The sequence below is a fragment of the Nilaparvata lugens genome, chromosome 5 (assembly GCF_014356525.2).
Source record: "Nilaparvata lugens isolate BPH chromosome 5, ASM1435652v1, whole genome shotgun sequence".
Taxonomy (NCBI): Eukaryota; Metazoa; Arthropoda; class Insecta; order Hemiptera; family Delphacidae; genus Nilaparvata; species Nilaparvata lugens.
In genome coordinates this window covers 51,553,982-51,823,930 of record NC_052508.1, presented here as the reverse complement: position 1 = coordinate 51,823,930, position 269,949 = coordinate 51,553,982, and the positions used below count along the sequence as shown (strand labels likewise).

Genomic DNA, 269,949 nt, shown 5'->3' with positions numbered 1-269,949 from the left:
AAATCACGTAATTACATTTTATTTATTTGGGGGAGAGGATTGTACAGAATGACTGTAAAAAGCTAACAGCATGTACATATTCTGACTCCATCTTGAAACTTGTTCTGTCACAAGTCAAGTTTTTGTATTGTCATCTATCCTGATATAATAATGATTTTTTGCTGAGTGAAAATTATTCTAGCCTGTGGTTTGTTTTTTCATCTGTATTCAAGGTTTTGAATTGGAAAATGCATTTGAATTGATCATGGTGAATAAATAGTTTGTAAATGTCTATCATCATGGTTTGCTATTTTTCATGGCACAATCATTTTTCCGAATCCAAAATCAAATACATCCCATAAAAAATCAAAGCTCAATACTCGACAATGGTATTGAGAAGAATAAATCAATTATTAATTTGAAAGTACTATAAATGTCGTTTAAAAAAGCTTATTACAATACTAGTGACTTGATATCTCTGAATATAGATATCTGGGAGTTATATTTGACAAGCGATTGGAATGGAGTGCTCATATCACATATACTAGAGGCAAATTAAGGAAACTTCTATATGTATTCAATTTCTTGAATAAATTCATGAGTAAAGATATGTTGAAGAGCGTATATTACGCATACGCCCAGTCCATTTTACAATATGGCATATTAGCGTGGGGTGGAGCTTTTAAAACTATTATTAAACCTTGGAAATCATGCAAAAATCCATCATAAAAACAGCATTGCAGAAAAACCGTAGATACCCTACTGAAACGCTTTTCGATGACTTTGAGGTATTCAATATCTCTCAGCTATATGCTAGATCGTTGGTCATGTATATCTACAGAAACAATCAGGATTTTTTTATTAATCATAAAATAATGAATTAATCATAATTACTCCACTAGAAACTCTGCCCATGTTGGTTTAGTCATTCCTAGAATATTAAAAGTCGACTAATCTAACAGATTCCTTGTATGAAGCAAACCTATTATACTCCAGATTGCCTTTTTATTTGAACAATTCGGGATCACATTCTCATGATGTATTCAAACAAATGTTAATAAATGGTTAATCGATGTGGGGAGGGTAGGTATTAATGATCTTTGAAATCGAACTATATTTTCTAAAATTAAATAAAGTTCCATATAAAATAAATAGATTCCATTATATGAAATGTCATGTAAGTGGGATTTATTATTATCGTACACTATTCAATGTATATATTGCACCATTTTTCTGAAAACAGCAAATAATTGTTAGTCTTAACTTGTATAAAGTAGCCTTCTATATTGCTCTTATGCTTGCATTTTCTCATTTTTTTTTAATCGTGTTCAACATTCTTCTGTTTAAACTATTTTTTTGTTCTTCACCTCTCCTTGGGTTGCACCGGTCCTCCGGTTGCTTCTTCTTTCTTTGCTTGACAGCTTTTCTCAATCCCTCCCATCCCCTCTTCTTCAACCTCTCTTCCATATTCTTCATCCTCACCATAATAAACACCTTACACTTCCTTTCATCTTTCTACTTCTTCATTCAATTCATTTTCCTCATTATCATTCTTGATTCGCTTTTAATTACATATTGAATCACAAGGATTATTTTCATTTCGAGTTTTATTTAAGAATCATGCATCTTTGAATAGCTACTTAAGTATCAAATATTATGTACCGTACTATATTGATTTATTTTTGTTCGCTACAGTCAAGTGATGTTGCAACTCATTCCTGCACACAGGCTTCGGCCCATGTATGGAATTATTATGTATTTTGTTTTGTTCATAAATTTACTGTAACTGTGAAATAAATAAATAATAATGGATGTCCCATATTGAAAGAAATAAATTCTTCAAAATAAAAATAGAATTGTGCTGATATTGTATTTTACTGAATTACTTCAGTGCTTGCTTCACTGAATTAGGAGCATTTGTTATGAAAACGACAGTTTATCAAGACAGTCTGCTCATCAATTACTATTACAGAGCTAAAATTAGCTATTAAAGTCTCCAATCTTTGAGAGAAGTATCTCCAAATGCAAGAGTGAGTTCAGTAATATGTGTGGCAATGTTTGCAAAGGAACTAACTGATCGACAATATTTCGATGTTCAATGTGTTGGTTATTTCTTCTGATTTGTGAGTAGGTGACTAACGGGGTTTACTAATGAATACAGCTTGGCAGTCTCTCAATGAAGGTGACGATTTTGTTGATAGAAGCTGAATAATGACGTTTAATGGATTATCTGCTTCATTGTTGAAGCAAGCTACTTTGTTAAAATCACTTAGCTTTTATCCTACTTGATTCAAATAAAAACAATATAAAAATTTTTAGTTCCCTTTTATTAAGAACTTTAAAATATTTTCGACCATAAAATGAACTTGAAAATGACCTATGGTCGAAACTAGTCGTTAAAATATTTTAAAGTTTTTAATAAAAGGGTTCTAAAAGTTTTAATATTGTTTTTATTTAAAGCTACTTTGTTATTTAAACTGCTCTACTTTAAAATGAACCTATTACATTTGTTCATTTATCTGATAATATACAAATGATGGAAGTTCTGATGAACTTGGTAAATGGTTGATAAAATAATAATAAATTTAATTGATAAAATAATAATAATTTAATAAAAAACAATTTATTTGGTTTATTCCATTTTTAATTAGACTAATTTGCATGGCATACATGTTATACAAACACTCAATGGTCTACTTGAGAATACTGCATTCTATTTTTCTTTTGAAAACTTTGAATTACATTAAGAACATTTCCAACTTCAGTCCCCTATTACTGCACCGGTTGTGGATTATATTCCTATTTCGGGCCTCTTTCATTTATATTTTTCACTCTGTCACCGATGCACTCACGAACATGACGTATCTGGCCATCATAAAAAACAATTCACAGTCTCCTCCGCTCAACAGCTCAAACAACGAATATTATCGAAACTAAAACTATGAGTAATTTAAAAGTTTTCTACCCGCATCATTCCTATGCGAGACTCAATATAGTACTTCATCATTGAGCTGTAGTATTACTGTTGATACAAGTGTTTAATGCTAGCTCAATATTGGCTTGTTTACTGTTGTTAAGAATTGGCATTATTAACTCTATTAGATGTGGTAAAGAGGTGAATGAGGTTAATAAAGAACTGTGACTATACATAGTTGATGTATTGGTTTATCTTCAAAAAATGAAATCATTTATTTGTTCATCTATAACATCGAGTATATAAAATTTTCGGAAAAGAACAACAGGTTTCATCCAGAAACTGTTATTTATTATTCAAATTTATACAACAATATTCACTACATAGGCTACAGTTGAGTTTTAAAGTAGTTTATCTAATACAATGAATCAGGAACAGTCAAACTATATTGTGTCCAAGTGAGCAGAACTGCTGCTTTAAAATTGATATAACCTAATTATTTTGATTACTCACTTCCCTGATGTAATAATTTTCGTGACGGAGCAAATGAACTTTTGTCCACAAACAATGTTATCAGTGCAGATTGTACAGCGCAGTTATTTGCTGACTTATTTGTTTGAAATATTGCTGGTCTGCATCATTGTTTATACTAAAAATTCATCGTTTTGAAGTGTTTGTTAGATTGACTCTATTATTTATTATTAAATAACGGTTGTAAATTTCCTTCATAATCTATATTTTTGTAGTATTATACCTCTTTGCATTCAAAAATGCAGGTAAGTTGCTTGATTTGAATGAGGATTCAAATATCTAAGTTGGTCACCTCTGTACATAAACATTTAACTTGAAGGATTTTGGAAATTAAATACTCTGTTCATGAATTATACCTCTTCATACATACATAAATAACTCTTCTCAGTTCATATTACCTTTCAATAAAAGTACTTCTTCGTCTACTCTGCATTTAATATTGATTGAATATTAATAAAAATAAGAATAGTATGCTGATTGAAATAATCAGTTTATGAATATTCAGCTTCTCTTTCTCTTGCCCCTAGCATCTTTGAGCACAGTATTAAATTATATGTTATGTTTGATGTAATTTTGCATGATTGTTTTTGTCTTGTTTCAGGGATAAACATTTTATTAATTTCAAAGATCTTTCATTTCAATTGAAAATTGTGAGTTACTATTGTTAAATTTTTTTTATAAGTCATAATTGAAAATTTTAAAAGAATATGGGATCAAAAATCAGTATAATTCCATACAAAACATAGTTATATTACTATATTATTATTATTTAAATGTGTTTGCCAAAAGAAATATTTTTTTCTCAAAATCGAGAAACTTACTTCTAAACTATGAAAATGATCAATGACTTTGATATTTGACAAAATTTCAGTTTTTAGCAAGCTCCAAAGTGTTCAGTGTTCTCATTCAACTTATAGATGCTCTCTGATAACAAGTTATGTTGAACTTCCCTCTCAGACTAAGCTCTTATTGGTTCAACTTGAGAAGGATTCAAACTATTAGCATGGCCAGCAATAACATCCAATTCAGTCCTATTAGACTCCTAATTCCATCAATTTTTCATTCGAAAGAGGCTCTATTGGACTCATATTCACAATGTGCGAACATTGAACGTATTCACTGAGTAAAAAATATAGTTAAATATTCTTATCCAGTAAACTAGGGGTTTCTCAGCATTTTTGAAAACCGATATGAATCTGCTTGTTCGAACGCTACACAAATTACTAACTAAAAACTCTCAAGTCTGATTACCAATTTAACGACAGTCTCAGACAACATTATACAGTTCTATAGTATCTCTTTGTTTATGTACTTTTCATGTGCCGTATTATGTAAATATACTCTATTGTGTGTTGTAAGCAGCTTGACATGCTTTACTACGTGCTGTAGCTTAAATAATTTATAGCTCTAGCTCTCTAGTCTAATTAATTTTTATCTTATCCCATACTGATTTTTTAAAATAAAAATTCAGTTTGAACTGTCAGCATTGGTTGAATGGTAAGCATTGATGTTATTTAAAAGGAATGCTGACAGTTGAAAATGAATCTCACTATACGTATAGTAGCTATATAGTAGCTTATTTGCTTTTCATCAGTGATTTACACCTGCTTGAAATTTACCCACCACTATTCATCCTTAACCTAGAATAAAAGAGCTTCATTCCATTCTTTAATCTTTAAATTAAATTCCAAGTTGTGTGGAACATCACGGGTGAGTTTCAACAAATTTTAGCTTCTTGCCCAATTTAAAGTTGTATTATAAATTCTATCCGCAATTCGAAGTAGCCTATTCAGATCTTATTTCATATGGGGAAAGTTCACAATATTCCTGTGTCTAGTAAAAATTTCATCAAAACTCTATTCGTTTACTCTATTTACTGAGAGCTTAGCGTTGTTTTGTTGACAATTATTATTAAGTGAAGTGTTGTAACAGCACACAGAATAATGTTATTCTTCCAATTCAAAAGATTTTGCTTGCTATTGGAACCCGGTGCATTGCTATTCATTTATTCAAGATTTTCGCTTTTGATTTGAAATTCATGAATTGCTCGATACGATTCTTAAACAATGACTCAATTTCTTCAATCTGACACAGCAACATTTATTCAAGTTAGGCCTGATGCAAATTAGGTTTTTTATTTCTGTTAATTTGTAATGTGTCAGAATTGAAGAACTGCTCTCTTAGTAGGACAAGCATAAATTTTCTGGGAGGCCTTATCTATTAATCTTATTTGAAAATGTTATACTTAAGCTACATGTTCAGCTTTCACTGTCGAAACTGCTCTATTCACAGCTTAATAGTTGGTGATTGCTGAAATATATACTGAAATTTGATTTCAATCCATAAAATTTGTGAACATTGATGTTATCTTATCTTGCATGTTATATTTATTTACACTTATAAACAATTCGAATAGGTATTTCTGGTTTAATTTAGGCATAACCAATCGAAGGCACTACACATTAGTTTTGATCACACAATCTCTAATTAATTACAGAGTCAGTTGATAGTTTTCAATAGTACACTGCTTAGTAGTTCTGTCTGTATAATATTTGTCGTTTTCAACGACAGGATTCAGTTTACGCAGCAAGAGTAAATCCTTGGATGTTTGTCGCTCCTTATATGCCGTTTGTTGGCCTACTTATAGTTCTTGAATTTCATGTTATTCAAAATATCAATCAATGCAGTAATTATTGAATTATCATAGATAGATTCAATGCTAAAATGTTAATGTTTCTCGTGGTCACTCTGTTTATATAATATATTTTAAATAGAAACTATTTCGACTGTCTACAGATGGAAATTTCTGAGATATTACAATTATTTAAATGCTAATGAATTGATAATTATTATTAAATGCTGTAATTCACCCCGAATTTCCATCTAGCTGTTTACCCTGTTGTCAATATTTGCAGTAGCAGAAGTCTTCGGGTTGAATTACAGCATTTAATTTGGATTTTTGTTTAATAATAATTATTTTGACTGTCATTTTTCTCCGAATTACGCTTCATCCAATAAATAAATTCTCAACTTCAATTCAATCTTATACAAACAAATTAAAGTACAGTTTTCAAGATTTTAAATAGGAATTCATCAGAAATGAGTTGATTTGTGTGTTTATTGATTTTATGGAATGGAATATAGATATGAATATTGACTTATCCCATACACTCAAGTGCTGTATTTTGTGAACAGGGCCAACCGCAGCAAGGCAGTGAAGAAGAAAGGCCACCCCGAGATGGACAACCAGAACACATCTCATAACAACTCTTCAGGTGACTTTGTTAAAAGCAACAAGCGACACACAAAGCAGATGGCTCTACACGAGAAACGCGAACGGGAGTCGCTCGTTGTGTGGCGGAAACCCTTCCAGACGTTGGACTACTTTGTGCGCGAATTGGGGATGAACGCTTACTCGGCGTATCGCAGTGTTCTTAGTCATAAGTTGACAGTTTTCGTGAGCTTACTGTGTGTGGTGTTATTTTACGGGTTATCGCACGTGGACGGACCGCATAGGATACTCATGGAGTACTCGCAACGCAAGATGTGGTTCTGTCTGTACTGGGTGGGGTTAGGGGTGTTGTCGTCCATCGGTCTGGGTACCGGACTGCATACGTTTGTGCTGTACCTGGGTCCGCATATCGCGCAAGTCACGTTGGCCGCATACGAGTGCGGTAACCTCAACTTCCCCGAGCCTCCCTACCCGGACGAGATCCTGTGTCCCACTGTCAACGACCCTCGCTGGGTCACCAGTTTGCTCAATATTATGCGTAAGGTGAGATTCCAACCACATTATCATACTACACACTTTGATCTTGGCCAACAGGCCGAGAAGTGATACTATTATCCAATATTATATTATTTAGGTAGAATTAATAATACTGTACATTAATACATTATGCCAGTTCTACATGTTATATATTCAATTCAATTCAAGTGTAATTATAAAGTTATAATTACATCCTGAACATCTTATGATCAGACAGAGGATGAGTCAAAAAGAGCAACCTTGGGAAGGTTACACTTATCACAGAAATACTGGTGTATTTCATCAAAATACAGTAGTTTCTCAGGGCATCATCTTCAATGGCATTTTTGAGTTACACTGTTTGATTCAAATAACTCGAAAATACCACTAAATGCCGGTTGCACAAAAGCCTGTTATATGTTAATCGTGATTAATTTCACAAGAACCAATCAGAGAAGCCTTTTTTCGAAGAATCCTCTGATTGATTGGATTTTGTGATATCAACCACGGTTAAAGTTTAACCGGCTTTTGTGCAACCGGGTCCAAAGATCATACCCTGAGCATTGAAACTAGTCCGATTGAAATTGGAACTCCTGAGTACCTCCTCAACCCCATCACACTCATAACCGTTGCCAATTTGTTAGGTGTATAATGAAAATATTAATTAATACCCATTTATGATCAGCTGTGTACAACGTTGATCAACTCTTATTTGGCAACGTTAAATTCATCTGTTCTCTGTACCAATTTTTATTGGACTATTTTTGTGCGGTTGACTATAGTTTGGATAAGATAACACGTGGAGCTGACAAAATCTTATTTTTTTCACCTTGATATGGAAACATTAAGTTAGGCTTAAGCCATGTCCACTCTGAACAAATGAGGGGGTTAAAGTCAAAATTCACATGTTCCAAAAAATCGAAAATTGAGTTGGCAGTGGTTTATTATACAGTAGTACCTAACAAGCGGAATAGTATAGAAAAAAAATATGACTGTCATAACTAACAAGTTCCCTTTAAAAATAATACATGAAAGTACAGGTTGGGATCAAAACCAATACCTACTATTACTTCAGGCCCCACAACTAATTAATGACGTCATAACATGTAGATTGATTCTTCCTAGATCATAGTAGTTTATACTAGCTTATCAATGTAACTTTTGTTACTGTATCGATGTTTTATTGGATGGAATACTATCTAAATTTCAGATTAAAGACATTTGTATTTTATTAAATATAAATTTTATTGAAATAAAAACACTTTATTCCACAAATGCAATAATTTATCCATACTTTCAGCCTGATAGACAAAGGCCTACTCGATTCAGTGATAGAGCTATTGATAAATTCATCTTAACCAAAAATACTTAATAATAGCCTGTATCAGAATCGAAGGAGAGGTAAATCAAAGATAAACCAAATTAGATGTAACTCTTTTTTAGGAAAGAGGTTCCCACAAACTTGATTACAATAAATCTGTGGTACAAAGAAACCCATCAGGAGAATGTTTTTCAGTTAGGTAAAACCTTTTAATATTAGGATGTTATGGACAGTTCCAACACGTTACATTTACTTTTTAATTTATTAGTTCAAAAGTTTTTTCACACACTTTTACACAGTTCTTCCACACTCTAATTACACTGTTATTTCACATTTTATTCACACTTTAATTTAATTTTTCACTCACACTTTATTTACACTGTTCTTATACACTTCATGTAAACCGTTGTTTTGTAAAATTGAAGTTCTTCCTTCTTCTCGCTCGTATCCATTTTCGTTTCAAAGTTACATCTTTCAAAAAAGAAAATACCGTACAAAAACTTTTGGAGTCTTGTTATAATTCCCGCGACAATTAGGTACACAACAGTATCCCATGATTTAAAACCCCAAATTCATTATTACTTATTTCATTATTCATTATTACAAACGAATATTAAGAGAATGATTAACAAACCATATTCATTGAAATGAGAGACCGTGAAAATTGAATTTGTTGACCGAACGAAGTGAGGTCTAAGATTCAAGTCGACGGTTTGGCATTTCTCTTAATGTTTAAATGTTTTTATGTTGCGCATCTACGGCGAAACGCGGTAATAGATTTTCATGAAATTTGACAGGTATGTTCCTTTTTTAATTGCGCATCGACTTATATACAAGGTTTTTGGAAATTTTGCATTTCGAGGATAATATAAAAGGAGAAAGGAGCCTCCTTCATACGCCAATATTAGAGTAAAAATCTGGTGTGGCGCACTCACACAACTTTCTTTGCCGTTATGAAAATTTATCACCTGACGCTAGTGTTCTCGCGCATCTCAAATCTACTATTCAAAGAAATGAGACAGCTGGTGATAGCTAGGACAATAACGCTGGAGACACACGCGGTCTGCTATCTCTTCGTAGTGAATGATTTAATAGAATCAACAGTTGCTAACAGTTTGGAATTTAATAATGACATTTTCTCGAATTTCAAGCTTATTTTCAATTTTAGGTGAAAATGTTACTGGACATTAATTGCAGAGATTTTCATGCTCAATCTTTTCCACTTGAATTTTTTTGTTTAAATTGTATATGAAGGCTGCTAATTGAGAATCTAAAATCAAACTTTGCATAGATGGGGCGGAGCTCCTGAAATTTTTACAGATATGGGACTTGTTGCAGTTGATAGAGCTTATCAATGACTATTTCAGGTATGAATTTGATCAAAATCGTTGGAGCCGTTTTCGAGAATATCGCGAAAAACCCTGTTTTTGACAACATTTTCGCCATTTTAGCCGCCATCTTGGATTGCATTTGATCGAAATTGTTCGTGTCGGATCCTTATAGTGTAAGGACCATACGTTCCAAATTTCAAGTCATTCCGTTAACTGGGAGATGAGATATCGTGTACACAGACGCACATACACTCACACACACACACACACACACACACACACACACACACACCACACACACACACACACACACACACACACATACAAACCAATACCCAAAAATCACTTTTTCGGACTCAGGGGACCTTGAAACGTATAGAAATTTAGAAATTGGGGTACCTTAATTTTTTTCGGAAAGCTTTTTACCTATGGGGCAAGGAAAGTAAAAATCAGACCATAGAATTATTCATCATTAATCAGCTAACAAGTGATTACACAGTTGTGTGGAGAAGCCAGTCTATTGCTGTATTTTCATAAGGTCTATAGTTTCAACCAGGTACTTGTGGATGAGAATTTTGCGTGAGGTCTACTGTTCACAGAACTACTAGTAATTCCAATTTTGTTGATTACCATATCAGATGTGATAACAAGCATCAGCGCTCTTATTTCGCTTGTTTACCGCTAGTAGATATCTTCGATCTACATGTGATGACGTCATAGTTTATTAGAGATCAGCTGTGAAGCCTCAAGTAATAGTAGGTATTGTCAAAACTCACTTGTTCCAGTGGAACATTTGATTTCTGCTACCAACTGATTTCGAGCTGGTCATGTGATCTGCATCAACCAATGAAAAATCAGTACTGCCTCTGTCTGATCCCAAAGCAGCTTGTTGAGGTTATGTTGATGAAGTGTGATGAAGTTTTCTACAAAATGTTTTTCGAACATTATTGTTCAGTGTGGACATGACTTGACACAACATTCCTGTGTCTCGTGTGAATCCTATTATATTAATATCTTTCTTTCATTCTATCCTATAGTGAATAAGATTCAAAAGTGACTAGGATTCACTTCAACTGTTCACATTGGTTGAATGGAAAGCATTGATTTATATGAAATTCCAACTGTTCAAAGTCAACAAAGTGAATGCCACCGCATAGCTTTGTAAATGTCTTGTTCCATTACTCTCTCTCAACACTCTATTGTATAATACAAAACTGAGACAAGACAAGAATTGGCATATTTGATAATGTTATGTGATTGTTTGTTTTCATGTTTCAAAGCTACCATTCTCTTTTTTAGGATGGCAATTTATTGAAGGATACGTATTTTATTACTCTTGACCATCCATACATTAGATTCATGATTTATCCATATTAGTTATAGATATCATTCATATTCAGTTTGTACGTAATCTTGGTGTCGTATTTATTATTATTACTACTCGTATTTTCAAGAACTAACTCAAGCCGAGAACGATTGGTTGCCTAGAAACCAAACACTGGAATCTGAGTTGTTGTAATAAATTAGACAGTTCTGATTCGTGGTCAGGCGGATTGCCCAACAGATTAGTCAATTTAAGGCTAAAAATAAACTTTCTACTGGTGATATTTTTCGAAGTTTTTGGATTTGTATATCATCAAGCTATCAAAATGGAAAAGTTTTCTCAGGAAAACATTTTTTTTCTGATCATTACTTTTTGAGATATGAGCGCTTAAATTTTAAATTTTTGGGACAGAACATTTCAAATTCGGAAGAGATAAATCTATGACATTTAGAGGATAGATTCTTCATGGTATTAAGATAGTTAAGATGGTATTAAGATTCTTTTTAAGATAGTTATTCAATTTACTAAAAATAACCAAAAATAACTTTTAGTTGAGTTATCTTTGGTAAATTAAATACATTTTTCAAAAATTGATATTTTTAGAAAATTTTTGTTTTACTAGATGAACAATACCATGAAGAATCCATCCTCTAAATCTCATGGATTTATTATCTTACCGAATTTGAAATGTTCTGTCCCAAAAATTCAAACTTCAGGCGCTCATATCTCAAAAAGTAATGATTGGAAAAAAATGTTATCCTGAGAAAACTTTTCCATTTTGATAGCTTGATGATATACAAATCCAAAAACTTCGAAAAATATCACCAGTAGAAAGTTTATTCATAGCCTTTGCACAGCCTTAAAAACAAAATAGAACTAAACAATTTTGTCAATGAAATTGGTTTGAAACCCAATCGTTTATTGGTTGCTATTTAACCAATCCCTACTTGGCTCAAATTAGTTATTATTAATCGTTCGTAAATTCGGCCAATCAGAATTTTATTTTTATAGCAATGACGTCATCTTTGCCAAACTTTGAAGAATTTTCCACCTTTTGATGGAACGCTTCAAGTCACGTTGGACTGTTGGAAATGAGATCTACGTGACTGAAAGCGCTCCAATCAGAAAGAAGAAAACTCTCACTAACAGTTGGAAAAGTGAAAACATGTCGGTACTCAAGCGAAAGTCACAGATACACGGGAAGTATCAGGTGCAATGACAATTATCTACGGACTCTACATTATTTTGACAATGCAGCCTTCACATTGTATGAATAACAACTGGTATTATGTTGACGGCTGAGTGTCCAACGAATAAATCCATTTCACTGGAGAGCAAAAATATAACTGACGGAAAGTGTGATGGAGATTTATGTAACATTTATCACACACAAACAATTACTTGAAATGGAAGAATACAATCTCATACCTTGAAGCTGAGTTCAAATTTCAATTAACGTTTAATGTTCGCCTAGTTTTAAAGGATTTAAAATAGAATGTTTTCAATGTATTCTGAATTTAATTCCTGCCACAATTTAAGTTAATTCCTCAACTATAATGTGCTGTAAGTTGTAGTAGAAGAAGAACATTTCCCACATGAATGGCAACTTGCATTCGGACAGGAAGTTCATAATTATTTTCTTGCTAATTTCCCAACTTCCTGTTTTAAAACATGCTTTGTCTCATGTAATAAGCTATTATTCTCATTTAATAATAATTATTCTATTTTTAACGCTCTCCATAAATGAGTGCAAATGTTACTATTCAGTACGTAGTTCATTGATTATCAAATATAGATAGTTGAGTCACAAGGCTGCCCTTAGGCTACAACATTTTTCTTCTGACTGAACCAACTACTATCTTATCAGAGATGTATCATGTCTTAATCAACTCACTTTTTGTTGAATTATTATGCTACAAATTGGGTATTCTATCATGAATAAACTGTGAGTTGTCGATTATAAATCCCTTTATTCATTTAATAATAATTATTCTATTTTTAACGCTCTCCATAAATGAGTGCAAATGTTACTATTCAGTACGTAGTTCATTGATTATCAAATATAGATAGTTGAGTCACAAGGCTGCCCTTAGGCTACAACATTTTTCTTCTGACTGAACCAACTACTATCTTATCAGAGATGTATCATGTCTTAATCAACTCACTTTTTGTTGAATTATTATGCTACAAATTGGGTATTCTATCATGAATAAACTGTGAGTTGTCGATTATAAATCCCTTTATTCATTTAATAATAATACCAATCATAAACATGAATTGAATAAACAAATTATGCATATATGTTATTTATTATTATTATTCATCCAATTTTACATAATTCATCATCATGGTTATTTAAATTAACTCGCAATTCACATCCTACTCCACACAATACACACGAGAAGATTTAATCCAATAACACTAGTAGTTCTGTGAACAGTAGACCTCGCGCAGATATAAACCGCAGCCTCCTCTTATACTGTCCATCAGAGTAAATCCTGTCTGTATGTCGTGTCGGCGAGATATCGGTGTGAAAACGGCTAATGGCTGTTGTGGTTGGTGTATCAAAAATGCTAACATCAAAAGCTAATCTCCTTCAAGACATACTGGCAACAGGACAGCCCGAGTTCAAAGCAGAGAAAGTTCGAGAGACAATACTATGCTATTTTAGTTATTAATTGCATGCGTTATTGCACGCAATCAATAGTTCATTTAATAGTGCATAAAAATTGCATTCAATGAGGAATGCAATTAATAGTCTACACAGCAGCTGATTTTTTACCAAGTTACATTTAGATATTGAATTACATGCGTCATGGCATGTAATTTATAATCCACTCGACAGCTGATTCATGATGAATAATTCTATAGTCTGATTTTTACTCTAATATTGGTGTATGAAGGAGGCTCCTATTCCTTTTATATTATCCTTGAAATGCAAAATTTCCAAAAACCTTGTATATACGTCGACGAGCAATTTAAAAAGGAAAATACCTGTCAAATTCCATGAAAATCTATCTACGCGTTTCGCCGTAAATGCGCAACATATAAATATTTAAACATAAAGAGAAATGCCAAACCGTCGACTTGAATCTTAGACCTCACTTCGCTCGGTCAATTTAATATTTTCAGTTTCATCATTTACGTTCAACATACTCTCAGAGATGATCTCAATTGAATTCAAAACACAAACCTTGAGACAACTATATTTTCTATTCTATAATACTTCAATATCTCTTGTATTCGAAAACTCTCTTGAATATTTGATAAGCAGTGAATAAAAATGTGCAACTATAATCTGTGTTGTTTTATTATTTTTAGGTGCAATTAGAAGCGGTGATGTGGGGAGCAGGGACAGCACTGGGCGAACTGCCTCCCTACTTCATGGCTCGAGCCGCCCGCCTCTCGGGCAAAGAGGATGAGGATGACGAGGAATTGGAAGAACTCAAGAGGATAAAGAAGACGAAAAAAGGTGCGCTCACACTTTCCGACCGTGCCAAACTCGCCGTGCAACAGCTGGTCGAGAGGGTCGGCTTTTTCGGAATCTTGGCCTGCGCGTCAGTTCCTAACCCACTTTTCGATCTAGCGGGCATCACGTGTGGACATTTCCTCGTGCCCTTCTGGACGTTTTTCGGGGCGGTGCTCATCGGAAAAGCCGTCATCAAAATGACTCTGCAAGTATTCTTTGTCATCGTCACGTTCAACGACACGCTCATCAAGAAAATCATGGTTTTCCTCGAAAGTGTACCGTCCGTCGGTATAGTTTTCCAACGACTGCTCCGCGAGGTCCTCGACAAACAGAAAGAACGGTTCAACAAGAAAGACCAGGTTGAAAAGTCGGTCAACTACATCGGGAAAGCGTTCGAGGTTTTCGTACTGTCGATGATTCTCTACTTTGTTATATCGATTGTTAACTCACTAGCTCAAAGCTACCACAAACGACTGTGTAAGCGCAAAGAAAACGACAAAAGTGCCTAAGTGAGCACATTTTCAACCAACTTTGTTACAGTGCGTGCTCGTAAACAAACATATTAAGCTTCGTTTAGATTTGGGAGGATTTGTATGAGATACACGATGAAATTATGATCAGGCAAGACATGTCTGTAATTGAGAAGATTTGTGAGGTACTTTTATATATTACATAGAAAATGAGTATGGTCAGACCAATCATGTATTCGCATACATGTCCTCATTAGAGCAAATTTGTGATCAGACCAAACATTTGCATAAAAATGTCTTCATTTTAGTAGATTTCCAAGGTTTTTATGAGAAAGACTTTATTGTGATCAAATAAAACATGTATATTCTCACACGTTGTCATGAATGTAGAATACACCAAAAATGTATTAGCTAAATGATAGCTCATACACATAATTCCATGGGGAAATTGTACGATTTGTCAATGGACAAGAGTATCTCATACAAGTCATCATACAAGTCTAGATGTAAATTTAGCCTGTAGATGACATTACTTGTTCTTGATCTACTTTGTAAAACAATGTATTATTGAACACAGTTAGCGGATGGGGAGGGGAGTGGTAGGTGATGATTTTCTAGATAATATATTATATGATAAATTGTGTTCATTCAATATTGATGAGTAATATTGGACAAGGCATCAGAAGAGGTTGATTTTCTTATTGAAATCAAGATGCCGATCAATTGTTCCAAAAAGTTTCAATAAATGGCTAAAATGGGTTTTACTCAGTTTATTGATTTGTAGTTGAGGGAAACCAAACGTACGTGGTTGAAACTACTAGGAAAACTGTAGAACTAAACAAACGTTTTTGGCAAACGTTAATTTTTGTAGGCAAACGTCACCTCATTTAGGTTTATATAGTGTAGAAAATTGTACTTCACTTGATTTGCCAACTGGGTAATTAATATAAATTATTTTTTCAAAATTATTATCAATTTAAGATCTTTGAAGCCCTATCTGAATTCTGTTGTTTAAATTATACTTAATAAATTTCTATTTGGAAGGTTGTATGGTTGCAAATTTCTCCAATTAACTACTTTATTGATGGAAATAAATTATTGGTTGTAATTTTTAGCTGTTGAACGCAGCTCCTATTCAATGGGTTTCAGGTCTATATCATTTTTTGATTATTCAAAGTCTCCAGTTTGAGAAAGTTTTTTGTTTCAGGTTTGAGAAGAATTTGTTTTAAATTATGTTTTTAAGTTATAAGTTTTTCAAAGTTTGGTTTAACGTCTTACAGTAAGGTAGTTGTTATTATAAAACTATCTGTATAAACGGTAGAAAATAATTTCGGAAGGTGTTTATGTTCTATTTCTGACAGTAAAATATTAACCAACTTTAACTTTTATCTTGAGAGGCCTTTGGACTTGTATACAGCCTTAAGTCAATTGTCAAATTGAAATTTCAAAAATTGGGTTAATGGAAAAACAACATTTAAAAAATTATTAATGAAAACTTGAAAGTTACCTATTCCATTGGAAAATTATTAGATACGAACCTCCTTCGAGTTTTTTTCAAATAGGAATTGATACATTCATGTGGCTTTCAGTTTATAAAAACTAAAAAAAAATCATTATTAGCCAAACTTCAAATCTAAAACAACGTGAGAGATGGTGCTGATTTGTAATAATTTTATAAATAATGAGAAAGCTAGATCCTAAACATTTGTAAATCATTTGTCAGTTCTCAAAAGGAAAGTAATGATGACCAAACCAAATTGATATTATAAGACCTGCTTTTGAAATTATTAAATAGGCTTCTAATTCGTTACACATAATAATATAAATGTTTTATCTGAATAAATTCACATTAATTATTCTATAGTAGCCTAGATAAAAGGAAAATGATGGGTGAACAAACCCAATTCATATTTTCAATCTAATTCTCAGTTTTCAATCATGGGATGGTTCTATTCGATATGTCGTCTTTAAATAAAAAGTTAAAAAATATATTAAAAATGTGAATATGAATCAGTTAATATTCAAGTTTTCTAGATTCTCTGAGGTATAAAAATGAAAAAAATGAAAACTGAGGTTTTCAATTGTGGCAAGACTTACATTTCATGTAAAAGTAGAGATTAAATTGTCTTCAAGTACTGTACTACAAAGCATCTCTTGTCTACGATATGATCTGTGTAAGATAAATCACTCCTCGTATTGAAACTCATTGAGAAATGTTTCTAGAAGTCTACTTCCTAGTAACTTTTAGTTTCTAGGAAGATTCTTCTTTCAATTTAAGTATTTATTGTTATTGTTATTTGCTACTGTACTGGTTACTTTAATAAGCGTACAAACCACATACTATTATCCATTAGAATTAGAGTTAAGGTTTCAGTAGTTGTATTTGGGACAAAATCAAAATTTTCCTTCCAAAAGTTTTTTATTAAATGCATTGTTATGGTATTGTATTTTACTTCAAGATAATATTACCATATTCTAGCATATTTTAATTATGTAAGCAGATGATTTATTATCAGTATTCATCTTATGATACTTATCTAGGTGGTCAACGTTGTGTAATACATTTGAAATATTGAAGATCTATCACATAATATTAGGTGCATTGAATATGAAAATTAAATTATCAAACAAATTCTATTTTTGATTATAATTTTGGATTCTGTTGGAAGTTTATCATGACTTGTCTCACCAAACCATATTCCATATAATGAACATCTCACATTATTTTCAATAATTTTTCATGTTAATAGCGATGAATAATTTTTATGATTCTATACAACTAATGTAAAAAGTAATAATTGTGAAGATCATAGTTATGAAACTTGGTGCACCTTCTAAAAAATTAGTCACAATACAGGTTATTCCTATTATTTTATTTGACATTAGTTTAGTTAACTAACTGCGTAGTAGGTAGGCTACTGATATTAAGAAATGCTTTAAAACGATAATTATGAATGTGTAATAAGCAGTACAACTTTTGCCAATTACAGTGTCCAATAATGTGCTATGAGGACAAACTTCCAGATTGAAAACAATTATTAATTTCTAATACAATATTTTAATAACATTCAATAGTAGATTCTAGATCACTTTCATTGAACTATTAGAATTTTTCATGAAAGCTATTAATTATTTAGGCTATCAAACTATCTTATCAAAAGGGTTGAAAAAAATAATTTTCCTATTGTTTCTAAGAAATTTATTTTAAAACGACCTTAAAGTTGGATATAGATTTAAAAATTTCTATTCAAGTACATGATGATTTTCGAAAAATATTTACCATATTCTGGATGAGGATTTTTTGAGCTTTACAATTTATTCTAATCAATAATGATAGTCCAATTGTCACTGATTGGCTTTGTTTATCCAGTTTTTGCTTTCAAGTCAAAGTCAAGTGATCTTCTTAAAATGTGGCAAGAAATTACGTCACAGTTTTCATGTTCCTCAACTTTTTTTGGAAGTGGTGACTCTTCCTTTTCCTTTTTAAAAGCTTTCATCTCACACGTTTCAACGAAATAATTGAAATTCGGATAGATTGGATTGGATGAATCAGATGGACGATAAGTAATTGGAGTATAAATAGATTGATGTAATATTTACCATTGTCTTGATAATGTGTATGTATTTGTCATTATCATAGTTAAAAGTGACAAAATTTTAGTAATAAGCAGCATGTAGGCTCATTCGCAAAAGTGCTTGAGTGATAACTTATTGGCCTTTGTATTTGTATCATCCAGTTGTCATTCATAAGATAAGTAAGTGATTAGTTTAATAATGCTTTTTGCCAACTTTTGATGTTTGTTGACTTTTTAGTGTTTGAAAAATATGTTTGAACACATTGGGCTTCTTGATTGTTGTTATTTAAACTGTTGACTATTTTCTTTGCCGGTTTGTAGTAAGAATAGTTGCTTTTTCCCAATAGTTAGAAGGTGGATTCATCGAAAGACATTCCCATTTTATATTGAAGTAAATCATGCGTTTTTGTTGATTATTGTGTTGTTGTTAAATATTTTATAGCTTTTTCAATAAAGCATATTTTTTAAAAAAAGATTGCAATTTTTCTCATATTTTTCCAATGTAATGGTATTTCTGGTAACAAGCCCTGTGGAGAATTTTATAAAAACGAGCTATGTATCGATATTTTCTGGTTCAGCTTACAAGTACATGTACATGTCATGTACCATTAATTATTGACCTATATGTTGATAAATAATCTTGTATTTTTTCCATTGTGACAATCGAAGTTTCTTTTGCACTAATATAATACAAAAATAGTTTCCGTACAGTATTTTCCAGCTTTTTAACAAGTAAGACGCTAACATATAAATAGACTTGAAGAACTTAACTTTTTCAATTGAATCCAATTAGTGCTTCAGCAGTAGGTACTGGTATATATTATGTGCTGATAAGATTCATACGGACTTGGAAAAGGACACAAATTTTTTCGATAATATTCTGAAGAAAGGAGCATTTTTTGTAGCTTATAACAGTAGGCTAGTAACGGCCAAAGTGACCGGGATATTGGATCAATTTTTGCGCCAAAAGAAACATGATATTGTTTCATAGAAACTTCAGTCTTTCATATCGCAGGAATGTCTGATTTCACTTCCTATGGTGAGTTTGAAAGAATTAGTAAATTTTAATTGTGATATTTGGCTGCATTATAAAATTGTACATTATTTTATGTTTGGATAAAGATGACCGACCCATAGTTATACTTGCTTTGTTCCTACATTATCTATGGTACTTTATATTATAGAATATGACTCATCGGTGATGGGATTGGAGTGTCTTGTTTCGGATGCAACAAGGTTTCTGGGGATGAAACTGAAGGGAAAAGTGGGATAAGCACATAGTAAAACTTCACGAAATACTGTACAATGCTCTCTTTACTCTGACTGTTGAATCAAATTCAAATCTCAAAACAGCCTTGAGGGTTTATCATGGATATTTTCTATCACTTATAGCCTATAAGATTTAGCATTTTGTTCTAGGGGTAAGGTAAAAATTACCTATACACAAGTTTTAAAATGTAAAAGAAAGCTGTCTGAGCTTTACTGCTGTAAGCTGAGGATCTCACTCCCTCTTGTAAGTCAATATTATTTTATTTAGAAGACTGCAATACTCCAGATTTGCAGCATGACAACGGAAAATAGTTAGTAGTTATATTGAGCACCAGTGCAGGAAAATCAAAATTAAGTTGGTTATTTATCTTACGGTTCCAGTCATTTACTTCCTCTTGAAGTAGGCCTAGCTACATTTGTTCATAGGAATAGACTAGTGTTTTTTAAACGCAAACAGCATCCGTCACTCGTATAAAACTCAAGTTAAATTTTCTTTTACATTTTAAGGATTCAGCTCTGTTCCATTTGCCGATTCACTGGCTGACACTTGCAGAGAAATAATCGAATTATATGCTGGAATTGATCGTTTTAATTGCATTCCAGAGGGAACCAATTTTCAAAGGAAAGAGGAAAAAGAAATCAAAGAAAAGGCTATGTGGAAGCTTTATAGAATGTTTTTATCAAAATTGACAAATATACTGGTTGAAATATGTCCAACTGTCCATATACAATTGGTTCTGAGCTTATTAGTTTTTTATATTTATTACAGTAGTTCTGAACTTGACATTTTTGCTGCATGAGGAGAAAGTACTGTATTTATTGAGAGGGCACTTCGGGAGAGGCTTGTGAGTCTGGCTCTCTACTCCCTGGATGAAGAGGCAATACAATTTTGAGAACTATGAATGATAATTTTTGACGCATTCTATCTAGCAAATGCTAGTCATGGATGGAGATTATTGAATTACTGAACAAGTGGGTCGATCAGTGCACCTCACTCGTCGTGTTCTTACTCCATACAGAGAACCCCAGAAACTATTAAATTGTATAGGAGATTATAGTAACTATTCCAGTTGACCGAAATTTTAGTAAAATAAAAAAAGAACCTGAGTAAATGAGGCTCGGCGTAAATCTTATTCAAGTCTAAATGTAACAGAGCCAACATATTTTTTTGAGAATATAAAAGCCATGGCCCCTCCTTAGCGCTCAAATTTTTTTAAAGCAGAATTCAATCCAACATAGGCCTATTTGTGTTAAAAATGTATTCATGATCAAATAACAGGAAAGCCATAGAATATTTTGCAAAGTGAGGCAAAAACTAAACTTGTTTCTCAAAACTAATTAATTAATCTACTCAGTTGATTCTCTGAACCCCCATGCTGATTTTGTTGACTTTAAATTAATAGAGTATGAAATGTTATAAATATTTTATCACTCTTGGATTGCTAGTACAAATTATATACTTTTAGTATTTAACAAAATATTGTAGCTAACAGGTAAATGCGGGGCATAAATAATTTGATTTTGCCCGCTTTTCAGTCACGCCAAGTGGCTATTGATGGAACTACCATTTAATACAGAGCGCATGCGCCAACGTCTTGTTTACTATTATTCTTCTTATGAAAATTCATTTCGCAAGTTTTCGCAAGTTTGCAAGTCGCAGTGAGTGAAAATAAAAATTGGATTTACATTACACGCCAATAGTTAGAATTCTAAATTCTTTACAAAATGATTCTTCTTAAACCTATTGCATAAAATCTTTGTTAGGTATTTAACGAGGGGTTGTTTGAATAATTGCACAACAATTCGTAAGTTGACTAACTAGTCTAATATTAGACAAGCTAACCTAAAAACCAGGTCTAAACATGATGAATAAATTTTTTGTTATAATTTCTTATGTATATCTAACCAATTAATTGCCTTTAATTTAAGCTGATGAGGTTGTGGTCACATTGAATTTGTATTATGTTTAAGTGCACGTTTAATCAGGTTTGAGCCAAAAAACAAATTTTTGGAAAATGCCATTGAAACACGTTGTGACGTGCATGTAGCCTAGCTGCTCACACTGAAGACTGATCAGTGATCTGAACGCAACGAACAAGTGCAAGCTTTTAGTATGAGTGTTCTTATTGCTCTTTCCAAATTAATTTTTGTTTCTTATCAGCATTCTAACTTGATCATGCATAACCAATCGTGTAATTTCTTATATACGCATCCAATGTGATCACACCCTAAGGCTACATCTACATTTCTACCAGTCTCAAGTTGAAATTTTTTTTTTTCAATTTCGGTGGGAGAATTATTTTATTATTTATAGTAATTTTTCTTTTAGATAATCTTATCATAACATAATGATCATGGCCCGGTTGCACAAAAGCTGGTTAAATTTTAACCGTGATTAATTTTACGAGAACCAACCAGAGAAGCCTTTTTTGAAAAGACTGCTTCTCTGATTGGTTCTCGTGGAATTAATCACGATTAAAATTTAACCGGCACTATAACTTGAGTCTAATTGGTCTACTGGAAAAAAAATAATTCAAGAAAACAATTGATGAGCTTAGCAGTTGAAAATTTACTCTTACTTTTTTCCTATTCAGTATGTTTTGAAAAAAAACATTGATGAACTTGGTAGTATTAACCACAATATAGGCTACAAGTGAAAAATAATAAAAATTCTAAAAAAGAATAAATATATCAAGATTTAGAATACGGTAAATTAATTATTAGAAATTTCATCTTATGTAAAGTAAAATCATAAATAGTAGATCTATTGTTAGATCTCATCTACTATTAGACAGTCATAATTCTTACTTAGAAAGCTGAGTTTCCATAGTCTAAGGGACTCAGCTCTTTTAATCTTGAGTTCATACCTTTCTGGAATGACTCAACTTATCTCCCTCGGTGATGCAAACTCCCAGACTCTTCCAGTGATTTTTGGTGTTCCTCAGGGATCAGTGCTGGGGCTTACACTGTTCCTAGTCATGATGAATGACCTTCACGACCACGGTTCCTCTCTGATGTTCGAAGATGATACATCTCTACTGTCGTCGGGTGCTGAGCTGGAGCGGAGGCATCTGCAGAGCATATTCGAACTGTCACTTTGTGGTTCCTTGCTAATCTATTCCAGCTGAATGAGGACAAGACCCAGAGATCATCTGCAGTTTGTCACAAGAACTGCGTGACCCTGAGAATCCAGTGAAGGTGTTGGGTTTCGACTTGGACTGCAATCTCAGCTGGAACAGTCACAGGTCATATAGGCTACAGCAGGTAACCAGGCGACTCTCCCGCATTTGCTTCCTAAAGATGCTTGAGATGAGGGGCCTGGTGACTGAAAAGTATCTTGTAATAATGTATCACGCTCTCTTCCATTGCCACATCATCTAAAAATTGCTTCTTTGGGATCACTTGGAAGGGGCTGCAAAAGAGGGCTGTTAGAATCATAACAGGCAGCGAGCATCCTTGCTCGTCTTGGTGTGCTGACGGTCATCAGCCATTACATCCTTCTGTGTCTGGTGTATGTCAAGAAGATACTGCATACTCTGGCTTCCTGCAGTAACCATCACTACTACAACACCAGGAGATGTCCCCAGGAGACGACTCCACCGATCACAGGCCAGTTATAGAATTTCTGCCCTGAAATTCTTTAACAAGCTGCCTTTTGGTGTGCAGCAGTTGGATGAGGCCGCCTTCAAGAGTACTGTCAGGAAGCTGCTTAGTGACAAGGCATATCATAATGTAAATTAATTTGTGAATGATGATTTGAACTTTCATTTAAACTGTTTCATCTGCCATCTGAATAGTTGTCTGTGTAATTACGTGTATTGAAATTGAATTTTATGGCACCAAAGATCACACAAGTGATGGTAATGGATGAAACAGAAGGTATTAAAGCTATATCTATCTAAAACATTTGGTAAATTTATTTCAGATTGGTAAAAACCATTTTTGGGGAAATGGCGTCCGCTTTCCCCGAAAGTGAATTGGAAGAGCTTTCTAGTGGATTGGGTTCCTGTCGCATTGATGACAATGACAAATCTAAAATCGAGCACCGTTTAGCATTTCTGGATATTCCGTTCAATTGGAATCCACAGCAATCGAGACCAGAAGGCGACAATCCAAAACTTGTTGTAGCCGATTTCAAGAGAAAGTTGAAAGAGTTGCGTGATACGGAAACTCAGCTTGAATTCAAAAGGTTAGTGTTGAAAATCTTTTTCCAGCTTTTTGATTGCGATTTCTTAATTGGCGTTTACATTAGTCAAGTTTCCTTGAATTTAAGCTTTCTAAAATGATTAATTTTTGCAAACTTGAAGACAAATTTACAAGAACAGAAACTTGAATCCACTTTACCAATGTAGGCATTTCATATTGTTTTTGTTTAACTGTCACAATTTTTTATTATTTTCTCATTTCGGTGAAATAAAATTGAATTGAAATAAGTACGTTGAAAATCTGACCTATCAAATTTCACTGTTCGAAGTGTTGAAGATGGGAGCAAAAGTTATAATGAGTGACTCAAACTTGGATCAAAACAATTTGAAAGTAAACATCTTCCTTGATTTGATAGTGTTTTCAAATTAGAATATCTTCAAAACAGTTTGGGATATTGATGTGCGGGTCTTGTCATCATTTAAGTAAAAATTTCCTAGAAAATTATGTCTTACATTACTTGACCATTTCCCCTTTTCAAAACATGAATTTAAATTTAAAATGACAGATCCAAGAATTTGTCAAAGGGTGTATTTTAGAAACATGCTTCAACTCCCAAAATAAAAAAAATCACTTCAACTTTCATCTTTTTCCACTTAACAGCTGCAATTTGGTTTAATCTTCAAATGTTTATAAAATTTCTTGTATGAAGCTTTGAACGAGTTTTTCTGTATTTTATTAGATTTCTTCTTTATTTGATTGATACGAAGCTAAAGTCTCAAATTATCTTATTGTGAATGAAGAAATAGTTCTATTATCAATTTTAACCCAGGAGTTTTATTATTTATGATGGATATTCTGTTAATTGGCACTATTTTTATTCTACTTTGTTTTATTTTTCCCACAGTTTCTGTTGTTATTTGACACTGGCTCAAGAACTTATCAAATATGATACTGAGAGTGCATTGAAGAATGTTCTAGAGTGTGAGACATGGATGGACAGTCTCAAAACTGGCACATGTAAAGAAAAAGACTTTTTATCCATCAGTGAAGCAATCAACTACATTTATTTGGGCTCCAAAGCTTTTGCTCTATTCAAATGTGGATTTGTAGCTAAAGCTAAAGAGGTAGTTACTGTTTGATTTATCTATCTATTGAGAATTCATTGCCTCCTTTTATAATGTTTTGTTTAAATCGCTACTTTTATAGAAGTTTTTTTTCAAAAACAAGACTACAGTACCGTACCTACCTTTTTCTTTTTGCTTCTTGCAACGCAGAAAGTGGCTAGCTTGCAACGGACTTGTTTGAAAAACTGGCAAGTTGATGTCTACTCTATAATTATTCAAATTAAAATAAAACTTGCGTTTTTATGATTACTATTCACACCACATTTTCAGAATTGAATTCTGATTAAATTGATTATACACAATTCTACGGAGTTTTAGTCCACGCAAAAAAGAGAGTTTGTCGATCAAAAAGGTTTGCGCTTCAAGCCGGATTCAATGCTTCCCATTAATCCAATGCGACATTTTAAAGTGATATGACAAAAAATGAATTTATTGATTATGTCCATGGAAATGTTTTAACATTATTTGTTTATGGAATCAGCAAGAGAGGCTTGACAGATTTGGAACGCTCTGTTATTACACAATTTTTGAGTTTGAAGAGGTCTTCAATTCAAGTATTAATAAATGAATGAATGAATGAATGGATTGATGAAGTTTACAATGATTATTCTTGTGATGGCTCACAGGACTGTTAAATAAATTTACTAATAATAAATTTCAGCTGCTTTCTGAAATTCCTGAGCTGGTTGCAATGGAAGACAAGCAAAGATCGGGAATTTATGGAGTCAAAGCTTGGACCTTTATGGAGTATGGAGTGGCGGGATTTTTCAAAGCTTTGGAATGCATCAGCGTTGCCAGAACTAAGCATCCAGCAATGGCCGAGTGGCACTTCTTAACTGGCAAAATCATGTGTGGGTTCAAATTAAAATATTTATTTGGTAATTTATTTCTGGACAAATATTCATCCAACATGGAACATGCCAACGCAATTCTCAGAGAATTTAAACTGATTAATTAATTTCTTTAAAAGAGCAAAGTGTGGTCTACTACATCTTGAAGCTGATTAAACCTACTCAACATGGCGCTTTTTGGAGACTCTATTCTTGCCATGTGACGATTGAATGAAATGATGTTATCTCTCATTATTAATTTACTTTATAATAGGCCTACACAAATTTTACAAAAAATTGATAGGAATAGAACAATAGGGACAGTTCAAACCGAATTTTGTTAAATAGTTGAAAATCATGTGTGAGTTCAAATTAAAATATTTATTTGGTAATTTATTTCTGGACAAATATTCTTCCAACATGGAACATGCCAACGCAATTCTCAGAGAATTTAAACTGATTAATTGATTTCTTTAAAAGAGCAAAGTGTGGTCTACTACATCTTGAAGCTGATTAAACCTACTCAACATGGCGCTTTTTGGAGACTTTATTCTTGCCATGTGACGATTGAATGAAATGATGTTATCTCTCATTATTAATTCACTTTATAATAGGCCTACACAAATTTTACAAAAAATTGGATAGGAATAGAACAATAGGGACAGTTCAAACCGAATTTTGTTGAATATTATATTTCATAAAGTAGATTACGTTTAAATTGATCAATCCTGTATGAATTAAATAAAAAATTGATGAAGCATTTTTTTAAATTTGGATGAATCTTAAACCAAATGAATTTATTTTATTTTCAGAGTTGTGAGCTCTGAAACCTGTCTTAGAGATTAGTGGAAATGAACAGATGCCGCTTCTTGAATTGTATTGCATGTTATTGCAATTTATATTTATCTAATTTTTCATGAATTCTCATTAATTTTCAGCGAGGATTCGCCACGTGAAATTTCCTTTCATGGTTGTCTCAGACGAAGAGGAAAATTTCTACCGCACCGCCTACAAGTTGAATCCAGAAAACGCGGGCTATACATTGTACATAGCGCAAATCACTCGCGAAAAATCATTTGGGCTGTTCCAGGAGTGTCGTTATGACAGAGAACAGCATAGAGAAGCCCTGGAGCGAGTAGATAAAATGAATGCCGAAGCACTATCATTGTACATGTAAGCAATTTTCTTGCTTCACTTTTAGCATGAGCAATGTTGTTTGGTGAGTGAGGTCGTATTATTAGAAAATCAGTCAATAGTCAATACTTGGTGCTGTGCGATCTCTAAATTTGACAACTCACAATTTCAAAGTATCTATTTAATACTTGAATAGCAATGACTTTACTCTGAAGAAAACAAGTTGAGACTTTGATAAAATCTCCCCGATACTGAATTGTCAAAACTTGCGACATTCTCCTTCATGTCAGAGTGATTCATAATTATGGTAAAATAATTTTATACGTGATAGTAGAGGTAGAAATAAGAAAAAAGTTCTTATAAACATATAAGCCTATCCATAAACGCTTCATTAGCGAGCTATACTGGGTGAAAGATTTCGCCCGGAATTCAGTTCCTCTGGTGAAATACACCAATGATGAATTGTTTGGGGACTAGTTTTTGAAAAACTCATTCTGGATTCATATGGAAAAATATCTGAAAAATTGAATAAAACTAGTCTGGGAGCTGTAGTGTGAGTAGTTTTTGAAAAAAAAGTCGAAATATGCAAAAACTCCAACTAGAAAAACACATACTTCTACGTTTGATGCCCAATAACTTTCTTTAATGACGAGTAAACAAATAATTTTTTGCAATAAAAATTGTAGAGAATTTAATTCTGAAGATAATTATGTAAGCTGTGTAAACTAAATTTAAATAAAAGGTATTCTTATGTAGTTCATTACACCACAAAAAATTGCTGTTTTATGAGGAGAGAACTAATAACTCATAGGTTGTAGCTGATTGCAAATAAAACATGGATTTTAATAACAGCTGAATTATTTTGTTTTAAATAAGAAATTATTTAAAATAAATTAAAAGCTGAAAATTACTTTCAGAAATATTTTGCTCACTGTTGAACAAAACAACAAACTGTAAGTTAGGCCTACTGTAACCGCGCTGTGTTTTTTGTTTAATTTATTAACCAGTAATTTGTAACCATTTCACTTTGCTTTTGTGTTAAGTGTTAACTTTTAAAATAATGGCAGGTAATTTTAGACATTATTCATACTCCGAATTAGCTGACATGCATTTAATGTATGGAATGAGAAACTATACAGTAATAGTACTGAAGCAAGACGTTTGTATCAAGATTACTTTCCTAACCGAGTATGTCCAAGTTCAAGGTTTTTTGCCACTATTCATCAACGTCTGTCTGAAACAGGTTCTTTGCTATCCAAAGAGAACATTTATGCAGGCAGACCCCGATCTACTATGACTGTTGAGTTAGAAGAACAAGTTCTTAATGAAATTTATGAACATCCAGAGAAGAGCACGAGAGAATTGTCAGAGCAGTTTAATGTCAATCAATCTATTATTTGGAGGATACTAAAAGAGCAACAATTACATCCATACCACCTCCAGAAAGTTCATACTCTATTGCCACGAGACTGTATTCCCCGTGCTGGTTAACCCAAACTTTTTAACAACCGTTTTATTTACCGACGAGGCTCACTTTACAAGAACAGCTATCGTTAACGTCCACAACCAACATATTTGGGCAGATGAGAATCCTCATCCCATCAATCCTAATCGTCCACAACATCAGTTTCCAGTAAACATTTGGGCAGGAATCATAGGAGATCATCTACTTCGGTTTGAGCTTCCTCCCAGGCTTGTTGGCATAATCTACTTAAACTTTTTGAGAGAGGAGCTATTTATCTTACTTGAACATGTACCTCTTCAGTTGCGCCAAAACATTTGGTCTATGCATGATGGAGCTCCAGCACACTTCATGTTGCTGTTCGTGAACACCTGAATCACAGCTTTCCAAATCAATGGATAGGCCGAGGTGGGCCAGTTCCATGGCCAGCTAGGTCACCAGACTTAAATCCTTCAGATTTTTATCTTTGGGGACACTTGAAAACCTTAGTATACAAAACTCCGATTGATACCATTGAAGAACTCCAATTAAGGATTTTGAACGGAATAGAAATTATAAAGCAGACTCCTGGAATATTTGAACGGGTCCGACAATCGATGAGAAGACGTCTGAACATATGCTTTCAGAACAACGGAGATCACTTCGAACATCATCTTTAGTCTGGTATAAGTTTAATGTCATTTAGATATGTTACTTTCATATAAAAATAAAAGTTTTCATAAAAAACCGAATATTTTATTTGCAATCAGCTACAACTTATGAGTTATTAGTTCTCTCCTCATAAAACAGCAAATTTTTGTGGTGTAATGTACTACATAGGAATATATTTTATTTAAATTTAGTTCACACAGCTTACATAATTCTTTCCAGAATTGAAGTCTCTAAAATTTTTATTGCGTAAAATTGTTTACTCGTCATTAAAGAAAGTTATTGGGCATCAAACGTAGAAGTCTGTGTTTTTCTAGTTAGATTTTTTGCAACTTTTTTCTCAAAAACTACTCACACTACAGCTTTCAGACTAGTTTTATTCAATTTTTCAGATATTTTTCCATATGAATCCATCATAAGTTTTTCAAAAACTAGTCCCCAAACAATTCAGCATCGGTGTATTTCACCAGAGGAACTGAATTCCGGGCGAAATCTTTCTATAGCTCGCTAATGTTTATTAGAACGTTTTTTCTTATTTTTTCCTCTACTATCACGTATTAAACTATTTTACCATAGTTAAGAATCACCCTGTATATTATAATTGACTACACAATCGATGCCAGATTGTATCATTGAATGTATTCAGTCATATTGGCTTTTATAAAAAGGTTTCAATTTGACAATGTGGATATTTTTTTAAGTCGCAACTTGTTTAGAGTATACATTTGAAGCTCAGCCGCATCGAATTTCATGCCCAACAAGCTAGTTGTCCGAGTAAAGTGAGCTCTACTTTTTAACTCAATGGGATTTGCTTTTGTCTGTATATGTATTTCATGCATTTTATGCCAAACTCAGATATATTTTCATGAAATTTGACAAGAATGTTCTTTTTAGAATTGCGTGTCGATGTATGTGAGAGGTTTTTTTAACTTTGCATTTAAAGGATAATAATATGAGTGGAAAAGCAATTTCTTCATACTCTACTAGTACTAAACACATTACACATTACTAAACATTATCTATTTATTAACATAAGAAAAATCAGATTATATAATTATCCATTATGAAACTGTTGTTACTTTTTGTGTAGTTGAGAATTTGATATTGTGGTAATTATTCATATTGAATGAAAAAGACTAAGAAATTGTCAAAACCAAAGATTTATTGATACTTAGAAAGACTGGTTTCAGTTATTACACCATTGTCAATCTCTGATTAACTAAAACTAAAAACAAGAGCAGCAGAATTTATACTAGTAGGCGAGTACTGCTATTGGTCAAGGGCATGAACGCCTGCCATTGGCCCAGCTAGACAGTCTCCTCCCACTCAACGGTGTGACAAAATGGCGGCTTAAGCAACAGAATCGCCATGATAACAAAATTTACTTTCAGTACAAAATAAGAACCAAGAAAACAAGTGTGAAAGATAATAAAACAAATATGTAAATGGAAAAACTATTGACTAATGTATGCTTACAATTTTATGGTAAAACTAAATTCGTAGTTTTGTATTGGTTGATATGAATCTGGTCATTTAAACTATACTGGGAATTTTCCTTAATTACTCTTGTTATTTCTAAAGCCTCTAGAATATTCAAAGATCTGCCTTTGTTATTAACATGCAGAAACTCAACATTCTCCTTAACTGTGATCTTGTGATTATTTGTTATCAAATGTTCTGCAAAGTTAGATTTCCCATTTTGTTTATTCTAATCTCTGATGTGTTCTTTAATTCAACTTTTGATACTTCTACCAGTTTGTCCCACATAACAAGCATTACAATCACCACATTCAAGTTTGTACACCCCACTTTTAACCCAAATATCAATTTTGTCTTTACTCCAGCTAAATAGACTATTTAAAATCGGTTTGGTCTTGAAATCAACATGAAATCCATTCCTCTTCAATTCCCTACCTATCTTATCAGATACAAGGCCTAAATATGGAATTGTTATCCAAGTCTTCCCCTCACAGTTTGAGCCTACAAAGCTAGAATTGTTTGAAATTTGTCTATTAATTTTACTCAATAATCTGTCCACCATACTTTCTTCATACCCATTTGTGACAGCTATCTGTTTAATTTTAGTGATCTCAATATCAAAATCATGATGGCTCTTAGGTATTGTTAGTGCTCTATAGACCATGCTATTGAAAGCAGCAAGTTTATGAGAAATATGATGACAAGAATGAAGAGGAATGATAACATCAGTATGGGTTGATTTTCTGAAAAAAAACTTGTGAAAACCAGTGCTATGATCTATTCTTAAATCTAGAAAATTCAATACACAATTCGATTTTATTGATTGTTAGAAAGACCGGTTTCGTCTGTTACGCCATTGTCAATCTCTGATAACATTGTTTATCAGAGATCGACAATGGTGTAACAACCGAAACCGGTCTTTCTAACTATCAATAAAATCTGTGGTTTTTGACAATTTCTTAGTCTTTTTATCTAATATGAATAATTACCACAATATCAACTTCTCAACTACACAGAAAACATTGGTTTATATGAGAACTGATTTTTAAATACTTATTGATATTTACACATTTACACTTACAGTGACATTGAGCCTCTAAAACTGATATATTAATTTGTTCTATTTGTTTGCTGAATTATTACATTAAAATGTTGATAAGTAAATAATTACAATAATTTTTTTATCGATTAGCTCTTCAATTCGTTTTTGAATCTTGCCGCTAGCAATTTTTTTGCACTTGGGTTTTTGGGATTCTTTTAGCTGAGACACTTAAATTTATATTTTTTGAACATTTTAATGGTTTTTATTCCTGCAGATGTAATAGCACTATTAAAGAGTAATCAAAAGTCTATGTTTATTAGTGTTTTCGTAGAGTCTGGATTATTTTAAGCTTTCATTATAGTTATTTTATCATTGCAATACTGAATTGAATGGAAACATTTCTTGAAAATACTCCAATTTTGATTTATGAATGAACTAAATTTTGCTACAGATCATAAATCAACATTATAGTCCATATATCATTAATAACTTCAATAATTAGCATTAATAAATTTAATAATACTGTTCAGTATTCCATTTTTTTAAATCAAATTTTATATGTCTAACCTATTGGAAATGCTTTTCCAGGAGGTTGTTAGGGACTCATAAGAATGATTCACATATTTTGGGTCGCACAGCATTTGGCATGGTGAAACTTCCTGAGCCCTACAAAAGAATCGATCTGGCGGTGCAAGCGATTGAGGAGGCACTGCACTTAACTTCTGATAATCCCCTGATCAACCATTATGCTGGTCTCATTTACTATCGTTATGTGCAGGTCAGTCACATTTATACAATAATATTGATATTTTATTCACCATCGAGATTTCAATATATGACTCAAATCTAATGGCTGACTTTATATTTCAGAGGTTCAAACACCAGCCAGTATATATTTTTCGCAGGTTACTTCCGTGTTTCATATCGCCACGTTGAAACGTGGTTTCCGGCTGCCTAAAAACAGTCGTTAGGTCTTGTCGAATGCCTTAACATTGATCAGTACAACCTTAAAACTCTGACACTAGACATCAGCCAGTCAGGTCACATGATATTTGCAACTCTGAATTTGTGACTGTAGGGATTTGAAATAATTTGGATAACTTTTTCGTTTTTGTATTCCTGTTAGCTTATTAAGGAAATAATTGGGATTCATAAGTTGTAATAATTTTTGTTTTGAGGATTTGGAATAATTATTATTTGTTATTTTTTGGCATAATACAGTTATCCCTATGCTGTTATTATTGTTTTTGTCGCTCTCTGACTCGACTAGCTGTATGTTTGGGATCTCATATAAGTGGTATTTTGCGCATCTCGGCTGTGCTGATTATACCCCTCACCCCTTGCCATCTGATTAGTTCTTCTAGCCGACTCGTGGAAGAGCAATGTTTTGGCAGCTCTAGTGGCCAGAACATCTGCGATACTTTCACTCCGCAACGCTTCCCTATCGGCAGCGGCGAGCGCTATCCTGCCCCACCCGGGAGGGCACTCTACCCCACTCTATCTGGGAGGGCACTCTACCCCACTCTATCTGGGAGGGCACTCTACCCCACTCTATCTGGGAGGGCACTCTACCCCACTCTATCTGGGAGGGCACTCTACCCCACTCTATCTGGGAGGGCACTCTACCCCACTCTATCTGGGAGGGCACTCTACTCTATCGGCACAGTAGAGCTGACTCCCACCTACCCTGTGTACTCTATACGCTACGGCAACAGCTTCCTTGTCTACTTCGCGACGATTTTGTATACGATTATAGTCCGTGCAAATCTTCTTCAGACTTGGAGGAATTTGCGGCGCAGAGAAATGGAGGGAGATCAGTCAATTGTAGTGATGGATTGAGTCATAGGAAGCGTAGCTTTCAATTTGTCGAATAGAGTCAGTCGAGTCTATGATTGCAGAGAGGAAACTTCCTAAGTTTAACATGGGCGCTTGAATACTCACTGGAAATTAGAGAACGCTGGCCGGTACTCAACGGCAACCTAGCCGCCATTGTATCCCTGCCGCTGTATGCCTTCTCTGCTGCGCATGTCCATCCCAAGTCTGGAGTTAATTTGAACGGAGTATAGAATTCTTGAGCCGCCTCAAGACTCTATCCCTATCCCTTTGATATGTCCCTTTGATATGTTGGACATTGATATGTGCTATTGTATATAAGTGTATAAGCCAGTATATATTGTAATCTACATAAATAAAGTAAAATAAAGTACTCAATCAATCAATCCCTTTGCGACGACTTGGAACGTGGTAAGAGTTTGTTAGTCCTCTTAGGACTCTGTCCCATTTTCTACCCAACCTGTCCTACCTCCCTATTATTCCTGATCGTGTTCTGGGATTCCTATCACTGTACATTTCCTCATCAGCAGTTCCAGATTGCTGTATTATACCCTACGCACTTTCAGACTTCGTACTGCCTTGAAAATAGCATACTGTTCCAGACAGCTAACTTCCCTATCTCTGTTCCAGACTAGCGATATCCTATCCTCTTTATTATACCTCAATCTTGGGCTTGCTGCATGTCCAGATTGCCCGTCGACTTCACGCACTTTCATACTGCGTAATACCTAAATAAATATATTGTTGCAAACAACATGGTAGGCCATAGTGGAGTAGGTCAATTTCCACACAGAAAACACTAAACATGTAGAAGACACATTATAAGAAATTATCTGAAACTAACTATTGTATGTAATTGTAAACTATCTAATATTTTCTGTAATTGATGTAGTATTTTTAGTTTTTTGGGGGGAAAGAAACATTTATCTATATAACTAGCACCTGACCTACAATCCCTTACTAATTTCTCCTCGCTTTACTCACCCTACTCATCCTGTATCCTAGAGCCCGTGGCTCTCGTCTACCGGTAGCCGCGCGTTGGTCCGTAGACCCCCGTGACTAACGCGGCGCCTTCACTTGCAAGACACTAGGAGGACAGTATGACCCCCATCCCCACCGGCAACCTCAGACCCTACCGCGACTGTGTTTAGTCTCCCAAGAGCGACTCTTGGGGAATTGCTTGGAGGGTGAGCCAAGTCTATCTGACACTTTATTAATTTCAAACTGTTAGCTTTACTCATAAATAATATCAATGCTGATATTAAACTCTGCTGAAAGCTTGAACTGAATACCGAGATACCTCCGTAAACAAAGCCGTAGTTCATTCGTAGTGGATAGATTCGCGTTTTGCAATTATCATAGAGTAATCACATGTAGCCCCAACATCGACTGTTAAAAACAGGGTTTTATTTATGGTCACGGCAATTCTCTTAACATGTGATTCTCTTGATTCTCATATAAAAAATGCTCTTCCACATGTGATTCCATGTGAAATATTAAAAAAAAATAAATAAATGTAGTATTAGTCTGTGGCTTAACCCAGCAGCATAAGCTATTTATAATTTCGGTATAAATGATAACTGGCTTAATTTTTTCATTTAAAAATATACTTGAACAGTCTAAGTTAGTTGAGTATTCGTATCTTTTCAGAATTTATTGAAAAGGTTTATGATACTTACCTGAAGATATTAGCCCACATCACTTACTTCAATTTAAGGTTAAAATACTACTCTCCAATCAAGAATGAAAATATAGAAAAAAATTGTTTTAATCTTGGAAAAACATTTTTTTCAGGATAATATTAAAGGGCTAATCTACCTTGAACGAGCTGCCAGGCAAAGAAATATTCCTGCACTGATGGACTGGATTAAATTGAAGTGCACAGTCGATCCTCATTACGATCCAATACCCGACTGGACCAAGGCGTTACAACATGAGGACTACAATTCAAGTATTCTAACTGAAATGGCGTCCTGGTACTTTTTTAAAAAAGACAATGTTTTTCGCGCCTGGGATCATTTAAAGAAAGTCACTGAGGATCATTTCGCTAAAGTAAGTTTGCTATGACAGTCAGTTTTACTATTCAATCATATGAAATCATCATCCACGCATGTATAATGAGATTAAATTTAAACTGTCAGCACTTATAATGAATAACATCAATACTTCCCATTCAACAAATGCTGACAGTTTGTGTCAGCATTCAAGTGAATATGAATATACTGACACTGAAATTGCCAATTTTGTAAATTCTTCTTCATAAGTATAAATGTGGATATTTATAAGCTAATTCAAATTTCATTGCACAAAAATCTCCTTTCTAAGATACACAAACTTTTATATGCAATTATTTATGTAAACAGTGTTTCAAAAGTTACTTTATAACTTTGAAAATTCATATTAATTGAATGAAACAAGTTACAGAGCTGGTTTTGATGTTTTTTCTAAGGAAAACACTTTAGGTTTCTTTACTTTGCAGCTTGAGCTAAAGAAGTTCTATGTTGCTTTACTTGGTTATTCTGCAGACATCACATAGGTAGTCGATTTCTTGCCCGAAACTCTCAGGTATAACTTGCCTAGCGGCAGCGCAAACTCTTGCTTTAAGGCTGTGCAAGCGGCCAATAGAGAACTTTTTACTGGTGATACTTTTCCAAGTTTTATAATTTGTATACTATCAAGTTATCAAAAAAGTAAGTTATTTTTTACTCCACTTGTTACGTTTTGATATATGAGCGCCTAGTGTTTATAAAACAGGCTAAACAGGATTTTTTGAAATCAATCAATCAATCAATAATCCTTTATTGTCATAAAACACAAAGTGTTGTAACAAACGTCAATATACAATAAAATTAAAAACAGTCAAAATATTTTTAAAATAATAATAATATAGTCAGAGTAGTATTTTTGTAAAAAAAAATTACAACTAAATTGGCAAATAGTAATAAACAACAGCAATTGATAAATAGCAGGTATTAAAACGGGATCCAACACAAGTCACAACAAAGCTGTTACAGTTAAACAGATGAACACTGAAGCTATTCAAAAAATTCTCCAACAGAATAAAGGCACCTTTCTGTAAGTAAGCCTTTTATGTGTGACTTGAATAGTGAGGTACTCAACAGTCTTACTTCAGGGGCAAGCTCATTGAATAACTTAATGGACATGTTTCTCCAATTCCTATGGGTACTCGCATATTGGTGAGAATCAATTCTGAGATTTAACCTTCCTCTGGTATGATAATTATGTATTTCACCATTTCGACTATATTCATTAAGGTTTTTTTTCATGTACATCAGACAAGTAAAAACATATAAAGATGGGAGAGTCAATCGCCTAGTTTACGAAAAAGCGGCCTACATGTTGCTAGGGGTGGTGCCTGACAAATTATTCGAATGGCCTTCTTCTGGAGTCTGAAAAGTTTAATAGATGCCGAACAATTTCCCCAGAGCTGAATCCCATACAATCTATGGATGAGAGGCTATGGATGAGAGCATAAAAGACACTCATTAAAACTTCATGATTAACTATGTGAGTTAATCTACGTAGGACAAACAAACCCTTACTTAGTTTACCAGCTGTATAATCAATGTGCTTTTTCCAATTTAAATTCGAGTCAAGCATGATACCCAGGAATTTGAGGGAATCTGTGCCAGTAAACCTAGGTTTAAAGCTAAACTGTAGGTCACAGGTTTTTAGGAGGTTAAGACACAAATTGTTTGAAGCACACCAATCCATTATATTTGAGGTGCTTAATTCAACAACTGTGTCAACATTATGTTTTCCCGTCCCATTCACCAATAAGCCCAGGTCATCGGCAAAAAGAAGAGGTTGGGTTTGATCACAGCAGTTCCTTATCACACCTGAAAAATCATTTATGTAAATGATAAACAACAGTGGACCAAGTATTGAACCCTGGGGGACACCATATCTAACCAGCTTACCACTTGAGAATTCGCCGTTTCTATAGACAAATTGCATTCTGCGACCCAAGAATGAACCAATTAGATCCACAGCTAACTTGTCAAGGCCATAAAAAGAAAGCTTTTCAGATAGAATATTATGCTTCACTGACTCAAAAGCTTTAGAAAAGTCAAATGCTCTGAGGTTCACAAGTCTCTTGTGCTCTAAGCTACTGATGACTCCCTCAATAAGATTCAAGACATTATCAGAAGTACTGAGATTTTTCCGAAAACCGTACTGATCTCGAGAAAGTAGACTGTTGTTTTCAAAGTAATTGACAAGCTGTTTATGAAGGAGCATTTCAAACAATTATGATATTATTTCTATGATACAGATGGGTCTGTAGTTTTCAATGTTGGCCTTATTACCCTTCTTGAACACGGGTATCATTTTGACTCTCTTTAGTTTATCAGGGAAAATACCTGAAGCTAGGCACATATTGAACAAATGGGTTAGGACTTCTGAGATATATGGAGCTGCTATTTTTAATATTGAGGTGTTGAGTCCATTCATACCTAAGCAATTGCTGGGGTTCATTTTATGAATTGTGAAAATGAAACAGTATGAAGCTGGCCTCTTTGTTGATTGCCAAACGCCACCCAGAATGTGCCCCGATTGATCAATGCTCACCAACAGCTTGCTCTCAGCCAATCGTAGAGCATTGTGGGTGGCGTGTTGCCTAGTTGAATCAAGCTCGTGAGTGGCTAGCTTTATGAATGAAATTTTACCATGCGTTAATAAGCATGTTTTACTTTTTCAGAGTCACAAATGCGGCAGCTTGAGAATGAAACATCCGTGCAACTTGTTCGAGGTCATTTTCGACGAAGTGAAGCTTTTGCTAGCAAAGCAAAATTTCAGAAACCAACAAGAAAAAGAAGAGTTGATGTCGATCAGTAACGAATTACAGAAGATTTGTCCGGATTCTCATCCTACCGATTACAGCAATTACAAGGCAATTATTTTGGATGAATCTGAACGAACCATGAGGTATGAACAGGGAAGACTTTATCGGAGAGGTGGAGGGAGGGGTGGTGCTAGAAATGGAGGAGGGAGTTCACATGCTAGAGGCAGTACGAGGAATTTCGAAGATGACAGAGGGGACTCTACTTATATGCGGGGCCACTCTTCTTATCCCAGAGGTAGATCGAACAACAGAGGAAGTTCTACCAATGTTAGAAGAGGTTCCAATGATAGAGGAGGTTTTTCCAACAGCAGAAGTGGGTGCTCTAGAGGCAATATCGATGCCAACCCTGATAAAAGTGCCAGTCAAACCGGTTTGAACATCGTTCTAGGTGAGGAGCCCCAGAATCTAGGAAGAGACACACGTTCCAGAGACCGAGAAAAATCTAATAGGGGTAAAGGAGGATCTAATAGAAGCCGCGATGCATGTACCCATAAAAATATTCAAAGTGAAGGGAATAACACTGATAAAAGTGCCAGTCAAACCGGTTTGAACATTGTTTTAGACGACGAAACACAGAATGCAAGAAGAGATACTCGTTCAAGAGACCGAGGAAAATCGAAGAGGGACAGAGGAGCACCAAATAGAAGCCGAGCTGAGAGTTGCCAGAAGAATATTCCTGCAGAGAGTGAAGAAGGCGCTCACCGAAACAATCCAGTTGTAGAAAGTGTTGTTAGTGAGAAAGTTGATAATTCACGCATCCCAGATCTGGATCGCATTGCAGGGGGTATTTCTTTGAAGGATGTTTTAAAAGAGAAGCTACTTGGATTGAACTCTGATTTCAAAAATAATTTGAACGTCAAGAACAATCTAGGATCGGGAGGTGAAAAATTGGAAACATCTGGAGGTGAAAACTTGCCTGAAGCTGTTTCATCGCGTAAAAATGTCACAAATCGAAACAAACCGAAACACCGCTACCAATCTAAACGTTCAAATGAAAACGATTCCAGAAAATATAATAACCTGGGAAATATTGATAACTTTGTTTCAAACGTTTGTGAGAAGTCTGTTGCTGAGAGCAATAATAATTATTTGGAAACTTCATCCACAGATAAGACTTCTACAAAAAATTTTTTCGTAAAGAAACAGCCCCGGCAGCTTTGTAGTAACAGTGGAGAAACTTCATCCACAGATAAGACTTCTACAAAAAATTTTTTCGTAAAGAAACAGCCCCGGCAGCTTTGTAGTAACAGTGGAGAGGCACGCGCTGGACCCAGCAATGTATTTGGTGGAGTAAAGCACGATAATTTCAGCGAGAAGCCGTCGAATCTGGACAAGGGAACCAATGACTTGAACGCAACCAATGTTTCGGAAAATGTTCGGAATCTTCGTCCGAGAAAAGATACACGACCTGTATATTACCCAAAGAAAGGAACACAAGCTTCCAATTTCACTACTAATAAATTCTAGTAATATTCTTGATACTATAAGACTGATGCCCGGTTGCTCTTCACCGTCGTAAAATGACATCATAGCGTTGTTCATTGATTCTCCTGGCATTGCCTTCGTTTGACTTCATGTAACGACGGTTAAATTTAATAAACGTACATGTAACCGGGAATTTCAACCCAACCATGTAATGTGTTATTGACAGATACTGAAATCTTGTTTTTGTTTTCGATATTGAAATCTTGTTTTTGGCAACATTAATTTATTTTTTGAATGAGATGAAATTATGTTTGAAGTAATCTAGTTACCTTGGTTAGTATTTGAAGGGTTGACTGTACATTCATAGTTATAATTCGTAACACTGGTTCGGTATTTTTCTACGATAACGCGGCCTCTCAAGTACCCGATAACGGGACAGTACATGCCAATAGAGACTTCATAAAGTACAAAACATATGTAGCATTTGATAGTGGATAGTTTTACATCTTGCCAGTCTAAAAAATAGATGCACAAGTACAGGAACGTGATGATAACAAAACATAACAGAGCGAACTCGCATGTTAATAATAACAAACCGTTTTCAGCCGGAAACGGTTGGTTGTGAACAAGTTGTAGAATCTGGATCCCAACATGTAAGCCATCATGAATATTGCAAAGACCAAACCCAAAGGCGGTTTCAGACTTGAGAGAACTGGTGTTCATGAAAATATACATGACAGATTCAAAAGCGGACTGGATGAGCCCAAGAAGCAAAAGCATTCTATGCTCACAGAACGTGTATTTCAAGGAGGAGAGAACAAAGAATTGGTCATCATCTTCACTATCAGCATGAGTGTGCTCTGTCTATATTGAAAAGATGCAGTAGGATGAAATAAGTAGGAAGGGAATGGCGGCAATAAAGGGAGCAACTGAGCTGAGATTCAGCAATTTGACGAGAGAATCGGTCACGAAGCCGGCTACTATAGCCAGCAGTCCTCAAACGATATTCGCTTTGCTGTATGTCAGGTTCAGCCACTCGTCGGGCAAATTGAACAAGTTGACGTGTTCGTTCACATACCAAGCTTCGAATGCAGTGAACAAGATGGAGGTCGATATTCCGCCGAAGACCCTCCCGATCAGCACTTAGAAGTTTGCTGACAGCTTGGTTAGACAGCATATCGAGTAGAGAATGCCGTACGCTATGCACAGTGGTTTTCGGCCGAATTTGTCAGCAAGATAGCCAACAAGTGTTCCAAACAGAGAGCTCGAAGCAAAACCAGTTACGTAGAGGACGGCAATCATGTCCTCATCGTGTTATAGTTCGTAAATATATGGCCAACAAAAATATGGTTAGCAGTCTTCTGTAATCAGTATTATCCTTCTCGGCAGAGTTGGCAGATTCCATTTTTAACATAAGGGCTGCGGCTATGAGCAGTAATACTGCCATTGTTCCCAAGTACAACATGACGATTGGCTTATTACAGCCACGGATTGAAAAATATCACAAATTCCCTTATCAAAAAATCGATACAATTACCTAGGTGCTAATATTGTTCAGTTTTTCACAGGAATGATGAAGCTAACTGGGTCATCGTGTTTTGCGGTTGCTTCTGCGATGTACAGCTAGACCATGTCAAATTAATAAAAATAACAGAAGATTGAGCGTGAACGCACGCTGACGCTGCACGCACACCCATCTCTTCGACTGATCTATGCAAAATATTAATGACTGATAATATGTGTTAATTCCAATCTAGTGAGATTGCATTTACATTTGCATTTAACATTCAATCAGCCATTTTTGTATATTTCCCGTTGAATCATTAATGAAATATAGTACATTTCAAAATGATTTGTGGTCGAAATCAAAGATCCTGCGACCCTTTTGAAGCAATATACTTTACCACTACAATAATTATTATACTAAAGTTACAAGGTAGTGTGCCATAAATTGAATTGAATTGCAGCAAACTGAATGTGTAGGATAGTCAGTTTGTGAAATTTATAATAATGGATAAATATTGAACAAAGTTTTGACTGTAATAACCAATTTCAAGTCAAATAATAGATTCTTAGTATAATACCAATTTATGCATATATTTGTTTTCAGTTACCGGTACTAGTAAGTTACAACTTATTGAAGATTTTTTTTGTTTGATTTGTTACTATTCTATTATGATATATATTTTATTATTTTCTTAATATATGGATTAATGTTTTTTTATTCAAGTTATTGTATAATATGGAGTTTTGTTTTTATTTTAATGGCTATTTCATTTATCAATGCATTGGTTGGAGTTAGAAGACGCTATATTATCGTTTTCAGAAAAGTCATGATTGTGAGTGTTGAAAGAGAAGTAATATTCAATGGAATAAATTATGTTGAAGAAATTATGTTATATCAAGTTATTGTATAATATGGATTTTTGTTTTTATTTTAATTGAAAAACCTCGAGAAGTGGTTATTTCATCTATCAATGCATTGGTTGTAGTTAGAAGACGCTATGTCGTTTTCAGAAAAGTCTTGATTGTGAGTGTTGGAAGAGAAGTAATATTCAATGGAATAAATTATGTTGAAGGAATTATGTTATATCAAGTTATTGTATAATATGGATTTTTGTTTTTATTTTAATTGAAAAACCTCGAGAAGTGGTTATTTCATCTATCAATGCTTTGTTTGTTGTTAGAAGACGCTATATTATCGTTTTCAGAAAAGTCTTGATTGTGAGTGTTGGAAGAGAAGTAATATTCAATGGAATAAATTATGTAGAAGGATTAATAAAAGATATCATATAAAACTTTATTGAATGATTATTTTTGTGAAAGAAGTAATATTTTTCTAAGTATCAATAAATCTGTGGTTTTTGACAATTTCTTAGTCTTTTCCATTCAATATGAATAATTACCACAATATCAACTTCTCAACTACATACACAAAAAGTGAAAGAAGTAAATCAAAGTACCTAGTGATGGAAATAAAGCATTGCTAATTACTCTTTTGGTCGTTGACTTATATTAAGGCTGTTCTGTAGGTCTACACCTTTTTATTTTTATTTAAATTGGATAATCTTTCTCAATATAATTGTTAAGATCATTATAAGAGTGAGAAAAAGTGGCAACTGAAATTTTTATGTGGTCTAATAAGCGAGTTATGGGTTGTTGATATGCTAAACTCCGTTTTCTTTCCAGATCATGGACGGTTTTGTATTTTCCATTGGAGTTTTTTTTAATACATTCAGTATATCATTGGCTTTGTTCTAATATGCGGTTTTTCGCGATTAATGCCAAAATAAACAAGCTATCGAATTTACAAAAAATGTTACTTTTTTATTATTTATGAACGATATGGGGAACGAAATGTTTTAGTTTGGAAAGATATATTTTTTTAATTTTTAAGAGAAGTTCTAATAATATTGTCGATTGACAGCATAGATTATATATGTGTATATATTGTATTTTGTTCTTTTCCAAACAAAATGACGATGCCTATTGTACAGTGTTGTATTTAATGGCAAATAAATATTCTTATTCGAAACCGTGTATGATCTCGAAAGAAAACGGAATCTGGAAGGCTAGCACTTCAACAACCCATAATTCGCTTATTAGACCACTTGAAAACACTTAAAAATTTCAGTTGCCACTTTTTGTGACTCTTATAATGATCTTAACAATTATATTGAAAAAGAGTATCCAATTTAAATAATAAAAAAGTGTGCCGAACAGCCATAATCCATAATCGATGTTTTGTGAGTAGCCTAAAATATGTCCTTGACTTGGGGGAGATACTTGATCACAGGACTTCCTGTATACTACCGGATCTGTACCTAGAAAAAATCCACTAAACCGCTGTTTGGGGGGTTTTCGGTTTGATGAAATCTCATTTCGTCTATAGTCCTATAGTGAGGTCCACGTTATAATGGCAGTGGAGAAAGATAGGAGAACAACGTTGCCGATCCTCCGTCTTGTATAGACGGTAGCTGATACAGTTTTATTGATTTAATATTAACTGTTCATTATCGTTTGAAATAATCAATTGTTGACCGAGCGAAGTGAGGTCTAAGATTCAAGTCGACGTTTTGGCATTTCTCTTAAGTTTATGTGTTGCGCTTTTACGGCGAAACGCGGTAATAGATTTTCATGAAATTTGACATGAATTTTAATTGCGCGTCGACGTATATACAAGGTTTTTTGGAAATTTTGCATTTCAAGGATAATATAAAAGGAAAAAGGAGCCTCCTTCATACGTCAATATTAGAGTGAAAATCAGACTATAGAATTATTCATCATAAATCAGCTGTCGAGGTGACTATAAATTGCATGCAATTCAATATCTCAATGTAACTTGGTAAAAATTAGCAGCTGTGTAGGACTATAAATAATATTGCATGCCTCATTGAATGCAATTTTTATGCACTATTAAATAGGATGCAAAGAACTTATAACAGCTCGTCTGGGCGCCTAGATGTCTTCTGGTTTTCTCGCGCTAAATTCCGGAAAGCGTTATGATAATTAAATCTTGTGTAAGCATGATCTGATCAAATAAATAGTTAGTGTATCAGTGTGGATGTGCTTATGGTTTGGGACGTCGTTATAACTGCGCGAGGTCTACGGTTCACAGAACTACTAGTAATTCATAAATCAGCTGACAAGTGAATACACAGATGTGTGGAGAAGCCAGTCTATTGCTGTATTTCCATTAGGTCTATAGTTTCAATCAGGTACTTGTGATGAGAATACTGCGTGAGGTCTACTGTTCACAGAACTACTAGTTAAGATTTAATTGACCGAGCGAAGGTCTAAGATTCAAATCGACGGTTTGGCATTTCTCTTTATGTTTAAATGTTTATATACATTTGTTTATATCATTTACGGCGAAACGCGGTAATAGATTTTCATAAAATTTTTTGACAGGTATGTCCCTTTTTAAATTGTGCGTCGACGTATATACAAGGCTTTTGGAAAGTTTGCATTTCAAGGATAATATAAAAGGAAAAAGGAGCCTCCTTCATACGCCAATATTACCGTAAAAATCTGGTGTGGCGCACTCATACAACTTTCCTTGCCGTTATGAAAATTGATCACCTGACGCTAGTGTAAACGCGCATCCCAAGTCAAAGATCTGAGCCAGCTGGTGACAGGTCAATAACGCTAGATACACACGAGATCTGCTATCTCTTCATAGTGAATGATTTAATAGAATCAACAGTTTGCAATTGAATAATTACATTTTCTCAAATTTCAAGCTTATTTTCAATTTTAGGTGAAAATGTTACTGGACATTAATTGAAGAGATGTCCATGCTCTATCGTTTCCACTAGAAATTTTTTGTTTAAATTGTATCTGAAGCCTGATAATTGAGAATCTAAAATCAAACTTTGCATAGATGGGGCGGAGCTCCTGAAATTTCTACAGATATGGGACATGTGGCAGTTGATATAGCTTATCGATGACTATTGCAGGTATAACTTTAATCGAAATCGTTGGAGCCGTTTTCGAGAAAATCGCGAAAAACCCTGTTTTTGACAACATTTTCGCCATTTTAGCCGCCATCTTGAATCGCATTTGATCGAAATTGTTCGTGTCGGATCCTTATATTGTAAGGGCCTTACGTTCCAAATTTCAAGTCATTCCGTTAATTGGGAGATGAGATCGTGTACACAGACGCACATACACTCATATACACCACACACACACACACACACACACACACACACATACACACACACATACAGACCAATACCCAAAAACCACTTTTTTGGACTCAGGGGACCTTGAAACGTATAGAAATTTAGAAATTGGGGTACCTTAATTTTTTTCGGAAAGCAATAGGCCTACTTCCCTTACCAATGGTAATAGGGCAAGGATAGTGAAAATTAGACTATACAATTATTCATCATAAATCAGCTGTCTATTGGGCTATAATACTACCCGTTCAAAAACATCGAACATCTTGAAAATGTATCTTTTCATCAACGTTAGTAAACAGGGTTGTCTACAACTTTGTCTTTCCATAAGCTGAGGCCATTGATTCTAGTTAGAGTATGGAGTTATTGATAGAATTTTTTTTTCATTTATCTTTTTTAATCTGATGATCAAAATTGCAACAAATATTATTGAAAAGAAATTGATTTCTAAAATCATGAAAAGTGAGAAATGAAGTTTGTAGGAAATCAACATCACAGTATGGTAGTTTATTTTGTTAATTTCAACACACCGATTTTTTGCCAACACAACACAGAATGTTCTCTGATGGGTTGATTGGATTGGCGTATCGACGGTAGCCAGACCTGATAACAGCGCTCACACTCACATTCCGGGATGACACGTCACGGTACGATAAGACAGAAAGCTCTATGTTTATTTAGGATTTTTCTAGACATTTTAAATTCATAAATTATTTATTAATTTTTGAGAAAACATAACAGGTCAATGTAACTTACTGAGCGCGAGGTCTACTGTTCACAGAACTACTAGTATTTTGTTAATTATTAATTCTACATTGTTAAAAGACGATCTGGCAACAGAGCAAAGCGAGAAAGAGATGGCGCCATCCGCTTTGTTGAATGATAGACAAGGATAGCAATACCATTGCTAATCAAGCACTGCCATTATAACGTGGACTTCACTATAGAGATAATTACTTTTTACACGGTTCTCTCTCGAAGACAGAGAGATCCGATGCTCTATTTTCTTCACTTATCACTCCCACTACCTAACAGCATTCTCCCTACTTTTGTGTCAGCATCCATCTGTGCGCAGCATGCTTACTCCTCTCCACTACTTTGTACACGCTTCAAACTGTGAAAGGAGAAATCACTTTCCCCTCTTCGTGATAAAAGTAATATCTCTCGGACTATAGTTCCCGTTTAGAGTATTAAATATTCTATGCCAAAAAGTTATATTCTATAAATTTTATGCCAACGGCCATTTTTTTATTTTTATGAGGTGCTGGTCCGGTAGCCAGAGGTCTGATCCCCAGTAAGACCCCAAGGTAGGTACTTGTTGAATATGGTTCAAGATGAACTTCAATGTACGATGAACTTCTTGTTCAATGGCTTTGATTTTTAGCAATTGCGATTTTTTCTCCTCTAGATGTTATGTTACAAAAACTGACATTTTAGGGTGTCTCCAAACGACCGATATCAGTATTGTAGATGTATATTTTATACCTAGGCTCAACTCACACTACCTCGACTCAAATCTTACGACTCCAGTCTCTCGACCTTATGACTGTCTTGCTCGTTCATTGTCTCTACTTTAGTCTTTAGTTCCATGCTACTCCATTCTAACCTCTTTTTATTAAAAATATAAGTTTCAGTTTGCCACTAAAAAATACATGACACTAGGCATCTCAAGTCGCTTCTCGACCAACATGTCGAGTCGCCGCTCGACTCAGTCTCACGGTTGTGAGGTTGCAGATACTAGAATGGACTGGTCTGAGAGTCATCATTTGAGAACTCATGCTGCGTCGCGAAGCGACTGGAGTAGCAGTCTCTTCTCGACTTATGTCACATAAGTGTGGGTTGAGCCTGAGTAGGTTTGTAGACCTACACGTGGTAATATTTAAGTTTTCAAAAGTCATAATTTTTGGATAAGGGTCACTTCCACCAAAAATGTTCAACTAAAATGCTAGTTCAAAATAGATTTTAGTTAAAGCTGACCCAAGAAAAGACATTATAATGAATGCGACCATACATTGGTTAAACGTGTTAAATCAACTTTGCCCTATATTATAGTGTATAATAATCAGCACACCACAATGAGAAAATCCCTGGAAAGTCACTGTCTCGTGGTGAGGTAGCAATGTATCACGAAATTAAAAATTACAAGTATTGCTTACCCAAGTATTACAAGCTATTCATTAAATTGAGTGTGGATACTTAGTGTGTCTATTAAGTAGCTACCGCTAACAAACAGGTTACATGAACATCCTATACAGTACAGAGACTAGAGGGTATATATATATAGTCACTGTAATAATATCATAGAATAAATAGATTCATAGACTTTCTTATTCTCTATGGTAGCTTTAGCCATGTCACTCCCATGCTAGGCTATGTCCTATGGGATGGGCACGTTAATTGTCGGTCCCGGCTGAAGTATGACAGTTCTTAAGACCCATTGCTTGACGACTAAATTTTACTGTACGAGGGTCATTTTTTCAACTCCTGATTGGTCCTAAATAAAAGACGAATGTATATAAAAGAATAATTCTCTCACTGAAAGTTGTACTCATGACAGTATGACAGTTCTTAAGACCCATTGCTTGACGACTAAATTTTACTGTACGAGGGTCATTTTTTCAACTCCTGATTGGTCCTAAATAAACGACGAATGTATATAAAAGAATAATTCTCTCACTGAAAGTTGGACTCATGAGTATTCTTCAAGATACGAAAAAAATTATCAAGTACCCTTTATTTTATTACAAAACTAACTACTATTTTGTTTTAAATCTTTCAAGGGCCATTTTCAAGTGTCACCTTCCATTTCAATTCAATTTTCTTTCCATCCATGACCAGTCACACTGGATAGATTTCGTCAAAAGAAATTAAAAACACAAACGTTCATAAAATTTACACAAACTATCGAGATGGCATGTCAAAAAGACAAAAAAACGACTGATCTCCTCTTCACTCAAGGAATAGAGTAGAAGTTTGAGGAGTTTATCTCGAAGCACATTTTTAATTTTTTTATCTTCCAATTCACGGAGACACAATGGGAGCCTGTTGAATATTTCCAGGGTGCGAATTGGAAAACTGATGTGTGATCTGGCCAATCGCAATTGTGGCAGGTCTATATCATCACGTCTTCTAGTAGAATAATCATGAGCCTGGCCTCTCACTTGAAATTTATGTAGCTGTTCTTTTAGAAGCAATAACGAGGTAAGCAGGTACTGACTGAAGACTGTGAGGATCCGCAGATATTTGAACAGTGGCCGGCAATGTTCCAGATATGACGAGAATGTAATGATGTGGATCACCTTTTTTTGAAGAAGCAAAATCCTCTCACAACAACCCACATGTCCTCAAAGCACAATCCCATACTTAATATGACTGTGGAACAAAGCATGGTACGCAGTCACCAGGTAGATTCTTGGCACAATGCTCCTCAACTTGCGCATTCCGGTTACAGACCATGTTGATGTGCTGGTCCCATGACAGTGAGGCGTCTATCATAAAACCAAGCAGCTTAACCTCTACTGGCTCGCCAAAGGTAGGCGGTCTGCGTCTCAGAGTGCATAGCATGTTCTGCGTCTTAGTCTGGTTCATGCACAGTCTATTTGCTCCAAACCACGAACTGGCCTCCTCAAGCAGCTGGGTAGACCTGAGGATGGCCAATTGGGGATCTTCATCCTGGGCAACAAGAGTGGTGTCATCCGCAAATAATAATGCTTTTCCATCCATGCTGAGATCGTTTATGAAGATCAGGAAAAGAAGAGGGCCCAGAATAGATCCTTGGGGAACTCCATGGTTCACTTGCAGTGCCTCAGATGTGGCTCCATCCAGACTTTTTTTACGCCCAGAAAGGTACAGTAATCCTGCATTGTTCTCAGGACGGCTCCACCAACACCATATCTCACAAGTTTTCCAAGCAATATATCATGGGAGACACAATCAAATGCTTTGGTTAGGTCGCAAAGGGTCATGGCGACTGAATGCTTGTTCTCCATTGCCCTGAGTATAGAATCAAACAGGGACTGAACGGCGTCTGTAGTAGATCTTCCTTTGCGAAATCCAAATTGATCTCTTGTGAAAAGAAGATATTCTCCTCAAAATAGGTAGAGAGCTGGGTAAACATTACCGACTCATAGATCTTAGAGAATGCCGGTATTATAGATATGGGTCTGAAGTTTGACAGTTCTTCGGGTTACCCTTTTTGAAAACTGGTACAGTCCTCGAGATCTTTAATATATCTGGAAAAACAGCCTGTTTCAGGCAGCTGTTAATCAGACCACTTAGAGGAGAAGCTATTGATGCTATTGCAGACTTTAATAGAGCTGTTGATATGCCATAAACAAGAAAGTTAAGAAAGTTAAGTTTAAGACTTTAATTAGTTTCCTTGTTGGTGCTCTGTTTGCTATAAACATGCCACAAGTTTTCATTAGAATGGTGAAACGGTTTTCAATGAGACTCTTTTCCTGGAGGTGAATATTGAAATCACCACACATTATTATTTGACATGGAAACTGACAAAGAAAACTGAGACACTGTTCCAACTTGTCAAGAAAAATTGTTCATCACCACTTGTTTTTGGTCTTTAAACTGATAATACAATGACTGAGTTGTGTTGATATGAGACAGCAGACAATTCAAGAATAGAATCTGTACAAAAAAACTTCAAGGTCGATTGGTTTAACTTCCAAGTATAACCTTTCATTTAAAATTGAATGTTGAAGAGTTGAAAAATAGTTAAAATAGAAAATATGGTTTTAAAATATATTGTCTATTTTCAAATAATATCAGGTTTATTCGAAAATATACGTAAAACGTAGATTACGTTTACGGTAATCTATTACGGTACGGTAGTTGTATAAATTTTGCCCAAGTTTGATTTTTCCCGCTTTTTAGTAGCGCCAAGCGGCAATTGACGGAGCTACAACTCAATACAAAACGCATGCGTCGGTGGGTACCCACTCGGACGACAAACCACTCGGACGACATTGTAAACAAAGGTATTATACGTCATCACTAGGCATTCGGTCGACATAGAACGTCATCATTTTATATATAGCATATACACTAGATCCGTGACGTTTTGAAGATTGATACTAGCGCTGCCTATAACATTCTTACCAGCTTAGTCTCTCTACATTTTTCTACTTGTTTCTATATAAACTAAATATTTTCTTCATAAACAAAGCAATGGATTCTTTTCGTCCAAAGCTTCAATGTGATATTTTATTAAAATTTCAAGTTGAAAATTAGCTTTCATAGTTTAGTAACGTGTATAGTAAAACAAGATTTATATTACAATAATTTTTGCTATTTATGTGGTTAACATAACAACACAGTGAGGTTAACAACAACAACACAGGTAACTCAGTGTTAGGCTAGAATTTTTTTCTAATCTGTAAGATTAATTTATTTATAATATAATTGTACAAAAGCTGAGACATGAATTATGAAATCTTCTAAGTAGAAAGAAAGAATAGAAAACACTAAATTGATCAAGATGGCCTCACTTTTATATATTTTTGTTAACTATTGTTGGACTAGCCCACTTTTAGGGATCCTACTGTTCATATTATAGCCAATAGCTTTTAAAAATTTTACTAATAAAAATATTCCTTTGCTCGTGAAGCGAGCCTGACTGTTAGTAAATAATATATCAGTTGAAGAATTTTACAGTCTATGATCACTTAGAATGAGATGAAAAATTGCTTTGGTTAATGAGTTATTTTGTAGGTATTGAATTACTTATATAATTTTTTTAAACTATATTATATCATGGTCAATCTTATTGTAAACACAAGATGTATCTGTCATAGGCTACATAAAATTAAATAGGGTTTGAAGATTTTGTGTGTTTGTGTCATTATTGAAATGTAAGGCCTATTGAAACAGTAAGAATTGTCTAGAAGCTGTAAATCAAAATGTTTTTTTTTCAGGTCTATCTTGATGTGACCATCTTATTCAATGTTTCTGGTTTTGAGGAAAGCATTTTCCCATCATTTCAAACGTAAGTAATATTTGAGGAGACATTATGCTTCTTTTACAATTATTATTATCAACGGCTACTATTAACTATTGAGTTAGTTATAGTTATCAATAGTAACAGTTACTATTAACCATTTATGGCCTATCAAGCAGCATACTAAAACTAATATAATAGAACGGAATGTTCATTAACTTGCTGTATAACTATAAAAATGAGTGCATAGAGGCAGTGGCGGCTCCAGGGGGGGTCCATAGAGGCCATGGCCCCCCGAGAGCTCAGAAAATTTTATATTTTCAACAGGACTCTATCAAATGAAATTAATGTTACAAAAAAATTATTGATTCATACAATTAGTACATAAAAATTTTAAAAGTATTCATAATTTGAATATATTTTTTTAATAATATAAAATTCAATCCATTAAATAATATTTGCGAACCTATTTATAAAAATGTGATTACTGAGATTTTAGTTACGGTAATTCTGAAAATCCATGCGTGAGCTAAAGAAAATGATTCCTACCATTTTTCAGTAAGCTGCAAGTTGTATTCATTATTTGTTCAGTGTTTCACCTTGTGATCCTTTGAGGATCACATGATCAAGAGATCATAAGTTTTGGTTCGCCTAATTTTTCAGTTTACTGCAATTCCCGTGTCCAATAAAACTGGCGGACAGATAAAATTATTCCTGTCCCATCCATTGAATTTCAAAGAGAGAAAGAAATCTGTTGAATTCATCTCCATAAATTTAAAACTTTCAAGAGTAATAAGTTATCATTTTTTACAAGAGTGTTACATTTTCGGAAACCTGAATTAAGATATTTTTTCAGGTCTACCTTGTATGATGTGACTACCTTCTTATTCAATATTTCTGGTTTCGAGAAAAGCATTTGCCCGTCATATCAAACGTAAGTACTATTTGAGGTGACTTTAAAATGCTTCTCTTACAATAATTATCAACTGTTACTACTAACTGTCAAGTCAATTGTAACAGTATTAACTATTAATTTATGGCCTATCAAGCAGTATACTAAAACTAATTGAATGAATGAATATTATTTGCCAAAAACAAAATACAAAAAAGCTTTACAAAAAATAAATATAAGTATATGCTACTACACTTATTCTAAGATACATACATAAAAATTAATTAACATCTGATGTCAATTTATTTAATTAGAAATAACGAAATTATTCATGATATTATAAATAATATTTATATGAAGATTCAATTTATGCTCACATGCATACGTAGTAAGGAGGTAAGCAAAAGTCCCCACCCCTACCCACTGTGCTAAGGGGGTGTGAGTGGTTCAAATGTACCATTTTTTGGTTTCTCGCATATAAACGAAAACTATGTATCTTACGTACATAATTGTTATTTACAAAATTGAAACTTACATAATTTCCTACAATATTCATCTCACAACTTTTTCTATACGGTATCTTCTCTAGTTTTCGAGATATCCGCTCTTGAAGGTGTAAAATGTTTTGAATATTGTAGGAAATTATGTATGCTCCAATTTTGTAAATAACAATTATGTACGTAAGATACATAGTTTTTGATTTATATGCGAGAAATCAAAAAAATGTATCTTTGAACCACCCATACCACCTTAGCACAGGGGGTAGGAGTGGGGACTTTTGATATGTTTACCTCCTTAATACCCTAAACTGAACTGCGGGGTCAAATCGAATCAAATCAAATAGTTCTTTATTTATCATTGCATTTTTACAATATAAATAGTGTCATAAAATAATAAAATAGTTAACAATAATTCACAATAATCAGTTGAGAAAGCTTTGTGTGGAATGAGGACTAATAGAAATTGAATATCTTTTCAATTCATTTTTGAAAATCGCACCATCCTTCTCTCTGATATTAATTGGTAGCTGGTTGAAGAACTTAGCTCCCATGTAGGAAGGACGTTTCTCAAAGAATTGTCTTCTATGTTGTTGAAGTGCATACGCTCTTCTTGAGCGTGTATTATATAGATGATTGACATATCCTTCATTTTTAAATTTTAGAGTCAGAATGCATTCTGATGCTTTCAGGGGGTGAAATTTCCATTGCTGAAACAAGTGTCAACTCAGCGGTTCCACACCTTCAGCAGAGGGGATGATAAAGATGCGCACTTTCGGTATGTTCACTCACTAACTGGTCCAAATTAAGCTGCAAAATCCAAAATTGTTCCACAGACACTTCAAATGACATTTTCAAACGATCAATTTTGCAGCAATGAAAATTTCACCCCCTACATTAAAGCTGCTAAGACAATGAAAGAAAAAGTTGGAATAGTGAAATAATATATTATTTCAAAGAGAATTCAATGCTCTACAAACCTGCAATAAGCATCAGTTTTTACGATGCATTGTTGGAGAGTTATAAGCCCTTGTATAATTCGTGATATACTGCTCTTGGAATACAATTTTGATACAATTGGAATAGTGAAATAATACATCATTTCAAAGAGAATTCAATGCTCTACAAACCTGCGATAATCATCAGTTTTTACGATGCATTGTTGGAGAGCTATAAGCCCTTGTATAAGTCGTGATATACTGCTCTTGGAATACAATTTTGATACAATTAATGGCACAAATGTTGGTGGCTGCCGAGATAGAAGAAAATCATATTAAATTTCTGGTACTGATATCAATTTATTTTTTCAGATCAAGTTACTGAGGACAGTGGATAGAATTGATATGGTGTTTTGTTACAATGCTATGGAGGGTAATGGTGGATGAGTGAGGGATGACACTAGCAGGACAATAGGAATCGCGTTTGAGAGAACTGAAATGCATTTCAAGTGAGTATATTTCATCTTGATCAAGTATTCAAGTGTATGAAACTACTGTCTGTAAGACAGGTATTACGAAGTAAGCGAATACAGTTGTAGCAAATAATATTATATGTTTGCTAAGTAAAATTAATTTAAATTCATTCATATCTGTGTTATTGATTAATATATTATCCTATTCCATTCTAGCACCTCTGTGAATTTAATATTCACAAGTCATATATTTTGATTTGTGTAAAGAATACCTTGACAAAAATGGAAATACATTTAGAAAGCTTGAAAAAATATATTAAAAAATTATACTTTCAAAATGTGTTCTGAATTTTCTAAACAAAAGTTTAAAAGTTAATCATACTCTGAATTTTTTTATTTCTCATATCTCTATGATGAGAAAGACATTTATTTATAGCAAATATCGGGGACCGAGCTTCGCTATGGAGTACAAAGGCATAAAAAATTTATTACGAAAGAAGAAATTATAATAACATTCATACAGAAATGTTCTATCTAATCACAGTAAATTGAGATTTACTTTGTTTAAGATTTTCTTTGTTTTATTCTGATTCATAGTTTCAGATTGAAGATTTGGTGTTGAAATTGAAGTGAACATAACCTACATAATATTTGGACGATTTGTGACAAAATCAGGAAATTGAAGAAGTTCTGGGCAATAGCCTGTTTTTTCTTTTCCGACTATTGTATTGTTCGCTCTATTTAATAAATAAATAAATTTATTCCCAGAGGAATGCAAAAATTTCCCTCACAAAGGCCCAGTTGCACAAAAGCCGGTTAAATTTTAATCCTGATTAACTCCACGTGAACCAAATCAGAGAAGACCATTTAAAAAAGATGAATATACTGGAATTAATCAGGATTGAAAATAACCCGGCTTTTTTGCAACCGGCACTAAGCACCTGATTGAATGATTACAAAAGCTCAACAGATGAGGCATAATTTTGACACAGTCCCACACACATGAACTCGTTCACTCACTTCCATCACCAACAGACGACGAAATAATTATTATCACCTGTTTTTTCAAGGATGAATAATAATTATCCTTTTAATGTCCTTCAGCGAGTTTTCCCAGGGATGAGACCTAGTGCAATCGAATCTTTATATTATAAACCTACTATGTTCTGAATTTCGTGAGAATCGTTTGAGCCGTTTTCGAGATCCGGTAAAATACAATCATGTTGTGACATCTTAAAATTATTGAGACCATGAAATGAAATGAATCTAAGTAATAGAAGATATTATTATTATTATCAAAAACGATAATTGAAATAATTGATCCAAATCTGGTTCAAGGAACAGATCTAAGTGGAAATATTAAGTGGGGTCAGATCGAGATTATACGTTCTCTGTCCTTACCTGTTAATATCTCAGCTTCTTCTATCTGTGCCCTTCATCGACTTAGGAATAAAAGTTCCTACCACAGAGCAGAAACAGTTACAGCGTAAAGAATCATACAATAGAGCCTGAAACTTGGAAATATTCTGTCCGCGAAGTATCTTCCGAACGGCATTTGGTATATCAAACTTAGCCTAGACCGTCGGAATTTATTAGTGGCGCAATCCCGCAAATTATATGCACCAAGTTCCTTGCTCGACCTGTTTGATTTTGTGCACTGTCCACAATACAGGTAATAATTTAAAGTCTCTGAATCTGGTGTCTAGCAATTGCTACACTACGACGCATACTTGCAAAGAGTATTATTCTCATAGAGATAGTCATTGAACAGATCAAGGGGTGTGCAGGAGTTTGTGCCTCCCGCGATTTGGACTATTAAATTAAATCTTATATTGAATCTCTCAGTCTGGTGCTCTGTAGAATTCATCCACATACTCATAAATTTGAGATTACAACACCGAGGATTCAGTGTAAGATTTTATACCTGTGTGACGTCTCCGTCTGGGGCATTATTCAAGTCAAAAAACAAGGAACCCCCAATGAGCGTTACAATATAAACAGAAGTTGCTCGTTTAATAGTATAGGATGAGACATTTTACAATGCATGCTTAACATCAAATAATAAATGTTGAAAGTTGAGGAATACAAGCAGTTTCACTGAGCAATAAAATAAATAAACAATTGCAATGATATATTATTTTATTACAACACAAATCAGCTGGAATCCTATTATACTAGTAGTTCTGTGAACAGTAGACCTCACGTAGTATTCTCATCCACAAGTACCTGATTGAAACTATAGACCTTAATTACATCAATAGACTGGCTTCTCCACACATCTGTGTAATCACTTGTCATCTGATTTATGATGAATAATTATATAGTCTGATTTTTAATCTAATATTGGCGTATGAAGGAGGCTCCTTTTTCCTTTTATATTATCCTTGAAATGCAAAATTTCAAAAAACCTTGTATATAATTATTCTCTCGTTTAAGAATGAGGCTTACAAACAGTTCAATGAGCAAGGAAAGTTGTGTGAGTGTACCACACCAGATTTTTTTGAATTGCATATAATATCTAACTATTGTATCCAGTACAAAAATATTGTCAACGCATGAACGGCCTTTACGGAATCCCGACTGACTCTCCTCCATCATTCCGCACTCATCCGCCCACAGTTCCAATCTGTCCGTTATTATGCCGGTGAAAAGTTTGAGGATACAATTCGCAATAGCTATACCTCTGTAGTTCTTGGGATCCAGTTTACAGCCCTTCTTAAACAGCAAGAATATTTTAAGCCTTGACCAAGTTGTTGGAATTTCACTCGTCTCTAATATTGAATTGAATAGGTGAATCATCAACTCTTTTCCTTCGAAAGCTAAAAATTTGAAAAATTCGTATGAAATCATATCCAAGCCCGGTGCACTCCCATTCTTTAGCCTTCTCAGTTTATTCTCTAACTCCAACAAATCCACTGGTTTATCGATAAGTGGATGTCTTACATCGAACAATATACAATTATTTCCAATAGTAGTTGGTTCATATTTCTCTTTAAAAAATCTCGCCCATTCCTCCAAGTTAATGTGGTTAAATCCTGCATTCTTTTTCCCCCTGACCAGCCGTACCGTTCCCCAGAATTCTTTCGCGTTTTTAACATTTTTAAACTTTTGTCTCATATTATCATTGAATTCTTTCTTTTTCTGTTCTACTGTACTCTTGTACAACATTTTACAGCTCATGAAATGATTTAGTGCGCTTAGATCTTGACTTCTACTTTTAAAATTTCTGTATGCTTTGCGCAACTCCCTCTTCAATTCATTACAATGCCTATCGTACCAGGGCTTATTTCTGAACTCGGTGACTCTTAATATGATATAAAATAATGATTAGGCAATAGAAATAAATATTGGAATAAAACTGGGAGTGGGCTACAGCTTATTAATAACAAATATCGATTTATGTAACAGTTTAATAAGGTTGACAGAACGAAAATGCGTCACTCAACCCAAAACTAATTGAGAGTTTTCGTTTAGGCCTATGCGACTGTGACCGATTACTGAGAAAGAATTCGTCTACCGTTGATTCCTATGGAAGTATTCATAGATTTTCATTCTGTCAACGCGTGGGCACTCCGATAAGAAGTAAAGATATTCTTCCTAGGTTGTCGGCCGAAGTCGCATAAGCGAAAAAGTACATTTAAGAGTTAATAATCACCTTCAAGGCCCCCACACACAGAGTGATGTGCAATCGTATAGGTTTTTATATCTACATCTCTAAGATATCTATATCTGTTACCCAAATTTGTAGAGTTATAGAACAATGTATCCTTAGTTGTTCTTCCCCGATCATCTGTGCTTAGTTGTGAAAATAGAACAAATTAATAACCATTCAAACCTGAAAGATCGCAGATTGCTTTCTGTGTGGTCTGGCTCTAAACATTTTATCAGGGATATCTTTGGACTCATATTTTTGAAAGGTGAAATCATAATCTTATGATTTTGTAAACTTTTATTGATCAAAGAGAACTTTTATTCGGGAGAAATACAGATTTGTGCTCAGCCTGCTCTCCTCTCTCGATCAGTATTACAGGATGTTTATAAATGAATATAGGGATTTTAACTCTTTTATAATATTCATTATATTGAACTTAAAATTATGAATGATATGTCAAATGAAAGAGTATTATCATTATGTTTGTGATATTTTAGACGGTGGATAGTGTAGCAGGAGTGGAAACGACATCCGCCTATGTTCGGAACAAGTGCGGCGGCTGGAGAGAGAGGAGCTGCAGACCCTGCCACTACACCCTCTTCTGATCCTTCCACCTCCTCCTCCTCTTCCTCCTCAGGAGGTGACTCTTCGTCCTCCTCAACTGCTAGCAGGCTGTCTCCAAGCAACAGCAGCAGAATGCCGGCTTCCAGCAGCGATGATCCGGTTAGCAATGCGCTGCATATGTCACTCTTGGCCAACAAGGTTAGTTTGATATAATATATTCGTTTAAAAAACACAGCAATTGTACGTTTTCGTATAGGCGACTGCAGCTGACGACAAAAAGAATACCATTGATTCTTAAGGGAGTGTTCTCACATTGTCAGAATGTAAAGCTGTGAACACTTCTATAACTACCAATTGTATTCTTACTCGGTCGTTGGCTACCCTCGCATAAACGTAAACGTATCTTTAGCTTTTGGTAGGTAAAGGACAGTTTTTGAGAACGTCTGTTGAAACCACACCCACGGCCAATAAATTCAGATACATTTCTTGGACATAAAGACTCAATTTTTACAAATAATTGAATAGGATCGCGAGTATCCATTCAAGTAATGATTATCCATCTGTACATACAAAAAAAATAATAAGGAATTGATTAAAAACAAGCACGCATTCATCAAAAAATTAATTCACGATCAAATAGAATTAATTCTAATTGATGCATGTTTGCTGTACGAATGTGGTAATTGTCTGTCAAGTTATTGACGGTAGATATGAATGAGGAGGCTTTTGAAATCATCTTGAAAAAATAAAATACGGTAATTACATTGTACTTGACTTCATAGGCACATTCAAATCTTACTGTTTCAAGCATTCAATAATTGATTCATATTTATATTTTGTATTTTAATGTGCCTAATTTTAATAAAACTATTTGATGTTGCCACAAGCAATAACGCGTTTAACTGTGACAATTTCAAGTCACCTTAATATCACCTCCTCTAGAACTTCAGTAAAAAGTACAATATTTTCTTTTATACTTCAAGAAAAATGTCACGTGCATATTGCCTAATATTCTCCATAATGCGATTCTCTTCAAACTTTCGGTTTATTGACTGAGGTTAACCGTCCACTGGAACCGTATTCAACCGATCCGTTCGACTGTTGGATCGGACGAATCTGCCGGCCGTTAATTCGGCCGAATATGGTCATCCATTGGAACCGTTCATGTCAGTCTAGTTCAGTACTTGGCTGGTTGCCAATTATTTAATTAACTACTATCATAACCATAAAATTTTTCATAAAAAATGATTATATTGAGATTTTCTTTAGATTCTATTTGTTCAGCAATCTTTGTCCACAGATTCCTTTGAACATCACGACGATGATATCTTTTGTCTCTCATACATCCCACATTGAAACATGCTCTTGAACCAAACTTATCAACTTTTTATTGTTCATAGTTACAACTTTATAAAACAGAACAACTTCAAAAAATCTGGTGTGGCGCACTCACACAACTTTCCTTGCCGTTATGAAAATTTATCACCTGACGCTAGTGTACACGCGCATCTCAAGCCACTAAAGTGGACTTCACTATAGTTAGTTCGGCCGGATAGAGCCGGAAAATCTCATTCAATTCGGATCAAAAAATGTATCGGCCGGAGACGGCCGTGCACAGCTGTTAACTGTTTGAAGTGAATATCACTTTTATCTCAGCAGAAATTCATTTATCAGTATATTTTGACCGAAACCAACCTCTTTAAGGCTAATTTCCACATATCACTATCATATTCAGTAACTGGAACTGTGAAAATATTATTTTCATGATTTCTCATGGCACTGACTATTCTCACTTAACCGGACACATACACTAATACTTATATGTGGGAATCCTCCCATATAGGACTATATCAGTTATATTGTTTGTTCTAGTGTGTAGTATTGCTGTAGTGAGATGGATATCATACTGAATAGAGTGACTTGAAATTGTCATAGCCACTTATTATTTGTTTGTAGTTTTTATCGATATTACGTTTTTGGTGTATTAATGTAGTTGTACATGTGTGTTTTGTAGTGTTCGAGATATAACGAAAAGTGCCGCAGGCAATTATCAAAAGCGAACGATCTGCTGGTCAAACAGCAGATCATACTGATCATACTTCGTAAAGTGCTGGAGAGTGGTAATGAACCGGCAGGAACTACAGGTGATGAACTACAGGTCGGTGCCTATACTCTTATTGCATTAATATTACATATTAATTATTATACATGTTTCATGTTTCTACAAGATTGATTGAATTCGATGTCATGTGTTTAAAATTGCCACACGTTGGCTGAACTTGTAAGCTTGTAAACATCCACACTTCAATCTGAACAGTGCCTCATCAAGGCCAGCGGTAGCCAGCCAGCAAGACATATCCATCCATGATAGAAACTAAAAATATTAACTTAGAGGAACACAATAAAAACTATAAAAAAAGAAAAGAAACTACAAAGAAAGGAACGCTATAAGGCCAGTTTCACACGGCAGAGACCTCGCTCCTGGAATATCATATTACTGAAGATCATATTTCATATTTTGCAGCTCTCCTGTACTTTCACATGGGGATCTTACGAATAAGCCGACAGATCTAACAACTACGCCGCCGTTTGCTCAAAGTTATGACTCATCACTTTTTCTCAAAGTCTAACTTCCTTAAAAATATAGATAGAAGATTTCTGATTTCGGATTAGGATTCAGCGACCCCAAATTCTTTAAAGCGTAAGTCCCATTTTCAAAAATACCCGAAAACAAGGGAGTTATAGCTGTTTTTAATATAGCTTTCCATTATCATATGATTATATAGTACGTACTAAGATAAATAATACTCCTGCCTCACAAAGGGACAGGCAAAGGTTTTAAGAAGTTTTTGAACACCTGAGAAGTTTATACATAAACATTTTTAATTTTTAAAAGTTCTAGTTTTCCAAAAAAATATTGAACTATGAAAAGATGAATCCAAATATGAAATCATAAATCATCTCCACTCATCATCCAATAAAATAGGATGAAAAGGAATGTTGTACAGTAAAATTCACTGAATTTCAATTGTCATTCAACAATCCAATTTATCAGGTTCAAATCGTTGAATATCACTTTAAATTCCCAGCAATAAATTATTGACTATTTCTTTTTACAATCAGAAAAATCTATTATGAACATACAGAATAAACATTGTGCTGATCTGAATCGATCTATGGTAATAATAGGAATTGAAAGAATAGAAAATGTCATGGCATTCCAAGTAGTGATGTCTGTGTATTAGAACTGCTGAGTTGATAATGCATAGTGAAAAAAAGTCATGAATAGCTCAGACCAGCCTGGCCTGTGATGAACCGGTATAAACAATACATAGAATTCTTAGAATTCATAGGAACGGAAAAAAATCAATTTTACGAAAATCTATGTACATGTAACTGGATTTAGAAGATCAATACGATAATGTTCTCTATCACAATTTAATCATAGAAATGTTTAAGTGAAAACGTTGGGCGCAAACCTTCTGCAATGAGGAGACAAATAAATTTATGAAAAGCTTGATAGCTTGAATTCTCCAGTGATCTGATATTTGTTACACGTTTTTATTCTAAGACATAATATGCCTTAGACTAATTTTTAATGTTTCTTCAATCGGCAGGAAAACTTCGGTTTTTCAAAGTTATCTTACTCCCTTATTTTGGGGTATTTTCAGAAATCAAGATAAATAACCTACCAAATTTCCTACACGAATACAGTGTAAGTTGTATTATAATAGCTACAGTACTTACGTACTGTATAGTACAGTACCTGTTCGTTTTTACCGTATAATTATATGATAATAGAAAGCTTTATTAAAAACAGCCATAACTTCCTTGTTTTCGGATATTTTCGAAAACGGGACTTACGCTTTAAAGAATTTGGGGTCGCTGAATCCAAATCCGAAATCAGAAATCTTCTATCTATATTTTTAAGGAAGTTAGACTTTGAGAAAAAGTGATGAGTCATCCTTTGAGCAAACGTCGGCGCGTAGTTGTTAGATCTTGCCTCTGCTTGCCTCGAGGGGAAAAGACGTGACAAAACGAGGTTCCTGGATAGGAGTCACCATGTGAAAGACACGATTCGACTCAATGTACTTCGACAAAAAAACGAGAACACTGTTCAGTGTTCAAGTTGCACGTCTCCTATCGTGTGAAAGAGGCCTAACAATCAGGCCTATATCAACTCACTCAGAAAAATCAGCAGAGCAGACGAAAAAAACAGGGTCCAGCACGCATTGGTTGACAAGAATGTGGAGGGGTGGTTTGGCAGCGCTCACCTTGACTGGCCTCCGCTCAACAAAATCCGGAACAAAGACCAAACCCCCCCCCCTTTCCACACTCTGGTGCTCGTCGTCATTTGTACGCATTGGGCTAGAGTGTGAATGCGGCATAATGTTTCAGCATAGTATCGTAGCTTCAGTCTCGTGAAAACACGAGTCAAACAAAAGTCTGTATTTCCGTGCTCTTTATTTCACTTCAATTATTGAAGAATATTGTTGATTTTTATTGTTCAAGCTTTGTATCCATTTTCAATAACTTTTCACTGTTCTTTGGTTTGAGATTCTTTGCTTGTGTTTGCGCAGAAACCCAAGAAGAAGGCGGCGAAATCGGCGTTTGGAGGTGACAGCAGTGATGAAAACTTCGGCGAAGTGGCGTTTCGGAGTGACGACCCGCCTGCAAGGACCCCAGCCACCACGGGTAAGGCACGCAAGCAGGTCAAGTACAACTATGGCGGCGACGACGATGACGAATCCGATTGAACGAAATGTCGGTTGATCGATTCTTCATCTAAACGAATTTACACTTCTGTCGTGTTCTCAACTCACCAGTGACAAATAATGAACTAATTTACCTTGAGAATGTGTTTTGTCACCCTTAAACGATTCACATTATTTCTTCTCTGGTGTTCTTAACTTTTACACAAATGATAAACATTGTAATCATAACTGCTATCTACTTGTATTTCAATTTACTGTACCTTATATTTATATTCGATTTTCGTACTATTTTAGCTCTCAATTTATCATTTTCTTTTTTTTACAGTATTAGAGACAAGATTGCTGGCTCGGCATCACAATATTTTTATACGTTGTTTTTATGTATCTCAAATTGTTTAAAGCTTAAAATTTAAATATTTTCCTACGTGCTTTTATACAACTTGATTCAACTCAGGTTGCTGCTGTGAGAGTAAGACAGCATTTAGTGTTAGTTTCATATCAAGCTCATGCTCATAATAAGGAATTGAAAAAAATCTTTATTAGGCGGAGTTAGGACTTTCAAGTCCTCTCTACCACTCAACCTCAGAAATCTGTTTGAAAGTGCATCATCTAGAAAAAAACTGTCGATTGTTGCTTGGTCTTCATCTCCAGAATCTTCATCTGTTAGAACCGAAGGCTCAGGTGGTTCAATAAAAATATTGGCACTATCAAAATTGGTTTCATTGTCATTCAAGATGTCCAGAGCTGCAGACAGACATAGTCCATCTCTGGAAACAAACAAAAAATATAAAGGATATAATGTGGACCTAATGACAAGAGGAGCGCCCAGTGGAGCCGTATGGTACCACCAATATGTAGAGTTCAATAATTCAAAGACAAAAGATGAGAATGACTGGACAAAGCAAGGAATACAATTATACACTATTCTAGACTTATTTGGCATAGTTGATTAGAAGGAAAACTGTCAATTTATATACTTACTCAAAAATAATATCCGCAGTGTCCATCTCAAAAACTAATTCAACTTTCAAAGACTTCTGGTGACATTTTTCTTCACAAAAAAGGAGGTTAGAGCGTTCACAGCTGTTGTCTACACTGTTTACTAGCATGTCATGTGACTCTGGTGGCGAAATTCTGAACCATTTTACTTAGATGAGAGAAATAGATAGAGTAGTCAACTGGTACCATATGGTACCAGAGAGCGCTGATGGGTTAAATAACATGGGAAGCATCTATATTTTAAAACTTACATTGTAATAGGTTAGAAGGTTTAAGCTCAGATGAGAAAGCATAATAGAGGTGTCTGTCATTGAGTCAACTGAATTCAATACCACAACCAGAAATTTGATCAACTCATGAAATATATGTTTGTATGATATATTCTTAATATTAGTAGACGATAAAAATTTATACAATTTTAAAAATGTTTTATTCTATCCAAAATACCAGCCAACAAATATTTTTGATCTGCAATTCAAATCTGAACCGCGTGATCTGGAGTCAGCCATTTTTGGTAGACGCCCAGCTGATATAATTGTTGCAACTGTTGCCGATAGGCAGTGCCAATCAGACGACCGGTTTTTAGGTTTCAGATTTTAGGTTATGTTGTTAGGAAACATTGTCACCAATACGTAAGTTATTAAAATAATATTATTTGCAGTTTCTATAAAAAAATGTAGATGGAGAAAAAGGTTGTGTACATCATGAGCGAAAAATACGTTTTCGCCCTCAGGAAAATTTTTGCCCTCGGCTTCGCCTCGGGCTTCAAACTTTTTCCCACAGGGAGAAAAAGTCGATATACAAATAACTATTACTAGAACGCTCTGATCGGGAGAGAAAAACTAAGGATACTCTGTACTATTTTACTCCCAGAAAATTCCAAATAGGGCTATGATTTTACTTTTATGAAATTTAATCTATTTTAATATTATCTAATACCAAATTATTGTTCTTATAATATGTTTCCAAGATTTTATTTCATTTTCCATTGTTATCGACAGGTAGATAGAATTGTGAAAATGAGAAAAACCAGAAAAGGTGAAACCGAATATCTTGTGCACTGGAAAGGCTGTGGCTCAAATGATGACACTTGGGAAAAGGAATCCAACTTGAACTGCAAAAAGCTCATCGACGAGTTTTTAAAGAATCAAGTGCAAGTAAGTGATTCACAGTGAAAATACGATATATATAAAGTAAAACCTTAGTAATTCTTACTTGTTCGATTCAACATTTTTCTTGATTATTTGAATATTTGTTGATAACGTTCTTAAAAATTATAAAATATGAAAGATGGAAGCAATGAACTGGCTAGTCAGTTTTGAGAAATTGAAAGGGGAATTTAGAAAAACAACTTTCTTGGAATTTATAAAAATTCAACTGAGAATACTATTTTATGTTATGAATATCAACTAGTCATACTTTTGGTCATATTTCCAACTAATTATTGAAAATTGTTCAGAATACCGTGAGTTTAGAAGTAGTGGGGCTTCTCTTATATTCCTTTCAATTTCTTGTTTACTCAAAGAAAATGTGTTAAATAAACTCATATTTAATATGAGTAGAAAATTACTGATTGACTTGCAAGTGTTGAGTTGGCTACTTCAGCAACTAGACATTTTTTTCAAAACGCATTCACCTGAAAATCTTGTATAGGAATAATTTCGCGGTTCTAAAGCTAGCATTAACCTATACTATTGATACCTCCGTAGTTCATTCGTATTTTGTGAAAATCAGTCCAAGTATGACTCCTAGTGTTTTTAGTATAGTTTACTACTAAATATACTAGACTATTAGTTTTTGTGTGCTTACGACTGGATCTATCAAGGAATGCTTGGTCTTTGATCTAGGCATTGGAAATTATGGAAAATTATAGTCATTTGAACCTTGAAAAGACGTATTTCGGTTTATGAATTTCTTAAATAGTTCATTTCGAATCATTTTTAGTATTTATTCATTATTTGATACCAAACACTACTTGAAATAAATCTTGAAACTATTATTAAAATTTTATTTTTGTGGCTAAAATACTAATGCATCTTTTAAAACTCTCAGTTTATGAGTTTCTTAAATAGTTCATTTCAAATTATTCTATTCCTATAATACAGTTTATATCAAACAGTACTTGGAATTTATCTAGAAACTATTGATAAAATTATATTTTTGTGATTAGAATACTAGAGTATTTTTTTGAAACTATAGTTGAGTAATATTTTGCAGGATAATACCAAAGATGACAAAGAAAAGAAGAAGCAGACTGAAAAGAAAAAGAAGGATGAGGTGGAAGAGAAGAAGGAAGAGAAAAATAAGGACGATGGTGAAGAAGAGAGCAGTGACAGTAGCTGTGATGGCAATGAGTACGAAGTGGAAGACATTGTGGATGCCAAAACGGAGTATCTGGTGAAATGGAAAGGATGGCCATCCAAATACAATTCCTGGGTCGACGAAAAAGATATTTACTGCGAAAACCTCATTGAAGACTTTCTCAAAAATCGGAAAGGGGCAAGTTCATGACATTTTCTTAACTGCTCCTAATAGTTTTCACTTGTTCACTTTGAATAAATTATTGTCAAAATCCCTCTTTTGTATCTTTAAGAGTTTAATTTCTCCACCATCTTCCACATAACTCTCACTATTCATTTACTACTAGCAGGTAACCCGGCTCTAATTAAAAACTGAAAACCTGACCCACTGAAACTTTGAAAAATTAAAAATAGGCCTTTAGCCATACACGGTAAATTTAGAATCTATATGCAAAATTTCAAGTTAATCAGACGTGATGATGCGTCATTCGTGAATTTCCTATCACGTACCACGTCTGCAAGTCGAAGTTTATGTATTTTGTCTTAGATACGTTAACTATCATTTTATTTTCACTGCACCATTCTCTCAGGATACTCAAATCAGCTACTATATTATTTTTTATAACTTCTTTGCTTTTATGGGAGTACAAGAAAGCAATGTCATCTGCAAAGGCTTGAATTATTCCATTGAACTTTATATTTAAGAGATCATTAATAAAGATAATGAATAAAATAGCTGAGGAAACGGAGCCCTGGGGGACGCCGACGGTGACGGGAAGGGGGCTACTGAGGCAGCCCTCAGCGCCAACCCTCACCTGCTGTTCCCTGTTACTCAGAAAACTGCGGAACCACCGCAGCGCCACTCCCCTGACTCCGGCCGCCTCAAGCTTTAAAAATAGAATTTCATGATTAATTAAATCGAATGCTTTTGTGAAATCTATATAGAGACCGGTTGTTTTATTGCTATTATTCAAACTATTGTAAACTAGATTTGAGAAATTTAAAAGGGCATCTTCAGTCGATTTTCCTTTTTGGAAGCCGAACTGCTTTTGGGAGAAAAAATTATTTTTATTTAGGTAAGTTACTAATCTATTTATCATAAGCTTTTCTAGGATTTTTGAGAAAACGGAAAGCAAGCTAATAGGTCTGATGTTATTTAATTTTATTGAATTTTTCTTTTTGAAAATTGGTATTACGACACTCATCTTTAACATTTCTGGGAAAACTCCTTTACTGAAGCTTAAGTTACAAATATGGGTCAGTACGGGTGCAATATAAAAGGCAATTCTTTTTATTAGTAGAACATTAAATTTATCAAAGCCGGATGATTTCTTATTTTTAAGATTAGAGATAACTTTTAAGATTTCATTTTCTGTAGTTGGTTCTATGAAAAAGGAACGGCACTGATGATAAAGACCAAGGCAGACAGAAGAAGGTGTATTGCAATCGGGCTGAACAACATTGATTAGATAACGATTAACTTTGTTGGCTACATTTTGGGGGTCGCACTCAATAGTACCGTCCTCCAATTCCACCTTATCAAAAATTTGATTACGGCTTTCACCAGTTAAGCTGTTGATTACTCTCCACTGTCTGGCCGTATCTCCATCAGCAATACGAATACAATTTGAATAGAAGTTTCTCTTTGTAGAATCAATTTCATTTTTTAGATTGTCATAATAAGTATTATAATGGTCTCTTAGGGGTGTATCATAAGGTCTTTTTTTTAATAATTTGTATAATTTCCTTCTCTTTTCTATTTTACGTAAAAGGTCTGTGGTAATCCACGGACTTATGATCTTAGCTTTTGTAAGTCTATTATTAGAATTTATAGTTTTAGAGCATTTATTAACTAGGTCCGTTAGAATAGAATGAAATCTCTCATAACTTAAATTTACATCTTCTATCTGATATACATCATTCCAATCAAGTAATTGAAGACATTCACAAACTTTATCAATATCGGTTATTGATTGCTTAGTAACAGATAACGATGAATTATCTTCAAGATTAATACGGTTTTCATCAAATTTTAGCCCTAGCAGACAATGGTCAGTGATGTTCAGATCAAAGATAGCATGCTTAAAACTATTTATTTGTCTAAGTTTGATGAAAATATGGTCAATAAGGGTTTTAGTTCTTGAGGTAATTCTAGTTGCTTTATCGACAATAGATGAGAAGCCATTATTTTCCATTAAACTTAGATAGATTGTTGAATTTTCTTTACCATCTAATAAGTCAATATTAATATCTCCTACTATAATTGCATTTGAAGTTAAATAATGCATACTTTGCTCTAGTTCAGTTATAAAGCTTTTTTCTGTAAATTCTTGCAGTCTATAAACACAAAGTAATTTGAAATAATGTTTATTAATTTTCACATTCAATAGAATAGAATCGGCTGTTTTCATACAATTGAAATCTTGTTCGGTAACACAGACAGAGTTCAGAGCGTAACAAATTATTCCTCCTGATCTATAAGCATCATTACAGTGAGCAAACATATTATAATGCGGTATATTGTACATATTTAATTCATCAGAGTTTATCCAAATTTCACTTAATACTATGAACGTGACCGGGTTTTTTACGTGTGAGAATTCTGTCAGAAAATTGTTGAAATTTTGACGCATACTTCTAATATTACAATGTATTAGAGTGAATACGGTTTTTTTGTCAGTAACTGTTTCAAAAAAGATATCATTCAATGTATGTAGATAATCGTTATCATCCTCCATACCAAAATATGAAATTACAAAAACTTAAATTAACATAATATATGAAAACAAATAAAATAAAATGAAATACAATCAAAACTATTTTCCAATATTGAAACATCTCTATCACTCCGATAGAATAACCTACTTCAGATTTTCAATATCAGCATCGGTCACAATTCTCTGACATTTCTCACCATTCGATTTCCTAACAAAGAATTTTCCCTCACGAAACCATACGTACGTGTACCCTATGGCTCGGCACTTCTTTTTTAATTTGGATAAAAACAATTTGTTCACTGGGGCAAGATGCTCGTTCACAAACACTTTTTGCTTTGGAAAGGACGCGTTTATTGTGAAAGTTTTAATCAATATGAATATTTAAGAGAAAAAAAACAGAAAATTTATAAAGTAAAATAATTATATAGGTAGATAAGATCAAATAATTAATAATTGATTAATAAAATGAAGTATGCTGAAAGTAGATCAGGGTAATCAACTTTCAGTAATATACAGCAGTATGCAGTGAATAATTGAAATAACATGAGTTTATATAATATATATATATATATATATATATATATATATATATATATATATATATATATATATATACAATTCGTTCTATAACAGGTTTAAAGGTTTGTATTTGTGGGATGGGTGGGGGATGGTTGTCATGTGATCGTTCTAGGGCCGGACAGTTTCAGTCATTTGTTCCAAAAGATGTTTTTTTAAAGTCAGGATGAAGCTCGCTCGGCTCTCGATGGACCTGATAGAAACAGGAAGTGCATTCCATGCACGACAGGCACTGACTAAGAAGGATTTTGTGAAAATAGTAGTTCGATGATTGGGTATCCTTAAAGTACTTTCTCCGGTTCTAGTATGTGAAGCATCTATCCTCCTACCTTCGGAGACAAATTTGAAATCATCTTTAAAATAGTTCGGATTACCATATTTCAAGATTATCTCTAACAAGCTTGACTATTCGAAAAAGCCTCTGATCGGGAAGCTTTAATGTTGAACTAGCAATGTGGGCTGGGGTGATATGATCATGGCGTTGGAGAGAGTAGACGAAACGTAGACAATAATTTTGGCAACGCTGTAGTTTATCATTCAGAGTGACTTGCATATCGTTAAGAACAGAATTACAATACATTAAATGTGGGAAGATGAGAGATTGAACCAATAATAATTTAATGTTTCTAGGGAGAATATCGTGCATTTTCTTCAATGCATGCATGGCTGAGAATACCTTTTTACAAGTTTTGTTCACTTGTTCTGACCAGTCAAGAGTATTATTCATAATAATGCCTAAATTTTTAACTGAGCTACAGTAAGGAATGTCATTACCATCTACACTAATTTTGTGAATCGATTCATATTCAATATTGTTTATAAGACGAGAATATCCAATTATAATGGGCTGTGTTTTGATGGGATTAAGCTTAAGGCCATTTTTCTTTGTCCATTCCACTATCGAATTGATATCCTGATTCATTATTCCAACTGTTTCGTTAATTTTTGTTATGGGACAGCTTAAATATATTTGAAGGTCGTCTGCATAAGTATGGAAACTGGAGAATTTGATAATGGAAGAAAGGTCATTAGCATTTTTACCCCTACCACCCCTAAACATCATTATATTTTGATGAAACTTTAACAGTATGTTTGACATGTGTATATCATCCTGTATGCCAAATTTGAATCGAATCGGACAATTAGAAATACCCGGTCAATCACTTTTTATGCTGGTCAATAGGGTTTTTTACCCCTAACCACCCCTAAACATCATTATATTTTGATGAAACTCTAACAGTATGTTTAATATGTGTATATCATTCTGTATGCCAAATTTGAAACGAATCGGACAATTAGAAATACCCGGTCAATCACTTTTTATGCTGGTCAATGGGGTTTTTTACCCCTACCACCCCTAAACATCATTATATTTTGATGAAACTTCAACAGTATGTTTAATATGTGTATATCATCCTGTATGCCAAATTTGAAACGAATCGGACAATTAGAAATACCCGGTCAATCACTTTTTACGCTGGTCAATCACTTTTTATGCTGGTCAATAGGGTTTTTTACCCCTACCACCCTTAACATCATTATATTTCGATGAAACTTCAACAGTATGTTTAATATGTATATATCATCCTGTATGCCAAATTTGAAACGAATCGGACAATTAGAAATACCTGGTCAATCACTTTTTATGCTGGTCAATAGGGTTTTTTACCCCTAACCACCCCTAAACATCATTATATTTTGATGAAACTTCAACAGTATGTTTAATATGTGTATATCATCCTGTATGCCAAACTTGAAACGAATCGGACAATTAGAAATACCGAGTCATTCACTTTTTATGCTGGTCAATAGGGTTTTTTACCCCTACCACGCCTAAATATCATTATATTTTGATGAAACTTTAACAGTATGTTTCATTATGTTTTGATGAAACTTTAACAGTATGTTTAATATGTGTATATCATCCTCTATGCCAAATTTGAAACGAATCGGACAATTAGAAATACCCGGTCAATCACTTTTTATGCTGGTCAATAGGGTTTTTTACCCCTAACCACCCCTAAACATCATTATATTTTGATGAAACTTTAACAGTATGTTTGACATGTGTATATCATTCTGTATGCCAAATTTGAAACGAATCGGACAATTAGAAATACCCGGTCAATCACTTTTTATGCTGGTCAATAGGGTTTTTTACCCCTACCACGCCTAAATATCATTATATTTTGATGAAACTTTAACAGTATGTTTAATATGTGTATATCATTCTGTATGCCAAATTTGAAACGAATCGGACAATTAGAAATACCCGGTCAATCACTTTTTATGCTGGTCAATAGGGTTTTTTACCCCTACCACCCCTAAACATCATTATATTTTGATGAAACTTCAACAGTATGTTTGACATGTGTATATCATCCTGTACGCCAAATGCTGGTCAATAGGGTTTTTTACCCCTACCACCCCTAAACATCATTATATTTTGATGAAACTTCAACAGTATGTTTAATATGTGTATATCATCCTGTATGCCAAATTTGAATCGAATCGGACAATTAGAAATACCCGGTCAATCACTTTTTATGCTGGTCAATAGGGTTTTTTACCCCTAACCACCCCTAAACATCATTATATTTTGATGAAACTTTAACAGTATGTTAAATATGTGTATATCATCCTGTATGCCAAATTTGAAACGAATCGGACAATTAGAAATACCCGTCAATCACTTTTTACGCTGGTCAATCACTTTTTATGCTGGTCAATAGGGTTTTTTACCCCTACCACGCCTAAATATCATTATATTTTGATGAAACTTCAACAGTATGTTTAATATGTGTATATCATCCTGTATGCCAATTTGAAACGAATCGGACAATTAGAAATACCCGGTCAATCACTTTTTATGCTGGTCAATAGGGTTTTTCACCCCTAACCGCCCCTAAACATCATAATATGTGTATATCATCCTGTATGCCAAATTTGAAACGAATCGGACAATTAGAAATACCCGGTCAATCACTTTTTATGCTGGTCAATGGGGTTTTTTACCCCTAACCACCCCTAAACATCATTATATTTCGATGAAACTTCAACAGTATGTTAAATATGTGTATATCATCCTGTATGCCAAATTTGAAACGAATCGGACAATTAGAAATACCCGGTCAATCACTTTTTACGCTGGTCAATCACTTTTTATGCTGGTCAATAGGGTTTTTTACCCCTACCACCCCTAAACATCATTATATTTCGATGAAACTTCAACAGTATGTTTAATATGTGTATATCATCCTGTATGCCAAATTTGAAACGAATCGGACAATTAGAAATACCCGGTCAATCACTTTTTATGCTGGTCAATAGGGTTTTTTACCCCTAACCACCCCTAAACATCATTATATTTTGATGAAACTTCAACAGTATGTTTAATATGTGTATATCATCCTGTATGCCAAATTTGAAACGAATCGGACAATTAGAAATACCCGGTCAATCACTTTTTACGCTGGTCAATCACTTTTTATGCTGGTCAATAGGTTTTTTACCCCTACCACCCCTAAACATCATTATATTTTGATGAAACTTTAACAGTATGTTTAATATGTGTATATCATCCTGTATGCCAAATTTGAAACGAATCGGACAATTAGAAATACCCGGTCAATCACTTTTTACGCTGGTCAATCACTTTTTATGCTTGTCAATAGGGTTTTTTACCCCTACCACCCCTAAACATCATTATATTTTGATGAAACTTTAACAGTATGTTTGACATGTGTATATCATCCTGTATGCCAAATTTGAATCGAATCGGACAATTAGAAATACCCGGTCAATCACTTTTTATGCTGGTCAATAGGGTTTTTTACCCCTACCACCCCTAAACATCATTATATTTTGATGGAACTTCAACAGTATGTTTGACATGTGTATATCATTCTGTATGCCAAATTTGAAACGAATCGGACAATTAGAAATACCCGGTCAATCACTTTTTATGCTGGTCAATAGGGTTTTTTACCCCTAACCACCCCTAAACATCATTATATTTTGATGAAACTTCAACAGTATGTTTAATATGTGTATATCATCCTGTATGCCAAATTTGAAACGAATCGGACAATTAGAAATACCCGGTCAATCACTTTTTACGCTGGTCAATCACTTTTTATGCTGGTCAATAGGGTTTTTTACCCCTACCACCCCTAAACATCATTATATTTTGATGAAACTTTAACAGTATGTTTGACATGTGTATATCATCCTGTACGCCAAATTTGAATCGAATCGGACAATTAGAAATACCCGGTCAATCACTTTTTACGCTGGTGAATCACTTTTTATGCTGGTCAATAGGGTTTTTTACCCCTACCACCCCTAAACATCATTATATTTTGATGAAACTTTAACAGTATGTTTAATATGTGTATATCATTCTGTATGCCAAATTTGAAACGAATCGGACAATTAGAAATACCCGGTCAATCACTTTTTATGCTGGTCAATAGGGTTTTTTACCCCTACCACCCCTAAACATCATTATATTTTGATGAAACTTCAATAGTATGTTTAATATGTGTATATCATCCTGTATGCCAAATTTGAAACGAATCGGACAATTAGAAATACCCGGTCAATCACTTTTTATGCTGGTCAATAGGGTTTTTTACCCCTAACCACCCCTAAACATCATTATATTTTGATGAAACTTTAACACTATGTTCAATATGTGTATATCATCCTGTACGCCAAATTTGAAACGAATCGGACAATTAGAAATACCCCGTCAATCACTTTTTATGCTGGTCAATAGGGTTTTTTACCCCTACCACCCCTAAACATCATTATATTTTGATGAAACTTCAACAGTATGTTTTACATGTGTATATCATTCTGTATGCCTAATTTGAAACGAATCGGACAATTAGAAATACCCGGTCAATCACTTTTTATGCTGGTCAAGGTTTTAGGCAGTCCCGATAGCAGGATAACAAGTTTGTATTTCTATACCTTCCACCAAAAATAGACCGATGAGTAGAAAATACCTACTGAGAGAGAGAGAGAGTTAGTGAGTGTGTGAGTGAGGGGGTAGAAAACCACTATTGTTCATTCACAACACTTTATAAACTGGTTGAGAAATTTCGTCTTTCAAGTGACTTCGACTGTGTTCTGTCTTTTGCCTTGTTGACTAGGAATAGGAAATCATTTTTCACGAAAAATAGCAATTTTCAAGACGAAAATAGGAATTCATTTTTTAAATATTTTTTCACGAACACTCTGAAGACTAGACAGACAGTCATTCAGACAAAAGAAAGACATTTCAACAATCAATTGGTTAGGGTCATCTGCGGACATGTGTGGAGGGTTGATGGCCTTGTATTTCCACTTCCATGCACTCACTCCTTCCCAAACGCTCTCTCTCATAGCGCTCTCATTTCACACTCAGAAAACTGTACTGTTTTCAGCTTTACACTGGTTATTACCTAAAATCACCTCGCACTCTTTCGCAGTGGTAGTAGAAACCCTGGCCGTCTCCGTAGACGATGGTGCCTGCTCTTCTGCCCGGATATGCGGTAGAGGGCACTGGCGGCTGGTCATCCACAGCAAATACCATATCAGCCATTCCTGAATTATACATTTTTCATATTTACTTTTCCCTATAATAGGGTTGATCAATTTTTCTACTCACATTCTCTTAAAAAATGAAAATCATGTTCGCTAACTTGATCTTCAACAATAGGGAAATAGAATTAATCAACAAAATATTACATCTCAATTATAGAAATTATATAATCTTATTTAATAAATATATCATAATTGAAATATTTTTTTTACAAATAAAATATGCTTTATTTTTAACAAGAATGTACAGTTATCTATAGAGGGCAGTGGCAAGGCGGAGAATCGGCAGCACTGTTCTCCTATCCTTCTCCACTGGCATTATAACGTGAATAGAAATTTAAAAAATAATAATTTTTTCCAACTTTATGCTTCGACCTATTACGTCATTCCTATAGGCCTATTACGTCATTCCAAGTGAATCACTTGAAAATTACATAAGTCGAAACATGAAGAGAACATAAATTTGAAAAAGGGTATAATGTGATTTTTAATTTTTCATAAAAATACAAGTGGCCCTCAAAAAAGAAACGTTGTAATCTTGTGTAGCAGTAAATATCAATGAAAACTTGAAAGTGAACTATTGATTGATTATAAGTCATAGAATCAACAGTTGAATTTTGAACAGAATATCGTCCAGTAAACATTTTTACAAGACCAACATTGATATCATCCTTTCAATTTAAATTTTCGAACAAATCTTTATATTAAGCAGTCCAATTTATGATGTGCAACTACACTTCAAAAGACAGTACAAACTGCACGAGTTGCAGAATAGGAATTCAATATTTTGCATTTGACAAATGTATTTACAAATTTGTATTTACAAATATTTAATATTTAATATTTTGTATTTACAAATGCATTATGAAAATTATAAAAGTAGACTCTGTTTAATTTTAAAATTTATTCCAGCTTTCAGCTTTATGTATTTAATGTAATGAGCCTAATATAAATTTCTTACATACTGGAACACACCGAATTGTTTTCCATTCTAGAATAGCAATAATATAACTTGAGCTAGAAAATTATTCAAAATGTTAATATCTCACCTGATACAGTTTTGATAATAATTAATTGTTTTATCAAAGTGAATAAGTTGACAACAATTAATCAGATGCTGATAAAGAAAATAATCAGATGAAAATTTCTGAAATCACCATGCAACTTTTCAGACACCGGAAACGCAGGATTTTCGGTAGGTTAAGTAAATAATCATCTGGTTGAACTTTATTAAAAACATGGATTTAAGTTTTATAAATATTTGAATTTCCGGTGACTTAAGCTACTTCCTCGAATATATTTCATCGTAATGCACATGCGCTGTCACTTTAGCGCTCCAGGTGCTTCTTTTGTCAACTACAATGACAAAGTTCCTCATTCTAAATCCTATTCTATAGTGTGGTCCACGTTATATTGGCAGTGGTATTGATATCCTTGTCTATCATTCAACAAAGCGGATAGGGCTATCTCTCTCTCGCTTTGCGCTGTTGCCAGATCGGCTTTTAACAATGTAGAACTAATAAATAAGTAACAAAACATTCCATCTTAATTATGAAAATTCATTAGGAAATATTGAAAAATATAATTTTTTGCTTGATAAAATATGATTGATTATTTTAAACGAAAATAAACAATTAATATAACATTATTAAACCTGTATCAGCTCCGTCAAGAAGGCCTTGACAAGACAGTGAGGATCGGCAACGTTGTTCTCCTATCTTTTTCCACTGCCATTATAACGTGGACATCACTATAACAAAAAATGGCTGTATGTTTGTATGTCGGGAGGATCTCGAAAACGGCTTTAACGATTTTGATAAAATTTGGAATATATATTCCAGATGTATAGATACAATCTATTTCAATAAGCTGATCACGTGTAATGGACCTGTATGTGATGAGGGTGTCTGACGAATAAGAAACAACAATGAATTAGCTGCACTTTATAAAGAGCCGCCCCTGTCTGTATTTATGTCAGACTGAACCGCTTAAGATGGGCAGGGCATGTGGAGCGGATGCCAGACACTCGGTCTCCCAGAAAAATATATATGGGGCAACCGTGAGGCAGAAGACCGGTGGGAATGCCAAGACTGAGATGGGTGGATGGGATCTCAAGGATGCTGCAGAACTTCTTCGCATCAGGAATTGGAGAATGAAGGCAAGAGATCGTGATGGATGGAGGCGCAGTATTGAGGAGGCCAGGGCTCGATTTGGGCTGTAGCACCATCAAATAGGAAGAAGATCACGTGTAAAACGTGAAAATATTCTCAACTTGGAAGGAGAAGAAGGAAAGGAGGAGGAGAAGAAGAAAAGGAAGAAAAAGGGGAAGGAGAAGAAGAAGAAGAAGACGGATAATAGAGAGAAATAGAAGAAGGATAATAAAGAGAAAGAGGAGAAGGAGGAGAAGAAACCTCATTACATTCATCTCCATAATCTATTCCTACATTCTCTATCCATTCGCAATTGTGAAAATGAATGTAATGAGGGAATAGGAGCTCTTATGTTCAGCTTAATATTGGAGTACAGAGAAAATTCCTCCTACTCTCATAATATTATTATCCTGAAGAAAACACAAATTGAGTCAGCTGTATTTCGTCTATTTTTGCAAATTGGTTTTCAATGCCTAAGGGCATTAAGGACCGGTTTCCGAGCTCGGGATTTAGTTAAGTTCTATACTTTAAACAGCTGGAGTTGAAAATTTGTTTTCCAAAATGGGCATGGTTGTAGTCCACATTCAAATTAAATTTCGAAAAACTAGAAAGCCGGTCAAGTTTTAATTGTGATAAATTCCACGAGAACCAATCAGAGAAGCCGTCTTATCAAAAAGGTCTTCTCTGATTGGTTCTTGTGAAATTAATCACGGTTAAAATTTAACCGAATTTTGTGCAACCAGGCTGTAAATACAGTGTTTCGCTGTAAATGCGGAACACACATCAAGAGAAATGCAAAACCGTCAACATGAATCTTGGACCTCACTTCGCTCGGTCAATGAATAATATTTTATAGTATCATTATTTCTTTGATCAGAAGTAGATGATGTATATAGCGATATTGGAGTAAGAAGGGTTTCACTAAAATTACTATTGCCCAGGTCAGTAAAATAATTGAAAACGTGAATCTTTTGCTTTGATTGATTTTATTATAAATATGGCAACATGAATTCATTTTGGTTGTTTCTCTATAAAAGTTTTCTATTGATATTACTAGTCTATATATCAATAATAATTTTTATCGATCTAAATACTATTTATATCATTAAATATTATTTATTACCCCGAAACATTATATTACGATGAAGTGGGGTATCATTTCTTTAAATTGTGCAAAAACAGTAGGCCTAAAACTTTTTTCTGATTATTACTTTTGTGAGATAATGGAATAAGTAGGTAATCAATAATATAAAATATAAATAACAATACTAAAATTGCGTTTTTTTTAAACGAATAACTTTTTCAAAAATTAATATTTTTTGAGAAAAATTCTCTATTCAAAAATACCATGAAGAAAATATCCATTTGAGTTCATTATGTCCGCTGTACATTTACTGAATCAAAGCTCGTACTGTATAATTATGTCCAACTACATTAATTTTCTATTTCACTTGTGGCTTCAGCTCCATTGGGCATTATGATCACTTGACTCAAAGACCTTAAGAGAATGCATCTTTAAGGTCTTTGACTTGACTTAAGTTTGTAGGTTAAATAATGAAAAAACGAATTCTCTATCTGACATTGCAATTAGATTACAATAATGTTGTTTATCCAAGTTAATAAACATTTGGGAGATATTTTGAAAAGATATTAGGGAAATATTTTGGGACTGTGACATGATACAAAAACTGAAAATAAACTATTCTTTTTTTTAATTTTCTAAATATTATTATTACTGTATTTTTGTTTTGTCGTTTTTATTATGAGACTCTCACTACATGTTTCTTACAAATTTTGATGATTGTAATTTTACATACTGCATTGACTTATTGAATTGATAAAAAGTGATGAACATCTGAAAACAAACTACCGTATTTCCTTCTTTGGGTCTTTATATTATTCTTCCTACATTTGTTTCTTACAAATGTTGATAATGATTGTAATTTTATGCTTTGGTATTGGAATATACTCAAGAGAATATACAAAATCTATCTGGTTGTTTTTTCATACTACATTTTTACATATTTCTGGAGGAAAAAATAAATATCTATTATTATGATTTCAATTCAGAATAAATGTATATTATGTATTTATCATTGACTTATTCCTGAAAATAAAATATATTTACAATCATATTTATAATTATTTATAATAATTATGCTGAATTTATATTTTCCAGTTCATGATCTTGGTACCTGATCTGATTTCCCAATAGTAAACCATTCCTAAACTCATTGTGTCAAAATTACAGTTCCAAAATCCATCTATTTTTCTATTTTCTCACAAAACTCGTGTCACTTGATTTTCTATAGAAGTGTGGAAATTTATTTCATGAATAAACTCCTATGGATGTGTTGTCCAACGTTCAGAGAAATTATAATTCAGAGGACAAGTATAAACTATATCCATAGATTCATATCATTTCACATCTTTTCCGAAAAATAAAATTATCACGCATCTGAAACAAACAGAAATTATAATTTAGAGGACAAGAGTATAAACTATATCCATAGATTCATATCATTTCACATCTTTTCCGAAAAATAAAATTATCACGCATCTGAAACAAACAGAAATTATAATTTAGAGGACAAGAGTATAAACTATATCCATAGATTCATATCATTTCACATCTTTTCCGAAAAATAAAATTATCACGCATCTGAAACAAACAGAAATTATAATTCAGAGGACAAGTATAAACTATATCCATAGATTCATATCATTTCACATCTTTTCCAAAAAATAAAATTATTATGCATCTGAAACAAACAAAAATTATAATTTAGAGGACAAGAGTATGAACTATATCCATAGATTCATATCTTTTCAGAAAAATAAAATTATTACGCATCTGAAACAAACTTTTAAAATTCGTAATATTAAAATCTTTAAATTCATATTTGCGCGCCTTTTTTGGAGAACGAAGCTTTGCGCGCCTTTTTTGGAGAACGAAGCTTGGAACAAGGGATTCATAGAGCTACATATTTTGAAAGCAAACTATTCCACCTGGAGCGCTGAGAGCTGCTTACGTCATGGATTAGCTATATATAGTTTGTTTACAATGTCGACAGAGTGGTAAATGGCTTGTTTACAATGTCGTCCGAGTGGTTTGTCGTCCGAGTGGCTGTCTCCCGCTCCCCACGGTCAGCTAAAATGCTGATTTTTGATTCTGCTGCTCCTGCTGCCTCTGCCTCTGCTTTCTGTTGGTGCTTAATTGTGTGTTTTATTATAATTCATTATCTTGACCAATTTTAATCATAAACATTATATTAACTAGAAATAGATAATTGTAGCTGTCGGTGCATTTTCACATAGTTTTGTTACATAGTTGAAGAAGATAAATGATTTGATTTAATTGCAACACCAATGTAAGGCGTTAGAAACTATGGTATTAATTATTGTGGATTTATCATGATTTAAATTTGGAACATATTTCCTATAAGGTTAGTGCTGTTTTATAAATTATTCTGAATAGAAATCTACACATTTGGGTCTAAATATTTTTATAAACTACGGGCCCAACCCGTTAGATTGTAGTTCGAACTGATACTTGATGATACAAAAATAGTATTTATCTCTTTTTCTATTTTTATATACAACTTCAAGTGTTATATTTTGTCGAATTTATTTTGATGTCAGTATTTTATTAGTTTGATTTCTTAGACAAAGGTTTTTATAATAAAGGCTTTAATGTCCAGCATTAGAAAACTTAATAGGTTAGGTTGTACCTAGTAACCTGTTGTGATTTATAACTCTTATGTAAACCATATTTCTCAGTTTGATTTTAAAATATTTCAAGTCACGTAATATTTACATTCTATATCACATTTTGGAGAGGAAATTTTATTAGACCTGAAAGTTGATATAACTTAACTATGAATTTTTGAACCATATTGAACCAGCAATAGCATAATTTTCTAACCTACAATAAGCTGCATATACGATCAAGGGGCAGTCAAGGGATCCTTTTGTTACAAATCTTTTCACCCAGTGCCTGGTACCAAAGCAAAGTTTAGTTACCGTACCAACAATAGTATTATACTAAAGAGCTACACTTAAACATCGTAATTGCTCGACTATTCATCCATTCTTGAAGTTTGAAGAGTAAGATGAGATTTTGCTTTACTAGACCTAGCTAAACTATTATGAGCACTCCAGGTAAGCTTATCTATCATGTGCCATTAGACCCTTCTTGAATTCCAACAATTTCTTAGCTGAATATTTATTCAACTCGCATAAGTTACATTTAGGCCTATTTATATTTAATAGGTACTAATCCCATGTCCTCAAATGCTTGATTATTGCCTATTCAAATTCCAATGCTACTGTGGATTATTTTCCTGTTGGAATCTAGTAACTATTCATTAAAATATCAACAAACCAGGTACAAATAGATAATAAATCTTATGTTTGCAAAGCTGAAGTCAAGCTAAATAATTAAAAATAATTGGCTTTAATTTTTGTGATAAATAATTTTAAAGATCCCCAAATCCTGAAATCCCTTACCGTTCTTCAACATGCAAGAAGATACAGGAAATCCGAAATCTGCCAATACATAAGTATATGTACAAGATGCCAATCAATCTGTAAGCTACCTATTCATTAAATTTCAGCTTAATTATTAGCGTTGCCTTCAATCATTTGATTTTCTGAATTGTCATGGTGATTCAGGCCTTGGATGGCCACTTTTTTTGTCTTCTGGTCCTGTAGGAACTCTATGACAGAATACAGGGGCTTCAAAGTAAGACTCACTCTCATCTTATCCTCCTAGTAGGAGGTAGTGTCTCCTAATTCCTTTTTCTTAGGCAACAGGTTGAAAAGTCTTAGTGCTAACACTGGAATCGAGCCCTGGTTCCTTTACAACTTGTATCTTGATGTTCAAATTATCTGCTGGTCTTGTATGAAATTGATGGCTAGCAAGTCCTTTATCATACTCTCCTTTACTCTTTTACATGCACCAGGAGATCCAATCAATACTGGCTAGATAGTCAATATGTTCAAAACTAAGAACAGTGGTCCGCAGTGATCAATCAATCCTTCCTGCTGATGAAAATATCCTCACAGCCTTCATTATTTGTAGCAGCAATATTTTCTTTGTCTCAGCTGCATGGCCCTGCAGTAAAAAACCATAACTTATGACTATTGAACAATGAGTGGTAGGCTGTTACCATATAATCTGCTTGGACTTGGACAGATGAATTCTATTTTCTTATGAGATGAACCCTTGACTGCGTGACCCCACAGTAGAAGTCCATAACTTATGCGGCTATAGAACAATGAGTGGTAGGCTGTTACCAAATAATCTGCTGGGAGAGTTGAGTTCAGTTTTCTTATGAGATGATCCCTCAAGAGTTTGCGACACAAAATTGTAACACATGCTTATTCCAAGTCAGTTGGGATCCAGAATCGCAATAACTTGACTGAGAACTAGGGTCTGGCAACAAGAGAGGTCAGCAAAGCAGAACAATGGCATTGGTATGAAACCCAAATAGGGTTTCTGTTTGCCACGAAAACACGGTGATCATTGAATAATTACGAACGCAACATGGTAGATATATATATATGCCTTTTTGATGCTTTAATGAGGAAACTCTGTTTCACCTTTTTATGAGTGGGTACCGGTAGCAATCAGTTTGTGGGGCATATTATGGAGGAGTGTACTAGAACAGCCTACCTGTGTTCATAAGAAGAACACAAAATTCACTAAAAGTATAGTAACTTAGTAACTAAAGTATAGTGACTATACTATAGTTAATCTATAGGAAATCTTAGCTCTATTCATTTAGCGTATGGCGGACACATGTAACACACATGTCTCAAATACCTACATAAACCTTATTTGAAAACGTATGTACAATGAATGAAGCATCTTAGTCATTCAATTGGAAGAACAATTAATTGGAAGTTTTTACTTGTAGTATAGGCACTTTTAGTGACTAATTGAATGACTAAGATGCTTCATTCATTGTACATACGTTTTCAAATAAGGTTTATGTTGGTATTTGAGACATATGTGTCCGCCATACGCTAAATGAATAGAGCTAAGATTTCCTAACAAAAACATTCCTTGAAATAATATATCATAGTCCTGGTAAAAACGATCTTTTCTTTTTATCCACCTTCAACTTTTTATAAATAAGTAATATCTCTCTTGAATAGTTCACGGAAAGTGTTTCAAATTTGTTCTTATTCTATTAGAATTTTGTGGAAGGTTCTTCAAGGTTGAGAAGACTATATTAACAAAGTTTTTCCTCAAACTTGAAGAGAACAAGTTGTGATGCCAAGAAACTTCACGCCTCTTCTTATTCAAATTTGATTCAATTAGTTCTAATTGCGCTAGAAAATCTTCCTGGAGACGATAACTAGAATAATTTTGTAGGTAATTATTCAACTTTGTATTGACAACTTTTATTGACTAGTACTATTAAAACAGTTCCTTTCTAAACTATTAATTAAAGTAGTTTGCAACTGTTTAGTTCTGTTTCTTATTCTTTGCAGTTTGTAAATGTCAGTGTTTAAGGTATTAATTATAACTTTGAAATGATTTTGTCGTCTAATCAACGTATAATTGCTTTTTGCGCTCATTATTCATTGTATGGAAAATGAGTTCACGATCACTTTAAATTCTTATTATCAAAGTAAGTGAATATATTCAATTTAGTAATTCGATCAATTAGTTTTGTCTCAAAATCATAGCTTATTATAATATCCACTTACAAAATAGAACCTAATATCCTAAAGCAAATTAATATAATTCATATTGTCAGGAAAAGATATAGGTGATTTACTGTTGAAAAATGCTTTATCAATTTCTTCCAATCATTTAAAATAATTTTCTTGAAAAATTTGGATTTCCTGCAAGTTCGATAACTATATGCTCGGCTTCACCAAGCTCGATCAATACATTTGGACATGGTCAGACTGGGTACGCTCTACACGAGTGCACTGGAATTATCGATAGTAACTATCGCCATAGTAATCATATGTTGGTGGACTCGTTGTAAACTTTCCTGTATTCGACCATGTTCAAATGTCTTGACCGAGCTTGGTGAAACCGGGCATAATGGACTTGCTTTGAATCAAGGAAAGCATTCAGTTAGTCTTTTTGAATTGAAGCATTTTATACCGTACTGTATACATATTTATAGCATTCATGAAAACTATTAGACTCATTTAATATTTTTTATAGTCTCATGTAAAATTCACCAAGATTGGTCAAGAAATTTGAACATTATGAAACCGGAATTATAGATAGAAGCTATCGCCATAGAAATCATTTGTTCCAGTGTGCACTTGTTTCAAATCGTAGACGACTTGACCATGCTCAAATGTCTTGACCGAGCTTGATGAAACTGGGTATTAATGTTTATTTGTCCTTTCCTCTACTTTTATTTGAGCATGGTCAAATAATATAATAAAGATATTGATAATATAGATATATATTACCTCTATGTATGTAATATATGGCATCAGCTTGTTTAAAGTTATCAGTAATTATTATAATCTATGCAAACATTTGTGGCAATATGCGTCAGTCTTGTTTTGACGGATTTATTTTACTTCCAGGTGCCCTACAACTTTGTTCTGTGTGGAGATGAGTGAGAGTAACAGTTATGAATCACTGGCTGAAATTATTTTCAAAGTCAACGATGACGTAGATGATGACATCTATTGTCTGTTCAGTCGTGCCGTAATCTGGTGAGTCATCCGAATGTCATTGCTAAGACGAATATTCATGTTGCATATGAGAAACCTCTTTTTAATTACAGTAGGATATATATTTTTTTGGGAATGCTTAGCTAAAATATCAATTTACTCCTAAAAATGAGGCATCAAAACACAGGAGATAAAATTTTAATTTATCAAAAATAATCATTAATTTACGACAATCACGTATTTTATTTGTACGCAAATCGTATTGATGTATTTGCCAGATTAGTCAAAACAATTTCAAGGTGAAAATTTGAATATCAAAAATAGACGTGTGAGGAGAAGTTGGATAGTAAAAGTGTGTGATTATACACCCAAGAATCAACCTATGGTGCGAATGTATCTTGATTGTTAGAGCAATTTGCTCATTATAATCGGGTGTTCCCATCTAGTAAAGAACGTGATCATATCAAGTTGTTCAAGAAACTCTGTGATCCAAACCTCAATCATTATGATAATGAAACCTCAATCGATATTTTCCCATTACTGAAGATAACTTATTTCTAATTTTTGTTGATGTGAAGAAGTTGAGGCAAAATAACGAGCAGAAGTGAAATTTACCATTCAGTTTGAAAAATCAAGTTGAATGTGTTTTCAGGGATAAGTTACTTAAAACACAAGCAGATGCTGAAATAACGGAAGAGCAGTGCAGTGCTGTGTCTGCTAAAAAGGAGTTTGTCTGTGAAGAAGAAAACGTGGTCAAGTTTTTCAATTCTTCGACTGAATCTCCACCGCCCACTAAACTCTTCAGAAAGCGTGATCATGTAAGTAGATTTCTATCGGAAAATGTGTTGACCCTCATTCTGTTTGCTGGGTTATGTCCACATGAACTTACATTAGACGATGAAATGAACATGTATTTGGCAGAATTTGAACACACCATGCCTGTAGCCACTTGTAGTCTCTCTGCTGACTACAGATGCTCTACTGGCAACGAATCCAATGTTGACAGTGATGAATTATCCGTAGTCTTTTCATATCGCTGTTCCGTTGTGCCCCATAAAATTCTATTATCTCATTAATTTCCATCTATAGAATTCTATTATCTATGTCATTTCCAAATGGATAAAGAAATGAAAGCTTTTTCAACTTTTTGTACAGTTTCTTAGTGTCTTGTATCTTTGTGCCCCACGTAATTCTATCAACTTGTCTTCTTTGTCATTTTTAAATGGATGAAGAAATACACGTTTTGAAATTTTTTGTACTGTATCTTCGTAATTATACAGAGTGAGCATCAATTATTGACAATATTTCTTAGGCTAATGAGATTCAAAATGATGACTAATTCTGGACAGTGTCCGAGCTCTTTAGGTCATACCTGATTGAAATTTTCAAGAAACCTTCTACAGTATTAATTTTCAAATAAAATTTAGGAGATTTATAATGGTTTTTCTAGGAATATGTACCAGGATTCATTTAAAACTAGAATTTAAAAAAATAATAGTTCAGTTATTTAACACCATCTTTATAAAATTGAGATATTTTTATTGGTTGACGCCATACGCCAAATAATAATGTAATTATTTTTAAAATCAATAAATTATATTCATAAATTGTAATGAGTAATTATAAAAATAAATATTTTCTATTTGTTGCAGGATGAAGTAGTTAGCTGCTACTGCAGTGCTTCGCACTATTCTACCGACGAACACGACAGCCTGCGTGAGAGCAGCACTCTCCACCACAGCGACAGTGGCGCAGATCTGTCGGAGAGTTCGCGCGACTTGGACTGGGAGAAATACTGGGCAACTCACGGTGAACGCCTTATATGGGAGAGCTGGATCTCCAAGTACGGCAACTACATTGATCCCACCTACCTACAAACTACAGCTTCAAACGACGATGAAACCTCGTTTTGCATTCAGAACGAAGACAAAACCAACCAGAGAATTTCTTTTAGTGGGTTGCTGGATGAACTGAAGAGTAAGACTGATTGTTTCAGTAATTTTGATAGTGTAGTTGAGGTTGTGGATGGTGTGAATCATTCAGAGGACTTGTTGGAGAGTAAGGATAAGGTTGATGGTGCGCAAGGCTCAGATGAGATCTTGGAGGGGAATAATTTGGGAGAAGTGTTGAACCGGCGCCTGTCTGATATCTCAGAAGACGGCCGTTCTGGGTCGGGGCGTAGTGAGGCGTCATCCTCCAACAACGAAGATTTCCGAGTGGGCTCTAGTAGCAGATGCTCGGGCAACAGTTTTGCGCTAACTGCTACAACAGATTCTCTGACGAACGTCACTCGTATGACGGTGTCGTCTTCTGACTCAGTGACAGACGAATCTTCCGGTGGAAGGAGTAACTCGCTGCTCTCGTCAACGACCTCCCAGAACGAGGCCGATCAACAGTGGCAGATTTTGTGGGCGGAACACTTCAACGAACAATACTACAACCATTACCAGGCGTTCAATTTGAAGAATCTTGTCTCGACAACAAAACTGAAAGACAACAGTTGTGTCGGAGAATCGTCGAACGATGTCGGAGATGCAGATGAGGTTAGCCTGTCGGATCCAATTACTTGTCTGCTCAATGATGGCAGTCAGATGGACTCATCGTCCGACTTCCTGGATGTGAGCTCGTTGAATCTAAACGACTCGTCTTCGTCACTAGTGATACGTGAGGAGAGTGCAGGTGAGGCTGCCGTCAACGGTTCTCCCAGAAGTCAACGACCCAAGAAGAGTGGCAAGAGACAGCGGTAAGTCACAAATTTAGGTTTTCATTAGCTTTGATTTTTTCATATATGATACACATAGGACATGACGTCCTACATTTTTGCGTCATCACAACGAAAGGCTTAGGCCTAGAGAAAAATTTTGTTTAGGTTAGGTTTTTGTATTTCCGATTCTTTCTTGTTTATTTTTTCTTTGCTGCTCTATTTGAGGTTAAATTATTTATATTTTATTGTTACATTTCACTAAAGTACAAACAAACCATGTTGATAATGATGCTGTTGCTTGACTGGTTGGTCGAATTAGCTCTTCTGTTTGAGGTGTGTTAAAGTTCTGCAATCGAATAACGTAAACGTAATGCAGCTCATATATTTCTCATTGATTGATGAATTGGCTGGTATAGCTGTGAATAGACTGTTCAGTATGGGTCCTTCTGGGGTCTGTTGCATAGCTGTTTGTTGATTAGACCAGTAACCTAATCGGATATTGTAGTGCTACTAAATTGAAAATACTACAGTAATATGCAAATAGAAAAGTGATTGCTAGAAGTCTAATAATATAATCAATCAGTTCCTTACAATATATTAACTTGAAAACTGATTGCTGAAAGTCTAATAAGATAATCAGTTCCTCACAATATCTTTACTAGAAAACTGATGACTAGAAGTCTAATAAGATAATCAGTGCATTACAATATCTTAACTAGAAAACTGATTGCTAGAAGTCTAAGAAGATAATCAGTTCATTTCAATATCTTATCTTATCCATTTAATTTCGTACACTGTATTTCTCCGAAGTTGTTATACTTATAATCTTGAAATTGAATAAAAATATCATCTATTGCTGTAGTTGCCAACAAGCTTCAACAACATTGCTACTAAACTTTGATTATGTTTTACTAGTGAGACGCAAGTTATAGCATTGTCAAATGAAATACATTTGTATAAAATCTTGAGTACTAGTATGTACTACTCATACTACTTAGTACGAGTATTTTTATTGAAAATATTAAGTACCTACTCTTTTCTACTGAAATGCATTCATTTGCAGAATCTTCTCCATTATAAACTCATGAATAATAAATATTACATTGCATTTATTATAAATAATTTCTTCGTAAAACACTTAAAAATATGGTGGCTAATTATTAATTAATGGCTACTCATTAATTCCCAATAGTGTTCAAATTAGGTTTATCATTTACATGAATTATTTTTTTCATTCATGTAAATTTCTAATTTTTAACTTGCAAATGATCAGTCTAAAACAACAAACACTTGAAAATATAAGATTGCTGTAGTGTGGCATGGCAGTTTTGAGACCCATTGATGGCTAAAATATAGGTTCAATAACATTGCATCATTGAATTGTTTATCACTTTTCAATAAGCATTAATCATCGTTTGATCTTTCTTTTCTAGAAAATCGAAACCGCAGAGCAAGATATCAATGTCAATTGGCTGGACCTTGCGTCAGCTGAGGAACGAACAAAACACTGAATCAACTGATCTGACCGCGGACTCGAAAATGGAGAACGATTGCGATGTCAAGGATGCGTCGCTACCTGTTGGTGAAGTTTCCAACGACAGTGAAGCTGAATTTAGTGAAAAAGACAAGGGACTACCAGTTAGTGAAGTTGTAAATGATAGTGCAGCTGAGGGTGAAAAAGTGAATGCACCACCGGGTGTAAATGATAGTGAAGTGAGGGATACTGATGATGTAGGTGCCGATAGTGAAGTGAGTGATAGTGAAATGCCGCCTGACGCCTGTAGTGACGACACACTCGCCGTTTCGATCAACGAGAATGAGAGGGAGCGAGTGGACGAGGGTCCACGAGTCGAGTCGAGTCAACTGACGATCGACGAGTCTGGTTCTGAGGCGAATGAGAATGTGACTGAAGGCTGCTCTGTGAAGATGAATTGGCACAGGATCGCTAAGGAAAAGAGGTGAGTTAAATCTTTGTATTCAGGTGTTATTGCTCAATTATGATTTTGAAAAATCCTATCAAATGTGTCTTTAGGGATCTATTTACTTTGATCCAATCAACGAAGAACTTCGTCTAATAGAATAGAAAACCCCTATAAACTTGAGTGTAAACAGGAAATGTCATTGGGTAAAACGGCAAGGCAGAACATAGAAAAGGATCTCTCTTCCGATAAACCTCATACGAGTAAATTAATCAATAAATAGGCTTAAATAAAACAGAAAAAATCTAGTGTGGTACACTCACACAATTTTCCTTGCTCATTGATCCTTGCTATAAGCCTCATTCTTAAAAGAGGATAACTTAGGGGAATAACATAATGCCAATTGGCGGCTAAATAATTAAAACTACGATTATACTATTGTTATTTTTTTCAGAGTACATTTTCCTTTGTTTGAATTATGAAATTTAAGGATTTTTCAAAAGTTGTCAAAACAGCTGTTCTAAAAATAAAATATCATATTTTTCTAATAAAAATATGTGCTCTTTTGAATAAACAGTTCTACCTACCTACCTCACGCACGAGAAGGAGGTTACAAAGTGAATTTCTCAAGGATGGGTGGATCACCTGTCAGTTTCTCAGGGAGGAGACTCATGCCAGTTAATAGAGCTGATAGAAATTCAACAAAATTCATTCTTCTCAGGAATATTACGGAGCTCCTGCAATTTTCCCAGAAATGAGACTCATGTCAGTTGATAGGGCTTATAAATAGCTATCTAGGGTATGAATTTGAAGAAAATCGTTAGAGCCGTTTTCGAGAAAACCGTGAAAAACATGGTTTTTAGCCATTTTAAATTGCATTTTATTGAATTCCTATTGTCGGATCCTCATGGTATAAGGACCTTAAGTTTAAAATTTCACGTCAATCGGTTAATTAGGAATGGAGTTATCGTGTTCACAGACACACACACACCCACACACATACAGACCAACACCCAAAAATCATGTTTTTGGACTCAGGGGATCTTGAAACGTATAGAAAACATGAAAGTAGGGTACCTAAATTTTTTTGGAAAGCAATACTTTCCTTACCTATGGTATTAGGGCAAGGAAAGTAAAAACGTTTATTGAATCAAATGAACTACCTTAAGCAAACCTTAAAGAGGCTGTTCGACAAGGTACCATATACAAAACATGTACAGATATACAGTTCATATCAAGCTCAAATATACAAAATATACATAACAAGCACAAATATAAACTCTAATGAAGTACCAAGAGTGTTAACCGTCCAACTCTATTTTACATGGGAGTAAAAAGCAGAATGAGTAAGGGTGTGATTACATTGAATGCGTTTATTTGCTTGGTTATGCATGACCAAGCGCTCAGGTGAGAAACAAACTATGGACAGAGCAATAGGAATACTCACACTGAACACATGCACGTACTGGTTGCGTTTAGTGTGAGCAGTTGTATGCACGTCACAACGTGTTTGTATGGCTCTTTCCAGGTTTTGTTATTCGGTGCATGCATGATCTAACGTGCAGTCGCACTTCAATGTGATCACACCCTTACAGTCCAAAATGATACTTATATTTGTATAGAAGCATCGAAACACCACCTATTTACAGATAGTTCAGTCACGAGAATAAAATTTTTCTTGAAGCTTGAAATGTCAGTGGCGGTAACGGCAGCGTAGCTTTCCCCTTACTGAATAAAAAATGTTAATTTGTTTCTAGTTTGTCGAGGTTTCAAAGAAATACTTAATTACACCACAATCTAGACTGGTCCACCAAAATTTTCCTCGGAATGGAAACCGTAACAATAGACCACAAAAATATCGAAATTCAATAACAATAGGCGACCACTGAAGGGTCACTAGAACTTTACCTGTCCATCCATTGTTTTCGGCGGCCCGTCTCGTTTCTTTAACCGTTTTACTGACTATAATTATCAAGAGATTTCAGAACTCATATTTTCAGTCCGTTTGCAAAATGTGAATAGTCTTTTTGCAAGTCGATTAAGTATGATAAGCATCCCATACTGTAGTAGTTTTGTACTAATCAGCATATAAAAGCATGACCATTTATTCAATGATGATTTAATTTGTTGCAGAGATAAGCAGAATGCGGACAGGGCGAACTCAGCATTCAACCTGATGGGATATGTTTACGAAGCAGACGAAGCCAACAAAGCCAAGCCGGGCTCTGTCTACTACTGGAAGAAAAATATAAGACTGCAAAATAGATTATTGAAGATACACACAAACAGCTTGATCAACAACAAGCCTAGCCTTAATAAACATATCTATTTCGACGACGAAGATGAAGACATCGCTGAGAATATTGTGTCTGATGTCTCAGCACTAGATAAGGTGAAACTATTTATTTTCATTAACTTTTCGAAATATAGACTTCTTAGTACAAATGAATACAATAAACTTGAAGATATTACGAACCACTCCATATTGTATTCTTCTTAAATTGAATAATAAATCTTAATTTTATACGGGAAAAATAAATTTGTCTATTAATAGATTTTTTGAAAAAAAAATAGTTTGATCTTCGGGGAGGAGGAGGAGGAAAAAAGGAGACGTGAACCCTACAACATGGAACAGCTGAGAAAGGATAAGTTAGATCAGAAAGAATTGAATTAATGTGGGCAAGAACACGAATGGAGCAGTCGAACATAACATAATAGTGACCCAAAATATTGATTGGACATGCTCTCTCAAACGAGCTATTCGAAAAAAATAGTATGAGTTCAATAACTTGAAGAATTTATTTATTAGTTCAATAAAAATTCATGCAAAGAATTTATAGAGTTAGTGCCATAAATCAACTCATATGTCTTTAATAATTTAACTTCACTTGAAAATTCCGTGGAAGCTATCTTGTAAAAGTCACGTAATAGTAAATTTTCTAGATTTTCTGTATTTCATTCTTATTAAATTCAAAATGCATATAGAAGGATTAGATAAATACACACATTTCGATTTGCCAAGTATCAACTACTGTATTCACATGTTCAGTCGCATATTCATTCAAATTTGCATTTACTTGGAACCATAGTCTGGACTGTTGTAGAAATTATAATTAAAGCCGTTTTGGGCTTTAACCTGTGGTACTTTTCTAGAAGTTGTATGATTCTGGATGATTGAATAAATAGTCAGTTTCATCTTTTATGTCTAATTCAAGCTACCGTTCTTGAGTAATTTATTTATTTATTATTTTACAAAGGCGACTTTCTAGAAGTATTTTAAGCCTAGGTGATGATGGGATGAATGATGATACAATGAAGGTAGAGTTATGAATGAATAGAAATGAAGCTTTAATGGAATTTTAATAGAATGAAACAAGTAGTACATGAATCGAGAATATATTTTTTTCATTAGAAAATACATAAATTGTAGAATAAAAGTTTGATTTTCCCATAACTGTTGAGTGAAGCTGATGTCCTGCTTAATTTTCTAGGTGAAAGACTTCCTGAACCGATCAAAGGTGACCGAAACCAGTGAATCTCTCCCGAAGACTGATGAAGGCGACAATGAACCCATCGCAGACACCAGTTCCCCTACGCGCAAACCCCTGCACTCCATGTCCTCGGAAGACATCTCTCTGACGCACAAACGTGGACTGAAAACTGACGTCGAGAATTTCTCGGAGAAAGACGACTCGACGGATGACGAGGATGTGTTTTTCTCGGCCGAAGGTGAGGAGAAGAGCGAGCTGGATGTGAACGGGCAGGCGGAGCGCAAGGTGAGGCCACCGCAGAGGAAGAAGAAAAAGAGGCAGCTGAAGAAGAAGGGCATGACTGCGATGGCTATTGACAAGCAGATGTTGCCGGATGAGATAGTCGCCAATCCGCAATTGGTCAAGTACTGGCACCAAAGGTATCGCCTGTTTTCGCGGTTTGACGAGGGCATCAGGCTGGATGCAGGTGAGATTTTAAAAATGTAATGTATCACATTGTTTATATCAAGTAGTGAGGTGTGTCTTGAACTGTTATAAATTAAATAATTATCATTGAAAACTAAATCTAAACCAAATTAAATGCTGCCAAAAAACAACAAAAAGGGTTCATTCATTTTAATCTAATTTTTTTTTGAAAGCTGTAACATGGACTGTCACACATTGCTCATTAGTTTGGTGTCATCACATTGCTCCATCTCCATTGATGGAAATAAATTAGAAATTGCATTTTTTCAAATGTTAATGATTATGCAATATATAATAAACGAAATCACAAATTAAATGCTGTCAACCACCCTGAAGTCATCTTCTACTGCAAATATTGACATCTGTTGAAAACAATTTTTATATATAATAAGGTATCAAAACTCGTTAATGTTATCCCAAACCATTTTATCACCAGTAAATTAAATAAAAAACTAGTTATTGAAATCAACTCATGGATAGTCTTGAACAATGTAATTTCAGTATAAGTAGTTTTTATCTAGAGAAATTTCCTCCTAACTTAGAATAAAGACTTCTCATGTTTTTCATATAATTTTCAACTATTCTTTACTTTCCTGCTACTTTCTCTTCCCTTCCTCACTCTTTGTTTCTTTCCCGACTCTCTCAATAAATATGTTAGATAACAAAAGTAAGTTGCATGTTATTCCATTATCATTTTATTGTATTAATCATTGAACACTCGGCCTCTGCGCTCAGGTTTTTTCGAACCTTGCAGGGACGAAAAATATTTTAATATTTTCATATTTTCATGTATAACCCTATTCAATAATATTTATTCATTTTAAATTTTATTTGTATTTTACTTTTTCCTTCTATAACCATTTTTTTGTCATTTTAATTATTATTTTATTTTCAAATAAAGATCTGATTTGATTTGATCAGGGTGAACAGCTAGAAGGAAATTCGATGAGAGCTACTATCCAAAAATGTTTTTAGGCTATATAATTTATTGAGTTACATACTCATTTATTTTGTATTATATTAGGTACTTCATTTATTTTGTACAATATTTTGTTTTATTTTAGAGAGCTGGTATTCTGTTACACCTGAGAAGGTAGCTGCCCATATAGCTGAAAGATGCAGATGTGATTTGGTAGTGGATGCCTTTTGTGGAGCTGGAGGTAACACAATACAGTTGGCTCTCACTTGTGAACGAGGTAATTATCACGTAATAACTTATCATTCACCCTGAATTAATCTGAATCGTTTGAAGATTGTGGAGAGTTCCTCTCAGTGCCAATTAATGAAGATCTGTAGTGTAAAAACATAACATTTACCCACTCCAAACATACATTGTATTGATCAATGGCACACTTGTATCTTTACATTGCTAGCATAAGTAAGGTGTTTTAAAATGAAATAATTATCATTGAAAGCTGAAACTAAATCAAATTAAATGTTGTCAAAAGATAGCAAATAGGGTACCTCGATGGTACCAACTAACTACCAAACTATCCGTTTAATTGAACGTTTAGATAGTGGCCGAAAATTCACTATAGATCATAAAATTTAGGGCCGGTTTCCGAGCTCGGGATTTAGCTAAGTCCTAGACTTTAAACAGCTGGAGACATGAAATTGGCTTTCCAAAACGGGGCGTAGTCGCAGTATTTATAACAGTACTCGCAGTTTTTAATTTCTCATTTCTATAATTGGAAAAGTTTTTCCTTGACGGAATTAAAAATACATAAATTGTAGAATAAAAGTTTGATTTTCCCATAACTGTTGAGTGAAGCTGATGTCCTGCTTAATTTTCTAGGTGAAAGACTTCCTGAACCGATCAAAGGTGACCGAAACCAGTGAATCTCTCCCGAAGACTGATGAAGGCGACAACGAACCCACCCCAGACACCAGCTCCCCTACGCGCAAACCCCTGCACTCCATGTCCTCGGAAGACATCTCTCTGACGCATAAACGTGGACTGAAAACCGACGTCGAGAATTTCTCGGAGAAAGACGACTCGACGGATGACGAGGATGTGTTTTTCTCGGCCGAAGGTGAGGAGAAGAGCGAGCTGGATGTGAACGGGCAGGCGGAGCGCAAGGTGAGGCCACCGCAGAGGAAGAAGAAAAAGAGGCAGCTGAAGAAGAAGGGCATGACTGCGATGGCTATTGACAAGCAGATGTTGCCGGATGAGATAGTCGCCAATCCGCAATTGGTCAAGTACTGGCACCAAAGGTATCGCCTGTTTTCGCGGTTTGACGAGGGCATCAGGCTGGATGCAGGTGAGATTTTAAAAATCTAATGTATCACATTGTTTATATCAAGTAGTGAGGTGTGTCTTGAACTGTTATAAATTAAATAATTATCATTGAAAACTAAATCTAAACCAAATTAAATGCTGCCAAAAGATAGCAAAAAGGGGTTAATTCATTTTAATCTAATTTTGTTTGAAAGCTGCAACATGGACTGTCACACATTGCTCATTAGTTTGGTGTCATCACATTGCTCCATCTCCATTGATGAAAATGAATTAGAAATTGCATTTTTCAAATGCTAATGAATATGCAATATATAATAATTAAACGAAATCACAAATTAAATGCTGTCAACCACCCTGAAGTCCTCTTCTACTGCAAATATTGACATCTGTTGAAAACAATTTTATATATATATAATAAGGTATCAAAACTCCTTAATGTTATCCCAAACCATTTCATCACCAGTAAATTAAATAAAAAACTAGTTATTGAAATCAACTCATGGATAGTCTTGAACAATGTAATTTCAGTATAAGTAGCTTTTATCTAGAGAAATTTCCTCATGTTTTTCATATGATTTTCAACTATCCTTTACTTTCCTGCTACTTTCTCTTCCCTTCCTCACTCTTTGTTTCTTTCCCGACTCTCTCAATAAATATGTTAGATAACAAAAGTAAGTTGCATGTTATTCCATTATAATTTTATTGTATTAATCATTGAACACTCGGCCTCTGCGCTCAGGTTTTTTCGAACCTTGCAGGAACTTCCCGTTTTAATATTTTCATGTATAACCCTATTTAATAATATTTATTTATTTTAAATTTTATTTGTATTTTACTTTTTCCTTCTAAAACCATTTTTTTGTCATTTTAATTATTATTTTAGGGACAAATAAAGATCTGATTTGATTTGATCTGGGTGAACAGCTAGAAGGAAATTCGAGCTACTATCCAAAAATGTTTTTAGTTACTATCTATGTATATATATAGGCTATATAATCTATTGAGTTACATACTCATTTATTTTGTATTATATTAGGTACTTCATTTAATTTGTACAATATTTTGTTTTATTTTAGAGAGCTGGTATTCTGTTACACCTGAGAAGGTAGCTGCCCATATAGCTGAAAGATGCAGATGTGATTTGGTAGTGGATGCCTTTTGTGGAGCTGGAGGTAACACAATACAGCTGGCTCTCACTTGTGAACGAGGTAATTATCACTTAATAACTCATCATTCACCCTGAATTAATCTGAATCGTTCGAAGATGGTGGAGAGTTCCTCTCAGTGCCAATTAATGAAGATCTGTTGTGTAAAAACATAACATTTACCCACTCCAAACATACATTGTGTTGATCAATGGCACACTTGTATCTTTACATTGCTAGCATTAGTAAGGTGTTTTAAAATGAAATAATTATCATTGAAAGCTAAATCTAAATCAAATTAAATGTCAAAAGATAGCAAATAGGGTACCTCGATGATACCAACTAACTACCAAACTCTCCGTTTAATTGAACGTTTAGATAGTGGCCGAAAATTCACTATAGATCAAATTATATAAAATCAAATCAAAAATATAGATCAAATTAATTAATATAAATTTTAGGGCCGGTTTCCGAGCTAGGGATTTAGCCAAGTCCTAGACTGTAAACAGCTGGAGACAGAAAATTGGCTTTCCAAAACGAGGCGTAGTCGCAGTATTTATAACAGTAGTCGTAGTTTTTAATTTCTCATTTTTATAATTGGAAAAGTTTTTCCTTGACGGAATTGAACATTCCTAAATAATTCAAAATAGTTGAAACTTTACACTATTTTCTCTTCATTTTATTTTGTGTTCAATTTTCTAGTTTTTCGAAATTTAATTCAAATGTGACTTTGACAATGACTGCGACTACGCCCCATTTCGGAAAGCCAATTTTCTGACTCCAGCTGTTTAAAGTCTAGAACTTAGCCAAATCCCGAGCTCGGAAACCGGGCCTTAGATTATATTGGTGTAGAGGTACTAGTAAATATCTAGATAAACTTGACTTTCTGTCTTATCGCTTACTGTTCAATCAAAGAACCAAGCCCAGATGCTCCAGAACATGGGATATCACACCAAACATCAACATCCAATTCAATTGCATCTCAATAACTTTGTTTGTTACTGTATACCAGTAAGTAGGTACAGGTATATACTTCTTGACCTAACCTGGTAATTTGAAATGTGCCTCATCACTCCAAATGCTAATAGAAAACCTTCTACTAATTCACTTAACACAATTTAGAGTCAAAACATCATGGATTGACATAGGTGGAGTGTATCACAGAAAGTAGCTTAAGATCAACACAATAGTGTTGAAAATAATGCATGTACTCAAATGCGTCAGAAAGTGTTGGAGCGGCGAAGGTGTTGTAGAAAGTAGAAGGAATTGGAGACCGCTAACAGTAGAACATGCTTGTCATACATACCGTACATATTATGTTCATCATCAGCTTAAGGCTTCTAACATAAAATAAACAACGAATAATTGACCGAGCGAAGTGAGGTCTAAGATTCAAGTCAACGGTTTGGCATTTTTCTTAATGTTTAAATGTTTATATGTTGCGCATATATAATATATATATATATATATATATATATATATATATATATATATATAAACTATAAGGTCTATAGTTTCAATCAGGTACCTTATGGAAATACAGCAATAGACTGGCTTCTCCACACATCTGTGTAATCACTTGTTAGCTGATTTATGATGAATAATTCTATAGTCTGATTTTTACTCTTATATTGGCGTATGAAGGAGGCTCCTTTTTCCTTTTATATTATCCTTGAAATGCAAAATTTCCAAAAACCTTGTATATATGTCGACGCGCAATTAAAAAAGGAACATAACTGTCAAATTTCATGAAAATCTATTACCGCGTTTCGCCGTAAATGCGCAACATATAAACATTAAGAGAAATGCCAAACCGTCGACTTGAATCTTAGACCTCACTTCGCTTGGTCAATTAAGAGAAATGCCAAACCGTTGACTTGGATCTCAGACCTCACTTCGCTCGGTCAATTATTCATCATAAATCAACTGACAAGTGATTACACAGATGTGTGGAGAAGCCAGTCTATTGCTGTATTTCCAAAAGGTCTATAGTCTCAATCAGGTACTTGTGGATGAGAATACTGCGTGAGGTACTGTTCACAGAACTACTAGTTATAAATAAACCACCAGAAAATTATAATGATAGAAAAATAATTTAACCTCAAATAGAGCAGCAAAGAAGAAATAAACAAATAAAATCGGGGATACAAAAACCCGACCTCAAAAAATGTTGATCGAAGCGTTTCGTTGTGATGACATGACGACTGTGTATCATGCATGTTCTACCGACTGTGGCCGGCCCAAGATACATGCATTATCTAAACACTCCCAGCTACGTTCTCTGATACACTCAATCAGAGAAGTGGTTTGTCCAATGACAGAACAGTTTCGATGAGCTGCTTACTATAAAACGTGAAGCTGACTGTTGTATTCTAGTTTTTGAATGAATATTAATGAATGGATGGTTAATGTTTAAGTGATCGCGATCGACATAGACCCGGCGAAGGTGGCGCTGGCACGTCATAACGCGGCGGTGTACGGCGTGGCCGATCGCATCGAGTTTGTGGTGGGCGACTTCATGCGGCTGGCACCCAGTCTGGTGGCCGATGTGGTGTTCCTGTCGCCGCCCTGGGGTGGCCCCGCCTACCTCGCACAGCCCGCCTACTCGCTCGACAACATCCTCGCCCCCGTCGGCGGGCTCCAGCTCTACCAGATGGCCAGTCGCGTCAGCGAGAATGTCGCCTACTTCCTGCCCAGGAACACTAATGTCGATGAGGTGAGTCTCTCCTAGGCTTAGCAGGATATAGCTATAGATATATTTATAGTGAGGTTCACGTTATAATGGCTGTGGAGAAAGATAGGAGATAGCGTTGCCGATTCTCTGCCTTGCCACAGTCTTCTATAGAGGATAGCTGATACCGGTATTAAGTGTTGTATGTAATATGACTTTTATACGCTCATCTTCCTTTCACATTCTGGTTAAAATAGACACCATGTTGTGTAATTCAATAAGCTACAATAACTCAAATCTTTTATTCACGAAAATATTGTACTGTAACTTGTTTGCGGCGGACCAATTAGCCGCTTAAAATACAGAATAGGTTAGGTTTTAAGGGGATTTCAATTTTTTATATCACCCAGCGGACGTCCGGATGATCGGTACTCTACTGTAATTATATTTCTACATCGTTGAAAAACGATCTTGCAACATTTCGGAGCTAGAAAAGGATAGCGCTATCTGCTTTATCGAATGATAGACGAGGATAGCACACCAATGTTCATCAAATACTGCCATTGTAACGTAGACCTTAATATATACCCTTCTTAGACCGCTAAAACGTGGAACGCCTGACCGTTCTCATTGTAGAAGTGTACCATTTCTTTCAATTGTGTTTGAATAACTTTATTTCAAATTCAAGATGAAAAATTCCTGATCATTATTTTTGTAGATAGAACTTATCCACTTTTAGTTGGAACACCAAACATAATTATCTTCTATTAATGAAGTCAGATTTTATCCATGTTTGTCATCAAAGTAAATATTAATGTATGGCTTTTTGTTGCGGAAAGGTCCCACTTTGCGCGCCTGAATGTATAAGTTAAGCCGTCAATAGGCCTAAGTCTGGCATACTTCAACCGGGACCGACAACTTATCGGGCCCATCTTATAACGGGAGTGTCCCAGCTAAAAACGTCTGTTCATGCTGGTTTGAATGCGGGACCACTAGGCTGCTATGCAAGCACTACATCCACTAGACCACGGATCACTCCTGTTTGTCATGAATACATTTTATACAAAATCGACAATAATATTATCTTAATTAGAAATACCCCTTAAATCATGCACTTATTTGTCTAAATTTCACCAATTTTCATTCAATTGTTTTCAGTAAAATGATGAAGTAGTCTTTTAACTATTGTATTGTTTTACAGATAACCAAAGTAGCTGGACCAGGAGGCGAGGTGGAACTCGAACAGAACTTTCTGGACAAGAAACTGATTTCGATTACTGCGTATTTCGGCGAACTACTTAAACCGGGCCAAAGCTGTTGACCCCTTGACCGACTGTGATTGACTTACTTCATTCATACCGACTATGATTGATCTCTTGATGTAAGCCAACCATTTTACTCTTTCCTTGGGTCTCTATTATCTGTGGTGTTGCTCACAGGGATCTGTTTCATTATAAAATACAAACTAAAAAGTACTTGTGATTATTTGTAGATTGTTATGAAAAGAGCCCTGTTTGAGGTAACAATATTTCAACTTTTAGTTCACTGTATTCATTTTTGAAAAGAACCTCATTGGTGATAGCAAAAATAAATAATTATTCTCATTTTAGTTCAATGTGTATTAGTTCTGTATCGAGTTTTTAGTAATTATTTTTATTTATAAATGTTATTAATTGATTTGGACTTACTTCAGTGTATTATTTTCAAATTGTAGTTGTAAAATTGTTCACAATTTTATGTATAATATAAATGTTTAGCTCAGTTGATTTGCTAATAATTGTAGTTTATGTTTCTAGTTTAATACAAACAACTACTTTTCACAACTTGTTAACCATTAACCTCTGTTATTGATGTTATTCATCATTGTGTTGATCATTAGTGTATGAAGAATAATTTTGATTGGTGTTTATTAATAGATGATATATTTCTCTATTCTCGCTCATATCAACCAATAACAATAAATTCCATATTTTTCATCATTCATGCTAATATCGATGCAGATCATTGTGTTGGTTTTATGCATATGAAAAAGGGGACTCATATATAAATTAGACACTTATTCCTCCTTCAAGTCAGTTTTAACTAATATCTGTTTCCATAAATCATTAATCATTCGTCACTAATACAAATTCAGAGTACATATTTTGTTCGTTATGTAGAAGACCTACTTCCTCAACAAACCGAGGTTTCGAGTATCATATATCAATGCATATGACATTTCTAATCAAATTCCCATTTAATTGATCAAAGCTCCATCGCTCTTACTCAGATTAATTCTGAAAATCCAATTTGTTCACTATTCATTACTGCAGATGCTACTTATTGTGTTCATATTAAGGCTTCAATGATTATATATTCATTTCTTAAATCTTTTCATTCCATTTTTACTTATATTAACAATACTTCCATTGTCAGTTTGCTACAATTTTATTACTCATTTCTAATAATTATTCAAGTCTGTAATTGAAATCTTGAGAGCCACTGTAATGTGGATGGATCTCATTGTTTCGATTTCGTTTGCTTACACATTTTTGTCTTATCACCTCATCACCCACGCACAAGTCTCATGCTTTTGTGAGAATCATTAGCAATAAAATGTTGCTTGGATTGCAAATATAAAATGTTGAATTCAAGCTAGTGGAATATCTAAGAATGAATCTTGATAAACTTATCAAGAAATAGACTGGTTTACGTGTAAAATACCCAATGAGGATGTGTTGAAGAAGCGTTTCAATTAGTCTAATGGTAAAGGGGAGACACTTAACAACTACCGTATTACAAAACATTGATTATTGCGGTTCCAGTATTTTATAACAGCACACATTGAAATCTTTCTGGATTATTTTCAAATTTCCTAGCAGTACATACAATGATAGATTTTATTGCACTGAAAAATTCGTTAAGCTAAACAACTTTTCTCGTGAACAAAATATGTTTTACTATGACTTAATGACTATACTCATGGATATTATTCTTATCATGGATTTTATTATTATGAAGAATTTTATTAAACTAAAAGTTGGTCCGTGACAAACTGAACGAGTCAGTTTTGAATGGAGTCACTATAACTTCATCCTCATGGATCTGATTAATAACTAAAGTAATAATCAACTTATAAGTGAATAAGATAATTAAATAATAAAGAATAATTTTGAAAGCCCTGGATTCAAATATATAATTTAGTTTTACCCTTTGTCCTCCCAGTATGTTGAAAGTCTCATTTATATTATGGCTAATAATAAAACATTCCATTGTTCTAAGCTTTTTAACCATTGTGTCATTTTGAAAGGATTGAAAACTGAGGAAAGTTAAGTTTCTAATCAATCAATACTTTAGAAAAGTATGAAGTACAGTAACCAATGAATGAATTAATCTATAGTTATTTACCATATTCAGGATAGTATAGTTGAATTAATTTTAGTTCTTGATAGTTGAAAGTGTTCAGAGAAACTGTATTCAGGTTTACATTTACTTCCAATGGTGCATACAGCATACCTCTTGAATAGTATAATTATTATCATCGTACTATTAACCATAGTGCCAGTGTACACTTCCCATAGTTGATTTATTACGATATTGCATTTAAATAATTTGAGATTTTATTTGCTCATGTATTAATAAACTACTGTGCAACAATTTTTGTATGTTCTTTTTTAAGTTCGAAATAAAGTGATTATAGTGTGAATATAAGATAGTGTTCACTTTTTTACCATAGCCTACTATACTAACATTTTAAGAAAATTTGAGGTGCATTTTCTTGTAGTAGAAGATAATGTGATGAATTTTCTGCACGATATTAATAGCAGCTGGTTGCACAAAATTCTAATCAAATTTAACTGCCGTAAGATGATGTCGTTTAACGAAACCAATGCACCAAAAACACATCAAGTTTCAAGTTTTTATTGGGCCAGTTGACCATAGACGTTACATATAGCCATGTCAAAATTCACATTGAAAAAACATACAATAAATTGCACAAGTACAACAAATACGATAGACAATAATAAATAAAACAGATAAGTTTAATTGGAATCATAGCAAATTTACAATTAGATCAGATAATTTAGTGGTCTCCTGTACTTGGGTATTATTTTAAATAGACAAATAATCACATAAAATTAAATTGACTAAGGTGTTGTGATCAGCAGTAATGAATTCCTCCACTGAATAAAATGGATTCACAATCAACCAGGATCTAAGTACTTGAAGAAAACGTTTATTTGGCAAGGATCAACTTGAGTTGGTAGCAAGTTATGGAATTTGTAGCCTATCACAGGGTAGCTCGACTTGGACTTTTCAAGTCTGCATCTTGGAATATATAATTATATACTCTCACGGTTTCTTGTGAAGTGACTGTGAATGTCATTGTTTTTTGGTAACCTATCCGGTATCTGATGTATATCTTAGAAACATTGGTAGATGAATTCATTAAAGACGGATAGAATGCCATTTTTAGAAAGAAGTGGCTTACTGTGATCGAGATAGCCCGACCCAGAAATCACCCGGACCGCTCTCTTCTGAATTAACAGCACTTTAGAAGTGCTAGATGCATGACCCCACAATTTCAAACCATAACTCATCCTCGAATGAAAAAAGCAAAATAGGTCTGTCTGACCACAGTTCAGACATCAGCCTTCTCAGTAGATAGACAATGCTGCTGAGACTGGAGCACACCATGTCTATATGAGGTTCCCAGAGTAACTTGGCATCAAGAGTGAACCCCAATAATCGGACCGGCTGCAAGCACTCACTGACCTCTGATAGAGAGAACAATATACTTTGGGTTTTGCCTCATTCAGAGATAATCTGTTCAGTAAGAACCAATCACGAGCTTTATCATACAGCTCAATCGTCACATCTGCTTTAGCCTGGGTGACACTCTTATTTGCAGAGAACAAGGAAGTGTCATCCGCATAGAACAGCACATTTCCCTCTAGATAGTACTGCAAATAATTTATTGCTAAAATAAAGAGTAATGGGCCCAACAATGAACCCTGTGGCACACCCCGTTTTATCAAGAGGAATCGAGCACTGATCATTCCAATGTACAATCTGTTTACTCTCAGAAAGGTAAGACTGAAACACCCGAATTGCACAATCCTGTGGGATACAGTCAAATGCTCGTGAGAGATCACATAGCATTGAAAAAGTTGATTTCCGCTCCTCAAAAGAATCGATAATCGATCTAACATTGATTCCACAGCCATGACAGTAGATTTTCCCTTCCTGAAACTAAACTGAGAAGGAGCCAGGAGGTCATGTACCTCAAGGTATTTATACAGTTGTGCAAATATTATTGCCTCAAATATCTTGGCAAAAACAGGAATTATTATAGAAATTGGTCTGAAACATGAGGTGTCACAATAGGGACCCTTCTTGTAGACCGGGACTGTTCTGGAGATTTTTAGTTGTTCAGGGAAAATACCACTAGCTAAACAGTTACACAATTCTAATATGGGTGCAATAATAACTATCATCTACTTGAGAAAATTTGGGATCAACCATAAATATCCTTACAATTGGAACTCCTGAAACCTAAAACCGCGTCAATTACATCTTGAGCACATACATAACTCCAGATGAATTCAGAATCTATGGCAGGCATGTGAGTAAACTGAATAGGTTCACTCAGAGAAGACATCAAATGAAGGCTATTTGATGTCGTTTAACGGTGGTTAAAATGAGTAGTTTTTCGTGCAACTGGCTCTATTATACTTATTGTACTTGGTTCATTACTGTGAATTGGTCTTAACTCTCACATTTGCATCGTTCCAGATCTCTCCTTTTTATCGTAATTATTTTATGGTTTATTCTATAATATGAATACGAATATTATGGGGCTAAACAATTCTAGAATTCAACAACTAGATATTATTTGTAAAATCGCACAATTAAGGGAAGATTTTCATTGTTAATTAGTTTTGTTTGTTTTTTTACTATTTTTCGGTGTCCTTATTTCACTTATTGTGCTCCATATCATTACTGTGACTTGGTGTGGTTTATTTGGTTATTCTTATCAGTTTATGACAGAACCTGAGACAGAAATTACTTTTTGATCGCAAAATGCTTGATTGTGTAACCTGAAAATAAGCGGGAACTGAACGTGGAAAAACTTTAATGTAGATTTCTGCTACATATTTTAAATACTTTTCTTTATTTTATTAGTTGAAGAAGGTTAATAATTATTGGTAACTCAATTAATTCTGAATAATTCAATCAGTTGCTTGTAATAAATTCAATAGGAATACTAATTAATTTTCTATACTAATATTGGGTTGCACCAGGCTAATTAATCTTAATCCGGGAGAAGCGCAGAGATAAATGAGTCATCACAGTATGAAAATGAGTAGTATGGTTACGGTGTTATTCAAGACGGTTGGTGCATGCCAAAAAATTAACAAGTATTTCTATGGAATCCCAAATATAAGTATTGTTGTTGAGATGATTTTGAAGTGTAGATATTTATTTTATATTATTGATATTTTCCACCCAATGACCTGCTGTAAAAGGGGTTATAAGGTTTTTTTGGCATACTGTATATAAAACTCAAGATTCGTCTAAACTAATAAATTTTCTAATTCCGACTCGTCTCACATCGAGTTGGAGTAGATTGTCTGATTGCCGGCAAAGTGATCATTGAACTCAGAAATGAAAGAAAACCAACTCTCTCTTTAATTATTCTATTCTAAATCTATTCTACCCCAGCCTATTCATGTAGAGTTTATCCCCAAAATAGAAAGCTGGTAACTGAACTAGGTACTGTACAGCGTGATGTTGGAAATAATAGTATTGAAGTGAGTGAAATGGAGAAACGCTCAGATGTGTATGTGAAACGTTCCTCAAATCAGGTATTCAGCTGAATTGAAAAACTACGAAAACTCAAAGACAGTTGTACGAAAATTCAATTGGATTCAACCATCGTAACAACATTTTTTACTTTCCTTGCCCTATTACCATAGGTAAGGAAAGTATTGCTTTCCGAAAAAAATTAAGGTACCCCAATTTCTAAATTTCTATACGTTTCGAGGTCCCCTGAGTCCAAAAAAGTGTTTTTTTTGGGTATTGGTCTGTGTGTGAGTGTGTGTGTATGAGTGTATGTGCGTCTGTGTACACGATATCTCATCTCTCAATTAACGGAATGAATTGAAATTTGGAACGTAGGGTCCTTACAATACAAGGATCCGACACGAACAATTTCGATCAAATGCGATTCAAGATGGCGGCTCAAATGGCGAAAATGTTGTCAAAAACAGGGTTTTCCGCGATTTTCTCGAAAACGGCTCCAACGATTTTGATCAAATTCATACCTAAAAAGTCATTGATAAGCTCTACCAACTGTCTTAAGTACCATATCTGTAAAAATTTCAGGAGCTCCGCCCCATCTATGCAAAGTTTGATTTTAGATTCTCAATTATCAGGCTTCAGATACAATTTAAACGGAAAATTTCGAGTTGTAAAAATTTAGCATGAGAATCTCTACAATTAATGTTCAGTAACATTTTCACCTAAAATTGAAAATAAGCTCGAAATTCGAGAAAATTTGATTATCCATTTGCAAACTGTTGATTCTATTAAATGATTCACTATGAAGAGATAGCAGACCTCGTGTGTCTCCAGCGTTATTGCCCTGTCACCAGCTGGCTCAAATCTTTGAATAGTAGACTTGAGATGCGCGGGAACACTAGCGTCAGATGATCAATTTTAATAACGGCAAGGAAAGTTGTGTGAGTGCGCCACACCAGATTTTTTGAAAGACTCGTTGATTGACATAGTTAATGACAGCATTTTGAAGCGGTTAAATTTCATATGATTTTTGAGAAACTAGCCTTCTTCCATAATAATTTGAAGAAGTAAAAGCATTTTTTTGTTGAACTATTGCAGCAGTAAATAATAATATTGTGTTTAATATTCCATTATGCTTAGTATTCTATTATTTATAATATTCTATACTCGTGTTTCTATTATTCGTTTAAACTTTTTTTTAATTGAAGAAAGGAAAGATATGAAGCTAATAGAACAGTGGTTGCCAACTGGTGGTCCGGAGTTATTTTTGTTATGGTGGTGAATTATATCGTAGAGAATCAATAGCTTATGCTATAGTTTCTCTATGATTATATTTTCTGAGCTATGCCAGAGGGCCGCTACTTTTGACTCAAGACCAAAATCGTTGTCCGCCTGTTTGTATGTTCTACAATAAGTTTTGAACGCTTTGTTCAATCAGCTCCAAATTTTGAATACAAATATATTCTTCGAACCATTATACAGATCGAGTTCGTTGGCCAACGAAATTGACTCACTCCTTAAACCTTTTCAAGGATATAACAGGATAACATTAAAAGTGCATGAGAAAACGATTTTTAGTATCATACAGGTGACTGATGATGTTTTGAGAGTATTACACAGACTGTCTATCGTTTATGCGCCGGCGCGTAATTTCAGGTGTCCTGAGTTGTTTACCAATATGGCGTGAACTACAAAGTAGGTACTATTGATCGGCTCCGTGAACTTGTAGTGCACAAGCCCGAAAAAATTTGAAAAAATTGACAATAAACTACGAATTTTGTGTCGGCAGAATATCCAAAAATTAAATTTTGTACAAGCACCGTTTTTTTTTACACGCATTTGAAGTCGCGGTCAAGGTCATTTTCCAATGCTAATTTCCCTATGCTGGAAGTGTGAACTTGTAGTGCACATGTCAGAAAAAATTGACAATAAACTACGAATTTTGTGTCGTCTGAATATGCAAAAATCGAATTTTGTGCAAGCACCGTTTTTTAGACGCTTTTGAAGATGGAGTCAAGGTCATACATATCATTGATCCACATTATATTACACACATTATTATATACCGAGTTCTCCAGCGCAGGGGGGGGGGTTCACTATAGTTAATTAAAACATCAAAGCTCGTCATCCAAGAATCATTAGGTTAATGGCAATTTTCATTTTTTTGAAAATTACTTCCATTAGATGTCTCGTTTTTGAAATCTTTTATAGATTGACAGATTATCAAGCCTCATTGGTCGCTAAAAAATCACAACTGGGATTTTTTTATTTCATTCCGAATTCTCTGTTTCAATTTATAATCCAATCACAATTATTATTAATCGAATTGTGTGCGACACATCTCCACTGCATTGCAAAGGCAGTCAAGGGAAGCTGTGCCCTTTGCCCGTACGTAAGTCTCATCACTACCAATCTATTATCTACAATCACTTTTGAACAACTTGAAAAATACTAGTAATTTGGATTTTCAAGTACTTGATACTGTGAAATGACTATGTACCAACAATGTATTATACATTGTTTACATTAGCAGGCATCTATTAGTTTCAGTATGTATAGTATTCATCTATTGACATTGAGGGGGTGCTGGTAAGGTGTCTATTTTTAATTTTAGGATTAATTATTGATGGAGATCCTTGTGGCAATAGAGGCTTGATAAGGGAGTCCTCGAGAAAATTTTATAGGGAACCCCTGTTATAGAAGATTGTAGAAGAATGAATATTGTAAAAAATTGAAGAATATACCACTGTAAAAGATAGGATAAAACTTATACCAATTACAAGAATTTCAAAGGATTATCTAATGTCAATAAATTTACTACAAGTATGTTGATACAATAATATATATTTCGATAAACTATTTTGTACAGTCATTATAAACATGATAAAAAAGAAACACATCGATTCTTACTCACTGTAGGTACTGTAATAACAGAAATAAAATTACATACACCTAGTTTAAAGTTGTATACCGTACTTTAATGGCAAAAATGACACCTGAGTTATTTTTCTATATCTAAAGAAGTTATATCTGTTATTATTCATAAGTTACTCATCTTATGATAATAAACGAACTTACAATATTATGATTCTGTACAATAGTGATGACTGAAATGAACATAATATGGTACTTGCTATAAATATTACATTACTGTGCTTCAAAACTCGAGCATTATTTTTTATTAACAAGAGATGAATTGAGAGAAAACATTATTTATAAAAGTGTTGATGATATTCAAGCTTATAATGTTCAAACATAATTATTAGAAGATTTGCTTTGAAGGATTAATATTCACAATCGTATATGGAAATCAAGTAAAATGAAAAAGGATATTAATTTACTATTTTAAAGGATAGACTGTTATACAAATACAATATAAAATGAATAAAAATATTTTGGAAGAATGGATAAATAAGCAGATGAGAAGACATCATTGAATTGGGATCAAGTACACAATTAACAAAGAGCAGTTTACTTTATGGCAAAACCTCAAATATAAAAATAATACTAATTAATAATAATAATAATAATTTATGGCATTACGCTTTTATAAAAAAATACAAAATAGAATTTGATAAATATTCGTTCTAATCTAGTGCCTTTATTTCAAATAGTTTATTGTAGCACTAAACTATGATTTAAAATGACAATAGACAAGTTCTAAGGCTCTAGTCACTATGTCTTATTTTAATATAGTGAATGAGTAAATAATTAATAAATATTTACAAAATTTAGTAGTTTGGCACATTAGAATATAGCTTGTACTTTCATCCTAGAACAAATAGTTATAAAAAGATACTATACAAAAAATTATAATTTACATTTTAGTATAAAATAAAGTGATCGAGCTTAAAATTAAAATTTAAGTTGTCCGTTGATGAATTAGATTAATAGTCGTTCAAGTTGATCTACTATACATCAACATAGCAATCAACTTTGAGCCCAATTCAATTCAACAATATATTTTAAAAATCAATTAATTATGATTAAATTGTTTTGTGATAATCAAGAAGCAACGTCTTTTTATTTATTCATTCGTGGACAGAATCACAAATCATATAAATATGATTAGGAATGTGTACTTTAACGGTTTTGTTCATGAAACCAACTACTAATATAAAAATATAATAAATCAATATTAAAGCTCTGTTTCTCAACTTATAGGCTACTAATATGAGTTGTCTTTGTAAAGCTATTTTTAATTGTATTTTATAATGAAATTTATTCTGATCTTGCATTGAAATAAATTGTAGGACTTTTTGTAGATAGGTGTACCGTAGTACATTAATTTAAATAATTAGCTCTAATATAAATCTATCAAATTCATAAGTTCTCAAATTTCCTTGACATTTTACATTCAAGACTTAACACATTTATTTACAAACTGAGCAATTTATAAAATTTCATCTTGGAAAATTAAAATTCTTCAATAATATACATTTTTACAAATTATTATTTTTCTATTAAAATGTTAGAATGTTCTTAATCATTTTTGCAGGATGACTTACAATTTTATTGCTGTGATTGAACGCTAATATTGCTTATGGCTTTGCAATGGTTCTTGCTGTTGTATGCTTCGAAATGTTGATGCAGTGGATCAATTATAGGGTTAGCATATCATACTGGTTTAATGTTTGATCAGTCAATTGGTAAGTTAATTTTGATTATTTCGTATATCAATCGTCAATCAATGGTATAATGTGATCTTCAATCAAGCAAAACTATCACCAGTAAGTGGAGATCAAATCTGCTGATCAGCGGTTTGGGAATCGACCGACACGTTGTTTTGTCCCAGATACATGAGATATCAAATCTAGTCTCCCATTTCATAGCTACCAAACGTAATACCTAAGGCAGAAAGATAATAGGTATTTCATGGAAGGATATTACAACTGGATAAATAATGTAAGAACGTTTGATTCATCGAAAGACACACGTGTACAAACTACAATCTAATTAACAAATCTAACTGACCTATAAATTTCAGAATTCCAAAATTTCATTAAATTCGATTATATATATTTTTTCAATTTAAAAAAATTATATCAACAAACGTCCATAAAATCTTTATCCTCACCAAAAACATAATAAATCACCAGATTCAACTGTCACAGTGAGAAACAACCCTACTCATAATTCGGACTAAAGTAACTATCAAAACAATAATTTCTATTGCCAGCAAATGTAACTATAAAAATAATATTTGTGTTATTAAATTTTTAGGATGAGTATTCACTCACAATAGAAAAATCATCTCCAGTAAAATACCCTAGCTTAAGGAAAATGGCAATGCTGTATAACTAGGTTTAGTCATCCACAATGACTGACAGATGGTTGACAGAAGCTTGAAAGAAGTAGGCTTAACTTCATTGAGAATGGTTTTGATGCATATAACTCGCCAGCTGAACCTAGATCTGATTTTACAGTGTTACCTACTTGGATATGACATCCTACCAAAGTGGACATAAATTATCCTGCTATGCTACATGGCTGTGACAATAGTAATTTTTCTCTGATAATACCCCATATAAAATAGAAAAAACGATCATACTTCTTTTAACAATAGTCATTTTCCTACAAGGATATGAATGATCCTACTATAAAAAATGACTATGACAATAGTCATTTTTCTCTGATAAAATAAAAAACTCTGTAATACTACTCTTAACAATAGTAATTTTTCTACACATTTTCTCTCAAATAAGATATTCTCTCATACTCAATTTCCAGCATAACTATTTACAATAAAGTAATAATTTGACCTTATCAAATAATATTCTAGGCTAACTATTAACAAAAATCAGTAGTCCTTCTCCTACCCTATTTACAGTCTTTGTTGATGAAAGTTGATTGGTTTTTGAAAATCTACAGACGGATCTAAATACTAATGGGACTGGGTTTGAGTTCTAAGTATTGGTATGGCACATGTAAACTATGACTGCTGTGCTCTACCACTAGGAAGCCCCTCTGCGGTGACGCCCCCACCACCACCACGGTGTCCCCCTTCAGCAACGTCACCTCACCACTCCCGTCCTCTGAAACACCAACATTACACAATTTCATTCATGACTAAATTTTAATTGAAGAAAATGATGATGTAAAAAAAGTAAACTCGTACGAATTATTTTGGTAGATTCCACCTCGCCTGAATATATCATTTAAGCCGACAATGGGCCTTACGACTGTCATACTTCAGCTGGGGGCCGACAATTCAACGTTTGATCCGAAAACACAGTAGTGTCGTGGTCAAAAACTTTTGGTGATAAGCGGGTTTATTTTATTTATTTTATTCATTCAATCAAAATTACACAACTTATAGAAAAGTACCACAGGCTTATAAGCCCAAAACGTTCCAATTCTAATTTATACAACAGTCCAAATGTAGCTAGATTATGTGTCACTTAACATTCATCAATTAAAACACTCAATTTACAATTCAAAACACACAAATATCATTTTTAAATTAAAAAATACTTCTAAATTAAATTGAATCAATCACAATTAATTAGAAAATTCCAAACTTTGAAAAAAATAAAATTTTGAGACCGGAAAGACAAAACACTATTAGGGTTTGAACCTTGGATCTCTAGTGCTACGTAAGCACTCAATCTTTTAGACCATGTGATGTGAATTGGTAATGATGATGTTAATTGGTTACAACTACAATGGAACATGGAATGAATAATAATCTTTCGAAGGAAATCGACGGTGGGTAATCCGATTAAATTTTTGACACACGACAAAAATACTAATGATGGTAGGAAATAGAGCGAAACCGAGAAATTATTGGGATTCAAGATTCATGAGCTATCAAAATCTATGACACACGACAAAAATACTAATCATTGTAGGAAATAGTGCGAAATCGAGAAAATTGCTGGGATTCAAGATTCATGAGCTATCAAAAGCTATTCATCAGTTATATTCAACAATAAGTATTCAATCTCGTAATGAAGAAAACTCTTGTATTTGTATGATAGTTTTTTGGTTATAAATAATGAATGAAAAAAGTTAGTTATTGCCGGCATTATAGTTGGAGCTACGGTACTCATTCAGGAGAGATGGAATGCTGGAGATTCAATAAATAAAATTCAATTTATTTATTCAATAACAATAAATATCAATACAAAAATGATAATTAAATTGAATTTATTGCCAAAAATTACAAATACATATTTTTACAATACAATATAAATAACAATGATTGTAACTGAAGTGCATCAATAACATCACTGTAATACTTGGCACTGCCAACATAAGATTCCTTGTGTGTCGGCAGTGAGTTGCAGTTTATTTATTCTGTATCAATTCAGGTCAGTATATGAATTAATATACAATCAATAATGCTAAAGAAGAAATTACAATGCTAAAAATTTAATAATGCTAATGAAGCTATACCTATTATACAAAAAAAACGCACAGGCTCACAGCAAAAAAAACATACTTGAGAATACTATACATACTATACTATGATGAAAATTTTAATCCAATTAATCACTGTGACATCTTGAGGCCATCATGACAGTGAAACGTTCTCAAAGAAAAACAAATGAACTGATACAATAAAAAGAAGTTCCTGTAATGTGACTTGGAAAAATAATGATTTCTAATAATAGAACTCGAATAGACTGCAAGTATGTGTGCGGGAGCGATAATGAAGACTTGAAGAAGATACAGGAAGAGATTTGTTCCAATTATTCATGAATAGAATAGAAATAGTATTTAGGTTTTCAACCGACCTGGGAAAGGTTTCTTCATGACTCTGGTTTGAGGGTATCCGAGCTTCGTGTTGCCTGTAACTGTGTACGATCGGCTAGGCGGAACGGGTGGAGGTCTCTCCTGTACAACACAACACATTCATGGATTAAATTATACTAATGACAGCTTCAATAGTGACTGAATCAAACAAACATTCATTGTTGAATCAAGCACTCTTCGTTTAACAATGGATGTTAGTTATTTTTCTTATAAATTGATTTTTTATTCATCTACCAATACATTATTTATTACAAATCATATAATAGGGTTGATGAGATATATGGAAACAGCTTAATGTTTCTATTGAACAAAGATTATTTGACATTAGGCTTCATTGGGGGTCCTATTCGAATTGAAAAAATTACTTTTCATTGACTTCTAAATTTTGGTTGTCATCTTGAATCCGCCATTTTGAATCCAACCTGATTTTTTTTCAAATGTGAAGGTGGTCAAGTAAAACATGATTTTTATTCAGAATTTCAAGAGAAAATGAATGGTGAAGACCGCAAATCGATACCTCAAAACATTTTTAAGATATACACATGCAAATCTACTAAGAATATACAGAAATGAGTAAAAAAAATGATTCAAAAAATCGAAACTATGAAATTTTACTTTGTTAAGTGTTTGTAAACAGTTAAAATAACATCTACTCACATAGCCTACTCAACACTCTGAACAGAAACGTTTCTTCTGTTATATTTTTAATGTACAGTACCGTGCTCAATTATTTAATTTTTGTTTTTATTAATATCTTTACGTGTCGTGAATATTTTTGAAACGTTTCGAGATAACGATAAGCGGATTTTACCATTCATTTTCTCTGAAATTCTGTATCAAAATCATGTGTGACATGACCACCTTCCCATTTAAAAAAATCTGGTGTGCGCGCACTCACACAACTTTCCTTGCCGTCATGAAAATTGATCACCTGACACTAGTGTTCCCGCGCATCTCAAGTCTACTATTCAAAGATTTGAGCCAGCTGGTGACAGGGCAATAACGCTGGAGACACACGAGGTCTGCTATCTCTTCATAGTGAATCATTTAATAGAATCAACAGTTGCCAACAGTTTGCAATAATTGGATAATCACATTTTCTCGAATTTCGAGCTTATTTTTAATTTTAGGTGAAAATGTTAATGAACATTAATTGTAGAGATTCTCATGCTCAATCTTTTCCACTCGAAATTTTTTGTTTAAATTGTAGCTGAAGCCTGATAATTGAGAATCTAAAATCAAACTTTGCATAGATGGGGCAGAACTCCTGAAATGTTTACAGATATGGGACTTGTGGCAGTTGATAGAGCTTATCGATGACTATTCTAGGTATAACTTTAATCAAAATCGTTGGAGCCGTTTTCGAGAATATCGCGAAAACCCCTGTTTTTGACAACATTTTCGCCATTTTAGCCGCCATCTTGAATCGCATTTCATCGAAATTGTTCGTGTCGGATCCTTATAGTGTGAGGACCTTAAGTTCCAAATTTCAAGTCATTCCGTTAATTGGGAGATGAGATATCGTGTACACAGACGCACACACACACACACACACACACACACACACACACACACACACACACACACACACACACACACACAGAGAGACCAATACCCAAAAACCACTTTTTTGGACTCAGGGGACCTTGAAACGTATAGAATTTAGAAATATGCTTTCAAAAGTATTGCTTTCAAAAAAAATTAAGGTACCCCAATTTCAAGTTTTCTATACGTTTCAAGGTCCCCTGAGTCCAAAAACATGATTTTTGGGTGTTGGTCTGTGTGTGTGTGTGTGGTGGTGTGTGTGTGTGGTGTGTGTGTGTGTGTTGTGTGTGTGTGTGTGTGTGTGGTGTGTGTGTGTGTGTGTGTGTGTGTGTGTGTGTGTGTGTGTGTGTATGTATGTGTGTATGTCTGTGAACACGATAACTCCATCTCTAATTAACCGATTGACTTGAAATTTTAAACTTAAGGTCCTTATACCATGAGGACACGACAATAAGAAATTCAATAAAATTCAATTCAAGATGGCGGAGAAAATGGCGGATAATTACTCAAAAACCATGTTTTTGACGATTTTCTCAAAAACGGCTCTAACGATTTTCTTCAAATTTATACCATGGATAGCTATTTATAAGCCCTATGGACTGACATGAGTCTCATTTCTGGGAAAATTGTAGGAGCTCCATAATATTCATAAGAAAAATGGCGGATGATTACTGAAAAACCATGTTTTTCGCGGTTTTCTCGAAAACGGCTCTAACGATTTTCTTCAAATTTATACCATAGATAGCTATTTAAAAGCCCTATCAACTGACATGAGTCTCATTTCTGGGAAAATTGCAGGAGCTCCGTAATATTCTTGAGAAAAATGGCGGATAATTACTAAAAAACCATGTTTTTCACGGTTTTCTCGAAAACGGCTCTAACAATTTTCTTCAAATTTATACCCTAGATAGCTATTTATAAGCCCTATCAACTGACATGGGTCTCATCTCTTAGAAAATTGCAGGAGCTCCGTAATATTCCTGAGAAGAATGAATTTTGTTAAATTTCTATCACGATTTTCTCAAAAATGACTTGACCAATTTTTTTCAATTTCATACTCTGTATAGTTATATATCAGCTCTATTAACTAGCATGAGTCTCCTCCTTGAGAAATTAACATGGGGTCCACCCCATCCTTGATAAATTTACTTTGTAATCTTCTTCTCGTGCGTGAGGTAGGTAGGTAGAGCAGTTTATTCAAAAGAACACACATGTCGATATTTTATTTTTAAAACAGCTGTTTTGACAACTTTTAAAAAATCCTCAAATTTCATAATTCAAACAAATGAAAATGTACTCTGAACACAATCACAATAGTATAATCGTAGTTTTAATTATTTAGCTGCCAATCAGCATAATGTTATTCCCTAAATTATCCTCGTTAATGAGGCTTATAGATCAATGAGCAAGGAAAGTTGTGTGAGTGTACCACACCAGATTTTTTCGGAAAGCAATACTTTCCTTACCTATGGTTATAGGGCAAGGAAATTAAAAATGAAGTTGGATTCAAAATGACGGGCCATAATTAAGTGTCAAAAAAGTAGTTTTTTTCAATTGGAATAGGATCCCCAATTCAATAGCGTTCTTTTATCAAAATGATACTCACAAAGAAGTATTGAGCTGTTTCCATAATTTTCACCAACCCTGTGTGGGTATAGCTATAACTGGGAGTTCGGAGAGAGCAAAAAGCTTAGACCAAAATTGTTCTTCTCCCAAATTTTATAAACAGTGAAATTTCCAAAAGATAGGTAACATTACCCTTCCATAATTTAAGCTATTAAAATTATTCATGAGAATACTGGTATTAGAAAAATTATTTATTTGTACAGCTGGAAATATAAACACGAATATAACTAATTTTGGGACACAAATTAGTTACTTAAATCCCATCAACGTAATTAGTGATTGCCTTATTGAACAGTGATTTCTTTAACTATTTATTTGTTCTTTGACAAATTCATATTCATTGTGTTATTTCAATATTAAACCAGTATTTACAAAACATTTACTCACCATATCGAGTCCGAACAAGGTGCAGGTCTGCTGTATCATCTTCTGGTTGCACTTTTCAGTGGGGTCGGGAGGCGGAGTGCCAGCTATAGGCTGCGGTCGCGGTCGGGTCAGCGTGGCAGTGTTGCCAGTTGTCGTGCTGATCACACCGGCCGTTGTTGTCGCGCTGTTGTTGGCACCCCTGGCCGCCATATTCGATGAACTGTTGTTGACGCGCACCGATGTTGTTGTGTTGTTGAGCTGTGACGGCGATTGGATGTGGAGTTGTTCCAGGTTGCGCCGTATCAGCGGCCACCTACTGCGCATGTGCCAACCGCGCCATGTCGACTGGATCAGCACGGCTGCTCTGTGTCGCATCTCCCATCTAAAATCATACAAATTAAAATTTATTTTGTTCTGGCTCAGGTCTGGTGTTTTCCAACTGATCAATTTCAGGGCTCTGACATGACATAACAACTGATTTTTAGGCAGCCGGGACTGACGACTTCACGTGTCCATCCATAACACGGGCCTCTGAATTTTTAAGCCAGCATCTAATTCACTCGACTACGGCCACTCCTATTCAATTTAATTATCATGCGTATGGCTGTTCTAGTAAGAGATCCTTTCGGATGTCCTGCCTTGCCGTAATACCCATTAGTCAAGTCACTATACAGTATACATTGGTGCTTGCAATTTATATTGTAGTTCTGATTTTTTAATATTGTTAGGATATAAGAGAAGTATAAGACAAAATTTCCTTGTGCTAGATACGGAGTAGCCCAAAAACCTCGTATTTTCAGTTCATTTTCCAGTTTTCAGCTATTTCTGCCAAATTCTGTAATGGGAAGGAAAAATTCGTTTTCGCCTTTTTTAGATTATGAAATTCGTAATAAAATGAGATCATTCGGATCTCTCTATCTTCAATGAGCACTGAGTTACAATTTTTCAAAAATTATTTTGAATCTTCCGATTGTTACCATTTGAATGTGTAATTCACATTGTAATCAATTCTAAGATCAGGTAGAGAGATCTATCTCATTATTATTGATTTCCAGGTACACCTGACAACAATGCTTCATGTATTTTGAAAAACATCTAAGTTTCAGCCATTGTCATTACATTGAAATTTCGAACAATGATATAAGTTCATAGCATCATGTTCTATAAGAATTGACCGTTAGATGCACTCAATTTAGTGGAGAGGAGTGCATAAGGACACTTCAAGGATCAAAATGTCAAACACTCATAACTTTTGATACAATCATCAGATCTCATAGTACTACAGCTCATTATTCTCGGCTCGTCAAGGCGGTTCAAAATCATTCATCATAAGTCAAATTCCGTCGAAAAATAGAAAATTAATCCTTGAATGTACTTTAACCAGAGTGAGTAAACGTGAATAACCGAATACATAACCTATAAACTCGAGTGTTGATAGGAAATGACATTGGGTAATACGGCAAGGCAGAACATCCAAAATGATCTCTCTGCCGATAAAAGCCATATAAATAAATAACCAGTATTTCAATGCCCCTAGAAATTGGTCATTTTCTTGTATCTATGAATTTTTACCAAGAATAAAATATAGATTTGAAACTGAATTATGGTAAAATCTGCCATAAATGCAAGCAAATAGACAAACCTTAATCGCTCCAACTGCTGCCTGACTCCCTCACTGAGGAATATATGGCGCTTGCCGAATGCCCAGCTGGTGCTGACTTGACTCGTGGGTGACTGCGCTTGCTGAGCCGCCTTGAGCGAGTGCTTCTCCTCGAGGCACTGCAGGATCAACAGGCAGTCGTCCAGGGCTCGCTCCTCGCAACGCTTCAGCTTGCCGAAAGGCGCGAGTAGTTTGTAGCGCAAGTTGAACGCCTTGAAACGCATGCGGTGCGGGTAGCCTGCTCACATAACAAAATATCCATTCAATTCAATTTTTAATTGCATCCTAATCATCTGATGATCAGACAGAGGATGAGTCCCAAAAAGAGCAACCTTGGGAAGGTTCTCAACACATATAACAATCAAAATGGTAATATACTGTATATAAAAAAGTACAATTTATTAAAAAAACGCAATCAGATATTTGCTATATTGAATTTCTTTATAATAATAGATGGTGAAAAGTGATCTAACTTTGAATTGCTATCTGTATTTCTCTCTATCCCCTGCTATCTAGTCCCTACGCAGTAGACCACTGTCTATAAGAAAATGGCTCATTATTATTATTGTTATGAATGAGGTCTTTAGAGGGATGGCAGAGGCGGGGGGTTTCCGGAATCTTCTGGTAAACAACAGGGAGGAGGCAGGGGGCCTCTAGAACATTCCAGTGTGTTCCGGTTCTGATGTGGGGAACCATTTACCAAATGGCAAGCGCGTTCTCGAACCTTCTGGTGGTTGGTTTCCATGCACTGTGATTGGTCGGACGTGGTCGGATGTTTTGCCACACCTCCAGACCTTTCTGAATTATTCTGCCTGCCTTATATTAATGGCAGATCTCAGTCGGAGTTCAGTTAACAGACTAAAGACAGTTGACAGACAGAGGGGGGATACACCCCCCCTGGAAACGCTACTAAGTCAGTCATGAGTACCTATGTGCAAGGAACTGGGTTAAATCAAAGACCAGGAACAATATATTTCTCCTCAAAAAATCCACAGAATAGTATAGCCTTTCAAGCAACAGTATCTTTAACACCAGTGTTCGAGCCCCCGACTGTTCCTCAATGCATCATCAACAATCCAGAATCTTGAATCTTTAAAATTATTCATTAATCCATCAAAGGTTGGTAGCACGTCTTATCTGAGATCGGCCACCACAGCCCGATATACACTACGAATATTACAAAATACAAGGAAAAATACGAAACAAGTATGGTACTTCAATACCGACCTCCAGCCATAAGGTTGACAGTCTCGAGCACCTGCAGCGAGCGTATCTGCTTCATGATGGTGGCCTTGTCGAAGCGACCCGGCGTCTCTGTGCTGTTGGCACGCAAGCAGCGCACGAAGTGGGGTCGCGCGTGGACCAGCGTGCGCAGTAGGTTGTCCAGTCGCGTGTGGAAGTCTTGTGTCAGCGTCGAAACCGGCTCATCTCCGTTTAGTCTGTGCAAAAATAGAATGAAACTATTCATATATCAACCGATTTCCGCATCTGAAATCTTTGTCTGATAAACAATTTTGACAATTCCTATACCCTGATAAAAGAGTATCTGAGAAGCTTTTAAAAACTAACAAACCAACATTGGTTGTTGCAACATTAAGGGTCGTTTGCACAGTGAAAGCTTAAACTGAATTAAATTAGCAGGTGGCTTAATCTCAAAATGAACCACATTATATAACAAACGCGGCTCAATAAGGATTTAATCCAATTTAAATACATATCTGGTTTAAACTTTTATTAAAATTGTCAATATTTTGATTGACTCCTGTTAACAGTGAGTTACTCCTGTTTGAAACTATGTTCTAGCTTTCAATTTGTTGTTTTGCTGTATATTTTTAATTTCTATTACATTGTATTTATATTCATGTAATTTTTCTTTTGAATATCTATTATATGTAAAAGTGGTGTGTACCATTGGAATTAAAATATAGAATTCATTAACTGGTACTGTGCAAACGGCACTTAGTTATCTTCTCTGTATAAAATATATGGAATTTTCAATAAGTATAATCACTAATAATACTATTTCCCGGTTGCACAAAAGCCTGTTAAATTTCAATAATGATTAAATTCCTCTAGAACCAATCAGAGAAGGGTTTTCTGGGAAGGCTTCTCTGATTGGCTCTCGTGGCATATTATCGGGATAAAAGTTGACAGACTTTTGTGCAACCAGGTGTACCTGGTATGTATTTCTTACTTGAGACAATGAATAGTATATACTCACTACCTGTTTCTCTATGATAAAACAGTAAATTCTATGGTAATATGAGATAATAATCAAGTTTAGGGTGTAAAGCTTAGAGTTCATTGTAGAATGTGACTCACAAATCAGAGTGAGACGTAGGTGAAATGCGGAAACTGACACCCCTTGGAGCCGTATCCATTGAAAACAGAGCTTTCAGTTCACTGCCGAACAAATGAGTGGCGAATCCAAAGTTGCAACTCTGCTTGTGGAAAACCGCCACCAGGTCATCAGGCACCACATCTTTGTTTGTATCTGCAATCAAACAACAAACTTCAAAATGAACTTTCAAATTCACAGTAATAAATACATATCTCTTCGATACTGAATCCATCATAATTCACTTCTTCCTTCTCAAACTGTGAGTTTCCACAGTGATATTATATTATTTCAAATCCTAACTTTTTAACTAGGGCTACTCTTAAAATTATTATCAAGAGATTAAAATGAAAAACATTTAAACAGGGTACTTGAATTTCTTCTTAATGATATTTCAAATCTGTAAATTTTGTAATGAATTTTGAATTAGCTGTGTCTTGTCTTCCTTCGGTCATAGAAATATCGGTTTTTAGAGTAGAATGAAATTCACATCATCATGTTTGACAAATTTCGTTCTCATTGTCGATTGACTGTTAATAATTCATAGATCTGTTTTCAGTAAAACGAAACCCATAAAAATAATCTTGAAATTATTATAAATTTGGAGTAAAATATCCAATTCTCCACTACTATTATTTCGGTAATAATCATTTTATGATTCATGTTTATTGAAACTTTCCTCTCTATTTTGATGTAAGGGAGACGAAATTTGTCGGTTTATTTCAGAAACACCATTGATATTCTAAATCTATGATTCATCTTTAATGAAACTTTTCTCTTTATTTTGATGTAAGGGAACCACTCACGAAATTTGTCGGTTTATTTCAGAAACACCATAAATATTCTAATTCTAAATCATTCGAAAATGAATCCCAATTCATATTTATTTAATTGATATTCTAATTATCAATTATCTCATTATTTTGTGATGAGGTGTTTTAATTCAATTGACTGACCTAGGAAGTCGGTTGCATCGTATACTACGTTTCCAGCAAAATGCTGGATGCCGAATGTTCTCTGCTCGAGGGGTTTCGGCTCGAACAGCCGCGGATTGTGCCGGTGTTGGGCTCTCACTTTGGCTATGTACGACTCCGCCGATCCTCTGATCGAGCACTCCACGTCCAGCATACTTAGAAGTCCTGTGCGCTATCCAAATCAAATTAAAAAAACGTATTTAAATTGTTCCAATTAAAAAAAATAATAAAATGAAGTGGAAGAATGAGGTTGAGAAATAATTGGAAGTAGCAAGATGACTGTTTGGAGATAAAGCAATCTTATTGGATTGTGAAAATAAGTGAATTGGAACTTTATTGAACAATTTGAATTGTTCCATATTTTTAGTGACTGTGACTGTATTATTACAGTGACTGTGGACCTAGTATGAGTTCAAATGAGCAATCACTTCTAGAATATTTTTGAACACGTTACTATAGAATAGAATATTTTTTTGCAATTTTTTAATACAATATAGTACATTAGTCTGGAACTATAAAACGTTAAAATGGATTGTGGTTGTCGCATAAAATGAACGGAGACAATTATAAAAAAAAAAACCCAGCAAGAACAGCAAGGATGACTCAAAGTATCGCCATTGAGAGTGTGGCAATAAAGATAAGTTAATTCACACGCCAACTTGCACATCATTCAAATATGACAAGAGCCGTGATTCTGTGAAAAGGATGTTATGACTTTTTATTCTATTTTTTGAATGAACTTTGTTTGTGTAGCATAAATAATAATACTATTTTGTGAATTATTGATCTTGTACTGTTCATTTGAAAAACCCGCATGGTCATTTGTCATTTGGTCTCTATTGAATGTGAACGACTTAATTTTGTCAAATCAGATCAAATAAAACTGTCTACTCCTAAAAAAACACAATACATGTTATAGACAGCAATAAAATTCAAAATATTTACAAATTCAAATTCAAATTCAAATTTTTTTCAATCCAATTCACAATACTTACAAATTATGAGAAAAAATAATACAGCTTAACAATATTAGAGTAATAAGTTAATATTTTATAAAGTACATAAAAGTCTAATTTATTAAACAAATAACAATAACATCAGACAAGAATTCGAACATGCTAAACCAGGACTAATTTGTGAATTTTGATAGAAAAATACTGCTTGCTGAGAGTACAAAACTCTACGTCTGCGAGCAGGAATGAATATCTGATAGTTTATGAATTTATAGAGAAGTAGAAAAATATAAAAAAAAGAAAGAAAGAAAAATTAGCAACCAATCAGTCACACATTCACACTAACCATGCTCACTCTCCAATTCCAGCTCATTTAGCCAACGCATAGCCACCATTATCAGAGTATTTTAACTAAGAAACCACATTGAATAAGGTCTCTAGATAGTCAGGCATAAGACCTCTAAGCCATCCAAGAACTTTTGTTTTAAAAACAAGTCGATTTTGTGTTCAGCATTACAACATAACTGACTAAGAACCTATGTTGATATTATAATGTTTATGAGATATTTCTAAAAAATACATGACCATGATTACAAACTGTGACTGTTGAATTAATAAACATTAATCACTATTATTGCTGTTAATAACAGCTAATAGCTGTTAAATAGGAGGAAGTCCCCGCATGGACCGTGCCTGTTGTCAAAACCACTGGTTTATGAAAACAATTTGAGATAGCCTATTAGTTTCTATTGTCACTTGTATCTAGTAAACTAAACGCTTAAACATCGATTTACTAGGTAACAACCGAAACTAATATCTCAAATTGTTCTAATTAACCAGTGGTTTTGACAATATCAATTATTTTTTATTTAAATTTGGATATTTACCACAAGACAGAAAGTCAATCTATATATTGATGCTCATTTTTGTTATACGGTAATCAGATTTTGTTATCGGTAATTCAGTTCATTCTTGCGACTAATATTTTCTAGTATGTTGAATCAATAAAGTGAGTTACCAGTGAGGAGATGAGATCGATACAGGGCACATTATCGACATAGTCGACGACCACCTCACACTGGATGCCCTCGTCTCGACACGATTCGATGCTCGACTTGAATATGTGTGTGTTGTAGAAGTGCTGCATTGTCTCTGCGCACAGGTTGATGCACAAGTGCTCCAATTGACTCGGCTGCAGCATACACATTACATTTCAGATCATCAATTATTGAGTAGGATATTGCATTAATAGAATATGGAGTTGGAGACAAATATAATCTATAGTTTTTGCGATTGATACTGCATGGATAGATAGTGGGCTACTGGTCCAACATACAGAAATAATGATCTATCATCTATGGTCTCTGTCTCAATTTTTATTTATTTGTGTTATATTAATTTTGACTCTGTAACATACATTTTTTTAGTATCTTTTGGAAATTGATTTTAATTTTGATTTGTGAATCATGACTCTGTAGTATATATAAAGTTTTCTTGTGTGGAATGTAAATGATTGTGTGGTAGAGAGGACCTAGATACCTAACTCCGCCCTTGATGAAGTCAATTATTCAATTTAATTAGATTTCATTCAATTTTCTAATCTATTGTCTGTGCGAACCTTGTATTGCGGCATTACGCTTACTGAGTACAGTGCTGCCAGATTTCACAAAAACAGAAGCCAGAAAGCCTGTGAGGTAATAATAATTGTCTGAGAGAAAGAGTTGATCTTTTTTTATAGAATCAACAGAAATACGGCAACAGTGCGCCTTTAATCTCGTAAGTTTTGCATTGACTGTAAATAAAGTAATTTATGCTTATTTTAATATAGTATTATTGTGAATATGTTGAATGAATATATTATGATTTGATGGTTTTACTTGCAAAATTACCATTTATAAGAAAGAGATTGGTTCTTGCCATTAAAATTGCATATTCAAGCAAAAAAGTACGAATAATATCATGCAAGTATTATTGATGCATACAAGCAAGTCCTATAGAAAGAGGTCTTGACATGCTGCAATATTGATGTTTTTGAAAAGTATGATCACTTGCTACTAGCCTTAGCAACTGATGAACAGCTAACGTCTTATTAGTATAAATACTTTAGTTTAGTATAATATTATAGTGTAGTATATTTTGATATAATTATATATTAAGGAATAGACATAATATTGAGTCCCGCTCCAAAATTAGCATGTTGATCTCTATCTAGACCTTGATGCAAGTAGAATAATTTTTTTATCGAAAATACATGTTGATGTTTGTAGGTTCAGTAGTTTAGTAGTGGTTAGTTACCTTTGGCTCTTCGAATCCAAACATGTCTAGGATTCCGATGAAGCCATCAGTGGCATGCCTGACTGCATTGTTGAGCGCCGCCATTGATTTGCTGGATTTGGAGCCGGCTGTGCCCACTGTTGACGCGTGTTGGCTTGCCACCTAAACATACAACATCATCATTGGAAATGATGCGTTCATTTTTCAAGAACATGACAAATATTACATTAACGTGAGATAAATATAAGATAGTGTTAGAAAACCAAGTAACTGTGTTACAGCATGAAATCGATGATGCATAACTCAACTAAGAAGGCTTATTTGGAAGCAATAGATAGAATTTGCAGGCATGCAAATCAAATCATTTATTTGCCATACAATAAATACATATTCATAACAAATAGAAGAAAATACATAATTTTATAATAAAAAGTATAAAATAATGTAATAAATAGTAAGCATAAATAATACCACAATCATAATTAGTAAAAGAATACCAAAATCTTTGATAAGTAAAAAATGAAATTAAATGGAATAATATAAAATATGATAGAATAGATAACTGAATAGAATAGGATGAAATATATTTTAAAAATAATTTAAAATAGTGTAAATATTTTTATATTTTTTTATAAAATATCTTTGAATACTTTTCATTTTTACACTCCATAATGGGATAACTATAGTGAGGGCCACGTTATAATGGCAGTGGAGAAAGATTGGAGAACAGCGTTGCCGATTCTCTGCCCTCTGCCTTGCCACTGCTCTCTATATAGCTGATACCCGGTATATCTGATGTAATATTTACTGTTTATTGTTATAATCAATCATATTTTATTCGTCAAGAAAATATATTTTTCAATGATTAAATGATAAGTTTTCATAATAATTGAGTTTAAATATTCCCATTATAACGTCGTGTCTCGTAGAGAATAAATGCAATACTAGTAGTTCTATGTAATAACATTTTACATTTTTTAGATTACATTCTCATTATTTCAACAGGAAAATTAGCAGGTGTGAACTGTAAATTCAAATAATAATATGAATGTACAATGAAGTAGAACAATTTTTTAAATTGGCCTCCACATCTCCCCTTATAGTCAATCCGTTTCATCACATGGCGACAAGTGTCTGCTAGAATATGCTTAGGCTACTTTTATGTGCATTAGGACGGCTCAAGCCTTTGTATATTGCAACTGTCAATGATTATAAATTATTATTACGCATTCATAATTTTTATCAGTATCAAATTTTTGCTTAACTGTCGTCCTACAGCGATTCAATTGAAAAAATTAATAGCTTCAAATAAATCAATTCTACTGTCCAATCGGTTGCCGATTGTGATACATCTTTCAAGTGAAAATTCCTTAAATAAAATGAATAGAATAGAATAGAATAGCTGCCTTTATTTTTACCTAGGAGGGCGGAGTTAGGGCGCAGCCGGCCATCTCTTACACTCAACCCTCGAAAATTAAGTTGATTAATAAAGGTGATTTTTATTACTTTCTGAGACAATGAATGAATTTGAATTATAAATTTACCTCGGCCTGATTATGCACCGACTCGTTAGAATCAGAACTGAGCGTGCCGAGCGTCGATCCAAGTCGCTTGAGGCTGTTGGCGCGGCGCACAATGGTGGCGACCGTGCGACAGTAGAGCGCCTTGGCGAGCGAGTCGCGGATCGCATTCGACATGTTGGCGTCACACAGCGACTTGACTAGTTGGCCGCCGCGTGCCGCATGCGTGCGCGCCGTGATGCCGCGAAACAGCGCCGTGCGACCGACGCCTAGCAGCGCGGCGACCGACGCTAGTTCCGTCTCTCCTTTGACGCCGACCTCGGCTGCGCCTGCGCCCGCGTCTACGAATTGCACGTTCCCCAGCAGCAGAACTGCCGCTAGAACGCGCACTACGTCCAGGAACGGGATGCCTAGCACACCTGCCATCAAAGCAATAATAGTAATTAATTTCTAGTAAAATAATAGAAAAATGTGGTAATGCATGAGATAGAAAAAAAATTGAACTAAGGGTGGACACTAACGGTAGAGTGTCAGACATCCGTTAACGGATATGTCTTCGAACGAAAATGACATTCACGGAAAAAGCTTCTAACAAGAAACAACTGTTTGACAGCAGCTTCTAATGCTGCGTTTACATCAACGTTATTAACAAAATGTTTATTTTTCCGTCCTTATAGATCCTAGATTGAAGATAGCTTATCAAACACAAGATGTGCATATGTGTTTGTCAAGCTCCGTTTAATCTAATAGAATCTATAAAGACGGAAAAATAAACATTTTGTTAATAAATTTGGTGTAAACGCAGCTTAACATAGAATAAACAACAAATGTCAATAAATAAACTACTGGAAAATTACAAATCATAATGATACAAAAATAATTCAACTCGAAAATAGAGAAACAATCTATTTTTTACAATAAAAAATTAATAAAAAAATATACAAAAGCCAACTTCAATAATTTTGTTCGTAGCCTTTCGCTGGTGACATAACATGCATGCCGATCATGGGTGTACGTACATACATGTTCATTCGATTGATTGATTGAGTACTTTATTTATGTAGATTACAATATATACTGGCTTATACACTTATATACAATAGCTTACAATACAGCAAAATTATAGATGAATTTACATAATATAGACTAAGAAAATAATTATTGAACTGTATATGATATGAAAAAGCAGTTTGTAATATAATAACTATAGATAATAATCATATTGTTATGCATCTACATAAATTGGCGGAGCTTTGGACATATCAATGTCCATTCTTTGGAGAGAATATTAAAAATATCCTCCCCACTAACTCTCTACCAAAAGAGAGGCTTAACTCTACATAACTAAAACTTTAAAACTGTTGGTGGTCAATGGTGGGACAGGAAAAGTCTTGTTATTTTTTGGTCACACTCGAAAAGTTTGCACTACTTCTCAAAAGAGTGCACTTGTCTATATCCTTAACACACCGGTAAAAGTATAGAACGGTTGAGAGCCTATACAGTATAATAGTGTCTATGACTAACTTCCTATGGCCAATATTATTTATTTTATTATCTCGAAGATTACAAAATCACAATAAGGTAATCCTTGAAACATCTTTTTATCACTCACCCAGGAGTGATCCGTGATCTAGTGGATATAGTGTTTGCGTAGCAGCTTAGAAATCCCGGGTTCAAACCCGCTCATCATCAAAGTTTTTTGACCAGATCACTCCCGTGTTATCGGATGAGCACATTAAGTTGCCGGCTGAAGTATGACAGTCGTAAGGCTCATTGACAACTTGAATTAAATATTCAGGCGACGTGGGACCTTTACCTTCCCGCAAGGGACTCCCCACCATCAAAAGCTATACGAATTTATTTTAAATTAATAAAAACAATATAAAAACTTGTAGTACCCTTTATTAAAAACTTGAAAATATTTTAACAACTAGTTTCGACCATAGGTCATATTCAAGTTTACTTTATTTAATTTAGCCTACTTTATCACTCACCCAGACATGCTTTCCACGCTTGGAACCTGACTGCATCTTCGGCTTCGTCCTGGTTAGTATCTCCATGTTGCAGGTATGCTAGATTCAGAGGGGAATATCCTTCCAGGTTTAGTTTGGCTGCAAAAAAACAACATCAATATGAATAAAAAATACGAAATATTCTAAAAGCTAAAGTGAGATCCACTTCAAACTGTCAGCATTAGTTGAAAGGGAAGCGTTGGTGTAATTTATGAGGAATACTGACAGTATAAAGTGAATCATTCTTTATAGACTATTTGCGGATTAATTTAATTTGATTGCTTAATTCCATATGAATAAATCTCAGTATGATTTTCATTTGACAATTTATGAATTATTAGAAATTAACAGAATGATGTGTACCTCTTTCCTCAGGTGTGAGGCCAGCTAGCATCTGGTAGAAGATGTGGTAGTTCTTCTCTTTAGGAAGTGGTTTGATTACCCGTGTTTGATCCAGAAAGTAACAGTGAATTTTGGTTCGGTAAAGTGCTCCATCTGTTACTTGAACTTCTATAAAATGACCCTGCAACAAACCAATTGCAAAAGTGAGTATTCATTCATCATCTTTAAAAAATTAGAAACAAATCATATCTTGTGAATTTATTTCATATTATTAAACCGACTTTATCGACAAATTTGATCAATTGCATGCTCTAAAGTCGGTATGTTTATAGTGTTTGGAATCATTCATTCAATTAGACTTCATCAATGTGAACGTGGAAGCAATCCAGCTGCTCAACGTGCATGGAGTAAGAAGACTTCAACGCAGAAAGCCACATGAATTAGTTTTTAGGAAGTGGTTTGATTACCCGTGTTTGATCCAGAAAGTAACAGTGAATTTTGGTTCGGTAAAGTGCTCCATCTGTTACTTGAACTTCTATAAAATGACCCTGCAACAAACCAATTGCAAAAGTGAGTATTCATTCATCATCTTTAAAAATTAGAAAAAATCATATCTTGTGAATTTATTTCATATTATTAAACCTACTTTATCGACAAATTTGATCAATTGCATGCTCTAAAGTCGGTATGTTTATAGTGTTTGGAATCATTCATTCAATTAGACTTCATCAATGTGAACGTGGAAGCAATCCAGCTGCTCAACGTGCATGGAGTAAGAAGACTTCAACGCAGAAAGCCACATGAATTAGTTTAGTGCTAAAGAGTTCAATTGGAAGTGCAAAGGCAGAATATTGTATCATTTTATGCTAAAAATAATCTTCAATTTAATCCTTGGCCAATATAGAAGGCTTAACCAATGGGATTTACCTTCACAAACAATATTCTTATCAATTTAAGTCGAAATAGAATAAAATAAAATCAAGAAAAAAAATTCATTCAATTTAGATGAATTGAAGCTGCATTTTTAGTTGAGACCACCGCTGCAGTTTCAACTCTATTCTCTTGACTAGATCATACTCAGTGTATTTTGACGCATTTAGTTGAATTTTCAAAACAAATTTAACATGCATAAAGACAAATTATTTGAAATTTGACTTGTAAGTATATATCTATGATGGATATTGAACATATACTAATAATAATGCGACTAGATTCAGAGTTGGACGAGCTCTTATTTAGTCCGGGCGAAAATGGAATTCCGCGGTATTTATTGGGTAACAACCGTGGAAGATGTCTAAATTTCTTCTTTAGGTCTAGGATAATAAGGATCGTGATGATACGTCGGAATCACAGGCAAACATCCCAAAAACAAGATAGCCTATCACTTGCTATTTTGCTATATCGCGTGTATTTCAATAACCGTTCAAGATATTTAACCGTTTTTTAAACGAAGATATTTTAAAAGTCCTCCTCTGGAAATTTTGTTCTATAGAATTTCCCTCTAAATCGCATATTTTATTAGTTATAACCTTCAAAAGCTCCAAAAAACTTGTTTTCTAAATTTTTTTCAAATTTCTTTCCATTATAATTTTTTTTTGAGTGAGGAATACAGAGAAATTTCAAAGCTAAGAATTTTAGACCGTTTCTTCAGCTTAAAAACGATATAATCTTCATGCGCTGTACGTTAACAGATGAAATTTCAAAGCTAAGAATTTTAGACCGTTCTTCAGCAGACCGTTGAAGCTGCATTTTTAGTTGATGAGGGCGTTCTTCAGCGCCCTCCAAAGAAAACCCTGAATGATTTCAGGTGCATTTTTCCATACTCATTAGGTAACAAGCTAGAACTATAAAATCAATTTTCCATGACTACTCCAAGATGGAGACTTGCAAATGGCCTCAATCTCTTCAAGCCGGATATGAATATTGATGTTAAAAACAACGAAAATATTCGACATCATTAATAAATCCAAGATAGCGGTCATTATTGACATAATTTTTTATATCGCTTGCTATTCAGTTATTGTGAGAGATATCGGATTGATTTTACCACCAAAGTGTTTAGAATTGACTAATCTATAATATTCGATAGAATCGTCTCATTTGGACCACTCTGAACATTTTGGCGGCCATCTTGTTTTCGAGGTGCTTTCCTGTGATTTCGATTTATCATCACGATCCTTATTATGCTAGACCTAACGAAGAAATCGAGACATGTTCCCCGGCTGTTACTCAAAAATGACCACGGAGTGTCTAAGTGTCTTTTTCATCACATTTGCGCCCGGACTAATTACTCAATAAGCGTAAATACAAATTATTTGAGATTTAACTGAATAAATGGATTTTGACCTGGATTAGGATGTATAATATTGAACATGTACTAACAATGCGACTAGATTCAGAGTTGGAGGAGGTTTTGGCTGAGCCGAGCGAGCGGAGGACTGTGAAGGCGGCGGCGAGGTGCTTGAAGGCGTCCGTCTCGGGTCCGCCTCCCGCCACGTCAAACAGCTGACGCAGTAAAAGCATCGACGCATACGTCTTGCCCGAGCCGCTTGTGCCTGTAACAACACCGTAAGTAATTTAATTCAATTGTATAATTAAAGAACTAATAGTGATTGTTTTCATAAATGTATAAAAATAAAAAAATCAAGTAAATTAAAAATTGAATTTTCGGAGAAATAAGGTATAATAATCTATTCTCTATGATTCCTTGAAAGTGAGTAGTATAAAATTTAAATAATGAACTTAATCGTATAATCTAATTGAATACAGTCATGTACTGTAAACCGTGAGTATCAAAACTTCAGTCTAACGCTTTTCTTTTCGTTACGGTACTTATTCTACACACCAATGATATAAATACAGTTCAAAAATGACATTCAGAATGAGAGGACTTAAAAAAATGTGAATGTTTTATTATTATAGTTCTCTAAGGCCCAGTTCACACTGAAGAGGTGTTGGCGCGGCGTTTTATAACTGCCATATTAAAATATGATTCATTGCAAACAGAAGTGGCGTGGCAAAACACTACTCCTGTTTGCATTGAACCATATTGGCGAAAAATGTCGAAGTGGCAAAAGTGCCACGCCAGCGCCACGTCACTTCAGTGTAAACTGGGCATGAGGGTGCTCACTAATGACAGGACAAGTGTGTTGAACATAATATGTTCATATTCATGCTCGTCATGCATGTTGTCATCATCAGTGAGAGGCTTCGAACTAAAAACAGCTTCTAACATAAAATAAACAATCAATAACATTAAATAAACCACTGGAAAATTACAAATGATAAAGATACAGAAATAATTCAACCTTAAATAGAGTAGCTGAGAAAAAATATACAACAAACAATCGAAGATACAAAGATCTAACCTCAAAAAAATTTTAAGCTGTGACACAACTTTTCGTTGTGATGACACAATAACGTATGTCGACTTGTGTGTACACAAATGTTCAAGACAGTTATCCTGTCGTTAGAGGACACCTTACGATTTTGTAAGCATTGGCTATTTGAACACAAATTTAATATTTTTAATTGTACCAGGCAAAGTTATCTGTTGATAGGAAAACACTATTACAGTGTTGATTGAGGTTGAAATTGAACAGATTCTTACCAGAGAGAATAATAGCCTGGGGATAGCCGCTCTCTGACTGTTGACGAACTGCTTCCTGAACTACCCTCAGCAGTTTCGGACTTAACTGGATTCCTCTCGTGCTGGTTAGGGTTAGGGGGTTGCCCACATCTTTGTAGGGGTTGACTGAGAGTAAGATGGGGCCCACGTTCGTCTGAAATAAAGAAACAGTATCCATAATAATTATTTGATTCTTATTTTTTATTTTATATGAATTATTATTATTCATTCAAAATTAAAATAAAAGTCGTCGTGAAGAAATACTATGAAACGTGAAGATTAAAAACTTCGAGCTGTACAAAAATATTTATGACAGAGCAAAAAAAAAAATTTTTTTCATCTTGTTCATTTATAGAAGAATAATCATATAGACTTTAGCAGTTGACAAGGGAGCTTGAACACTTCGTTCCTAGTTCCACCTAGTATGACAATAGAGGATCTCGATAGTGCTGCTTTTTCTATATTACTGTTCTGGAATTTAGTAATATTCTGGAAAAGACGTTACATAGCTACTGGGACTCGGTTAACCACTTCCTTTTCGGTTATACCCTACGTTGTCTCTTTTCAGTTCTATTCAGGCTGTTATTTTCTGGCTCTGTAGCAAAACCCACAAGCTTGTTACTGTCGTAGTATTCAACGTTTGAGGAATTTAGAAATTTATTTTTCAGATTCTATACTTATAGAATTCTGAACTGACTGACTGATTTACTCACTCACTCACTGATCACGATTTCTGAAAAACTACTGCATGAATTGCAACAAAACTTAAAAAAGGCCTATAGCTTTCTTATAGGTCCTAGGTGCTTACTAATAAATATTTTTGAATTTTGGGAGGTTTTCAACTACAGTATAAAGGTGGTTCTCAAGGGTTTGAAATTCGTCTTTCAGCATGTATATTCTTCCTCTTCCAATCTCTTGATTATCGTCGTTGTCTTCCTACAAGGATTAGGCATTTTGCCTGTTCCGACTTCGAACTCACCATCATCCATCTTTTAGGGGTCTGCCCACACTTCTCCAACCGGGTTATATGACATGACTACCCTGGGAATCCCGTCGCTCTCCATCATTTCAACATGATCTTTCCAGTTTTGCTGATTTTCTTCAATCTTCTGCAATATGGAGATTATTCTGAGCTCACTTCTTATATAAACATTATGAAGCCTATCTTCCCTTGTGCACCCTTTTACTGCTCTTAAAAACCTCATTTCGGCAGCCTGTAACCTGTTCCATTTTTTCTTAGGTATCCAGGATTCAGAGCCATATAAAAGCGTTATATTATAATTATCGTAATGCCCATACATGATAATAGAACCATGATCTAGAGAGTACCTTTTTGAAACAGTTACTACAGTTGAAATTTTAAACTTAACAGTCTAATCTGCCAAGTTGGCAGTAAGTTGAGAATGGCTTCAGAATCCAGTATAAAAATACATTTTTGAGTTGAGAGTTATATACTATACTTCCAGATTACACAGAAATCATCTGCATCCTTATATATTTAATCGTGCTTACATATTCACACCCTTTGTTTCATCCTTTTCCCACTAGGCTGGTTTCTCATTATCTCTCTACACGGGTTTGTATCTACACAGGAGGTTTGAATGCACCTCCTGTAGACTGCGTTCATCATAAAAATATGGTGAGTCGTAGAATCGTTAAAAAATAATAACTTACAATAAAGTTCTCTGTGATAAATGAACCATATAAGAATATACATAGGAAGAAAACTACTTATACAAATTTTCTCAAAGGGATTCCCGCTCAAATTTAATTAAAAAGCATCGATGTTCGTATTTTGCGTTAGGAGCGTGATGTGAATAGAGTGGAGAGTATACAAGACAGGGGCGGCATTAAAATATGGCGGACAAGGTCAAAGGTGTCGGATGCATGCGTAGGCAAAATATTATTTATCGCCTCTCCGTTACCTGAACAAACAAGCTTAGAGCAAGTGAAATAATAGAGAGGCCGACAGGAAAAGTGATCCAGGTATTGTTGATGAGTCATCGCTGCTTCTCACGGGAACTGTTTGATTGATTCGCATTCTACTTTGGTCGATGAACGAGTCTCTGAATTTCAATTGGCTGCCGATCAGGCACGAGTCAAATAATTAATAATTGCCATCTCGCGCCAATACGTGACTTGGAATGGGAATCCATGCACTGCCTTTATGCCGCGAGTTTACAGGAGTGGGTGGTTTGGTTGGAGCTGGCTAGCGAACAAGTAAGCCAATGAACAAGTACCTAGGTAGAGTTGTAAACTGTGTATTTGGATAGAAAGTTAAGATTTTTTCTTTAATTTGAAATATATACTTTTCTAAAATAATATTACCCATTGGAGACACTAGTACGTTACCACAGAGAAAACATGAAGAGGAATTTTCAAGAGTAGAAAAACTACTTCTTCATTATTGATCATCGTCTATAGTTATATATATAAAAGACAATAGATTTAGGAACTGTAGAGTAAGCACTTTGTACTAGTATTTAAACCTCTGTAAGATTATTTCTCGTGTCATTCCGTTACCAATAGTCACGCTGCCATTATGTATGTGTTTTATTCATTAAATAAATCTTTTTAAAAAGTGAGTTGCGCGTTCGTTTATCTTATCTGGCGCCCGATGCACAGGGACTACAGAAGTTTTTTCGGTAAAAGTTCAATTAACTTTTTCGCGACCTACGTTCTCGAGTGCCGAAAAACGTGAGTTTCAACTCTTTATCTGTGGTTCTACAACCCTACACGGACAACTCAACTCCAACTACACGCTGGCAAGCAGACGAGACATCACTCGATACGACGCTTGCAGAACTTTCCGCAGCCCATCGTCGGACGAAGAGGAAGACCCGGATCAGGACTCTACTGCAGTAAGTCCTTCCGTCAACGCAGAGATCATCCATCAAGAAACAAGGTTAGAAACTCTTTCTAATATTACCATGGCAACTAGCAAGCCCTTACCACATGAACTTCTCAAGTGCATACCGAGATACGATGGAACAGCTTACAAATTACCTCATTTCATTTCAACTTGTGAAGATTTACAGAGAGCTTATTGTACAGATCATATTGTAGAAAAGGAAGGTAATCATTGGCTTCTTTTTAAAACAGCTTTGTGCCACCTAGAAGGACCAGCGGAAGCTGTAGCCTACAACAATAGTTGTTCAACACTAACAGAACTGATAAATAGCTTAAAACAGAACTTTGCAGACAATAGGCCTGTTCCAGAATTGATAGCAGAAATATCAGCAATGTGCTCATTCAATAGGGAACACCCGATAGACTTTCTAAACAGACTAGAAGAAAAACGTACTCATGTAATAACAAAATACAAAATAGATGGAGTGTCAGGAGAATTGCTAACAAATTTAATACATCAACTTAACGCAACACTAGTGAACACCTTTGTGCATGGAGTCCATCCCACGCTAGGATCCCACTTGCAGGTGCTTCAAATTCAAAATCTAGATGATGCCAGAAGCAAATTGATAAATGATTGCAGCATTGTACTGAACCAACTAAACCTAAACAGAACTGAAAACAGATTTTTTCAAGCTTCAAATACATTTAGAACCCCAAACTATGAGAGTAGTTATCAATCACAAAGCAGACAAAACAGAAACACCCAAAATTTTTTTCAAAGCAGACAACGTCGATTCCAAAACAATGAGAGATTTTATCAACCGCACTTCCAACAACAGAGCTTCTACTCGCCACCAAGTAGCTCCCAACCTCACAACTTTCAACAAAGTTTTTCAAGTCCAAACTTTCAGCAACAAAGAAATCTTCAACAACAAAATTTCCAACAACGCTTCCCACAACAACAAAATTTCCAACAACGTTTCCCACAACAACAAAACAGTAATTTCAAACCAAGTACTCCGATAAATAACTCATCAAACACAGTATCCATGCGCACTCAGCGAACGGATCCAGTACAAAAATTAAGGAATTATAAGTCTCCATATGAAGTCAACTATCTGGAAGAAGACCACTTAGATTGCCAGAGTAGTGTGTACACTCAGAACCCGATTCAAAATATGCAATCTCAACTTGACACTTTGACTGAATCGCTGAACAAACTAACCGACCATTTTTTAGGGTCAGGCCCCGATATGCAACGGACCCACCCAGCGATTCGACTTAAACATCCTTAATAAATCGCTTCCTTACTTTGTAGATCAGAAGGATAGGAAATGGCTCGTCGATACCGGATCTGCAAAGAACTATGTTCATCCTTCACTAGTCTCTCCTGGCGTAACTCGTCACAAAGAGGATTTTATTGTGAAAACTCCCGTTGGAGAAAGCACAGGGAATGAGTATGTGTTTTGTAATATAGAGAATGTATTTTCCAAACCTCATAAGATAAAACTGTATATATTTGATTTTTCGTCCAAGTATGATATACTGCTTGGGAATGAAACCATGCGTGCATATAAAATGCGATTAAACTTTGATAATAATAAGCTAGAATATAAGGATGGAGAGAAAGATTTGTTATTTTTGTTCGATAATAAGAGTGTTAAATTGCAACCAGGCTACAACGTGATTTCGGTCCCGGTTAAGTCAGCCTCGGATATGACGTTAGGAATAATTAAAGAAGTAAATGCAGATAAATATAGAATTGAAGAAGGACTTGTTAATATAGATAGTAATGAATGTATGTGTTTAGTTTTCGCCCATGAACTTACGACCATTTGTCCTGAGCCAATGGAGGTTGAACAAGTAGAAACTATAGTTGATTGTACAGATATAAGTGATTCATGTAAATCGAAATTTTCTAAGCTTATAAATGACATTCCAAATCTTCTACGAACAGATCATATGAATGAGGAGGAAAGAGACAACATCTTGAAATTAGTAAAACAGTATCCTGAAATTGTAAAACTAGAAAACGAGATATCAAGTAGCAGGAACTTAATGAAACATAAGATAATTACTACAGATGAAAATCCAGTTTACACGAAAAATTACCGGCATCCCCAAATCTTCCGAGAAGATATTCGATTGGAAATAGACAAACTTTTAAGGAACAAAATAATTCAACACTCAAACTCTCCCTACAACTCCCCGATTTGGGTCGTACCCAAGAAAGCGGATGCATCAGGACAACGGAAGATCAGAATGGTTGTAGATTTTCGAAAATTGAATAACAAGACTGTAGATGATAAGTATCCCTTGCCCAACATTGAGGACTTATTTGGAAAGATAGGACGTGCTACTTATTTCTCTGCTATCGACTTAGAATCAGGATTTCACCAGATTGAACTGCACCCAGACTCCATCCCGAAAACAGCTTTTTCTACTGAAAATGGCCACTATGAATTTCTACGCCTCCCCTTTGGACTAAAGAATTCACCCAGTTTCTTCCAGAAGTGTATGGACATGATTTTCGCGAAAATGGACAATGTTTTAGTGTACATGGACGATATTATTGTTTTTTCTGACAACCTCACTGAACATTTGAAACACCTCAAATCAGTATTTGAAAAATTAAAAGAACACAACTTGAAAATCCAGCTTCATAAAACAGAATTTTTCAAGCGCGAACTGTTGTACTTGGGTCATATAATTTCAGAAAACGGAATACAACCAAACCCCATGAAAATAGACGCAGTGAAGAATTTTCCTTTACCTCGTACTCCTAAAGAAGTTGAACAATTTTTAGGACTTACAGGATATTACCGAAAAATGATTAGAGATTATGCAAAGATAGCAAAACCACTCACCACCGTTTTAGGTAAGGAAAAACCATTCAATCCACACGATAAGGACTTCCAAGCAGCATTTGAGAAATTGAAACTTATGTTACAAAACGGACCTATACTACAATTGCCTGATTTTTCTCGTCAGTTCATACTCACATGTGACGCGAGCAACTTTGCAATGGGAGCTGTTCTTTCTCAAATATTTGATGGGAAGGACCTACCAATCGCGTTTGCATCCCGTACTCTAAATAAACATGAAGTAAACTTATCAACTATAGAGAAGGAACTACTAGCAATCGTTTATGCATGCAAACACTTTCGTCCTTACCTGTATGGAAGGAAATTTTTAATTCAAACGGACCACAAACCCTTACAATGGTTACACAATATCAAGGAACCCAATTCGAAACTAATTAGATGGAAACTCTATTTAGAAGAATTTGATTTCGACATCAAATACGTGAAAGGCCGGACGAATTTCGTGGCTGACAGCTTATCTCGCATTCCAAGTCACCCTGTTAACATGCTCAACCCCGAACCAGATGATGATTTAGAGGATCTCAGTCGAGTTGTTTTGGACGAGTTTCTTCGTGAATGTGGAATGGAAATCAAGATACTAATAATGACGATGCCGCAAGTATAGATGTAACAATTCACTCTCAGGATAGTTCGAATAGTCAAGTTGCAATAATGGAAGAAGACAAAATCATGAATGTAGAACATAATCAGTTGATATTAGAAAGAGGTAACGATCCTCTGAAAATTCAGAAAATTTTTGACAAAACAAGATTGACTTTTTACATACTTAACCCGTTTGATAAGGAAGAAATCAAGAGCAAATGCCTAGAATATCTTCTACCGAACACAACATACGGTATATATTGTTACAAGAAAGGCGCTCTCGAGCTTGATTATGAAGTGATGTATACAAGTTTTGTTAATATCATAACGGACTCGTTTCAAACAGTCAAACTGAAACGCTACAAGAAGATCAATCTGGATGTTACTGATGGAGAAGAACAGAAGGACATTGTCGCTAACTACCACCGCGGGAAAACGTGCCATCGAGGAATCAATGAAAGCTACAATCATATTCGGAAAACCTACTACTGGCCATCAATGCTTCGCGATATAACAGCCTACATTAATAAGTGCCAAATTTGTTTAAAAGTAAAATATGATAGGAACCCAGTGCAAGTAGAATATAAAGTTGCTCCTACACCACACAAACCTTTTGAAAAATTGCAGATAGACACTTTCCAGTACGATAAGATCAAATTTCTTACGGTAATAGATTGCTTTTCTAAACGGTTAGCAGCGTACCCCTTAGAAAGTTTGAATCAAATCGAGATTCAGAAAATACTTTTCGACTACCTTTCATCTTTTCCAACTCCGCAAATAGTACAAATGGATAATGGACGAGAATTCGATAATAACAGCCTACGAGAATTTTTCAAATTGTATGACATTGAACCATACTATGTGACGCCTGGCCACCCTGATTCGCAAGGACTTCTAGAACGAGCGCATTCCACCCTCATCGAACTTCTCAACGCTCTTCAATTGGAAAACAAGAATAGGACAACGCTTGAAAACATGAAATTAGCCCTGATAGCGTTCAACAACACGCTTAATTCCAATCTAAAACTAACACCCATGGAGATTACATATGGAGTTTCGAAGAATCCATATATGAATGATTTGGTTAATACATTAGTAACAGAGGAACGAACGAATGATTATCTGGATAAACTGAAAACAATTCACAATTTCGTTAAAGGAAGAATAATTGATTGATTGATTGATTGAGTACTTTATTTATGTAGATTACAATATATACTGGCTTATACACTTATATACAATAGCTTACAATACAGCAAAATTATAGATGAATTTACATAATATAGACTAAGAAAATAATTATTGAACTGTATATGATATGAAAAAGCAGTTTGTAATATAATAACTATAGATAATAATCATATTGTTATGCATCTACATAAATTGGCGGAGCTTTGGACATATCAATGTCCATTCTTCGGAAAGAATATTAAAAATATCCTCCCCACTAACTCTCTACCAAAACGTTAATTTCGTTATTTAAACTAAGGATTTATTATTAGTGGAAATATTGTAAAAGTTTTAATCAATATGAATATTAAAGAGAAAAAAAACAGAAAATTGATAGAGTAAAATAATTATATAGGTAGATAAGATCAAATAATTGATTAATAAAATGAAGTAGGCTGAAAGTAGATCAGGGTTATCAACTTTCAGTAATATACAGCATTATGCAGTGGATAATTGAAATAACATGAGTTTATAAAATATATATATATATATATATATATACAATTCGTTCTATAACATGGTTTAAAGGTTTGTATTTGTGGGATGGGTGGGGGATGGATGTCATGTGATCGTTCTAGGCCGGACAGTTTCAGTCATTTGTTCCAAAAGATGTTTTTTAAAGTTAGGATGAAGCTCGCTCGGCTCTCGATGGACCTGATAGAAACAGGAAGTGCATTCCATGCACGACAGGCACTGACTAAGAAGGATTTTGTGAAAATAGTAGTTCGATGATTGGGTATCCTTAAAGTACTTTCTCCGGTTCTAGTATGTGAAGCATCTATCCTCCTACCTTCAGAGACAAATTTGAAATCATCTTTAAAATAGTTCGGATTACCGTATATCAAGATATCTCTAACAAGCTTGACTATTCGAAAAAGCCTCTGATCGGGAAGCTTTAAAGTTGAACTAGCAATGTGGGCTGGGGTGATATGATCATGGCGTTGGAGAGAGTAGACGAAACGTAGACAATAATTTTGGCAACGCTGTAGTTTATCATTCAGAGTGACTTGCATATCGTTAAGAACAGAATTACAATACATTAAATGTGGGAAGATGAGAGATTGAACCAATAATAATTTAATGTTTCTAGGGAGGATATCGTGCATTTTCTTCAATGCATGCATGGCTGAGAATACCTTTTTACAAGTTTTGTTCATTTGTTCTGACCAGTCAAGAGTATTATTCATAATAATGCCTAAATTTTTAACTGAGCTACAGTAAGGAATGTCATTACCGTCTACACTAATTTTGTGAATCGATTCAAGGTCAATATTGTTTATAAGACGAGAATATCCAATTATAATGGGTTGTGTTTTGATGGGATTAAGCTTAAGGCCATTTTTCTTTGTCCATTCCACTATCGAATTGATATCCTGATTCATTATTCCAACAATTTTTTCATTAATTTTTGTTATGGGACAGCTTAATAGATTTGAAGGTCGTCTGCATAAGTATGGAAACTGGAGAATTTGATAATGGAAAAAGGTCATTAGCATACAAAGTGAAGAGGAGAGGGCCTAAAATTGAACCTTGTGGTACTCCATGCATAACGTTTTTCCAGGTTGACTTTTTGTCACCGACAGATACACATTGTTTCCTACCTAATAGATAGGATTTAAACCAAACTAACGAGTTGTGACTGAAACCAAGAATAGCCAACTTATTCAGAAGGACTGTATGATCAACAGTATCGAATGCTTTAGAAAAATCAAATAGGGTGAGGATGGTGCATTTTCTTTGGTCCATAGCTAACCTTATATCATCAGTGACACGAAGCAGAGCTGTCTCAGTTGAATGGAATTTTCTAAAGCCTGATTGAAAGTTATGAAGCTTACTATTGTTGTCTAGAAATTTACAACTTGAGCATGAATGAGTCTTTCTAGCACTTTGGACAATGCAGGTAGAATACTGATTGGTCTAAAATCCTCAACTTTATTGGGTGATGGAACTTTATTTAGAGGGCGAACCAGAGCAAACTTCCAGTTTTCAGGGAAAATGCCTTCTTCAAGTGACTTGTTGAAAATGTATGTAATGGTTGGTAAAACAGCAAATAACATCTTCTTGATAAATTTAATAGGAATTTTGTCTACACCCATAGCATTACTATGAATACGTTGAATTGCTCTGAAAGTGTCTTCTTCTGAGATTGGATGGAAATGAAATTGATCAGTGATTGGTAAATCTAAGTTTGTAACCTGCTCTTCAAGATCATCGATGTGATTAGCAATGACAACTTCGTCGCGTTGGTTAGAGTGTGAAACGAAATGGTCATTTATATTATTCAATGGTAAGTCAATTTGTGGATTCGATTTCTCTTTGCCAAGCCCGAATTCTTTTATTCCCTGCCTATAATAACTGAGAAAGAGACAAGAACAACAAAAGTAAATCAAGACCGTGAAAAAGAGATTGAAATTCCGGATGAACCATACATCAAGACGACGTTCAATAAGAAGAATAAGCCGAAATATTTCAAAGTGAAATATGATAAGAACACCAATCTAGCGACAAATTCAAGAGCGATCCAGAAACGCCCCTTCAAAATTCATCCCAATCGCATTAAGCGACCACGTAAAGTGAACAAAACTAATGATAATTCTGTTTCAGATGAACGAACACCTCCGCCGAAGGCGAAACAACCCAAAGATCCGCCACAAGACAAGTCTAAAACTGGCAGACTTCGCCCTCTGATTGTCAGCCTGGCAGCCCTCAACCTGGCCCCAGTAGACGCATTCAAGACGACTGACCTCTCACGATCAGCAGGAGTGTACCCATCCGAATCCAGGATGCTTTCATCATTAACAGAACCTACACCTACGTGCATAACATCAACATTACAGCTTTACAAAATGAACTTTCTACACTCAAAAGTTCAATACAATTGTTAAATAGAAAAGAAACCGATAAAACAAAAATTAAATTACTTCAATTACATCTCGATCAAGTTACCATGAAATTCGATCATATTTTGTTAAATAAATTTCGAATAAAAAGAGGTCTTTTAATGGATTAGGTTCCGCTATTTCTTGGTTAACAGGAAATATGGATGCTGATGATAAAGCTAAATATGATGAAATTTTGACAAAAGTGCATTCCAACGAAATTAGTTTAGAACATGATCTTAAGAATCAAGTTTCAATCAACAAAAATCTAATTAGTCGCTTTAACAATGGAATTGATGTAATCCACGCTAATAATTTGAAACTTAACAATTATTTTAATTCTGTCAACAGTAAATTGATTCTGTAGAACTGAATGAACAGCATCATATTTTGTTTGACACGCTAACAATAATTCACAATAGCATCGATGTTCGTATTTTGCGTTAGGAGCGTGATGTGAATAGAGTGGAGAGTATACAAGACAGGGGCGGCATTAAAATATGGCGGACAAGGTCAAAGGTGTCGGATGCATGCGTAGGCAAAATATTATTATCGCCTCTCCGTTACCTGAACAAACAAGCATAGAGCAAGTGAAATAATAGAGAGGCCGACAGGAAAAGTGATCCAGGTATTGTTGATGAGTCATCGCTGCTTCTCACGGGAACTGTTTGATTGATTCGCATTCTACTTTGGTCGATGAACGAGTCTCTGAATTTCAATTGGCTGCCGATCAGGCACGAGTCAAATAATTAATAATTGCCATCTCGCGCCAATACGTGACTTGGAATGGGAATCCATGCACTGCCTTTATGCCGCGTGTTTACAGGAGTGGGTGGTTTGGTTGGAGCTGGCTAGCGTACAAGTAAGCCAATAAACAAGTAGGTAGTGTTGTAAACTGTCTATTTGAGAAGAATTCTCCCATTTTTTCTTTAATTTGAATAATGTACTTTTCTAAAATAATATTACCCATCGAAGACACTAGTATGATACCATAGAGTCTCTCAGATGGACAGGAATTTTCAAGAGTAGAAAAACTACTTCTTCATTATTGATCATCAAGTAGAGTGTTAGTTGAGATCAGTCAGTCGAATTGTCTGATGGATGTTCTTATAATAACTATGTTCTTATCGATGGGCACATCAACTAGTGCATTAAGTATTAACGAGTACATTGATGGAATCACTCATCTTACATTCATTAATGTGATAATTCATAAACAATCATGATCAACAAAATCGCATTTTGAATTATTTAACAAAAGATTTATTTATTTTCTTGTAACACTGTTGTTAATTGGTGAATAAATTCGATTTGATTCGATATCAATTGTTATCAAACTCAATTAAAGCATTCTACCATTAAAAAAGACAATTTTCAGCGATTTTGAGAGTTTCCACAGTTTGAGGTTGTGGCATTTTATTTTAGCTATTCACATGTATTTTAGTGAGTTACATGTCACTTTTCTTTTAGCAGGGGTGGCGGCAGGATATCAGACTACCTGGTGGCTCTAGAGCCTCTCTAGACAAATAACGAATAATTTATACATGTATTTCTCTAAAGAAACTAAAATAATTCAATAATACTCTTACTAGGTACTCATTTTTGGTCAAAACCGCTCTTCTGTTGCAAAATTACTATCCACTAGAACTAGATCCGAAATTGGCAAAAAAGTGCGGCCGTGCATTCTGAAGTGTGGGAATCAGATTTCATGCTGCAATTACTCTGCAGAGTGTATAATTAGAGCCAAGTTACACGTGTGCAGTGCTGTAAAACAGTGAGAAATTAGAAGGAAGGCCAGTCAGATGGATTAAAAAAGAATAAGTGCTATACTCGGTTTACTGTGATGTGCAATCTTCAATGAGAAGCATTGAAGGGGCTTTGTATGTGAACAACCTTGAATTTGTGTCGGTACGGTGTGAACGGTTTGATTTGATTCTGTAGCTTTTAAAATTCAGATTCATGGCCGCAGACCACATTAAGGTAGGTTGTGTTACGATTTCGCGCCTCACACGTTCTCACAGAGGTTCGACGTGAGCTTTGGGATCAAGATAAAGGAGAAAAGAGTGTAGGCTAAAAGACAGAGAAAGAGAAAGTGTCTGAGCATCAGGGAGCGAGTGGGAGAAAGAGAAAGAGATAGTGAGTAAAGGAAATTCTACCCAGACAGGTCTTGCACTTGGTCAAGTGGTCAAGTGCTAGCCTTCCATCCTGTCCTGTGCTTATTGTAAGCTGCAGGCTCAATTACATTTCCAAATCACAGTAATCCACCAGAAACGCTGTATTATTTCCCATTCTGGGTTTAATTCTACAGCAGAGAGCTACATCGATTACTAACTTCTTCTTTGTTTTTGGAACTGTAGTTGTGAAATTTGGGGGCACACTGGAAGTGAGAGAGAGAGGCTTTCTAATAGGCTATGTTACTTGAACTATTCTATTAATGTTTCATGCTTGAATTATAATTCAATTGCATTTGAAAATAACAATCTGGAACCATCTGTAACCATGTTTTGCAAATTTTGATTCAGAGCTCTCTAGTTATTTATTTTTCAACAGTAACATATTAATAAGTTATTCAATTTGTTCTGGTATTGCAGAGGAGCCCACCTAGGGATGCTATGACGGAAACTAAGTTATTGAAACTACGTCTAGGAGGGGTTCTAGAACAACTAAGATTAAGGGAGGAGGTAGCCTATTCACCCCTGTTTTATAATATTCTATATCACATTTTTGAATGCTATCCCTACAATTCCACCTCTTCACTTAATTCTGCATGATTCTGTGGGACTAATATTCCACATACATCTCATTTATCCGTCAATTAAAGAATCATTTCACACTCATATTTCAAATTTATCAATGAATGAGCTTTTTAATCATTGGCAGATAAACTTCACATTTTTACAAATGCGTTTCCCTATTCTGTTCGAATAGCAAGCATAAGAACGTCATCCTTATGACTGTATTGTATTGAATAAATAGACTTGTTTCTACAATGTACATCAAAACAAGCTTAGACCATCATTCTCAAGCTTATCGATAATACTGATTTTCTACATTCATAGACTACAGATATACACATATACATTACTGGCATTCTAGATGTAGGGATCTCTAACCTATCCAGCCTAGTTCTAGATACAGTCCTGTACAATCAAGACCTGAAGCCAACATGTGTTTGAAACATCTACCGGGCGGGCCTAAACTTGATTTGCCGCTTATTTCTAGGTCATGTCTGTCATTGAAGGCCCACGAAAGTCGGCCTGTAAACAAATCAAATCAGAATAGATTGTAAGCATTGTTGGCTCTTGGTAATAATTATTCTCCCATCCACGGCAATCAATCATAGCTGTTGTGGAGCCCGCGGGGTCCTAACGGTTCATGTATAATAAGTGGACAGATTAGTCCAAGTCATCGTCATTTTTTATATATAAGTATGTGAGAGTATTTGAGTATGTGAGAGTATTTAAGTATGAGAGAGTTTTCCACAGATGTGTGAGTTTTTTTCTACATGAGTGTGAGTTTTTTCTACCTGTTTGTGAGTTTTCTACGTGTCTTTTTTCTCCCTTGTAAGTCTTCTTCCTAGAATATGATATTTGTAAGTTTTTCTACGTGAGTCTTCAAGTATTTTTCTTATAAGTGTAAGTTTACAAAGTATGTGCTCCTCCTTCTGTGTGTATGAGTTTCTCGGCTATGTGTGTGTCCAAAGCACGCATCCACAAATGTTTGAGATGATGAATATGCGGTTCAGTGGAACCTGTTGTTTGAGGCTAAGCACCTATAGAGTTATTGACGTTGATAAGAATCTGATACGAGCGGTTGCTGTTGTTCTCACAGATCTGTTGTTATGGGCATGTGGGAAACACAATTCATCAATCAAGGTAGTTTGTGATTTTCGATTGTCTAGAGTGTCAGAGATTCATCAGTGCTGTTACTAATAACATTGGAATAAGTAGAATATATGTATATTTGATTAATGCATGACAGTGCAGATTCAAGAAGAATATAACACGATAAAGGATGACTCATGATGAACAATGCAATATTATTGACAAAAATAATCCTCATATTATTATTATGTCTGACTCAAATAAGATGTTCGATATATTTTGGAAAAGGTAAGAAAAATATTATTGTGCTCTTACATTTTTGAATGAAATATTTCAAATTCCTTTACACTAAGTAACTTTACCTTGAAAACTTCCTGATTATTGTTCAACTTTTATAAACTCAACTTGAACAAAATAAGATGAAGATTAGCTGACACGGTTCTTGACTGTCACCCAATAGTTAGCTTACGGAAAAAGCATAGCAAAATACGGTCATGAAGCTTACGGAAAAAGCACAGCAAAATACGATCATGAAGCTTACGGAAAAAGCATAGCAAAATACAATCATGAAGCTTACGGAAAAAGCATAGCAAAATACGGTCATGAAGCTTACGGAAAAAGCATAGCAAAATACGGTCATGAAGCTTACGGAAGAAGCACAGCAAAATACAATCATAATAGCCTGATCAATGTGTGTACACGTGATATGAAATCATCAAGTTATTCAGTACAAAATAATGCTACGATAAGCTGATCAATCAATTAGAATTCACCAAGATCACTGATCCTGACCTTTATAGGAGGCACTGGAGGAGGATTAGATGTTAGAAAGAAGTGGTTGAAGTGAGATTAGTACTGTCAGCACTGGTTGGATGGGAAGCATTGGAGTTATTTATGAGGAATGCTGCTGACAGTTTGAAGTGAATGTGGAAAGGGTATCGACGTGTTTTGGCTTGCGGTAGCCGGCAGCAGCCTTCCTCCAAATTGTCGGTGATTAAATGGAGAGCCTTTTCGTGACGCGGCGACTGGTTCACACGTCCCGCACAAGGTGTCAAGATCAAGAAGATGAATAATGGGGAAGGATGAGTGGATGAGGAAGAGTGGGCAGTGGGAAAGAGGGAAGTATGAAGAAGAGTAGGATGGAGAAAAAGACGTGGGAGGATATACTTAGAGATAAGAGCACCTATGTGATGGCTCTGAGCAGGAACTAAGGTGTGGATGATTTTCAACTTTTTGAGCTTAGCCACTCTGTTTATCAACAATAAACGTTGGTTGGTATTCCCCTTGATTCTAGTAAACATAACCTCTATATATACGTAGTCTCCAATATTCAATTTGTCTGCTCTCTACTTAGATGAAAATCACACAATAGAAGAATGTTTGAAGAATTATTTTCACTTATCAATTTCATTGCAACCAATATTTACTTATCAATATTTTGCCTACCATGTAGGCCTGGTTTCCAATGGATTCAATGGTCCATTTGATGATCCAATAAGGACCGTTTGCACAGTCAAAGCTTAAACTCGATTTAATCAGCTGGTGGCTTAAACTCAAAATGAAACACATTATAACAAACTAGACTTGATACGGATTTAATCCAGTTTAAAATGAAATTTAGTTTAAACTGTCACTGTGCAAACGACTCTAAGTGTCCTAGAAACCGGGCCATAAACTTCTATTCAGATTCACAACTAACTTCAAAAAATATGTTTTTAAATTTCCCACCATACCAATCTATGATAAGTCTGTGATACTGCTTTATTTCTGTAATGAGCTTCATCACAAAGAATCTATAGAATGATTGTCTTTGAATTTAGCAAAAAATTATTGTTATCAATTCATGTAGCTTCAAAATATTGATTTTTGGCTTTTTCCTGTAACAATGATCAACATATTCTCCAATAAGCATTGTTGCAACACGTGTAATATGTTGATTGGGTTATATTTCTGGTGAAATCTGATTCAACTAATTACCATTATCAAAAGTGGTACTCACATAAAGCTGCGAGGCACAAAACCTCGCGTGGAGACACTTGAGCAAAGCATCCTCGGTGAGGGGTCCGGCGAGGTGGATGAGGTCATCAAGGTCAGCCACAGAGGTGGACCCCCTCGGCTGCATGGCACCTCCAGGACCCCCCACCACACCCCCGCCACCACCTACCACCCCTCCAGCATTTATATGCTGCGGTATAGGTGCGGGTAGGTGGCGGGGGAACGTGGGCGGAGTGCCGATCGCTGATTGGTTGGTGGGGTGCGTTCGGAGCGCTGATTGGTTGTTGGGATGCGACGCTGCGCTCTGATTGGCCGCTGTCGCCGGCAGAGTGGGCGGGGTGTTGGGGGCAGGAGGCGTGCCCCCTGGCTGACCTTGGACGTGCAGTCTGTTGCGCAGAGTCACCAGCTCTGAGCTCAGGCTCTGCAGTCGTTTCTGCAGGTGAACCGCTTCATTCGATGAGGAAGCATCTAAAACATATAATTCGAAATTAATAAGGAAATTAGGTTTACAGTGAAATATTACAACAAAAAATATTAAAGAAGAAGAAGTAAATCAGAATATCAATAATTTTATTTTTATAGATTTTCAATTAGCTTCTGATAGAAATAATCTTTTTTAGAAGACATTTTAACCTCCTGAGTCCCTTTAGGCTACTTTTAGTATATCTGTGAGTATACTATGTTGAAACCTGACGTTCGAGTATCATTTACCTAACAAATATATGATGTGCTATTTTTTAGGATAGCATTTCCATGTGTAGTCATTTTGTAACCAGTTGGACCAATACGTTGATTGGGGTCGGTTTGCAGTAGCACCAGCTCCTTCTTACAGCAGAGCTGAATTTCCATAATTACATTCTCCTAGAAATGAGTCTCAAATCATGGTTGTTTCTTGTTACTCAAATTCTGTATCGAGAATTGAAATGCTCTTAAAAATGTTTTACTTCATTTTTCATCAATATTGGCAGTACCACTAGCCCACTGGCGCACCCTCCCAATATCACAAAATTTAGCTCCCCTCCCCACTATAATGACTATACTTTAGTTGACTGAATAACAAGTCAGTATGATAGGAGCTTCTTTAATGAGATGATGTGAAGATAATAGGAGAGGATTGCTAGCCAAAAACCGTGTTCAACTTTGGTACACAGGTCTGAAAAGGAGAGATGTGGTGATTGAAAGCTTTGTAATATCCATTAACACAGAATTAATAATAGCAGAATTAATTATAGGAGTTTTCTCTGCCATTAAACAGTATGCATGCTGCTTGTCACGTTGCGAAGGTATCTGGTTCGCTGCCAAGGTGGTATGAAAATGAAGCATAAATAGGTACTAGTAGGCAGGAATAGCATGAGCTGTGAGATGCGCGAGAGGAGAGATAATGGAGTGAGAGTGGGGAGGCCGCTCGAAACTAAGAGAGGGGAGGTGGCTGGAGCTTGTTGTTGAGACGGAAAGGCTCACTGTCGCCTTTCCTACTGCTTATGCTATTCGGCCTATGGGAGCGATGTGCACCGTACGGAGGTCAAGTTGAGACTGAGTCAAATGCTTCCCCCACCACTAAAATTCTCTCTCGGGCTACGGCGCATCTTGAACTTAGAGCTCATGCTATTCCTGACGGGCTGTAGTTCGGTAGTTAGAACAGAGAGAGGGTAAAGAGAAAAGTGGGTGAGGTGTGAGGAATGCGTTGCAGAATTAAAAGTCACAAAATTATAAATAGATACCTGTGAAATCACGATAACATCTCCAAAGAATTGATCAATCTTTAGCATCATTCTTTTGGTGTCTTTTAATATAGTCTGGTATGCAAATCAGTAGCAATATCATCTTTGTTCTTAGTTGAACTAAAAATGGCTTCTATCGATTGTTCGTAATGTAAAAAGGACAATAAGAACGTACTATCAACAGAGAGTAAAGAATGTGCATTCTATATTCTCTGACTATAAACAATGGTACGTTATAGAAATTCTATGCATGGATTACTGAACTTCTTTTGGCTATTGTTTTGTGCACATTCTTACTCTATTTTTGTATTGTGCCAGCTATTTTTGTTGTTTATGGCTATATTAAGATTGGCTATAGATCTCTTTATTCCACTCTATTTATAGGCATAGTTTTCAACTGTTGAATCAATTCATCTGTTTTATGTTAGAAGCCTTATTTCAAGTCACCTTCTTCATTGACAACCGTGAAGATGGCAGACCTGCCGAAAGATCTCGTTGTCACAGTAAGTGAATAAATTCATTTATTGAAGTAATTAGGCTGCTAGTCGTTCTATTTAATACAAAAAAGTGATTCTTATTCTATGTATTATTTCAACAAGATGATGTATTCTTCATCTTTTATCGCTTGGGCTGTTCACATACAACTAATGAAGCACATATTTCAACTTGTAGGATGTGAATGAGCAACTCAAAGTTGCTTTGTGTTGCTATCACCAGATTGCTCTGTGAATGTGAGCATCCTTACTGCACTATTTTCAAAAATTCACTCTTGAAGATTTCGTGTATGATTTCACTAATTTTCACTATCTATGGTGACAAGATTCCTTGTTAATTCTCAAGAATTTCATACATTTTCCTCCCTACGTTGAATAATATATTGGAAAATATAGCAACTGAATTCTCTGATCATGCAAAATGATGAAACCTGTCCAATATGGTTTTTCAATTTAGAATTTGCTATTTCATAATAAGGAGATTTCACAAACAATCACAGATGAAAAGAGTCATAAAAGTCAACTCCTATCTAACTCATATTCATTGTCATGATTCTTGTCGATCATGAGAATTCTACTCCATGGAAGAAATTCCATTCTTTTTCTTGGAATGTGTAAATCTTGAGAAAAAATAGCTTGTTCTCAAATGAGTAACTAGCTGAATCTTCGCCAAACTAGAAATGCCATATTTCCTAAGAAATACCTCGTAACCCTCGTCTTTTGCTAACAATCATTACATATTTCAAGCAACAACAATGACGTCTACTTTATGACCAGGACGCGCACGAATGAACGGGTATCGAACCGCGGACTCTGAGGATGGCCGGAGACGTTTGAGTCATACTTTAACCAACACGTTACAGTACTTGCTCGAGAATTATTTCCTCACTTCCAGCTCAGAGATAATCTGCTTCTCACTACGGCCTTTGGGGGAAAGACCCGCTCGTAATATATACTTCTATTTGATGAAATTCAATTGAGCTCAGATCTCTTCTAATTTTCTGCCCTTTACAGTCTTCTGCATTTATTTTTTTCAACTTTCTTCCAAATTTTCTTGCACTTTTTGTGAAATGACCATTTTATGATAGAGTCCATTCTATATATTATGTGAAGTTCAAGTTTCTGCCCTATACTCTATTCAGTATTTTGCTGTCTTTTAGCTATAAGAGCTTCAATTCAACTTTTTTTTACATAAATTTTTTGTTATTGATATAAATCGATTACATAGACCATTCCACACTTTGAATCATAGGACCGCACAATTAATTCATTCCAAATATGGGTGTTATCCATATCATCAACACTATCTGTTCAGTACTTTGTCTCCCACCCTTTACAAGAATGAAGGTTAAAATTCAATCCCAAAAGTGGACAGCGTTCAACTTTGATTAAGTTCTTCTCACTTCTGGCTGACTGTTCAAACATCGATCACAGTTTGATTCCTCTTCAGCCATTGAACTAGTGGTTACTATAATGACAATACAACTTTAAAAATTTCCAAAGACGATAGTTCAATGAACTTGTTGGAGAAACTACTCTCAACTTTTAACGGTTACAGTAGTTCTTTCAATTAAATTTATAACGGTTGGTTTTTATGACTACTAGTTTTAAAAGTTCTTAGTTTGGTTGAAGAAGCTTTTCTTCTGCAAAGCAGGTAATTAAATATAAATATACTCAAAATTAGCATTACATTCCTTCTCGATTTCACTTATGAAATCATTCTCCCACTTCATGAGTTGAGTTGCTAATACAGTAATAGTGTATGAAGAGTGTTTTTCATAAGGATTCAATTTTTCAAGCAGTCGATAGGCTATAACAATGTAATAGTTTAATAGCCTTTTCTGAAAATACGTTTTCCCTTCATTTCACCTTCCTTTCCAAGTCTTCATCCACCACTGACACTTCATTCTACACTCCGCGTACTCCCAAATAATGGCTGCAGTGTTGTTGTTAATCACCGACGAACTTAGCAAGCTGCGGCTGTTTGCTGGCTGCTCGTTGGTCATCACCTTTTGCTTTGCTCTGTGTTCCGTTATCGAATAAAGTCTTTCAAGCGAGACCTTAACGATTTGATCAATCAGAGCCGGGTATTGAAGTCTATGTACTAAATTTCGCCTCCACGACGAGGTGCTAGTTATTTGTTCTGGAATTGCGCAAGGTGTAAAGATCAACTGGCTCTTCTTGTTCTATCTACTAGGAATTCACAGCAATCACATTTGGGAATGCCAGCGGCCTCTCATAAAATATCAAGCCAGATGTACTTGATTCATGATTCATGAACTGCAACCTTTCATAAAATATCAAGAACCATAATTGGTGGTTCATCTTCTAAGAATCTCCTACTAATGCATACTTGCAACGATACTTTTGAAAGAATATTCTTCTTATTTGATTGATAAGATTGTAGACCTTGTAGAATGTAGTAGATTGACTATTTGTAGATTATGAAATTAATTTATATATCTCTCAATCTTCTTCAAAGTATAAAAACTGCTTTGAGCAGTTAAAAAATGGAAAGGAACATCAAATGTTTAGATCTTGAATAGAAATAATGTTGGTTGATTTGCTTAAATCGTTGTCTCCTTCCTTCAGAAATACGTATCAAAAAAGTATGCCTCCTTCCTTCAGAAATACGTATCAAAAAAGTATATCTCAGCCCGTATAAGTATATCTTTGCCTTCAAATTAGCAAAGAGGAAGGAAGTATTCTTCAACCAGCATGAAAAATAGGATATTTCCATTTTCATCAATATTAGTGAAGACCAACAAAGATTAATGGAAGTATTACCTCAATATTTGATCATAGATTGTGACGTTGATGTGATGTGCGATAGAATAAAGAATATATCTATGATTCAACATTCGTACAAAATTTAGAAAGTTTTCCAGTACGGCATTTACACCAACAATAGTCTTTTCTAGAGCTTTTGAACATTCTTCAATTATAAGGGAACAAATCACATCTGTTCCAACCCTGTAAAAAAGAGTCTTCTTCATTGATGAAAACAACACCTTCTCCCTATTATAAATTAGCCTACCTTCAAACAAAACAAAGGGTAGAGAAACAATGATCGAAGACTAATCAAAAGGAGCTAGAGAAATTACAAAGAAAACATGTGTGTCTGTTTGGGGTACGTGTGAAAAGCGAGCCCAAAAAGAAAAGTAACATGATAAGAAAGGAAAGAAGATGAAAGAGGAGGAAGAATGATATGGACGGCGGCCGATCTCAAGGTCGTCGGAGGTCACTCACTACACGTGTTGACCAACAGGGCAGACTGAGGTCTCACCACAATCAACGAGTCTTGTTTAGACGTTGGTGCGGCTTGCTCTGTCCTGGAGTGCTCTGATCCTGCTTGATGGATGTGTGGACCACAAGGCTTCACTGGAATGCACCTGTAGTTTTTTGAACAGTAGTTTTGAAAATTAAACACTAGACAAAACTAGTCTACAAGTCCTTCACCTTCATTGGGATTCTAATATAATATTGAAACTACTAAAAATCGAACATGATTCTATTATTGCAAAGATTAATAAATTCTGCGTATTAAATTTTCAGATTCTCAGTAGATTTATTGATCGGAATTGCACTTGGTTTAATCAAATATTGGTATAGATTAGGCTATGGCCTTATCTGTCATCTTCCTGTACGAGCAATTCAACATATAGTCTGTACAAATTTACTTCAGATTTGGAGGAATATGCAGCGCAGAGAAATGGAGGGAGATCAGCACAGTTGCCAATTGTCAGTCGTCTGACTGCTTTCAGACAGGAAGCTTCGCATGAGTAGCATGAGCACATGAACAGTCACTAGAAGTTGGAAAGCGCTGGCCGCTTCAAAACGGCAACATGTATGCTTTCTCTGCTGCGCATGTGCATCCCAAGTAAGAAGTAATTCTGTACAGAGTATAGAGGTGGAAGAAACTCAGATAGAAAAGAGGAAATAATTAATAAGCTCTCATTCACTCTCGCATTAACTAAATTACTATTTCCTCATTTTTCAGCTTGTTATTGGTTGAGTGCTGTCTAACGCAACTAAAATATACTGCTGTCAAGACTTGAGATTTGCAGCTCATCCATTGAATAGTTTGAATGAATTCCCATTAGCTGTTGCCGTAATTGAGGAATCGCTTCTTCCTCATTGACTAACTAACTGACCTATGCAGTAATGAAATTGCTAGTATGACATTGGTTGATTGTGATTGGTTCAATTCTATCCTACTTAACTCCCATTTGCTATCGCAAAGGAAATACTACTCTTTCATTAGTTTCTTTTCGATTTTGAGTTCATTCTCGCTTACTCAACTATCATTGACTGTAACGATGACGTCGAAGTTCATTTATTTATTCAGATTTCATAATACACAACCCAAATATATGATCAGAAAAGAACCAACAGACCTAGCCCAAAACTGTTCACTTTCCGAATTTTGATAAAAGTATGTCTAAAACGTAGGTTATTTTGCTTTACTTACTCACTTGCCTCACGATCAAATTTTAAGTTGCTGCTTGTTTAGTGGCTAGCCTGTAATTGTTCGAATAATAATCACTCAATCATCTCCTATTAAACCGTCAGACAGGGCTGCCTAAAAAGCAGTCGTTAGGTCATGTCAGAGGCCCTGAAATTATCAGTTGCGACCTGAAAACTGTGACACCAGACCTGAGCTAGCCAGGTCACTCGATATATTTATTATTTTTCTACCTCCTATGACAATGTAATCCTTTCTTTTCCATTGGTCAGCTATTGATTTGTTAGATTCTCACAGTATATTATAAATTAAGAATATTATTTTGTTTGACTATAGTTACAGTTACTTCGTTTCGTTTTTTATTTAAACGAAAGATTATATCTTAGAACCCACTATATCTTGAACTTAACATTGATTAGATGGGAAGCTTATATGGTATTGTAGAGGAATGCTAAAATGTTTATGTGGATGTCACAATAGAAAATCTATTGACTGTTTCTTCACCTCTTTACAGTGAAGACATTACAAGGCTTCATCACAGTATTCTCTGGAATCATAAACATAATCATTGAACATAATCTCAAACTTGTTGGAGGACTCCGAACCATGTCTTTTCGAAACGACCTGTAGCCATAGTAGGAAAACACATACTATACATATGTATTATTATTACTATGGCTGTAACTGCCTAATAATAATAATAATGACAGCCACTTCTTCACTCACTGCCTCTGCTTTTGACAAAGCAATTTTTCAACAGCTAGTTTTGCGTTGCGTTTTCCTCATCAACCAGTCGGCATTGATTCTCCATCTAGATTCACCTTTCTTCTTGGGTTGACCTCAACACATGCTGAACTTGAAACAGGGGTTTCGAAAAATGTTACAGGAGTAAGGTGATGAGATAATCATGAAATAATTACGAATAATAACTACACGTATTACACGTCTCAGTACTGTGTTTGATTAAGTAGGCTTCAAGTTGAACTGTAATGACATTAACACTAAAACCATAGGTGGAAGTAAATTTGTTTAATAATAACACTTTTTTGGATATATTTTCGACCACTACTACTACCACTACTACTACTACTACTACACAAAACGTTAATTGAATACACTATACAGGACGGATTGAAAACACCACCTACTAGGACAGATTTGAGGGAACGGATATTTCTTTGATTTAATTAATATTGATCTTTAACACGTCTGATAAGAGCGCGTTACACTGTTAATGTTGTAACGTGGAGCATAATTCACATAATTGACGTCACATCGAGGGGCAATGTCTATATTGACAACCCCCAAAACTCCACATCACACAAATTGAAGAGTTTTACGTCACATTCAAAAGGGCCAGTTCCAAATTCATTTTATTCGTATATTTGTTACATTATGAACTTAGTAGGTAATTGTTATGATGCATTACAATTCCCATGCTCCTCTCAGAAATTACTGAGTTTACAAATTAATTATATACACGGAAATCCATGATTGTTTTTCGCATTACACTGGGGTCGTATAAATTCCCTAAAACTGAGGTAAGACCTTTTCAATCCAATATCTGTAAAACCGACCAATTCAATTCTTTCACCAATTCTTCTTCCTTTCCAATTCTTCATTCACCACTGACACCTCATTCTACACACCGCGTCCTCCCAAATAATGGCTGCAGTGTTGTTGTTAATCACCGACGAACTTAGCAAGCTGCGGCTGTTTGCTGGCTGCTCGTTGGTCATCACCCTTTGCGTTGCTCTGTGTTCCGTTATCGAATAAAGTTTTTTCAAGCGAGACCTTAACGATTTGATCAATCAGAGCCGGGTATTGAAGTCTATGTACTAAATTTCGCCTCCACGACGAGGTGCTAGTTATTTGTTCTGGAATTGCGCAAGGTGTAAAGATCAACTGGCTCTTCTTGTTCTATCTACTAGGAATTCACAGCAATCACATTTGGGAATGCCAGCGGCCTCTCATAAAATATCAAGCCAGATGTACTTGATTCATGATTCATGAACTGCAACCTTTCATAAAATATCAAGAACCATTGGTGGTTCATCTTCTAAGAATCTCCTACTAATGCATACTTGCAACGATACGTTTGAAAGAATATTCTTCTTATTTGATTGATAAGATTGTAGACCTTGTAGAATGTAGTAGATTGACTATTTGTAGATTATGAAATTTATTTATATATCTCTCAATCTTCTTCAAAGTATAAAAACTGCTTTGAGCAGTTAAAAAATGGAAAGGAACATCAAATGTTTAGATCTTAAATAGAAATAATGTTGGTTGATTTGCTTAAATCGTTGTCTCCTCCTTCAGAAATACGTATCAAAAAAGTATGCCTCCTTCCTTCAGAAATACGTATCAAAAAAGTATATCTCAGCCCGTATAAGTATATCTTTGCCTTCAAATTAGCAAAGAGGAAGGAAGTATTCTTCAACCAGCATGAAAAATAGGATATTTCCATTTTCATCAATATTAGTGAAGACCAACAAAGATTAATGGAAGTATTACCTCAATATTTGATCATAGATTGTGACGTTAATGTGATGTGCGATAGAATAAAGAATATATCTATGATTCAACATTCGTACAAAATTTAGAAAGTTTTCCAGTACGGCATTTACACCAACAATAGTCTTTTCTAGAGCTTTTGAACATTCTTCAATTATAAGGGAACAAATCACATCTGTTCCAACCCTGTAAAAAGAGTCTTCTTCATTGATGAAAACAACACCTTCTCCCTATTATAAATTAGCCTACCTTCAAACAAAACAAAGGGTAGAGAAACAATGATCGAAGACTAATCAAAAGGAGCTAGAGAAATTACAAAGAAAACATGTGTGTCTGTTTGGGGTACGTGTGAAAAGCGAGCCAAAAAGAAAAGTAACATGATAAGAAAGGAAAGAAGATGAGAGGAGGAAGAATGATATGGAAGGCGGCCGATCTCAAGGTCGTCGGAGGTCACTCACTGCACGTGTTGACCAACAGGGCAGACTGAGGTCTCACCACAATCAACGAGTCTTGTTTAGACGTTGGTGCGGCTTGCTCTGTCCTGGAGTGCTCTGATCCTGCTTGATGGATGTGTGGACCACAAGGCTTCACTGGAATGCACCTGTAGTTTTTTGAACAGTAGTTTTGAAAATTAAACACTAGACAAAACTAGTCTACAAGTCCTTCACCTTCATAAGGATTCTAATATAATATTGAAACTCCAAAAAATCGAACATGATTCTATTATTGCAAAGATTAATAAATTCTGCATATTGAATTTTCAGATTCTCAGTAGATTTATTGATCGGAATTGCACTTGGTTTAATCAAATATTGGTATTGATTAGGCTATGGCCTTATCTGTCATCTTCCTGTACGAGCAATTCAACATATAGTCTGTACAAATTTACTTCAGATTGGAGGAATATGCAGCGCAGAGAAATGGAGGGAGATCAGCACAGTTGCCAATTGTCAGTCGTCTGACTGCTTTCAGACAGGAAGCTTCGCATGAGTAGCATGAGCACATGAACAGTCACTAGAAGTTGGAAAGCGCTGGCCGCTTCAAAACGGCAACATGTATGCTTTCTCTGCTGCGCATGTTCATCCCAAGTAAGAAGTAATTCTGTACAGAGTATAGAGGTGGAAGAAACTCAGATAGAAAAGAGAAAATAATTAATAAGCTCTCATTCACTCTCATTACTCTCGCATTAACTAAATTACTATTTCCTCATTTTTTAGCTTGTTATTGGTTGAGTGCTGTCTAACGCAACTAAAATATACTGCTGTCAAGACTTGAGATTTGCAGCTCATCCATTGAATAGTTTGAATGAATTCCCATTAGCTGTTGCCATAATTGAGGAATCGCTTCTTCCTCATTGACTAACTAACTGACCTATGCAGTAATGAAATTGCTAGTATGACATTGGTTGATTGTGATTGGTTCAATTCTATCCTACTGAACTCCCATTTGCAATCGCAAAGAAAATACTACTCTTTTATTAGTTTCTTTTCGATTTTGAGTTCATTCTCGCTTACTCAACTATCATTGACTGTAACGATGACGTCGAAGTTCATTTATTTATTCACATTTCAAAATACACAAATCGAATATAGGATAAGAAAAGGACCAACAGACCTAGCCCAAAATTGTTCACTTCCCGAATTTTGATAAAAGTATGTCTAAAACGTAGGTTATTTTGCTTTACTTACTCACTTGCCTCACGATCAAATTTTAAGTTGCTGCTTGTTTAGTGGCTAGCCTGTAATTGTTCGAATAATTATCACTCAATCATCTCCTATTAAGCCGCCAGACAGGGCTGCCTAAAAAGCAGTCGTTAGGTCATGTCAGAGGCCCTGAAATTGATCAGTTGCGACCTGAAAACTCTGACACCAGACCTGAGCCAGCCAGGTCACTCGATATAATTATTATTTTTCTACCTCCTATGACAACGTAGTCCTTTCATTTACATTGGTCAGCTATTGATTTGTTAAATTCTCACAGTATATTATAAATTATGGATATTATTCTGTTCCACTATATAGCTCTAGTTAGTTCGTTTTGTTTTTTATTTGAACGAAGGATTATATCTAAGAAATCACTATATCTTGAACTTAACATTGATTAGATGGGAAACATTTATGGTATTGTTGAGGAATGCTAAAATGTTTATGTGAATGTCACAATAGAAAATCTATTGACTGTTTCTTCACCTCTTTACAGTGAAAACATTACAAGGCTTCATCACAGTATTCTCTGGAATCATAATCCTTCTATTCTGTACTTCTCTGAGCGTACCCCTCTGAGTGAGCCATTGAACAGGATCCCAAACTTGTTGGAGGCATCCGAACCATGTCTTTTCGAAACGACCTGTAGCCATAGTAGGAAAACACATACTATACATATGTATTATTATTACTATGGCTGTAACTGCCTAATAATAATAATGACAGCCACTTCTTCACTCACTGCCTCTGCATTTGACAAAGCAATTTTTCAACAGCTAGTTTTGCGTTGCGTTTTCCTCATCAACCAGTCGGCATTGATTCTCCATCTAGATTCACCTTTCTTCTTGGGTTGACCTCAACACATGCTGAACTTGAAAAAGGGTTTTCGAAAAATGTTACAGGACTGTTACAGGAGTAAGATGATGAGATAATCATGATATAATTACGAATAATAACTACGTATTACACGTCTCAGTACTGTGTTGATTAAGTAGGCTTCAAGTTGAACTGTAATGACATTAACACTAAAACCATAGGTGGAAGTAAATCTGTTTAATAATAACACTTTTTTAAATATATTTTCGACTCCTACTACTACTACTACACAAAACGTTAATTGAGAATACACTATACAGGACGCATTGAAAACACTACTAGGACAGATTTGAGGATACTGATATTTCTTTTGATTAAATTAATATAAAATCTTACACACGTCAGATAAGCGCACGTCACACTCTTAATGTTGTAACGTGGAGCATAATTCACATAATTTACGTCACAGCGAGGGGCAATGTCTATATATTGACAACCCCCAAAACACCACATCACACAAATTGAATTTTACGTCACATTCCAAAGGGCCAGTTCCAAATTGATTTTATTCGTATATTTGTTACAATATGAATTTAGTAGGTAATTGTCATGATGCATTACAATATCCCATGCTCCTCTCAGAAATTACTGAGTTTACAAATTAATTCTATACACGGAAATCCATGATCATTTTTCGCATTACACTGGGGTCGTATAAATTCCCTAAAACTGAGGTAAGACCTTTTCAATCCAATATCCCTTGAAGAAATGATTCCTGGTATTGGGAATTCATGAGAATATAATATATATGAAGTGATTTCTGTTCTAATCTAAATTCTACACCAACAGATCTCCAACCTGATTTTTTTCTTCATTTCAACTTCTATACTATCATTACAGTGTAAGGTAATATTTACATTGCTGTTTCCCCATAATCAATCAAACATGAAACCGTATTGGAAACCTGTTGGAATCACTGAAGAAAATACTGATTTTAGATGAATATCTAAGATGATGATGATGATAAGGAGGAATGCTAGATACAGCATAGCATAGGTTTAGGATACAGGTGTTGCCTGTTGCCACATTCCATTCATTTGTAGATGGAAGGATGGCGGGATCGCCTTTGTAACGGGACGTAATGATGAGTGTCCCGTCCCGATAATCAATGAACAACAAGCTGGAGAAAAAGTAGAGGGAGAAGAGGAAGTAGTAGATGAAGACGAAAAGGAACAAGAGATGGAGAAAGAAGAAAATAAAAAGTAAAGCTAAAGAAGAAGTAGAAGGAGAAGAGGAAGTAGTAGATGAAGACGAAAAGGAACAGGAGATGGAGAAAGAAGAGAATAAAAGATCATTAAAACGAAAAGAAAAGAAGAAGAAAAAGAGAAAAAGTAGATGAAGAGAGGAAAGAACAGTGAAAGAGAAGATCTAAAGGAGGAAGAAAATAAGATGAGGAAAAAGTTGAAAGGAGGAGACGAAGGAAAAAATGAGGAAAACGAAGATGTAGATAAAAAAAATATGAAATCGATGAAGTGAGGGAAGAAGAAGAAATTGAGATGTGACAGAGGATATGGAAGTGGAGAAAGAAAAAGTATTGGAAAAAGAACAATATGAAAAGTAGAAGAGTAAAAAGAGGACGAGAAAGTAGGGGGAAGAGAAACAAGAGGAGAAGGTGAAAGAAGATATCTTCTATTTATCTATCAATGTATCAAATTTTACATTCAGGTCTGATGAGAAACATCTATGGAAAACACTGAATCATAACAAGCAAGAAAATAACAACACTTCAATGCTAATGGTAAATTGAATACCATGAAAATAAATTTTTACACTGTAAATCATATTAACTAGTGAGAACAAAACTAGTGAGAAGGGAAGTCATAGGGGTGGGAAAAGGGAGGAGAGTAGAGAAATGAATGATGAAACAACAGGACTAGAAGGTGAGACAGAAGTGGAGGATTAATATGATAGTGATGAAGAGGAGGAGGAGAAGAAGGAAAAGAGAAACAGAGTGGGAAAACAAATGAAGGGGAATATGAAGAAGAAAATTAGAATTGAGAGGAGGTGAAATGCGGGAGAAAGTAGTTGATGGACAAAAATAGGAAAGGAAAAGAGAAGAGAGAAGTAGAAAAATGAAGAGGAGAAATGGGATGGGAGAGGAGGGGGAGAGGTGTTGGAGGAGGAGAAGGAGGAGATAACGAAACGGAGTTTGGGGATGAAGGAGAGGAGAATGACGAGAGAAGAATAAGGGGAAAAGAACGAAAATAAAAATAAGAGTAGAAAGAATTGAAAATATTCACAGGTCACGGGATATATTATGTAGATAACGAGTTATTGAAAAACAAAACTTTCAGGAATTTCTTCTTTCTACATTCTTTGCTGTCATCACTAAGAATTATTACCGCGTTTGTTCGTTTTGAATAGGTCTTTAAATTCAGTTGTCTTGCTAGTATAATTATTTTTTTGTTTTATTCATGTGCCAGGCCATTCATTACTTTGCCATTAGTTAGGTACAATAATAAACTCTATTTATTGATGTAAAATAACGGGTTCTGAATGTGAAAAATAAATAAAGATGTAACTGTTTATTGTTGAGAATAGCATTTTATGTAATTAGTTCCTGAACAACACGATTACATTTGCTTGACTTTCAACGTTCTATCTTATCAAAAATGTATTCAAAATTCATCCATGAAAGAATGAATTTATACTGTCCAATAAACTGTATCAATCACTGTGAAATATGATGTGATGAACAGAGAGTTATAGTAGGTTCTTTCTGTTAAAAGAAGATCCTCAAAAAAACATTTTTTTAGATAAGAGAGCGTTGCAAATTTATGAGGATACAATGTCGGGTGATATTGCTATTGCGATTGGGTTGATGAATCATAACTATCATTGTAGTTTTTAAAAGTATAACATGGAATTGAAAATTTAAATTATTCAGAGATATTCAATCTACAGATTAGTTCGATTCTATTATATGTAAGGTTTTGTTACCAATATATTGCAATATGAGGTTCTTCATATGTTAAATGTATTTGTGAGATTGTCTTTGGAAAAAGAGCGTCTTCTATTTTCGATTGAATACTTCATTGGTAGGATACTATATTGCAATATGGGTTTCTTTATAAATCTTGAATGTATTTGCATATTGTCTTCCGAAAAAGAGAGTCTCTATTTTCGATTGAATACTTTATTGTTAGGATACTAGAATTATTGCGGTTCCAATGTTTCCGTTTTCAAAATTTTGCATAATTAATTATGTTGAGTGCTGGTGCTCAGTGGTTTCCACTTGAAATTATTCAATTTAATTAGCAATTGATGAGATTATATAGATAGGAGTGAATTGTTGAGTTTAATACAAAATAGAAATACAGAGTTTGAATTTTCTTGTGCATTGTTTTCCAAAATCATTCATTGAGTAGATTCAGTGGGTGTGTTCTATTGTTTTGATTTTTAACCGATGGAATTTCACAGTTCACACTTGTCAATAAAATACCTGATAGTGAAAAGTGCTAATTTGAACAGAACTTTTTCATTCAACTCATGACTGATTACAATTTTTTGCATGTTCCATAAATAACTTCAAACAATGCTTTGTTTCATAATTTTTCCCTTCCTTCTACTCAATACTCCCTCTCGTATCCGATTCTTATTCCTCCCAAGATTTCCTTCTCTTTCCACATTTTCTCTTAAATGCTTCTCATTTGATCATTATTCTCATTACTCTCTTTTGAATTATATTCTTCATACATTCAACTTATCATCTCACATTCACTTCTTCTTCTTCTCTTATTTACCTTCTTCACAATATTCCCTCCTAATTCCACTTCCTATTTTTTCACACCAATCTCTTTCAGCTTCTTTATCTTCCTCTTTACCTCTTTATTTTCCTCTTACAATCCTCTTCACCTTCCTTCCCTTCAACTTTCTTATAGCTCTTTCTCTTTCCCAAATATTTATCTATTGAGAATATTTAGAATTCATTATTTATTCCCTTATCAATCATTCAAAATCTCTATCTTCTTCATCTCCTCTTTTACGACTCTGACTTCTGCTTGTCTCCTTTCTCACCCATACCTATTTATCTTCTCTATTTTACCTCTCTCTCTCTCATCTCAAACAACAAACCGACGATATACGTGACACGGCTATGCTGGTTTTTCCATTACATCCAATATGCCCACACCATGCTGTGCAAATAGGTAATTTCACGGTCGAGAGCTCACACAAAAATGACAGTTTCATTAACTTCTATAACTATTTACTTGATTTCAGCTATATATTTGTGCTGGTCAGTACATGCGTGTATGTTTGCGATTGAAATCAATGACAATATTGCTGGCAATACTTATACTATACTTACTATGTACAATATATTTCTATATTTATTTACTATACAAATATACTGACTTGTATACTATATTTAATAGTTCTTGGCTTATTGAGGTGTAAACAGTGGAATGGTTGATTGTATCGTTGACAGCCGCAAATTATGATGTTAAAAAACGGCTACTTATCGTTTTACTTGCTTCAAAAACCTTATTTACTACTGCAATTCTCTTCTGCCTTCGTGTTTTGATTTCAAGCACTGTGGGTTGCAAATAAATTAGTAGCTGTATTTTGTGTGGTACACCAGGATGTGACCTATATCTTCAACAGTATTGACGTGTTTGAATGCAACCATTTCGAATAATAATTTGGTTCAATTTCAGAAATTGTGAATTTCTTGATCCTACTGGAGTAGTACTGAACAGTAGAATGTACAGAGTTGTTTTTTCCAGTTTTTGTAAGTTTACTGACGACTTTCAGACTAATTTGAGTGAAGTAAATTTGATATTTCTCAGTGACTGAAGCATGGCATTCATTGTCAATTTATTGCTAATTTCACAATTTCGTACAATTGGTAATGTAGTTTTCAGTTCTAAGATAAGACGGATTTCATGATATATAGAATACAGAATGAGATATAACTTGAACTGAGATGAGCATAACTCTTTTTACAAGATATTAGTTTGAATTTTCATTATATGAAAATTATAATGACAATTTTAAAAGATTATAATGAATAATAGTAAAACGAACAATATATTCAACAAGTAATGGAACACAACATAACCAACACGATAAAAATTGAAAGCAGCTCGATCGGCTACAAAAAGACCGGCGAATACATTGAAGGCATGATGTTGCTATGAATACAAAGTGTGGTTCACACTCACTCCAGTGCAATACACGTAAATGAGGCTTCGGCGTGTCACGTTCGTATGTCACGCGTGACCCATTTCTGGCCACGGCTTGAGCATACACGTAGATTCACGGAAATCTGACAGCATTGCTTGCATGTGAAGTATTTATGCATTTTATAGGGAACGCTGAGAGTTTATGAAGTTGCTTCATTTATATTAGTGAGTATAATAATATATAGTGAGTCACTTCATTTATACAGCCATATCAATTTGAAACTGTCAGCATTGCATCCATGGGAAGCGTCTATGTTGTTTAAAAGGAATGCTGACAGATCAAAGTGAATCTCACTATAGCTGATTCCCAGCTCTCAGCATGCGAGCGGTGATCTTTGAAATAAATGTGTTGAGAAAATGTGCAAAATGTGCAACTATAAAAAAGTAATAGTCCGGTAATCGAGTTCAACATGCTAATATGGTCACTCGTTGCCTTCAAACGTAGGATTTGGAGCCGTATTTATAAACAAATCTCAAGAATTTTCTTAGCCAATCATGTTCTAGTTGGATTGGTTTGAAGTTTATATTTATGTTCCTCAAATTGGTATTGACATAGTCTATTTTCTAATTTATTGAAATTCACGACAGACGCAAATTCATCAAATTCATACCTAAACTAGTCATTGTTAAGCTCTATCAACTGCCACAAGTCCCATCTATCTGTAAAAATTTCAGGAGCTCCGCCCCATCTATGCAAAGTTTGATTTTAGATTCCCAATTATCAGGCTTCAGATACAATTTAAACAAAAAAAAATCAAGTGGAGTAGATTGAACATGAAAATCTCTACAATTAATGTTCAGTAACATTTTCACCTAAAATTGAAAATAAGCGTTAAATTCGAGAAAATGTGATTATACAATAGCAAATTATTGTTGATTCTATTAAATCATTCACTATGAAGAGACAGCAGACCTCATGTGTGTCTCCAGCGCATTACAGTGTCTCTTATTGCCCTGTCACCAGCTGGCTCAAATCTTTGAATAGTAGACTTGAGATGCGCGGGAACACTAGCGTCAGGTGATCAATTTTCATAACGGCAAGGAAAGTTGTGTGAGTGCGCCACACCAGATTTTTTCAATAGTTTTGTATTGTGTTTTTGTTGATCTGAGCCATTGATAGCATATGGTGGCACACCATTCAACTGCTATCCTTGACTTTGAAACTCCTGGAAAAATAATTTCAATTATTTCTGAGAAACTTTCTCGCCTTCACCGCCCACTTATCTTTGAAACAAAAAAGTTTCTAGCATGTCGAAAATTTTCAAATTTTCGCGATGTTTACATCAATTTTATCATGAAAGTTAAATTTCCTTTTAATCCTTCAACCCTGAAACTTTTCTAACACTAGTAGGATATCGGGGATGATATTCTACATCCAATTCTGACGTTGAATTTGAGAAATCTGCAATTTTACACGAATTGGCAACCTTGAAATTTCGTCGGATGGAGGGCCAAATCTCAACTTAATTTACACAAACTATAGCCTTCTTCGATACCCACGTTAATCTGTATATAAAAATCAACTTTGGAAAACAATGACAGATCTTAATATCAATGTGCATATAACAGATCAAGTCAATTTTTTTGGGAGATCGCCTGTTTTTCCTTCTTGAAGAATATTTTTGTTTGCCTTGGTAATACTGTAAATGTTTGAATAAGGGTCAGAATAGTTTACTGAAAAACTATAGTTATTTTCTCCCCCAAATCTATCAGATAGAGTATAAGACACTCTAGAATCGAAGAATTATTATCTCTGATACTCTAAGAATGTTTATAGTATGAGATATAGATCGGCATTATCTATCTATAATATGTTATTCTTCCGGAATGTCAACCATTTTCCAAGAATTTCAGTTTCTCTCTATTTAATTCATAGATTTCATAATGAATAATATTGAATCGAACAATGTAGTTAATCTTGTGCACATCATATTCCCATACAAAAATATAAATAAATATCATATTGAAAAATATAAACAGCTTCATAGCTCAACAGCTTCCAGAGTGTCAACTACCAGAGCCAATGCTCACGATTTATTAAAAGAATCTCTTTTTTATTATTTGGGGTGTTAAGCAGGCAATATAAGTGGCAGACAGGCAGTCGTGTCGTGCGTTTCGATTCTAATCAGTGTACGGAAGCCCGCGCGGCTAAGTTGTCCATTAATAATCATCCGGATCCGGCTGAGGAATTCGAGCTCTGGCCCGGCCGCCTGTCAGCATTGATTGCATGTGAGGCGTTGGTGTTGCTTATGAGGAATGCTGTCAGTTTGTGGTGAAGCCAATTGACCAAGGAGTGGCGCTGCCACTGTGTGAGATGCGCGTGTGTGCGTTTCGGTGGCGCTTCTTCACCAATAACCGCTAATTCGTCTTTATACTTCTTCATGCTTCCAGAAATTTCCCTGGTTTCATCTTCCAACCCCTTTTAGTCTACCTCACTTCTACTACTTTGTAGAAGCTTCTTCTACATTCTGTACGTGTTTCTATTCTATTCATCTCTCCTTACAATTCTCATGTTTATGTTTTGTTGAAAAATTATTAAAAAAATAATAGCTTCATAGAAAAATTATTACATAGATGATAAAATCATTACCAGTTTATGTATTTTTGAACGCTTCATGGATAAATTAATACGATAGATCTAAGCCTGTTCAATTACTCCATGTTTATTTCGAACTGTTTATTTATTGTATTGATATTTTTTGTTTTTCTGTATCAAATTTGGTCCATGTTACTATTCATCTTTTTTATAACAGCTAATTTACCTACTTGATGCTTCCAGAAACGTCCATTACTTTTTATAAAGTTTCGTATAGTATGTCGTATGTGTCTCCTTACGTTTTCAACATTTGAAGGACTACAAAGATTAGTTCGGCACTCCAAAATTTCATACTCATCGAAATTTCTCAATAGAGTGCTCGACACAGATCACATTGAAAGAATATTTTTTGTTTCTCATGCCACATATGAAAAAACTAGTAATAACCCTTTTCAACTGAATCTTAACTTTAAGCATCTAATCTGTGAAATGTTTCCTAGAATGATAGATGATGATCTATTCAGAATCCTTGCACAAATGTTCGTGACGTTCATGAAAGTAAGCCTAACCAAATTTAATTTGATCCTTCAAAGTACAGTTATCTCGTTTGATCTGAAGTACAGTAATCTATTTTAATCTCCCAGAGTGATATGATTTAGGGCCGGTTTCCGAGCTCAGGATTTAGCTAAGATTTAAACAGCTCAGGATTTAGCTACTTTAAACAGCTGGAGTCGGAAAATTGGCTTTCTGGAACAGGGCGTAGTCGTATTCAAAGTCACGTTGAAATTAAATTTCGAAAAACTAGAAAATTGAACAAAAAATAAAATAAAGAGGAAATAGTGTAAAGTTTCAGATATTTTTAATTATTTAGGAATGTTTTATTTTGTCAAGGAAAAACGTTTTCAAATGTAGAAATTATTTTGCTGTTCATGTCCAGCTGTTTAAAGTCCAGAACGTACCTAAATCACGAGCTCGGAAACCGGCCCTTACATGATTCATAATACAACGTTCATCTTCACCCCTTCACAACTATTTCGTTTCTTTTCTCTTAATCTTCTCCTATTCTCTTTTCTCTGCATCTATCTCTTCCTTGGCAGTAATTCAACCCACTTCCTTGGTAGATCTTTTTTTTATTTGTGGAGAGTTAATGGGGAAGATATTGTTGATATCCTTTTTCAAGAATGGACGCTTAGCTCTTCAAACCTCCGCCAATTTGTATGGATACAAATAATATCATATCATAGAAGTTTCAAATCTCATTTTATCTTGTATTGTCTAATATTCTCCAATTCATACTGACTTTACGTTTTATTGAAAGTGTGCCATATAAGCTTTTTTATATATATCTTCATCTGCATAAATTAGCTAATTCAATCAATCAATCCCTTGGTTTCTTTACCTTGTTTATACACTCTTTCTCATATCCTCAATCTTCTCCACTCTGTTCTCCCTCTTCATACCTGCTATTATTTTCCACTATTCTTTTTCTTCTATATTTTCTCGTCTATTCTCTCCTCTTCAAGCTCCTCTATTTTCTTATCATTCTCTTCAAGTAGTTTCCCTTTCTTCCCTTCTCCGCCGTCTTCATTTTCCACTTCATTCACTCACTCTTTCCACTCAATTCACCTCATCTCTCATCCTCATCCGCCCAATTCCCACTTTACAGACCTTCATCTCTAATCCTCCACCGGCCAAATTCCAGCTTACGAACTTGATCTAGAAACTAGTTATAGCCGATGCTCCCTCCGATTATTTCTTTCACATGTTTCTCTAATAGACTGCCATTAACTTTGGAGTGTCTATCCTTATGGCGCCGCATCAAATTATTCGCTACCGTTACGTTAATCAACAAGAAAACTCTACAACTGACTTGGGAGCCCTCTATCTGTTTACTGTATCGAACTGATTTTAATGGCATCCAAAGGTCAATATAAAGGAGATTCCTCCTCTTCGCCTCATATTATTTGGGTGAACCATTCCTAATGAATAAAAATCCAGAAGAATGTTTTTCACTCGTACAAATTGAGGAGTGGAAATTCAATACCAAAATCTCATTAAGAATACTTGAATTCAACTTGAAATCATGAATGCATCCCTAATATTATGTATGTTTAAATACGGCAATTATTTACTTGAAATTTCTGTGCAAATATGATAGAGATGAAGAATTGTTTCATTTAAATCTTAATACACATTAACATATTTGTCATACAATCGTTATATTCAACTTTCTATAGTCATGAATCTCCTCCATTTCAAAACTTGAAACTTTACACTGGGCAGAGTGAAAGGTTCAGAAGGTCGATTGCAGTTCTGCTAGGACAACCCACACATGACGTTATGACGGTCTATTGCCTCCAATCTACTCTATCCTGAATTGTGTTTTCTACTTCGTCTGTCTCTACTGTATTCATATTCTGCATAACAAACTGTAGGCCACCAATATACTGTATTCAGTGCATGCATTCTATACAGAAGTAACATACAGTAGGCTACTAATCTACTGTACTGTATCATACTATAGAGCCTGATATGAACCCCAACTAACCCACGCCACTGAATTCAATCGCCTCAGCAATGTTCAAGAGCTGAGAAATTAGAAAGTAGGCACTCAGTCTCGTTCCTGCACCACATGATAAAAGGGACGTGTTGCAGCTCAGAACAAGATCACGGCTCCTTCCTACCGTGTTTGTTGTCTTCCATTGATTATTATTAATGACACGGACCTTATTCATAAACGCGGGGAGAGAAAAACAGAAAAGAGAAACCGGTTGCGTGTGTGCACGCGTGCGTAAGTGAGGGAGATAGACTGGGAGAGTGTGAGGGAAGGCCCAAAACACACCAACCTCATATATTTATGTGGTCCATCTCATTCGGGTTTGGGTCCTGACATAGTGATAATCTAGGTAAGTGTAGCTATATATGTGGGGACTCTACCACCTGAGTTGATAGCAGTGTGAAACTAAGGAGCGTGGATCTGGTATGCGGTTCCTCAATTCCAGGGGCTCATGGAACTACACCCCTTCGCCCACTGGACCTCAAAACTATTTCTTCACCACAGAACTAGCGCCGATATAACACTTACCAACTGTCTCTACAATGATGAAGATACAGATAATCAAATTTCATGCCTAGAATGATACTGGGAATATCATTACATGATTGATTTTTTCAAGAGATCAGATAGCATATGCCCGCATAATCAGCTTTTCAAATACATAATGTATTGTTTGGAATAAGTTCCGAAGGAAATATAAAGATTACGTGGATAGATTATCTACGAACCTTTTCTGACAGCATAACCAATGAGCTGGATTTGTCCTAGAATAATTAGGGTATAGTCTGTTGCTTTTGTATAACTGAAATTGAACATTCTATATTGATTCATACTATAAATACGAGTACATCATCAAAATGATAGGGAGATAAATAATAAGGTAAAAGATAAGGTAACCTAGTGCTATTCCTCTCCCAAATTCAGATAAGGTTTCACATAGTCCGAAAAAGGTCTTGTAATTATTGTTCACTTCACAAAATTTCTAGTCCTCAATTATTGTCAAAAAGTAGATTTAATTTAGATGCTTGAAAAACCAAACAAAGAAGAAATATTTCACATAATTATCACTGAAATAAGAAATATTCTAAATAATTTTAGAGGACCAAAAAAACAAACTTAGTTCTAAAAGCACAGCTGTCCTACTTTAACTAGGTCTCAATTGTCTTGGAATTTGTCCAATATTGAGTGTAATGTATAGTTGCTGAATATTGTTTGAAAACTACTGCTCCCCTATCAATTGACCTCAAAGATTGGCTTTTGGCTTTCCATTCGAATATTTAAAAACTACTTTCTCCAGCAATTTGAAATTGACTTCAAATAATTACAATAGATTTTGTCAGCAGTTAATTACGAAAATCCACAAATAAAATTAATCTTGAATATCTCACGTATACTTCGGCTGTTCTTAGATTCCTACAATTCACATTTCTAGTTTTTGAACAGAAAATTGATCTAGAAAATTCTTGTAATATTGTAATTAAAACCTATATCTTTTGGAAATGTTTATGTTTATAAAATTTGGGAGAAGAGCAGTTTGGGCTAATACTGTTTCTCTCTCCCAGTCATTGCTATCTGATTTGTAATTGTATTGATAAATGAAATTGTATTCATAAAATATCTCAAGACTTTCTAAAATAATAGAACACAATGATATTGAAAGGTCGGATCAGATCAAGGAATGGAGATCACATAAAAACTACTTGCACACGCTTCTTAGAATCCCGTGGGAGTTGGGTGGCTGAATTGGAGGGGAAACGCTCCCCTTTCCACAAACTTTTAATCTGCATACAATGGTCATGCCGGCCGGTATAAAGCATGTCTTGGTCCATGGACGGACACCGACAGTATTGCTTGAATGAGAAGCAATGATGCTCTTCATAAGGAATGCTGACAATTTCAAGTGAATCTTATTGTAGGTTCTATTTAGAAAGGGACTGGAAGAGAATAGCGCTTGTTTTCATTTTAATTTTATTATTTATACTGCTTCTATGTGGTGTCAGCGTACTTGGATCTTTTTTGTTGGTAGTTTTGTTCTCTACAGTCTACACTCTACAACAGAGTTGTAGTTCAAAGCAGTGGCGGTTATTGTAAATATAGTTTGGAGGTTGCAGATACCTCCAACTTTCATAGTAAATAAGAACGCAATAAATAGGGGTTAATTAATATTGTCATTACATAGTACTTGAATTGTATCATTTTTTCCAACAAAATTCCAAGTCACTGTAAGAGACTTGATCAACTTATTGTAACAATAAGTGAAATGAATTAGTTCTATTGAAAATTTATTGGACGATTGGATATTTAGCTAATAGCAATTGAGAATGAAACTGAACTTGAGAAGTTTGTAAGACCTCCAAATCTTGAGAATTCCACACAAGCTTTAAGGGTTTGCGTGAGCGCGTAAGCGGCACAATTTACAAGATTCACTTTAAATGAAAAGCCCAAAACTGTTTTACATAATATCAGTCTTTAATATTATTAGCATGGAAATACAATAGCACAATATTATTTTTTCAACTGCCGCTTACGCGCTCACGCAAACCCTTAAAGCTTGTGTGGATTTGAAGATTTGGAGGTCTTACAAAACTTCTCAAGTTCAGTTTCATTCTCAATTGCTATTAACTAAATATCCAATCGTCCAATAAATTTTCAATAGGATAAATATAGCTTTCGTTTATAACACGATCACTTACATATCCTCGTTTATTACACACACGTTTATTTCGTTTATTAGCCTACTCCATCACTAACAATCCTCAAATCAAAACAAACAAAACTTTTCAACGTGGTCTGTCGTCTGTAGTGTGATACTATGAATATAGTCTTCATAGATCGATGGTATCGTATTTATTTATTTATTTATTTATTCTTACAAAAATCTAGGAGTGCAACAGGCATAACAGCCCAAAACGCACTCATGAATACAGGAAATACATTATAAAAAATTATTACAAAAAAATAGATATATATATAAATACTAGAAAATTAATAAAAGAGAATGTTTAAATGGTACATGTGAAAAACAGGAGAGAAAAATAGTATAATAGCTACTCTGGAAAAGAAAAGAACAATGTTAAAGGTAAATGATAAAATTTGAATTTTGATTATTCAATAAGGTCAATCATAACCACATAAAATAACAACATATAACCTACGTATTACATATGGTTCTAAGAGAAGTGATAAAATAACTAGACAAAAAGGGATCAAAAGGGAAGTGGAAAAAATATTAAAAGTTAGTTAGTGGAAAAAGGGTGACCATGGAGAGAACAAAAAAAGGCCATTGTGAACCAGAGTAAATTAAGAACAACAGGTCTATATCACTCTTCAATTGAAGAATGGCGACATTTTTCTCTTGAAGCTCCATTTAGACAAGCAAAAGAGATCCACCTGACCATCACAGCAGAGGAATATACGAGGAATACGATTCATTGGTGAGTAATAATGACCAACCGTGTTACATCTACAGATTGAGAACTCTTGCCGATTACGATTATTGAAGACAGGAACCTTAAAATTCAGCCTTGCCAACAGATTAGGACTGCTCACGGAACCGTTCACAAGACCATAGAGGAATAAACAAGAAAGTACCTTCCGTCTGGATGCCAAAGTCTCAAAGCCGAACATGCTGCGCAACACACCAGTTGGAAACCCCAAAGGACAAGGACGATTCTGTTTTCTACAAAATAACAATCTCAAAAATTTATTCTGAACAATTTCAATCTCATGTATCAGACCCACCAGATGGGGATCCCAAACCACCGCGCAATATTCAAGCAAGCTCCGAACAAGGCTAGGAAAGAGAGCCATCAAGCCTTCAACATCTCTGAACCCAGCCGTAGATCTCATGATGAAACCCAGCATCCTATTAGCCCTACCAACCAAAGAATGGACATGGGGAGCAAAACTCAGAGAAGAATCAAACAATACACCCAGATCCTTGAAAATATCGACTCTAGAGAGTTGAAAGCCGTTAATTCTATAATTGAAAATAGGATAATTCAGCTTACGAGTGAAGACCATAAATTTACATTTGCCAACATTGAGATCGAGGCCGTTATCCGTGCACCACCCCGAGACAAAATCCAGGTCACTTTGCAGCAGAACAGAGTCATTATGGCAATCAATCCTCCTGTAGATCTTCAAGTCATCAGCAAACATCAAACAATTGGATTGCAACAGGCAGCCAGGTAGGTCATTAATAAACATTAAGAACAACAAAGGACCCAAATTACTACCCTGAGGCACACCAGAGAACTGACATAAGTGCTAGATTTCAAATTCAAGACAGAAACATAATTAAGACGATCACTCAGGTAGTCAGAAAAGAAACTAACAAGCTGAGGCACCAAACCAAAACTAGATAATTTGCAAACAAGCCGCTTATGACTGATTCTATCAAAAGCCTTGGAAAAGTCAGTGTATACTACATCCACTCTACCCCCAACATCAAGCGCCTCTGAAACATCAGCTGTGAACTCAAGCAAGTTAGTTGTGGTTGAGCGACCCCTCAGGAAACCATGCTGACTATTAGATAAAAAGGGACTAATATGACAAATCACACAATCATAAAGCACTCTCTCAAATACCTTAGCAAAAGGTGACAATTGAGTTATTGGGCGGAAGTTGGATATGTCATTCCTTCTTCCAGACTTAAATATGGGAATAACCTTACCAATTTTCCATCTGGTGGGGAACACTGAAGACCTCAAGGACAGATCAAAGATGAACTTCATGGGAGGACCCAGTATTTCAGCACAACCCTTTACAATAAATGGAGGAACATTGTCAGGGCCACAGCCAGAACTAGGTCTCAGATTACCATTGCTGCCAATATTGTACTCAGGTCAATAGAACCAATTGAAAGGGAAGGGATATTAATTCCAGGATTGATGTTGCCATCGTCGACATCAGCCAAGTGTGTGTCATCAGAAAAAACTGAAGAAAAATATTGAGCGAAGCCATCTGGCAAATCATGCAAACCAAAAACCTGGTCACCCAAATGCATACCTTCATGAGTAGAGCCATTAGTTCTCCTTGAGTTGAAAAAACCCCAAAAGCTCTTGACATCACTTTTGATACCCGACTCCACCCTGGATATATAGTTACTATATTGCCGAGCAATCAACTGCTTGACCCGAGTTCTCAAGCTTTTAAATTGTTCCAAGTGGTATAAAGAGAAACTCTTCTTTTAGCACACCTATCCTTCCTTTTCATTAATCCTATTATTTCAGCATTAAACCATGGTGGATATTTAGTGCCTCCCGGCCTGACCCTCCTCTTTGGCACACAATTATCAAAGCACTCATAGATGAAGTTGTAAAATATATCAACAGCTTCATCCACACCAGAAGAATTATAAATGAGTTCCCAATGACAATCTCTCAACTGAGTATAAAGCATGAGATAGTCCGCCCTCCTGAAGTCATACAGTTCAATACAATTCGAACGGGAATTAGGAAATGTGGACAACATCTGAACTGTAATGACAAGCGATGGATGGTGAGCATCCTCTGGAACCAGGAAATAATCACAACGCTCGACATTAATGTCAATGCTGGAAAAGACCAAGTCCAAGATACGATTATTACAATTAAGAACTGTATTACAGAGAGCCAGCTCATAAAAGTTAACGAAAGAGGCCAATCTTCTGGCAGAAGGAGAGCCCAGCTCCAAACAATACCTATCATTGGTAATTTCAGGTAAGTTAAAATCCCCCAAAAAGATCAACTTATCACCAATAGCTGCATAACAAGATTCCAGGTGACTCAAATAGGTATCGAAGTACTGAAAGCTAGAAGAGCAAGGAATGTAAACAGCGATTACTGTATGGCTAACACCCTCAAAGTTGACATTGACACCAAGACTCTCGTACGGATCAAGAGTTAAACAGGGACATAGATTAGAGCGAACCCTACGATTAACAGCAATCAGGACCCCACCGCCCATACCTTGTGGCCTATCTCTCCGATAAATAATATAGGAGTCGGTGAACAACTCACTGTCCATAATTGTTAGTTTCTATACAATGAATGGTTCAAATCGCTCCAACCATGCGATCCTCAAAAAGCCTTCCCTTGTCATAGCAACCAACTGGTTTGCCAGCACTGTAGACCTCCAATGTTATTCTCCCATATAAGCGACGCGTCATAGGGGGTTGCAAATGCTATGCGTTCCTTCTTCGGACCGCGCGAATTCAAAATGTTGAACTATCTGTTCTGGCTTTCTGCTGTATGAATTTTGTCGGAATTGAGAAAATAATTTTCAATAATATAACCATCAAATTGAGGTATTATTAAGACGTTTTTAAAAAGGAAAGTCTCTTTCTATAGCCTGATTTGTTGGGGATTGTGCAACCTTGCAACCTTAAGAGGAGCCGCCACTGGTTCAAAGTGTTGACTAAACCACAATGGGTTGAAAGTCGGTTATGCTTAGTCAAATTGAGGATAACCTCTATTATCACTTTGCTTGTACTGCAATTATTATTCAATTCCAATTGAGAAATTGATGACTTCTTGAATACCATAACCTCTACATGAAATAATAACTTGAGTTCAGTTAAAATTGTGTTGATTATTCAATTTCCTACATAGATACATTGATTTATAAGGGATAAATCTCATCATTCAAATTTACCACCCATATCAACTATAAAATGACGGGGTAATTGACAAAGAAAACACAAACCTCAGCCATGATGTAGACTAGGAATTCAAAGTATTATTCACTCAAAATGTAAGTATTGTTGTATGTGGTAGAACAACACTTATTTATTTAGCGTATGGCAGTATACACAACACATTTATGATCACAAAATTCGAAAAAAAAAGAAAACAATAGAAAATTCATATATAAAACGAATGACAATATCTTAGTCACTTTTGACCTGGAAATTAGAGGCATGCTTCCAGGGTATTTAAGTAGGCTATTGATGCAAGATCTAATAGAACAACACTGTAAAGCGAAGAAATCATGTAGGTTTTTTTGTAGTTTGTAAATTACTTCAAGTCTCGTCAAGTATGTAAGTGGAGGAGTAAACCTTAGTGAAAACCTAAGTAAACCTTGAGGTGAACTACCTCAAGTTTAACTCTTTTGAGGTTATAATTATTATTAAACTTCTCTATGAATCTCTCTTCAGGTAGGCCTAGTATACTTCAAGGTTTACTTGGGTATTTACTAAGAAGTATAAGGTTCACTCTTGGAGTAATTTACAAACGACAGACAAAGAATCAAAATTAAATCAAATTCTCTATATCAAGAAATGGAATAATATTGGTTTCTCAATGCCATGGTAAGAGTATAAGCTAAAAAAATAGGCCAATCGCCAATGACATCTATTTGGCGCTCCAACCAGCCAACAATAATTAGAAGTAGGCAGTGATTTCAATTTTCCAAATTGGCCCACCAATTTCGTTTACAACTACCACGCCTCAAAATCACGAAAAGTCTTTAGCTTTCAATCACTTTGCGTAACTAGCGGTTACAGTGACAGCCGGCTTAGTTACTACAATGAGATTCACTTCAAACTGTCAGCATAACACTCATTCATAACATCAATGCTTTCCATTCAACCAATGCTGACATTCTTAAGTTAATCTCATAATAGAACACAACTGAAAATTTTGTTCCTTCTATTTTTATTGCAATGGAATGCATGTAGTTGAGAACGCAGCTTGAAGTCAACCAACTATTGAACTTCAGTTGGCGGTGAAGTTTAAAAACTTCTGTTGCCTACTATATTTTTCATCGTAGAGAACCATATCAAACTTGAATTTCGTCACTTGAATTCTGAAATTGAGACCCATGGATATGAACCAATTAAGAGACCTGTGTTCCAATTTAATAGTCGCTTTTCATTTAGGTCCAATTTCACCAAAAGTTGTTCAACCGCCGGTTTCGGACTATCGTTCCTGGCTGAACAGAAGTTTTGAATGCTGACAGATTTCACCAGCACAAACTGATTGAAGATTCCGAGGCCGTCGTTTTGTGATATCGTGAAGGCAGTAACTCGCTTGACGTCATTTTTATAATCTAAAAACTTAGTCGCGTTCTTATAGTTTGATTAAAAAAGATGAATTCATATTAGGGTCAAATATGTTGAAGCGACAGAGTAATTTTTCATTCAAAATAGGATCCCCAATGAAACCTACTGTCAAATTATTTTTGTGAGAGAAATATTTAGCTGTTTCCATAATTTTGATCAACTCTGTGCTATTGAGAGTTGCGGATTTCAAAGTAACAGTTCTTGAGCAAGTTCTCCTACCTAGGAGGACACTTGTATTATTGAATGTAAGAAAATGGATGCCATTTCAAATAAATTGAAACAGTTGGAGTGAGTAAAAATAGGAAGCGAATTCAACAGCATCAATTGTTTTATCAAACAAGATTTTTCTTCTTTAAAGGAACTCTGAGAGAATTTGAAGAAGAAAGCAAAAGTCGTTATTAGTCTACATTGGTTACTTTGTAGATTATGTTATCGAAGATTTACAGTTTATTGCTTGATAGTTTGGGGTCTTTTTCTTCGCATTTTGGGGAATATTTATATCAAAAATCTATCATGAAAAGTGAGGAGGGTGGAGTTTCAAAGCACCCTGTTCTACAAGACATGTGTTAAGACTTACAATGTTTACCTCGTTTCAAAACCGATGATAGAAATCTGGTGTGGCGCACTCTCACAACTTTCCTTGCCGTTATGAAAATTAATCACCTGACGCTAGTGTTCCCGCGCATCTCAAGTCTACTATTCAAAGATTTGAGCCAGCTGGTGACAGGGCAATAACGCTGGAGACACACGAGGTTTGCTATCTCTTCATAGTGAATCATTTAATAGAATCAACAGTTGCCAACAGTTTGCAATAATTGGATAATCACATTTTCTCGAATATCGAGCTTATTTTCAATTTTAGGTGAAAATGTTACTGAACATTAATTGTAGAGATTCTCATGCTCAATCTTTTCCACTCGAAATTTTTTGTTTAAATTGTATCTGAAGCCTGATAATTGAGAATCTAAAATCAAACTTTGCATAGATGAGGCGGAGCTCCTGAAATTTTTACTGATATGGGACTTGTGGCAGTTGATAGAGCTTATCGATGACTATTCTAGGTATAACTTTAATCAAAATCGTTCGAGCCGTTTTCGAGAAAATCGCGAAAAACCCTGTTTTTGACAACATTTTTGCCATTTTAGCCGACATCTTGAATCGCATTTGATCGAAATTGTTCGTGTCGGATCCTTATAGTGTAAAGAACTTAAGTTCCAAATTTCAAGTCATTCCGTTAATTGGGAGATGAGATATCGTGTACAAAGACGCACATACACTCATACACACACACACACACACACACACACACACACACACACACACCACACACACACACACACACACACACACCACACACACACACACACACAACACACACACATACAGACAAATACCCAAAAACCACTTTTTTGGACTCAGGAGACCTTGAAACGTATAGAAATTTAGAAATTGGGGTACCTTAATTTTTTTCGGAAAGCAATACTTTCCTTACCTATGGTAATTAGGGCAAGGAAAGTAAAAAAACTGATGATATTGTGTGCATGATTTTCCTTTCCTTATCATAATGCAGAAATAAACATGCTATGTACTCAATAGAATAAAATGAAATACAGCGTATTTGTGTTATTGTGTTCCTGGTATGAATTCTCTTCCCTCTTCAACATGTTTATCCAATATGTTCCTAATTTCATTTTCAATCTCCAAGTTTATACACAGTTCTGTTTTGAAACTTTCTCACAATGTTGTCTCTTCCCAATACAATAGGCTAGACCGCTAGACTCAGACCATTTCAACCTGTACCTTCATCCGTCCAGGACCTTCAAATCCTTTCTTCTTGGTCCGATCTGTTTCCCTCCTGCTCCTTTCGTTCTTTTCTTCTTTTCAGCGCCCATTGTCAAGAGAAGAAGAAGAAGATGCTGTCTCTTCTCCTCTCTCTTTCAACGGTCACATCATGTTCTAGTTTGCTTCTTGGTTTTGTCCTTGAGGCATAATATCCCACACACTCCCTCTTTCTTCAGTTCTCTACTACTTCTCCATCTACTCCTCCTTTTTTTTATTTCCTCCAAATGATTCCTCTACATCTTCTCCTCCATCTACACCTCCTCTTCTCCTTCTTCTGCTCCATCTTCGTCTTCTTTTTCCTCTTTCTTCAGCTTCTTCGCCTTTCCTCTCCACCTTCTTCTGCTCCTTTTTTCCTCTTTCTTCCGCTTCTTCGTATTTTCCTCTTCTCCGTCTTCGTCTTCTTCTTTCCTCTTTCTTCCGCTTCTTCGTCTTCTCCTCTCCTCCTTCTTCGTCTTCTTCTTCTTCTTCTCCTTCTTCCTTTTCTTCTTCTTCTTTCCTCTTTCTTCCGCTTCTTCGTCTTCTCCTCTCCTCCTTCTTCGTCTTTTTCTTTCCTCTTTCTTCCTCTTCTTCGTTTTCTCATCTTCTCCTCCTTCTTCTTATTCTTCTCCTAATCCTCCTCTTTTTTCTTCTACTTCTTCGTCTTATACTCTTCTCTTCTTCTTCCCTGTTCTCCTTTACCTCCGTTCTCCATCTTCTTTTTCTCCTATTCCTCCAGTCCTTCTCCCTCCCTCTTTAAACTGCATCTTCTTCCTTTTCTTCTTCTTCTCCTTCTTCCTTTTCTTCTTTTTCTTCAACATCTTCTCCTGCCTCGACTCACACTCATTCTCTCTTTGTCCATCGATCTCTCTTCTTTCACTAGTCGCTCTCTTCATGGGTATTCTCATCGCATACCCTGATCTCGCCCCGTCCCCACACAACAACAATAATGTAATCATTGTGTAGCGGCGCCGTGATTCTACCTTATATAGGTCCACTATAGAAAAGTCCTTGAAAAAAGATTGAAACATTTTTTACCCCGCCCGAAAATTAGTATTTCAATGAAAGCGGCTACGGGTCTGTAGCTGGTATGGTATTGAACGTCAGCTTTGGTTTGAAGGGGAAGCCTTGGTCCTAGCTATAAGCTTGCTGACAGTTTGAAGTGAGTTTAACTATAGATGAGACTTCTGAGGAAGCTTATACAGGTTACAAACTACGGTAGAAAGTTTTTCTACATTGCAGTTGTTTTCATTTTTTATCAAAATCAAATTGAAAAGCTTTCAAAGCATAGGCTACATCAGCAATAAAATATCATTGAATTAAGAGAGTAGTTAGGAGCGTTACTATTCTATGATTGGTCCAAATACTTGTTCCTGATTAGTCGACATCGTCAGTCAAGTTCACGAAAGTTCGTACTGGACAAAACGGTGGATATAAAATAGGTATGACTAATATCATAGAGGAGAGATACTGTTTAATCATCCCGGATTATTTGACTCTGCTAATATAAACTCGTTCATGCATAAGGAAAATAGTCTAGAAATATCACTTTTCAATGAAATTCTAGTCTTTCTCAAGAGGTTTATACTAGAATTGTATAACAAAACTGGATATTGAAAATTATTTATTAGCACATGACGATTCACGAATACACGAATATATCACCAATTGGAAGAAGAACCATCAACCACGTACGGTACATACAATATTTATTTGCATCCACAAAACAGCTATATTCATCTTTTAATACCGTCTGTAGATTGCATGCACAGGTTAGACCTTCCCTCCCATTAACGCGTCCATTAAAAGTGGTATAAATGATGATTATTGTTCAAGAACCTGGCTTTATGACCAAATTAAGCCTTCTTGCTGAAAAGTTAGCGGTCTACACCTTCCCAGAGATGGGCATTGCCATTAATTTGTCTCGAGTGACTGATTTCGAATGTACAATAAAACAATATTATTAATAACACAGTGGCCAGGCACCCCTAATGATAAAGCTAATAGTACTGGTCCATTTTAATTTGCTGCGAGAAATAACTCGGCTCGCAAGAACTTGCTTTTGCAAGCGACTTGCTGATAATTAATAGCACTTTCCAACCGTTAATGGTGCTGGTTGCTGATTGGACGAATTGAAATAAATTTTGACGATCGATTATTAGTCACCGCTTCCTCTATAACTATCGATACATCTATATATTTACAGTCGACACACACAAGGTAGTCGACCTGGCGAAAGGCTACCAATCTATTCTGTTCTTTGTCTCCTTTTATCTAAATTTCTTTAGACCTTTCATTTTCCTGGTTGGTGGCTCCATCTCTTTTCATCCCAATCCATTCGACATCTCTTCACACTTTTCCTGGTTCTAAGATCCGCTTCCAGTCCATTTGTTCCTACATTATAGGTTATCCTTAATCAAAGTCATCTGTTGTGTTTCTTAGTTAATTACTCGCACGTATTATAATGTTAATTGCAGAGACAAATTGTTTCAATTTATTTTTTCGTATATTATTAATTTATACTGGAATAGATTGGTAGTAGTCAGGTCTAGATGTAGTATTGTGAATCCTAGATGGTTTAAGTGTATTCCAATAGATATGGTATTTCGTGCAAGGTATTAAAAACCCCAATGCAATATCTGGTGTAATCATAAATGAACTGGATCCTAGCTACTTTACTTACCTACTATGATATGTTAGCTATAATCATATTGAATTTGGTATAAAGGCAAGTGTTTGCACAGTTAGTCTGATGATACTCACATCTAAGAGGTTATAAAAGGGTATCAGCTTCATGTTTTACATTTTATACATTACAAAAGGATTTATAGAAATGTGATTTAATTCTTCATATCAATATATATGCAAAGAGCTTTAAACTGGAAAGATAATCTGCTACCAGGGACAAAGCCGAAATCAAATATAGCACAAAACAAAAAATAATTTGAAGCGAATTGAGACCTTCTTCCTTTAAGAGTGCGTGCTGATAAAAACATCACAGTTCTCTCATTTTATTCAAATTCCAACAGTTTCAACAGTGATAATGAAAAATTGAACCATTTGCTACCATTTTCAAGCACATTCCGATCCCAATAAATCTGTTCTTCTTTTCCAGGAAACAGAACAAACACTCTCATCACGTATGCTAATGAATGGAAAAAACTGAACACATGCTATGTGAATACCTGGAGCACACACACAACTGGAGGGGTGTGATGATGCGGGTGGGGAAGGGGGTTAAGGAACCCGCGGCTAGTAGATTCATGGAAACAAACATACAGGTGCATCAAGCCATCAAGTGGCAAACCTCTTCCTTTAGGCATCAGGGTGTGTACTTTGAACTTGTCTTTCACCTTTCTCAATTTGTCTTCCTTTCTCTTGTTTTCTTTTCCTTCTCCTCACCCTCATCAGCTCTCGTTTTCTTCTCTTTCCAAAGTGATACGTAATTTTACATTTTCCACCTTTCCCTCATTTCCTCTACGAATTTTCCCCTTCTCACTTCAGCTCTCAATTACAATTTTCCTAGCTGATAGTGCTTCTCCTTTCTTAATCTCTCAATCAAGTGAAAATAATTGAGATGTAATGTGAACTTGACCCTACTTTAAACATTGCATTGAACAAAATTTAGGAACAGAAGAAGTTTTGGGCTAGCGTCTGTTTTTTCATTCCAAAATTGTATTTTTTTATTCAATAAATGAATAAATCTGTTTCCCGTCAAGATTGTGTTCAAGTTACAGCTTTGTACTACTAATAAAGTAATAATAAAAACTAAAAATTTAGAAGTAGTTCAGCTTAGTACTAATACTGATTACTAAAATTAGTGAAGTAGTTGATAAGTTACTAGATTTTTCAACAATAATGTCCCTCATTCCACTGGAACCAGAGACAAATGAATATAATAATTTTTAAAAACTAGTACAATTTCATTCTATTAGAATAGAAGAGTATTCCATTCTCTCCACTGATACTGATAAGTGAGATTCCGCCTTCACAGCTTCAAACTCTTTGATATAAAGTACTGTTCCAACTTCTAGTATTTGTAGTGTTAGCTGTAGCATTCGTTATTCCTGTTTATGACTTTAGTCGTATTTGCACTCTTTATAACCGTGTTATATTGGTACTGCTCAACATTGAGTCGTATTTGTACTCTTTATAGCAGTGTGTATATTTGTACTTCTTTTAACCAGTCTTCGAAGATCGCTTCCAAAGGCGACCGAGGTGCATTCCTTTCGACGCATTCCGGATGTTGAGGAACTTCACAGTTTGTGAAGGGATTTCGCTCGTGCAAGAGTGTGTGCGTGCGTGTGTTATTTGTTGAGGATGGGAGGAGGGCATCCCCCTCAAATTAAAAACAAGGGGAAGGCCCCCTCCCCAATATCCCACCAACAGCAATTAACATACTCGGAAGCACTCGCTAATTGTCAGTTGAAAATACGGAGACGCGTTGAACGTTCGAGAATGAAAGTAAAATACTGGTACATATGCAGAAAATGTGAATTTCTTTTGCAATTCAAAGATGCTGATTTACTCATAGATGTTAATTATTGATTTACTCATGTTGTTCTCATTTATACACTTCACAACAAATGCGACCTAGATTAGCCTCAATCTTGGAACTGTGTGTATGGCCTCAATAATCATCAAGTATGCATATTCTAATAACAAGAATCAATATTGTCACATTCCATGGATAATATAAAAAAGTAATTAATCAGTCTAGAATTCCCATTGAATTATTATTGTTTATACATTTAACATTGTATTATACATTGAATTATTGTTATGACAAATAACGAGGTAACCCCCCTACTCTTTATCAAATTCAAAAACTTTGATCGCTTTTTAAACGCAATAGAATTTACAGTCCGGGTCCTGTAGCTTTGCCTATAGGCGGTTTGCCTATAGGCAGTGTAGCTTTGCCACTGGACTACAATACTACCCGTTCAAAAAGATCTAACATCTGCAGGAAGCTTCCTCCATGTAGGGATCTAGGTACTCTAGAGAGTATGTTTTTTTAAAGTAGGAATATCACCCCGCGAACCATACCTTGACTAGGTAGGCTATATGCCGTTTCAAAGTCACGGAGACGCCTACTATACATCGCTTCACTCAACTTTTTGCTTGGTAGTTTTGTCTAAGAATCAACATAACCTTAGAAATGAGATTCATAAGCTAGTGAATTTCATAGAGAACAATTACTATCCGTTCCATTATCATCACTAATCTCAATAGAAACCTGGTTTCACAAGAAACAAGTCTTTGAATCAGAACGTCGTTCGATCTAAAGGTTTGACAACAGAAGAAATGGGTTATTCTCCGACACTCCAGAAAAACTTATCAAGAGTGTAGCCCGAGAAGTCGAGAGGAATTTGAAAAAACAATCAGGTGTTCCTTGGGTGAGCGGGAACGTTTTTACGACCTCATGGTTGGAGCTGAGACAAACAGGTTTCAGCTGTGGATGCTCTCCAGAGATGGAAAGGAACTTGAGCGACCAAACAATAATGTAAGGGAAGTTAGGCGTGAGCTTTTGAAAAGTAGTGTACTGTAAGTTTAGAGCTTTGGTTATCCCACTGATAATGTTTTCAAAAAACTGATTGGGCAATATAATAGTTATTAAACGAAAATCCAAATTCATTGTAATGAATTGCATCTAAAATTTGATTGGTTGGGCCTGAGCTTTTGAAAAGTAGTGAAGGTTAAGTTGAGAGCATTGAGAACACTGATAATGTTCTTGACAAATTGATTATACTGTATAATGTGATAGTTATTAGACGAAACCCCAAATTGATTGTTATCAATTGCATCTAAAATGTTATTGGTATTCCAACAATATTACAATCTTATATTTATTCCAATCCAAATTATTCGAAGGTCGCATTATCAAAATATTGTATCAATTGCATCTAAAATGTTATTGGTATTCCAACAATATTGCAATCTTATATTTATTCCAATCCAAATTGATTCGAAGGTCGCATTATCAAAATATTGCAGCAATTCGTTTGTTTCTGGTTTTCGATCAATTCTTTCAATTGATTGACCACTTCAGTCGATAGAACTACAGGATACATAGAGTTCAAAAAACATGATCGGATTTGGAATTAATGTAGCATCAATATTACAATTTTTGTAGCCTACAACATTACTATATTGAGTTCTTGAAGAAATTATGCTATTACTGTTTGACGCTAACTAGCATTCTTCTGTACGATACATATGCACCATATATTATAATATACGCCTTATTATGCACCATCTAGGTTAAGGTCCACTGCGAATATAAGAAGTAATGTTGCATTCATTATAATGTGTTACAGTCTAGTTTTGAACGAAGAGCTGATCAATCTCCGTCTAAAATGAGGTGGTACATATGGGCCGTAATCAAGCTTTTATTAGCTATTGGAGAATGAGATCCTGAAGTGAAGGAATTTGAGAATACGACAATCTAGCTCTTTAAATGGAGCTATTCGATTGATTCTTTGACTGCGGTTCTCTCTATTTTCACCTTTGAAACATTGGCTGTTTCCTCACTCATCAATTGTCGATTAAACTCAGAATTATCCTCTGATTGGTTCAGAAACAGCCAATCATAGGACAATTCTAAGTTTCGGTAAGTGTAAAAATGACCATTGACCATTCCTGTAACCCTTGAGAACTCTCATTTGCGTATTAAAAACTTTGTTGAGTTGAGATACTGCAGCTATAACCTATAATATAAAAACGGACGTGAGAATGAATATTCCTGAACGATTGCTTCTCTGAGAAGTTGCAAATTGGAATAGTCTGTTATTGTGAGATGTTCTTTGAACTGTCAGCATTCCTCCTCATAGATTCCCAGGATTCCCATTCAATCAATGCTGACAGTCTGAATTGAATCTCACTATATAACCTCTTTCCAACCGTCAGTCACTTTTAATAGCAAACCACTAGACAGTGCATAATAAAACTCAGTTTCAGCCCTCCTTTTCGCCTCATTTCCCATTAAATTACTTTTATTAATAAACAGGAAATTGTTTCATAACTCCATCATGATCCACTGGTCACTTTTCAGCGTAAAGACGTTTTAATTGCGAATAATATTCCATCTTGTTACTTTGTGGGCTTCTAAGTAACAATGACAGGTAGTGGATTATTAATTATTATCAGCGTCTAGTTCGCGGTAATGAATACGTAATCAGCGATCGGAATTAAGAACTCGAAACGGAAATAAGTTGAGATAATTATAGTAAACCTTCATATTAGTGCAATCATCAATTACATGAACGATATTTTGCAACATGAACGATATTTGGCAGTATATCAGTATTTGAGATTGAACTACAGTCGTTAAGTTACGTCAGAGTCCCTGAAATTGATCAGGTGCAACTTGAAAACTATGATTCAGATCTTAGCCATCCAAATCACACAACATTATTATTATTACTCAAGTCTAATCCCGAACATAGGATGAACGAAACTATTCCAGTAAATATATGAAATGGGAATTTATTACTTCGTAATGCATCTGAAAAGTCTTATTCATGAATGCAATTGTAACTTATCAAGAACATAAAGCAATTGCAGACCATGATAATAGCTCAATACATTCGATGAAACTATAATAGAATATAATAGGAATGTAATAGTTGAATAGAATCATTCTTCTTGCACAATGTTCAAGATTTGTATTGAATATTACTAAGTTAATTTTACGGCAGCTCAAGTTATTGTATACTTCATATATTATTAATCCAATATAGGCTGTATTTGGATCATCCAGTCTTCTATCATTCATCTGCAATCTGAACACATGCACAAGTGTAAAGATCTATGTTCATATTACATAAAAACTACGAGAAACCATTATTGTCCTAGTAAGGACTGCAACTTTCCAATATTAACTTTTTCTGTGCAAATCGTCCTGATCTATCCATCCGGATAATCATTCACAGCTAGGTTGTACACCTACTACGTGAAGATCGTACACAATTGAGCAACTCATACGTAGCGCGAATAATAAAGCGGCAGAAAGAAATCGAGAGTGGAACTATTTTCTTCAGCGTGCACATGCTTGACTCACGTCGGCGCATAAACAGCACGTGCGCATGAATTGTGCGCATTTGATGAGATTAGACACATCAGAGAACTGAGTTACAGTGATTTCACGTAGTTTTTCCACGCTCTAACGCGGTCGGGTCGTATTCAATCGAATCGTGAACTATCAAAGGAAATCGGTGGAACCTATTTTCCATAAAGTCCTGAAGGTCTGCCGAATGTCTCAATTTTTAAAGGCTACAAGATTTCTGACGGATAAGACGAGGAAGGATGCTGTTTACTTATTCATAAGGCTATAAGGAAAATAGGTGGCGTGGGGCGAAGTTGAAGATAATTTGAGATTGATACACTCAATATTGCGACGTGAGAATTGAGGGTCATTGAGATTTATATTCTCACTCAACGTGAGGGAAATCAGGCTGTACAGGAAATTGTGTTGCCTATTGATCTTGGTTACTAGTTAGTTTTGACAAAGTCTGGCAGATTCAGGTCTCCAGGACACACATAAAGATTCCAACTCTATAATACAAAATGATTTAATATTTGCATTTACGATGTCAGAAAGCTAGCTAATCCTGGTAGTGTAGATTAGTTGGAGATGTGGATAAGGAATAACGAAGGACGTATAAGCAATAATATTCAATGGAATTGAACAGCAATTAAGTCATTTTTATACTTCTTAAAGTTCATTAACATCCATGAATTATTATCTTAATTTATCTAATTACAATCTCAACAATTGATTGATCGTAGAAAAAGCATTCCAAGTATTCTGTATTTTTATATTCTTGTTCTATGATTTTATTCAGGAGGTCCAATTACACTAAGTTGGCTGATATTTGAAATACTGTAAGTATTTTTTATATTTTGAAAAGTTTATAGCCAGCTCTCAAACAATTGCAAAATTACTTACTCTTCAAGTAACCAAAAGAATGAGGAGGAAAACAGAAAAATAAGACGAAAGTAGAAGGAGGAGGTGATGAGGATGAAGGAGAAGAAGAAAGAGGAGGTGGCTTTCTTTTTCCATTTATTGGAGTCGATTCAATAACGATGTCATTTAACCAATGCGATTGATCCCTACATCCTGTTAAAATCCTAGAAATAGACACTGACGAGGGCATTCCAACAGCCACTACGACACCCATTATGTCCTACGATTGGCTCAGAATCTTCTGTTGGAGAGAATTAGCCAATTAGATGACATTCTGGGTGTCATGTCAACTTGGAACGCTAGTCAGTGGACATCTACAAGAATTTAGCCACCATATGGTGAGCCTAGATGTACAGAGACTGTTATTGAGTTTGTCTAGCAAATAAAACGGGAAAGTGCCGATCAGATCAAAATTAATGTTTATGTTATTGATATCTTAAAACAATCTTCATTTTCACTGACATGTGTCTAATCAAACCTCATTCTTACTAACATGTGTCGAGTCATTACTTTCAAGATCCTGGTTTTCTTCAAAGAACCCTTATTGAATGTAACAAACGTCTGGTATCCTGGATTTCCCAGGACTCGCTGTAATGAGTCACTAGCAAACTCAACTATCATTAAAACGGGAAAACTCCTATCACACCTAATCAAAAGCAAAGTGACTGATTCCCGCAACTGACAACTGACAACAGAGTTGAAGACGCAATATTTTACACAGTTGTCCGATTGTGAATGATGTATGAGCACCAATCATCAATTATTATTGTGCAGGAATGTCGCACGGGGGAATGTGCGTGCGTGCGTGGATAACCGTGGTGCGGTCGCGGTACCGTTAATAGTAGTAGCAAAAGCGAACTTATTTGAATAAAGTGCTGATAGGATAGAGACACAGGGTGATTGTGAGATTCACCATGAACTGTCAGTGTTCCTTATAGAGATTGTAAATGCTTCCCATCAAACCAATACTGACAATTTTAAGTGAATGTGAGTGTGGCTACTATGGCTAGAGTTGCACAGAGCATAGCAGAGACAAACACATTGAACACATTGGTGGAACCCGTCTGTGGTATGCTGCTATGTATGCTATGCTATGCTGTGATACTCGTACACAGTCACTGGTTTGACCCGATGGATTCTTCTGGAAGGATCGGGAAGGCTATGGGCGCGGCCGCAAGATGAGAAAGAGGGGTGAAGGAGAGGAGATGAATGAGGAGGAAAACAGAAAAATAAGACGAAAGTGGAAGAAGGAGGTGATGAGGATGAAGGAGAAGAATAAAGAGGAGAAAAAGAAGAGACAAAAAAGCAGGTGAATAAGCAGAAAAAGAAAATGAAGAAGCAGAAGAAGTAGAGGAAGAGGGATAAGAAGAGGAAGAATGAGAAGGTAAAGAAGAAAAAAGCGGAATAAGGAGATGAAGAAATTGGAGGAAAGATACAGAAGATGGAAGGTAAGGAGGAGATAAAGTGGAAGAAGAATAAAAGGATGAAAAATGAGAAAGAAAATAAAGAATGGATAAGGAAGTGAAGAAGATGGTGGACAGGTAGAAGAGAAGGAAGATAGTGTTGAAAAAGTAAATGGAAGAAACAATAAGAATGTGCAGGAAGAAGGAAAGTATGACGATGATGGAGGGATAGAGAGAAAAGCAAAAAGATTGAAGGGAATAGTTTATGTTGATAAGAAGTAGAAGAGAAGTTGAAAAATGGAAGACAGAATACAAATTGAAAAATGAGAAGAAGATGGAGGAATAGCTTAAATTAGGAGCGGAAGCTGTAGGAGGGCAAGGAGCGGATAACTGTAGAGAACGAAACAAAGGAATGTTGAACTGTTGTGTGGGAAGTAGTGGAAATGGAAACCTTTTTGTTTACTATAAGATTGCTGGGGATGATGGAAATAGAGACAAAGATGCAAAAGCGAATAAGATAGTGTAAACAAGAAAGGAGAAAACAGATGGAGAATAATATGAAGAAACCGATTCAGAAGTCTGAGAACTTAGAAGAGAAACAAGGAGTTGAAGAGACAGACAGGAGTGAACGTTTATTGAGAAGAAATGAAAATATGATTCACGACGGAATTGAATACAAGAAAATGTAGGAGAAGAAATGAGAAAAATAGTTTAATAATAGTCTAAGAAGGACAATGATGAATGACTAATAAAAAAGTTATTAGGGAAGGGGAAGAATCAGAAAGAGAAAGAAACAGAAACAGAAAGAGAGAAGAGAGAGAAGTAACGTGATTTTAAGAGATATGGAAAAATATGGAGAAGTAGAAGAAGTAAATGATGAAGAAGATGGAGAAGTATTCCTAACTTGTGGTGGTATTTCAGCTCATTTAGCTGGGCACTAACGAAGATAAATTTGTGCAGATAGTACAAACGATAGTTCTCAGTGCACAACATTGATTGAACAACTGTTCATTTAAACGGCCATTATCAGCAACTAACACCTGCTGAAGAAAGCTGTGTGCAATTCCTGTATGTACTACGAATCTATCCAGAGAAGGCTAGAATCAAGTGTAGTTTCTTGCTGGTTACAAAAACTCTAACGATTCGTGTAGCAGTTATCGCTCAATTTTTGTCATCTGTGTGAATATTTTTGCTGACCTAGATTTCATCCTGGGAATATCAGGTGTAATCTAATTTTTTATGCAAGTACACATGTTTATGTTCCGATTGGAGATTACACAATAATTCCAACGTAGGTATAATGTATCATTCATTTGCTTGATGATTGAATGGACACGTAACGTGTATATCATCTGTAATTGAATTGTCTTTCATTCAACTGCTTCCAGAAACGTTATAACCCTTTTCAAGTGCAGATTGAGTGAATTGGATTGCTTATTAATTTGATTGATGGCTAACTTTGCTATCCTAGAAACCTAGAATTCATCATCAAAACCTGAGAATACTATCTGATAAAGCATTTGCATTGTGAGTTACTATACCATCGTATAGTCCGCATGGAAGCAAAAAGAATAAAGCTCAATAATTGAGCTGATTATATGAATTCAACGGTTGGAAGTGATTCATTCAGAACTCATCAATGGAGTTGAGGAATGGATAAAAATTGGAGTTCAATATCAGTGGCAGGATTTTAGCCCAACCCGATAGTACAGTAGTTAAAGTGCAGTAGGCAGTATAGTACAGTAGTACAGAACTGACCTTATAAGAATTCTATTTCATGATAGAAATGATACAGTTGAGAACATTGATTAGCTTATTCATCAATAATTTTTTTGGAAAATTCTGATTTAAAATAATTGAGTGAATTTAGAATAAAATGAAATTACTTGAGTAGGGATTCTATGAATTTTCAGGTGCTGAGAGATTGTGTTGAATGCAAGGTTGGATACCTGCAATCATTGCCCATACACACACAGCATTCCGGAAACGAACGAACGGCATTTGGCAAGAAGCAATAAACTCAATATTTATCCCATCGAACTTCTACCAATGCTTGGTGGCATCGAAAATTTATGGCATCCACATTCGTTACAATCCTTTAATTAGAGGCAATCTATTAATATTTATCAGCGCTATTTGCGTTGACCACTCTGCCGCAGCCTCTTAAATTTTATCAAACGTTGCATTATCATAGTTGAGGAACCTGTTCTCTCACTATTAAAACGATTCTCCAATAATCCTTCCTTCGGTTCCTACTCCTCCTTCTCTTCATCCTTCTCCTCCACCTCCTCTTTGTCTAGTTTCATTCCTGTATCATCCTTACAACCGCCTCGCCAGATTTCATTCATAAATTCCCAAGTTAATTACTTAAACAATCTACAGAACCAGGTTTACAGTTAGACGCGTAAATTTGCTGATGAAAGTACGCGGGAATTCTGAAAAGACTGCGATCGTTTAATTGTGGTTTGATAACAGGTCGTGACTGACTACATCAATGGAGAGTTTTGATTGACTGTGTGTTTCGCGGGAGAAAATTAATGAATGGGCCATAAAAAGGCGTAAAGTATGTGAAATAAAGGTAAAGTATGCATGAATACTGAACTCCATATTCAAAGATAAAATAAATAGGGCATTGTACATATATTATTCGTCTTCAATATTGCCTCCCTATAACTGTACAATATAAATAATTGAATTGGAAATGGGACAGTAACAACTTAAATAGATCGATGAATCTAGTTTGAATTGGTTTTTTTCTTTCTAGATTGATTTCTACAATGATGTAGGTTTGATGCCTAGTGCCTAGTTCGGATCTAGATGCCTAGATCGGACTCCCCTATCTAGTTGGATTGGATATGAGATATTGTATTTTCATCTAGACTCTTGACCCATACCTTGAATCATCATGAATATGAAATTTCAAGTTGATAGTTATGCAGAAGAGAATACGAGAAATCGGGTAATCGAGAAATTTGAAGTCGAAAAATGATATTTTGCATGGAATAGTAACTTATCTACCCGATGATAAGCATTATCAAGTAATGTTAAGCAATTCTTAAATACGGATATTCAATTCAAACTTTGGCCTGATAAAATTTCGTGAAATAGGATTAATATCATCCCTGTAAAACACCAAATAACAAGGCATTGAATCTACTCTCGAACAAAAAACGTCATTTTGGTTCAATTTATAAAACAGGACTTTGAGCATTCTTGGGTGATGTATAATGTTTACAGAATGGCTGCTTGTTTTGATGTTTCATTGATTGCTCGAACTGAATAGGTTGGGGTGGAGTCGAAATGGCAGTTCACAGCCAATCACAGTGCAGCATATAGTTTACAGCTCAAATTATATTTGACCAATCAGGAGAGATTCATCACTGATTAGGTTGGGGAGGAGTCAAAATGGCAGGTCAAAGCCAATCGCAGTGCAGCATATAGCTCAAATAATGTTTGACCAATCAGGAGAGATTCATTATTTCCTAAGACTGTTTTTCAGTCATGAAATAAACTATTAATAATTTTCTGCTCTTTCCAGGACCGATTTCTTACCGAGAAGACATTAAATTTATATTTGGAGAATATATATCTTATTTTGCACACGAAACTTACGTTTTGTTTTACAAGATTTGTAAAACGAACAATTTTTGTAGACTATCCATTAATATGATACAAATCCAGTTCATAATTTGCGTCATACATATAAGAAATAAGTTCAAACACCTCTCTCCAGTTTCACTTCTTCGTGAATGAAGTGTTATAAAAACTCTTTTTCATTCCCTTTATCAGACTACAATATGTGAGGTCTTGAGTGTTGTACAAAGGATGGTATAGAAATTGAGACTGGTAAGTGGTAAGTATTGTGAATCAAAAAGTTTTTTAACCAGATCACTCCCGTGTTATCGGATGGGCACGTTAAACTGTCGGTCCCGGCTGAAGTATGACAGTCGTAAGGCCCATTGACGGCTTAAATTATATATTCAGGCGGTGGAACATTCCCGAAAGGGAACTCCCCACCAACAAAAGCCATACGAATTTATTTATTTTTTTTATTTGTGAATTTTCAGGGATATGGAATACCTCCAGGTGAAGGGGGGCCCACCTCCGGAAAAATGTTCTAGATTTAACCTTAAAATCCAGCTTCAAGTCTGTTTTCAGATATTTGAATTTTCAGTCAAGCTTAACGTGAAACAATAGAGATTTGATTAAATTTACGTTCCAGGTTCCAGCCGCCCTGGGAGGTACCGGAACGCCGTTCCGGTGCGTTCCGGCTGAAATGAAGCACTGAGACATAGTAGTGTACATTGGATGAAATTGGAGGTGGTGGTCTCAACGGTACACTGCGATACACTGGTCCTCTTTTCTTCTCAATTTTTTTTTCATTTTCTCCTTTTTGTTCCCCTTGATTTTCTTCTTATTCTTCTTCCTCGGTAGTATTCTTCTACTACTACTTCTTTTCATCCTTTTCTTTCCTCGGCGCAAAGAAATGTAGATTATTTTTAGAGTATCACTAATGTACATAGCCTCTTATGTACAACAATGCTCTTGAGTAACCGTCATTTCCAATGTCATCTCGATGTATTCCAAGTTCAATTAGGACAGTCACAGACAAGAGTCAAGGCAACACTAACTTGACGAGACTCTTGTGATTCGATGATGATGATGATGATGATGATTACGATGATAATGATGTTTTTAGTGAAGTAGAATCAATCTCCTGCGTTGGTTAGAAGGCTCAGGTACCAGCAGACTATGAAAGAAAAAATATCTCGTCTCTGCTAACAAATCGAGATCGTTATGTTGACGCTTTGATTGCCTTTATCTAATTCTCTAACAAAAAGCATCCTCCATCTCCTTCTTCTCCTCCTCATTCCATCTTTCTTACTGATCATATTTTCCTACACCTTCTCCTTATACTGCATCTTCTTCTTTATCACCTTTTGCTTCATCTTCACCTCATTTTTCTTAAACTTTTCTCTTTCTCTATTCGACTTGACTCGTAAAATTAGTTGAACTTCTTGACGAGATAATCTTTCCACACCACATAAAACATCATGATTGTTTCTCAAATTTTGAGTTAATCATTATTTATGAGACGGAAAGACTTCCATGTACAGTATTTATCGATGATATTTGAGTGATTAATGCCATACAAGTATAATGATTCGAACTTGCAATGAGCATTTTCATAAACTACATAAAAATGTCAGAATTATTTGCAAAATTCATAGATTCTTCTGCACTAGCTGATGCACTCGGTGAACACTTGCATTTTCAGTATAGGTCATCCTCATTTTACCCATACCGCGAAAAATGCCATGTTTCTTAAATAGCTATTTGTGCAACTAGTGCGCAAAGTGTCAGTTTGCTGCACCGAAAGAAACGTTTACGCGGAATGGTTTCTTGAGTGCAGCAGAGGAACTTTGCGCACGTATTTCACATTAAGTTTTTTCTACAGTTACCATTGAATATGAAAAGTGGGTAATTATGGGTAAAATTGCCTGAAATGCATCAAATGTTTTTCTGTGTAATTTTATTATTGATAAAAACCTTAATCCTAAAATCCTAAAGTCCTCGTTGTCCTTGGTTATAATATATAATGAATAATAATTAGCGCGTTGTGCTTCGTTGCACCTCTGCTCACTATAGCAGCCACAGCAGTCACTGTTACCAACTTCATTTTGATTTTGCTGCACTGTTGCTCCATATAACCTACTAAGTATTTTGCGTTGCCATGTTGCAAATCTGGAGTGCAGAAAAATTTTTCCCGCACTAGAGCGGAATAGTATATTTCGCACCTAGGGCCGAAAATGAGACTTTTCTGGCTCGAAATCGGTTTTCAAGTCCGAGGCCGTAGGCCGAGGACTAGAAAAGATTGAGAGCCGGAATAGTATATTTCGCACCTAGGGCCGAAAATGAGACTTTTCCGGCTCGAAATCGGTTTTCAAGTCCGAGGCCGTAGGCCGAGGACTAGAAAAGATTGAGAGCCGGAAAAACATTTTTGCCCGTGGTGCGAACGCTATTTTTCGCCACACAGAGAAATAAACAATATATATGAGAATAATTGTTTATTAAGCAGTTCCGAAAACAAAAGTGGAAGGTCATAGCTCTAGCTATTAGTATAGTTATTAGTATCTAGTTATTAAAGTATAGAAAACTGAAGAATACATAATACTTGGAACCTCACAGAATCATATTGATTTTTCCAATACATCAATAAATTTTAGTTCTATTAGGATCCTCCTCAATTTGAATCAGGCAGCCTCTTGTTTTCCCAATTCCAAAAAAAATACCTAAAATACTCGTTTCACTGGGAATTCGTGTCTGATAGTAGCCTACATTATAACTGAAGAATAAAAATTATTACTCATTTTATTGTGATCTATTCATGTTTTTCTTATGAAATTCAATAAATTATAGGCCTACAGCATGAAGACTATGTCCAATTCATTTGTACTGGTGACAAAATTTTACATTGAAAATAATTATTTGATAAAATCCAAGTTCAATAGTAATGAAAACAAATTCCTTCAAAAAATAATTGATAATAATACGTTTCGAGGGAAAAAATTAAGAACAAAAAAATGGGAAGCATCGGGGGATTTGAACCGAGGTACCATCGCTCCGTAAGCAAGCTTCTTACCGCTGCGCTACTTAGACGTTGGTAAATGGTAGTCTTATAACCTGCTGATAAAAATACACACTTTGGGCTATGGAACTTCAATTAGCCTACGGTAGCATAGATGAATTTGAACATTAATATTCTGAAAAATCTAGAAGGAAAATAGAAATTTGGGCTTCCAGGTGCACGAGATTGATATTTTTAGAATCTATGTTCAAAATTTGGAGATCTAAATCATTCCCGTTTTTCCGGTATGTAATCCACAAGTTGACATGTTTTGATGCGAACAAACACAACCCCACTCTCTCTTATTATATAGAAGAAGAAGATATCTTACCTCTATTTCATTCATCCAAATAAAATGATAGTATATTACTGCAGAATACTTTATTCAATTCTAGAAGCATAAACTGATTCTGTTTCATAAACTATTTGTTAAAACGTTCAGCACCATGGATATTGCCCAAGTAGTTCCAAAACTATCCACCAGGTTTTGTGATAAACGCAGTACTATGAGGTTTGAGGTTAGATTCTATTATACTCTGAAAATTGAATTTGAGTAGTTTATAATATCTTATTTGTATTTCATTCATCCAAATTAAATGATAGTATCTTATTGCAAAATACTTTATTCAATTCTAGAAGCATAAACTGATTCTGTTTCAAAAACTATTTTGTAAACCCGTTCATATCAATCAGAATCAGCTGTTATTCAAGGTCATTTTACAGCCCTAGGCCGTAAAGTTTTACCGGCCTGGTCGGAAAACAATCACTTTCGGCCACCATATGACGCACGTAAACCAGCTCATTGCATCCAAGTGTGGCGAAAAAACATTTTTGCCCATGGTGAGAACGTAATTTTTCGCCACACAGAAAAATAAAGAATATATATATGAGAATAATAATTATTCTCATTGTCTATTATAAGCACTTCCGAAAGCAAAAGTGGAAGGTCATAGCTCTAGCAAATCTGAATATCAAGAAATTGTCCAAGTATTTTTATATTTTATTCTGATTTGTCTAAATAACCTAAAAGATTATGTTCAATTATGTAAGAGGTTGAGTTTATACTTTTTATTCTTCTAAATGACAATAAGATGATATTATTATAAATGCTTTAATTATTGAATGATAAACACAAATAATGAAAAGTTTTTGATCAGCTGGTTTATCACACTTGAAAAAGTTTTTGATCAGCTGGTTTATCACACTTGAAAAAGTTTTTGATCAGCTGTTTTAGCACACTTGAAATTCGGCCAATCTGATGTGATCTGAATCTGAATGTCAATGGAAGTTAAGGTTAGAAGTTCTATTCTTCTATGAAAATCGAATTATTTGAATAGTTTATAATATATATCTTATCTGTATTTTATCCATTTAAATAAAATGATAGTATATTATTACAGAATACTTTCTTGAATTCTAGAAGCATAAAATGATTCCGTTTATCCACCATGTTCCGTGATGAACGCTTTACTAGGAGGTTTGAGGTTAGATTCTATTATACTCTGAAAATTGAAATTGAATAGTTTATAATATCTCATTTGTATTTCATTCATCCAAATAAAATGATAGTATCTTATTGCAAAAACTTTATTCAATTCTAGAAGCATAAACTGATTCCGTTTCATAAACTATTTTGTAAACACGTTCACGTCAAATCAGAATCAGCTGACTTCAAGGTTATTTTACAGCCCTAGGGCCGTAAAAATTTTACCGGCCTGGTCAGAAAACAATCACTTTCGGCCTCCATATGACGCACGTAAACCGGCTCATTACATCCAAGTGGGGCGAAAATGTGATTCTTTGCGTTCTGTAATCAGTGCAGCAATGGCCACTTTTCAACGTAACTGTAGGAAAAGTAATTTTTTCCTGGTGTTTTTCATATCAGTATATATGCACTGGAGCTTTAATGAATTGCGTATTTCATGAACAAAAATGAGCCAGATTCAGTATTGGTTGAATGGGGAGCATTGGATGTTTTATATAAGGAATGCTGACAGTTGAAAGTGAATCTTTCAGTAGATGTTCAACAGAATTATTCAAGTCCTACACTTGGAGACAACTTGCCCAATTAACCTATTTTCGCAGACTATCACCGTTTCACTCGCCAACATTTATCGTCTCGTTTTTATGGTGTTTCCTTTCATTGCGTTCCTTAGTGCTTCGTCTCATAGCTTGTTGTGTCCTTTCAGTAGAATTTATACAATAATTGAAGTTGAATTGAAGTCTATTTTCAAGAAATCTTGTTTCAAAATGTTTGACAGTAGTTAAATACTATAGTAATTATTATAGTAACTGCCACTGTTTTTAAAAGGTTTGTCAGTAGTCAATTACTATAATAATATAGTAAATGGTACTGTTTTAAAAAGTTTTGACGTAGTTAACAACTATAGTAATATAGAGACTGATCTACTTGCACATTTCATCATGCAATAAAAGAGGGAGTCAATTTAAAACTCCACTTTTAATCGCTTGATCAATTGAAAGTTGCAGACTGTACCAGTTCAAAAAATTAGAGGCATAAATCCCAACTCAAGTAGCAGTACTGGTGAAACAGAATTGAGGAAAGTCGACATGAAAATGAACGTGACGAGCAATGTATTCTTAGGAAGGTACCACTCGAGATAGAACCTTTGACAATTATATGGTATTAATGACACTTTAATAACATTATTTCATCTTCCTGCTGTATCGACTGTCAAATTGAAGAAAACTTATGAATAGGATCACACAGACAAACTGACGCCATGTCACACACACATCGATTTTTAGACGTTCGATTTTTTGCCGTCCTAATAAAATCTACCAGATTAAACGGAACTTGACAAACAAATGAACACATTATCTGTTTGCCAAGTTATGTTTAATCTAATAGAATTTATAAGGACGGCAAAAATCTTACGCCCAAAAATAGATGTGCTTGTTAGTAGACCTATAAAACAACATCATCATGGTGCGGACTCCAGTTGAAATTTCAACAAAACATATTTGGCTTGCTCAAATAATACTATCCATTCGTATATGTACAAGTCTCATAGACAGTAGAAATCATCTTCATCCCACAAATTGCGAAAAAGTAGAGTGAACCAGATCAGCTATAGTGAGGTTCACTATCAGCATTCAGTGGTAGAGTGGATATTATAGTCCAAACTTCGCCATGTCGACAAATTGAAAAGTCATTCTATTCAATTCTATCCATTCCTTATGGATAAACTCAACACTTCTCATTCAACCAATCCTGACAGCCAGATGTGATGAATCTGACAATAAGAATCCAAAGCAGACGACAGGAGTTGCTTGCTCTTGAAAGTGACCAGTTTGTATTCAATCTCTGTACAGCGAAATTATCTTCCAACAGACAGCATTCCTCATAAATAGTGTACAAGGAACATGAATGTTTCTCATTTAACCATTGCTGACAGTTTGTATTCAATCTCTGATGTAGAGACCAGTGGCCGTTAAGACTGAGCGTCGTCCATAACCTAAAATAGCTCGTTTTTCAACGAATTTCTTTGAAAAACTTGATAAGAACTCATTCGACCAGCAGATCGGTATTGTATTGTAATAAGTGGTTCAGCAAATGTCAAATTTGAAAGCAACACAATGTAGTTGCAGATATAGAAGTTATCGAAGGACGTAGCAAAATAAAACAGGCTAGGCACACACCAGTTAGTCAAGGCAAGACATGATCAGACACTTTCAGTCACAATACTTCACATTGTTGCTTATGAAGACATGTCTAATCGCAATGACTAATAAGTATGTGTTGTGTCATAAGCAACTATGTGAAGTATTCTGTCTGATCATGTCTTGTTTTGTCTTGACTAGCTGGTGGGTGCCTGACCAGAAAAAAATTGGTATTTTCGCAACATATCATAAGGTTAAGGCTCTTAACATTGTTTTAATTCCACATTATTTTTCAATCTATCACAATCAATATGAAATAGTGAATCTCTTTATGTGGTGTACTAAAATGATAATAGATAATTAATAACTGATCACTAATAATATATCATAGATCGTTTAGTATTGAGATAATAGACTTGTTTTCTAAACTGTTGTATCCATTGAACTGGAAGTTTTTGTCCAGTGATATTGGACTTGCCTATTTTAAAACAAGACTTACACAAAATGATGAGGATAAGGGATACTATACAACTAAACAGCTTACATATATGGTGAAATTCACGTTTTACTCGATGCACATATTTATAGATTAACATTGGATTGCTATAGTTGTCTGTCATTAGACAAAGCATATATCCTCTTCCAACTACATCCTTCTCTAATTCCGCAACGTTACCAAATATGATGAACTATCAAAATATCTAATCTCAATTGCAAAAAAAATCATTATTGAATAATTGAATAATATATTCTCTGGACGGATAGAATATTATTTGAAAAGGAATTCATCATTGTTAACAAGAATCAACAATTAATATCAGATCAGTTTCACTAGGATAAATCGAATCACAGCCATCCACTATAAAAGGTGATGGAAATGTAAAACTGACAACACTGCCTCCCTATCATTTCCACTGACTTCAACGTAAATATCCCACTATAGAACCAAAGAGGATTGGAAGAGGTACAGTCAGATCTTCTTGCAATCCTCTTTGATAGAACTATTCCATCCATGACCTTTATTCACGAAAATATCCGTGTAATCTGCATAACTTCTTTTTCATTATTCAAATTCGGACTTCGGACACGCCTCGGACCGAAAAATGACTGCAACCAACCTGTCATAAAAGAGTTTCTGTTCATTAACCCTTCGAAATGAGCAATGTGGAAGCTACAATTATAATGATTATTATAGCTGCCTCTGACTCTGCCTACTCAGAGCACGGCACGGTTTGTTGTGTTGTGCTGGTAGCTGGAGCTGGAGTTAGGATCTGCTGTTTGAGAAGGAAAGATGTGGTACAAAAAACGAGTGACTGAGTAAGATAAGTCAGAAAAAGAAGGAGGATTTAATGATGAAGGAAAAGAGTGGGTAGGGGAAGAAAGGAGTAAGATGAGGAAAGAAACTTGAAGGAGAATCAGAAGAAGAAGTAGTGGACAATTGAAAAGAAGGAGAGGAAGAGAAGGAGGAGGAGGAGGAGAAGGAGGACGAGGACGAGGAGGAGGAGGAGGAGGAGGTGAACGAAGAGGAGGAGGAGGAGGATGAGGACGAGGAAGAGGGATGTAATTATCAGAAGTTGTTGATGAAAAAATGAAAGAAAATTGAGAATGGGAAGAAGGTGAAGAATTAAGAAGGGAAGAGAAGAGGATAATGAAGTGGAGAAAAATGAGTCATATTTTTGTGGAAGAAAGGAGAACAAGGAGAGGTATCATTTGGAGGACAGTGGGGAAGAGAAGAATAAAAAGATGAGAGAGATGATGAAGATAAATAAAGAGATAAACTAATGATAAAAAGAATTGGGAGGTGGATAATGACAAGGAATGAATAAAATAGAGTAGTAATAGATGACTGAGACCTGTGAAGATACTCAGGAAAGACGCTGGAGAAGAAGATTCACAAAAAGGCAAAAGAAGAAAAGAAAAATAGGAGGATAATATTGTAGCCTGAAATATAAAAGAGGCTGGAGACGAAAGAAATAAAATGAACGGGAATAAGAAATAAGGATACAGAAAGATAAGAGGAAGAAAAAAACAAAAAGGAAAGAGAGAGGGAGAAAGAGGGAATGAAGAAGGAGAGGAAGAAAAACGATATGGGTGAAGGAAAAGGAAAGAAGAAGAAGTAGTTAAAAAGAATTAAGGAATGGGGAGAAATTCTACTAAAAAAGCTGAGGAGACTTTTTCTTGGAGTGGCTTAGCCCTCGGGCAGTGACCACACCTGCTTCGGAACCTTTTTCTCTTCTCATTTCAACGCACATCACCGCGCTATAGCTCTGTCTCACTCTCACTCTCCGCCCCATTTCAACCTGTCGGTCTCTTTACTCACTCACTACTCCTCATCCACCTCATCCACCTCCTCCTCTTCATACTACTTCTGTGTCCTACAAGCCGCACTCACACACGCGACAAACCACGCACTAACCGAAGATCGGTCAGCCGAGAGTGCTTCTTTCCCAGTCGGAACAAAAAAGAGATGAGAGGAAGAGGCACAGCTAGAGAGAGGGACAGAGTGAGAGCTGTGAGTCGCTGAGATGCGATTGGGAGTGCAGCAATACAGATGACTGTTTGCAGCCAGCTAAGTTGGTTCCAGTAGACAAGAAGCAGGACAGTATAGTCACTAGTAAGTCTAGTTATACATCCATCCATTTTTGGACGTACGATATTTTGCTGTACTTATAAATTCTACCAGATTTATTGAAGTTTTTCAGTTTATCGTTTGATAGTTTGACACCTTGTGAGACCGGACTCCCTGGTCTTGAATGGAGCTTGTCAAACACATGATCACATTAAATGTTTGTCAAGTTATGTTAAATCTAATAGATTTCATAAGGACGGTAAAAATTGAACGTCCAAAAATCGATGTGTGTGTAAACTAGACTAATACATAATACATAATATTATAGTGAAAATAACGGTATACTTATACTTTACCGATCTTTAGTAGGCAACAAAATAAATCAAGGCAATTATGTAAAGACACCAGATAGGTTTACCTTTTTTAGATTGGAAACTATTCTTGCTAGTTTATACAGAATATTGTTGGTGAATGCTTACTGGTTACACCTTTAAAGCATTTCAAAAAGCATCAAATAGCAACATTTTATTTGGGAAGAGGTGCAATTTGTGAATGATATATGGAGTAAAATGAGTTGAAAAAGTCTAGGGAAAATTTAAAAATAAATGAAACAAGAAATTAGCAACAAACCAATAAAATTTGAGAAGAGGATTAGAGGATCAATGGAAAAGATGATAGGATAAATAGATAATTATTATGGATCAAGGCATAGTGCATGAGTAGTGAACAATAATTATAATTCCAAAAATAATAAGTAGGAGAGGCTTTGTTTGTAGCAGTTATGTTAAATCAGGGAAGATATGGAAAAGGAGTCCGAAGTTAATGTGATAGTAGAGGGGAGAAAATGGGATAAAATTAGCATGATGACGAGAAAAGAGAAAAATGAGGATAATGGGAAATAAGGAAAGAGTAGGCTATAGAAAGGAGGAAAATTTGGAGGAAGAAGACAAAGGGGGATGTGATGGGAGTAATTGTGCAAAGACAGTGGACTCAATGATGGTTCAGTGATTTGGAATGGGATATTGGATAAATAATCATAGATTTAAAAGTGGCAGAGGTATTCCGGTGAAGAGTGATAGTGATCTGACCAGACGGTGGCGTGATTGGCTGTGAACTGACCATTCTTTTGCGTGATTGGCTCACTCTACACTCTTCACTTACCACAGCTCTGCTATTACCTGTCTCATTATTATTATTTTGTTAATCGTTCAAGTGCAAGTTTGAGTTTTGGTTGAGAGTTCAGGCCTGCTCAGCATACGAAGATTATGAGAGAATTTTTTAATCGATAGTTATGATTTTGTAAGTGGTACCAAGTAGTCAGTCTATTTTATTCAAATACTAATTCAATCGTTATTCATAACGATTAAGATTGTAGGATCAGTAGGTGAAGACGAGAGATTGAGGTCTATACCAGAAAGAGATTTAAAATTATGAAAACTAAATTGCATTACTCCAATTTAATTCAGTTATAACTTTCTTTTTTATTCTCTATAGTCTATATTTTACGTATAACTTCTGACACTTCCGAATTGGTTTAACATGTATAAGTATCTTATCTGATAAGGAATACAATGTATTTCAAGTCGAAAGTTGAATCAATTCAATAACTGTATATTTGTTGAGTGAACAGCAACTCATATTGAAATTCATCAAAGTTCTTTGCTAATAAATTAACGCAAATTGTCAGCAGTTGAATCAGTATCATATCATTAATTTTATCATGTGCATTTTTTTAATTTTCCACATCTTGCAATGTCCATTTGAAATAATTCATCATGCTTTCCTTATCCTCTTTTTCTCTTCTATAATTATTGGCTATAAATTATTGGTTATAATTATTGGCTACTACATAACATTTCCCTTGCCATCTCCTATCATGAGAAACATTGCTCCTACTTCTGTGTCTGTTATTTTTAATGCGTTAAAGTATCAATTCATGGATCCATGAGTTCAAGCGTCGATTCATTAATATCTCTCTTCTATGCAGTGATAGTATGTTCTTATCAATTCACAAGGCACTTTTTTCAAGTTTTATGGCATGTTCATTATAACTCCTCTCATTCTCTCCTCATACAGTTTCATATCTTCTTCCCGTTCTTCACAGGTTATGTATTGTTCCCTTCTTCACTTCACATTTTAGGATTTCTTTCTTTAGTTCATCTCCAGTTCTATTTTATTTGCCATCAAATACTTGTTGTTTACTTCCAATATAGCATCTTTTCTCCTCCCTGTCCTTCTCCTTCACTCATGAAATCTATTTTTTATTTACTTCTATATATTATATATTTTATTTACTTCTACTTCATTCGCTCAATACAATTTTATTGCATTACTCATCTTAGATCCTCTCAATTCAGTTCTTCACCTCCTGGCACTTATTTCCTTTCCTCTTACTCGTCGTTATCTCTTTCTTCACCATTTCTCTATCATTATGTATATATTTCCACGTTTTTCTTCTTCATCTATTCAATTTTTTTCTGCGCCATTTCTCTATCATTCTATATATCTTTCCACGTTTTTCATTTCTACCTCTTCTTCATCTTTTTATGATTTTTTCTTCTTCTTCACCATTTCTCTATCATTCTTTGTATCTTTTCACGGTTTTCCTTTCTTCTTCTTCTTCATCTTCATTTTTTCTTTTTCTTCTACGTTCGGGAATGACAAGAAAGACCAGAGCAAGCAAGCAAAGGGACAGAGTCAGTGAGTCGTGTATGGTAATGACAGGGTTGGTGGTGCCTTGCAGTTACCTCTCTATCCCAACTCTCAGCTCACAGCTGTTCCTGTACGCGGGTCACTAAACTGAACTGCCATGCGGTTTGGCCAACTAACCTTGGCATTCGAATGGCAACATCATCATCATCATCATCATCTTCATAGCCACTACTATATCATCAAAAGCTTGTTTGTTTCGTTTGAATACTTGACCCCAGCCTGGCAAGCGCAATAATCGCCATAAGATTTTGATAGCAGAACTCTTGCCGCCTAGTGGAACTGGATTTCTGAGTGGAATTGAGACGCAAAATATTGGGTTCATAAAATTATAAGCATAGAATCTTTTCCAGCTGGCATGGTGATATTCATCTTGGTTATTGGTTTGGAATGACCAAAAATAATAACTGGGTTTCGATTGAAATTTAGTAGAAAAATATTGGATTGGTAAATTTATCAGTGAAGATCATAGATTTTCAGGCATTCAATAAGATTTCATCGAATGAGGTGCAAAATATGTTCAATTCACTTGAGGGATTGGAAGCTGTTTGAAATGAATCTTATTTTAGTTGAACTTAGATACAAAATTAAATGAAGGATATTTCCGTTTTCAATCTGAGTTGAATATCAATTCGATAAAAATATTATTTATAAAGCTGCGTTTACACCAAAGTTTCTAACAAAATGTTGATAAATTGATCCTTATAGATTCTACGGAACTTGACAAACACATAATATGTTCATCATGTTTATGATAAGTTAGTTATGTCCAATCTAATAGAATCTATTAACAAAATGTTAATAACTTTGGTGTAAACGCAGCTTTATATGTGACATTCCACGGTATTTGGATGAAAATATCTTCTATATACCGTGTGACATTCAATGTGGAATGTTAAATGAGAAGCGGATCACAAGAACAAAGCTCTCGTGATGTATGAAACGCCACCATTCGATTTCGCATTCGTTATAATTCCATGCGATCTCAAGGTATTAAGAGCGAGTTGATTGAATAAATATAAATCTTATTTATTACTTATATCATTACCCTCAATAAGAAAGAAGTATAGGATATAGAATAAAAAATGCAATCCTAAGAATAATAAAATAATTAGGAAAATTAATAGTTCATGTAGATTCCAAAGGCAAATTCAATGTTTTCAAAATCGAACGGATGCACGGTACAGAATAGCAATTTATCCGTGCAATAGAGGGCGTGAAAGAGTATATTGATTAGCAGTTAATAATACGAATGGGTACTGTTAATGATAGGTGATGTTTATAATAATTATTGAGGGAAATAACAATCATTTATTAACTGGTGGGTGTATTATGTGATAGCCTAATCTGTGGAGCACGATGCCTTTATTGGCCTATTTGCTGTTTGGTTCTTCAAATAAAGTTTGAGAGTGGATCCTCTTCTCTTCTCTCTCTTCCTTCCTTTTCCCTTTTCCAATCTCTTCCAGCTTTCATTTTCCTCGTTTCTTGTCAACTATCTACTGACTGTTTACAATCTTGTTATTCTCATTCTCTACCTCTTTTTTCCACTTATTTCTTCTGCTAACCATTTCTTTTCCCTGTCCATTTTTGAACGTTATTCCATTTTGTCTACTTCCCCCATTTTCCTTTGCTTATTCTCTTTCTCTTCTTCTTCTTCTTTTTCTCAGTTTTCACTTCGTGGCTTCTTTATTGCTCTCTTCCTAATCTTCTCCCAACTTTCAATTTATTTTTCTTCAGCTCTTCAAACTTCTCTTAGTTTTCATTTTTCAACCTTCTTAATATGTTCCTTCATCTGTTTTTTTTTTGTTTCCTCCCCCTTTTCAGTAATTCTATAGAGGAGTCCAAAAAATACCTTTGAAATCTCTTTCAATTTCTTCTCACTCTTCCCAATTTTTCTTTTCTTTTTCCTCTTCACTTTGTTCCTGAATTTTCCGCACTATCATCTACTTTCTCATCTTCTACCTATCCATTTCCTTCTAGAAAACTTCACTTTTTCGCATTAACTGAACTTCACCCTTAACATCATTCCTTTAATCATCCTTCTTCTCCTGTGTTTATTATTTAATCACTCCACTCTACACGTCTTAGTTTCTCTTCTTATTAGAACAGCTGCTACTTTTGTTATTCTCATTCGTCTTCTCTATTCTTCTTCTCATTCGTCATCTCCATTCTTCCAGCAACCTTTTTACCGTTTTCAAGTTTTTACCATCAAACCTCTTCTGCTCCCTCATCTTCGAAATTTTCATTCAATATTCACGAAGTTGTACAGGATAATATTCCTGTAATAAATTTGCAAACACCTGTAATCCTGGGTGAAATTACAATTGGCTGAGCACTGAGCGCCCATCACCGTTCTGCACGTGACAATGAATTTCAATTAGACGACCCTGACCTCCAACGCGCATGCGTACTAGAATTATATTTACACTAGAGTCTCGATTAACCGAGTCTCGGTCAACCGAGGTTCCGTGTTAACCGAGCCTCGGATCGGCCAAGGTCAAGGTCAGTTTGGCAGCTAAGAAGCGAAGCAGTTCGATTACACAAGAACTGTCAAAGATTTTTTCAAACCTTTGTAACTTTTTAATACTTTAAAGTATGTACTACTATTATCTAGTTGTGTGGTTTTGAATATAGTTCATGTTGGTGTACATCACATGGTACGTATTTTTATTTGATTTCCTTAACCCCTTATTTAGATTAGGCCCTCCGTGTTAACCGAGTATTTGACTATCCGAGGTTGTAGCGGTCCCGATTAACTCGGTTAATCGGGACTCTAGTGTACTTTTAGTGTGTGAAAAACTAACTGCAACTCCTCTGTCGGTTTTAGCTGCTACGTTATAATTATCGAAATATCCTTCCTATTAATATTCCTTCCTAACTTCTTCTTCCTCTTCTTGTTCCTCAGTCCTACTAGCCCCTCTCACATTCTATTTCTTCTCCTCCCACTACAACACGTGGGAAAACGGCTTTTCCCACAGCTCTCATTAGTTAATTGAGCTGAACTATTAATGCTGTATATTCTTCTTCCTCCCAATTTTTTTCTATTATTCTTACACCTGCTTCGCTGCATCTCGTGTTTTTCTTGATCACGTTTATTCTCTTACTTTTGTGTCCAATAATTCTTGGTGATCTTCACCTTCAATTATTAACTTCTGCAGTTCTTCCTGGAACTTTATCTCTTTTACTCCACTCTTCTTTTTCTTTTCAACATCTTCTGCTTCTTAATACTTTTTCTCCTCTTTCTTACTCTTACTTTCCTCCTTCTCCTCTCCATCCAACTCACCCTCCTTACTCTTCTTCTGCTTTTTCAACTTCTTACTCTTCTTTTCTTCCTCCTCCTCTTCCTGCTTCTCATTCTGCTCTTCCTCTTCACCATTAGTCTTTCTCCGAGTTGTGGCAGTCCTCTCCTTTCTCCTTATAATTAATTATCTGCTACACCGTGTTGTTTTTTTCATCTTATTTTTATCACTTCACCGCATTCTCCTTCTCCTTGCATGATGCAAATCCCCGCTCCTGCTACTTCATAATTCTATTTCTATTTTTCTAAAACTTCTTTTATTCTCTGCTTTTTCATCCCTATCCTTTTTTCTCTCCAAGTCACTTACTCCTCTTCTTTCCTCTTTTCCATTATTATCAGTGGTTTTCCTTCTCAAACATTTGCTTCTTTCTCTAATATCATCATCATCATCACCAACTTCATCATTATTCTCCTTATTTGTATCTCTCTCGCACACTATCTCCCTTCCTCATAGATTCGACTCTTCTGACAATCTATCTATCTTTATCTCTCTCATCAATTCATCTCTTTTGACCAACCACTGACTGTGGATAATTCCGGTGATCAGCCACCAGCCACCAGCCTTCAATGTGGGATGACTTGTCTACCGCTCAAGAGGTAAATGACTTCCCACGATAGGAGCACAAATAATGACTACATGAAAGTAATTAACGTCGCACTTTTCAATTTAACTATTTCATCAACCCGGATCTGAGTGTGAATAATCTGAAGATAAACTACTACTTCCAAGTACTCGAGTCTTATTAGGGACCATGAAATTACTACTTGATCAAATGATGGTAATTCATTTGATCGTAGAACCGCGTAAATGATGTGAGTTCTAGCAATAAATAGTTACAATACAGTATATAGATTGATTGTAATTAAATCCTTAAAAATAGGTTTGTTTGGAAGGTCAAATGTTATCTCCTTATTTTTTTCGTAAGTCTACTTTTTATTGTAAATAAACAATTTTCATTTTTATTTCTGTTATCTCCTAAGTTTGAATCTTCATACTTTAGGCTGGATATTCCATTGTATCCTAAAGGGAATGATATATATTTGAAAAATAGGTTACTTTCAACCAAGAAAAATATAATCGTTCAGTTTAAAAGTACCAGATCACAGATTTACAGTCAAATAGTTTGAACATTCTTGATTGATATGGATTAAATCTATGAAGTAGTTATAGTAGTTGGGGTGGCCACTAACGAAAATACAAGTGTGTTGAATATGACTGTGTGAACATACATGCTCGTCATACATTTTGTGTCATCAGCGAAAGACTTCGAACAAGATTTTTGAGGTTATGTTCTTGTATTTTCGATATTTTGTTGCTTATTTTATTCTCCGATGCTCTATTTGAGGCTAAATTATTTTGTATGATAATTCGTAATTTTCTAGTGATTTATTTTATGTTATTATTTCATGTTAGAAGCTGCTGTGAAACAGTTGTTTTTCATTCGAAACCTTCCACCTATGAGCTGATGACACAACATGTTTGACTGTAGCTAGGACACATGTCCTAGCCTCAAGTATATCACGGCTAATCTCTCCAGTTTTCCATTCAATTGATTTGTTTAATAAACTTTCGACTCGTAAAGTGTATGAGTGTCCTCCTTTTCCAATAATATTGATCTCAATCAATTATTGATTAATAGGTGCTTTTAACAATCCATTTTCATTTTATGAACCTCATACTATAAAATTCCAAACAGATTAAAAACAGCGATTGTGCCTTTTTTGACCGTCTGATTTAAAATGCAATTGTTGGATGATGATTTATGCAAATTCGTATTTTCTGAGAAGTTGTGGAGGTGATATTGTATTATCACTGAATGAAAATGCTAAATATTGTCCAACCACAGATTCATTAAAAATCGAAATACCGGTCTTGGTTGTTTCACCATTATCAATATCTGGTAAACTCCTCAAAACTTATCACATTATTTGCTATTGTGGAACCCTGTGATCGAACCTACAGGGTGTTTCAGAGAAACGGGAAATTTTGAAAGTTGAATAATTTCACGAAAAACAAATCTTTAAATAAAGTTTTTCATATCATTCAATAGTAAAAATAATGCCATTTTAGAATAAATAATATCGTAACATTTATTTTTTAAAGATGACATCTTACAGGTGTGTTCCTTTTCCACGCAAACATTCCTGTAGTCTCTTCATCACATTGTCCATGGTTTGACGTAACATTACAACTGGAATTTGAAATCGCCTCTCGAATCTTGGCTTTCAATTCTTCCGTTGTTGATTCAATTCAATTCTTTCAAAAGCCATGTATCTTAAATGTTGTCAATCTATTAATTCATTCGAACATTGATTTGCAGTTTCATTGCTCCACCAGTCGCATATTCAACAGCGTTTTTGGAAGTATTCAACATTTTTTCTTTCAGGCATTTTGTTTAAATGGATTTTCCTCCATAAACCTTCACTCCCAAAATTATTCCCCGTTCGAAACCAACCAAACACACACAGAGTTTGTTGCTGTGCGAGCAGTTATCTCAAAATTGAATAAAAATGCAATATTTTGCCGCATAGCGTGATACAGGATACAGGAGAAGGCACAGCGAGACGATCGCAGATATCTTAACGCACCAGAGATACATGAATAAATAAACATGGCCAATAAAATAATGTGTCATTGACCCTCAGCTTTACCTATCCTGACACCTATAGCGTGTTTCACTTTAAACTGTCAGCATTGATTGAATGGGAAGCATTGATGTTAACTATAAGGAATGCTGACAGCGAATCTCACTATAGCAGCACTAATACATGGCTCAGTACATATATATACTTGGGTTACATAATTATATAAATGTATAGGGCTGAGAGCTGCCTGACCACGAGCTTGAATTATTTTATAGTTCTAAGCAAGCAAAGACAGTATAATGCAATTTATTAAGACACACTCTAGCCTAGCTATAGTAGGATTCAACTATAACTGTCAGCTCTCCTCATGTGTATAGCACCAATGCTCCCCACTAGACTAATGCTGACAGACTGAGTGATTATCACTATGGCATTCGTGCTTGTACAAGATTCTTGTTTCCAGCCGAGTTGAAAAAGAAATTGATTTTTCGAATTCCTCACAGCTTCCCCGCTAAACAATAATGAGCTGTGCTCTATTAGCCCTGAACTCCTCTTTTAAGAATATCGTATATCACGTGGTATATAAGTTGTCTTTCGTTTGCAAATATAGAACTGTGTGAGTTTAATAATTTTGCAGGAATAGTGTTGGTGAACGTTTTCCTTCAGCTTGGGAGGATTACCGGATTATCATTATTGTACTGCTTGGTTCATATGGATGTGGGTTTGTAGGTTATATATCCTTCTATGTTTAGGTTTTTTATTAAGAGATACTTGAGTATGTGAGACATCTAAAATAGTTATTTGTGCAACTAGTGCGCAAAGTGACAGTTTCATGCACGGAAAGAAACGTTATCGCACGAGCCGTAGGCGAGGTAGGTTTTGCGCACGTATTTCACATTACATTTTTCCAACAGTTACCATTGAATATGAGAAGTGGTTGATTATGGGTAAAATGATGGCTGAAATCCATCAAATGTTTGTATAATTTTGTTATTAATAACAACTTTAATTTATTTTAAACTTGATAATTCAATTGAAAATTCATCAATAAAATAATGGATAATTTATTCAAATTAAAAATTAAATTAATCCAATTAATTTGAAAATTTGAATAATTTTGAGTAAATCTCAATTCCTAATAATTTTTCAACCAATCAATTTATGAATGAAAAAATATTATTTGAAATAATGAATAATATTCAAAATGTATAGTTTAATGAGTTCTAATTTTTATTTATTTGAAAATTAGAAAAAATAGAGATAGAACAAATTCGCATTCAAAATACACGCCAACAATGTCAACAGCCAATTGGGATGGCTGCATGATAATACGCAAAGTATTAAGAGAGCGGAAAAGTGATTCTTTGCGTTCTGTAATCAGTGCAGGAATGGTCACTTTTCAAGGTAACTGTAGGAAAAATTATTATTCAAGCTTACATCCATGAAAATTCCATTGAAGTCGCTGACATTGTAGATATGAGAATGAATTACCTGATACAATGATGTAAGTTTTCAATTTTCTAAACCTAACAATACTTTTCAAGGACCTTCACATTTTGTTTTTTTTTGGAATCTTGGAATAAATTGGTGAAATTACATAGATTGTTCGACTTCAAGTTACTGAATCCCAATATAGTAATGAGAATCATTCAATTTTAATAAAAATTTATCAGTTAGGTACATGCTTTCCTGACATAAAGGATATAAAACTGATCTTAACAGAAACATAAGAAAACTGATCAAAACAGATCATAATTATTGTAGATGTACGTTATTTTCCATATAACTTATTCGTTTATTCATACAACTTCTTCCTACAGTTTCTCAACGTTTTAAATATACTAATTCAACTAACCTCTATTCAATAGGGCAATGTGCACCACCTGTGAATTAGTGCCTATAATGTCTTTATTCAGTTGATAGGAAGAAAGAATAACCAACGACATCCAAAGACTTAAAAACTTATGGTAATAAATTGAATATTGATAACAGCTAGTTTGAATCTGTACCGTTAGATGGACCCCAAAATATATATAAATCCCTCATATCCTTTCTATGAGTATAATTGATAGGAAGTATAACCATTAAAAACACGTTATGTCTCTGTAATAGATGAACATTGACAGACAAAGAAAAGAAATACTAGAAACTCGTGCTCCAAGACAGGTGGAGGTTAAAGTTTTATTTGACGATATATTGATTACATCTAATGATTCAAAAAGTGATTCCAAAGGAAGAAAAGGTGTTTCTCCAGTAATTGATATGGGTGTGTAATGGGGAGGATACCGGCTTTGAAAATGTAGATTACAGGCATGAGAGAGACAGGAAAGGAAACGCTCTGCATTTTTTTGAAAGTTGAGATGTAATCCGTGATGCCGATAATTATTTACGGAGCAATTAGTCGGGAACTGAGGGAAATTCGAGTGATAAAAAACGTCTAGAGGGGCTAAAAAGGAGTGAGAGCCATTCACTACAAAATGTCAGCGTTGATTGAATGGGATGCTTTGATGTTATTTGTAATCAATGATGACAGTTTGAAGGGAATCTCTCTATAGACCAGTTGCAGCCTAAAAGCACGGCACGCGACAAATCGCTTCCGTCCTTTCCACAAATTCTGGAAAAAGAGGAGAAATTATGGCAATGCAATTGGAAGAGCTGCTAATTGAACTTGAGGATTAATTAGAAAGAGGAGAACAACTCTCGATCGACAACTGTCAACTGATAATCCTGTTCCTATTCACACACACATGTTGCAGGAGTATCTACGTATTCCAGTTTCTAAATAGTTCATTCAATTTTGTTCAATTGTATTGCATTTTGCTTTAGTAACATCAAGTCATATTTTCATCAATTTTTTCATCATCATAAAATTGAAGGAATTAACTATCCTGTAAAATAAAATTACTCATGTCAAAACAATGAATTTACTACACAAGTTTGATTCAAACTCATATTTTCAGCCCTTCAGTACAGGTATAAGAATTATAAAATGTCACATGCTTGAATTATAAAATCAAGCGTAAATTTGACTAAGTAGTCCTCACGTCCATAAAATAAAATTTCCCTTGGCCTACCAATTACCAATCGTCTTCCTGGTCTATTTCCCAACTTGTTATCCCTTATTCCCACGGTACTTCAAACGTTACCAACTACACTACAATCAATGATATTGATTGGGTTGCTCACCTATAAAATTATGAACGGCATTTATAGGACAATAGGATTTACTTAAACTCGACAGACTTTCTACCCATGAGACTCGAAACAAAAACTTAAAATCGATAACATCAGATCACAACATAAAATTGTTGATAGCACCAACTTATCTCCGCCATCATCATCATCGTCAATAATACATTCCATGGCAATAGATCCTAATAATAGACACCTTGGAATCAGGTTGATTATCTTACGAGATTAATTCATGATGTACGGTATTAATAACTTTCAAATGATGAGAATGATGGTCGACAAACTTTGGCACTTAATTTTGATACAGTAACTCTTGAAAAAATCTGGTGTGGCGTACTCACACAACTTTCCTTGCCGTTATGAAAATTGATCACCTGACGCTAGTTTAAACGCGCATCTCAAGTCAAAGATCTGAGCCAGCTGGTGACAGTTCAATAACGCTGGATACACACAAGATCTGCTATCTCTTCATAGTGAATGATTTAATAGAATCAACAGTTGCCAACAGTTTGCAATAGAATAATGACATTTTCTCAAATTCCAAGTCATTCCGTTAATTGGGAGATGAGATATCGTGTACACTGACGCACATACACTCATATACACACACACACACACCACACACACACACACACACACACACACACACACACACACTCACACACACACAGACCATTTTTTAGGACTCAGAAGACCTTAAAACGTTTAGAAATTTTAGAAATTGGGGTACCTTAATCTTTTTTGGAAAGCAATACTTTCCTTACCTATGGTAATAGGGCAAGGAAAGTAAAAACTACAAATCAATAATATCAGATCAGATCAGATCATAACCAATAATAATGGCATCAGGTGGATTATCACAATATTAATTCAGGATGAACGGTATTCATAAGTTAGATGGGATTGGCTGAAGGTCGACAATTTTTGAATTTTCAAAAGGTCCCTGAACTTGACAGAGGCCGGTGAGGATGATAATACTTGAGAACCGGTCGCGGATCCCGCTCAGGCTCAGGTGCTTTTGCGCACTATCTATCTGCGGCCTAAGCTGCCGATTACAACATTTCATGTCACATAAAAACCTGAAAAACATTCTGTCCAGTGAGATAGCCCTGTTTCAGATGTCTTCATTAAATTGCGGCTTTTGGCCGAGGTTTATCTTGGAATTTTATTCGTCGATATGCATTGTGTATAGGCTAGTAATCTTACAATTATTATTCTGAAATCGAATAAGCTTTAGCATGCTTCCAGTGTCATTTGATTACCTATTCGTGAATCCCAAAGATTCCCATTATCATCCTGTTTCATCTATTAATCTATGCTTGAATAGGCTCATTTGCATATGATTGATGGTACCGGTATGTTTCTATATGAACTGATATTATTGATTTGCAGTTTTTTCAAAAGTTGTTTTGAGTCAAAGTTTGTCGATGATGCCTTGAGTATTGAACCTCAAAATCTATGCCAATAAAACTATTTACAAAGAAAAGGCAAAGACTTTATAATGTTTCTATTTGATTATGGAACAATTTTACAAATATCGTTATCAGGGATTTCACTGTGATTCTTCAATTTTGACAAAAGTTAGACCGATATTTTTGTATAATTAATATTCTTCTTTTGGATCTAGCTGTATCTATCCTATCTAGTAAGTTATCCAGGGGTACTCAAGCCCATTGACGCACCTTCCCCCCTAAGTATCCCAAATTTTATTATCCCCCGAAAGAGTCAACCTACCAAAAAAAAAGGTTTTTGGATGGGTCCCCCCACCCAAGAATGGTTTGGAGACCCACCCCTGTGGATAGCCTTGTTGTATCATTACTCAAGATACGCTTTATTACACAGTACTATGATTCTTAGGTGTTCTGAAAATTCCCAGGTTCTTCAATGGTTGTAGGCTATAGCAGTATGTATCAGTTGATGAGGAGTTGGGAATATTAGTGTTTGAAGAAAGTAAAAGGATTTCCTCAATGTGAGCCTGTAGAAAGTTTCCTATTCCGGAATTCAAGGTTAAGGGTTGGATTAGATGAGGAATGCGATTGATATAATTTATGAAGATATCCTTGCAGTTTCGACTGTATAATTTGATTAAATTCCAACCTTGTGATCGGATATGCTTGATGTGATATGCTTGAAATGAGGTCGTCTTATGAGTTCATTAAAGGGAGAGGAAGATAATATTATGCAAAGTTGTAACAGGATATGCAAACATATAAAAAATGTAAAGTAGATACAAAGCAGATACAAACTAAAGTAGAAAAAAATATGAGAAAATTAGGAACTCTTGACATTGATGTAATGATTATGCAGTTTTTTGATCCCTGGGTCATGTGTGCACCTCTCCTATGATAAAAAAGTAAAATTATAGCCTTCTTTTTAACTAAAAAATTAATATTCCAAATTTCGATTGAAATAAAAAATTTGTTGAGCATTTTCAATCATTTTTCATAGTTGAAACAAATCAATCACATAGTTATTCAAGCATCAGTGATTCTTAATGTGGAAGGGAGGTGGTTATTTATTTATTTATTCTTACAAAACATTTTACCTTGACCTTTCATTACCTTACCTTTGACTTTCTTCATGTTATGCTACAGATTGAAGGCATAGCAGACATGTGATTAGTTGAAATTTCACGAATATATTTTATACTTAGTGATGCTAACGCGAAACTAGAATTGATGATCAAGGACAATCTTCAATTCATCAACTAAATAAATTAAAATCACTTAAAGAAGTCTTAAATCTATCATAAATACTATACACAACAACCGGGGCTACAAGAAAATGCCTCTTCTTTACAGGAGTAAAGAGGTAGATTGCTCGGCACCTATGTCAGTCAGTATGTCCTGAAGCAGTATGTCCACTCATCCCTCATCATCATTCCTCCAATCACCCAATCATAATCCTGGAGCTTATCTGTTCATGTTCACATCACACTCAGCGAAAAAAATCAAATACATAACATTAGTTGTATATTGCAAGGTCTGTAGGTCACGTCATGTGGTATAGGCTAGTGCAAATTTATGCTCTAATAAAGATATTGTATCGTTTTGTTTCAATTGTAAAATCACTACAAGACTCCGATGAAATAAACTACCCATTGGTGTTCAAAGTTGCTGTGGCGTACCGTATGCCAAATCTTTGGATGATGAGGGGGATAGACCTACAAGTGAGATATATATGTGAGGTAGAACACTCTGTATGTTTCATTCAATCATTCACAAAGATCGTGCTGTCATAATCAATATTGAAGCATATTCTTTGAAATATTGAAAATAAATGCTGTGAAATCATTATAAATATTTTAGAAATTCTAATATGTAGGTACAGATGTTACAAAATTAACAGAAAAGTTCAAAAGTGAAACATGCTATGTTTTCTTCCCATATACTTTTATGATAATAAATTGTAAATATCTATATAGTCTAAGGAAGAGAAAGAATGTAAAAATAACCTCATTTTTACTTGAGGTCTGAAATCAACCTCACTTCAAAAGTTTGGTCCATAACAACTAGATAACATTTGAGGTTTAAGGTTAACTTTTGTGCTTGAAGGTTAATTGGAGGTACTGTGAAGTTGAGACGCCTACCTTGAAGCTTCTTCTCGGTCTCCCAAAACTTCTGCAGCTCGGTGAAATATTTGTCCAAAATGAAAACCTTCGACAGTCCCAGAGTTGCCATTCCCAAAAACTTGTTTTCCACTGGAATCACATGGCATCACTTGCCTCGGATTGAAACAATCATTGAATTCAACTAGCACACAAACACCGCGAACAAAGACTACACAAAACAACGCGAACCGAGGGACAACACTGAAACTGAGGAGAACTGGCAGCGCGGCTAGGGGAGAGCGAATGCTTCCAAGCCAAATCAGGTGTGGAGATGGTTTGGTAGGATGAAAAAAATCGTTTTATTTTTTGCTACAACCACTTGCAACGGCGTTGACCGAACAACTGAAGAGAAGACAGATACGTCCAGTTGCAGACCTAGTCCCACTACGTCACTGGTCACGGGACCACATTCCTGGCCTGCTATTGGCCGAGCGACTCGGCAGCAAACAGGTTCTTTTGCCCCGCGCGCGCTTTGCTCCTTTGCTCCTTCCACTCGCGCGCGCACACGCACACACACACAAAATACAAACACCTATATACGGGGATTCTTATTTTTTATCTTTCTCAATGTCTCCTTGTTCTTCTGCTGCCTGTTTCTTTGGTGTCCTTCTCTAGTGCCTACACTGCCTACATTTCTCCCTGTCCTCGGTCATCTTGTGCTCCTGTCTTGATCTTCGTCTGCCTTCTCTTTCTCCTGGCTTCTTCCTCGGTCTTATTATCGTCCTCCTGCTTCAGTTCCTCCTATCTACTTTAGTCTTCTCTCGTCTACTTTCTAGGTTTTTATCTCCTCACCGCTTTCCTAATTCTTCTACTAATTTATTTTTCTCCCTCTGATTATCTATCATTCTCTTCCAGTTTAGCTTTTCATAGTCCTCCTGTTCAATCTTCTCATCTAAGGTATTTTTCTATCCCTTCTTTCATATTTCCTTTTTTATCACTCTTATAATGATTATCCTAGTTCTCTATCCTATCTCTTCCTAGTTCCTGTCTTCCTCCTTTTCACCTCCTCCCCTTCATTCTCCTATTCTATTGAATCATTTTCTATCTTCCTCCAATCCATTTCCCGTATCCACTTGTTACAATTTGTAATAATCCCCATTCATCCTTTTACATTCTCTCCCTTTCGGTTTTTCTCTCATTACTCTTCTATGCTCTACATCTTACAAATTTTTCTTTCTCTTTTCTCCCCCTTTCCTTCTTTTCAACCTGAATGCTGCCCATCTAAACCCTTATAGCACCTCAAATTAATCCATTTCAACACATCACTGGCTATATCGCAACCGATTTATACCACAGTACTATTATGTACTATCTACATTATATCATTTACACTCCACCATGTATATAATCTACAATATATATATTATATACAAAAATCACTTTACTTGTATGGGCTATTTTATTAAAATTAATAAAGACAATATAAAACATGTAGGTAGTACCCTTTTTATTTAAAACATCTCAACTACTAGTTTCGACCTACTTTGGCCATTTACCTATCATAGGTTGAAACTAGTAGTTGAAATGTTAAAGTTTTAAAATGTTTCAAATGAAAAGGGTACTAGATGTTTGATATTGTTGTTATCCATATTATACTATACAGTATCATATTTATGTAACAGGTATTCACAATACCTAGTACCTCCAGAACAATAATATAAGTAGTAAGACGAACTTTAAAATTGTACTTGAAATCATCGCAGATAAAGAGGTCCATCCCAGATCCAGACTTTCTGGACCAGGGAGATACAGGAATAAATTGAAGTATGCCGGTTTGGGTGGAGCGATAAGGGGGTGTGAAAGGTATGGGTTAGGGGGAGAGAGCGGTTAGAAGGGGGAAGAGATGGCTCACTTGGTAACAGGCGTCATAAAAGTGTGACCCGTTTGTTGAAGCTATCAGCCGCCACGGCTAGATAGCGTCGGGCAAACTGCCATCGTTGGTTAAACGAAAAGCATTCATGTTATTCATAAGGAATACTGTGAATTTCTATAGATTGTGTTTGACAAACTGTTATCGAAAATGTAGTGCACATCTGTTTGTTATGGGATTGTTGGAGACGTTTAAGTGTTACAAGAGGGGTGTCGAAACAGAATTTAAGAGAAATATTGGGATGGTAGAGTTGGTGTTTTCAGACCATGAGACTGATCATATGAGAACCATGTGAATCATATGAGACCATGAACATAAATGAGAATGTTGAGAATATAGTTCTATGGGAGAAATTATGAGTGCGGAAAATTCCTGTTAATTCAATCTTGAAATTATATCGAACTATTTGAAAACAGAAAGTTGATATACTATTTTCAAATTCGTAATCTATGCTAAACAATAGGAAGGTGGCATAACTGACTTCTTACGCCTGCCTCCAAATAGGAAGTACGTCTGATTGGCCAATGAAGTGTCAGACTCCTTTCCATTATTTCAGCCAATCTGAAGCAGCCTTTTAGTTAAAAGCATATAAGGGGACATACCAATCAGAATGCTTCTCAGAATTTTCAGTCATTGACAAACATGCAAACATATCTCACCTACCTAGATACAATGCAATACTTATAGTTTGATGTTGTTTTCCATGACGAAACACTATATAATAACTCTGTTGTAGTTCTGACACTGTGTTACTTGTAAATATTTTAAAAACACTTACTTTTGTTGGAGTATTGAGGAATACATTTAACTCCTGAAGAGGAGCTTCATCAGCCTCGAGGCTGTCAGGAGTGCAATGCATTCCTCAATACTCCAACAAAAGTAAGTGTTTTTCAAATATTTATAAGTAACACAGTGTCAGAACTACAACAGAGTTGTGTAGTTTAAAAGTATTACTAAATATTTAATCCTCATCAAATATGTTCGATCCACTTTGTTCATTGTGTGAACAGCAAGCTGACCTGGACTATTCATGTAGAATATTTATGTAAAAAGTTGGCCAGAGTCATGTTTCTTTTAAGGAAATTGAAATGTAACGTTAGTAAGGAAGTCTTGATTCTTACCTATTATGGTCTTTTTCACTCTCAACTTGATTATGTACTTCGACTGTGGGGTAATAGTATTGAGATGAAAAAAGTATTAGTATGGCAGAAAAAAGCTATTCGTTGCATAGTTGGCCTGAAGATTGATGAAACTTGTAAAAATAGCTTTATTGAATTGAATATTATGACTCTTCCATCTATGTACATTTACTGTAACCTAATTTATGTTAAAAATATATAAATGATTTCAAACAACACTATCATCAGCATGCACATCTAACTAGACACAGGGATAACATAGTTACGCCATATATTAGACTAAGCAAATCATTAAAAAGCCATAGGTATCAGCAATATTTATTGTTTAACAAATTGCCGCGCACAATCAGGATCCTGTCAACAAAAAAATTTATCCCAGCAATATCCTATTGGATGAAGCAAAGTGCTTTTTACTCTACTGAAGAGTATCTTAATCTTACTGACATAAATAACTGGACTGGTAATTGATTTGTAATCTTAATTTTTGTAATATGTTTGACTGGGTCGCGTGTTGCGCCCTCACAAAGTGACAAAGCCTATTGTATAATATTATGTACTTATTGGTCAATAAAGATTCTTATTCTTATTCTTATTATTGATTGTTAGTTCACAATGATCTTTGTTATTAGTCAATGTAGTATCAGATTTCTTCAATGAGATTACTCACATTCTCATGAGCTCTAAATATTTCAAACGTGTTCTAAGATGCAGTACTTGAAATTTCTCAGGACAAACAAACACAATCACAGAGTACGTCAAAGAAGTTCAAGCAAGCTTTTTAATGCTTGCAAAATTTGCAACCACAGTCTGTAAGTGGTCCCAATTCACCATAACTTATGACTACTTGCACTTACTAGGTACTCGGGTTAATGTCTATACTGATGCAATCCACCTCTCGCTCTTTTCTCTCTTTTAACTCGGTTATTATTTAGCTAATATTACCATGCTATACTTCTTGACTTTTGCTTCTGCTATTTCTACTATCCACTCGTTTAGTATTTCGCTACTATAACCATGCTACCCGGCTATCTTTCTATCTATATATGACTACTATATGCCAATGCCTACAGCCTGGTTCGCAAATGTATCGATACACTCTATAGGTATGATAGGCTGAAGGTTAGTTATATCAGAGAAAACTTATACATTGCTTTATTCAATTACTATATACATGTATTCCAATGCTGAACCCTATTCTGCAAACCTACCTATGCTGGTATACATACGGGAATAATTGCACAGCGTTGTTTCAAACATTTCAATTTTAAATTGACGTTGATCATTGGAATAATTGCCGATTAAACGTGCCCTCGGACTCAACTGCGCATGCGTTCGTGTGTGTTGGCCGCATTTAACAGCTGATTAACGACAAACGCTTTTCTCTTATTGACAGTACAAATGCCATCGACTTCAGCAGCTTGCTGCTCTACTACAAACTGTCAGCATTGCTTGAATGAGAAGCATTGATGCTGTTTATGAGGAACGCTGACAGCTAAAGTGAACTACTCCACACTCACTTTGGCTGCATGTATAGTTGAGCATTGCGACATTTGCAACTCTTGTTTGAAATAATTGTTGTTCTTGTTCGAAATTGTTGTTGGTGTTGTCGGACAAGTAGCAATAAAATTGTTGAGTTTAGTCGCAATCAGGTTTGCACATTCCAATTTGTTGTTGATCTCAATAATAGACCACTTAGAACATGATACATGGGTGACAAGCTGGGTTAGAATTCAAATGAACTTCAAACTATCCTCTATTCAAATTGTTATTGAAGTTGTAGTTTAAAAGTCTCAAATCATATTGAATTTAGACTTTAAGTTGTGGATCACGTGTTGTAAATAATTGTTCTAAATAAGAGATTCTAGATGTCCTAAGATTACCAGGCTACTCTACCTTGAAGTCTGCTACCCTAGAAATTCTAAATAATAGTTGGATTCTATTTCTTATTCTAGATTCATATTCGTGTCCTAAACTTCATGCTCACAATAATAATTATCCCTCAATACAGTTGATTTATTCCGCAATACAGTGAAATTATTCCACAATACTGGAAAATTTATGGTCGAAAAATAATTGTTACCAATAAAATTGCAGTCACCCATGTTCTCAATCCCACGCTCGGGATAAATCCATTAAGGTGCAACAATTTTAGCCGATAATTATGTTAATGCTCCCCCTCACAAATTCGATGACCTTGATAGGCCACAAATAATTGGCCCCAAAGAAATTCTTCCATTTTGTAGAAAACAGTCGATTAAAGCTAGACTGAAATTTACTTCTAATTGTCAGTGTATTTCTTACGAAATATCAATGCTTGTAACTTAATCGATGCTGACAGCGTGAGGTGAATCTTAGATGAGAGGTTGTTGGACCTGAAAAGTCATCAGAATCAGTTGAACGTGCCGACAAAAAACTAAAACTTGTTGAGCTTCGGGGAGATTCACTCGGAACTGTCAACGTTGATTCTATGGGTAGCATTGATCTTATTCTTAAGAAATGCTGACAGTTGAAAGTGAATTTCACTATGGTCGCTTGCTGCGCATGCTTGACTCCTTTATTCAAATCAACCCCAGTTGACTCCTTGACTCCTGTTTCTTCTATAGAAAGATCCACTTTAGTCAGTTTTCCTCATGCAACCACACCAACTCCTCTCATGCAACCTACGCTGTCAGATTTTGATGAATCCACAGCCTTCTCATCTCCGCACAACAGATTAAGAATAGATTATCGTTCTGCAAGTTTTATTTGCCCTGAGCTACGGCTTCGAACAACAACAAGATGGCGCTACCAATGTAAGTATGTGTCGTGTCTTCATATGTGGTGATTACCGATGGCTTATTATTATCATCAGCTTCAATCCCAACTCGACGGACCAGCTAACTTGAAATTGAAACCCTGCGTTTGCAATGATTGCTCCAAAAGGATATCCCCGTTGGAAAAATTACTGGAACTGGATAACCAGGATTTCTTTGGACGTCAGCATCAAATATCGGCAGATTGATATTTCTTACATTCTGTGTTTACGTCATTTGGTGCCTGGACATTCAGTGTGAGAAAGCAAAGTGAAATTGCAACTTGTGTGCTTATTAACAAGTTAAATATTGCTGTTTTTGCAAATTGTGTGCAAAGCGGTTGAAAAACACGTGTGTGCAAAACACGTGTATTGAGCACGGCTTTATATAATCAGTTTTGCGAGCTGTTTCCAGTTCAATTATGACTAGTTTCACGATCAAATGTTGGGAAAAAGAATTTCGGATGAAAAAATTCATAGAATGATGACCACATATTGATGGAATAGAGCGGAATAATTGAGTGTGAAAGAAGAGGCAACAGTAATAATCGCAGTACATGGTGAGATCCAGAATGAAATATTATTGATTGTGCTTGTAAGATGGAAGGCATGTTGAGTTCTTGAAAGAAGCAGTAAGGGGTAAATGAATTGAAGATAACAGAAGACGTAAAAAGAGTGGAAGTTGGAATAATACAGGCAAAAATAGAGAAAAAGGATGAAGGGAAATAACAGAGAAGATAATAATGAAAAAGACCGGGATAGGCAAAATGGAACAAGAAATGGGAAAAGGTGATGGAACGGAGAGGATGAAAGGAACTGATTGTGATAAAGTGAAGAAGAAGAACAAGAAGAAGTAGAACAAGAAGAAGAAGAATTGATATAATTTCTCATTCAATTAAGCGTTTTTACTTTCCTTGCCCTATTACCATAGGTAAGGAAAGTATTGCTTTCCGAAAAAATTAAAGTACCCAATTTCATTTCTAAATTTCTATTGTGTGTGTGTGTGTGTGTGTGTGTGTGTGTGTGTGTGTGTGTGTGTGTGTGTGTGTGTTGTGTGTGTGTGTGTGTGTGTGTGTGTGTGTGTGTGTGTGTGTGTGTGTGTGTGTGTGTGTGTGTGTGTGTGTGTGTATGAGTGTATGTGCGTTTGTGTACACGATATCTCATTTCCCAATTAACGGAATGACTTGAAATTTGGTCCTTACACTATAAGGATCCGACACGAACAATTTCGATCAAATTCAATTCAATATGGCGGCTAAAATGGCAAAAATGTTGTCAAAAACAGGGTTTTTCGCGATTTTCTCGAAAACGGCTCCAACGATTTTCATCAAATTCATAACTAGAAAAGTCATTGACAAGCTCTATCAACTGCCACAAGTGTCATATCTGTAAAAATTTCAAGAGCACTGCACCATCTATGCAAAGTTTGATTTTAGATTCCCAATTATCAGGCTTCAGATACAATTTAAACAAAAAATTTCAAGTGGAAAAATGAGCATAAAAATCTCTACAATTAATGTTCAGTAGCATTTTCACCTAAAATTGGAAATAAGCTCGAAATTAGAGAAAATAAGATTATTCAATTGCAAACTGTTGGCAACTGTTGATTCTATTAAGTGACTTCATTAAAAGACTTCATGTGTCTGCAGCGCTATTGTCCTGTCACCAGCTGGCTCAGATCTTAGAAAAGTAAGTAGACTTGAGATGCGCGGGAACACTAGCGTCAGTTGATCAATTTTCATAACGGCAAGGAAAGTGTGAGTGCACCACACCAGATTTTTCAGCGGAGGTTAGAATTGGGGAGGGTTACATTTTACATACTCCGTCGACACTGGACGTTACTTGCGTTGGATCAAATTATATATTCCTTTATTCATGTAAGTTAAAATATTCGTTGACTGTTCACTGAGTCTTAAATCAATCATAATAAGTGACACTTTATTCAATGAATTTCATGAAGTACGATTACTTATAAAGTGTATATGTATTCACTATAAAAACCATCATGATGAATATTATCAAATTTGAATTTCGATAATATAATTGGCAGTCAGATTCATACACGTTTACACGTGACTAGACTGTTGGACCAACATCAGCTAAGAGTGGAAGCCAGAACAACCCTCATCAACCAAGTAGCCACTCATCCTCATCATCATCATCATTATCATCATCATCATCATCATCGGCTACTCTACGCCCAAAAAGACAAGCAGCAACTACTAATCTCTTATGATGAACCCCTCTCTCCACCCCTACCCATCCAACACTCACCACTGGAATGTGATCTCATCCTCTTTCGGAAGGTCGTCTATCATTCTTCAACTTCTACTGTCTTCTTCTTCTCCTTCTTCTTCTTCTTCTTCTTCTTCTTCTTCTTCTTCTTCTTCTTCTTCTTCTTCTTCTTCTTCTTCTTCTTCTCTTCTTCTTCTTCGTCTTATTCTTCATCTGCATCATCATCATCTTCTTATACTCTCCCATTTTCTTCTCTTCTTCTTCATAATTTCATCTTCTTGTTTGCTATTTCCTTCTTGTTTAATTTTCTCAACTTAGTTTGCCTTTTTCGCTTCCAACGTTATGTTTTTTCTTCTCAAACTTTTCCTTTTCCCCTTGGTATCTCCTAAGATTAGATAGGTGCATAGGAATGTGAGAATATTTCTAGATTATAAAATAAGAATACTCCTTTTTCTAATTGAATCTCATAGCTCAAACAGACCCAATCTGCCCCATTTTCTGTATTTTTTTATTCATCAGCCTTCTTTTTTAGCTCCTTCTGCTACCTCTCTTCATAAATTCCTAGTTTTCATGTTCTTTTCATCTAACCTTTCTTTCATGTTTCTTTTTAATTCACCCACTTCGTCTTCTACTGAATCTCCTCTATTTTCTATTCCATTCGAACTAAGATTCTTAGAACTCTTCTCTTCAAATTCAGCTTCTCTTCTTCTTCTTCTTCTTCTTCTTCTTCTTCTTCTTCTTTTTCTTCTTCTTCTTCTTCTTCTTCTCCTCCTCCTCCTCCTCCTCCTCCTTCTTCTTCTTCTTCTTCTTCTTCTTCTTCTTCTTCTTCTTCTTCTTCTCCCTCTTCTTCATTTTTCTTCTAATTCTTCTCTACTTCTTCTTCCTTTTCTTCTTTTGTTCTTCTTAATTTTTTCTACTTCTTCATTTTTTCTTCTTCTTCTTCTTCTACCTGGATTTTGCTCACTCTCCTACCGATTCGAATTCTCCTTAATCATTCGCTAATCATCCGTCACTACGTCCTGTCCTTCATTATCGTTTTTGATTGGCTTTCTTCAATAAAATTCTCATCCCTCTAATGTGTCTATTCTTTTCTCGGAGCCTGAGGAATTCTTTTCATTGCATCAGCCAACATCATCATCATACAGTGGCAGCAGGCAGGCAGTAGGTAGCAAGCAGTACATGGTATGCCATTAATTAAGCTGCTACTAGTTGCGCGGCTGCTGATGACTTTGATCCAGAACTTTCTATATTGGTGAGATTCACTTCAAATTGACAGTATTCTTCAAAATATATGATATCAGAGCTTCTCATTCGTCCTTTGCTGACAATAAATTCGAACAGTAGCGGTGATTGACCGTCAGAAGAGATTTGTGGAAGGGGAGAGACACGAAATTGTAGACATAGAAACATTCTTTCAAGGTTTTTATCCTTCTTGAACGGTTAGACAATAATTCAATTGAGTAGAACATTTTTGTTCTTATGTGTTGTTAATGAACTGAATCGAATTGAATTGATTTAATTGAACTTTGACTTATTTCAACATTTTATCTCATCATTGACTGAGACAATGTTCACTGTCAAAAAACGAAAATTGGAGTGAGTAGGACACATTATGAAGAATTGAACAAAATATCAGTTGCTAAAACGTGTACTACTTGTCAAATTCTTGGCAGGAGAACGGCTCTCCTAGGTAGTGTGACATTTTAAAATTATTGAGACCATGAAATTAAATAAATCGTAATAATTACGTATTACTATCGTAATCGAAGTAATAGAAGATATTATTATTATTGTCAAAGGCTAGGAAGAGTATCAAATGTACTGTTACCTGTTAGCAATGAAGATTATACTTATCAACAGCTGAGACTGAGATAAGAGCACCGTTATATACGGCATATTTTGAAAGAATTATTTATTGAAAATTATAATTTATTGCAAATAATTTGTGAATTGTTTATAGTCAACCATCAAATTGAGAGGTTACAACTTTGTTTATGTTGGTGAACAGCTGTTTTGAATGCAGTCAAGAAATTAGTCAAAATGAATTATTTGTACTACTGAACTTTCGTTTCAAAACGATTATATAATTACTCCTAAAAACCAATAATTATTGTAATAAAGATAAGAGTTTCAAAAAAAAAAGATATTTATTATTGTTAAAATAATTTATTAATGGAAATGTACAACATGTTAAATATTATAAAAGCGAGCATGATCATGGTACAAGCATTATCACTGATAAGAATATTGTAATATGCATTTTTTGTTATTTATTATTGTAATAAGAATATCTTGTATGAAATATAGATATTATATAATAATTATTATAGAATCAACCGCAAGGACTGATGTAAAAATCTCTGTAACCCGTTCCGGCCAATCATAGGTCAGAAAAATGATACCAAAAAGGGATGATATTCAAACATGATATTCTTTTTTTGTTATCAGCAACTAGAAAAGGTCTTATCATATGCGGTATCACATTGTTTGTTGAATAAGGAGAAATATGAAGAAAATTTATTTACTAATCAAAGGCAGATAATTTAAGTTTATTTATTGTAAAGCAAGAACAATTCTCTTACTCATCTCTGACGTGATGTATATGTCATACTAGTTCCACCAATAGAAAAATTTCTATGCAAATTAAGTAAGACGGAACTGCTCAGCCAAAAGTTTTGAGAAGAGAGACACTGACTTCCCTTTTAATGCCTTATTTGTTAAATTTATGTATTTTTATTGTTAGCCTATACCTGAGGCAATATTATTTGTTATATTTGTGAATTATTCTATCAATTGATTGCTTCCATTAATCTAAATTTTATTATTCATTTTTGATTGGTGAAGGAAATAATTAATTTCTAAAATCTCCCAAGTGCTGAAGACCAAAGTTTGGACGAGCCATCGAATCTAAATTAATTTAAAGAAACTACTATGCAAAGAAGGATCACGTGAGTTCTCTTCTATTTTATGGGGCCCCACTCTTCGCTTTGTAAAATTTCAATTTTACTTCGATAAATAAATTGGCCACGTCAAAAGCGCTAATAGAATAAGTGTACTAAATTATAATTGTAAGTTTTTGTGGTCGTTTGACTGTCCTTATCTGCCTGAACCACGACCCTGATTAAATTTCTAACATTGTAATATTTCTGGTTAAATCATTTGTAATCTTAATTTATCTATGAGAATTTTTAAACTTTGTAAAAGAACGTGCATGATAGCCCAGCATCATAGCACAAATTCAATTAAGTCTGTCAATAGAAAATTATTCAAACCTGTTTATCAAATCTTGAAACTGTACTGTTTATTAACTGTTATTAATGCTCATTATATTTAAAATTTAATACTTTATTTCCTGAGTTCGATTATTTCTAAGCCCTTCAGATTTTGTGTTTGGCACGTTTGTACTTGTTAAGCACCGATCAAAGACCATCATTGAAATAATTGATCCAAATCTGGATAAAGGAACATATCTATGTGGAAATATCAAGTGGGGTCAGATCGAGATCATACGTTCTCTGTCCTTACCTGCTAATATATCAGCATCTGTGCCTCACTTCGACTTAGGAATAAAGTTCCTACTACAGAGCAGAAGCAGCTACAGCGTAAGAAATCAGCAGCCTGAAACTTGGAAAGATTCTGTCCACGAAGTATCTTCTGAACGGCATTTGGTCTATCAAACCTATCCTAGACCGTCAGAATTTATTAGTGGCACAATCCCGCAAATTATATGCACCTAATATAATAATATTTATTATATTATATTATATTCGAGCAAGTTCCTTGCTCGACCTGTTTGATTTTGTACACTGTCTTCAATACAGGTAATAATTTAAGGTCTCTGAATCTAGTGTCTAGCAATTGCTACACTACGACTTATATTTGCAAGGAATATTATTCTCACACAGATAGTCATTAAACAGATCAAGGGTGTGCAGGAGTTTATGCCTCACTGAGGACTCAGTGTAAGATTTTATACATGTGTGACGTCTCCATCTGGGGCATTGCTCAAGTAAAAAACCAGGAACCCCCCAAGGAGCGTTACAGTAGGAAGAGGAAGCTAGTTTCCTGGTTGAAGAATTTGGTTTGCAGTGTCCATACTGGAACTTCTCAGACAGCTGTCAACAAAGTTATAATTGCCAGAATGATTGGTAAAATTCGGTAGCGGATCGACATGAGAAAAAAAATGGGAGGAAGAAGAAGAAGGAGATAACATTTTAACAGTAGTTGCATATTTTGTATAGGTTCGGGTCGCGTTTCAAAGAACTGGATCACAATATCATCAGTAGTTCACAGATTTATAAAGTTAAATAAAGATTTTGTAATGTCTATCAAAAGGTTTTGAACATCTTCACAACATATTTGGTAACTCAACATAATTTTCTTTACAACATCCTTGTCCAGGCACAACTCATATTTTCTATGTTGTCGAGTTACACACGAATCATACTGTATACGTATAAATTGAATAATGGTCGGAATCTGGGTTTGTAATTGGAAGACGATCTCTAAAGAGCGAACTCTGAGAAGAGATCTCTGTTTGTGTGTAAGATACTTTCAATATGGGTGGGGCAAGTTCAGATTAGAGATCAGTCAAGGTGAGGTTAGAGATGTTCTCTGAAAAGACCTGGCTGACTTTGACCGTGACAGACAAGACTGGATCTCCACACCGTAGTATTATATGTATTTATATGTTTCCTTCTTATACATGATGACATATAGTTATGGTATATAACTATGGATACTCAAGGGCCCTATCCTGTGCTGTCACAGAACCGATCGTTGTCATTAATATTCTCCTAGCAGCTCTACCCAGCTCCACACAGCGGGCATCAGCTATCATTCCCTCTACGACGGTGCAGTTCAAAGTGAGCTTGTATCGTTCAATCGATTAAAAAGTATAATCGGAGTTGGATAATCGAAACTAGAATAAGGGGTGGAATTGATGCAGTGGAGTATATTCATGAGATGATCAGGAGGTGTTGAAAGAATTTGCTCTCAAGTGCATAGGGTGAAGTGTGAAGACAATGAAGGTTCCATTCCATGTATGAAATGGATAAATACACCAGAGACAAACAAATATCCTTTTAGTATTCTTTTCTCTATGGTCACACAATACATGAATTGTATTCCTTTCAATTATATTGAACAATTCATCGATTTATACATTATTGTGCAGCTGATCGGTTTTCTTTGTGTAGAAAATTGTGTAAAGAATTTTGATATCTTGTTGGGATCCTAGAAGATATATTCGCTCTCTATCTTTCACTCGAATCCTTTTTGTGAAATATACGGAAAGAGTGAGGAGCTGAGGAAGGTGTCACTGAGATTATTGCAATTGAAGAGAAGGAGAAGTGAATAGGCAATAGGGAAATGGAGAAGATGAAGAGTAAGAGAAGAGTAGGAGAAGTAAGTGTTCGGGTGAGAGACTCAACGGTAAATATTTCTGGAACTATATCAATGTCAAATCGAAAAATCAATAAAAATAGATGTTGATGAATTGAAGATAAAGAGACTAAGTAAATTTGAAAACTTTCAAGAAAAATTAAGAGACAAAGCTTGAAATTCTATTTCTCATATCTATTAGGGATAATGTGGAATTAATCTGTAAAAGATTTCTATAGGAGTATTATGGTTGAGTGTACTATTATCGAGATAATATAAATAAAATAGAAATCTAAGTACCCTTTTTAAAATTATTCAGTCACAACTTGATAATGGCATCATATAGCAGAACTGATTGAGTTGTGACTCAATAATTTTGAAAAGGGCACTTAGATTTATATTCCATTTATATTCAAAAGTAGCCCTACAGAAGAAATCTGGTGTGGTGCACTCACACAACTTTCCTTGCCGTTATGAAAATTGATCACTAGACACTAGTGTTCACGCGCATGTCAAGTCTACTATTCTAAGATCTGAGCCAGCTGGTGACAGGACTATAACGCTGGAGACACACGAGGTCTGCTATCTCTTCATAGTGAATGATTTAATAGAATCAATAGTTGCCAACAGTTTGCAATTGAATAATCACATTTTCTCGAATTTTGACCTTATTTCCATTTTTAGGTGAGAATGTTACTAGACATTAATTGTAGAGATTTTCATGCTCAATCCTTTCCACTTGAAATTTTTGGTTTAACTTGTATCTGAAGACTGACAATTGGGAATCTAGAATCAAACTTTGCATAGATGGGGCGGAGCTACTGAAATTTTTGCAGATATGGGACTTGTGGCAGTTGATAGAGCTTATCAATGACTATTTTAGGTATTAAACACTTTTTTGGACTCAGGGGACCTTGAAACGTATAGAAATATAGAAATTGGGGTACCTTAATTTTTTTTTCGGAAAGCAATACTTTCCTTACCTATGGTAATAGGGCAAGGAAAGTAAAAAAGACAATATGATCGAGATATATTATGGTTGTATTACATTATACTAAGTTTGAGTCATTATCTATTACAGTTAGGTTAATTCACTGATCTAAGTGAGATACTGGGATATTTCTCTCAAAATGCAAGCAACTTGGGATATAACATGTTATTCTCTTAAGGCCAATTATGAAAATCTATAACATTCCCAGTTTCCCACTATTTTACTGCAACAAATATAATCAAAACAACGAGATATCGAATATACTCTTCGGATACCTCTCGGTGATATTATACAGAATCACTGTATCAGCCGTAAATTTCCTACGTCCTTGGTATGTAATCCTCTCAATGAGAGAAAGACAGTAAAACTTCTTGAATAATGCAATTTGATACAGCTATCTGTAGCCCATCCAATTTATGATCCTCTCAGATGCAGACAGCCAACTTTTAAATGCCATTCTACAATCTCCGGTAACGTTCTTCAACTAGAGAAATACATGCGAAAACAGCCGCGTGAGCCATTGTTGTACAATAATAGACTCAATTTCAGAATATAAAATTATCATGAACACGAAGGAAGCAATACAATAGATCATAAAACGGATACTCTAGCATCTTTGCGACTACAGTTAGAAGGGCCTTCATAGATTGATACATTCACTTCCAGTATCTGCGAGATTTTTGCTTACTGATAGTTCTACTAGTTTTCTATTCCCAATGTAGGAAAGTTTATTGAATTGAAAAATAAAGTGAAATAACAGCTATTAATGTAGATACGATCGGTGTTTGGCACAATTCCTATATTATTCTTCTCACAGTATTCACAACTTGTAACAACTGTGAACGCCAGAAAAACAATATACATAGACTTTTTGTGTAGTTGAGAAGTTGATATTGTGGTAATTATTCATATTGAATGAAAAAGACTAAGAAATTGTCAAAAAGCACAGATTTATCTGTGGTTTATCTGTGGTTTTTGACAATTTCTTAGTCTTTTTCATTCAATATACATAGACTTTAATGCTACGTTATGTTATAGAATTTAATGCTATCTACAATAATCGACTTTGTGTTTTGTGTGTTCTATGTTTATTATAATGTTGAATCATTCCATAAAGGAGATAATAATCATCGACAAGAATAGGTTAACTGAATCGTTATTTGATTAAAATGAAAAGCTCCCTTCTTTTTGTACCCTTATTTCGAAACTTAAAATTGAATCATTTCCAAAACTAGTATTGCCTTAGAAATCATAGCTAAGAGAACTATTTACTTCAATGAAAAAATATTATTATTATATAATATTATAAGGGGGAGTGTGTTTGTTAATGATATCGTTTATATGCGAGAATCTGTGGTTCTGGAGGAAACTGAATTGGTTCGAAACACCAAATTACGCAAATGACTTTCTCAAATTTTATATGTATGACCATAGAGAAACAATAGCGTAATTAGATATTCCATGGTATAGGGAATTTATGTCGTAACTTTTACTGTTATCTCAAGCCGATAGTTCACGTAGTTCTTTCCCCTTGAAGTTGTATGACACTGGTAGTCTCTCATACTGTGCCGTTCATACATTCTCACTCCAACAAAACAGTAAAAATCGACAATAATCGACAGTAATCGGCTTGAGATAACAGTAAAAGTTACGACATAAACTCCCTATACCATGGGATATCTACTTACGCTATTGTTTCTCTATGGTATGACTTTATTTCTCTATTATTCTTTATTGATTGATACAATAAGTGCATCATCAAAATGATAGGGAGAGAAAAATTAAGGTAATCTCGTGCTATTCCTCTCCCAAATTTAGATAAGGTTACAGTTACACATAGTACGATATAGGTTAAGTCTTGTTGTTGTTTACTTCACAAAAATTTTCTGTCCTTAATATTTCTATCTATTGGAGATAGAATTGAATTTTTCAAGATTTTTCTGAAAAAATTTTCGCCTATTTTAGGGGAATCTGGTTGTCCATCTTTTTCGCATAAAATCAGTAGAATCACACACAACTTAACAAATCATGATCCTGATATATAACGAGAGGAAGAGAGAAACTTGAGAATCTTGAAAGGGTATAAAGTGTCGGTGTAACTGGATTCGGTTTTCTACTGCTTAGCTTAGCTTCGGTAAGTAACACGAATGGTAGGTGAAGACACGTTAAGTGTGCAAGAGTTGAACGTGGTTCAACAGTTCTCTTACCTCTTTTTCTTAGTTTACATCTTTTTACTTGTATTCTACTTATTCTCCTCCTGGCTTTCTCCACCTATTTCTACTACTACTAAGACTACAGCTCCTTCTGCTCCTCATTTTACACGTCCTTCGATTTTCTTCTTCTGTTTTCTTGGAGTTGCTCTATCACATTTTCCACCGTCCCAATCACCTTGTCTTCCTTCCTCTTTCTTTTCCTCATCCTCCTCTTTCCTCTGCTCCTCCTTCACCTCAATCTCTTCTTCCTTCTTCTACTTATCTTACTCCTCCTCATCCCCTTCCTCCTTCTCCTCATCCTCATTCTCATCCTTATCCTCCACTTTCCTCTAATTTTCCTCCGTTTTCCTTTTTTTATTGGTCCTAAACTCTTGTTCTATTATTTTTTCTTTTTTATCACCTCGATCTCTCTACTTCACGTTCTTTCTGTGCTCTCTTTTTCTTTCTCTTCTTAGAGATCTACTCTATCATCACTCACTCCTTCTTTAACTTTCCTGTATGAATTCTCCTTCATCTTCATATTCTGCTTTTCCTTCTTAATGTTCTCCTTCTCCTTAGCTTTCTTCTTCTTCTTTCTTCTTCATCCTCTTGTTCTTGTTCTTGTTCTTCTTCTTGTTCTTCTTCTTCTTCATCTTCTTTTTTTTCTTCTTCTTCTTTCCTTCAGTCATTCCTCTCCACTTCCTCCTCCACCTCCTCCTCCTCCTCCGCTTACTTCTTCTCCATCTCCTCTTTTCATACTAAAAACACCAAGACTACACCACTATCAGTTGTGATAGGTCATGCTGAAATACACTGCTCTCTTTTTAAACTGCACATGTTCTCTCTTCATCTAACCTGACGAAAGGTCTGAGAACGTAACCAAGTAAATATCTCTATAGATATACAGTTAATCCAATGTACGATAGAGAACCGTATGTGAGTAAATGATAAACAGGTATACACAGTACTGTGTGAATGTACATCTACTAGCAATGTCGTGACATGATTTATAGTAGAGTCAAGCATATAAATTTCCCGTGCTTTATCGAAGTCCAGCAAAGCTGCAGTACTGCTTAGTGCTTAGCCTCTCTAGGAGCCAAGTCCTCCACAAGCAAAAGCTGTAGTCTATGTTGTTATTCACGCGGTTATTAAAATACGCATCATTGTGGCTGGTTTATTGGTTTTTCTCCAGTCGCATAATTTTTGCGAATTAGAGGTCAATGACTTTGAAATTATTGTTGTTTACAAGTTGGATTGATGGAGTATCGAGGAAAATAAAAGGCTGCAGTATAATATCAATACCTCATGGAGAATTAGCACGTTGATTTCAAATCAAATACTTCGTGTCTTCATGATGGTATATTGTAATAATAATTATTGATAAAATCATGGTAAATCAATCACGTTTGTGTATCCATGGTACGAAACAATGAAAATCCGTCTGTACTTGAGAAAAGAAATTCCCTCAAAACGAAAACTGTGAAATGAAAACATCCAACCAATGCAATGAATAAAAACTTAGAACCAAAAAAGAAATGAAATTTTTTACAAATTCGAATTTTGTAATGTTGAACAAAGAGGAACACATCGTTACTACAGTATAAGAAACTCAATGTTCCCAATCACTGGAACAGTAATATGAAAACATTCAATACTAATTTATTACAATGAATAAAAACAATTCATAGGAAATCGCATCAACTTGAAATGCAAAATATTCAGCATTCACAATGAAACCCCATCTTGAATGTGTTTTTCACTGGTATGGCAATCAGCTCCTTTAATCGATTCCAATTAAAGTCGTTCAAATTTCAAAGTGTCCGTCTCCTATCTTCTGATCGTCTCTGTCTGTCTCTATCTATCCCTGTTTATCTCTGTCTATCCCTGTCCGTCTCTGTCTAACCCTGTCTGTTTATGTACATCAGTCTGTTTTTATTTATCTCTGTCTCTGTCTACCCAACTAGTTTTCCATCTGACATTGAATATGCAAAAACAATTGGAATTGGCCTGAGCGACCATTCAAGCGGACATTTATACTGACAGTGGCATATAGTTAGGTTCACTTCAATGCATCAGTATTGGTTGGAAGGGGAGCATGGGTGTTATAATCAGAGAATACTGACAGTTTTAATATCATATTACGGCATATAGATATTCACTCCACTGTCAATATTAGTTGAATGAGGAGTATTGGTATTATGCATAAAAAATGCTGACTATTTGAAGTGAATCCCACTACAGAGGAGATCGATAGATGGAAGATGGACGATAATTTTCAGTGTTCATCATCAATAATTTTTTCGGATATCTTGCATTTGCATCTTAAGGTGCGTACAGATTTACGCGCCGCGAACATGAGCAATTCACGTTTAATCAGCTGATGCCAAGCTTTCTATATCTATATCTTATACCGTTTCTGTAAAAATACAGATATAGTCAGCTGATTAAAAGTGAATTGCTCATGTTCGCGGCGCGTGTATCTGTACGCACCTCTTTAGACACACCTACGTATATTTCTTGAGCTTGTCATTGTCCCCTCTGATAATCTTTGATCTCACACTTCACCTCCATCTCTTCTATCATTTTACCCTTCTTTGTAAAGGGTTGTGTGGCAGAGAGGACCATGACTACTAAATCCGCCCTAATTAAGGCATATAATCAATTAATCAATCTTCCTCTATTTTCCCAAGGATTTTTAACTTTTCATTTTCAACTTCCAATTGACAACAATACATTATTTATTCTAATTCAGTAGTTGGTAGTTGTTTGTCCATATTATTTCCACTGATAAATAAAATAATAATAATATCGAGTGACCTGGCTGGCTCAGGTCTGGTGTCAGAGTTTTCAGGTCGCAACTGATCAATTTCAGGGCCTCTGGCATGACCTAACGACTGCTTTTCAGGCAGCCGGGACCGACGGCTTAACGTGTCCATCCGAAACATGGGAGTGGCCCGAGATAAATATATAGCCCGGGCCGGGATTTGAACCCGGGCCTCTGAATCATAAAGCCAGCATCTGATCCACTCGACTACGGCCACTCCTACTTTAACTGATAAATGATACAATTGAATTGAATCGTATTTAAGTGAAAACACTTACGTTTGTAGGTGACAATGTTTTTGGGCTATGATGTTCAATTTTTGAGTAAGGCTCAATTTTTTCGGACTTGTGCACTACATGTTGACGAAGCCATGTTCACACTATCGAGCCTCTGAGAGAAACTTCTAGTGCCTGAAAAACATCCATGAATAGATAAAGCTATCCTAGACTCCAGCACCAGGGCCATTCTCTTTACTCTCCATTCATTGCACTTACATAGGAGTGATGCTGGTTAGCCTGACTTTTCCTTGTCTTTTGATCTTCTTCTGTTCTCCTTCGCCTCATCGCTCCTCCATTGTTCTCAGTGTTTATTTGCCTTGCCCGGGGTCTCACCTCTAATGTATGCGTCACATACACAATAGAGCTCAATTTTATTTATACTCTGTTCTTCACTGGTGCTAGATAGCTTCTATTTTGTCCTTTTCAAAATACACTTTCCTTTTCATTGTATCCAGTATTGAGTAACTTGCTGTATCATCCTTTTGTTACATCTTCCTGGAAAGAGGATTTACGATATTCAATCCCAAATCAGTACAGAGTTTTGAGTTTTGAGTTCTGAGTTTTTCTCAAATCAGTATAGTTGTAAGATACTGTAGACTATTTGAACATTTTTTTTTTATTCTTGAATGAATGAAATTCATCTCAATTTGAAATGGTCACTACAAAAAATTAGGATATGGCCTGATGAGAAGATCCCTATTTATTTGGTGCAGGGAGGGGCGGAAGTTGAAATAAGCCAACTTCGCATGCCTGACTGCTGTATTCATGATAAATATCGGGGCACCTAGCTTCGCTCTGGAGTACAAAAGCATAAAATTTATTGGTACACAGAACACAATTCTCTTGAATGATTGGGGAAGGACCAACAGCCTCAGCCCAAACCTGTTTCTTCCGCGAATTTTGATGTATAAATATGATAGTCCAAAAAGTAGTTTATGTTCCATACACTTATGAATTTAGGTCCAATTTTCAGTCCAAACATTTGAAAACAAAAAGGTTCGAGTTTAGATTTTTCACAAAGCAAATTGGTATAATAATAATAACAAAATAACACTCACTAATCATTTAAAACTGTAAAATAATGATTAACTTTGAAAATTATGAAATACTCCAGTTTAGAATTATTATCATGTCTTGTCAACAAATCAGATTATTTTGATCAAGTCGATTAAAATTTCTAGATAATGTTTCTCGCTGATTGATTACACAGTTGGAAAATTTTGAAATAGGAACTTTAATTCAGAATGATAGGCTATACTATGTTTGCTACAATATTTGTTAATACGTATAAATAAATTAATAATAATTGATCTTGAATAAAATCATATAGTTAAACAAATCAGATAAGTTGATCAAATCTATTAGTTTCTTGCCAGACTTCTCGTGAGATCAACAGCTGAACATAATTCTGTCTCACTCCCACACACGCACTCACATCTTCAATGAAGACAGACGACGTCTGTTTTTCCAAGGATGAATAATTATTATCCTTTCCATGTCCTTCGGCGAGTTTTCCCAGGAAGGAGACCATGTGCGATGGAATTATTTTATCAAGAACCTACTGTATTGTAAATTTAATCAAAATCGTTAGAGCCGTTTTCGAAATCCATTGGACATACATAAATAAATTTAAAAGAAATACAAATAAATACATAAATACAGAAATTGCTCGCTTAGGAATATAAAACTACTGCGTGCTAGGCTCTCAACTCAAATACCTCGCAAAACTTCGGCTGGTAAGACTGTCAAAAGCTGGTAAAAACCTGGCAAAACTCATATGCTCTCTTGGAAGCGGTGGATGCTAGACAAGTCAAATATTGAAATGAAAGCTCTGAAAAAAGTCGTGTGTAAGTTAGTGTTGAACCCTATCAGATGAGAATTGCTGCGGTGAATGGCACAATAAGTATGTCACGGTCAAGTTCAACAAGTAGGAGACCTTCATTTCAGTTATTTTATGAGTCACAACGCAATTTTTTATCCAATTCTACTTCCACTGTTGACTTTCTCCTGGATTGGACTTGTCTAGACTGTGCTACTACCTAGTTGGCGAATATTGAAAGATTGTGCAAACATGGCTACTAATCTCATAAGGTGCGTACAGATATACGCGCCGCGAACATGAGCAATTCACTTCTAATCAGCTGACTATATCTGTATTTTTACAGAAACGGTATAAGATATAGATATAAAAAGCTTAGCATCAGCTGATTTAAAGTGAATTGCTCATGTTCGCGGCGCGTAAATCTGTACGCACCTATAGCTATAGGAATCTGTACGCACCTATAGGAATCGACTGATGTTTCCGAAATATATTGTGTATGTGAAAAATATCCCCTCGAGCATGATTATTATGCATGATTATCGAGCTTGTACCTGATTATTATTTATCTTATTCAATTTTAATGAAAACATTGGATGTGATAGAAAACTACATGGGAGGAGGCCAAGGATAAATCAGAAACTGGTCTTAAAATTATAAAATCCTGGCTTGATAATCATATCTTAACCTTGAATATAAATAAAAGTAACTTTATGACATTTTCACCAACTGCTGCTGGTCAGCCACATGCTCTTGACAACATCATTATACATGACCAACATCAACAACATCCAGACACTAAATGTTCTTGCTCCAAGTTGAAAAAACAGAAACATGTTAAATATCTTGGCATAATTGTTGACCAACATTTACGATGGGATGTTCACATAAACACCACTTGTAATAAACTTAAACATTGGATAAGTAAATTTTGCAATATCAGCCAAGTTAGTGACAAAGAGGTTTCAAAGCTTATATATTTTGCTTATATACAATCTTACCTGGGATATGGGATAAGAATATGGGGTGGATCTTATTCTAATCATATAGATAAAATTTTTGTTATTTAAAATATCTAGATTTTTAACACTCGGCCCCTGCGCACAGGTTCTTTAACCTTGCGGGGACCTTCCTTATATTCATTGTATAATTTAATTTTATACTGTAATTTCATCATTCTAATGTAATTCTATTTCTATGTTTCTGATTTTCTGTTGATGTTATTATTATTAAGGATAAATAAACGATTTTTGATTTTTGATTTTTTGATAGATTCTCCATGCTCCATGATCTGTGCTATTGTCTGCGGAAATTAGAGAAAAATTTGAATTGATAACTTATTGATTGTAGTAAATAGTTCACAATTTCTTAATTTTGATTGAGTCAATTGATTAGATTTCTCTAACATCCAGAATCGGTTCATACATATATGACGATCTCCAAAAATATCCTATTATATTAAGCGAGCAATTTCTGTATATCTGTTTATATTTTTATATCTGGTTATCTATGTTCAACGGACCTCGAAAACGGCTCTAACGATTTTCACGAAATTTGGAACATAGTAGGTTTATGATATAAAAATTCGATTGCACTAGGTCTCATCACTGGGAAAACTCGCTGAAGGACATAAAAAGGATAACAATTATTCATCCTTGGAAAAACAGATGATAATTTCGTCGTCTGTCGAAACAGAAGATATGCGTGTGTGGGAGAGAGATTGAATTATTTCCAGCTGTGTAATCAATCAGCGAGAAATATTATATAGAAATTTTAATCGACTTGATCAAAATAATCTGATTTGTTGACCTGACATGATAATCATTCTAAACTAGAGTATTTCATAATTTTCAAAGTTATTCATTATTTGACAAATTTTAAGTGATTAGTGAGTGTTATTTTGTTATTCAATTTTGTTTGTAAATAATCTGAATTAGAACTTTTTTGTTTTTAAATGTTTTGACTGAAATTGAACCTGAATTCAAGTGTATGGAACATAACCTACTTTCTGGACTATTTATAGGCGTATAAATCAAAATTCGGGGAAGAAACAGTTTTGGGCTGTGCCTGTTAGTCCTTCCCCAATCATTTTAAAGAATTGTGTTCTGTTTATCAATAGTTAATAGTCTAAATAAATAACGAGCAAAGATCGGTGCTCCGATATTTACTATAAACTGTTAAATTAAATAAAAGCTGTCAAACCCACGAACAGTTGACAGTGATGTTTTTCAATATAGATTTTTCTTATTTAAAAGTGGACATTTATCATTTACCAAAATATCACTTTTGTACAAAAAGTTTACTTTTATAATATGTGATATTGTAGCTATTTTGAAATACAAAATTGTCATTTTTCTGTTCCATTATCCAGGTAACCTCTATACTGTTGTAAATGCCCAACAAATTGATACTTAGAAATGAATAATTTTTTTAAATAAATAACTTTCAGTGTACAGTATTCACAAGTTTTCAATCAAAGTTGAACTGTATTTATGTCTAGCTTGATAATAGATTGAAACTTAAATAGAAATAATTACAACCAGTGAAGGCATAAGCTGGAGGGACTAATTACTTCAAGTAGGAGTTGGCTACACGGATTTAATTCGATCCAAAGCGATATGAAAAGGGTGTAAAAACCAAAAATAGATTCCCAGTGCCAGTCGAAGGTCTGAGAGGTCTCAGACATAAAACGGCTTTTGTCCGTCCATAATATGGCTCAACTGTATTCAGGGATAAAAGAGAAAATGATCTATTTCTATAAATTTCTTTACTCTATGCTGTATTCAAACAAGTCGTTTTTCCAGTGTGGTCCACGTTGTAACGGCAGTTTTTTTTATCAACATTAAAAGTGTTGCTTTCCTTGTTTATAGCTCTGCAACGATGCCAGATCGTTTTCCAACAATGTTGAAATATAGACTAATTTATCAACAAAATATTTAATCTCAAATAAAAATTTGCCTAAATCTTTAAAAAATATTTTATTCTCATCCTGATTTTTCAAAATCATTAATTGATTTTTTAAAACAAGAATGAACAGTTAATATTGAATCAGATAATACTGGTATCAGCTAACATCAATAGAAGGCAGTGGCAAGGCAGAGAATCGGCAACGCTGATCACCTATCTTTCTCCAGTGCCAGTCAGTTTAAAATTGTTTTAGCTTTGTAGCGTTAGCTGACATCTAGCAGCACAACTGAGAACTACTTTTGAGTGGTTTATGAACTGGCCGCTAGAGAGCATAAAACTCAACTAATAGTAGCTCTACACTGCAGACAAACTAGTCCACCCAAGAAGTAAATGATATGAAGAAAGAAGTGGTACCTATTCTCTACTCATCTAATCTGTAATCTTCTCAAACCTCAAATAGTCAAGTTTTTTAAGTCGCAAGGCACTAAAAAAAAGGCCAATTGGAACAGGAAATTTCGCTGACATTTTTGAATTACAATAATTCACAATAATAAGATTGGTTTATCAGTTTAACAGAGATTGACAATGGTGTAACAACCGAAACCGGTCTTTGTAACTATCAATAAGTCTGTGGTTTTCGACAATTTCTTAGTCTTCTTACTTAATATGAATAATGACCACAATATCAAACTTCTCAACTACAAAAAAAGTGAAATAAGATTAGTCTAAAATTTTCCAAAATACAATTATCTATATAATTAAAAATTGAGCCTCAAATTTTGACATTCAATAACTTTTTATGTGTGCACCCAATTCGATAATTTTTTTTTAGTTGTGTTCGTTATGTTCAGGACCAGTTTTATAGCCTATCAAATTCATAATCCGACTTCAGGACTTTTCCCTACAGTCCTTTAAAGTTACATGTAATCCTTATGGGAGAAGATTTGAGAGTTGGCCACACACAGAAATAAAAATCAGCTGTTATAATTATTGCGTCATCCAACAGCCATCGGTAGATAGTAGACAAGAGTGTGTGCTGCTCCTTAATCGCCCATGTATTTTATTCTAAACGATCCGATTAAAAACAAAATGACTATTCTGTGTGTAACCATCAAAGCAGTGCGGCCTCATGTTAAAGACTTACATGCGCTAAAGACATTGCTATGTTTCGAATAATTGTGATGTCTTTGGTGTTTAGAATTAATTGATTTTTAGTAAATTGTTTATTTTCCAGTTGGAAATAGAATCCATTAAAATTAATAACTGGAATAATATGAATAATAGCATTTGCTATTCAAAACTAATAAGCAAGAAGCACCTGGATGCAAAATGCCGCATCGCGTCTCCTCAGGTGTGCATCCAGCTAAAGCTGGCTTTTCGTTTATGCGTAAATGCCGTCGTCGACTACGACAGGGTGAGTATCTCACATTGGGTAGATTTCAATTTGACAAAATAATTTTAAACATTATGCTCAATCATGTTTTAGGCCGGTTACAGAGCTCGCCCGACCGTCAGTGCGTATGTACCATCCTGACCATACGCATCCATACATTAGTTTTTTTTCAGTTCCAGAGCTCTCCTGACGAACGAACTGATCTGACTCACAAAATGGACGCGTTTACAAATTGTTTAATATTGCTGATTTCGAATTTCAATACAACCTTGACTCTTATAAAACTTCTTAAGCTATGATAGTATTGTATAATTAATGTACCGTAGATAATAATAATATATTATTTTGTAGAAAAATTCTGATTTCAAATAATCTATATATATAAAAGCGAAATGGCACTCACTCACTGACTGACTGACTGACTGACTCACTCACTCACTCACTCACTCACTCACTCACTCACTCACTCGCATAACTAAAAATCTACCGAACCAAAAACGTTCAAATTTGGTAGGTATGTTCAGTTGGCCCTTTAGAGGCGCACTAAGAATCTTTTGGCAATATTTTAACTCTAAGGGTTGTTTTAAGGGTTTAAATTTCGTCTTTTAGCATGTATATTCTTCTTCTCCCAATCTCTTAATTATAATTGAAATTGTTTATAATCATATAATATGTTAATAATCATATCATATGTTACTATAGAACTATAATCTAGATAGAGTACCTCTTCGAAACAGTTGTTAACTGGCAACTAAATTAATAATTTTGTCAGGTTGGCATTAAGTTGAGTTGACTTTGTTAGGTTGGCACGAAGTTGAAGATTTAAATGCATTTATCGCGGAAAAATTGATTGGGCACTGCTACTTCAATCCTGGGAATATTATATTACTAGCCGTCACGTTCGCTTCGCTCGCCATATCCGTTTAGCCAGACGTTTAGTCTGGACCCCCGACTGGATTGTCCTAACATATGATAAAAATGTTCAAATGAAAAAATGCAGGCGAGCGAAGCGAGCCTGCTGATCTCATTCTTGGACGATCCAGTCGGGGGTCCAGGGGGCGGAGCCCCCTTGCTAGACGGATATGGCGAGCGAAGCGAGCCTAACGGCTAGTTATGATATATTTTTATTAATTGAATTCATTGATTATAATTATTATTCAATTCATTATCAGCTGATTGTCGTGCAGAGGTGTCAGCGCAGTGGTGGTTATGGTGCGATCGGGCAACTGATCAGTACAACTGTGAACGCTTCTACACACACGCCCGCCTATTCACACACAAATTGGATTTGAGTATGATGATAGGATCGGTGGAGGACGCTGAGAAATAGAAGTTCTTTACACTTTTGAGCTAGGATGCAAGATTGACGAGATATAAAATCTGAAACTTGAAATGTGGGACTTGGAGAAAATGATCGAATATTATAAAAAAATTCAAAATTTTCAACATTTGATGTATGAAATAAGACTGCCTTGGAATGCTGGAGAATAAAAGTCTCAAAAGCGTTTGACTTGAAACATAGAATTCGCTTCCCTCATTCAATAAAATTAAAAAGATGATGTTTGTCAAGTTCCATATTTAGTCCAGTAGAATTCATAAGGACGCCAAAAAGTCGAAAGTCAAGAAATGATGTGTGTGTAACAACTAGCCTTACATATCAATTCTGTAAATCTATCAATTCTGACATCTATCAATTCTGTAATTTTATTCTACATATACATTTTCAGAAGCTAAAGTTGATTGACAGATTAAAGTGATTTATTCTTGAGATCAATCAGCTTGGAATTTTAAGTGAATATGTTGAACAACCCTCAACAGTACCAAACGTCTTCATAGTACCGTACTTCAGAGAATATGAAATACACATCACAAATTAAAAGGTGAAGAAATTCAAACATTCCTATATCTTTTAAAATTCCCGTTTCATGAATTCATTTGAATCCAATGTATTATTGAGCTTTTATGAATTTATATTTTTCTCGTTACTTCGATCATCATTGTTCCACGATTTTTATCTCATTTCTTCCCCCTTAATTCCTGTATACATGAATTGTCTTATCTCTCTCGTCACTGCAAAGTTGAATGCTCCAGTTCATGTTGTCTGCACTCACGGACTCGTTTTTATCGACCAATCACGAAAATTCACAGTACAGGTAGTAGTGCCGTACTTGAATCAACCCAGAAGCACGATCACTGCTCAAACATTCCAGTCGGGTGACATTCACTTCAAACTTTCAGCATTGGTTGGATGGAAAGGTATAGGTATTATTAATTGGGAATTCCGATAGTTCAAAGTAAATCTCACTATAGAGGAAACCATGCATGATCCTTCCACAGGCTCTATTCTAATTCCAATCGGATTCTATAAGTCTACTATATTCTAATTGTTCAACTGAGAGTCATTGTTGAAAGTATATTATTATTATTATTATTGATTCATATGTATGAGGTTGGTATTGAGTCATAAAAGTATCATTATTATCTATTAGTTCAGCTATCTTCTTCTCTAAGAAGAAGAAGTACCGTCTCCATTACGGAGGTTGGTAATCATCATGGCAATTTTTACCTTGTTCACAGCCGCTCTAAATAGGTCATTGGTTGTGCAATTAAACGCTTCCCTTAGGTTTCAGCCATAAAGTAATGATATTTGAGATTATTTGTCTCTAGATTAGTGTCTAGATTATTTGTCTTTGGTTCAACTGAATGTGCTGTGATAGTCTGGCATTCATGACATGAAAAAGACATGGATAGTAGGAGAGGCTTTTGATTTCAAGTGAAATGAGCTGTGAAGCTGTTGAACTAGCACTTCAAATTAATTATTTTCCCCTTTGATTATGTTTGAGATTGAAAGAAAGCCTGAAAGTGAAGGGATTGATATTATCAAGCGCCGGAATCTTCAATAGAGAAACAATAGCGTAAACTTATGCTATCGTTTCACTATGGTACTATGGAACTGTTCAAGAAATTCAACAATACAAAATAGATAGCGAAAACAGGAATAAGCAGTTCAAAGTCGCTCTCATATTATATATGTTGATTGGTGAATGGAAGGACATGTTGTTACAATAAATAATCACGAACTAAAATTTTCAGGATTACTTCCAACAAGATGAGGATAGCCATGCTGATGAGACAGCCTACATCCGGAACAGATGGGCGGACACTCAGAGAAGAAAATAGATTCAATAGAGTGTTTTAAATAATCTTGAAAAACCTTGAGCTTAAACAAAGTTTATAAAAACTTGAAGGACTGAATCAAATAACAAAAACTGTATCAAGTCCATCAACTGTCACCGTGAACGGAGGTTGTGGTCCATCACAAGCAAAACATCTTGATGCAATGAACTATTACTTCTTTGAATAAAATTATTGAAATTTGGATAATAGACTTCATAAACATGAACAAAACAATCTTAAATCATAGTTCCGCTATTACTAATCTTCCGTTTCAAACTGACAAGAGAGATATGAATAGCAAGCTGAACTATTGATGGCTGTCCCTGTCATGTATGACTACCATTGTCTCATCTACGAAAAACGATTTGCATGAATAAAGCTATCAATAGTAGTGATCGTACAATAAATCTTCCCGCTTATTTTTTGAATGTCAGCATGTTGCTTCCCTATGGAAACCACCCAATAGCGGCAGTAGTGGATGCGGTTTGCATTCAAATGAGTGGAAAGACAGAGGGACTATTGAGGTAGTAGTTGATTCAACGAGATAGTTAGATGAACGTTTTTCTCGTTTATCAAAGTTTCAACTGATTTCTCTAATCAGCCAAACCAGAGATTTTTGAAGGTAGTTATACTTTTATGACTCAATCCTCTAGTTATTAAAGCTCATGGTCTCTTAAGTATCTTGATTTTTAACTTTTTAGGATTTCTTGTCTAAAAAGTGTTTTTTATTCAACAAATAATAGAGTTTCTACTAAGTAGAAGTGCTCCTTCAACTCAAAAATACTATAGACCACAAACAATGGTCATGCGAGCCACATTAACCCTTCTTACCTCCACACAAGTATAAATTATAGTTAGATTTTTTATTGGTAAAGTGATGCATACGTCAGATTTAAGCTAAAGGCATAGAATAAACAATTCATAGCTATTGTATATTTATAAACAATATTTATCTGCTATAGTGAGGTCCACGTTATAATGACAGTATTTGATCAACTTTGGTTTTGCTATCCTTGTCTATCATTCGACAAAGCCGGTGGTAGTATCCTTTTCTAGGTCCACAACGGTGCCAATTATGTTTTTGACAGTGTAGAAATATGTTTAATTAATGCAGAGAATCGGCATCGCTATTCTTCTATCTTTATCCACTGTCATTATAACGTGGACCTCACTATAGAGCATTGGAATACGAAATAATGAATTTTGAAGATATTACCTGTGTACTTGGTTTAGATATCATAAATCCAATTATTTAACTTTCAGGTTAACAGTTTCATCCAAGGCATCAAGAATTCAGATTTTTGGTTGAAAGATTTTTTTACTCTAAATTCCTTGGTTCTAACTGATGCAAAAATTGTTAAATATTCACCATTTACTGCTTTTAAACAAAAGATCCGTTGGTAAATCAATCAATTTACAATGCAAACCTTGACTTTATTGAGAAGCAAGCCTAAAAAATGAAAGCTCTGTTCTAAAATAAAAAAGAATTTAATTAAACGTTTTGTGTTGAATGCAAAATTTCCTTTGACGAAACATGTTACATTCTTCAACTAGTTTCTCGAGAAACTGTTTAGACCCGTTGATGCGAAACCATCAACGACCCATCACCTGAAATACACTTGAAACGTAGACCGGCGAGGTAGAAAACTATGTAAAAGGAAGAGTGGTCGGAGACATCTCTTTGTTTGGAGGAGATATTTATTGTGGCTGCAGCGATCTGCATAGAAGTATAGGAAGGGCCATCAATCTCCTGGCAAACAAGCTGAAGGGAGATCGGTAAGATCTTACACAGTGACTAGTCAGTCAACGTCACCAAGTCAGCGTGTCCCAAGTCACCTGCACCAATTACGACCAGACGTTTGCTCAAAGACGGTTGACTTCTTCTCTACCGTTTTGCTGCCTCTTCTTCTCCGTCAATGATTCTTCTCTCTTCCGCTTCTTCTTCTTCTTCTTCCTCCACCTCAAATCGCTTTGCTTCTTTTAGTTATTTGCCTCTCTCTCCCTGTTTCTTCTTGCCTTGGCATCTCCTAGCTTCTCTTTGTAATCTTTCTTATTCTACTCCTTTCCCTCTTTCCATTTCTTCTTCTCCTTGTGCTACTTATCCTAATTCTCTAAAAGTATATTATTGTTTTCTTTTGATCTTGCTTTTCTCTGTATCCTTCTACCATTACCTCTACTTCTCCTTCTTCTTCTATGGAGGGTTAAGTGTAAGAGAGGGCTGGCTATGCCCTCCTTGGTTTTGTAAAGACAGCAAATTAATAATCAATAAACCTCTTTCTAGGAGTACGTACCATTCCAATTTAGTACATTAATACTAACCCTTTCTTATCATTCTTCATCGTTGAACGTCTTCTGGATTATTAAATCCACCTGATTCTCTCCTTCGATTCTCTCCAGAAAACTCTGTTACTGTACTATTTCCCTCTTCAAGCTTTTTTCTTTACATCTTATTTTACTTTGATCCCCTTATTCTTTAATTATTGGATTTCCTCTAATTTTCTTCATTGTTTCTATGAATAGTTCATCCCCTTTTTCTTGTCCTACTGCAACTTCTTTTTCTAGTCTTCACACTATTTTTCCTTTCCTTAGTTATTTTCCGTTTCGTCTTGTATTTTCTCATATTCCCTATTTTGATATTTATCATGTATTATGTTCTAATATTCATACATACCTCAAACCTGCCCTCTCTTTCCCTCCAACTCCTGTTCTTCACTTTCCTCATATTCTGTTTTCTTCCATTCCCTATTTTTTGTTCTATTTTAAATATTACTGTTCAACTTTTTTTCAAGAGTAATATTATTACTCAATTCCATAACCACCTTATTTACCTCTCCAATCATCTAATCTATCTGGATATAAATCTTTCCTTTTTCCTTTCTGTATTATTTCATCCGCCTTCCCTAGCGTTCCCTTCCTCTTCTTTCTGACTTCTTTTCTGTTTTCATCTACTAATTTGTTATTCTTCTTTCCTAATTTTGCTCTACCAACATTATCATTTTAGTCTTCATTTTCTTCTTGTCTTACCTCAATCTCCTCATTCACTCTTTTTCTCCTGATCATCCTCCTTCTCTGGTAGAGAGTTAGTGGGGAGGATATTTTTAATATTCTTTCCGAAGAATGGACATTGATTGTCCAAAGCTCCGCCATTTATGTAGATGCATAACATATATTATTATCTATAGTTATTATATTACAAATTGCGTTTTCATATCATATACAGTTCAATAATTATTTTCTTAGTCTATATCATGTAAATTCATCTATAATTTTGCTGTATTGTAAGCTATTGTATATAAGTGTATAAGACAGTATATATTGTAATCTACATAAATAAAGTACTCAATCAATCAATCAATCAATCTCTTCTTCCTACTCCTTCTCATCCTCTTCTTTCTTCTTCTTTTTCTCCGCCTCCTCGTTCTCCACTTTCTGCTTCTCATCTTCCTCCTACTCCTCCTCCACGTTATCATCCTCCTCCTCCTCTTACGCCACCTATCTCCAACAAGCCATCGCCTGTCTGTCTTCTGCCGTCTGTCTTGAAGACCAGTAGCGGACAGCGTTACTGACATTCACTTTCAACTGTCAGCCTCCCTTATAAGCAACATCAGAGCTTCCTATCCAACCAATGCTGACAGATTGAAGTGAATCTCACTATTGCAGCGTCTCCAAGCCGGGAGGGAGATAAAAAACCTTCCCTCTCTGCCGTGCAGTGTAGCACCAGGAATGCACCTTCATTCTCAATGCTCGATCCCTCGATGCTCATTGCGATTCGAACAATTCAGCAGCAAACCATTAACTTGTGCCATCTGGATTTCTTGACGTTTTTCTGCCAACAAGACCGGATGTTTGGGTGCTTGTTGAGAGAAAGAGTTATTCGTCTTTAGTGAGTTGAAGGAGGTTATTGTACTGTGATAAAATATTGTTTCATTGGGGTTATAATATCACTAGTGTAATATCTCTACGATCGAGATCTTATACTGGATGATGACACTACATATTTCGATTGTTCTTACATCGTCATATATTTACTATCAATTTCAAATGTATGTCATACCGAGAAATGACCTGGTATCTGAACAAAATCTAACTTGACTCATCTCAATGATGAATCTTTGATAAGATTCTACTTCATACTTTGAATCGGTAATTCAATTCATTTTGATTTCACAGCCAAGATTTCAGCTATTTAACCTAAACAGTTTCAAATTAATATTTGTGTCAGCTCAAACCTCAAATCAAGTTTATAGCCGAAAATGCATTACATCATCTTTGACTAGGAGACATTGGACTAGGTATAATAAGGTGCGTACTGACTTATGCGTATTCCACTTTTCATCAGCTGATACTGTTTTATTATGTTTGTATTTGTCCGAAAACAGTTATATACAGTTATAATAAGCATTATAACACCTGATGAGAAGTGAAATGCGCGTGTTCGTGGCACATAAATCTATATGCACCTTATCTAGTCGAATTTCTCCTAGTCAAAGTTGAAGTAATCTATTTTTGGTTATAAACTTGATTTGAGGTTTGAGCTGACACAATTTATTAATTTGAGATTGTTTAGGTTATATAGAGCACATATCAGCTATAGTGAAGTTGTGTTTATTTTCTGGCTCAAAATATTGCAAAATTACTCAAAAATTTCCAATTTGAGTAAAATATTTTTGTTTTTAATCAGTTTTTAAATATCAAAATTCAAAATTTTTAGTTTAGTCATTAGTTTTCAAGTGGAAATTGAACTTTTTGAAGTGAAAGTGAAATCTTAACCTTATTCTTTTTTGAAACTTCTATTTGTAAAAAATTTGGGAGAAGACAGTTTTGGGCTATGCCTGTTGTCTTCTCCCAATCATATTATATTATGATTGTATTATTGTCAATGAAATAAATAAATATATAGTCGACATCAAATTGAATTGAATTTTTAGATAATTATGGTGACGACATGAACGATTATCTAGTACACTACTCATATATACTTCTAGTATACTGCATAGTGGCACTTTATAAATGACTGAAATGACGGTCCTTGAGCGACGATATAAATATTCTATACTCTAAAAAGTTATTACTTTCTGTAATTCAATAACAATTTTGATAAGCATTATCTATGACAATTAGAATTGATTGTCTTACCTGACACCAGATTTCGCTCCTGGCAAACGCGCAAATGCTGGCGATAGCGACAGAAGAACTCAGGCCTGATGCGATGTCGCGCCAGAAAGCCAAACAGCACGGCCAACTCGGCTGATGCTTCCTCATAGGTTTGGTCTGGCAACAGCATAGCAACCATCTCACCAGCTGAGCAACCATCTTAGCAGCTGAGCAACCATTTCATCAGCTGAGCAACCATCTCACCAGCATCGTAGCCAATCACCCAAAAAAATGTCCCGTGTGACAGCAGTTTTTCACGTGAATAGGAGTTTGTCAAAACTGTTAGTACTGGAATTTCCGAAAAAGTTCATTCACCTATTTTGTTAGGACACAAAGTCTGATTTGGCTTTTGTGTGGAGTAATATATAAAAACAATTTTGTATTGTCCAGCAGTTTCAACTTCTGTAATGAACAGTAGTTTCAATTTCCATAGTGTTTTTAAGGGTCGATTTTGAAATTAATTCTATTAGAGTGCACTTTGGTGTAGTTCAAACCTATTTCTGGTTCCCTCGAATGTGATTGTTCTGTGGAAATTGTTGTTCATCTTCTTGAATCAAATGTCTGATGAATCTGAATTTTTATTACAATTAATTAAATCCATAGATTCAGTTTTTATTTTTCAGTTAATAGGTCTTTTGTTCAAGATTTTTTCATTTAACTTGCTTAGTCACAGTGTATTTGAGTTTGTCTAGTGGGCCTATGTTGTATGGTGGCTGAGCCTTGTCATAGGAATCATCTGAAACAAAAAAGGCGTAAAACAAATTAAAATCAGGAAGTAGCTAATAAACACTAGGTTAGAGTATCATAATAATAATAATTAGAGTGATTTTTTATCATTATCAGGCCAGCTCAGGTCTGATGTCAGAGTTGTCTGGTCTAACTGATCGATTCCAAGGCCTCTGACATGACCTAACGACTGCTTCTTAGGCAGCCGACAGTCCAAACGAAACACGGGATTGGCGCGAGATAAGACATTATAGTAAGAGATTGACATTTTATAGTATTTTGAAAGTTTCCATTGACTTACTAGTGATAACATTAAGTATTTTAGCTAAAAGGCTGCGTGATCTTGGATTATATGGGTAGACTGTATATTCTATAAGCTACGTCCTTGTACTAAACCTATACTGTTGGTAGAGACTATTTTAAAGGACCTCTCGACTTGAAATTATGCTAGGACTCTCTAAAAAACAAAATCTTAAGTCTCTATCAGTTCATAATGGAGTAACGAGCCCACATTTATTTGTCAATAAATTCACTCATCCATTAGAAGTGACATTTCCAACGAATCTTAATAGGTAAAAATCGGCCACACTATTGATCTTTCATGTTTTTAATGGTTGGTTGAGTTCTTTATGGGGATTCTAATCTACACATGGATGTGTCCAGTTGTTTATCTCACTGCCCACGGCTTGTCAGAAGAATTCCAACATCCCACTAAGCAACCGTTAACTAATCTTCTTCTCCCAGGAGAAATAAATAATGATCGTCGTTAAATTAATTTAACTCAAGCGAGTGTCGAAAAATTACAACTGTGTAACTCTAGACGCTTCCTGAAATAGATATCCTAGAGTCCTAGAGACTGAGTAAACATGTAGGAGCTCGATTCACGATGTTTTTCAAAAATAAATGGAACTGAGTAACTTAATTATATAGGTAAGGAATAGGCTATACAGACTGATGAGTATTAAGTACACTATGAATACTAAGTACGTATATCATTACTGACATCACTGCTCTCTCTCTCTCAATATGAGATATAGAGAAACGATAGCATAAGTAGATATCCCATGGTATAGGGTGTTTATGTCGCAACTTTTACTGTTATCCCAAGCCGATAGTTCACGTAGTTCTTTCCTATGCAGCTGTGTGACGCTGGTAGTCTCTCAAATTGTGCTGTTCATACACTATCACCCCCAACAAAACAGTAAAAATTGACAATAATTGACAGTAATCGGCTTGAGATAACAGTAAAAGTAGCGACATAAATTCCCTATACCATGGGATATCTACTTACGCTATTGTTTCTCTATGATATGAGATATAGAGATTGGAATGAAAATTATTGTCATAATCTACTTCTTGGAACTATGCACTTATAAAAATTTGGGAGGAGACATATTCTGGGAGGAACCTGTAGTTTTCTCCAGATCATAATTTATTATATGATCTGCCCATGTATAGGCCAAATAAATGAACAATCATTGTAATAATTCAATAGTGATGAGATTGAATTACAATGACAAATAGTAAGTCACCAGTTTGGAAGAAGTTATCGATATTGGATAAGATCTGTTATGCTAGAGTAATATACACAGATCTAAAAATAAAATGAGAATAGACGCCTTTTATAATAAAACTAACAGATTAATTAGAAAATAAAATTTCAAAATAAACTCATTTAGATTTTTCGAAATCAACTATTTTATAGGAAAATACAGAACTACAGTAGGTACCAAATTCACTATTCATATACCCCATTTAAAATGAATTCCAATAGCAATGAAATAAGTATGTTTGAAACAAGCAGATTATAGAACTACCACTTCAATTGTGTGGGTGGATTCAAATTCGTCAGTTGATAGCTGAACGACCAAACAATCCCATGTGAGTACGCTTCAGCTGCTAGATGCAAGTCCACGCCTACATTGCTCTCTCATTGGCCACTGCTTCCACGTCATTGTAAAGACTCCATTTTGATGTACGAAACCATTCATTTGTTACTCAATAGTGTGTTATGGTGTGAATTTTTATCTGATTGAATATCAATTGTTATGATAAGCTATCTCAATAATTATTATTTTAAAAGAGAAAATAATTAGGCTAAAACTTCTCTAATCTATAAATCATGAAAACATTTCTTGTAATATGAGACTGAAATATTTTGCCAATTTTTATTTTTTATTAATTGAGTTTGAACAATGAGAAAGCTATTTTTTTACATTTTTTGTCTATTACTTCACGATTTCCACTCATCAAACCATGTAAGCATATGGACACGTGAGCCATGTAAGCTTGGAGGAAGCTAAATCAGACTTTATTGATTCATACAATAAGTACAGTACATCATTAAGAAGATAAGGAGAGAGAAAATAAGTAACTTTGTGCTATTCCTCTCCCAAATTTAGATACAGTCCAAAATAGGACTGTGTAATTTTGTCTCGTAAATTTGACTCGTAATTTTGAAGGACCAAAAAAAACAAACTAAATTCTAAAAGCGCAACTGATAGTTAAAACCACAGACTATCACTTTATGATTCGCTGGGACTACTGTATCTGGTCAGGAAAATTCCTTCTCAGCTGTATCCTTATATTTCCCTTATTCAGAGTGCTAGTTAGGTGGAATGTCAACAAATGAGGTGTTGGTAGCTTATAAGGAGTCCAGAATCCAGAATTATTTGAAAGTATGTACCGCTACTCACTATGCGTGGGGATCACTGTTTTGTGGTAACAATGGTGTAGAGTGTTGTGGTTGGTAGACTGTCTGATTAAGAAAATTGTTTATGTTGTGGTGTTTTTTGAATACCTTCAACACCAAAACTCTCGGTGTATTTCTGATGGAAGTCTATGGTAATTGACTGCATACCTAGTTAGAAAAACATTTCTCTTTGGATGAATTCATTTAGAATATAGACTTCATCCATGCTTGATATATCAATAAATACATGCTTAATAATTACAAATAATGTATTTCAAATAAATTATTTTCACTGTCCAAATCCATTTGAAAATCACTTCTGATCGTTAATCTACAAATTACAAATTCTTGAAACACCATTCTGTGTGGGTGGAGAATTAGCACTGACAAGAAAAACTTCTGATGCCTGTTTCGTTACAATGTTGTTGACTCTCAACTAGTTGATTTACTATTTTATCGACGCCACAAGATATACACTCCCATACAGAAGATACAAGTTGTACCTTCCAAATGGAAACGCAGAACCCCAAATAACTGATTGCTAACTAATAACTGATAACTCAGATTCGAAATCGAGGTCGAATTATGCTACGATAGCATGCTGTGCCGATAGCGGTAGCAACCAGCTACCTACATAGCAACATACGTGATAATTATTACGAGTGTTTGTTTCTTATACGGGTTGAACAATGTATTAACACTCCAACATAAAAACATGGCCTGGTATTAATTACTGTGATAGTGAGTTTGTTGTTTGTTCAAATCATATTTTCACTTTACTAGATAAAATTCCTCTCCTACCTACTTTTCACCTCTATTTCTTACATTTCTCTCTGTGTGATAGTTGAGTGATACTGTTGTAGTAGATATCCTTATCAAATTAGGAGCTTGAAACTGGGTGTCTCACTCGTAAGTGTGATATCTCAAATGTACGAGTATCCAACTTTTCGTTATTTGTGTTTATTATCTAAAATTATCGACACATATTAGATACACATAATTATCGACATATATTTAAAAATATATCAACAAATCCAAATCTAACCTCCGCAACCTCTCCTTTTTCACCTAAACCTAATTGGACAGAACCTTTAAGGTTATCAATCACACAACCATTCATTGGGATTGAAGGAAACTAGTTCAAGCTGTTTCAACATTCCGTTTATCAATTTCTTTTCAATGTCTTGAGAACTAAACTGAATGTACTAGTGATGGATGATGTGTAACAGCATGTATTTTTTTAAATTTCAATAGATATCAAATTTTCAAAAAAGAGATTTCAAATTTGTTTGACATTTTTTAATCCTTTCCTGCTAAATTCGATGTTCCTTCTGTCATTCTTCTCAAGCTAGTTACAAAACCTACCAAGAGAATTTCAATTCATTTTGGTCAATGTTACCATCAAATTTCAAAATTTTAGACAAGAAAATGAAAATTTCAAATTTCTGTTGAACGAATGATCACGTTCAATTAATTTGAAACTCAACACCTGAGCACATCCATTGAATAAGCATGGGAATATGGTTTCTCTATGACAGAGCTCAGTCTATAATGACTGTTGTAGATTGTGAGTTGAGTAACAAGTCTCTTGAACATCAAAATCGTTCGTTTCTTCAACTTCAGTTTCCTCATTAGGATATTTAACAATTCGCAGATGATGTCCAAGTACATGTTTGAATAACGAAGCATCCTCATCCACAATGAATGCACACGACCTTGTCTCTGCACTCTGCAATGCAGTGTCCAATAGTAATTGACATTATTCAAGGCAACCGAGCTACCAGTGACACGGCGGTGAGAAAGGGGCTTTCTTTATAGTTGAGACGAAGCAGACCTGCATTATTTGCATACACTTACCACGATCTGCACTTAACTTAGTAGGCTGCGTTTGTGAACAGAATCGGTTCGCGAGTTTTGAATATTCAAACACTATTAGATACAATATTATTATGCAGAATGCTAGGGAAACAGAAGGCGAGTACCTGGGAATTTCAATTTAGCGCGTGTGTGCGCGTAGGGGGGAGGTTTTGTTTGGTTGAGGGAGACAATTTACAGCCACCAATGCAGCAGCCAGCAGCCGGCTTACGTCAGTTGAATCGGCTCTCTAATGACTTCCAACTACACTGAGAATCACTTTCAACTGTCAGGATGCCTTATAAATATAGCAACACTGCCTCCCATATAACCAATGCTGACAGTTTGGATCTTACTACTCCAAGTAAGGGCATTTTTCCATTGCCAACAAAGTAAGCAACAGCAAAATGTATCACCATGAGATTCATTTCAAATCGTCAGCATTGCTAACAAATGACATTAATGCTTTCCATTCAATTAATGCTGATAGTTCAAAGTGAATCTCTCACAACAGGAGGGTGAATGGCCAGCAACACTGTTCCTGGAGAGACTGTGACTGTGGAGCTGTAGCCTCTGGATAACGATGTTCTTGAAGAATCACTTGGATGCAACTGGATATTGTCGCATGCCGTGTGCACGGGAGTATTGTCCCAGCTTAATTGACAAGTTGGTGGTGGTTGATTCACGTCTAACTTCTGGTTGAAAATATTCCATTACAAATATTTGAATTTTTTTGTTAAAGAAGTCGAAGAAGAATGAAATTAATTTTCAATAAAAATCCTCATCAATTGGGATTGATGATGAATCAACATAATCTCGATTCACAACTTTCGTACTAGAGTTACATACAATCTTTTGACTTGTGTACGTATAATGTGTACTTGTGTACGTAGAAGTTAGAGGACGAATCAATGAAAATATCAATGAATATAGTGTGGGATACACTTGGAACTGTGGATATTTTCATTGATTCGTCCTCTAACTTCTACGTACACAAGTACACATTATACGTACACAAGTTAAAAGATTGTATGTAACTCTAGTACGAAGGTTGTGAATCGAGATTATGTTGATTCATCATCAATCTCAATTGATGAGGATTTTTATTGAAATTTAATTTCATTCTTCTTCCACTTTTTTAACAAAAAATTCAAATTCAAATTCAAATATTTTTTTATTCCTTCAAGTATTTACAGTGAAACATGAAAAAAACTCAATATTAGGGAATTCCTCCACAAAGACCACGTCTGCGTGTGGAGGAGAGTTTCATAGACAATGCAAGCAGTCACAACATAAAATAATTATAATAGAAAAAGATAAGCTTCAGAATAAAATAGTGATAATGATGGATTAAATACAAATCCAAATAATAGTAAAATAAGAAATAATACTTAATTAAGAAATAAAAGAAAAAATTGACTAAAATTAGGATTGATTTTATTTGTTGTGCAGGCCAAGAAATGCCAGGGAATGAAGGAGGCTGTGAATATAAACAGTATGAAGAAGGCTCCTCACATGGGCTACTGCCAGTTGAGTTTTGCTGGATACAGTGATCCACATTTGTGAGAGTGATGCACTGTCTTTTCCTTGGTATCTTTAGCAGCATTTCCAACATGTCTAATACGCTCTTTCAATATGGAATGATAGTATGTATGCAGAGATATCGCTGCATACTACCAAAAAATTGAAAGAAAGTTTGAAGAGGGTTCGAATATTTGAAATGAACATGTTCATTTTAAACATTGTTTTATTTCGATTTCCTCACCACAAGAAAATTGCGAATAAAAAATAATTAAGAATCATGTTTATTATTTGCTTGCTTGAGCTCAATATATTATGTAGCATATACAGCGTATTATAAAAAATGTTGACGTGGAATCGCTACTGATTTGGTTTTAATGATAAATTCATATATATAAATCATAAAATCATATTCATGATATTCTCCCTTCAATAGCCAGGATTGCTACCAAAAAACGCTGCATACTACCAAAAATTGAAATAAAGCTTGAACTGGTTTCGAATATTTGAAATAAACATGTTCAGGTGCTAGCGCACGTAGTTTTCATCAGCTTAAAATGAATTGTACATCACGCACAATTTAAAAATCACACTCTTATTCTTCGCCATCTTTCTTTTTCTTCCTTCTTCACTTACTTGTTTTCCTTCTCCTCCTCCTCCTCATTCTATTTTTTATACAAATTACTTCTTCTTTCATCTATCTTCCAATTTTTTGTCCTCCTTTCTCTTTTCTTTTTGTTCTTCTCCTATAAGCCTATAGATGCCCTTTGTAACATTTTCCGTTGTATGGGGACTATTGGTATGGATACTGCTTCAGGACGTAAGGTGGATTATGATGAGTTGATTGGGAGGGGGGTGGGAGGTTGTTTTAGGGGTATGGAAGGGGATGGGGGGAGGTGATCAGGTCGTCAGGTCGTGACTTGAACATGGCACAGAGACGTATGGGAAACTTTTTGTATGAAATCAAAGGGCATGCTCAGAAAGATGACCGAGCTAGGGAACTGAGTGTTCAAGATGATCATGATGGTGATTATACCTGTGTATAAGTATATTAAATACATTTAAAAACAACAGGGTAAAAAAGTAAACACTGGCTCGAGGTGGTGCGTGAGCGAAAAAGAGAGAGAGTCAAAGTGAGAGAGGGTGAGTGAGTAAATTGAGATAAATGAATTACAGTGAGAGAGAAAGAGAACTGATTGGAGTTTAAGACTAGTGATACGAGTGGAGGAACATCTTCGAACTCCCACACAAACGAATTGACCGTAGTAAACTACTATAGAATTTGATTTCTGTTTATCCACTCAATGGAATGAATCGCAAATATTTTTTAGCCTTCCAGCTCATTTCATGTAATCACGGCATCTTGAAGATGCACGGTGTTGAATCGACTCATCTCTATATAATTATTTTTATGTAGTCTTTTGCCTTAGCATGCATAGCTAATGATTTTTTATTGGATTGATATTGTGATCTTCATTTTTCTTGTGAATATGAATGTGTACGAAACATCTATAGTGTGTTATATATATATATAATATATATATATATAATATATATATATATATATATATATGGAATATATATATAATATATATGGAATATATCTATGGTGAGATTCACTCTAGACTGTCGAAATGGATGAATGGGGAGAATTTATGTTATTTATGAGGATGGGGAATGTTAAAAGTAAATCTCGCTATATATCCTCACATTTTTATATCGGCTACCGCTTTTCAGATCTTGACAGTTCGATATGATTTATGATAGTCGTAAGCTCTCAACTAAATATAGGAGTTCATCAAATCTATTATCAATATAACTAACAGGTTGTAAGATACATTTAACACATATACATAACGCTCATTACTTGGAACACAACTTATGAATTTATCATACTTGTAGCACAAACATAACGTACTGCACTTGTGAAACAAGATATACATATAGCTTACATTACTTATAATAGATTGAATATTTAATACAGTAGTATGGTGAGATCAACTTCAAACACTCAGAGTTCCTTATTAGGATTAACAACTCATCCCATTCGGCTAATGCTGAAAATTTGAAGTGAACTTTACAACAGGACCGGTTGATTTTCAAAATGATGCGTCAACTCGTAAAAATACCGACGCAAATCCCCAAGGTTTTTCTGAGTTATTCAATCATTTTTGAAGCGCGCATCTGATTAGTTGTATCATAAAATTCTGTGGTATCGAACCAAGTTACTACCTTAAATTCAAGGTCTGCCTTACCGGGTAATAAGTAATGGTACTTGGAAAAAATGAAAGTTATATTCCTCACGGTTAGGGACGAAGATATTCATGCCGAACACTATTCATACTGTCATAATTATAGTTATTAACAACGTTACATACGACCCGCCATTTTGAAAACGTGAGTCGCCATAACGTATTTCCGATATAAAGTTAGCACAATTTCCGATGCGAGGTTGGAAAGCACAATGGTAATTATAGGAGTGACCGGCGTGGACTGAATGGGGTTACTGTAACAAGTGATGGTGAGTTGTTGCGCGAGTAATTGGTGCAACCCACTAATCAACACTTCTGCGCCAATTGCAACCGAGAAAAAATGTAGCAACTAGATTTGATTCAGGGGCTGGCGAGCGATTGTGGAGAGAGAGAGAGAGAGAGAGAGTCACGCGAAAACGTCGTGGATGATGAGAATGGCGTGGGTGAGAAATTGTCATAGATTCACTTCAAACAGTCATCATTCCTTATGAATAGCATAAATACTACCCATTCAATCATTGCTGACAGTTCAAATGAATGTAACTGTAGCTTATCACGATTCTAGAATAGTATTTCCTTGAATCTTCATTGAAAAATATATTAATCTATTTCACATTCCATGACCAACTGCTAGTTAATAATTCGTTTTCGAACTACGTCATGTTGACTGTAGAGTCGTGAAAAAAGTTCAAAAACGAAAAATATATTTCATCACATTTGGACCAAAGGTGGAGAAAAACATTATCATATTTTACAGGTGCTTAGTTCTTTCATGATTTTTCAATATCGAGAAGATCTTCAGACCTAAGACCAATGAGTAGAGTTTCAGAGGAACAATATTCTCTCAGATGTTGAGGCAATGAAGCGTGTTTTCTCAATAATTTCTCTGAAAATATTAAATGTATCTCACTAAATATGAATGTAATTTGCACTAATAATATCACATGCATAATACTGGATTGTACTCAATTGTGCCACAATTATGACCAATAGGTGGTCTATCAAATTATATTTCAGAATTACTTCTCAGAACAGACATGGAAACGTATTCCTATCCGGCAAGTATGATTTTAGCAGGACGGGTGACAGCTCACACAGCAAGAAATTCAATGGAAGCAATTCGGGCTGTTTTTCGTGGTCGCATCATTTCTCGTTTTGGTGACATTGATTGGCCTCCTCGTTCTCCAGACCTGTCCATGTGCGACTACTTCTTGTGGGGTTTCCTGAAGTCACGTGTTTACCAGCATAAACCACGTATACTTCAAGAACTAAAGGGAGCAATTCGTGAGGAAGTCGAACAAATTGGCAGGGCATGTTAGAAAGAGTACAATCCAACTTCCGAGAGCGCTTGTAAAGTGAATTGCTGAAACGGCCGTCACCTGTCAGATATTGTTTTCAACATCAATTTTCTAAAATTTTAAAATAATGTGAATATTTTTCTGTAAATAAATGTTTTTTTATGCATAGGTAACGACATATTACTTTTTTTAAAACCGTTCATCCTTTCTGCCGCACCTTGTATTAATCTATTTCACATTCCATGACCAACTGCTAGTTAATAATTCGTTTTTGAACTACGTCATGTTGACTGTAGAGTCTGGAAAAAGTTCAAAAACGAAAAATATATTTCATCACATTTGGACCAAAGGTGGAGAAAAACATTATCATATTTTACAGGTGCTTAGTTCTTTCATGATTTTTCAATATCGAGAAGATCTTCAGACCTAAGACCAATGAGTAGAGTTTCAGAGGAACAATATTCTCTCAGATGTTGAGGCAATGAAGCGTGTTTTCTCAATAATTTCTCTGAGAATATTAAATGTATCTTGCTAAATATGAATGTAATTTGCACTAATAGTATCACTTGCATAATACTGGGTTGTACCACTACCTCCGTAAACAAAGCCGTAGTGCATTCGTGTGACGTCAGCACAGGTAGGGCTCCTGCACCAATAAAAACACTAGCTGATATAGATCAGCTGAAATCAAAGAATTTTTATTGGTGTAGGATCTCTACCTGTGCTGACGTCACACGAGTGCACTACGGCTTTGTTTTCGGAGGTAGTGGTTGTACTCAATTGCCAGAATTATGGTCAATAGGTGTTCTATAGAATTGTTTTTCAGAACAGACTTGGAGATATAGAATAAGTAAAAGAATAACAGACTAAAAACAGTGCCACAAAACGTTGTGTTTCAGCCAATGTAGAAGCTCAGATCATTGCTTGAATACACTGAGCCATCATTTTTCTCCGATCATTATCCGAACAGAATAATAGGCTGTACGTTATCAGTAATTGAGTTCTTCCTATTTATTTTGATCATCGGTTCGGACCATCGAATGTTGATCATGAAATACAGTCACGTACCTATTCAAGAATAGGCTGAAGGCTGGAGTCTTTCGGAAGAAACAAGTTTGGTCCAAGCCAAAACCTATCTCATTGTAGTTATCTTTTTTCTCAATCTAACCTTGATGGAGGGAATAGGCTTGTGATATATTATCCAGAACTTTCTATGAAGCTGTCGACTATTTAACGTATCTATAGTGGACGTGATGGTGTTGACAATGTGTGACTGATTTGAGTAATTCTAGAATTTTTCATTCCGAAGTTTAAAATATATGAGTCTCATTTGTAATTCATGGTTCTGAAGTTACAACTCACTCATGGTAACTACTTGTAGCTCAGTTTTTCTAATACACAATCTTACATGAATAATTTGTAGATAAGTCATGAAGATTAACTGTCATTTCACTCGATGTGTATGATATGATCAGTGTTGTTTCTTACGCTAAGGAGAGAGTTATTTCTTATGATTTCTCAATAAACATGTATCATAATTTCAACAATTACTCTATATTACTATTTATATCGTGGTTAATACTCACATTTGCCTTGGACTTGTGCTCAGGTGATAGGAGGACTGATTATGAAAATGAGAATTAATTTAGTGGTAAATGAGAATTATTGTGATGGTAAATGATGGAGCTATTTGAGTGAGAAATGAGAATTATTATAAAGATAAATGGTGATAACGAATGGGCCTACAGTTTTAGGTGGGTTCTGAACCGCCAAAAATAGGTTTTTAGTCTTATAGATGTCAGTTGGTGGATGTGTCCTGATGCAGACACCCTTCCAACAGGGGAACCAAGAACACGGCCCTTGAATATTCAGATCAACATAGCTCAGTCATACAAGTGTCATAGCTCATTCATTTTCAAATATCCTGCGGCCTGATGTTGGCTTTCGTCCCCGGTTCGATTTGCAATTTTTGTATTGATCAATTCGATTCAAATGTATCCAATTCAACAACAAGTAATTCAACAGTAATTATAATATTTCAAGAGTCTTATTATAACATCAAAACACCACATCTTGAAGAGTAAATTAAAATATAATCACGAGAATTTCAGACTCTGCTCAAGCTCAATAATCCCATTTCAATTCATATCACATGATGTAATCAACAAGACTTCCAGATCACATTTTCTTACAATCAGAAAACACAGGACCACCTCCAAGAAGTGAGCCGTTGCCAGCAAGGATGTTGTATCATAATTTATGGTATCAGTAACCGGTCGAGCATCCACATTGCATAAAAGTCGACCAAGAAAATCGAAATTACGACAACGGATGTTGAAAATGTCTCTTTGAAATTGTTTGTTTAGTGAATGGAGGGCGTTCAAGTCAACGCATGTCATCGTGATTAGCTAAAGTGAGATTCACTTTGAACTGTCAGCATCCTGTATGAAATAGCATCAATGCTTTCCATATGAACAATGCTGAATGTGAGTTGCTGAAGTGGGTCTAATCTCAAACTGGCAGCATTAATTGAATGGGAAACATCCATGTTATTTATAAGAAATGCTGATAGTTGTCTCACTATAGAGGCGTTTCCGATGGTGTCGTCATCACAAATATGTAACTACTCTTAAATAAATATATATAAACAAAACTAAACACATCCCAAGCAGTATAATTTATACAAGTAACAGTATATATTTGTTGATATATTATAGTATCGCTTAATGAATGCACTGTCCTCCACATAAATTCATGAAACTATTTAAATTCATATGGCTATAATCTTGTATAAATGAGTTGTAGTGTCAGATCCTGAATAAGACTGTTTGAAGCAGAGATGAGAGTCCAATTTCGTGGCAAACTTGATTTGAGCGGGAGGAGGATTGAAAGGAAGTGACCTTGCTTCCTTCATTAATAAAACAGCGACATGTCATTCAAGAATATGTATGAGCTTGGGAGATTGAGTAGCAAGTGGGGACTACTGAGGGTGCAGTTGACCGATGGTCTTTCGTATCTCATCTCTTGTTATCTTGATCGGCCTTAAAATCTACAGCACAGTATTTACTTTTTGCATTTCCAAAGAAAGTAATAATGATGTCTCTGCTCATGGATACAACCACCACCAGAAGAATTTATAGAGGGAATTTTCTCATTATTCGTATATATTTGATAAAGGTACAATTATTTTCAAACTTCAAAGTATCGAAACAAAATTTGATTAATAGCAAATACAAAGTGCTCTTTATGTATGGGAATGAAGATCATTCTATAAAGATGTTTGGTTCTATTTATTCTAGTGATTTAAAAGTTTTAAATGAAAAAGTGAGTAAATTCGTATTTTCGTTGATGGGGAGTCCCTTGCGGGAAGGTCCCACCTTGACTGAATATATCATTCAAGCCGTCAATGGGCCTTACAACTGTCATACTTCAGCCAGGACCTACAATTTAACGTAATCATTCGATAACACAATATCATGGAAAATATTTTAGTGTGAATCAACATGAACAGAAGGTTGATGAAGCCTTGACCGCTGTCCATTATGCGTTGTAGTCCTCTATTCTAATGGTAAACAGTAAACTCTACTATACTCGTATATTCTCTACAAAGTGATAGAGTAATACTCGAATCATATTATCTGAAAAATGACAAAGAGAAGGAAATCACACTTTCCAGCAACATCAAACATAAGATTGAATTTATTTTCCAATCAGTAGAATATTTGTTTTGAAAACATGAACAGTTTATCCTTCCATTCCTTCCCACTTTTCACAAAAGCATGTTGATATAGATTTAATTTTCTTTAGTGTTATTTTTTCAAAATTCCTATCAACAACTTTCAACAAAAAAATCAAATCAATATCCTCGATAGTTTCACAACACAAACATGTTATCCCATCACTTTTTATTAAAAACATAGAAAAAATTTAATTCGTTTTCCCATCATGAGATTGAAATTTTTTGTACAGTGGGTGCATATGAAGTATTATACATGCTCTAGCTACAACAATCAGTACCAAATTAGTCGGTCCGCCATGACAAAAGGTCTGTCGCCGAATAAGAAATGATCGCAGCCTTAACATGGATCGCAGCCTCCTTTATAGGATCTGATATACTCGGGGAAACATTGATCGATAGAATGTCTAGACCGCACCTTTGTTCTCCACCAAACAATGGAAATTAAGCTTCTCAAGCTAAGAAAAGCATTCAATAGCCCATAGTTGAATTCACTTGAAACTGTCAGTATTGGTTGAATGGGTAGTGTTGATAACGTTGATAGGAAATGCTGACTGAAGTGATTCTCACTGTAGCACCACGCATCCCTGCCCAGCTTCTCATGTGTGGCTTTCTTCTTTGTTCCAGCTTTCTTCTAACGAATCCAGTCGAATATCACATGTGTAATGTGATGGAGCAGCGATCAAAGACATTATGTGGGCTACAGTGTAAGTAGAAATGTAATAATGCACGGGTGCCCACGAGGCGGTTTTAAGGAAAGGTCAGCAGTGTTTAAAATGACTACTGACGACCTTTTTTCTTTGTTGTGGAGGGGAGTTTGGAAGCTAAATTTCTCTTAAATTAAGGGGGGGGTCTGAATTGGCTTGATAGGAGGTGGTCCCTCTGAATTATGAAGTGAAAAAGTATAAGCACAACATTGTTCTTACTTACTTGGTCATACCATGGATAAAAGATTATTGCATTATTCGTCTCTGGTCATACTGACCCATGCATAGTCCAGGCAACGAATGCTCGAAGAAAGGTATATAGGGAAAAGTTTGGAACACAATTTTTGATCCCGCAGCTCTTTTAGGATAGTCAGGGCAGTAAGCAGATCAAAAGTCCTTACCCCCAACCTATTAGCACATGGGGTGGGGGTGGTTTGAAAGTACCATATTTTGATTTTTTATATATCTCGAACAATATGCCTCTTTTGGACATTTTTATCAAATACAAAATTGAAGCTTACAAATTATCCTACAAGTTTATCTGTAACATTTTTCTATATATCTCAAAATTTCACA

The 269,949-nt window shown here is 35.0% G+C and overlaps 5 protein-coding genes and 1 long non-coding RNA gene across 20 annotated transcripts; 5 read left to right on the top strand and 1 right to left on the bottom strand.

The window, feature by feature from the left end:
* The first annotated feature begins 5,114 nt into the window (after positions 1-5,114).
* On the top strand, positions 5,115-19,135 carry LOC111063984 (vacuole membrane protein 1-like). The gene is made up of 3 exons (XM_039428657.1): positions 5,115-5,134; positions 6,620-7,199; positions 14,470-19,135. Exons 2-3 carry the CDS (start codon positions 6,663-6,665, stop codon positions 15,124-15,126), a joined length of 1,194 nt encoding a protein of 397 aa, XP_039284591.1. The 5' UTR covers positions 5,115-5,134; positions 6,620-6,662; the 3' UTR covers positions 15,127-19,135.
* A 2,398-nt stretch (positions 19,136-21,533) lies between these two features.
* LOC111064175 lies at positions 21,534-42,789 on the top strand. 5 transcript variants are annotated; one of them, XM_039428655.1, is made up of 9 exons: positions 21,534-21,736; positions 23,857-24,120; positions 24,982-25,201; positions 25,863-26,052; positions 26,970-27,204; positions 32,385-32,574; positions 35,424-35,681; positions 38,350-39,601; positions 39,683-42,789. In XM_039428655.1, exons 2-9 carry the CDS (start codon positions 23,882-23,884, stop codon positions 39,958-39,960), a joined length of 2,862 nt encoding a protein of 953 aa, XP_039284589.1. In that variant the 5' UTR covers positions 21,534-21,736; positions 23,857-23,881; the 3' UTR covers positions 39,961-42,789. The 5 variants fall into 5 exon arrangements, with proteins under 5 accessions (XP_039284589.1, XP_039284588.1, XP_039284586.1 ...); XM_039428654.1 differs by having other exon boundaries at positions 38,350-39,621; positions 39,703-42,789; XM_039428652.1 differs by having other exon boundaries at positions 38,350-42,789.
* A 7,753-nt stretch (positions 42,790-50,542) lies between these two features.
* Positions 50,543-66,846, top strand: LOC111054548 (chromobox protein homolog 3-like). 8 transcript variants are annotated; one of them, XM_039428647.1, is made up of 9 exons: positions 50,543-50,955; positions 51,530-51,600; positions 52,409-52,486; positions 54,252-54,388; positions 58,502-58,766; positions 60,583-60,726; positions 63,149-63,263; positions 65,284-65,439; positions 66,500-66,846. In XM_039428647.1, exons 6-9 carry the CDS (start codon positions 60,692-60,694, stop codon positions 66,791-66,793), a joined length of 600 nt encoding a protein of 199 aa, XP_039284581.1. In that variant the 5' UTR covers positions 50,543-50,955; positions 51,530-51,600; positions 52,409-52,486; positions 54,252-54,388; positions 58,502-58,766; positions 60,583-60,691; the 3' UTR covers positions 66,794-66,846. The 8 variants fall into 8 exon arrangements, with proteins under 8 accessions (XP_039284581.1, XP_039284585.1, XP_039284578.1 ...); XM_039428651.1 differs by lacking the exon at positions 66,500-66,846 and adding an exon at positions 53,634-53,719 and having other exon boundaries at positions 65,284-65,426; XM_039428644.1 differs by lacking the exons at positions 60,583-60,726; positions 63,149-63,263 and adding an exon at positions 53,634-53,719.
* A 13,909-nt stretch (positions 66,847-80,755) lies between these two features.
* LOC111064166 (trimethylguanosine synthase) lies at positions 80,756-111,302 on the top strand. 4 transcript variants are annotated; one of them, XR_005571377.1, is made up of 11 exons: positions 80,785-81,060; positions 85,184-85,315; positions 85,926-86,091; positions 86,926-88,016; positions 89,411-89,935; positions 92,030-92,288; positions 95,648-96,113; positions 97,168-97,299; positions 99,654-99,952; positions 101,109-101,288; positions 111,189-111,302. XR_005571377.1 is itself a non-coding variant. In XM_022351850.2 (10 exons), exons 2-10 carry the CDS (start codon positions 85,212-85,214, stop codon positions 101,226-101,228), a joined length of 3,162 nt encoding a protein of 1,053 aa, XP_022207542.2. In that variant the 5' UTR covers positions 80,756-81,060; positions 85,184-85,211; the 3' UTR covers positions 101,229-101,516. The 4 variants fall into 4 exon arrangements, 3 of the variants coding, with proteins under 3 accessions (XP_022207542.2, XP_039284575.1, XP_039284574.1); XM_022351850.2 differs by lacking the exon at positions 111,189-111,302 and having other exon boundaries at positions 80,756-81,060; positions 101,109-101,516; XM_039428641.1 differs by lacking the exons at positions 95,648-96,113; positions 97,168-97,299; positions 111,189-111,302 and adding exons at positions 93,388-93,853; positions 94,917-95,048 and having other exon boundaries at positions 80,756-81,060; positions 101,109-101,516.
* LOC111053510 (unconventional myosin-IXa) lies at positions 109,515-220,790 on the bottom strand. The gene is made up of 16 exons (XM_039428643.1): positions 220,415-220,790; positions 149,939-150,402; positions 133,669-133,840; positions 132,441-132,613; positions 130,080-130,239; positions 129,699-129,815; positions 127,729-128,123; positions 126,206-126,346; positions 124,929-125,102; positions 122,940-123,129; positions 121,968-122,139; positions 120,873-121,084; positions 119,628-119,883; positions 118,007-118,367; positions 114,430-114,529; positions 109,515-112,725 (listed from the first exon to the last, which is right to left on the bottom strand). Exons 1-16 carry the CDS (start codon positions 220,503-220,505, stop codon positions 112,568-112,570), a joined length of 3,336 nt encoding a protein of 1,111 aa, XP_039284577.1. The 5' UTR covers positions 220,506-220,790; the 3' UTR covers positions 109,515-112,567.
* Positions 130,512-185,388, top strand: LOC120351409. Its single transcript, XR_005571378.1, has 3 exons — positions 130,512-130,628; positions 132,452-132,626; positions 184,967-185,388. It is a non-coding gene; the product is annotated as an uncharacterized LOC120351409 (long non-coding RNA).
* Positions 220,791-269,949: the final 49,159 nt, after the last annotated feature.

Bases quoted from the DNA above. Each gene is read 5' to 3' on its own strand.
- LOC111063984 (XM_039428657.1), top strand. From the start codon at position 6,663: ATGGACAACCAGAACACATCTCATAACAACTCTTCAGGTGACTTTGTT. The intron at 7,200-14,469 runs GTGAGATTCCAA...TATTATTTTTAG, and splicing joins TGCTCAATATTATGCGTAAG to GTGCAATTAGAAGCGGTGAT.
- LOC111064175 (XM_039428652.1), top strand. From the start codon at position 23,882: ATGGCGTCCGCTTTCCCCGAAAGTGAATTGGAAGAGCTTTCTAGTGGA. The intron at 25,202-25,862 runs GTAGTTACTGTT...AATAAATTTCAG, and splicing joins TTGTAGCTAAAGCTAAAGAG to CTGCTTTCTGAAATTCCTGA. The intron at 32,575-35,423 runs GTCAGTCACATT...CATTTTTTTCAG, and splicing joins TTTACTATCGTTATGTGCAG to GATAATATTAAAGGGCTAAT.
- LOC111054548 (XM_039428646.1), top strand. From the start codon at position 58,542: ATGTTCGGAACAAGTGCGGCGGCTGGAGAGAGAGGAGCTGCAGACCCT. The intron at 58,767-65,283 runs GTTAGTTTGATA...TGTTATCGACAG, and splicing joins TGTCACTCTTGGCCAACAAG to GTAGATAGAATTGTGAAAAT. The intron at 65,440-66,499 runs GTAAGTGATTCA...AATATTTTGCAG, and splicing joins TTTTAAAGAATCAAGTGCAA to GATAATACCAAAGATGACAA.
- LOC111064166 (XM_022351850.2), top strand. From the start codon at position 85,212: ATGAGTGAGAGTAACAGTTATGAATCACTGGCTGAAATTATTTTCAAA. The intron at 86,092-86,925 runs GTAAGTAGATTT...TATTTGTTGCAG, and splicing joins TCTTCAGAAAGCGTGATCAT to GATGAAGTAGTTAGCTGCTA. The intron at 99,953-101,108 runs GTGAGTCTCTCC...ATTGTTTTACAG, and splicing joins GGAACACTAATGTCGATGAG to ATAACCAAAGTAGCTGGACC.
- LOC111053510 (XM_039428643.1), bottom strand. From the start codon at position 220,505: ATGGCAACTCTGGGACTGTCGAAGGTTTTCATTTTGGACAAATATTTC. The intron at 128,124-129,698 runs GTGAGTGATAAA...CTTTGATGGCAG, and splicing joins AGCGTGGAAAGCATGTCTGG to GTGTGCTAGGCATCCCGTTC. The intron at 112,726-114,429 runs GTCGGTTGAAAA...TTGGTGTTTCAG, and splicing joins CATGAAGAAACCTTTCCCAG to AGGACGGGAGTGGTGAGGTG.